Source organism: Trachypithecus francoisi, unplaced genomic scaffold (assembly GCF_009764315.1).
Source record: "Trachypithecus francoisi isolate TF-2019V2 unplaced genomic scaffold, Tfra_2.0 Lachesis_group4, whole genome shotgun sequence".
NCBI lineage: Eukaryota > Metazoa > Chordata > Mammalia > Primates > Cercopithecidae > Trachypithecus > Trachypithecus francoisi.
Genome location: NW_022681469.1, coordinates 136,809,438 through 137,097,795, shown reverse-complemented (window position 1 = coordinate 137,097,795; position 288,358 = coordinate 136,809,438). Strand labels below are relative to the sequence as shown.

At 39.8% G+C, this 288,358-nt stretch overlaps 1 long non-coding RNA gene across 1 annotated transcript; it reads right to left on the bottom strand.

Moving 5' to 3' along the window:
- Positions 1–218,168: 218,168 nt before the first annotated feature.
- On the bottom strand, positions 218,169–225,311 carry LOC117073169. Its single transcript, XR_004433143.1, has 3 exons — positions 225,127–225,311; positions 223,430–223,755; positions 218,169–218,918 (listed from the first exon to the last, which is right to left on the bottom strand). It is a non-coding gene; the product is annotated as an uncharacterized LOC117073169 (long non-coding RNA).
- Positions 225,312–288,358: the final 63,047 nt, after the last annotated feature.

Sequence of the window (288,358 nt, the reverse complement as noted above, 5' to 3'; positions counted from 1 at the left end):
AGGTTCAGAGGGTCAAGGGAAGGGCATATTAGTCAGTTCTCATGCTGCGATGAAGAGGTACCAGAGACTAGATAATTTATAAAGGAAAGAGTTTTAATAAACTCACAGTTCTGCATGGCTGGAGAGGCCTCAGGAAACTTACAATCATGGTGAAAGGCAAAGGAGAAACAGGCACCTTCTTCACAGGGCAGCGGGATAAAAGTGAGTACAATCAGGAAAAATGCCCTAAGCTTATAAAACCACCAGATCTCATGGGACTCACTTATCATGAGAACAGCATGGGGGAACTGCCCCCATGATTCAATTACCTCCACCTGGTCCCACCCTTGATACGTGGGGATTACATTTCAAGGTGACATTTGAGTGGGGACACAAAGCCAAACCATATCAAATGGGAAAGTTAAGGGAGTGAAGATGCTGACTCAGGAGCTGCTGAGAGTATTTAGGGAGCTATCCCTGGTGTGAGGACTGAGCAGGTAAGAAAGTGCTGCCAGGAGGCTGCTGGTCACAGGAAGCATCATGGAAGAGGAGGCTGTGGGTTTGAGAGCTGGAGATCAGAGTTTACCTTTTCAGAGGTAGGATTGTTCCAGGTGAAGGCTGGGTCCACACAGTATGTGGCTGAGCCCATGGAAGTGAGGATGGGGTTTAGAATGGTTATCATCCCAGCCATTGGTGCCCCTGGCAAGCCTTAGACTATGCACCAGAGAAGAAGACCTGTTTTCATGTCTTGATTACCATGGCAGTGGGGAAGGGGCAGTTGATATTCAACAGAAACAAGAAGTGCTGGACACAGAGGGAAGGATCTACCTCGATAAGGAGAGGGACTCCTGAGGATGAAGTGCAGGTAGAGTGGCAGGTGCTTTGACAAACTGGGGGACTGCAGATCCTGGCTTTGGGGCTAATGTCTGGAAAGTCATGAAGACTCTTTCAGGAGCCCTCTGAAGCAGCTTCCCTGAATGGTGGCTCTCAGATGGAGATCTGCTGTGTTCCTTTCAGCCATGCCTTCTCAGCCACTCAAAACCATTCCTCTGTCTCTCCCTTGCCTCAACCAACAGGAAGCTCTATTGAGACTTATAAGCCCCAAAAGCCTTTGAGTTTGATTAGGGACTAGAGATTCTCAGAGCCCAGGAACTAAGATGTTGAATGGAAACATGGAAAAAAATAGTCAGAACTACCTTTTTTTGAAGTTGCTGCCAAAAACCAATGTGCTAAAAACTTTATAGTAAAAATGCCCACATCATTTCTCCATCTGAGGAATGTTTGTGCAAATAAAAATCAGTTTGTTCTCATTACAGCTCTAGGGAGCTGTCACTTATCTTGGATTTTCTGTTAATAAGCTCATGAAGTTCAGGACCATAAAATGCACCCATGCGACTTAGAAAACATTATGAGTCTGAATTTCTCCTTGTCCCTTATTTTCCCCACGAACATTTCTGAGCCATATTTTGTCCTTAGTCCCACTAACTGTCTTTCAATTTCCCATCCATGATCCTAGACCACAAGCCTTATGTGATTCAGGTGTCAGTGCCCAGGCAAGTGCACAGAAGTCTGCAGTAAAATTGGTGCCTGTCCTTCAATTATCTGCTCACTGTTGGGAAAGTAAGAGAACTTTGCAAGCTTAGCAAATGATAAGGTTTACCTGAGAGCGATAAAAGTCTTAAGGAAAAAAACTATTTGGGTTATAGGCTGAAATATCTTTAGATTAATCAGATATGCACCATAGGCTTGGACAGCCTGTCAGACAATGACTGGGAGATATGAAAGATCCCAAAGTAACTTTGGAGGAGAATTGAGGGACTTGATGGACACAATCTGCTTTCTCTGAAGGAGTTGGTTTCAGTACTGCAGGCCCATTTCTCCAGGGAATGTACCATTACTCTGACTGTTTCATGAATACAAGAGAAGGAAGTGGTCCACCGGGAGGCTTCAGGAACCTGAGATGTGGTCTGGCCCTGCCATTACTTAGCAACTATCTTGACATTCTGTCCCTAACTTCCCCATATGGAAAATGGTGCTGATAGTCAAAATTGATGCTTTCAAACTGTGTTCCAGTTGGAAAGCTGAGGGGTGTCTCAGCACATCTCATGGCTCTTGTTCTCATGTCCTTGGCTTTCAGATTCTTGACCTCATGGCACCAGCTTTGATGTCTGTCTTTGGGGACTCATTGGAATCTCCACCTTGGTTTTTTGGACCTTGTCTCACCACTCAGTTCTTGCCTGTGCTCATTCTCTCAACATGAGGATCCCTACCAGCCTTCAGAAACTGGATCTCTCTTTGTTTTACAAACAACCCCTGAGTCCATGGAGGGGTACCCAGCTGGGAACTGGGCCCTACCCCAGGCATCACCTTGCCCCTAGAAGATGTCCCCCTCCAGTGCCACACCGTGACATATTCCAGAGCATCTCTGGGCCAAGTCCCAGTGCCTGGCTGGGTTCACATGGGCCTCAGTTGGGAACTATATGATGACCTAGATCCAGGACCTAAGCCCTCTGACATCTCAGTGCTCACAAGCATATTTCAGCCAGGAGGTGTGCTTTGAATCTCTTTCTCTCAAGACTTCCATGTAAGGTTATGCATTGCACACCTGTGTGGGACACTTTCCAAGATCTATGATGCAAAAAGTGTCCCTGGAATCCCCTTGGGGCATAACCTTGCATGGCCATACATGGCAGACTGTCCATTCTTACTCCTGGAACAGATTGCTCTGTAGGCTGTTGGAAAAAGAACCCAGATTTATTAGGAAGACCTAATTGGATATGTAGGAGCTGGACCTTCTTGATGGCTTAGAGGCACTACCTTAAATAATCCAGTATGTTGTGACAACATGATTTAATTACTAATCCTTGAATTCAGCTACTGCCAGGTGAGGTGGGCCATGTCTTTCAAATGGTTTAACTCTGACACCATCAATTGCCTGACATCCCAGGCCCCTGGGCAGAAGATTCATAACATGAATCAGAATACCAAAGAGGCACTCAGAGCCCTAAGAAACCCTCTGGACTGAGATGCTTTCAGCCTTTCAGACTATATAACAGCTGATGGCAATGATCCATGGGGAGCAGCTGACACATGGTAACTCACAACAGATCCTGGCTGAGATCCATCCAGTGGCAGACAGCATGGAGAGCTGGCTGTCCAGAACAGAGGACTCCATCTCCTAGGAGGAGATACTGGTACCCAAGGACTGTGGCAGTGCCTCAATACTACCCACATTCCAAGTTCCTTAACCTGGGTCATGGAAGTGCTCCCAGCCCTACATCAGACATGGCACCTTCCAGTTCTGATTTCTCCATGACCCACAGGCGGGTAGAGATATTCATCTGTTTGTACATTGACCTGTTCCAAGGCCTGGTACACAGCAGGTACTTGATAAGCATTTGTTGAATGAATGAATGAATGAATGAATGAATACTCAGCCGTAAGTCAATGATGGACCCTGGACTCCTGAAGATTTTATGCATCTGTTTCCAATGTGCACTCTTGGGGAGCTCACCTCTCCCATATCCAAGACAATCTCAATCTGTCCTCAACACTGGTCTTGCACCTGCACCAAATTTAACTCCTCTGTTCATTACACAGATCAGAGTCCATAGACAACACAATCCCTTTATCTATAACCAGGACCACCTACTTCCACAATTCTATTCCTGGTTTTGGAAAACATTATCCAGAGCTGTCTATTTCTGACCCCAATGTTCCACTTCCTGGTGCCACATGGAGTCCATCAACAGGTCTATTGATTACCCCCAACAGAGACACACAGCACCAGATCAGTCCTCAGGCACTGAAGACATAGTCCACAGAAATTCATTCCTTGTCTCTGAGGAAGGCAGAATAAAGGTTCCCAAAGTTATTTAGGCCCTAATCCCCGAAGACAATGAATATTTCCTTACGTGGCCAAAGGGGCTTTGCAAATATGTTTAGGTTAAATCTCTGGAGATGAGGAGATTATTCTGGATTATCTCAGTAAACCCAATATAAACACAACTGTTTCTATAAGATGAAAACAGAGAGAGATCAGGCTAAGTAGAGGAGAAGGCAATGTGAAGACAGAAGCAGAGATAGGTGGGATGCAGCTGCAAGTCAAAGAATGTTAGCAGCTAAAAAGTTGGAAGAGGCAAGGAACAGATTTTCTATTAGGGCTTCCAGAAGGAACCAGCCCTTTCTGCACCTTGGTTTTTGCCCCATAAGACTCCTTTTGGACTTCTTGTCTCTGGAACTATAAGATAATACATTTATGTTGTTTTAAACCACTAAGTTTATGGCAATTTATTATAATGGCAATGGGAAATGAATGTAGCCTTGATGTAAACAACTCCTTTCCAGGTGACAACAGGCTCGTCATAGCACCTCTGAGCACGATAGTCATGTAATTAGCCATCTGGCTCCTAGAAGGACTACAACCTGCTCAAAAGAAGTATAAACAACTTTTGGCCTGTCCAGCAGAAACATCATTCATAGCAAAGTAGAAGCTAAAACGGCCCAGCCAGAAGTCCATCTCCTGTGAACTCCACCATTCAGTAATACTGTAGACACCAGTCAGGTTTCTGACAGACCTGCCGGCCTCCAGCCTGCGTGGAACTTGATGACATCTATCACAGGGATGTATGTACCTACCAGTGGCTTGACAATGAAGAATTATCTGGCCAAAACAATCCAAGCTTTTAGTGTCTTGTGGCCACTTCCTTCCCTCTCCTCATGATTTTGAAGTCTTTTGCTGTTTACTAGCATCTCTCATGTGAGGCAAAGACAGAAAATAAGATTCAATAGGTTCTTCTGGTTCACACTGACAATTGTGATATTTGTTATGCTTTATATGATCCTTATTTCTTTTTAACTTAGTTGAAGTCCTACTGAAAAAGGTAAATTTTCTTTTTAGTTCATAAGAGAATAGATCTGATTAAGATTTAATGATGATAAAAAGGTTCTGAACTTTTTATATAGGTGCAACAAATTGAGCCCCAACTCTGTTAGGCTTTGTGCAGGATGCTTTGACTACATCACCTCATTTAGTAGTCTCAAGGGCTCTATGAACGAGTATGTGGTTAATTTTAGGTGTCAACTTGACTGGATGAAGGAGTACCTAGGAACCTGGTAAAGCATTAGTTTTGGATGTGTCTGTGAGGGTGTTCCCAGAGGGGATTAGCGTGTCAGTATGAGTGGTCTAGTTGGGGAAGGCCCACCCCCAATGTGGGTTGGTACTATGCAATCTGTGGGAGGCCCGAAAAGAACAAAAACAGAGAAAAGGCAAATATGTGAAGCCATCTGCTGACGCTGGAACACACTCTTTGCTCCTGTCCTTGGACAACAACTTCAGGTTCGTCAGCCTTTGGACTCTAAGACTTATACCAGTGATCCCAGGGTTCTCAGGCCTGTGGCTGGGGACTGAGAGATGCACTATTGGTTTCCCTGGTTCTGAAACCTTCAAACTTGGACTGAGCCATGTTACCAGGATCCCAGGGTCAGCTTGTGAGTGGCCTGTCCTGGATTATGGAGACTTCTCAGCCTCCATAATCAAGTGAGCTAATTTGCCTAATAAATCCTCTATCTATCTCTGTATCTCTGTATGTATGTATGTATGTATGTATGTATGTAGGTAGGTATCTATCTATCTATCTATCTATCCATCCATCCTATTGATTCTGTCTCTGGAGGACCCCAACTGATACAGAGTATTTTAAGATGGAATAAACTGAATCTCAGGGACTCAAAGTGACTTGCCAAAACCTGCACACAGCTAGTAAGAGGTAGATCCAGAGAGTGCATTTGGTTGTTTGCAAAGCCTCTGCTCATTCCTCATTACCCCTTTGGCTAATAAATTGCCTAATTACCTGCAGTCACCCAGGAGGCTCTATTCAAACTCGGATAGTCTCCTAGGCAGAATGACCTTTGTGCTTTGTGCAGTTCTGAAGTTCCAGTGATGGCCATTTTGGCTTGGAACTTGCCAAGGATTCTCAGGAATAATTCTGACATGGAAAAACATAGTTAATGGCACCCTAGAGGAGTGTGGGGTTTTGGGTTATAACATTATTGTCTATCCTATCCTCCACTCCAGCAGAAATTTTAGGCTGCAGAATGTGATGGTCCTATGACAGGATGGACTCTCATGTGTATACATCAGTTCAGAGTACCAGAGAAGGCAGCTGTGGTCGCATAGTGCATGTCTGCCATCGTGCTCCCACGTCTTCCCCCAGGCAGAGCACCTGCTCATGAAGTAAGGTCTGGGAGCTTGGCTATAATAGTCCAAGGGAATCTATACTCTGCCAGTACATTTAAGATGATGAAGACAAGGATGTGGGAGATGGCCTTAAGGCATCATGATGGGGAGAAGGTTCTCTAACATTCTTTTTGCACACTGATTCAAGTTTCTTGCCATTTGATGAGTGACAGTCTGACTGTCTCTCACCTGCCTTTCTGTGAGGTAGGTGGGATTGGAGAACGTTGAGAAGGTCCAGCCTTCTCAAATGTGCCCAGTCAGGTGGGACAGACATGCTGTTTCTAATCTGGGTATTTTAATGTTTAAAAAAATGTACAAGTGTTTCCTTAAACATTATATCATTCAACAAGCATTTAGTAGTGACTCTTTCATATCATTCAGGATTTGAATGTATCGAAGTATATATTTGCTTGAAATCCACTGAGCAATGGTCCCCAGATAGTTGTGTATTGCACTAGTTCTGTGACTTCTACTGTGTAATAAAAGAATGTATTATCAAAATATTTGAGGATGTGGTATCTTCTGTATCCTTTTGGAGATTAACAATGACATAGCTAGAGTTCACAAATTCTACACTTGAGAAGCCTTTTTACACTTTAAAGTTTTCAAGCCTATATGGCCAAGGAATCCATTTTTATGTATAACTATCTATCACATCCCTCTGTTTTCCAACACACTCTTTGGGAAAGGCTGGGAAATGAGCAACTCATAGGATGGAGCCTGAAGCCAGAAGCCTAGTGATCCCAAAGTCACTGCATGCTGGTCTCGGCTGGGTCCAAGACACATAAAGAAAGTAGACTTTGGCAACCACGCCAATGTTTGATCCACAAACTCATCCTTTCTGCATCAGCCTGAGCCGCCCTCACAGTGTGAATTACGCAGCTGGGCTCTACACACAGATGACTACCAAACTATGCTTCCTTTTAACTGCATAGAGTTTTAATAGGGGGAATAGAATATCTTCCAATTTTTGGTACCCAAACTTCATCTATAAAATGGGACCTACACTCACGGTTTTCAGAGGTAGAGTGAAGATGAGGTGAAAGGCACTATGAAATCTTCAGAGAGTGCGGCATTATCTTAGCGCTGAGTACAACTCTTAGAGGTAATGACCGCTCTTGGTATTGCAAAGGAGGTAAAGCTCATTTAATACAAAGAAAATTGATGCTATTTTGAACAACGTTCACACAAAGATGCTTCACGTATGAATTTAGCTCGAAGTTTGAGTGGTAAAGATGGAGAAAATAAAATAATTCTACCAGCAGGCTGAAAGACCCTGGGCCTATGCTCATGTTTTATAGAAAGGTACAGGAATAATAATTTATTCCCCTTGAGATGGGAGGGTTAATTATCCTGCCATCCCAACCTAAACAAGTTTTTTCTTCTGTTGGGATTAGGATGGATTTACTCTGCCTTCTTGTACAGTTTTTAAAACTGATATAGTGCTTATATTACTGCACAATGAGATTGATATTCAGGAATGTGCAAGATTCTAAATCGACCCAAAACATTATATCTCCAGAGTACTTAGCTTACCCACAGGAAATATACAGAAGCACTTATTTACTCATTTTGCTCAATTATATCCTGCCTAGTACCAAAAAGAATTAATAGTAGTTTATAGTAAAATATGAAAAGTATTTAAAACAAATTTAAGATTAAGAGAAAATAAGGTAGAAAAAAATAAGACCAGGCTAGAAATTATGTTAGGAAAAGCAATTTCCATGCAATTCACCACAGTTAGAGTTCAAATCTAGAGAGGAGTTCGTGGAAATTGACAACCTGAATCTAAAAACCTCATTGAACAGTGAAGGGCCACAAATTGCCAAAACAACTTTTTTTGAAGAACATCATGAGGGAAGTGTTTGCCCTATTGGATATGACATCTTAGGAAGCTGGAGAACTTTGTGTAGCATAATGTCAGTGCAGGGCCGGAGAAGTGGGTCACAAATGGACATATGTATGCATGGAAACCTGATCCACCCCCGAGCTAGCCTTACAAAATGATAGGGAAAGATGCACTGCTTAATAAATACAACAGGATCAGCTCTCTGTTTTAATGCCCTCAGATCAATTCTGGCTGGAATGTTGACCTAAAGATGACTGAGGAACTGTATGATGCTTGGAAAAAAAAATGATAGGAGAATATCTTTATGGTATCAGATCAGGAGAGGGCATCTCAGACAAAGACAAACAAAAATGTGAAAAGGAAAAAAATACAAATGTAATTACATTAAGATCACAAGTTTTGTAGAAAGAAAGGAAGAGAGAAAGAAAGAGAGAAAAAAGAAAGAAGGAAGGAAGGAAGCAAGCAAATGAGGGAGGAAGGAAAGAGGGAAGAAAGGAGGAGGGAAGGAGGAATAGGCATGGTACTGAGCAGGAGAAAATGTTTCAAAATCTACCCCCAAAACAGAAAAATGATAATAATATACAATAAATCATAAACTGTAAGTAGACAATTTATTTATAATATATGTCAATAGGAAAAATAAACCTCAAAACATTGAAACAAGGAGAGAATGAACAAGAGATTTATAGAAAAGGAGTCCAAACATCTGAAAAATGTTCAAACTCACTAACAGTGATAGAAATGCACATTGAAAGTATAGTAATATACTATGTCACATCAGATTGGGGAAAACAAGTCTACTAAATAACTTTAAATGTTAGAAAAAATATGGAGAGATAGGAGCTGTCATATCCTGGTGGTGGAATTTTGTACAATTACTTTGGCAATGCTTATTAAACGTGAGGATGTGCAAAGTCCATGACTGAGCCATTTAACTTGTAGGTACGTTTCCTGGAGAAACTTTTGCACATGTGCATAGGGGGAAACATAAGGTTCTTGCAGAATGTTTATGATAGTAAAATAAATAGATAAAACTTAAAAGTCCATCAATAGGAATATGCATACATACACTTTTGTATATTTATACAGTGAAATACTATATACTAGTTTAAAAGACAAAATGAGAGCCACAACAATCTGAATAAATCTCATAAACATAATGTTGAGAGAAAAGTAAGTTTTACAAACATTGACCAATAGGATGCTATTGATTGTTAGTTTAAAAAATAGCAAAATAGCAGTATGTATATATTATATACACACAAATGTATGGTAAATTGATCAAAAGGTGCCTAAGAAAGAGAAACATTAAATTAATGATAGCGATTTATGCTGAGGAAGGAAAAGGGAAATGTGACAAGAATACCTACATGAGGACCTCAACTTTATCTGCAATTTTTATTTTATGTAAAAAAATTCTGAAGCAACAAGCAATTCAATAAAAAGATAGCAAAATATATGAGCGAGTGCTTTATAGAAGAGAAAACATAGATGGCCAAAAAAATGATGAAATATTCCACCTCATTAGTAACCATGGAAATTAGAATCAAGGCCAGAATGAAATGTCATTTTTCACCTATTTTATTGGGAAAAATTAAGGAATCTGACTAATCATGTGTTAAAGAGTGTGTGGACCAACTGGTGGGAGTGAAAATTGGGACGACCGCTTTGGAAAACGTCTTGGCAGTCTATTATAGAGGTAGTTATTCATATATCCTATGGCCCAGAAACTCCACTATGAGAAGTACATCCAGGACAATCTCTTGCACAGCACACCAAAAGATACCTATGAGCATGTTCACCAGTAGTTTTTCTAATAGTAAGAATGGCAAACAACCCCAAATTATGCAAAATTGAGGCAAGTCTTCACAACAGAACAAGCCAGCATTGAGTGGACCAGAGACACATAACACGCAGTTGAATTTTAGTAATGTAATATTGAGTCCCTGGAACACATGTTAGAAGACTTCGTGTAACATGATACACTTTTAATAAAGGTCAAAACAAGTAAAATAATGTATTGGTTGAAAACAACATGTATATATATATATATACATCTCATATATGTGATATTTTTTGTATGTGGTATATATATAATAAAATATTTTTTTAAAAAACCAAGAAAATGACAAACACAAAAATTAGGCTAGTGTTTGTCCCAAAGGGGTAGGCAGGAACACAAGATAGGGTGAAGCCTAGTTATTGTTAATGTGTTAAGTTTTTGGATTGCGTAGTGGATTCAGAAGTACTCATTCAAAACAAAAAATGACCACATGAATAAATTAGTTAATCTATAACTAATTGAAAGCCATGAAAGAGCCGAGGATCATATTGTGTCAAGAACCAAGAACTCTGATTAATCTGATTTTGTGCATCTGGGGTTCAATAAAAATAAATTTAAAAAATAGTTAATAGAGACCAATGTTATTTTGATAAAGCAGGCTGCTGAGTGCTGAAGTTTCTTTATAGTTGTCTGCAAGAAAACATCTTATGATTTAAAAAAATAAAAATTCAAACACATCATACAATCTTTTCCAAAGGTTCCTTTAAGTTTTTATTTTGTGTGTGTGTGATATAAACAGAGCCATGTTACAGAAATAACGAGACAGCCAGGTGGGAGGGGGGCCCCAGAAAGACCTGCTCCCTGGGACAAATGAACACCGGGGTGGAGCTACAGAAGTTCCCGCCGGTTTGCAGTGAGGAGGAGTCTGGCCCCTCCTTTTCCTGTGTGTCGACTGGGATACAAGCAGCGAGGCAGGAAGCACTCTAGCAGGGGCCTCTGGCCTTTCGGAGAGTCTCTGTGTCTCCCTTCCTTTTCACTCAAACCCTTCTTTACTCTTCAGACCATCTGTGAACCTAAATTTTGGTGGCTGTGGGATGGACAAGGACCCAGTCATTAACTGAACTGAGGAAAAGTTGTGCAACACTAACAATTTCAGAAGTTTGATCTTAACAGGAACAGGAGTTTAATGCTTCCATCAGATAATAAAATTCATCAGCATTAATGGTATTCACTACAATCACATGGCTACGTGGAGATTAAGCAAGGATACATAGTAACTAGATCAATTCAGTTCCATTCAATTACAGAAGAATTGAGAGTTCTTTATATGCGAGGCACTGTGCTAAGTTCTGGAGCTACAAGGCAAATGTGTCCTGTATAGATAGTTCATGGTGTCCCGGTGTTTACTATCACACAGTAAACTCATGAGCTTTTTGTTTTTCTTTGTTATTTCTTCCCTATCTATAGATAACATATATGTTGGCAGTGTTCTTGGTGTCATGTGCAGGTGGCCATAGGACATAACACGTTTGTGTCCCCACACACATACATCCACTTTCTCATTCGATAACATTATTCAAACATTTGCTGAAGTGCTAAGTACCAGACATGATTGCAGACATAGAGTTAGTTGATTTTGTACAAAAGGCAAAAGTACTCATGTGAATACATTGCACATTATTTGTTTAATTCCACTGGTGATGCAGATTGAAAACTCTTTCATGTTCCTTCTGGGGAGTTCTGCTTACTTTGCTGACCTCAGAGCCTATGCTGACCTATGGACCTATATTTCTGTATTTTTTTCTGTAACTATACTCAATATGGCTGTGAATGAACTTTACGTCAATTCACATTGTTAGGCTATAAAGAAGAGAAACCGATTTATGCTACCTTTAGTAAGGAGATCACCTTAGGGATACAGAGGAGGAAGTGGAATCTCAGAGGGAGAAGTATTTGGAGCCAGGCCATGCAGAGAAGACAGCTGGATGGTCATAGTGGAAGCCAGGTGTCTGGAGGGCCGGGTAATCCTTTTGCCCTCTTATTGCTTTCCATGGTTGTTGCTGTAATGGCATCAGAAGTAACCTCTGTCACTATTGAGGAACTCCTGGCAATTATCCATCCACATGCACTTGTTGCTAAGATTAAATGAGTCAAGAGAGCATGGCATTTTGTAAGCACTACATGTTACTGTTTATTATTATCATTGGTGCCTTAAAGTTTACTCATTACTTGAATTTAGTTTGTGCTCCCAACTATTTTCCTTCTCCTTATTTTATCCTCTGCTCAGACTGTAAGTGGAGTCTCATTTTCAAGCTTCTCAAAGAGGCTATTTCATTGTAGTTTTTCTTTTTGTCAGGCCAACTCATAATGTAGTGGTCACCTTGACTAAGGCCATTTGAGATAGCCCATGCAATTAGGATGCCTGTGAAGCCACAGCCTTGTGGCACAGTGGACAGCTCCCAGCTCAAGGGAGGATGCAGGGGTCCTTCCTCAGTACTGACTATGGCCTTGGCAGTTTCTCAGATGATTATGGCAGGCACTGCAAATGACCTGTTTGGTACAAACTTACTTTCCCTTGTCCAAATTATTTATCTCAAAAATGTGCTTACTGGAGTCTTAACAACTCTTCAACATGAAGTCAGTGGGGCCAATTTGGAGTCATCATACCCATATACTAAAGTAGCTTTATGATTATTCTCAAGGTCAGTGAGGCATGATTTCCATCTGTGCAGAAAGACTCTAGGGCTAAGACAGTCTGTACTGAGGAAGGAACTCTAGGTTGTTTCATGATTGTACCAAGAGGCTCTGGCTTCCCAGACATCCTTTTCTGGCCCTGGAGTCTTTTTTATATATGTAGAACTCATGCCTCAATCAACTTGGGAATAATCATGAGTTAATGTATTAATAAAACCAAAATAATCTTCAGTAAATTTTAGAGTTACCAATATTATTTTCTCATAAACAAGAGCTCAACAAAATAGATCTAACACCTGTTTTTCAATATCCAGATACATTGGAAATATCCTGACAGTTTATTTATATTGGAAATTATATGGGATTTGGGGTCAAAGGACAAGAAGTTGAATCCTGACACTGTCACTCAATAGATGGGTGGGTAAATGAGGCTAATTACCTTCATTTCAGAATTTTTCAATACTATTTATTAGCACAGCCATGCTATAAAAACATGATGTAACATGTTAGGAAAAAAAATAAGGGGCTTCCAAGCCAAAGGCAGAAGATATAGTAGGTTAAAATAAATGAAAATAAAATTGTAGACTGGGAATTTCTTATTACTTCCTGTCATCAATATTTTGAAATTATTTCTGAGAACACGATATATTCCATGAGGAAGAAAGTATAGAAATGTGACCTAAATATGTGTCAAATGAACAAAACACAACAGAAAGTTTCATTGTTGACTGTGACTTAATTAATAGAGGCTTTAATCCTTGTTTTCAGTAGGCAGAATGACTAATTGAGTACTAAAATATCTCTATTATTTTATTTCTAAGTTCTCAAATTGTACTGATGGGTGAACTGAGGATATGTGAAACCCAGGGGCGAACAGAATTTCTGGTTGGATTGAAGTGTCTTATAGACCAGATTTTTATTTTGGACAAGGGTATGACTCTTTCCTAATTTATGAACCCTTCAGTTTTTTGCTATTGCCATGTGGTTTTTAAATTGTATTTTTAAATAGGGGTATAATTTGGAAGCATTTGCTCCTTGGAGTAAAGATCTTACCTATTAGATTTGAATTAATTTTTCAGAAAGTGTGTTTAGGATAAATGTTAGCTCAAACAGGCTTTCTTCAAAGTTGACAAAGACAAGGAAGGAGAGAGGGGCAGTGACCCTACTCAACTGCCTGGCCTTCCCCACATGTGCCTGGCCTCCTTGGCTCATCCAGGAAGGACCCGGTGCCTGCAGCAGCCTAAGAACAAGCTGCCTGAAATCCAGGTGGAATAAAGGTATTTCTGTTTTCCATCAGCACGTTCTCAGTGCAGAAATTAAAAAATGAATCTGAACCTAGAAAGCCCCACTAATGGGAACCCCACATTTGGCTGAGCTTTGTTGGGTTTTTCGTGTCCAAACATACGGGCATCCCTTCCCAGCCTCCTTCCTTCCTCCACCACTTTCTTGGCCATCTATACTCAGGCCATGGGTAACAATCACTGTTATCTCTACCTTCAACCTGCCCAGAAATTACAGTAGAAAAGATAAGAGAAGTAGTGAAGAGTTGCTCTGTACTGAAGGTGTACTCAGTTGCCAGGAACTATATATAAAAGCTTTTATGTAATCCCACAGCAATCCCACAAATAGTTATGATTAGACTTATTTTACAGGTGGAAAAAAAATGAGGGTTAGAGATGTTATTTTAATTAGAAAGCCACGGTTGCAAAGCTAGTAAGTTGCTAATTGTGAGCCAAACTGAGGCCCCTCTGTTTCCAGTGTTTGAGTGCTTGTGAAGCTGCTCTAAGTGGGCAGGGCGAGTGAGAGCCCCTACCTCTGCAGGGACAGAGCACCCCAGATGCCTGCGTGGTGGGGTGCCTGAAAGTCTCCTGCATTTCTAAGCCAGAACTTGCAAATCTGTGCTTATTTCCTCCTACTTTAGAGTTTGCCTACAATTCAATTGCCTGCTGACTTGGATGAGTACTCCGGGGAATACTTTTGATTTTGTGTCCTGGGACTACCTAGTCCAATAATATGGAGTGCTGTGAGAGACACTGGCATAGCTTTTCATAGAACAACCTTCAACAATATTTGAAGAAAGCTGTAGTGAAACAACTATGAACCAACATTACCCCATTTTGCTGATTTCAGCAAATGGTCCCCAACTCGAAAACATGTCACCATTCAAAGTTCAGTTTTAGGTTGGTTGTTAAAATTTAGATCACATTTTCAGAAATGGTATTATAAATGGCAGTTAGGCTTCCAGGCTACCTTATAAAAACCTACTTACTACATAACATAGCTGGAATACTTTGTATTTATAATGAAAAATGGTAGAGAATAATACTATTGTAATGCTACAAATTAAAACAAGTAATGATGGTGGGCTAATTAACTTTTATGTAATTCGTGTGGCCTCTAGCTTGAGGAAACCCAGTGTAACAGCTATGAGCTTGCTCTGGGGTTAGAACATCTGGTTCAAATACTAGCTTTATGGCCTACTTATTGGTGTGACCATGGGACAAGGTATAACTCAATGAGCCTCAGTTTACTCAACTATAAAATGGGGATAAAAACACCTCATAGGGTTGATGCGAGTATTAAGTGAGATAATATGTCTAAAGTGTTGGTGTTGTAGAGCTTGACACCTACAAAGTTCCTGGGGTATGATAACTGTTGTAGATATGATTGATACCTGTTGATCGTTAAGTCCTTCCCACTGAATGGACACTGTGCCAAAGATGTTGCCTATAATTTAAACCTATTAGCCCAGTTTTACAAATGTGTGCTTGAGGTGCTCTGAGATTAAGCAACTTGCCCAAGGTCACATCAAAACGTGTCAACTTGTCTAGACCACAGGGTACCCAGATACTTGGTCAAACATTATTCTGGGTGAGTCTGTGAGGGTGGTTCTGGATGCAGTTGACATGGGAATGGGTGAACTGAGTAAAGCAGAGTGTCCTCCTCAATGTGTGTGGGGCTCATTGAGTCTGTTGAGGGCCTGAATGGAACAAAAGCTGAGGAAGGGAGAACTCTCTCTCTGTGAGTGTCTTTGAGCTAGAACAGGGCTCTTCTCCTGCCTTCAAACTTGGACTGGAACTTATGCCATCAACTCTCTTGCTTCTCAGGGCTTCAGACTTGGACTGGAATCTCATTATCAGCTCTCCTGGGTTTCTAGCTTGTCAACTGCAGATCTTGGACTTCTCAACCTCCATAATCTCATAAGTCAATTCCTTATAATAAATCCCTTTAGATAATAACAGATGAAAGATAGATGGAGGGATAGATAGATAGATGAATAGATAGATAGATAGATAGATAATCCTATTGGTTCCATTTCTTGGGAAAGCTTTGATGAACACAGTCAGAGATGGAAGGTGAAAGAATGAGGCCTGGCATCCAGGTCTATAGGTTTGAAAGCTGAGAGTCCTCTGAGGTCTGGCTGTGACTCCCTTTGGGTCCATGGTTTGGACTGCCCAGTTCTTACTCTGTGCATAGTAGCACTGCCCAAGCCAGGAATGGGGACAGTCAGGATTATCAGGGCCAGAAAGAACGAGGAGAAATAGTAAAGAGCAAGTAATCGTGTGAGCCAAGGCAGAAATGGGTCCCAAATTCTTATCAATTGTTGCTTAATTTAACTTTGGAGTTTCACCAAGTTTTATCAAAGACTCCTTTTAACTTCTTCCAAAATTTGATGGTAGGAGCCAAAAGTCCTTCAAGGTCACATGACTTTATGGCCTCCAGCACCATGCCTAGCACATAGTAGGTATATGAGAAACCCCATTAACGCTGAGTAAGATGTCACAGCACTTACATAAGTTTTGTGCTATTTCCACTGACTTCAGTTTCCTTGGGAAGCAGTGATGAAGGATTTGATTTCTAGAGGTCTCTTATCTGTCAGAACTCCACATCGCCACCACCTACTTTCAAAGTGACTCCTCTATTAGGGAGCAGGGGGAAGGTTTTGCTAACCATAGATGCTAAGACAGAAATTTAAAAATGCAGTACTCCTGCACTGAACCCAAGTTCTATGTTTTCCCTGACCAAAAGGAGTTCTTTCTCCTGCTTTACTGACTTGGCTCCCAGCTTTTCCATTTCAGGAACTGATCCTCGCCAGATGGTGTTTAACTGTCTTCAATGCAATGATTATGTTTATTTATCTAAATGTCCCTGAAGCTTCGACTGATGAACTTGATTTTATTTATCTCTCTTCTGACTCAGTAAATTCTCTAGAATATAATATTTACAATCTAAGCTTAATAGAACCTCACGACATTGAAACATTACATGATTTTTTAAAACACAGATTAATAAATGAATACAATACAAAAATTAAATATATGAGGATGAAGAGAAAGAAAGTGATCACAGAAAATCTGGAAAACAGAAAAGTAAAAAGCAGATGAAGCTTTCTGAAGTAGCACAAGCTAAAGAAAACAATGACCACTGGCATTCCACAGTCATGCTTTCTGCTCTGTTATTTTTAACTTTTTATTGTTTTTGTTTGGTTGGTTAATATGGTTTCTTTTTCGTTTGCCACTTTGTAATAAATGAAGTGAAAGAGATTTTGTTAGAGTATTAACACGAGGTTCAAAAGTATCTGCTGCTCCTTCCATTTCTTTGGACCAGCCTCGCTGCCTTCACCACCACCAGTGCCAGCGGCTGTCCCGCAGGCACTGATGCTGCTGTGTGGCCAAGGCTAGAGCTTCCCTATCACCATTGTCTCTGCATTTCTCACGTGTGAAAATCCTGGAAAACCCAGGATGCTGAAAATATTCAACTCAGTGTTTCTCCACTGGAATTCGTTAGTTTCATGTTGTTACCTCGGCTTCCTGAAAGACTGAGGTCAATCTTGAAGAGGTGACAACCTTATCTACTTGGATCCTGGCTGCTCTGTTTTTTCATCCCTTCCACATGCTTTTCTGCTGTACAGAACTTCTGACACCAAAGCAGATATTTGTACATGGAAATGATACACAGAATGCTGAAAGAGACTGGAATCTCTCTCCTTATCTACCTCCATGTGGCTGCTGACAACAGAGATATATAACTTCTGGGGTACATCCAACACATGAAAGGTTAGAACATCCATATATCACCCACTACTTTCTTTCAAGAGGAGTTTCCTAATTTTTGCAATCACTTGGCAGGTCTATATTTCACTGCTTTATCCACTTTCTCCCCACCCCCCACAACACTGATTGCTGATATAAATGTGGGTAGCAAAGGATCATTCCTAAGACTTTTGCCTGGGCTTTATAGTTGCTACCAACAATTTTGCCACAGAAACTACAAATAAAAATAAGCTCTGCAATGAATAAAGTAAATAGGGGGCTTGTAGAACCCCATGAATTGCTGTCTAGAAAATGGGCTTTTCATCTGTGTGTAGGCTCTTGGCAAAACATGTGCATGTTCATTAACTCATATGCTAAATTACTGAGTTTTACTGCATTTTAAATTATTTCACGTCCAACCCATATTTGCAGATATATGTAGCAATCGTCCAATTTTTTTTCCTTTTTGGCTTAAGTTTTCCCCTTCTATGGATAAGAACAGAGGCACAGTGAAAGTAGAACTCTACTAGGAAAAATCTTCACGCTGCATAGATTGACTGCAAATATAATACTTTAGTGTGTCTAGCAGTTGTCAATTGAAATGTGAAGTTGCCAAAAAAATGTTTAGGACAATTCTTTATCCCTATTAATGAATGACTCCCAGGAGAAGGAAATAAAGTAAAACTCAGCATATGCCAACAGCTGGTGTGAATATGAAAAGTCGTTCTGGCTTGATTAAAGTCAGCAAACTTTGTTCCCCTGTCCTATCATACATTTAAAGTAGAATGATGCTGGAGGTGTGACTAACAGTAGAGAGATTAACTTTAGAACAAAAGTAAACCTCTGGATAAATGCTATCTGCCAAAGAAATAAATCTGAACATCTGTACACACGTTCCTGTGACCATACCAATTCCCCAACTTCTCTAGGATCCCTCTTTTGTGTCAGTTTGAGCCATATAGAAACATTATACTTGCTCTTTTCTGATAATCAAATATACTTCCAAGGACCTATTTATGATTGATTGTATTATCAAAACTGAATCTCCTTATAAATATAAATAGGTCTATTAAAAACAACCAAACACATGTAGCAATTGACTACCTTGATCATTGCCTGTGGATGCATGTTAACCTATGCTATGAGGGCAGATGCTTGAGTTCCACAATTTGAAATGTCCAGGCACCTCTGGAGGGAATGTGAGGAAGGCCTGCCACGGTTCTAGTTGCATTGACACAGACAGCCACCAAGAAAGCAAGACTCTTAGGAAAGACTCTATGTACTAAGGCAGTCCAAGGACAAGGTATCAGCATTAGGAGGAGATACACTTCTGAGGCTTGTATTGCATCTGTCACTTCTACAGGTTTCTGCCAACTGAGAAGAGAAGACTTCAATTAGAACTGAAAGTGCTGCTTCACTAAGTGGCTGGAAGTCCTCAGTGGCAGAGTGTGGGGCAGCTAAAATTAGAGAAATGCTGTTTTCATTGTTATTGTGGGTTAGGATTTCTCTCCCAGTTTGGAACTATCCAGGAAACACACATCAGAATCACCTATGTAATAAAACAACTCAACAGACCTAGCCCTTTGACATTTAAAACAATTGTATATGGAGTCCTCTTAGAAATACTTTTTTTTATAATATGTTGCCAAAGTATATAAATTATCACAAGAGTTTCTATATCATGGAGGCACTACAGTTTAGTGGCTTTGAAATAAAACCAGTGTGGATTTGAATCCCAACCCCACCACTCACTATATAGATGCCCTCGAACCAGTCACTTGCTCACTCTAAGACCCAGTTTCCTATTCTGAACCAGAGAGACAATTGATTAAATATCTCATCACAGTTGAATTTCTGATTGCCCAACTCAAGTCCTTGGGAATTAAATCTGCCTCTACTTTTTCAGTAAGTTTCCAAACTGCTAATGAAAGGCTCCTGTTTGTTCAGATAACTGCCTGTATAATGGTCCTTTAGATAATGATTGGCCAGAGTAAAAATGAAAAAAACAATGGACATGTCCAAGCTCTGTCTGTCTTGTGGCTCTTTGCTTGTGACGCGTCATCCCGCAGCCCCTCCTGGGAGCAGCAGCTGAGGCCTGAAGCAGTGATGGCTCCTCTTAGACCTACCTTAATCTGTAAACTCTCTTTCTCTCTTTCAGAAGTTATTCTTTTTCTTCTATAAACTCTGCAATCTTTCTCCTATTTCTTCTGCATACTGTTCAAAATATTTAACCTCTTTCTTACTACCACAGGGCCTGTCACCCACACTTTGGAAATGTCCTAGAGTGAACAGGGGAAACCAAATTCTTCACTTATTTGATCATTTCCCTCCTGGAAACCTATTCTCTGATCTCTCTGACTTCAACCTTGTGGTCTTTCCAATTAGAGCGGGAATACTTTTTCTAGAGATAAAAATCATCATTTCTTTTCTCATCCTTCCTCCTTGAATTATTTCAGCTGTTCCCGTGTCCTTCAGGTTGAAGGTGACACATCCTTGCATGACTTACTTGACCCTTTGCAGTCTGGCTCCTGCCTGCTCCTCAGTGCATTCATTTCCTCCCTCCCAAAGCTCCTGCCAGCCCTTCCTCACTCCATGCTCCCTCTGGTTTCAGAGACTTAACTCACCCTGCTCTCTTGGCCTCAAGAGCACATCTCTTCTTCCCTGCCATGTGGCTGACCCCACTGCTCCTCATTCAAGAGCCAATACAGATCCTGCTTATCCCATAAAGTCTTTCCTGGTGCCCTGTCACTCTCTGCACTCTTGGCAGGTGCCACTGGCATATGATCAGAAGGACCTTTGATGGGTATTAAAGGAGATAGGGGATGGGAAAACACATGCCACATATTAGGTTTCCAATAAATGTTACTCTCTTCTAGTGACAAAGACCAACTCTGAACATTATCTAGTCTTGTTCCTGTGTTGCCTTTCAGTATTTCTTCAAAACATTACTCTCTCTTTCTTGAACCTAATGCCTCTTCATTCCTTGTTGCAAACATACTAAGCATCTTGTCAGTTGCATAAATTAATATCCAACCTCCAAAATTTATTTTCTGAAACATTCTTATCAGTCCTTTATTCTGGGATAAATGTGGCCTTATCTATACCCTTAAATAGATAGGGTTCTAAGGATATCTATAAAGGTCTCTTCCAGCTCTAACATTCTTTGCTTATAAGATTTATTTTATTAAAAACTCCTTAACATGGATGAAGTCAAATTTCTGGAACTCGATCATACAATTTAAAGATTATCTAAGGCCTTGGTTCCTCCTCCTCCTCCCTTCGCCTCCCTTCTGCTACATGCCGTTAAGTCATTTTTACTACTCACGAACTCCCCTGGCAGGGAAGCAGAAAGGAGACGCAATGCTAGTGCAGCAGCCTTAGTGAAACGCATGATGGGAGAGGTGCAAAAGGTTGGCTGAAGAAGATTGCTCAGATTCATGATACCTCCACCTCTTTAAACTGATCAAAAGTAGGTTAGCTGGAAAATTACCATGCTGTCTCTGATTTTTTTTTTTTTTTTGATGAAGGCTCATTCTGTTGCCCAGACTCGAGTGCAATGGCACAATCTCCACTCACTGCAACCTCCGCCTCCCAGGCTCAAGTGACTCTCCTGCCTCAGCCTCCCAAGTAGTTGGGATTACAGTGTGCACCACCATACCATGCTAATTTTTGTATTTTTAGTAGAGACAAGGTTTCGCTGTATTGGCCAGGCTGGTCTCAAACTCCTGGCCTTCAGAGATCCACCTGCCTGGGCCTCCCAAAGTGCTGGGATTAAAGGCATGAGCCACTGTGCCCGGCCTTTCTCTGATTTGTTAAAATAACAAATGCTTTGTCCAAATAATTCACTAACTCCAGGCCATCACACTCACCATTTTATTCAATTCCACTGTCTCTGCTCTAACTTTCAATCCTCTCTCCTTCATCTAAGCAGGCTTGGGGTTTGTCCTGCTTCTCTCTCTGTACCCCACCACACACACATCCCTTTATGTGGGAGAAATATGGAATGAAGGACATGAGGACTTGCAGGCTTGGAACATGTAGCTGTTTCAACCTGGCATCTTCTATTCCCCTAAGGAAACCTGACTGAAATTGCCGGTGAAGGTTATAAAGAGATCTCTTAGTTGTAATGTCTGAAACTGACCTGGGGATTTTATGTAGAACTCTGCAATGTCAGCAGCTGCTTAGCTACACGTATTCCACACACAACCCCTTTTATAGCTTTGACTTAGAGCCAACTTCTGTTTCCAGCTCCAGTGCCAAGAGCCAGTGGCTGCTTAGATTCACGACAGCTCATTCTTCCCTAGAACTGTCTTTTCAGTTCAGCTGACAGAGGCAGAGCTCTGGGGTCCTGATTCATCCCAGGGAATATCATGATGCTGTTTGTAGAATTCAGATTGGGTCCTGGTAGCAAGCCCAAGTGCTGAGTCCAAGGACTTTGCTGTCCTGGCTCTACAGTTTGTTACAGGCGTCTTCCTCAACGAAGGGGCCTGGCAAGGCAAACCAGTGAGTCCAGTTCTAGTGTGAGTTTAATCATTACTGACTTTTTTCTTACAATTCTTATGAATGGCCAAGAGTGTTATGGCAAAGTTTACCAGACTTGAATTGGGTGGGGAAAATGTATAATGTGTGACCAAAAACTTTTCTAAACATTTTAGCACCTTATATCACTTCATAATACAGCATTTCCCCCCAAATTGGTCTTGCTCCCAGCCTGTGAAACATGAGAGGAGAGGTTAGGAGAGGAAACGGCCCACTACGGTGATGGTGGGGATCTGGCCACACTGTCAGAGCAGTGTCTTTGATGAAGGTGGCGACCCTGCTTTGAATGATGAGGACAATTATGCTATTTCTTAATCCTGTTCTATGTGCATGTGTTACTTTACATAATTTTCATGGTAGTCCCATTAGTTCCATAGTAGTCTTATCCTCATTTTACAAGTGAAAATGCAGCACAACAAGGTTACATGATTTTTCTAGGGTCACATAACTCATATGAGGCAGGGTTGGACCTTGACCCATAATGACATGCCTTTAGAGCCTGTGTTTGTCCCAGTGTTTTATAATGTTTCTTGGGTACATTGTAACTTGGTTTTTCCCTTCTTCTTTGGTCACTTCCCCAAGTTATAATTTTTCTATTCAAGTTTAATGCAATTACCATGATTCAGATAAAGGCTGAAAGGACACAGTCGCCTTTCACTGAAGGTATGGTGGTTGGGTGAGGTCTCTCATTAATTCAACAGGTATTTGCAAATATCTTACCAAAGTCTGGTGCTGAGCTAGCTCCTCTTGGTCATACGGTTTTAGAGGGGACACAGGCTCTAGGCAAATTGTTCCAAAGTGATGAATGCCGTATAAAGGAATTTATCAGGCATCACGGGTCATGATGAGTCCAGAGGACACACTGGAAATGGGAGGATAAATAAACAGGAGTCAGTTCCGAGGAGGCTAGAGAAGAGTGTTCTAGGTTGAAGTGACACATGCTTGAAGCTTCGACGCCAACTAGAGGCAGTTAGCCAAGATTCTGTGGTTCCCCGGGAATCACACCTGGAGGCTGAAGCTCCTGGCTGCGACTTCTAGGCTACGCATGCAGGCACAGCCGAGGAGTGTGAGAACCCAGGCTGGGGCCTGAGGCCTGATCCGCTCCAAAACTTTGAGTGCGGTCTCAGGACAACCTCTTACTCAGTCCACATCTGTGGAGTTGTGAGGAAGTTTGGAAGCCTAATTCTCAGTTTCAGTCACTCCAGGGAGTTGTGCTGGGAGGGAAGGGGCAGACTGACTCCAAACCACCATGGATCAGCACAGGAGTCCTGGCTGAATAGAACTCAGGGTGGGCTCTTACACAAAAATGTAATAAAGCCATCCAGCTCAACATTTAGAGAAAGGAGCCAAATCTTCCAGTGGATTGTGATTGTGTGTTTTTTTAATCTCAAAATTATGTCAGAGTTTATTATTCACTAATTATTTAAAATTTGGAAGGGAAGTATGCTATGGGATAGATCAGGACTATCCATTAAAAGAAGTAAATAGGAATGGTCCTGCTACATTTTATTTCTAGGGAGTTTGTGACTCTTGCTGTCACAATGACAGTTTCCTTTATTGAGTGAAGGCATTGCTTTTGTGATTATGGTTGAGTTGGTAACTCATTAAGCTGTTATTTATTGATGAACATCTCTGTGTGGATTTGTTTATTGGGTTGAGAGCTGGGCTACATAGGTGAAGGCAAGAGAGTAGCTCTCTTGTGAGTCAGACAAGGAAGGAGATCCATTCATTCCAGCATCCCCTAACTACTTGATGCCTGTTGCACTTGATACCAGGCACTGGGAAAATGCACACCTTGCTGGAGACCACTGGGGCACCATGGCTGTGGTCTCTTGAGCAGAGAAGGCTGGAGAAAGAAGAGACTAAAAACTGAGCCGAGAGGACCACGGACAAAGCTCACCTACCTTCCAGGTGTATGCAGTGAGCAAACGGGGCAAGGAGCCGGCCCTGAGAGGAAGTGCCGACACAAGGAAGACAACAAATGTTCTGAGATTTCAGCACCACCAGGAGCTCTGACACATGACTGCCAGAGCTTAGTTCTCCCTCTGATTCATATTTCTTCTTTGCTACAGGATCATTTGGTTCCTGAGCCTGTAGAATTACTGACTGATTCCTTTCTGGTCAGATTCTTTTTAGCTACACACAGACTCCTCTCTCATAATGAAAATCAGGTTTCCTGTTACAGTTTGCTTTACATTTAGGGAACATGTTGCCGTCTGGAATGAGCTAGTGCTGCGTTTGAATCATATTTTCCACGCTGATGCTAAGCTTTCATGCTTCCTATGTCTGGTGCTGAAGGGGAGACTAGGAAATAAGAAACTGCAGCTAGGTCAGACAATTTGTTTTTTACTCAAAGGGTTAATTGGCTTCTGGAGGGAACAAGGACATGGCGCTACTGTGCCTGCTTCCTGCATACCAGAGAGTGAAGCGAAGACCATTCTAACTCAACATCAAGGAGGGCTCCATGTGGGGTGGCCTTGGTCAGTGGGGACTGCATCTACCTCTCCATGGAGCACACTTTGGGAGAAAAGCCTAAAGAAGTTATCTGATCTTCTGTATCTCTGAGAACCATATTGTGAGTTGCCTTCAAAGATTCAGAGCCCATTTTTAGGTCCTCGGGGAAGCAGTTACTGGGAACTATTTTCTTCAGGGAGTTGTGTAAGTCAAAACAAGTGTTTGGGAAAAAGTCCAATAATCAGCAAATGACAAAGTTGCAGGCCAATGTGAAAATTGTGTACACAGTAACGAGACATTTTTTGTTACTAAAATGGTTAAATAAAATTTGGAAGTAGTAATTTGGACTTATTTGACTAGAATTATTTTATTTTATTTATTTATTTATTTATGAGACGGAGTCTCGCTCTGCCACCCAGGCTGGAGTGCAGTGGCCAGATCTCAGCTCACTGCAAGCTCCGCCTCCCGGGTTTACGCCATTCTCCTGCCTCAGCCTCCCGAGTAGCTGGGACTACAGGCGCCCGCCACCTCGCCTGGCTAGTTTTTTGTATCTTTTTAGTAGAGACGGGGTTTCACCGTGTTCGCCAGGATGGTCTCGATCTCCTGACCTCGTGATCTGCCCGCCTTGGTCTCCCAAAGTGCTGGGATTACAGGCTTGAGCCACCGCGCCCAGCCTAGAATTATTTTATTTCCTCTCCAAAAGCAAGGATAAAGTAAAGAATGCTTGGATGACTATAACATACACATGCCCACACATACAAGTATACACACAACAGACACATACACATACACACATATACATACATGTATACACAAATACACACATACAGTCACATGCTCATACATGTACATACACAAACACACACATAAAAATACAACACATACTTATATGTACTTACACTCACATGTACACATATGCACACATATATAATCACATATACACACACAGACATATATGAAAGGCAGAATGGGGAGAAAGAATTTCAAAAGCCTGGTGGTGCTTTGAACCTATCTTCTTAGGAAGAAGGCAAAATCATCTTTTAGTGAGGAAAATACCTTAAGATAATTAAAAAAAAATAAGGCCACTTGGGTGTAGCTTCCATAGGAAAAGAGAATAACAAGAATTTGGCAATTTGCAGTATGAAGGAGAATCTCTTGAAGAGGAGAAAATCCTGGGAGATGGGAAGGGCAGGCCAGGAAGGAACTCCACTATGGTGTGGAATGGTCCCTGGGTTCTTTCTTTACTAATGCCCAGAAGTGAACTTGGAATTATTTCCTGTCTGGTGCTATCTGCCTCTCATCTACCCCAAAACCTTACATCCAATTCTCTTGTATTGAACTTTGTGAGGAATGAAGGAAGAAGGAGCAAGAGCAATAGGAAGGAGGTTATCAGATGTAGAAGCAGAGAGCAGGGTGAGACTATGACAAAGCCCATTTCCCCAGGTGTATTTGAAAGTAACCCCAGACAGAGGGAGTGGGTTGGGGAAAGCAGGCGAGCGCTTGGGTTACTCCTGCACTCATTAAGTTGTCTTCTTTTGAGTGAGGAAAATATTTCCAGCAGCCACTGTGTTGCTCTGTGGCCCTCCCACAGGCTTCCTCTTTGCCCTCTGTGAGAGGGCTGAAGAGGTAAACATCTACAGCATTAGAGATTTTCCTTGGCCTGAAGACAGTCTGAATATTTGTGTGGATGCGAAGAGGCGTTTGACCCCTAGAGGGTGATCACACCATATGGTAAAGGAGAGGACACTGGGAAGGCAAAAACAGAGGAGAAAACCGCCCTAAGTTCCTTGTGTCCATTCCAGCTGATGTGTAATGGTGTGTATGCTACCCACGTGGTTATGGCAGCGTCTCTCTCGGCATATCTCCCGGATTGTAAGGCAGAGTCTTCTCTGGACTTGGAGTTTGGTGCCTTCCTGATGCAAAAAGCAAGGAGCTGGTGAGTCCCAGTCCTTCTGGTCACTCACAAGAGGTTTGGGAGTGAGGCTGGGGTAAGGACTGGGATTACCTCTACTTCTGCAGGTGAGACCAGCAATCACTGATGAAAACTGACTTTTCTGCAGACATTGTGACGGCAGCTAGGCAGACCATGCCTGCAGGAGGGAAAGTGGGCCACCTCAGGGTGACTTTGAGACTGAAAACTAGGAATTGGAAACAATAAAATAAGGCAAAATCACCCTAATATAAGTGACTCTCAGCAGAGCTTTGGTGCAGCTTCCTAGTGTTGTAAGGCCCAGGGTTGAAAATGGAGTGACCCCATCCAGTCTCCACAGGACACAACTTCCCCTCCAGCCCCTGCCTCCTTAAAAGCCTGCAACTGGAAGGTGAAGCCAGCTTCCTTCTTCTAAGGTGTGAACCCACAAGCTCTCCTTCAGCCCAGGCAGGCTGCAGGAAGTCCCCAGCATTCCCCAGGGGGACGTGGAGGCCAGCACAATGTGTACATATTCCACAGCCTGTCCCTAAAAACATGTAAAACCCAGAGACAAACCAGAGCTTTTTCATGTGCACTTTTCAATGAGTTTTGACAAAATTATATACACATATAACCATCAGCACAATCAAGACACAGAACATTTCAATCACCCCAAAACTTTCTCGTGCCCCTTCCCAGTCAGTCCCCCCTAACTCTCATCTCCACACAACCTCTGGCTGGCTTTCTATCAGTATAGATTGTTTTGGACTTTCCTAGAGTTTCATAAAAATGGTATCAGATAGTATGTACTCCTTTTGTATCTAGCTTATGTCACTCCACATGTTTTTGAGGTTTATCCATGTGGTTGTTCATTCCTTTTCATTGCTAGCTAGTATTCCCGTGTATGGATGTCTCATAATTCATCTGTTTACATGTTGATGGGCATTAGACTGCTCCCAGTCTAGACTAATATGATTATAGCTGCTATGAGCATTCATGTACAAGTCTTCCTATAGACCAGTGTTTTGATTTCCCTTGAGTAAACAGGTAGGCACGAGATTGCCTGTTGCATGGAAAGTGTATGTTTAACTTTGCAAGAAACTTTAAAACTCTTTTTCAATTGGCTGTATTGTTTTATGTTCTGATCAACAATGTAGGAGAGTTCTCGTTGCTCCATGTCTTCTCCAATGCTTGGTATTGTTGATCTTTTTTATTTACTCATTCTAGGGAGTATGAAGAGGTATCTCATGGTGACTATTGACACTGAGCATTTCATCATGTGCTTCTTAGTCCCTTGATTATTTTCTTTCGTATAGTGTCTGTTCAAATATTTTCCCATTCTTTGTTATGTTGTTTGTCTTATTTAGTTGTTGAGTTTTTAAAAAATATATTGTGGCTTGCCTTTTCATTTTCTTAACAATATTTTGAAAAAGCAGAGTTTTTATCTTTCATGAAATCCAATATGACATTGTTTAATGGTTTGTGTCCTAAGAAATCTTCGATGCTCTCTACATGATGATTTTCTTCTGTATTTTCTTTTAGCAGTTTTACATATTAGTTCTTATGTTTAGGTTTATGATCCATTCTGAGTTAAATTTTATGTATGGTATGAGAATAAAGGTTGAGGTTCCTTTTTAAAAATATGGATATATATTAAATAGTTGTTGCCACATCATTTGTAGGAAAAACTATTATTTCTCCCGTGAATTGTCTTGGTGCCTTTGTTGAAAATCCATTGGCCATGTGTGTGTGCATCTACTTCTGGACACTCTATTGTATTCCATTGATCTATGTCTCAGTCTATTTGGGATGCCATAACAAATGCCATAGTCTGGGTAGCTTATAAGCAACAGAAATTTATTTCTCACAGTTCTGGAGTCTTTGAAGCCTAAGATCAAGGTGCTGGCAGGTGTGGCACCTGGTCCAACCTCCTTATTTCTCATGCCCCACCAGTGTGAATTATAGCACAGGCCCACCTCTAAGGGAAAGAGCAGATGATTCTAGGCAGTAAGTTCAGATTATGTTCCAGGTTGCTTCTGCCTAATAGATCTGTTTAATACATTTGTGACTATATATCTTCTTTCTCTGTAAAGTGCTAACAATGACAGCTGCACTTAAAAATATCATCGACTGAATGGGACAATTCACCTGAGAGTTACACATATGAGATGCTCATACATAGTGAAATCATTACTGATCTCAAAACAGTTTTCTTAAGGGAAATCTTAAATAAAGAAATAAAGCAAGAGAGAGAAAAAAGTAACATTCCAGAAATATTATTTGCACTGGAATAGCTTCCATACATTGTTAACCCCATCCTTCCTGCTTCTACCTACTTGAAGCCCAGTCATGCCTGGATGTGTGTTGAAATAAATGTTAACATGAAGCATCTGCTATATAAGTGGCAATGGGGAAAGAAAAAAAATCATAACACAACCAAAAGCAAAAAAAAAAGACTCTGCTTATGTGATTGAAGATAGATTTTATATACAAATTATCTCAGATTCAAGGAAGAAAATCGGAGAAACTTAACTGGAAAAAAGCTGGTACATGGCTTTTTTAAAAAAAAAATTCTGTTATTAGATTTCTTTACCTGCTGGACTATATCAATATTTTGCAAGGTCTACTGTAAAGTATGATAAAAAATGAGTGAATGTTTACAAATTTTGTTTTGTTTTGCCTTATTTTGGATCAGACTAGTGTATAAACCTAAACGTCAGCCAATATGCTAAATACATAATGATACAATCATGAACAATTGCATGGATGCCTCCTGGTTTTCCTTGGGACACCTTTGTTCATGCCAAGAGCTGTCTCTGTGTGGATGTAGATGAATTATTTTCTGGGAGTAAGAAGTGGAGAGAAGCAAAGGACATCTCTCTCATTTCTTTAACCTTGGGGATAAATCTGGTTTTGGTATCTCTCAGAGGGAAAGAATATCTTGACACAAACACAAAGCTCTTGGAGAAAGCTTAGTGTCCATTGGCAAGAAAGGGCAAAATTCTGAATACATCTAAATAATCGGCATAGCATTAAAATGCCTGCCTATAGCAGACTGCACACCAGGATATAAATCATGCTGCTTGCAACGTGCAGCACATCAGACATAGAGTATGACTCTGGCTCATCTAATAAAATGGCTTTTATGAAGTTTCTGTAGATAAATTAAGGCAGCATTGCTAAGAATTATGTTCACAATCCAATTTTGAGGACAGAGCCGAATGGGCAATGCTACATCTATAATGAAAGCTAAGCATCTCTCTGTTGAGATGCACGCAGGCAGGCAATGGATCAATGCATTAAGTGTGCAAGAAATCCACATGCTTCTCCTCAAAGTCAGGAGTGACTGGTATGAATTTTGGCATTCATCCTAACTACTAAGATTTGTTCTCAATTTATTCTCAAATCACAAGGCACAAGACCCTCTTGGGGGCAGTGATTATAAGGACTCTGCCTACCCTGAGGAGAGATTATGCCTCCGGAATAACTTCTTGTTCCCCAGGGTGTCATGTTTTGCTAAAATATTTCTAATGTTGAAGTTAGGGTTCCTTTGATAGCTTCCCAGGAATTTTTCTCCAAATAGTTTAGTCCAAAAATAAAGTGAAAGGCACCATACTTTTCTTCTCCTCATGTTATCTAGAGGATAATTTTCTATGCTTCTCTCCAAGTGACTCTGGCTCAGAATCCAAGAAAGAGGATCGCTCTTTTCCTGAAAGTCCATTATGGCCAACACAACTTGAGCCTGTGTAACGGGGACAGGAGTGTGGGAAATCCTCCAGCAGGTAAAGTGAGAGTCAAACAGGCAGTGTTTAAAAGACTCCCGGTTACCTGTATGGTAGGTTCTGCTTTGTTCTGATCTAAACATGATTTTTCTTAGTGATGTTATTCAAGGGTCAAATTCCTAGGTTCTTCAGTGTAAATAAATCTACTACGTGTAACGAGTCTACAACAGAAGGCACATCGCCATATATAGAATGTCAGAGAGGCTTCTCTTTGATGAAAAAAAAAGTTAAATGTTTATACAAAATTCTGTAGGTCTGGATACCATTAACTTTCAACAATTAATAAAAGTGACACTAGGACACAATAAATTCTAGTTTTGAAAGAAACAATTTGACTTTATCCATTGCTTCTGCCTCACTGGTGTTTGAGATGAAAGGGACAGTAATTGAAATGAAACTCATCAGCATTAAAGAAGGCCTCATGGAGAGAAGCCAAGGGGGGCGGCGGTAAAGAAGCCTGTGGAATCCTGAGGCACCAGCAGGAATTTACGGATCTGAGGAGGCAGCCATGGGGATACGAATCTACTTAGGAGCAAGACCAGAGTCTGGTGAAACTATTGTAAGTTTTTAAAAGATGAGAGAATAAGCAAGGGGTGAGTTAAACACATTTTGTGTGTTACCTTCCTTTGTTCTGGCTCTATCACTTTAAAAAAAAACCTTATACTTTGACTAGACAGATTTCTATAAACTGACTTTAGAAGCTAATGGAAAAATAGATATAATATGCAAATAAGGACTAAACACATAGCTGACATGGTCCTAAGCTATCTTGCCATTCTGGGGCCCTTCTTTTGAAATCTAAATAGGTCTAATAGCTAACATTTGTCAGGTGCTTAGAGTACACCATGTGCTCTTCTCAGTGCTCTCTGCACCTCCTATCACTCATTCTTTACTGGAACCTATCTGATCTTCCATATCTAATCTTGCCTTCTCCCCCTCTCTCCCTCCAGTCCATTCTCCACTGAGTATTTGAAATGATCTTTTCAAAGCAAATCTAATTTTGTCATTCCCTTGTTCTCAACCTTTCAATCACTCCCCATTACTCTGAGGAACATACACGAGGTTTTTTATTTGGCTTCCAGGGTGCTGTCTGCTCTCCTGGCACTGTGCTCCCCGCTGTTTTGGGACTGCGGAGTGTTGGCCTTCTTTCCTTTAGTGATGTGCTCACACTCCTCGCCTGCCACCACCCCCCTGCCACACACACAGGGCCGTTGCCTGTGCTGAACCACTCCTGGGCTACTCTGCTGTGATTAGGTCCCGTGTATTGCTCAAATGCTGTGTCCTGGGGAGGACAATCCCAGCTCATCTCATGAGTTCCATCCCACATCACTCTCATTGCACCTGTAACTCCTGGGTTGCCCTCATCATAGTTGTAATTGTTCATTTGGAGGGTGACCCTTTGCTTCATGCATGTCTTTTCTACTAGACTGGAATTGCTATAAAGGGAGGGGTCACCTCTATTTCACACCATTTCCTCAGCCCCCATCACAGTGCCTGGCATGGAAAAGGTGCTGTGTTCAGACTTACTGATTGAATGGATGGATGAATGTTGCATAAAACCAAAGATCAACCTGACTTGCCTTAACACAGGGACTTATTTTCCAGGGAACAAATAGTTCACATAGGAAGAAGTGTACAATCAAGCTGATTTGCTCGTAAGAGGCTACCTTTGTTTTTACTTTTTTTTGAAATTCAATCAGCAGTGAGCAGGTGGGGTTAGAGTTTGCATCCCATAAGCTACATTTTCTTCAAGGCTCATATTGGTTACATAACCCTTTCTCCCTCCAAAATATTTCAGTCATCCTCTACTTCACCTCCCCATCTTTACCATAATTGAATTCCTCCAGTTTTTTTTTTTTAATGCAAAAGGTACTTGGTTTTGAAGCTTGTATTCAATTTCAGTGACTTTCCCCCTTCCTGCTGCTTCATTACATTCCTTGAAGTTGGAGGTGCCCGATTCATAATCTTCCTGTTTAACTCAGTTCCTTCTATTATCTGGGAGATTTTGATCTTCATGAAACTCATTCATGCCAAGCACTGTTCTTACAACTTCCCTCATCTACCACAACCAGAGCTACTCTGGGCATCACTCCACTGCATTCTCACACACCTCTCCCTCCAACTCACACTCACTCCTCTTGCATCAACCTTCTAACCACACACTTCCAGCCCCCTTTTTTCTTCACTCCTAGTAGTCAGCACCCTGTACTCTCTCTAGACCCTCATCTCTCTAGAAAGCTTGTCCTGAAAATTTCCCATTTCTGGATCAATCCCCAAACTGATCCAGAGGAGGTCATCCCCATTCCTGTATCTGAGCTCTCTTGGAAAAGCCCCACATCTGTGTGGATCAGTGTCGTGGCACATCGGTGGTCTGCAGCAGCAGCTGAGCCCACAATTCTGTTTGAAATGTCTTTCTCCTGCCCTTGGAAGCAACCTGTAGCAGCAAGCAAGGTTTCACCATGCTCCTCTCTTCCCTACCCAGTCCTTACCAGCACCCTACACAAATGGCCTACCCTCCAACTCTATCAAAGAAATGAAAGGGAAAGGATGTGAATGGCTTCATCATCCATCTCCCTTTCATCTTCAAATTTGTGTGCAACCACATCAATCCTTCTAGCTGCCTGAATCCCACAGAGTGGAGTATCCTTTCTGTTGATTAAAGACAGCTTCCTTCACCTCTGCTTTTGATCAAATCTCTTCCTATTAGCATTTTGCCGCCATAAACTGTTCCCTGTTTACTCTGCCTCAGCCTCTTGAATGCACCTGGTAAGCTGGCGGCAATGCCCACAGGGACTCATGTCCTGCACTGCTCTGGAATTCCCAGTCTCACCTCCTTCTGTATCTATCTTCAGCCTCATGGTTTCTCTATTCCATTCTTCATTTAGCACCCTTAGATAGTTGGCATGCTTTCGGATATCTGGCCATTGTTCTCGTCTTTTATTGCTTCAGGACACTATTTCTAGAATCCATGCTTTAGTTCCATGCACAGTACCCTCAAGCACTAGAATCTGTCAACATGCAGAAATCCTGAAACTGACCTAGCTAGGTGCAGGCCTTTGAGCTTCCCTCCTCCCAAAACAAAAAAGAATGGAAGATGTGACACTTGCATTATAGGAAATGCTGTCTTCCCTTTGAATGCTGTCTCTTGTTCTTATTCAGACTTCCAGAATAGAGTTTACATACATGATCTACATGTATATTTGGTGAATCATGGATTGAACTCATCAAGTGTGAATGTAATACACAATTTGCTTATTAGCAAAAATGGGTGTGCAGGGAGGAATAAAGATATGAATAAAGGAAGAATTAAACAATTAAAAATCAACATTTAGACACAAAGACTTGATACAGGGGCTATAATTTATTACTGTTATTTTCTAAACCCATAAGGCAGAATCAAAACTGGGAAATTTCAGAATACAAACTTTTCCTATTATACTTTCTCTAAACACAGGATGAAAAAAAAAGACGTATGTTCTTAAGAATATGATAAATCTATGTCCTGGAAAAATATATGCTTGACAAATAAGAGAAGTGGTGTGCTTTGCTTGAAGGGGCCCTGTAGGCAAAAAGTTCTCATCTAGTGAGCTAGGCATCCTGGTTTATTATGTAACTTCTAAGTGCCACAGTTTCTCATCTCTAATGAAATCTCTGAGGAGCTCTTCAAGACTGAAATTCTATATTACCTTTCTTCATCTTCATAGACCCAAGACTTATAAAGCACCTATCTAACTCTTAATTTCATATGCATTTTAGATTTACATGTCATAAAAATTTGATGTCTCCTCAAAGATCAGATACATTAAAAGAAAGAGAGAGAATTTGTTAGAAAAATTATCTACCCGAGGAGGCAACTCACCGTCCAAAATCATATCCATCTGTCCTAGCAGTAGGCTTGGGACTGCAGGAGAGCATTCTCAGTTCCAGAGGCTACTCTCACCACTGTGAGAACAGACACAGTCTAGAAGGGCCTCTCTCATTCTGCAATTAACGCGGCTATTTTTTTTTTTCCAAGTACGTAATTGAAACCTACTGGTTGTATCTTCTTTTCTCTAGGCATCTAAAATTTCCCTAGACTTCCTAGGAAGAATATGCAAATCTGCAGTGGGGGATGAAAGTGTTGGCAGTGTAAGGTGAAGGGAATAATGAGTGAGGTACAGACTGGAAAGGATACTGATTCCAGGTCTCTGGAGGCCCCAGAGTCCTCTCTCCTGACCCTCCACCCTGAGAGAGAGGTATGTCCTGTCCCTCAGCTTTCTGTGCAGTTCTTCCAGGTCCTGACTTCAGTGAAGCCCTCTGTAAGTTTTCTATAATTTCTAGGGGATTGAAAGATTTATGTTGATGTTTTATTTTGTTTCTTTTCCTAACCCCCTCAAGCATGTTTCTGGAGAACTAGTTCCCAGATATTTGTGAATCATGTCTTAAAATTGAGGACGTAGTTTGCTTCACTACAATCATTTTTAAAAATCCTACTAAACCACCATCTAGAATTACCATTTTTTAATTTAGTACAGAACATTATAACACTAGAAAGGTAAAACGGAGAGACAGCCACATCTTATGCCACAGTATTATCTCTACTACCAGAGATGGGAAGTTTACATGTATGTATTTGAAAACACAATATTATAGTTACTTTTCTCATTTTGTCTTCAACCAATTAAAGTTTGACCACAAAATGGCAGCAGTTGTCCATATTGGGATTGCTCTCTTAGGGATGGCTCCTACTTGCAAACTGATGGCTCTTTTATCTACATTTTCAGTAACACTCGTTTGTTAGTGAACCCTCAGAAAGATCTGATCTGTCCTTTCTCTCACAGTAGACGTATGTTGAACATGTTTAGCATAGCAGGTGCTGTATTGCATTGTGTGTTCTTCTCTCACACATACTGAAGAGCAGGGACACTTTTATGGTCTACAGACAAGAGGGTTTGACTGGTTTCACTGGGAACTGGTCTCTTGTTTGCCTAAAGGGGATACCATTGTCCATACACATGTCTAGTGATCATGGCTGCTGATTCATTACCTCCAAAGGGGAGTCAGAAAGAAATAGTTTAAACAAGAGTTATTTTTTCCAAGTCAAATGGATAAAAATTTTTAGAATAAACCCAAGACCAATAATTTTCTTTTTAAAAGATTATTTTTGATTGGCACAATAATTGCACATATTTATGGGGCACATAGTGATGTTCTATAAAACACTAGAATTTATTCCTCCTGTCTAGCTGTAATTCTGTGCTTTTTAACAAATCTCTCCTTATTCTCTTTTCCCTCCTACGCTTCTCAGCCTCTAGTATGCTCTGTTCTACTTTTTACTTCTATGAAATTAATTTTTTAAAGCTTCTACATATTAGTGAGAACATGCAGTATTTAATTTTGTGTTCCTGGCTTGCTTTACTTAGTACGATGTCCTCCAGTTTCATCCATGTTGTGGTAAATAACAGAATTTTATTCTTTTTTATGGCTGAATAGTAATATATTATATATATATACCATATTTTCTTTATACATCTGTTGTTGGACACTTAGGTTGATCCCATGTTTTGGCTATTGTGAACAGTGCTGCACTCAACATGGGGCTGCAGACATGTCTTTGATATACTGATTTCCTTTCGTTTGGATAAATGGCCAGTGGTGGGATTGCTGGATCATATGGTAGTTTTATTTGTAGTTTTCTGGGGAGCCTCCACACTATTCTCCATGAGGGTTATACTAGTTTACATTTGCATCAGTGGTGTATAAGAGTTTCCTTTTCTCTGCATCCTCAACAGCATTCATTATTTTTGTATTTTTGACAATAGCAATTCTATCTGAGACGCGATGATATCTCATTGTAGTTTTGATTTGCATTTCCCTGATGATTAATGATGTTGAACATTTTTTCATGTATTTGTTGGCAATTTCTGTATTTTGAGAAATATCTGTTCATATCATTTGCCCATTTTAAAATCAGGCTTTTCTTTAGTGTTTTTAAATTTTTTTTCTGTTGAGATATTTGAGTTGCTTGTATATTCTTGAATATTAATTCGTTGTCAGATGAATAGTTGCAAATATTTTCTCTTATTTTGTAGGTTGTCCATTCAGTCTGTTGATTGTTTTCTTTGTTGTTTAAAAGCCTTTTCATTTGATGTAATTTCATTTGTTTATTTTTGCCTTAGTTGCTTGTGCTTTGGAGATCTTATTTATAAAATATTTTCTCAGACAAATGTCTTGAAGAATTTCCCCCATGTTTTCTTCCAGTAGCTTTATAGTTTCAGGTCTTATATCTAGTCCTTGGATTCATTCTGAGTTGACTTTTGTATAGGGTGAAATGTGAGGGTCTAGTTTCATTTTTTGCATATGGGCATCCAGTTTTCCCAGGACAATTTATTGAAGAGGCTGTCCTTTTCCCAATGAGTGTTCTTGGTGCCTTTGTCAAAAATAAGTTGGCTACAAATGTGTGGATAAAACTCTGAATTCTCTATTCTGTTCCAATGGAACAGACACACCTGTGTGTCTGTTTTTATGCTAGTGCCATGCTGTTTTGGCTACTCTAACTTTGTAATATATTTTGAAGAATAGTAGTGTGATACCTTCAGCTTTGTTCTTTCTCCTCAGAATTGCTTTGGCTATTCAGGATCTTTTTTGGTTCCACACAAATTTTAGGACTGTGTTTCTCTATTTCTGTGGTATTTTGGTAGGGATTGCATTGAATCTGAAGATCACTTTGGTTAGTATGGCCATTTTAGCAATATTAATTCTTCCAGTTCATGAGTATGGATGTCTTTCTTTTTTTGTGTGCTTTCTTCATTTTTTATGATCAGTGTTTTATAGTTTTCCTTGTAGACATCTGTCTCCTCCTTGGTTAAATTCTTTTTCTAGATATTTTATTATTTTTGTAGTTATTGCAAATGGTGTTGCTTTCTTGATTTTTTTTCCAGCTAGTTTGTTGTCTGTATATAGAAATGTCACTGATTTTTGTTGTTGATTTTGTATCCTGCAACTTTACTGAGTCCATTTATCAGTTCTGAGATTTTCGGTAGAGTCTTTAGATTTTTCTATATATAAGATCGTTTATCTGCAAACAGAAACATTCTCACTTCTTCTTCTCCAATTTGGATGTCCTTCATTTCTTTCTCTTGCCTAACTGCTCTGCCTAGGACTTCTAGTACTATACTGAATAAGAGTGGTGAGATTTTGTTCTCATTCTGTATGATTTTAGTTTGTTACATGTGGCCTTTATTATGTTGAGGTACTTTCCTTCTATACCTAATTTGTTGAAGGTTTTTACCATGAAGGGATGTTGAATTTTGTCAAGTGCTTTTTCTGCATCTGTTGAGATGATCATATAATTTTTGTCCTTTATTCTGCTGATGTGATGTATCATGTTTACTGATTTGCTTATGTTGAACCATCCTTACATCCATAGGACGAATTCTACTTGATCATTGCATATGATCTTTCTGATGTGCTGTTGAATTCAGTTTGCTAGTATTTTGTTGAGAATTTTTGCCTCTATGTTCACTAGGGATATTGGTCTAGAGTTTTCTTTTGTTTTCGTGTCCTTATCTGGTTTTGGTATCAGAGTTACGCCAGCCTCCTAGAGTAGAAGAATTGGTATTAATTCTTCTTTAAGAGGTCAGTAAATTCAGCTATTAAGTCATCTGGTCCTGGACTTTTCTTTGTTGGGAAGTTTTTATTGCTGATTCAATCTCATTACTTGTTTTTGGTCTGTTCAGTCTTGCTATTTCTTCTTGGTTCAATATGGTAGGTTGTATGTGTCCAGGAATTTAGCCTTTTCCTCTAGGTTTTTAAATATATTGGCATATAGTTGTTCATAACAGAGACTGATAAGTTTTGAAACTGATTTTTTCTGTGTTCTGTATCTGATTTCTAACAAGAATAGATATATTACAGTATTTTGAAACTGAGTCCTTCTGTGTTCTGTATCTGATTTCTAATGAGAGTAGATACATTACAGTATCTAAATGTTTTAAAATTTAGTAATTTTAAAACTAATGTAGGAGGTAGGAGTAGGGAAACAAAGTTTGGCTGACAGTACGATTGATTATTGTTGAATTTTTGGTAAGGAAATAGACCCCAGGCTTTGATTTAGAAGGAGGAAGAGGAAGACAAAGAGCACTGTATTGGTTGCCGAATAAAACAAGGAGCATTTAAATTTTTCATGGTAACTTAAGAAGGAAAGAGTGAGAGGGCTCTGGATGAACAGGAAGCAGGACCAGCTGCATGGAAAGCTGTAGAAGGCAGGGGTCAGCCAGTGAGATGCTTCCCGGGGAGACGGCCAGGAGACTTCTAGGATCAGGAGGGTCGCATGTGGACTAATCGGCAGTGTTCAGTCACGTGCTCCTTTACCTCTGACTCCTTAATAAATTTTGTTAAAACTACCCAAAGATGGTAGTTTTATCAAAATTAAAGTTGTTTAAGTTAGGAACTTTAAAATTAAAGTTGATTAACAGTTTTAATCATGGAAAAGCATCCATGTTTCCACATTTCATTTGATGCAGAGTGGAGAAAAACAGCAGATGTAAGCACTGAGAATCCAAGTGAAAGATAGTTAAACAGGAGGATATTAGAAGAGGGAGTAACTATGAGAAATGGAAAGTCCCTGAGATTCCTGAGAAATGCAGGGAGTTGACTAAGTGAGGGATGGGGAAGAAACTCATTTTTATTTTAACATTAAAGAGAAGAGTGCTCTCATAAGATGGAAGTCTTGGAAACACCCACACAGCAGATTCTTGGGTTGCACTAGCAAATACATCTGACACTTTTACAAACGGCAACTTCTCCTGACTTGTTACTGACAAGTTGAGCAATGTCTTCAACTTTATAGCGTAAACAGAACTGGGAATCCTGCCTATGACATCCAACATCCTCATGTCATGGGAGGATCATGGTAGAGTTATTCTCAGCACCCAGAATTCTACATAGGAAAATGATTATAAGGGTAAGTCATATTCAAAATAATCTGGTTTTAGTGCCTAAGCCCACAAAGCTGCATTATATAAAATATTGCTCCCTTTAAAATGATGGTCTTGAGAAAACAACATCAAACAGAACTTTCTGAGATCAAGAACAGGAAATGAATGATTCAGCAAGCTGGATATCACCCAAGGAGCTGTCTTCACAGCTGTAAGGAATAGCTGCAAAAAGTTCCAGGGGACTTGCCTGGTACCATTTGAAGGCAGTCAGGCTGTGAACCACAGAGAGCTCCACAGAGTGTGGTGAAGGGTAATTGGACAGCCCAGCTTCGACTCCCCAGAAGTATGTCAGCCTGGTGCCGCTGCTTTGTTGAGTACCTTCTAACTGCCTCTGCATCCACATTTGGAGATGCTCCAAGATGACTCAGGACTTGAGAGAGAGCAAGTATCATCCGTGGCAGGAAAGTCAAGGTGTTTGTTCTGCTCTGAGAGCCTGAAAGGATGATTTATCATGGAAGTTGACACTGTTACACTGTTTTCCAAAGTCTAATATAGTGCTGGTTATCTGGCAAGGACTGCCTTTGGGCAGAACTTGGGTGAGAGTGCAGTTTAGTGCTGATTCATTTGTGTGATCTCTCTCTCTCTCTTTCTCACTCTCTATCTTAAAGTACAATGAGCAAGCACCCAGATTTTGGCTGCTATCATCTAATGCCTGCCTAGTGATTCTCACCTGTACAACACTGCTGACTCTGTGGAGTACATGTTGGAGGAAATTGCCCAGGCATTAATATTTGAGACCTGACATTGGAAAAGAGTAGTAGCCCTCAAGTGTGTCTTCTCAAGCACGTTGTGCCTTGCTTCAGCAGAAGAGCAAAATCCATCTACCACCTATAAGCATTTCCACTACTTAGTCCCGATACGTGTCCACAAAGCCTTCTTCATCTTCTCCATCTTTCTAAAACATGTTTTTTCATCATGTCACTCTTTTGCTCAAAAATCTTCAGATGTATCTGCCATATCTTTATAATTCCAGAGAGGGTTTTTTTTTTCTGAGTCTTATCTGTGTTCTGTTGCATTTTATGCATCTCTGCAGCTGCATACAACCTTTCTGAGATGAGCTGGGGTATACACGCAAGGATACATACATGCCTCATATGTAATAAGACATCCATTAGACTTTTTCTGTCATCTAACACTTCTGTCGAAGGCCCCAAGCTGAGGATAAGGATTGAAAAGTACCTCAAATTCTTCCAACTGCACGCATCTTCTCCAGGAATTATTAAGAGTTGGCCAAAGTGGTCTTACAAGTCTCTGTTCCCATTGTCAAATATTTATAGAAAGAGAAGAGTATAACTGTTAAGGGGAGTTAAATATAGTGGAGGAAGTTTTAGCAGTTTTATGTTGCATTGTTGCCTAAGTGGGGACTGCCCAGCATTTCTCATCCCTCAAACCAGATGAGAAGGGCTCTAAGAAAACTGTGCATGGAAACTGTGGTTGCTGAGAGAAAAGAAGCCTGCATTTCCTCCCACGGTGAGATGTTCTGCTGAGCTATGGTGTCTGCAGGCCTTCTCCGGGGCTTCCAGTCCAGCAGAAGGAAGACTGGTGAGAGAGTTCTCAGGATAATTTTGTGTGTCTCTGAAAACCTGTGGTGTTTGTGAGTGTGGACAACAATGCTCACTTCTGACCTGGAGAGTCCTGATGGCAGGAAGCTGGACTGAGCAGGTGCAACTGCAGGGTAAGGACAAAAGTCAGATGCATGGCAAGGATGCTTGAGTTTTTCAAAGTGCACAGACATGGAAGAAGAGAACCAGTCTAAAGGCTTCTTAAAGGTACCCTTATGAAAAGGACTAGCTTTGGGCTCCATGCCAGCTGTGAGCATCTTTGTCAGGTGTACTGCTAGGGACAGGTGCTTGTGGATGGTCACAGAGGAGAGCTGGAGAGCACAGTAGCTACATTAGTCTGCACAGGGCTTCTAGAGAGGAGGCACATGCACCCCATGAGAGATGCCACTTTAGGCCAGCCCATGGTGACCAAAAGAACTACATCAGCAGGAACAGTTAAATAATACAAACTAAAAGCGTTTCCTCCACCCCATTCTCAATATCTGAGAGGGACCATGGAATCTGACTCAGATGTTGATGAGGGAAGGGAGGGTTTGTATAGCACATTTAAGGTGCTGGAGGAAAAAATAAAACTGTTTGTTGTTTTCACTCCAGTGAGTTTAGCCTGTGCAATAAGCATTTTACTTGTATATATATACGCATGCAACAAAGCTAAAAGTTTTAGTATTTTTAGAAATTAATTCAATAAACACTTTGCAGATCTAATATATCTTAGCAAGATACATGGCACTTATGATATAGAGAGAAATAATTAACACTTCTTTCCTTAAGGAATTTGTATGAGGAAGAATACATATGTTTTTGTAGTCATAAAATCTTATGAATAGGCTGGGCATGGTGGCTCATGATGGTAATCCCAAGGCTTTGAGAGGCCAAGGCAGGAGAATTGCTTGAGGCCAGGAGTTCAAGACCAGTCTGGACAACATGGTGATACCCTGCATCTGCACAACATAAAATTTAAAAATTAGCTGAATGTGGTGATGCATATCTGCAGCTATTCAGGAGGGAGGATTACTTGCCCAGGAGTTTGGGATTACAGTGAGCTATGATTGTGCCATTGGACTCCAGCCTGAGTGACAGAGCAAAACTCTGTCTCTAAAAAGAATAATAATAAACAATAAAAATAATTTAAAAAACAAATAGAGTACAATTTATGTTATTATTTAACAGATGTATTGCTCACTTACTTTTTATAGTTTGCACTAAGCAGGCTGAAATATAGTGTATGTGAATGCAGAGCGAGGCGCATCCAATGGGTATTCCTTGCTCTGATGACTTGGCCACGACTGAATTGAGTTTTATTCATCACTACTTCTTCAAAAATCTACTTCTTTGCTATTCCACAGAAGAAAATGTGTGCTTCTCTCTCTCCTTGTTTTACTCGCTTATTGACTTGTGCTAAGGTCTGAATATTTGCATCTCCCTAAAATTCATAAATTTGTATGTTGAAATATTAATACCCAAGGTCATGATATTAGAAGGTGGGGGCCTTTGGGGTAGTGGTTAGGTGCCCTTATAAAAGAAGCCCAGAGGGCTCCCTTGCCCCTTCCACTATGTGAGGACACAGTGAGGAGATAGCTGCCTTTGAACCAGGAAATGGGTCCTCACTGGACACCAAATCTACTAGCACCTTGATTATGGACTTTCCAACCTCCAGAACTGTGAGAAATAAATATGCCTGGTTTGCAAAAGTTGAAAGATGAGCTATAAAACCAATTTACCAAACTACCATGTTAATGGCTGAGTAAAGTTTTGAATCATTTTAGTAGAATCCCCAATGGATCCAAGTTTATGGGCAGAAGGCCAAATGTCTGTGTTTTATTTCCCAGCTTAGATTTCTGGGGGTTTCTAAACAATGTCAGTCCTTTTCAGTGGTGTCATCTTTTCTAGGGAAGGTCTGGACTCTAGAAATGTCCTGTGTGCTGCTGCTGGGGATTTATGGCTAAGTGTCTCCAGTGGATTCAGGCCATCCTTTCTGGCAATTTTGGTAGCATTTGCAACTGCCTTCCTGCAGCATAACCTACTGTATAGCTCCTGTACTAGGACCTGTCATCTGTATTCATGGTTTCTCAAGTATTATGTACTCCTCTTTTTGATTGATTTTTTTTTGTTTTCCCAAGGCACATTCTTTAGTAGCTTTTAAAGAATAGCTACATTGGGAGGCTGAGGCAGGAGAATGGCGGAAACCCAGGAGGCGGAGCTTGCAGTGAGCTGAGATCTGGCCACTGCACTCCAGTCCGGGCGACAGAGCGAGACTCCGCCTCAAAAAAAAAAAAAAAAAAAAAAAAAGAATAGCTACATGAAAAGTATATTCTCTAAATCCTTGCAGGTATGAAATTTTTATTTTGCATGTACACTTTATGAATAGTTTGAAGGATTTTGTTGTTGTTGTTGTTGAATATAGTTCATCCACCATAACATTTATCCTTTTAAGTTGTGCCATTCAGTGGTTTTAGTGTATTCACAAAGCTGTGCACTCATCACCACTATCTAATTCCAGAACCTTTTCATGATTGGGTACTTAATTTAGGTATTTATGCATCCAATCTCCTATAAAAAATGGAATTGGGAGTAAGGACTACACATCACATACCTAGTGCTATGCAAAAACAGTTGTTCATGTATGTAAAGGCAAGTGGAAGTCTAGAGAATGCCACTGGGCTTGATGAAGTAATAGGTTATTTTGGGAAAGCCCGTGTGGTCTGGATCTGTGGGCAACCTGCAGGAGCTGAAGGAGCCTCCAACTAATACAAGCAAGAGGCTGGGACCCTCAGTTTTAAAACTGCAAGGAAATTAATCTGCCAAGAGCCTGAGTGAACTTGGAAGCAGATTCTTCCCCAGTAGAGCTCCAGGTGAGAACACAGCCCAGGCAATCCCTTAATTACAACCTTGTGAAATTCTAAGCAGGAAATTTACCTAAGTTGTGTCCAGAATCCTGACCCACAGAAACTGTGTCCAGAATCCTGAACCACAGAATCTGTGAGATAATAAATGTGTGTGTTACTTTAAGCTGCTAAATTTTGTGGTAATATATTACATAGCAACAGAAAACTAATACATTTGACCTCAACATCTTCCTATTGTTCATTTAAGTGATTGTTCCAGCATGGGGCAGCCAACCTTCATTCAGCATTTGTCAGCACCAAGAATGGAGTCTTCAAATTGAAGAGAAGGCCCTAAGATGTTATAAATGTACTCCAGCTTTTGAAGAAGTCATTATTCTTCACATTCCTTTTAGGACAATAGTTTGAAAGTCCAAAAGCAAATCTGCAAAGTCACAATATGGTGAATGTCTTCATGAGTCTTCCCCACCACAGGGAAAGAGCTGAGGAATACAGAGCTGATAACAGCACTGCCATTGCTAGGACTGAAAATATGAAGGAGGCAGAAGGTATCATTTGTTGCAATCCCATATTTGTTTGTTTGTTTTGATAGATGAGGAGACTGAAGCCCACAGAAATCTGATAGAAAACAGCTGGATGTGGTGCACAGAGCATCAGATTTGGAATCAGGTAGATCCAGACTGGCTACTTCCTAACCTCAGAAAAGTGACATAATGTCTATGGTGAAGTCATCTATCTGAAAAACAATGCAGCAAAATCTACTTTAGGTTTTGATTGTGGTGAGTAATTAGGAACATGTAAAGCATTTAGGATGGGGTGGCATTTAGCACATGCTCAAGTTTCTTCCTAAACTTCCTGTTTTCACTTGCTCATGGTCACAAAGTTAGTTACAGCTTGAGATAAAACAACTCCAAACTTGTTTTTTTGTTTGTTTGCTTGCTTAACTTTTCCATCCTAATTCCTGCAGTGCTTCTCTTGGAGGAGCCTGCCCAGTCCTGACCCGGGCTGCTGTGCAGCACAGACTAGTGCTAGAGCCGAATATCTGCCAGCCGCCTGACTCTGGGACCAAACCTGCACCCTGAGCTTTGGAGCCAAGCAGGAAACAAATATCCAGCGGAATGAAGTGTAGGATTTCATTTATTTATTGGAATTTGCTTTTCTGTAATAAGTTCTGCTGTTCTCAGTCTTGTGGGAATCTTCTAGGAAACATGGCATGAGGCATGTGCTGCTACTTTGCTCCAATTTGCACTGGACCAGATAATCATGACTTCTGGTTCTTACACTCCTTGAATTGGATGGAGCATGATAGTTAAACACTGAGGGCACGGTCGTCACTGCCTGAGTTTCACATTGTTCTGAGGGGCCTTTTTATGCTTCCCATGGACAGGTTTTCCTGAGTCTTCATTACTAAATTTTCTGGGCAGAAGGAATAGCAGAAAAAGCATGGAGATGGGAAAGCATTTGGAGTTTTTGAGGAACTAAAATAAGGCCAGTATGTTTGGAAAATGATAAATATATGTTAGAGTGGAGGTACATGAAACTGCAGAGGTAGAGAGGGCCAAGCTGAGCAAATCCCTGCAGGTTGTGGTGAGATGTATTTCCCTAATTGAGATGAGGTTTTTACTTTTTAACAATACAATTAATCAAGTAAACAACAAAACTTAAGCAATAGAGCATGACTAATAGTGTCAGACACCTTCCTGTGCCTCTCATTGTTACTACTCTCACCCTTCCGCAGCTAAGTTTCCACTATTGTGAAATTTACATTTATGAATCACTTGCTTTTGGTATAGTTTTGCCTCATAAAAATGCCTTCCCAAACAAAGATATTGTGATGCTTCATGTAATTTCGACTTTTATGGAAATAGAACAGTTCTACCTCTCCTCTTCGGCAACTGTATTGATGTCTCAACTTTTCATTTTCCCAACTCGCCCGTGTATGTGTGCCAGTGTAATTATGTTTTGCTATGGATAGTATTCTATTGCATGGCTATGCCTATAAACAGCAGCTGTTTCTGGTTATTATTACAACAAATACTGGTGTTATGGACCTCTTCGTACATGTCATATTGGATATGCCTGCAAGCATTTCTCTGGGACACAAAAACAAGAGTAAAGTTCCTGAGCCTTATGCATATCTTATGCATATCTCCAAATATAAGAGAAAATGTTGAATCGTTTTCTAAAATGGTTGAACCAATTTACATTGTCAGCAACAGAGTATGAATCCCCATTGTTCTACATGCTCACAAAATGTTTTTCATTTTTTAAAATTTACCAGTCTTTTGGGTTTAAGAGTGTATCTCATGATTTTAATTTGCCTTTGGTTCATTATTAACAAAATTGAGCATCATGTCATTTGTTAATTTGTTTTCATGTCTTTTTTTTATGTGTTGCCTATTTGTATTCTCGCCAATTTTCATGTTATTTTTTAAAATTGATTTATGTAAGTCCTTTCAAAATATTAGATAATCATCCCTTTTGGAGATCATGCATTGAAAATATCTTTGCCCAGGCGCAGTGGCTCACGGTTGTAATCCCAGCACTTTGGGAGGCCAAGGCGGGCAGATCACGAGATCAGGAGATCGAGACCATCCTGGCTAACGCGGTGAACCCCGTCTCTACTAAAAATACAAAAAATTAGCTGGGTGTGGTGGCGGGCTCCTGTAGTCCCAGCTACCTGGAGGTTGAGGCAGGAGAATCGCATGAACCCAGGAGGCGGAGCTTGCAGTGAGCCGAGATGGCACCATTGCACTCCAGTCTGGGCGACAGAGCCAGACTCCGTTTCAAAAAAAAAAAAAAGAAAAGAAAATATCATTGCCCAGTTTGTGACATTTTTAGGTTTACTGATAACAGGTTCCTTCATAATAAAAATAGATTCTTTCATAAACAGACATTTATAATATGTACCTAGCAGAATTTATTTTCTTTTTAGTTTTGCTTTTTGTATCTTGTTTACTGAATCCTTTTTACCTGGAGATAATAAAGATCCACATTCTCTTCCAAAGTTATCAAGTTTTATTTTTTAAGTCTTTAATTCATCTGGAATTAATTTTTCCATTGGCATAGGGGTATAAGGCTCTTATTTATTTTTCTATGAGATTAATACATTGGTCAAGCGCTAGGAATTAAGTCCTTTTCCCATTGCTCTGCCATACTTCTTCTGTATATAATATTTATCATATCTGAAGTTCTGGATCTCTTCCTACTGTCTTGTTTTTCTTAGATGTTTGCTTAAGAATTTCTTACACTATTTCAGAAGTTTGGTGATATTTTTAAAAAAGATTTTTATGCAACATTTTAAATTCTTTTCAGCAGGAAGTTTAGTCTAAAGAGCTGGCCTGCCGTTTTCAACATCTGCAGATTATTTAACTTTAGATCATTCCTACATTTCTGGGATAAACTCAATGTAGCCATTGCGTATTTATTTTAACGCTGGTGAATTTGTATTGTCAAATTACATTTAGGATTTTTGCATACATATTTATGAGTGGTATTGGTCTAATTTTCTTGTACATAATGTTCTTCTCTGTTTATTTTGTCATAGTAATCTTAGGCTCATCATATAATGAGTGAGGAGTGCACCACCATTTATGCTCTCTGGAAGACTTTAAATAACATTGGAATATTTTGTGATTTGGAAGTTTGGTAAAATTTTCCAATGAAATATTTTGGGCTTGGTGTTTTCTTTCTGGGAAGATTTTAACCAATTGATTCAGTTTCTTAATGCTGCAAGATTATTCTGGCATTTTATTTGCTAAGTTATATTTTGTAAAAACATGCCATTTTCTAAGTATTTAAATATGTTGATTAAGGTTGACTTTTAAAAGCATTTTCTTTATATTGTCCATGTATGCCTTTTCTTCCTTTTGTCGAGCAATGTCCTTAGAGCTTTGTCTCATAATTCTTTTCTGATAAGCAACTTTAGGCTTTGTTCATCATTTTAAATTTATCTTTATTTTCTATTTCATGAATATCTGATATCATACTTATAACTTCTATCTACTCTATCTACTTTTTTTTTTTTTTGAGATGGAGTCTCACTCTGTTGCCCAGGCTGGAGTGCAGTGGCACGATCTCAGCTCATTCCAACCTCTGCCTCCTTGCTCAAGTGATTCTCCTGCCTCAGCCTCCCAAGTAGCTGGGATTATACGCATGCACCACTATGCCCGCCTCAGCCTCCCAAATCCTGTGCTAGGATTACACATGTGAGCCACCACACCCGGCCCTCTTCTATTTACTCTTTTAGTTTATTTTGTGATTCTTTCTGCAGATTCTTTAGCTGAATATTTAGCTCATTAATTTTCTTTCTCCTTTCTTTCTAATAAAACATTTAAGACTAAATCTTTTCCTCTAATAAGCACTTAAGATTTAATCAATTTTAAGTTTTAAAATGTAGTTTTTATGTACCATTCCATTCCAGTACTTCATACTTTAAAATATGACTTTGACTTTTACTTGTGCATTATTTAGAATCACATTTTAAAATTTCCATATAAACATAGTCTTTTTTTTGTTTTGTTTTCTTTGAGACAGAGTCTAGCTCTATAACCCAGGCTGGAGTGGAGTGCAGTGCGTGATCTTAGCTCACTGCAGCCCCCTACCTCCTGGGTTCAAGCGATTCTTCTGTCTCAACCTCCCGAGTAGTAGCTGGGACTAGAGGCATGTGCCTTTTTCTTAGCCATCTTTTCGTTTTTAGATTTGAAAATTAGTTCCATTGCCATCAGAAAACACAATCTGGATGATACCAAATTTGTTGAGATTTTTTAAGAGCTTAGTATGTAATATTTTAATAAATATTACAGTGTATATAAAGCAGATAGAAAATGTATATTCTTTAATTATTGAGTACTTAGTTTTCTACTTACTTATCTATGTATCTATCTCTCTCAACTCTGCAAATTGTATTGTTCATATTTTCTGTATCTTTACTATTGGGGGTGTTAATTTGACTTATCAATAACAGACGTTGAGGGGGGTGGAGCAAGATGGCAGAAGAGGAACAGCTCCAGTCTCTAACTCCCAGCGCGAGCGACACAGAAGACCGGTGATTTCTGCATTTTCAACTGAGGTACTGGGGTCATCTCACTAGGGAGTGCCGGACAATCGGTGCTGGTCAGCTGCTGCAGCCCGACCAGTGAGAGCTGAAGCAGGGCGAGGCGTTGCCTCACCTGGGAAGCGCAAGGGGGAAGGGAATCCCTTTTCCTAGCCAGGGGAACTGAGACACACAACACCTGGAAAATTGGGTAATTCCCACCCCAATACTGCGCTTTAAGCAAACGGGCACACCAGGAGAATATATCCCACACCTGGCCGGGAAGGTCGCATGCCCACAGAGTCTCCCTCATTGCTAGCACAGCAGTCTGCGATCTAACCGCAAGGCAGCAGCGAGGCTGGGGGAGGGGCGCCCGACATTGCTGAGGCTTAAGTAGGTAAACAAAGGCGCTGGGAAGCTCGAACTGGGTGGAGCTCACAGCAGCTCAAGGAAACCTGCCTGTCTCTGTAGACTCCACCTCTGGGGACAGGGCACAGTTAACAACAACAACAACAAAAGCAGCAGGAACCTATGCAGACGCAAATGACTCTGTCTGACAGCTTTGAAGAGAGCAGTGGATCTCCCCACACGGAGGTTGAGATCTGAGAAGGGACAGACTGCCTGCTCAAGTGGGTCCCTGACCCCTGAGTAGCCTAACTGGGAGACATCCCTCCCTAGGGGCAGTCTGACACCCCACACCTCACAGGGTGGAGTACACTCCTGAGAGGAAGCTTCCAAAGTAAGAATCAGACAGGTAAACTCGCTGTTCAGCAATATTCTATCTTCTGCAACCTCTGCTGCTGATACCCAGGCAAACAGGGTCTGGAGTGGACCTCAAGCAATCTCCAACAGACCTACAGCTGAGGGTCTTGACTGTTAGAAGGAAAACTATCAAACAGGAAGGACACCTATACCAAAACCCCATCAGTACGTCACCATCATCAAAGACCAGAGGCAGATAAAACCACAAAGATGGGGAAAAAGCAGGGCAGAAAAGCTGGAAATTCAAAAAATAAGAGCGCATCTCCCCCTGCAAAGGAGCGCAGCCCATCGCCAGCAATGGATCAAAGCTGGTCAGAGAATGACTTTGACGAGATGAGAGAAGAACGCTTCAGTCCATCAAACTTCTCAGAGCTAAAGGAGGAATTACATACCCAGCACAAAGAAACTAAAAATCTTGCAAAAGCAGTGGAAGAATTGACAGCTAGAGTAATTAATGCAGAGAAGGTCATAAATGAAATGACAGAGATGAAAACCATGACACGAGAAATCCGTGACAAACGCACAAGCTTCAGTAACCGACTCGATCAACTGGAAGAAAGAGTATCAGCGATTGAGGATCAAATGAATGAAATGAAGCGAGAAGAGAAACCAAAAGAAAAAAGAAGAAAAAGAAATGAACAAAGCCTGCAGGAAGTATGGGATTATGTAAAAAGACCAAATCTACGTCTGATTGGGGTGCCTGAAAGTGAGGGGGAAAATGGAACCAAGTTGGAAAACACTCTTCAGGATATCATCCAGGAGAACTTCCCCAACCTAGTAGGGCAGGCTAACATTCAAATTCAGGAAATACAGAGAACGCCACAAAGATACTTCTCGAGAAGAGCAACTCCAAGACACATAATTGCCAGATTTACCAAAGTTGAAATGAAGGAAAGAATCTTAAGGGCAGCCAGAGAGAAAGGTCGGGTTACCCACAAAGGGAAGCCCATCAGACTAACAGCAGATCTCTCGGCAGAAACTCTACAAGCCAGAAGAGAGTGGGGGCCAATATTCATTCTTAAAGAAAACAATTTTAAACCCAGAATTTCATATCCAGCCAAACTAAGTTTCATAAGTGAAGGAGAAATAAAATCCTTTACAGATAAGCAAATGCTTAGAGATTTTGTCACTACCAGGCCTGCCTTACAAGAGACCCTGAAGGAAGCCCTAAACATGGAAAGGAACAACCGGTACCAGCCATTGCAAAAACATGCCAAAATGTAAAGACCATCGAGGCTAGGAAGAAACCGCATCAACTAACGAGCAAAATAACCAGTTAATATCATAATGGCAGGATCAAGTTCACACATAACAATATTAACTTTAAATGTAAATGGACTAAATGCTCCAATTAAAAGACACAGACTGGCAAACTGGATAAAGAGTCAAGACCCATCAGTCTGCTGTATTCAGGAGACCCATCTCACATGCACAGACATACATAGGCTCAAAATAAAGGAATGGAGGAAGATCTACCAAGCAAATGGAGAACAAAAAAAAGCAGGGGTTGCAATCCTACTCTCTGATAAAATAGACTTTAAACCATCAAAGATCAAAAGAGACAAGGCCATTACATAATGGTAAAGGGATCAATTCAACAGGAAGAGCTAACTATCCTAAATATATATGCACCCAATACAGGAGCACCCAGATTCATAAAGCAAGTCCTTAGAGACTTAAAAAGAGACTTAGACTCCCATACAATAATAATGGGAGACTTCAACACTCTACTGTCAACATTAGACAGATCAACGAGACAGAAAGTTAACAAGGATATCCAGGAATTGAACTCATCTCTGCACCAAGCAGACCTAATAGACATCTATAGAACTCTCCACCCCAAATCAACAGAATATACATTCTTCTCAGCACCACATCGCACTTATTCCAAAATTGACCACATAATTGGAAGTAAAGCACTCCTCAGCAAATGTAAAAGAACAGAAATTAGAACAAACTGTCTCTCAGACCACAGTGCAATCAAACTAGAACTCAGGACTAAGAAACTCAATCAAAACCACTCAACTACATGGAAACTGAACAACCTGATCCTGAATGACTACTGGGTACATAACAAAATGAAGGCAGAAATAAAGATGTTCTTTGAAACCAATGAGAACAAAGATACAACATACCAGAATCTCTGGGACACATTTAAAGCAGTGTGTAGAGGGAAATTTATAGCACTAAATGCCCACAAGAGAAAGCTGGAAAGATCTAAAATTGACACTCTAACATCACAATTAAAAGAACTAGAGAGGCACGAGCAAACACATTCAAAAGCTAGCAGAAGGCAAGAAATAACTAAGATCAGAGCAGAACTGAAGGAGATAGAGACACAAAAAGCCCTCCAAAAAATCAATGAATCCAGGAGTTGGTTTTTTGAAAAGATCAACAAAATTGAAAGACCGCTAGCAAGAGTAATAAAGAAGAAAAGAGAGAGGAATCAAATAGATGCAATAAAAAATGATAAAGGGGATATCACCACCGACCCCACAGAAATACAAAGTACCATCAGAGAATACTATAAACACCTCTACGCAAATCAACTAGAAAATCTAGAAGAAATGGATAATTTCCTGGAAACTTACACTCTTCCAAGACTAAACGAGGAAGAAGTTGAATCCCTGAATAGACCAATAGCAGGCTCTGAAATTGAGGCAATAATTAATAGCCTACCAACCGAAAAAAGTCCAGCACCAGATGAATTCACAGCTGAATTCTACCAGAGGTACAAGGAGGAGCTGGTACCATTCCTTCTGAAACTATTCTAATCAATAGAAAAAGAGGGAATCCTCCCTAACTCATTTGATGAGGCCAACATCATCCTGAAACCAAAGCCTGGCAGAGACACAACAAGAAAAGAGAATTTTAGACCAATATCCCTGATGAACATCGATGCAAAAATCCTCAATAAAATACTGGCAAACCAGATTCAGCAGCACAACCAAAAGCTTATCCACCATGATCAAGTGGGCTTCATCCCTGGGATGCAAGGCTGGTTCAACATTCGAAAATCAATAAACGTAATCCAGCATATAAACAGAACCAAAGACAAGAACCACATGATTATCTCAATAGATGCAGAAAAGGCTTTTGACAAAATTCAACCGCCCTTCATGCTAAAAACGCTCAATAAATTTGGTATTGAGGGAACGTACCTCAAAATAATGAGAGCTATTTATGACAAACCCACAGCCAATATCATACTGAATGGGCAAAAACTGGAAAAATTCCCTTTGAAAACTGGCACAAGACAGGGATGCCCTCTCTCACCGCTCCTATTCAACATAATGTTGGAAGTTCTGGCTAGGGCAATGAGGCAAGAGAAAGAAATAAGGGTATTCAGTTAGGAAAAGAAGAAGTCAAATTGTCCCTGTTTGCAGATGACATGATTGTATATTTAGAAAACCCCATTGTCTCAGCCCAAAATCTCCTTAAGCTGATAAGCAACTTCAATAAAGTCTCAGGATACAAAATTAATATGCAAAAATCACAAGCATTGTTATACACCAGTAACAGACAGAGAGCCGAATCATGAATGAACTTCCATTCACAATTGCTCCAAAGAGAATAAAATACCTAGGAATCCAACTTACAAGGGATGTAAAGGACCTCTTCAAGGAGAACTGTAAACTACTGCTCAGTGAAATAAAAGAGGACACAAACAAATGGAAGAACATACCATGCTCATGGATAGGAAGAATCAATATCGTGAAAATGGCCATACTGCCCAAGCTTATTTATAGATTCAATGCCATCCCCATCAAGCTACCAATGAGTTTCTTCACAGAATTGGAAAAAACTGCTTTAAAGTTTATATGGAACCAAAAAAGAGCCCGCATCGCCAAGACAATCCTAAGTCAATAGGACAAAGCTGGAGGCATCACGCTACCTGACTTCAAACTATACCACAAGGCTACAGTAACCGAAACAGCATGGTACTGGTACCAAAACAGAGATATAGACCAATGGAACAGAATAGAGTCCTCAGAAATAATACCACACATCTACAGCCATCTGATCTTTGACAAACCTGAGAGAAACAAGAAGTGGGGAAAGGATTCCCTATTTAATAAAGGGTGCTGGGAAAATTGGCTAGCCATAAGTAGAAAGCTGAAACTGGATCCTTTCCTTACTCCTTATACGAAGATTAATTCAACATGGACTAGAGACTTAAATGGTAGACCTAATACCATAAAAACCCTAGAAGAAAACCTAGGTAGTACCATTCAGGACATAGGCACGGGCAAGGACTTCATGTCTAAAACACCAAAAGCAACGGCAGCAAAAGCCAAAATTGACAAATGGGATCTCATTAAACTAAAGAGCTTCTGCACAGCAAAAGAAACTACCATCAGAGTGAACAGGCAACCTACAGAATGGGAGAACATTTTTGCAATCTACTCATCTGACAAAGGGCTAATATCCAGAATCTACAAAGAACTCAAACAAATTTACAAGAAAAAAACAAACAACCCCATCAAAAAGTGGGCAAAGGATATGAACAGACATTTCTCAAAAGAAGACATTCATACAGCCAACAGACACATGAAAAAATGCTCATCATCACTTGCCATCAGAGAAATGCAAATCAAAACCACAATGAGATACCATCTCACACCAGTTAGAATGGCAATCATTAAAAAGTCAGGAAACAACAAGTGTTGGAGAGGATGTGGAGAAATAGTAACACTTTTATACTGTTGATGGGATTGTAAACTACTTCAACCATTATGGAAAACAGTATGGCAATTCCTCAACGATCTAGAACTAGATGTACCATATGACCCAGCCATCCCACTACTGGGTATATACCCAAAGGATTATAAATCATGCTGCTATAAAGACACATGCACACGTATGTTTATTGTGGCACTATTCACAATAGGAAAGACTTGGAATCAACCCAAATGTCCATGTGTGACAGACTGGATGAAGAAAATGTGGCACATATACACCATGGAATACTATGCAGCCATCAAAAAGGATGAGTTTGCATCCTTTGTAGGGACATGGATGCAGCTGGAAACCATCATTCTTAGCAAACTATCACAAGAACAGAAAACCAAACACCGCATGTTCTCACTCATAGGTGGGAACTGAACAATGAGATCACTTGGACTCGGGAAGGGGAACATCACACACCGGGGCCTATCATGGGGTGGGGGGAGGTGGGAAGGATTGCATTGGGAGTTATACCTGATATAAATGATGAATTGATGGTTGCTGACGAGTTGATCGGTTCAGCATACTAACATGGCACAAGTATACATATGTAACAAACCTGCATGTTATGCACATGTACCCTAGACCTTAAAGTATAATAAAAAAATAAAATAAAATAAAATAAAAAAACCCACAAAAAACAGATGTTAAGTGTTTCCCACTATGATAGTGACTGTCAGTTTCTCTTTGTAATTTTATTTATTTATTTATTTGTTTATTTTTTGAGATGGGGTTTCACTCTTGTTGCACAGCCTAGAGTGCAATGGCATGACCTCGACTAATTGCAACCTCTGCCTCCCGGGTTCAAGCAATTGTCCTGCCTCAGCCTCCAGAGTAGCTCAGATTACCGGCATGCAGCACAACACCCAGCTAATTTTTAGTGTTTTTAGTAGACGTGGGGTTTCTCCATTTTGGTCAGGCTGGTCTCAAACTTCTGACCTCAGGTGATTCATCCTCCTTAGTCTCCCAAAGTGCTGGGATTACAGGTGTGAGCCACCGTGCCTGGCTTCTCTTTGTAATTTTAAAAATAATTCTATTTGTATACTTGAGATATTAGGTTACATGATTCCTAGTAATACGAAATTTTTTCGTTGTGTAGCAACTTTTTTACCCTCCAACAAATAAACTTACGTGAGAAATCTATTATGTCTGAAATTCACAGGACTACACCTACTTTCTTTGGTAATTTCTTTAGTACATTATTTCTATCCTTTTGCATTTAATCATGTAATATACGTGATATTTTCATATTGTACAAATGTCTACTATCTATATAGTCAGCAATTGTCTTTTTTTTCATTTGTTTAGTTTCATACAATATAACGTATCCAAACTATCTCCTATTTAACAAAGCCACCTGTAAGCACTTCAAGCACATTAGGTGTTGTATCATTTTCATTTTCTTGGAGACTTCTGACCTACTCCAGAATGCGCTAACTGTTCTCTAGCTCTACTACTTTTGTTGGGATTTTGGGAATGTTTTTTGCCTCTTTCCTGAGTTAGAATCTGTTTCTTGAATCCAATTTCTTTCCTGGTTTTGGCCAGCCTCGTTGTTGGGTTTAGGAGAGAGTGCTGCATAGACAGTCTTAGTTGCCCCACAGATCCACTCTCTGGACTTTTCTACCATATTTTGTGTCCTACGAGGCTGATTTTTATGCACTGCATAAATTTCTTGCTCTCTGACTTTCCCAGTGGACTAGGCCAGGAGAAAGCACCAACAGGAGACAGAGGAAGAGGGGCTCAAGGCCAGAGTGTTTGACCACGGCTTCCCTCTATCGTAGTCCCCACTAGCTGTCCATGTTCCTTCATTGAATTCCATAAGCTCTTAGGGCAGCCCTGATTGAAAGTAAAGCTACTCTTCTTCTAGAAACCACTGCCTTCCTTGGCCCTTCTTGCCTAGGGATGATAATTGTTTCCCATCATTTCTAGCACAGGAGTGCTTCAACCCCTCTCTACCTTGCTGCCTGCCCCACACCTTTGTAAAATGTACCTCAATTAGACTCGATTTCCCTCATTTTCAGTGTGCCCTTTGTTCCTGCTGCCAACCTAATTGATGTAGGTGTCATTGGCTTCCTGAGAAAGTATGCATGGAAAATAAATATTTTATACCCTGCACATGTAACATTTTAATTCTACCCTCACAATAGAATAACAATTTGATACCTATATAATTGTCACAAATAATTTTAATTAGGATTTCTAAGACCTTATTCCATTGTCTTCTAGGTTCCAATATGGTTTTTACAAGGTACATTCTTAGGATCTCTTCCTTATCCTCAGTATACTGAAATTTCATAATGTCATCTGTTGCCTGCCCATTTCATCCATTATACTGGGTACCAGATGGTAATTTTCAATCTGAAAATAGTGTTCTTCATGTCTGGAATGTTTTTGAAGTATCTGTGTTCACCCTGGACTGATTTTCTAACTATCATTTGTATCTTTGCTGTGTCCATTGTTTTTCATGTTGTCCTTTTGCTCTATTTTTCTGGGAGACTTCCTCTAGCTTAGAAATTTTCTGCTGAGTCTTTCATTTCTGTCAACATGATTTTAATTTCCAAATGCTCTTTCCAATTTTATTATTATTTTTTAAAACACCCAGTTCTTGTTTCATGGATGCAATATAATTTCTTATTTCTCTGAAATTAATAATAGATTTTTAAAGTATTTATTTCCCTTTATAGTCTGTTTGATCCATGCTGCTTTCATTTCTTTTTGTGGACTTTGTCTTCCATGCTTGAGATCTTCTGCTGCAGTCCCGTGGTTCTTGGCTAGTTGCTGATTGCCAGAGCAGAGCTCTATGTCGTTGATTGGCAGCTCTGATCACATGGCCAGAGGTTCTTCTCTGTAGATTGCCTATAGTGTGAACTGGTCTCACCATTTTCCTGGAAGTCAATCTCTTTAGGTTCTTTTTGTTTGTCGGGTAAGATTATACAAAGAATAACTTTGCATTGCCTATCCTCCATGCCTTACCCTTCCTTTTTATATTTTCCATCTCCTGAGCTTTCTTTGCTGCCTATTAGGTAAGTTTCTTTATTTTTAACTTTTACCTTACTAACTCTCATTTCAGTTGCCTAATTCATTGAAAGTTTTTGCTTTTACTGAAATAATTATACTTGTTTCTAAACCTGATCATTTTGGTAGTGCCATGTTGCTTGCTAATTTTTTACAGTCCATATTTATCTTGAAATATTTCAAACACATTGACTTTACGTTGTAAATCTGATCATTTTAACACCAGTTGTCCCGGAGGGGCTCTGATCTTTGTTCTTTATCTGCTTACTTTTCTTTTCTTTTCTTTTCTTTTTTTTTTTTTTTGAGACGGAGTCTCGCTCTGTCGCCCAGGCTGGAGTGCAGTGGCCGGATCTCAGCTCACTGCAAGCTCCGCCTCCTGGGTTCACACTATTCTCCTGCCTCAGCCTCCGGAGTAGCTGGGACTACAGGCGCCCACCACCTCGCCCGGCTAGTTTTTTTGTATTTTTTAGTAGAGACGGGGTTTCTCCATGTTAGCCAGGATGGTCTCGATCTCCTGACCTCGTGATCCGCCCGTCTCGGCCTCCCAAAATGCTGGGATTACAGGCTTGAGCCACCGCGCCCGGCCATCTGCTTACTTTTCTACCAAACAGTGTGGTAGGTTTCCCCAGTGTATGGAAATACACTCTCTAGTATTCTAAGCTCCTGCTTAGTTGAACATGAGCTATTGTATCACTGGTGAAAATTTTCTTCAGAAAAATGTGAGTTTGATATGAATAACATGTTAACATTTAATTAAATTTTTTCGGGCTTGGGTTTTTCTGTATGCAGGTGGTGTGAATTGAACCCTAGATCTGCTGGAGAGCAGATTTAAGATTGCAAATTCTTAGTGAGAATCATTATTGTTTTATCTCATTTGTAGCAGGATGGAAAGGACAGGCAACTATGTATCAGTCAGAATAGGCTAAGTAATGCTGAGTAAGAAACCACAGCCAAATCTCAGTGACTTACACAAGAAGAGTTCCTTTTTCTCTTGTGCAAAGCCTAACATGGATCTGAAAATCTCTTTTGGAGAGTTGTCCTCCATGCAACGGTTTTCAATACACACCACTTCAATTCCGTGGTGCTTTTAACTTAATGTGATGCATTAGAATTTACCACAACAGGAAGAAGACAGCTTGGGGGAATTAAGCCCCAGAAATTCTACATGGAAATGACATGTCATTTTTTCTTCCAAGTGGTAATCGAGAGAACATTTACTGAAGATAAAAAAGTAAAGGAGAAGGAAAAGATGATTGTAAAAAAAAGTAAGCAGAAGGAAAGTTCTAGGAGGTGAAGTAGTCTTCCTTTGTTTAAGACATTAGGGACCCAGCTGAGGAAAGCATTTCTCAAATATGGCAGCATGGTCACTGTTTTTGCTAGAACTACAAGCTCCTGTCACTTTGGGGAGTAGTAGGTCTAGAAGGTTCATATGTCCCTATCATAGAAGACAAACAACTTTCATACATTGCTGCTTTTGATTCTTGGCTATTTCCATATCTATCCAGTGCAGATTCAGGGAGAAGGCTGAGAAGTGATTGATTCAGAACCAATGACTAATTTGAGTAATTCAGGATCTCAACCATGACTTCTTATTTAATTAGCTGGATGTTGCACATTAAGCTGTGGCATGCCCTTAATTTTGATAATTATTTTCTCTCTCCAAATTTTTATTCCCTGTCCCCTTTTTATCCCCCTTCTTTCTATTCATAACTTGGACTAGCCATTGGCCACCATCAGTTTTTACAAGATTATTTTTATTACTGTTAAAAGTATTTATTAACCATTCAATATATGATGAGCTATTTTCTATTTGTCCAATTGTTTTATGTGTTAGACAATTTAATATTCATGATGAAACAGTGTGGTAGGTTCTATAATTAGCCCCATTTCTCAGGTGAAGAAGTGGAAATAAAATGGGGTTCAGCAAACTGCCCAAGGTCGCTCAGGGAGTAAGTTGTGGAACTGAGGTTTGGACCTATATCTTTCTGAATCAAAAGCCTGCATTCTTTATCACTCTGCACTGATACCTCAACTTAAGGCCATTTATGAAAATCAGTGGAGGACTTGTACTCAGAGACCAACCCATAGGTTTACTCTTATATCACCAGATTTCCACACTCTGAAGAAAGGAGCTGCTAGATTATTTGTTGTCTTAGCCAGGGTTGGGATGTGCTGTGGGGAGATGTTGGCGCTACTTGGGCAATGTCTTCCTTCTTCAGCAGGGAAGAGCATATGAACTTTTGGGACTGCCAGCCCAGCCCTTTCATAAGTAGTGAATTCACTTAGTTGTCCACCCAACTCCAACCCCTCGCCACTACTTAAAGTAACATTGGAGGGAAGGGGTTCTAAGTCAGCTTTTCTCAAGGCAGTAGTAGCAGACTGATTTTTTACAAGCTTTCGGAGCCTTTCTCTTAGTAGGCAGCCATCGTAGCATCAAAGCACACTTAATCACCAATTAATAAATTAAAGTGGCAGGTGCATGCTAGGCAGAGTCATACGTGTTTAAGGATCACTTAAACCTGCAGTGAGGCACTTTGCTCTGGGTGAAGGCAGAAACACAATGTAGGTAAACCTGAATGTCCTCAGAGATTCCATTCTACTTAGAGTTGTTAATTGGGTTTGGAGGTTTGGTTGTGTGGGTAGGTGTGGTGGGACACGAGTATGAAAAGGAAAGGAAAACTGGTACAAGATTAGAAAAAGACTTGTATACACATCTAACATTTGGAAAATTAATTTAAAGGTTAACAATGAGCCATTGGAACTGTTTGATTTATAAACATGTGTATTAAAAAATCACTCCATATTTTCATAATATTATATCATAACATTTCTGAAATCTTTTAGAAGACAATATTTCTTGAGGTTGAAGAAATATTTTCTTCAAATTCAGTGATTCCTTTAAGTTTCTTTTTGGTTTTTATTTTCTTTGAAATTCAGTTAAAATGAAAGTAATTAAGTACTTTGAAGGTAACATGTATAATATAATGCCATGTAAAAAAATTTTGTGTATTTATATATCCTTTCCTTATAAATGCAAATATACATTACATAATGGAATGCTGTTAACAAGGCTATTATATATGGGCAATGGAGTTTAGCCAATTTGTACTTATTATTTGAATTTTATATAATAGTCAAAACAAAACAAGGATTCCTTAGATGATTCTGTTGTATGATAAATTCCCTTCTTATTCAATGCACTCATGGCAGATGAATTTACTTCATACCTGTGAAGATTCTGGATAACTTCCCAGTCTTTTTCTCCAGACTGACACATATCCAAAAAAACAAAACAAAAAACATAGATCTGTTTAGACAGTTCCAACTGAATAGTCTTAGGCATTCAAATTCTCTCTGCAAGGACACTGAACTCGTCATTTACTCTCCACTCAAATCAGTTTCTTCTGTATTATCCAGAAACTCAGGAGTCATTCTTGATTCCTGTCTTTTTTCACTAAAACATTCAGTTCCAAATCCCTTTAATTCCACCTCCTCATTAGTTCTTTCCCTTCCCCTTGCCCCTTGGTACAGGCTCTCATCCCTTACTTCTTGAAATACAAAAAAGCTTCAATCCTCTTGGTCTAAACTTTGTCAGATGGATCTTCCTAAAATACAAATCTGATCTTATCACTCCTCTACTTAAAAGCCTTCAGGACCCACTACCTCCTCAGGATTAAGTTCAGACTAGTGAGTTTCTACAACCGTTAAGCTATTTTCCCATTGTCATCTGGGCTCTGTTGTTGCAGACAATAACGTTTGCATTTAGAAATGTGTATGTTTGTAAATCTTGCTCTGTTTTTGTTTTGTGTTTTAAAGATTTAGTCTTTGTTGTTGGTTTTCTGCTGTTACACTTATGCCTAGGTGTTAATAATAATAATTATTATTATTGTTATTATTCTGCTCGAACTAAATATGCTTGCTAAATTTGTAGACTTACATTTTTGTTTTTGTTGTTCCTGATTCTCAAAAATATTTAGCCATTTTGATGCAGATATTACCTTTGACTCACTGTATTTACTCTTTCTAAAATTCTTGTTAAATGTAAGTTGAACCTGTTTCTGTTTCTATGTCTTTTGTTACTTTTTAGAAAGCTTTACTGAGGTTTATTTGATACACAATGATTGTATCATTATGGCTACAACAAAAATAATCAACAAAGTATACACTTGGATAAATTTTGACATATGTATATATCTGAAAAACTATCACTACAATCAAGATAATGAACATGTCCACGTGCTCCCAAAGTTTCTGCCCAATCCTGTCCATCCTTCCTTGTTCTTGGAACTACTAATCAACTATAGATTAGTTTGCATTTTCTGGAATTTTATATTAATAGAATCATATAGTGTGGACTCTCTTTGGAGTTTGGTTTCTTTCACTTGGCATAATTATTTTGAGATTCACCCTTGCTTTGTATCAACAGTTTATTCTTATTTATTGCTGACTAGTATTTCATTGTATGGACATACCACAGTGTGCTTATTCCTTCAGGTCGTGGTGGATATTTGTATTGTTTCCAGCTTTTTGCCTATTATTTTAAAACCCTGCTATAAAAATTGTATTCATGTCTTTGAATGGACATATGCTTTTATTTATCTTGAGTAAATGCCTAGGAGTAGAGTGGCTGGATCATAAAGTAGATGTGTATTTAACTGTTTACAAAACTTGCTGACCATTTTCCAATGTGGTTGTATCCTTTACATTCCCACCAGCAAGTTAAGGGAGTCTATTCCTCCACATTCACACCAACGCTTGATATGGTCAGTCTTTAATTTTAGCCATTCTAAAATGTTTGTAGAGTATCTCATTGTGGTTTTAATTTTAATTGAATTTCTGAAATAACAAATTATATTGAGCATCTTTGTATGTGCCTATTTGCTATACGGTAGTTCCCACCTCATTCGTGGTTTTACTTTCCACAGTTTCAGCTACCCGTGGTCAGCAGCCATCCCAAAATATTAAATATTAAATGGATAATTCCGTAAATAAACAGTTCATAAGTTTTAAATTACAAGCCCTTCTGAGTAGCATGATGAAATTTTGTGCCATTCAATCCCGGATGTGACTCATCCCTTTGTCCAGCATATCCTAGGACAATGCCTATGCCACCCACTCATTAGTCACTTAGCTGCCCTGGCTATAAGATCAACTGTCTTGATATTGCAGTGCTTGTAACCTCACTTTACTTAATAAAGTAACCCTCACTTTACTTAATAAAGGTTCCAAAGCACAAGAGTAGTGATGCTGGCATATTTTTATAATTGTTCTATTGTGCCATTAGTTATTACTGTGAATCTCTTACTGTGTCTAATTTATAAATTAAACTTTATTGTAGGTATGTATACATAGGAAAAAACTCTATCATCTATCTATCTATCTATCTATCTATCTATCTATCTATCTATCATCTATCTATGTATCTATCTATCATCTATCAATCTATGTATCTATCATCTATCTATCTACGTATCTTTCTATCTATCTAGCATCTATCTATCTATCATCTATCTATCATCTATCTATCTATCTGTCTATCTATCTATCATCTATCTATCTATCATCTATCAATCTATGTATCTATCATCTATGTATCTTTCTATCTATCTAGCATCTATCTATCATCTATCTATCTATCTGTCTATCTATCTATCTATCATCTATCAATCTATGTATCTATCATCTATCTATCTATGTATCTTTCTATCTATCTAGCATCTATCTAGCATCTATCTATCTATCATCTATCTATCTATCTGTCTATCTATCTATCTATCATCTATCAATCTATGTATCTATCATCTATCTATCTATGTATCTTTCTATCTATCTAGCATCTATCTATCTATCATCTATCTATCTGTCTATCTATCTATCTATCATCTATCTATCATCTATCTATCTATCTGTCTATCTATCTATCTATCTATCTATCTATGTATGTATCTTTCTATCTATCTATCACCTATCTATTATCTATCTATCTATCTATCTATCTATCTATCTATCTATCTGTAAGGTTTGGTACTATCTATGGTTTCAGGCATGCACTCGGGGTCTTGGAACATATCCCGTGTGAATAAGGGGTAGCTTCTGCATGTAGATCTTCTTCGGTGGAGCGTCTGTTCTTTTGCACATTACAAACATTGGTTGTTTTCCTATCGTTATTGTTAGGTTTTAAGAGTTCCTTATATATTCTGGATACAACTCCGCTATCAGATCTGTGATGTTTTCTTGCAGTATGTGATGTGACTTTTTCTTAATAGTGCCTTTTGTAGAATAAAAGGTTCATAATTTTGATAATGTACAATGTTCCATTTTTTTCTTTCACAAATCCTGTTTTTGGTGTCTTACCTAAAGGATTTTATCTAACTCAAATTTGCAAAGGTTTTCTATTTTCTGCTCTAAGTCTTATAATTGTAGGTTTTGCATTTAAGGTCAAAATGATGATTTTGAAATTTTGACTTAATTTTTTACTTGGTATGAAGAGTGAATTGAAGTTATCCTTTTTTGGCATTCAGGCATCCAATTGCTTCTGTGTCTAAATTTTGTTTGCATCTTTATAAAAATTTAGTTGACCATCTCTGTTTGGGTTTATTTATGAACTCTTTATTGTCTTCAATCAACCCCTTTTGTGATAGTGATGCACCGCACTGACTTGTTTATAAGACTTAAAATCAGGTAGTGTTATTACTCCAACTTTCTTTTTCTTCTTTAAAGTTGTTTTGGATATTCTAGGTCCTGTTCTTTTCTATACATATTTTAGAATTAGTTTGTCAACATCTACCTCCACACTCTCCCCAAAAAAAGCCTAGTGGGATTTTGATCAGGTTTGAGGTTTGAATCTATAGATCAATAGATCAAAAAATTTTTTTTCAAGAGTCAGGATCTCACTCTAGGCTGGAGTGTAGTGGCATGATCACAGCTCACTGCAGCCTTGAATTCCTGGACTCAAGGGATCTTATTGCCTCAGCCTTCTGAGTAACTGGGGCTACAGGCACATGCCACCATGCCTGGATAATTTTTAATTTACTTTTTGTAGAGACAGGGTCTTATCGTGCTGGTTTTGAACCCCTGGGCTCAAAGGATTGGCCTGCCTTGGCCTCCAAAGTGCTGGGATTACAGGTATAAGCCACCATGCCCCACCTAGATCAATTTGAGGAGAACTGATATCTTAATATTTAGTCTTCTGAACCATGAATATCTCCATTTACATTGGGTCCATTTAAAATTTTCTCAGCCATATTTTGTAGTCTTTACCTTATGCATCTATCACAAGTTTTGTCAGCTATATCTCTCAATACTTATTTTAATGCTATTATAAGATGTGTTGGGTTTTAGTTTAAACTTTTCAATTATTTTCTGCCAGTATATAGAAAAACAATGTATTTTTATATTGGTCTTATAACTTTGCTAATTTATTCATTAGATCAGACAGATTTTTGTAGATTCCATAGTGTTTTCTATATAAATAACAATGTCATCTACAAATAAAAATGGTTCAAGTTCTTCCTTTCTACTGTGGATGCAAATTTTGTCCAAACTGTCTACAAAATTGTCCAACCTGCAACCTGAAGGCTAAATGTGGCCTGGGATGGCTTTGAATGTGGCCCAACACAAATTGGTAAACTTTCTTAAAACACTATGAGACTTTTTAGTGATTTTTTAAAAGCTCATCTTCTATCACTATTGCTAGTGTATTTTATGTGCGGCCCAAGACAATTCTTCAGTGTGGCCCAGGGAAGCCAAAAGATTGGACACCCCAGTGGAACCTCCAGTGCAGTGTTGATTATAGTGATGGGAGTAGATATCCTTTTGTTCCTCAATTTATAAGAAAAACATTCAGTCTTTTCACCATTATCGGGGTTTCAGAGATGTCTTCTTAACACTGAGGGAGTTCCCTTCTGTTTTTTGATTGCTGCATTTCTATCAGGAATAAATGTTTGATATTGTGAAATGCCTTTTCTGTGTCTATTGAGGTGATCATACATTAAAAAAATTTTTTTAATACATAGATTGCTTTTTGAATGTTCAGTCACCTTGCATTCCTAGGATAAACCTCACTTAGGATGTATTAAACTTTTTATATTCATGGAATTTGATTTGCTAAGACTTCATTTAAAATGTTCATCTACGTTCATGAGGAAGATTGGTCTAGTCGTTTCCTTTTCTTGTAAATACCTATCTGGTTTTGATATCAAGGTAATTCTGGCCTCATAGGATGCATTTGGTAGTATTCATATTTCTTCCCTTTATGGGAGAGTTTGTATATAAAAGGGATTATTTCTTCCCTAGAAGTTTGACAGAATCCACCTAAAAAGCCATCTGGTACTGGTGTTTCAATTGTGGCAAGACTTAAAGTACAAATTCAATTTAAAAATAGATATAGCACTATTCATGTAATGTATTTCTTCTTCAATGCATTTTGGTAGTTTTGTGTTTTTCAAGGAATTTGTCCCTTTCATTTAAGTTGGCAAATTTATTAGAACAACATTGTTCATAATATTTGCTTGTTATATTTTTAATGTCAGTAAAATCTGTAAATGTCACTGTTCTTATACCTGATATTGGTAATTTTGTGTATTCTCTTTCATCCCAATCAGTCTAGCTAAAGGTTTCTTAATTTTATTTATTCTCTCAAATAACCAGCTTTTGGTTTCACTGATTTTTTCTGTTGTGTTTTGCTTTCTATTTTATTGATTGCTTTAGCAGCATCCCACAAAGCACACCTAACATGGTGTGCTTTCATTTTCACCCAGTTCGAAATGCTAAGTTCTCCTTTGATTTGTCTTTGACCCATGTGTTATTCAGAAGTGACATTTTTAGTTTCCAAGTATTAAGAGATTTTTTTCAAGAGATCTTTCTGTTATTGATTTTGATTTAATTCCACTGTAATAAGAGAGCATAATTTGCATGAACTTCAATCCTTTTGAATTTATTGAAACTTATATTATGGCCCAGAACATAGTCTTTCTGTATGCTCTTGGAAAGACTGTATATTTTGTTGATGTGTGGAGTAGTCTATAACTCTGCAAATCTTCTATATTCTTACTGAATTTTTGCCTACTTATTCTGTTTTTTACTGAGAGAAAAGCATTGAAATCTCCAACTGTCTGTGAATATTTTTCTCCCTTGAAGTTCTATCAAGTTTTGCTTCATGTGTCTGGAAGTTCTGTTATTAGGTAAATAAACACAGCATTGTTTGTCTTCCTGCAGGATTTCCTCATTTTTATTTTTATCTTTTTCTTTATCTATGCCAATACTATTTTCTCTGAAATTTACTTTGAAACTAATATAGAAAATTTATCACCTTTTGATTAGTGTTAGCACATAATATCTTTTCCTAACTTAATTATATCTTTCTATTAATGTGTGTAACATATAGTTGGGTCTTGCTTTGGGGTGTTTAAACCATTTATATTTATTGTGATTATTTATATGGTTAAATTTAAGTCTATTATCTTGCTCTTTGTTTTCTGTTTGTCCCAAAGCTTCTTTGTTACATTTTCCTCATTTGTACCTTGTTGTGCATAGAGTGGATATTTTCTATGATTCTGTTTTGTCTCCTTTGTTAGCTTATTAGCTATAACTCTTTGCTTTGTTATTTTAATGGTTGCTTTAGAGGTTATAATACACATTGTTACTGTATCAAAGGTCACCTCCAAATATTATATGGCTTCACATATAGTGTAAGAACCTAACAGTAATATCCTTTTGTTTCACCCTTCCTAAACTTTGTGCTATTGTTATTAAATGTTTTGCTTTTCCTATATGCTATAAACACCTCACCACATTGCTAATATTTTTTGTTTTTGTTTAACAGTCAGCCATCTTTTAAAGAGATTAAAATAAGAAAATATCCTATATACTTATGCATTTTGTTTCCATTTCTCCCATTTGCATAGATCCAGATTTCTGTCTGCTCACTTTTGCAACTCTCCTTTTCTCTGTATTTAAATTTTCTCTGTATTTAAATTTGAATAGCTTTTATTGTTATGCTTTCAGGTTTACTAATCTTTCTTTTTTCTGCAATGTCTAGTTGCCATTTATCTCATCTATATATTTTTCTACTTGCTAGAAAACATTGATTTAACAGTTTTTATAGTGTCAGTCTGCTGGTGATTAATTATTTTAATATTTCTTGATTTAGCCTTCATCTTTGAAAGACTAAGATAGGATTCAGAGCTGACAGCTTTTTTTGTTATTGTTCAGTACTTTAAAGATGTTTATTCAATGTTTACTTGTTTGAGTTGTTCTGAAAAAATAAACTGTAATCTTTATTCTTTCTTTTTATATGTCATTTTTTTTCTCTTGCTGCTTCAAAGATTTTTCTCCTTATCAGTGCTTTTGGGCAATTTAAATATGATGTACCTTGGTGTCGTTTTCTTCATTTTCCTTCATCTTGGGGTTGTTATGCTTCTAGGATCCATGGGTTTATAGTTTTTGTCATGTTTGAAACATTTTGGCCAAACACTTTTTTTGGCCCACATTTCCTTTTTCTTCTACCAGGACTCTAATAACATGCTTGATGTTTTTCCAGTTTTGCTACTCACTTCCATTACTTACTTCTGTCATTTTTTTCTATTTTTCTTTTGTTCATATTTAAATTTGAAAAGATTTTACTGTCATGCTTTCATGTTGACTAATCTTTTTTTTTGAGATAGAATCTCACCCAGCTGGAGTGCAGTGGGGCAGTCTCGGCTCACCTCAACCTCTGCCTCCCAGGTTCAAGTGACTCTCCCTCCTCAGCCTCCTGACTAGCTGGGACCACAGGCACATGCCACCATGTCTGACGAATTTTTGTGTTTTTTTTTAGAGATGAGGTTTCGCCATGTTGCCCAGGCTAGTCTCAAACTCCTGAGCTCAAGTGATTCACCGACCTCAGCCTCCTAAAGTTCTGGGATTATAGGTTTGAGCCCCTGTGCCTGACCACCATTTCTTTTTTCTTTTTTAACTGAAATGTCTAGTTGCTATTAATCTTGTTCATATGTTTTCCATCCTTTTTTCATCTCTAGAAGTAGATTTGTGGGTTTGTTTTTTGTATTTTCCATCTCTCCACTTAACTTTTTGAGCATATGAATTATAGTTATTTTAATGTCCTTGTATTCTAGTTCTGATATGTGTCAGTTTGTATATTCAAATTCTAATATCTATGTCAGTTGGTTTCAGTTGATTGCTTTATTTTCTCATCAAATATTATGTTTTCCCATTAATTTGCATGTCTGGTAATTTTTTTATTGGATTCTAGACATTGTGTATTTTATCATGTTGGATGCAGGTTATCTTTGTATTCCATCAATATTCTTGAAGATTTTCTTTCAATTTTTATTTTCCTGATGTGTGTGGTGTGTGCGTGTGTGTTTGGTCTGGGAGAGATGTAACTTACTGGAAAACACGTTGATTCTTTTGGGTATTGTTTTAAAGATTTGTTAGATGGTTTTTTACCAGGGCTAATATTTTTCTACTAGCAATACGAGATTCTTCAGGCATTCTACCCAATGTACCATGATTTGTGAAGTCAGCAATCCACACTGGTTAGAAGAGGCATTAATCCTGGTCGGAGTACTGTTACTTCTATTCCTTTCAGGTGGTTCTTTTCCTAGTCTTGGGTATTCTCCTCACATCCATGAATTAATTCATACTCAGCTGAATACTGGAGGGGTTCACTTTGCATATCCCTATAATTTTCTCTGTGTGCTTCTGTCTTTTCCCAGCACTCTGCCTTGTATATTTTAGCTGCCTTTGTCTCCTCACCTAAGGGATTCCACTGGGCTTTGCCTAGGTTCCCTTCTTTGTGCCATTACCTGAAAACTCTCTTAAGACAGTTAGGGCAAAGGTACAGCTCATTTCATTTGTTTGTTTAATTTCAGAAATTACTGTTCTTCATTGCCTCATATCAAGAGTGAAATGTGCTGTTTGGTATATTTAATGTTTCCTATATTTCTTCTTTCTTTAAAAAAATTGCTTCAGATGGGAAAGTAAATCTAGTTCCTGTTACTCCATCTTAGAAAACAGGAGTTGGCCGGGCGCGGTGGCTCAAGCCTGTAATCCCAGCACTTTGGGAGGCCGAGACGGGCGGATCACGAGGTCAGGAGATCGAGACCATCCTGGCTAACACAGTGAAACCCCGTCTCTACTAAATAATACAAAAAACTAGCCGGGCGAGGTGGTGGGCGCCAGTAGTCCCAGCTACTCGGGAGGCTGAGGCAGGAGAATGGCGTGAACCCGGGAGGCGGAGCTTGCAGTGAGCAGAGATCCGGCCACTGCACTCCAGTCTGGGCGGCAGAGCAAGACTCCGTCTCAAAAAAAAAAAAAATAAATAAATAAATAAATAAATAAATAAAACAGGAGTCACTTCCATGTCTTTTAACCTCTTTCATATTTTCCACATCCTTATCACTCCATTTTTCATTCTGCCTGTATTTTACAAATCAATCTTCCAGCTTTAAATTCTTTTTTTCAGCTCTGTCTAACCCATTTTACTCTTCAATAAATTTTGAATTTAATGGCTATTTTTGTTTCAGCAATCATTTATTATTTGTGATGATATCTACTACTACTATTTTTATGTTACTCATCTTTAAGAGACCTATTTTAGGCTGGTCACAGTGGCTCACGCCTGTAATCCTACCACTTTGGGAGCCTGAGGTGGGTGGATCACAAGGTCAGGAGATTGAGACCATCCTGGCTAACATGGTGAAATCCCATCTCTACTAAAAATGCAAAAAATTAGCTGGGCATGGTGGTGGACACCTGTAGTCCCAGTTACTTGGGAGGCTGAGGCAGGAGAATGGCATGACCCTGGGAGGCAGAGCTTGCAGTGAGCTGAGATGGCGCCACTGCACTCCAGCCTGGGTGACAGAGCAAGATTCCATCTCCAAAAACAAAAAAAAAACCTATTTTGTTTATATTAAAAGGATTTGTTTCTTGTTTCTAGTTTGTATAACATCAGTTCTGCCTTTTGTTATGTCTATAAACTCTCTTTTGTAGTAATTTTCTCCTTTATATGATTTGATGTTTTGTATTGCTATAGTTAATCTTATTCTGTGTTTTTTTGTTTATTTTACTTAATTTTGTTATTTATTACTTGGAAGAATTGCAGTCTATGGGCCATGAATTGTATAAGTGATCCTATAGAATAATTTTATATCTCCTTCTGCAGAATCTCTTGATTCTTGATTCTTAGATGAAATTTTGTTTTAATGACCTGGCTAGTGTTTACCACACCACACAGGTGTTATAAGTTCTGACCCTATACCTGCCCTATTGTGTAAACTTAAGTTTAATTTCTCATAGGACAGTTTTTTATCCATTTCATAACTGGTTTATCCATTAGAGTCTACATATTCCTGTTTATTCTATCTCAAAACAATAAAATGTACATGAACATTTTGTCCTTTTATTTTCTTTCATCCTCAAATTTCTTAAAATTGTAGTTTCTACCCACCTTTACACATTTCTCAACACCGTATTAAAATAGTTTATTAAAGAAATTCTCAGAAACCCATTAAAATGGTCTGACATAGTCTTCATCCTCTTTGGTCTCTGTAACATTTGATGACATTGACCCCTTGATTCTTCTAATGCTCTTCTCACTCTTGTTGACAGCACACATTCTCCTTCAAACACAGGGCTGTTCTTTGTGGAAAGCATCTACAATGAAACACAGTCTGCAAAAACTCTATCACAACATTTTTTTTAAAAGACCACTTACTCATCTAAAACTGAAGTGATAATGCCAATCATTTTCAATAACATTAAAAACGTAAATGGCATTCCCCTTCCCCACCGGCAAGGTTTACTTTCCCGTCTGAAACTTTTTTTTTAAAGAAAGAAGAAATACAGGAAACATTAAATATAACAAACAACAGATTTCACTCTTGACATAAGGCAAGGGGGGGAATGCCGTTTACACAAAAACTCTGCACTTGACCTTCTAATGAGGGAGACATAATATATATAATACTATATATATGTGTATATATATATGTTTATAAATGCTAAATTTTGATACTATTCTTTTCCATTTATAGTTATTGGTGGGAAAATGCAGAAAGAAGCTTTTCTGCTTTAGGAGTTTTGTCAATTAGTCCATATTGCTAAAGGATAATTAAGTAGATGATATAGCAGAATATATTTAGGAGAATATATTTATGAGTCTTTAAATACGTAAATATAAGCCAAACGCCAAGAAAAAGGTGAAGAATAAAATTCTGAAAAACAAAGTGAAGGGAATTGCATTTTAGTAGGAAAGGCAGAAGGCAGGGAAACTCAAGAAACTGAGAGATGTAGAGAGGCTGGCAGAAACTTGAAGAAGAGAGAAGGCAAGCCAAAATAACTCAAGACTGGGAATTTTCCTATAAACTACTAGCTAGTCTCAGGAGCTGTCTGGGTCTGGTGGTATGGTGGGGTCAGTCAAGATCTAGTTTCTGGGAGCTGCAGAAGACCAAGGTACAAGTGAGGGCTTCAGATGGTAAACATACTCAGCTGGAAATTCATCAGAAATCTGTCAGGACTCTTTTGCAAGACTAATATCCACGCTGCTTAAATAAAATGCCTTAAACACAGCAACAACAGGAGAGAATCACAAACAGTGTTACCCTAAACCTCAACAGAAAGTTTTGTTTAGACTGGCATAATGCAACAGAACTTTCTGCAGTGCTGAAAATGTCTGCATTTTCCATTATGATAGCTATTAGCCACATGTAACTGCTGATCAGTTGAAATATGGCCACCGTGACCTAGAAACTGAATTTTTAGTTTTTCTTATTTTTCAATTAATTCAAATTTAAATAACACATGTGGTTAATAGCTATGCAAACTTTTTCTATAGAGGGCTTTTTTTGTGGGTCACATATGGTCTCCATGGCATAGTTGATTTTTTGTTTGTTTTGTTTTCACAACTCTTTAAAAACATAAAAACATTCTCAGCTTGAGGGTTGTACAGAAAAAAAGGCAATAGGCCAGGTTTGGCTAGTGGGCCACAGTTTGCCACCCCCTGGCCTAATCTCTCATTGCTTTTGAAAATGTTTATGTTTTTAATATTGTTTAAAATGCTTGGCATTATCACTTCAGTTTTAGATGAATAAGTGGTCTTTAAAAAAAATGTTGTGACAGAGTTTTTTGCAGACTGTGTTTCATTGTAGATGCTTCCCACAAAGAAACAACCCTGTGTTTGAAAGGTTGGGAAACACTGCTTCAAATCCTGCTTTTGAAGATTTACAATACACATTAGTATATTAAAGGCTTTGAAAGCAGATGCAAAATATTGGTTTTACGTTAAGTTTGCATGTCTGTACTTATTTGACCATTTTGCACGTGGCATGTAGTGTATATGTGTGTGCAGGGAGGAGTGTATGTATTTATGGCATGCAGTGTGCATAGGTGCATGGTGTGTATGTGTGCATAAGTGCCTGCAGTTTGTATGTGTGGCAGGCAACACCTATTAATATTCTGCAGAATGTGTGCTCTGCAGAACGAACCTACTCTGAGAAACACTTGCTGAACAAGCCTGACAATGTCTTTCTCTCAGGGACTCCAAGCAGAGGCACTTAGAGTAATTAAATGCTAGTCAGAAGGAGTGGGAGGATTTATTCCTGTTGAACTAGTTCAGAGAAGCTGTCGTTAAGACTTTTCAAGAAGGGCTGGGGAGATCAATTCACCCTGGGATATTATGGGAGGAAGCTGCAGGGCCCCTCAGTCAGCCAGAGTTAGCCTTGGTCCATGCAACATGGCAGAGCAGGCTTGTGGGAGCTGGAAAGACAGGCTGTGGGGGTGGCTCTAAGGGGACTTCAGGGACCCTTGGAAGAGCAATTAAAAGTCACAATCCCTCTGTGAGGAAAGGGAAGTTCTCAGCCCACTTTAATTGAGGAAACGAAGAATGACTGGCCTGAATTCAGTGGAGAATGAACAGCAGGTTTTGAAGACAGCACTCAAGAACGCTAACTGTTTAATAAAGAGGAAATACTTCCTTGAGGACAGGAACATTAGATTCCTCTGTTGTTCTGTTCAACTTAGGAAAAGGCAGCTTGGGAATAGCAATGGCACGCAATTCAGTGGCCTTCAATAAACACTTTTAGCTTTTCTGAGAGAAAGAGTTCCTAGATCCTGTTCAGATGTGGTTTGTTTTTACCTTCCAAGATGCTGAAAAGACAGGGTGCTGAAGAGACAGTGGCATTAACTCATGGAAAATGCCCGGGTTTGTCTTATGGCAACAGGAGGCACAAAGTGAAGTGTCTATCTGCAAAGCTCCTCCTTCCTATAGGATAACTGGTAGGCAGATTCGGTCACTTTCTGAGGATGTGACTTCATATTATTTACCTCCTGTTAAAGCCGTTTTCATGTCTGTGTTTTACCTAGAGACTGGTATTTTAGTTTGGTTCTGCAGATTTTTACAGCAACATTCTGTCTCTACAATGGCCCAGTTATGTGACGTTTATTTCCACTCTTGATTATTTTTAATAACACTTGAGGCAAATGGAGGGTGAGTGAACCATTTTCTAGTCCTCATCAAGGACAGATGCTACATTGCTGAGGTCTGAGCAGGGCTGTGCTAGAGCTGCCTGTGCATCCCCTGCCTGCTCTTGGCCTAAGAGCGCCCAAGACCTGCGAGGCGTGGGCCTTGCACACTTGGCCCATGGTTGGGTTGGGGCCAGCGGGGCAGGGATAGAGCCAGCTACTAGAGAAGAAACTGGGCCATGTTGTACGTGATTTGCTTTAGTGTGACCCCCAGAGCAAATGCCAGAGAAAAGGCAAGTAGGCAAGGCAAAAAAACTTTATTTACAAACCAATGTGAGGGAGGGGCGAGGTTCACCGGCCTCCGGCGGGTGGAGGCCGAGGAAGTCGCTCCGGCGTTCTCCGGCGAGGTTCCTGCGTCCCGTGCAGGAGGAGGGGCCGAGGAAGTTCGCTCCGGTGCTCTCAGACGAGGTTCCTGGGTCCCGCCTACGAGGAGGGGCCGAGGAAGTTCGCTCTGGCATTCTCGGGCGAGGTTCCTGAGTCCCGCGCAGGAGGAGGGGCCGAGGAAGCTCGCTCCGGCGTTCTCGGACGAGGTTCCTGGGTCCCGTGCAGGAGGAGGGGCCGAGGAAGTTCGCTCCAGTGTTCTCGGGCGAGTTCCTGGGTCCCGCGCAGGAGGAGGGGCCGAGGAAGCTCGCTCCGGCGTTCTCGGACGAGGTTCCTGGGTCCCGTGCAGGAGGAGGGGCCGAGGAAGTTCGCTCCAGTGTTCTCGGGCGAGTTCCTGGGTCCCGCGCAGGAGGAGGGGCCGAGGAAGCTCGCGCCGGCGTTCTCGGACTAGGTTGCTGGGTCCCGTGCAGGAGGAGGGGCCAAGGAAGTTCGCTCCGCGCGCCCGCTGTGAGCGGCTTTTATGTCCTGGGCCCGGGAGTGGGAGGGCAGTGGGCGGGACATAGGCGGGTTGGGGGCGGGTCGATAGGCGTGGCTAGGCGGGTTCCAGTTTCTCTCCGTCGGAGGTCGGGTTGCGCCTGCGCAGTCCACCCGTGTCTTTCCCGGGCGCGGGAAAGTTGACAGTGAAGAACCCGGAACTGCGCCATCTTGCCTCCGTTTGTCCACACAGTACGATCACAAGTTCCTTCTCCCCACAGAGAGCTGTCGGGCCTTTTCCTGGAGAATTTTGATTTTTTAAGTCCAACAAAGTCAGAAATACCCTTGATATCTAAAGAGCCAAATTTCTGGTGGTGAAATTTCATGTTTGCATTTCTTAGAAACCCATCAAAGGCCCCATAGACGTGGCTACCTGATTTACTAGTCCTAAAGGATTGAGAACAGGAGAATGCTGGGGGTCAAAGGTCAGGGACAAGCTGTGTTTCTTAGCTGGACACAGCAATCAAAAATGAGCAGGCCCGCACGTTTAGTTATAGCCCATAACTGGGTAAGGCCAACCCAGTCTGAACATTGAGTTTGAACAAAGAACACAGGATGGCGTGGTGTTGGCCACGGCAGAATTCCCACTTCAACACCAAGACAATCTTCCTGCTGTTGCTGAGTTTTATGACTATGATGTCATCGAACGCTGCCAACAACAGTGCTGTTATATCACAAATGAAAAGGTCTTCAAACTAACTGAGGGACCCCATTATGCCAAGACTGGAGCTTGTCATAAAAATCATCAGTCATTGATGTCTGTGAGCTTCTGAGTTGGGCCTTGAGGGAAAAGAACTGTGAAATTTGGGTTCAATTTAGTTGTTTTGATCTGGACTTCTTTATGAGTAGGGAGAATTAAATTGGCCACATGTGACCTTGTATTTAGAGGAAATCAAATCACTCAAACAAGATAATTTAGCCCCTTGCTCAACAATTCCTCCTTTTCTCTTCAACTCCAGGGTTATTGATTGAGGTCCTGCCTGAATACATTTTACTAGAGTTTAGAGAATTGTAATAGTTGCATTGTTTCTCTGGTTACAACCCCAAAATGCATCGCAGATTTCTTCAACTGAAATCACTCCGATGTTAATATATTGTGGGAATGAAAGACTGATTTCAGCGCTCAGGCTACACCACTGGAGGAAACAGCAGTGAGGAGAAACCAAGCAGCGATCATGGGACAAGAGGTCTTTTCTTCCTGTCTTCATCTGCTGATCTGCTCACCTGACAGTTATTCACTGAGCACCAAGTTTATGCCAGGCAATTGCACTAGGTGCTGAAAACAGAATAGAATCCTAGCTAAGAGGCCCATTTCTGCTCTCATGGAGCTTTGAATTAATTGTTGATGTATACTTTTCTTTTTTTTTTTAACCTCTAAATTACATTATTTTATTTCCATAATGAGTAGCCATTTGGTGGCAGAAATGATTATCCTGCAAAATGACAAGTAAACGACAGAGGCTAGCCTAGAATTAAAAAATGGCTAATGGAATTTTACATAGTAGTTTAAATAAATATGCAAACATACAAAACAATATTCTCTATATACGTGAGGATATATCTGAACACCTAGTCACAGATAATGCTCTCCACTGTGTGGCGGGGGAGGATGAGATCAGGGAGACATACGGGGACTTCAGTGAATTTTCAAATTTTAGATTTTTAGCTGGGCACAAGGTTTGTAGTGTGTGTGTGTGTGTGTGTGTGTGTGTGTAGTACATGCAGTATATTTGAAATACACCATGATTTAAAACCTATCTTTGAACAGTCATGCCACAGAAAACCAGGTGCGGGCGCTGAGAAGTGGCAGAGCTTGCCTGTATTTGCTCTCCCCGCACCCCCATCCCCAAGTACAATCCTCTAAAATACTCCTGTCTATTTTCTTCAAAAATTCAATGTTTATTATTGGCCCCTACTCTCTTTCCCACGTCTACACCTGTACATATGACCCTTAGTTTAAAATCACCCCAGAAAGTAAAAGAAGCTTTAGGAGAAGAAGGAAAGCAGCAATGGGTAAGTTTATACTGTCTTTGGTCACTTACCTGCCTTAAATGGGGGACAATGTGGAGTATGACTATACCCTAAAGTACTCAGTTCAAAAAGCTAGTATTTACTTGGTACATTTTGCAAATTGCTGAGAGTAGTATAGAAGCTGAGATCCAATGGAGAACTAATACTTAGTATATGAGGGCCAGAGTGAACTCTATTGAACTCTTCAGGATTTCTGAATTACTTCCCATGAAATTGTAGGTTAGATACCCCTGAGACAGAATTCAGCTGTTTTAATTACTGTTTCCAGTATGCATTTTATGCATTTTAATAAATGTGTTAATATTTGCTCTTTTTGCCCTGAGTCAGTTATACCAAAGACACAATTTTGAAAATAAAAATAATGAAAACATCAACTTCTCCAGTAAGTGTGGATTATGTGCTCATCACAACCAAGAAATCTGATAGGACTAGACCATAATATTTGTTCTGTCTGTTTATAGCCATGTGGCTTCAGAAAGACTGGGCTGTCCAAGACAACCATCAAAACTGTCTAGACTTTAAACCTGTTTTGACTTTTAGGGACTTTCACATCGCCAATGTGTCAATGAGCAATGTACTCTAGGGCATTAGGCATCTAAACTGGTAATTCAGATTGATCTGAAATGGCAGCTGGGTGAACTGGTAGGGAGTGGAGGGCAGAAGTGTGAAGCATGAAAAGGAAGAACAAATAAGAAGTCCATAAATGGATTTCATTTGATAGGCTGGGGCTCACTGTGGAAATATAAGATAGGTTTTGCTTAGAAGCCTTTCAGAAGTGCATGTCACCAACACTGACAACCACATGAGTTAGCCCTCCTGTGCTCATTGTCTGAACAATTTCTTTGCCCTGCATGCCAAAACAACAATATACCATGTCTATGTATCTGAGGAATTAGAAACATGTGATCTGACTTGCTTTACTTATGGGGACACTGGGAAAGAATATCTAAAGTCCAGACTATTCCAAAAATCTAATCTCTGTAATAATGCTTTTAATAGATTAATTATCTGAAATTGAAAAAAATATATAGTATTAGGGGACATTTTTTCATATTTAGGACTTGAAAAATCAAAAAGACATGGTTCACAAATGCTTATTATTTGATTTTGACAGTGAATGAGACATGTGGGAGCTGCCAGGGCCTCAGATTAGGGGATGGATCACAAGACAATAACGAGAAACAACACATTTCTATAGTGCTCATCCTGTTCCAGCACTTTACTGTGAAGTAAGCACTGCTATCATTCCCATTTAACAGATGAGGGAAACTGAGGAAAGTGACTTACCCAAGATCACACAGTAAGTAAGGAGCAGAGTCGGTATATCATCCTCGGTCATTAGTCCCCAACATCCATTTTCCTCACTATTATACTGTAGTTTCTCTTACATTAAGCTTTCCTTTCACTATTCCTCCTCTCCTCCACTCCTCACCTTCCCTTGCTCACTGTCCTGTTTCTTCTTTTCCTACTTCTACCAGGCTCTCATTTGTCTCTTCTCCTACCTTGCTTCTTTATTCTCCTCTTCCATTTCTCCTCTTTGTTCTTTCTGTCTTGATCTTTGTTCATCTTCCAGGCTCTGTTGATGTTTCACTTTCCTTTAATGGGCTTTGCCACTACATGTTCCTGGGTATGCCCCTTTTCTCTATGTTCCTAATGTTCCTTTTCTGTAAATAAGGAGATCATGGTATATAATTAGTAATGTTGCTCACTGATCTAGCATTATATGTTTACATGCAGTACACACACAGAATACAATATAGTGTAGATTTAGTAAACCTTGAATGATTTAATTTAAAAAGAGGTAAGTTAAATATCTTTCACTTTCCAAAATAACACAACTAATGCTTATTACAATACTTAATAGTTATATTACCCTCCTGTCTTAGTCAAATTTGTGCTGCTGTAACAGAATATCGCAGACTGGGCAATTTACAATAGTGGAACTTCACTAGCTCATGGTTCTGGAGGCCAGGAAGTCCAAGGTTGAGAGGGGCGTGTGACATCTAGCAAAGGCCTTCTTACCATGTCTCCCCATGGCAGAAGGGCAAAGAGAGGGCAACAGAGAGCAAGAGAGAGGGGACTAAACTCACTTTTTTATAACGAACCCCCTCTTGCCATGTCAGCATTAATCCATTCACGAGGGCAGAGCCCTCATGGCCTAATCATCTCTCACTAGGCTCCACTTCCCAGCACTGTTGCATTAGGGATTAAGTTCCTGACACATGCTCACACCATAGCACCCCTGTGTTTTTTCCTTGACAAAAAAAGAATAATTCTTATCTATGAATAGAATTGATTTCTAAATCTAAGTATAGATTTTATTTGACATCCTTATGAGATGGTGGTAGAATATGTGCTGTCAGAAGAGTTTAAAAGCCACTGCTTCCTAGGAGAAGCATAAATGTATACAGAGGACCTGCAAGACCAGGTAACCTCCAACAGGTTGTTTAAGTCTGAGGCTCTATGACTTTAGGAGAACAACTTAGTGAAGAGGCATTGACATAAGTGTGGACTTTCCATCAATACTCTAAAAATAAACCTACCTACTTATGTCCTGAAAGACAACTAGAGAAATTAACATCCTCATTCATTGCCTTAAATTCAAATTCATTTCAACAAATATTCACAAGTGCCTGCTGCAGGAAGCAAGTGGCGTAAGCATTGTAACTGCAAGAAAAATGAGGCCAAATCCTTGCCACAGGGCTCAAGGGTCTCTGCAGAGATGGGTCTCTGCAGTGCCCCCTGCAGGACAAACAGTGAAGCTACATCTCCTGCTGGGCTGTCCACCCAGCAATTAGAGGTGGATGAGGAGGCTGCATGTTGACAACCACAAGGAAGTCATCACCATGAGTCATTTGTAAATATGTCCAACTTTATGTCAGCTCCTTGCTTCAGCAGGTGGATCATTTATATTTTCCCTGGAAGCCATCTGCCGGTTAAATGTCGAGGCTGATGTGTTTTTCTGTTGCAGGGGAGAATGTGGCTTTCCCAGAAGTAAATAGAATATATCTGGATTTTGGCAGAGGTGCAGGAACTAGGAGAAGGATGTGGAGCTTTTGAAGTTCTTCCTTTCCTACTGTGTGCAAACTTTTCTGAACAGCTAAAAATCTGCTTATCTTTCAAACATTCAATCCTTGAGAGAAAACACGCGGTTCACAGTTGGGGGTTACAATACAGGGTCTTTGTTGGCTTTTTGATCTCTTGGTCTTCAGCTGCTGACAGTTAAAAGTCAAGACATAGCTAGAAAAGGTGGATTGACAACTAGTCTCACCTTTTCTGCACACTATTCATTCTTTTCAAATCTCATGTTTAATTGGAAAACATTTTGATGGTTATTGAAAATGAAGAGGAGAAGCTACTGTCTCTTTCTGTGCCTGTCTCCGTCCAGGAAAGAGAGATTCTAATATAGCAAATTAAAGGAAATAAAAGTTTGAAAACGTGACTATAAAGGTGGATGCTGTAAGGGCAGATGTTCTTTATTCGTTTGAGCACAAGCATTCCAACACTACCTTGAAATGAAATTTCTTGTGTATGCATTAATTTTCTCTTAGAGTTGAAGTTATATTTTCTTTGAGAATTCTGTAAAAACTGAGTGTAATGAAATAATAATTATGATCACAGTGGGCTTTAAAGTAATAAATCCAGAAGAAAAGTAATTTTCTAGTTAATGATTACAACAATTGGATTATCAATATTATCAATTATCAATAATACTATATTATTTTACCTGATAGCAAAGTAAATATAGGAGAGGGAAAAGCAATCCTGGCAAAATGATCACCTACCTTATCTTATATCTTACTCTTAGGTTGCAATGTCAATGCTTGGAAGAGTCAGACTTTCACTGGTTTTCACTGAGGCAAGAGGGGGAAACAGCTGGTTATAAATCCAGTCTGACAAAATTATGCATCCTGGAGTTACACAAAATAAGCCTAACCCTCTTCCTTCTGGTGGTCCTTAAGACATCTGTAGACAGCCATGTCATCTGTCTTAAACTCTTTTTTCTGCGGTTGAAACTTACTTGCATACTAAAGCAACTCAGTGTGTGCTAGAATCCCCTCTCCAGTTCAGTCTTAACATTGGTTTTCTTTTTGAGTCCTCATACTCCTCATATTCCAAACCTAGAAGGGGACATCAGGGCACGGACAAACAGAACTCTAAGAGCTCCTCTAGTACCACCAGCTCAAGGAGGTGGAAAGTGAACTCCTAATGCACCCAGTGAGGGAATCCATCATTTTTAAAACAATTATTTTTCTTGTCTCTAATCTCTCTTCACTGAGACCCCAAGTGATCCGGAGGCAGCAGGGACAGTAGCTATTAACAGGAAGCTGATGGAGTCAAAGCTGTGAGAGATACAACTGTCATGAGTATTGCTTTGTATTTGGTTATGAGTGTGTGTGTGTGTGTGTGATGTATAATGTGTGTGTATCAAGCAAATATCTTTGTTTTCTTCCCTCTCTTATCTTCTTATCACATAATATAAGATGTATTGGCTCTACTTTATGGTGTTTAAGTATATTGTTAACTTTACATCATATTACTCAGGATATCGAAAAGTGTAAACATCACCCAAGGACTCTGCATCCTATACTTGGGGAAGGAATAGTGCATGTTCAGTTTTGTGCAGGATGGTGGTATCTTGTAAGGCAGGAGTATTGCCTTTATTTGGAGATTAAGTGTGGTTTAAGGAAATGTGCGTGGGTGCCAAGTTGAGAAGGGATGGCCTTGTAATGGTTAACTTCATGTATCAACTTGGCTAGGCCACAAGACCCAGGTATTTGGCCAAGCATCAGTTTAGATGTTGCTGTGAAGGTAGTTTTCCAGATGAGATTAACATTTAAATCAGTAGAACTTGAGGTCAGCAGATTGTCGTCCATAATGTGGGTGGCCCCCATCCAGTTAGTTGAAGATCTTAAAAGAAAAAGACTTAGGACTCCCAAGGAAGAGCAGATTTTCCTTCTAGGGAGAATACTGTCTTCAAGCTGTAACTTCAACTCCTTCCTGGGTCTCCATCCTGCCAGATTACCCTGCAGACTTTGGACTTGCAGACCCCTCACTAGCACATGATCCAATTCCTTAAAATAAATCAGTCTCTCTCTCTCTCTCTCTCTCTCTCTCACACACACACACACACACACACACACACACACACACACACACTCATTCATAACAAAATACAAATGACTGTTGTTCTGTATTTTTTTACAGAACCCTGACTAGTACAGGAGGGGAACCTACCTCTCCATTTAGTGTAGACGCAATGAGAGAGACAAATCCCCATTGCTTTTTCTCCTCCCTTTTTCTGTCCTCCTATTGCTTGCCCTCTACCATGGAAGTATGCAGAATAGAAGGGGAACTAGAACCCCAGGTTTCTGGCTAGAGGTTATATAAAAACAGAGCCTCTAGAAACCTAAAACTACTGAGGAGATCACAGTGAGGAAGGACATCAGGAAAGGTACCCCATAAACTTGTTTATGAATCCCTGAGCTGCACACGTGTGAATCTGGTCCTAACTAGCAACCAAATATTTTGGGAACTACACTCACAAATAGTTCACTGCCCATGCCCCAGACAGGCCGCTGGGTGGCACACACTGTGACACAGCTGAAGAACTCTGTAAGGGCTTTGAAAACTGAGCTGGTATCGAAACCATAGCCCCCCCGAATGCGGGGTGGAACTTTCTGCTTGAACCTAACCAGTTCAGTTACCTTCCGTAGCAAAAATATCAAAGTTTTCCATGGACTTTAAGTGAGATCTCGAGTCTCAGAACTTACTATTCAAAATGTCCAGGACACAATTCAAAGTTATTTGGTCTAAGAAGAATGATGACAATTATAACTCACATGGTAAAAGACCACAAAAGCAAACACTGAGATGAAAAAGGTGCTGGCATTATCTGGCCAACGTTTAAAAGCTAGCATAACAATGTTCAAATTGGCAATTGCGAGCTCTTGGAAAAAATGTTAAAACTGAAAATCTGAACAAAAAAATTAAAGATATAAAGAAGAACCAAATTGAGATTCTAGCACTGGAAAATATAATAAATAAAAATCCTAATGGTTGGGCTCAATAGCGGTACAGATTGACATGAAGACAGTTCATTAATTTGAAGAGTGGCTAACAGATACTATTCTGTCTGAACCACAAAGACCGAAAAGGATGAAGACAAATGAAGGGCACCTCAGGGAGACGATAACAAAAAGTCTAGCATTCTTCTTTTCAAAGTTTCAGAGGAAAAAGAGAAAGGGTATGATCTGGACCAAATATATGACGAAATGACGGCTGAAAGCTTAAGTTTGGTGAGAGACCCAAACCTACAAGCATTAGAAGCTAAGCAAACCACAAATAGGAAAACCCAAAGAAATTCATACTCAACATTTAATAAAACTCCTGAAATGTAAAAAAAGAAAAAAATCTTCAAAGCAGCCAGAGAAAAATGACATTATATTTATAGAGGAACAACTATTCTGTGGATTTCTCATCAAAAAGAATAATAACAACTGTATACACATAAGCTCAATATTTTAAATGAAAGGTCCTATTTCTCAAAAACCACAGGCAACCAAAACTCACATAAGATGATGAAATGGGTAACCTAAAAAGTCCTATAAATATAAAGAAATAGAATTCATTGCCATGCACTCCAAAATTAAACCTCTATATCAAGATACTTTCACTGGCAAATTCTACTAAACATTCAAAGTTAAAATAACACCAATTTACCCAATTTATTATAAAAAACAGAAGTGGAAGGAATATTTTCCAACTCATTTCATGAAGCCAGCATAACCAGAATGGAACACAGTTTCCAAAATGCTCACAATATTCCTTGTGATTGTAGACACAAAAATCCTCAAGAAAAAATATTAGCACATTGAATCCATCAACATATTAAGAATAATACATCATGATTAGGTAGGGTTTATCCTGGGAATGTAAGGTTGTCCCAGTATTTGGAAGTCAACCTATGCAATCCACAATATTGATAGTCTAAAGAAGAAAATCCACATGATCATATCAGTTAATGCAGAAAAAACATTTGACAAAATACAACATTCATTCATGTTAGTAACTCCCAGAGAAAATGTGTAATAGAAGAGACCCTCCTGAATCCAGTAAAGGCCATTTCTAAAAAGCCTGCAACTAACATCATACTTGATCATGAAAAATTGGATGCTTTATCTTTAAGACTGAGAATAAGGCAAGAATGTCTATATTCACACCTGCTACTCAATGTTGTATTAGAAATGTTAGCCAGAGTAATAAGATAAAAAAAGACAGAAACATATAAAAGGTATATACATGGAAAAAGGGAAAATAAAACTATTCCTATTCACAGATAACGTGATTATTTATGTAGAAAATTTCAAGGAATCAGCAACAACAAAAACTTCTAGACTAATAAATGAGTTTAGCAAGATTGCAAGATACAGTTTCACATAAAAATCAATATACTGAAATATACAAAAATATATTATAGGAAGAGAATAGATATACAAATATATATTACAAGCAATAGAAATATTATTTTTAAAAAGTCTAATTTACAATAGGTGCAAAAATGAAATACTTAGAGATAAATCTAACAAGACATATGGAGTCTGTGATCTGAAAAATACAAAACACCAATGAAAGAAATTAAGAAAGAACTAAATATTAATAATTAGCGACAGCACATGTTCATGCATTGAAAGATTCAACATAGTAAAGAGGCCAATTTTTCTAAAATTGATCTAAAGATGCAACACAGTCCCATTAAAAACTCCAGCAAGATTTTTTTGGTAGATGTAGACAAATTAATACTAACATTTATATTTAAAAGCAAAGGAGCGGCCGGGCGCGGTGGCTCAAACCTGTAATCCCAGCACTTTGGGAGGCCGAGACGGGCGGATCACGAGGTCAGGAGATCGAGACCATCCTGGCTAACATGGTGAAACCCCGTCTCTACTAAAAAATACAAAAAACTAGCCAGGCGAGGTGGCGGGCGCCTGTAGTCCCAGCTACTCGGGAGGCTAAGGCAGGAGAATGGCGTAAACCCAGGAGGCAGAGCTTGCAGTGAGCTGAGATCCGGCCACTGCACTCCAGCCCGGGCGACAAAGCGAGACTCCGTCTCAAAAAAAAAAAAAAAAAAAAAAAGAAAAGCAAAGGAGCTTAGAGCAGCTAAACCTTTTGTAAAGAAATATAAAATTCAAGGACTCACATTATGAGATTTAATGATTTACTATAAAGCTGTAGCAATCAAGATATGATGACATTGGTGAATAAACAGACAAGTGGAGGAGTGGAACAGAATGACACAAACATGTCTCCCTGATTTTTGACAGAGGTGCAAAAGTGATGCCACAAACGGTGTTGGATTATTTGGAATTTTGTATACCAAAAATTAGCTTAACCTAAACTTAACAGCTTTCCCAAAAATGAACCCAAAAGGGGTTATAGGTAAAAATAAAACTACAAACCTCCTAGAAGAAATCACAAGAGAAAATTCTTGTGACCTTTTGTCATGCAAAGCATTCTTAGACATGACACCAAAAGCACTACTCATAAAAGAAAATATCGATAAATTGGATCTTATCAAAATTTAACACTTTGCCCTGTAAAAGATATTGAGAGAATGAAAACACAACCTACAGATTAAGATAAAAATATTTGCAAATCATATACCTAATAAAGGATTTGTATACAGACTATTAAAAAAACTCTCAAAACTCAACAATAAGAAAACCAAAAAATGAATTTTAAAAATGGGCTAAAGACATAAACAGGCATATCGTCAAAGGGAAAGTAAGAATGAAAAAATGTATATGAAAAGGTGCTAAGTGTCATTAGCCATTAGGGAAATGCAAATTAAAACCACAACTAGACATCACTCTACACCTATCAGAACAGCTAAAACAAAAAATACTGACAATCCCAAGAGCTGACATAAATGTAGAGCAACTGGAACTTTCATGTATTGCTAATGAGAATAAAAAGTTTTATTACTACTCTGGACAACAGTTTGGTAACTTCTAATTAACATACACTTACTGTTTGACCCAGCAATTTCGCCTATGGGTGTCTAACCTAGAGAAATGAAAACACCTTTGTACATAAAATTGTTGTATTAGTTTTCCATTGCTACTGTGACAAATTACCACACACTTAGTGGCTTAAAACAATGCAGATGTATTATTTCACAGTTCTGCAAGTCCTGAGTCCAAGATGGATTGGCAGAGCTGTGTTCCTTCTAGGGAATCTAGGGGAGAATTTGTTACTTTGTCTTTCTCACTTTTAGAGGCTGCCTGCATTCCTTGGCTCATGGTTCTGAACCACTCTGATCTCTGCTTTCATCATTCCATCTTTGACTCTGAGTTTCCTGTCTACCTCTTATAAAAGTCCTTGTGATTACCTTGGCCTCTACCTTGATGATTCAGAATAATCTCCCCCACCTCATTATCTTAGCCTTAATTGCATATTTAGCCTAATCAGATCTGCAAAGTCCCTTTTGTCTTGAAAGGCAACATATTCCTAGGTTCCAGAGTTCAGGATTAGGATACCTTTGAGGAGCTATTAGCTTCCCATACCTGTGCGTGGATGTTTATAGCTGCTCCTTTTATAATTGCCCAAACTGGAACCAGCCTAAATGCCATCCATTGGGTGAATAAAACAAACAAACTCACACAGCTCAGCAGTACCACACAGCAACAAATGAGACTTTTCATCCACACGGCCACGTTAATGAATCTCAAAGCCATTGTGCTGAGCGAAAGAAGCCATTCTCAAAACACAGCATACTGCATGATTTCTGTGATATGATGTTCTGGAAAAGACAAAAACATAGTAAAGGAGAACATATCAGTTGTTGCCAGAATTATGGATAGAATGTGCAAATGCCTCTAAAGGCAAAACACAAGGGCATTTTGGGGGTGATAGAACTGTTCTGTATGGAGGGGATGGTTCCATGCATCTATACATGTGTTAGAACTCATAGGTCTGCACAACAAGAATTAATTTCAATGTATATTAATTTGGTAGAGCTGTCATAACAAAATTTCACACACTGGGTGACTAAACAACAAAAATTTATTTCTCACAGTTCTGGATAATCAAAGATCAGGGTGTCAATCAGCAGGTTTGGTTTCTCTGCAGGATGCTGTCTCTCCTTGGCTTCTGGCCTTCTCACCACATCATGTCCGGACATGGCCTTTTCTCTGTGGGCGTGCATCTCTCTGACGTTTCTCTCTCTTTTTATGAGGACATCAGTCATGTTGGAGTAGGGCCCCACCCTTATAACCTCATTTAAAGTAAATTCATTCCTTAAAGGCATTGTCTACAAATACAGTCTCATTGGGGGTTAAGGCTTTAACATATTAATTTTGGGGAGCACAATGCAGTTAGTTCATGATATACTGTATAATAATTGAAAACAATAAAAAATTTTAAAGTAGATGAAATTAACTCTAACAATAGATTTCATTTAATCCAACAAATCTAAAATATTATCTTCTTTTTGTACAGTAACCCACTTTCGGTTTTCCTGAGAGTATGGAGACCTGTGCCTTCCAACACAGTAGTACTGGCTGTGTGTGGCTATTGCACACTGGAAAAGTGGCTGGTCCAAATGGAGGTGTGCTGTAAGTTTAAATGACACACTAGATTTCAAATGCTCAGTGTGAGAAAAGAAAGTGATCTATTACCTTAAAATGTTTACATGATCTCATGTTGAAGGGTAGGAGACCCACTCATGTAGGGAAGTGGTGGGTGCCCTGGCCTAAACAGCCAAGCATGCTCTGCCTACTGTCATCCTTGCCAGTAAGAGAAAGTTCAGTAGGTCTACACCACCCCTCCCATCACCTCCAGGTGTTTTGCAGCTGGGCACCTCAGTGCTTAGAGAAGATGGTGCATAGGAGAGTGCCAAGAAGGCAGCAACAGGCAGTGCTGACTTACATGGGAAGTGGAGGGCCAGGTAGACCAGCACAGTTAGTGGAATGGGATGCTGACCACAGATAGCAAGAGTCAAGTCACATGGATGTGGTTCAAAGACAGGGCTCCACGACTTCGGGACAAAAGGAGAGAAAATCAAGAACGAGGCAGGTCCCCAGCGTGGAGGATCTCAGAGCTTGGGCAAGTTTTCAAGTGCTCGGTCTAGGAAAAGCGGTAGTGGCTTGATCTCTAGACCAAGACCACAGCCCGGACAAATGCATTTTGAATCCCATCTCTGAGGGCCCAGGCCTGGGACGGGGTTCCGGGGCCAACCAGACCATTATGGCCCCTGTCTTCCTCGAAAAGCAGAGGTGGACCAGGAGCCACAGAAACTCGAAGCTGAGTCACCAGATGGAGTGTGCGTCTGTAGATAACCACTGAGATCAGAATTGGTCCAGGACATGGATCTAGACAGAGTCTGCAGGTGAAAGAAGCCAGGTAATGCCGGCAGTGGGGAAGGAAGGAAAGAACCAGGAAGGAGACGCCCTGGCCTTGCTGTGTTGCCCCATCCCTGGCGTCTCCCAACCTGCTGCAGCAAGGCGAAAGAGGGATCAGAGCCGGGGTGGAATCCTGGCCTGTCGCTGGAGCAGAGCTGAGTGCAGCCGTGGGATGCAGGCTCTGTGGAGGCTGAGGATGGGGCGGGGGTGGGGGAGGGCTGGTCTTGGAGGCTGGGGATGGTGGGGGGGGGTGGTCTTGGGTTTCAGGTGGTCTTCCCCAAAGCCTGAAACTGTATTGCACATGGTACAGGTTTCCTAGCATCCGGCTTTTCTTTCTTTTTTTTTTTTTGAGACGGAGTCTTGCTCTGTTGCTCGGGCTGGAGTGCAGTGGCCGGATCTCAGCTCACTGCAAGCTCCGCCTCCCGGGTTCACGCCATTCTCCTGCCTCAGCCTCCCGAGTAGCTGGGACTACAGGCGCCCGCCACCTCGCCCGGCTAGTTTTCTGTATTTTTTAGTAGAGACGGGGTTTCACTAAGGATGCCGCGCATCTCCCTATGGCAGAAGGAAAACAGTAAAAGGGAGATTTTTTTTTTTTTTTAAGTCTGAGAACGTGGGAAATCTGCTCACTTGAAAAGGAAAAGCGGATAAATTAACTGTTTAAGAAAAACACCAACTTCACTCAGGAAATCAAGCCCCCTCCTCCCACCCCAACCCCAGAACTCTAAGAGGCCTGTGTGGAGTCAACAGGTGGCACCGGCTTGATTTCTTTCTGAAGGGCGAATCCTCGGGCTCCCATCTCCTTTCGGGGAGATCTGGAGCCTGGCAGTTGAGAAGAAAGGAAAGGACTCTGGGCGGGCAGGCAGGAGGAGGAGGGCTCCTGCCAGGCAGCCCGAGAGGCGTGGGGAGGGGTCCGGAGCACGGGCTGCTGCTGGCGAGTGGAAGCGCTCAGTTCGTCCTGTGGCTGCGAGACTCACCCCATCTCCAGCCTCCGTGCAAGGGAACCGCGTTTTCATCTCTCACACGCGGCTGCGTGATAAGTGAGCCTGCCCCTGCCAATCCCTTCCTGAGCCGCCTGCAGCGCCTCCTTGGAGGCCTCGAGGGTCACAGGCCTCTCTGGCTCTTCGTGTCCTGCGCAGTCATTTCCCACCTGCGCTCAGCTGCCTTCTCCTTGAATTTGTTGCATCTTCTTTTTCTTTGAGTTTTTAACTCTCTTAACAGATAACAACCACCAGCAGCTGTCAGCTTGACCTCACTAAAAATGTACCAGAATCTTGTGGATACAACTCATTATACTATTAATGTCGACATTAAAATAACTTGAGACTTAAGGAGTGAATTTTCAAAAAGCTGAAAATACTTTGCATATAATCAATCATGTACTCCACCAATAACCCAGTAAGAAAAGGCACACATTACATTTTTTCCCTCCCTCCCTCCCTCCCTTCCTTACTTTCTCTCCCTTCCTCTTTCCCTCCTTCCCTTCCTTCTTCCTGCCTGCCTGCCTTCCTCCTCCCCCATCTCTCTTCCCTTCAATAAATATTTATTGATCAGATATACTAGGTGTCAAGCATTTTGTTATATATCATGCACAACAAAACATAAAACATGAGGTATTTCCCGAAGTCACGTGCTGGTTAAAGGTATGCAGTTGACAAAACTGGTCCTGTTCCTGTGTTACTTTGCTGAGAATGATAGTTTCCACCTTCATCCATGTCCCTGCAAAGGACATGAACTCATTCTTTTTTATGGCTGCATAGTATTCCACAGTGTATATGTGCCACATTTTCTTTATCCAGAAAACCAAACGCCACATGTTCTCACTCATAAGTGAGAGTTGAACAATAAGAATATGTGGACACAGGGAGGAGAACACCATATAGTGGGGCCAGTCAGTGGGTTGGGGGAAAGGGGAAGGAAAGCATTAGGACAAATGCTTAATGCATGCAGGACCTAAAACCTAGATGACTGGTTGATAGGTGCAGCAAATCACCATGGCACATGTATACCTATGTAACAAACCTGCACGTTCTGCACATGTATCCCAGAACTTAAAGTAAAATTAAAATGAAAAAAGAAAAAAACTGGTCCTTGTTGGTTCTGTGATACTGGTTCATTAGTTACAATTCATAATTCAAATGAGACTTTATGGGTCCAGTGAAATAACATGGTCCAGGCAGGGAGGCAGAGGCAGCCAGTAGCCTGATAAACATCCAGACCATGGAATGAGGCTGGGGAAAGGGATCTGACTGTGGAGGCAGACTCTGGGTGTGGCTCAAAGAGTCAGGAACAATGTCCCACATGCATGTCTCAAATGCATGATGTCCCCAGTGTATATGCTGATTTCAGTAGTGGTGGACAGTGGGAAAGTGCAAGGTCAAGATTTTAACAGGTGGGAAGACCTTTGAAGACAGGAAATCCTGGAATCTGCTCCTTAGGCATGAAGCAGACATTACCTTACCTGGGAAGGGATTGCCATGGGCTACCAGCCTTGGCCACTGTGCTGGGGTCCGGGGACAAGGTGTTTGTGCCTAGGAGGGAGACTTGGAAGGCCAAAGCAAGTTATGAGCTGAAAGTCCATCAGAAGACGGTTGACACTGTGAAATGACCATCAGAATTTGGGAGAACTGGGTTGAGACAGAAGCAGCAGCCTCGGGGAAAAATCCAATATGGATTGGGGGAGGGAGACCCAACCTGTAGCCGAGATGGGTGCTGGCAACTTTGAACTTCATCTGAGCCATGTGTTCCTGGAAAGCAGAGACAGGTAAGAAATCCTCTACCCTTTTGTTTTCAAACAAACAAACAAAAAACAAAACAAAACAAAACACAAGGACCACGTTGCTCTCCATATTCTGAGGTAAGACCCACCTCCACCCTTCCTCAATGACTATGACTTCTTCGGGCCCAGCCTCTATTAAGGAACTGTGGCATTGAGGAATATTTCATCCTGATGGAGTTCAGAACACACTACCACAAACTATGACACCTTGGCACTTGAGAAAATGGCAGAAGCAGGAAGTTGACCCTCATTTATGAGGTGTTCTCCCTGTACCTCAGGGGAAAGGAGCCAGAGATACAGAAATGCAAAGAAGAATCTGAACAAACAGGTATTTCTATGTTTCCCCCAGTTTATTATATTAGATCATACCTTCTTTGTCCAATTGTATCTCTCCATGACTATCCGTTCTTCATCTAAGCATAGAAATACCTGTTTATTTGGTCTTCATTTCTTCATGAGGCTCTTCATCACATAAAACCTATGTTAAATAAATGTGTACACTTTTCTCCTGTTAGTCTGTCTTTTATTATAGGTGCCTTAACCGTGAACTTAAGATGGGAAAGATGTTTCCTTTCCTTTACTGCCTTCATGAATGAACATTGTCCTGCAAAATCATTTTCTCAGGTGCATTTTGGCTTTCCCAGGACCCAGATCAAGTTTCAGCTGAGTCTAGAAACTCAGAGCAGAGATGAGTAATAAGTGGGCCAGCTTAAAACTTGGCTCTGGGGCACCCAGATTCTGGAGCTGGAGAGACAAATAGTCTAAGTCCCAACAAGTGGAGTCCTGAGCTGTCTGATCTGTATCCTGCAGCAGTCAGGATTTGCTCAGGAACTGGAGTGAGACTGAACATAGTGTAGTGGCTCTTAAACTCAAGCATGCATCAGTGTCACCTGGAGGCTTGTTAAAACACAGATTCCTGGCCCCAACCCCTGAGTTTCTGATTCAATAGGTCTGTAGGGGGGGTGCCTGAGAATGTGCATTTCTAGCAAGTACCCAAGTGATGCTGATCTTGCTGTCCGGAGACCACACTTGGGAACGGACTGGAATAGTTAATACTGGTAGATACATTTGTGCAAACTCACAGAAGATGAAGATAAAGAAAATGGAGGAAATTAACAGTAGAATGGGAATGCCTGTGACACCCACTTCATAGGACTGCTGTAAAGCTCATAGGCATAGCTAATACATGGGCACTTATGTACACATTTGTATATCAAATGCTATACAAATATAAAGTATTTTTTATAATTATCTTCAAAACCTGGGGTTGTCTTGAATTCTCCCATACCACAGTTCCTTAATTTTAAAGGATCAAGTAATATTTCCCTGTTGAGTTCAGGAAATGCCAGCTAGGTGAGAAGCAGTTGGCATTTAGGATTAATAAAAGGTATATTTCATGGTGGAAGAGTTGAAGTACCTGATCCTCTTGCAGTTTCTGGACCACATTAGTGAGTCTTAAGAAATTTCTGTGACTGGCATTTAGAGATATAAGCCATCGTTGAGATTCCCAGATTTATTACTTTAGTGTTCAGTATTGAATACGTTGAGTTTTATGTTCATGCCGAATGGCAGCAATTCATCACTGGCCTCCTTGGAATACCTTACATTCTCAGAGTCCTGTGGTTACAGTGATCACACCACTGCACTCCAGTCTGGGTGAGAGAGCAAGACCCTGTCTCTAAAATAATAAATAAATAAATAAATAAATAAATAAATAAATAAAATAAAAATACTTTTCAAATTTTACTCTGAAGATGTGGCTGCTGATGTCCTTTAATTCCAGCCTTGGCATCTCCTCTCAGCTCCCACTGGCAGTTCGAGCATCTTTGGGATAAAGGCCTTCCCAACAGCTTTTCTTTAACTGCTGCCTGGTCAAAGGAGACATTGTCTGTGTCTTTTGGATACAACTACTTGAGAATCCAGTTCTTCTTTCCTCTTCCTCCGGCTCCCCTCCCCAGTATAAATAACCAGACTATAACTGTCCATTTCTTTCTTAGGGGTCAAATTATATTAAGCCCATTCGAAAATGGAAAACAATCTAAATACTGAAAAGCTCCAAAAAAAGTGCCATTACTTTTGAAGCCGCTATCTAATGTGGGAGTTAATTTCCCATGTCACTAGCTAGGTTCCAAGCACTCTGCTTCCTCAGAGCCTCTTCCTAAAAGTTTTAGGTTCTCTTTATATAGGCTTCTTGTTGTACAGTAATGGGAATTTCCTCCTTCTTAATAATACCTGGATCAGAGTGACCCTCCAGCAAGGTTGGTCCTGTTATTTCAATCTCATCATTATTCCTATAAGACCAAGAGGGGGTCTATTCAGCTGTGGGGCTTAGGATTTTATTTTTACTCAGTATGAAAGTTCAACCTGTGGTAACACCCATACTTTTTATTTTGTTTTATTTCAGAAGTCATATCACTTAAGCACAAAAAATTAGGAACTGGCCAAAAATTTCAATAGCACTGGGCTCAGTGTTCTGTCTCATTAACCACTTGTTCCTCCCTCTCCTTAGGTCTCCACAGGACTTATGTGCCCTAGTAGACATACACGGCAGCCTCCTGGCCAGCCAGCTCAAATAAACTGTAACTTGTTTGGCTTCCTTCTGTTTTGCCAGAAGGATTTACTTTGAGATTTTGCTATAATCTAAAAAAATGAGGAAATGAGGAGTCATCACATGGCGTGTGTTGTAATAAATGCCCAACAGAACCCAGAGAGGATATAAGGTGTCAAAGCCTAGTGGAGCCCATGGTTTTGGATGTTGAAAAGGATATGCTGTGTTTTGCAGGGATTCCTATTGCAGCCATTCCTCAGCTACAGGATATTAAGGAATGTCTCAGATTGATTTATTGGTATCTCAACCTTCTTGTCATTTCAAGAGGAACCGTGTGACATCCTTGTAGTGTTTCATTCAGAAATCTCAAGTATTATTTTGCTCAAGTGTATTGTAAACGGAAAAAGAATGGAATTTTGAAAGTAGTTCCCCTAATACCGGTTTCTTATTCATTTCTGCCACATCTTGTGTACTTTCTGGTTTCTGGACTAGTTATTATTGAAAGGGTTGATTTTAAACAATAATTATTTCCCTAGACAACTAAAAATAATTACATTGGAGAATAAAGTCAGCTGAAACTGTGTGTAGCAAAACATAGAAGACTTATAGAGAGCTAGGAGCATCTGGGAGGAAGGCGCTGCAAAAATACGATCACTTGAGAGGTGAGCTCATAACCTCGGGAGCTGAGCTACTGCCAGAGCTCCTCAGCTGGCTTCATACCTCCAACGTCCAGCCCCAAACAGCACCCAGCGACTGCTCTGCTAATCTTCTCCAGGTGCCAATGTTTTCTTGCTGTTCTGCAGCTTAAAGAATTATTCTGTTTTTCCTTTCCACATGGGAAAAAGCACCAATTTCTCTCAGAGATAAACACTCTTGTGGACTAAAAGAAAATTTTTTTTTCTTGCCAGCTTGGCTCCCATCACCCCCAGGCTCATTCAAGACTCCAAATCATCCATCTAGCTCCACTCCCTACAGAGAATATTTTATTCACTGAGGTGCCATCTCCAAACACCCATTTAAATTCTATGTATTCAACATTTCTCCTGGTGTGGAAAATGGACAGCCTCCAGTCTGGATTGGAATGCAGGTCATGCTTTTGCATGCTAGTATCTAGTATCCAAAAACCAACTAAGCCACTTGCTCATTAAGAATCTGAAACAAGGTGGGCACAGTGGCTTGCACCCACAGTCCCAGCTACTCAAAAGGCTGAGGCAGGTGGATTTCTTGAGCCTAGAAATTCAAGGCCAGGTTGGACAGCGTAGTGAGACCCCCATCTCCAAAAAACCCTGAACAAACAAACAAAACCCTAAGAATCTGAAACTCATGGATCTCTCTGTTTAGAGATTAACACCCACTTCAGGCACATTCTGGATCTCAACTTCTAAATGCTCCTTACAAAAAATATTACTGACACTATTATTATTTGGTAGAAATTATTTAAGGCTTGTACTCCCCAATCATTTTTGTAGGTTCTTCATTCATTCATAAGTTAGGTTACAAAACCAGTGCACCTGCTTAGCTCTCCCAAGGCAGGCTTTCTCAGAGAAACATTATTATACCCCTGCCTTCAATGGAGGAGCCCTGTGATAACAATAATTGAAGAATGTGCCTGTGAATCTTCCAAAAGAGCAGCTAAAGGGAGTGTTCGCTGTCCCTCCACATCTGTTACAGAGCAAGTGTATTGGCCAACCTTCTGGCATGTTATTTTTTTGTATTAGGAGTATTGCAAACTCCAGTTTGGCTTCTTCTCCTTGTATTTATTCATTTATCCTTCACCTGCTCCTCACCTAGGTTACCTTGCTATATGTTAAGTCTTTCTGTGAAGCATGAGAAATTTCTTCTGAAAGCAGGTAGGTGACCATTAAGTACTAAAGATGGATCCAGCTCTGGACACTCCAAGAGACAGAAAGCCAAGATCCCAAATGTAAAAAAAAGTCAGAGTTGACACCTCCCCTGACCACATTGCTGAGCCCTTGATGGTCTGAGCTTTCTTTCTTAATTCTCAGTTATGCATCCTGTTTTTCCATTTGTCCCCACACAGTTCTCATATTGCCCCTAGTTCTTTGCTTATTTTGTCCCAGTGGTTAACTGCATTTTCAACTGGTGTGCCAATATGGTTTGGCTATGTCCCCACCCAAATCTCACCTTGAATTATAATAATCTTCAGGTGTCAAGGGTGGGGCCAGGTGGAGACAATCGAATCATGGGGGCAGTTTCCCCCATACTGTTCTCATGGTAGTGAATAAGCCTGATGAGATCTGCTGGTTTTATAAATGGGAGTTGCCCCATACAAGCTCTCTCTCTCTCTCGACTGTTGCCTTGTAAGATGTGTCTTGCTTCCCCTTCGCTTTCCACCTTGATTGTGTGGCCTACCCAGCCATGTGGAACTGTGAGTCAATTAAACTTCTTTCCTTTATAAGTTATCCAGTCCCAGGTATGTCTTTATTAGCAGCATGAGAACCAACGAATACAGGTACTTTCCCAATTCCCTTGGACCTGACTCCCAAGCTCCAGTCTACTGGGACTGTCTAAACCACTCTTCCTGGGAAAGGTCTTTCCCTGTTGCAATATTTTTAAAATTTTAGTCAGTTGCATACTCCTTCCCACATGTGCCATTATTTTGCTTACTATCTTTTTAAAAATTACTTCTCTTGTTTATCTTATTGGACTTCAAATGTACAGAATTGAGTAAATCATAATTGTCGGTTCATGACAGACTCTCATTATTGGCACACTCAAGGCTTACTTTTCCTTGTTTTGTTAGTGGCTTAATTACTTTGAATAATGTAATGAGTATCTGTGAGCCACCTTGAAAAACAAAAGCCCATGTGATTGTCTAAATCAAACCATATGACAACCCTGCACAACTTTTGCCCTTGCCTTCTGATGCCTCAAAATCATCTTGAGTCTTGTGTTCATCATTCTGTTGCTTTCTTTTCTATACAGTCTTTTTTTATCAATATGTCTCATTTTATTCATTTTCACTTTTAATTTTAGTTGGTTTTATTCTTAAGAAAAGAATCTAACTGCATATAATCTTTTGGGTCTTGCTTTTTTCACTTTATATTACTTAGATGTATCCATAGCGTTCTGCATGGCAATGGTTCACTCATTTTGACCACTGTATAATACTCTATGATATGAAGTTTCCATAGTTTATTAATTAATAACTTATTAATTCATTCTTCTGTTGCCATTGGGCATTGGGTGGTTTCCACGTTTTTGGTCCTGTTGAGAGGGCTGCTGGGAAGGTTCTCTACCCACCGTTTAAGCACAGAGACCTATCTTAGATTCAGACAAGCAGGTGGAACTGGCAGGTTATTAGGGCAGGAAAATATTCAAGTTAAGGGGATAATGCCAAACTGTTCTCCCAAGTGCTCATGCCAATTGATTCTGCCAGCAGCCATGTACAGGGATCTCATAAAACTGCACCCTCCTCTACACAGACTTCTAAGCTTCTCCCAGTAAGATAGGTGAAAAGACACACTTTCTAAAAAGAACCCATAAATTCACTTTCTAAAAAAACCACAAATTCATTAAAGGGACATTTTATGTTTTGACTCTAAATTGCAAACTGGCATCACTTGTTATAAGTACAAAGAAGTCATGAAGATAAATAAAACAAAAACAAAATAATGTTACAATTATTACTGGATACTCTTACCTACTGAAAGCAATTAACCAGAGGTTGCCATTTTCTTTATTAAGAGGGAAGGCTACCAAGTATTAGAGGTAGTGGGTTAGCAGGCCAAACTGAGGCAGTCTAATTGAAAGAACATTGGAAGAAGGTGACATTCTCACTCTGTGATTTACTGTGTTTAATGCTGGATCCTCTTATTTCTTAAAATCACCTGCATTGCCACCCATGAGTTCGCCCTAATGATGTTCTCTGCAATACTTCCTCAAATAATCCCTGCTGATCACAGTCAGTTCCTGGGCCATTTCCCGAGGTTCTGATGCATTTGATTATTTCAACTTGAATATAGATCTATTTGAGTTAATTTTGTTTACATTTTGTATCAGAGCTCATTCTTTAAGTGGACTGAAGGAGAACAGCAGAGCCCATTTGGGTTTTACATTTTGCTTCAATTGTGAAGAGGTTCCTGTTGCACATAGAGGCTCTTGGTTCACTGTTCTCTCTCTTTTTTTTTCTTTTTTTATAATTTTTTTCATTATACTTTAAGTTCTAGGGTACATGTGCACAATGTGCAGGTTTGTTACATATGTATACATGTGCCATGTTGGTGTGCTGCACCCATTAAGTAGTCATTTACATTAGGTATATCCCCGAATGCTATCCCTCCCCCGCCACCCCACAATAGGACCCGGTGTGTGATGCTCCCCTTCCTGTGTCCACGTGTTCTCATTGTTCAATTCCCACCTATGAGTGAGAACATATGGTATTTGGTTTTCTGTTCTTGCGATAGTTTGCTGAGAATGATGGTTTCCAGTTGCATCCATGTCCCTAAAAGGACACGAACTCATCCTTTTTAATGACTGCATAGTATTCCATGGTGTATATGTGCCACATTTTCTTAATCCAGTCTGTCACTGATGGACATTTGGGTTGATTCTAAGTCTTTGCTATTGTGAATAGTGCCGCAATAAACATACGTGTGCATGTGTCTTTATAGCAGCATGACTTATAATCCTTTGGGTATATCCCCAGTAGTGGGATGGCTGGGTCAAATGGTATTTCTAGTTCTAGATCCTTGAGGAATTGCCACACTGTTTTCCATAATGGTTGAACTAGTTTACAGTCCCACCAACAGTGTAAAAGTGTTCTTATTTCTCCACATCCTCTCCAGCACCTGTTGTTTCCTGATTTTTTTAATCATTGCCATTCTAACTGGCCTGAGATGGTATCTCATTGTGGTTTTGATTTTCATTACTCTGATGATGAGTGATGATGAGCATTTTTTCATGTGTCTGTTGGCTGTATGAATGTCTTCTTTTGAGAAATGTCTGTTCATATCCTTTGCCCACTTTTTGATGGGGTTGTTTGTTTTTTTCTTGTAAATTTGATAGAGTTCTTTACAGGCTCTGGATATTAGCCCTTTGTCAGATGAGTAGATTGCAAAAATTTTCTCCCATTCTGTAGGTTGCCTGTTCACTCTGATGGTAGTTTCTTTTGCTGTGCAGAAGCTCTTTAGTTTAATTAGATCCCATTTGCAATTTTGGCTTTTGTTGCCATTGTTTTTGGTGTTTTAGACATGAAGTCCTTGCCCATGCCTGTGTCCTGAATGATATTGCTTAGGTTTTCTTCTAGGGTTTTTATGGTTTTAGGTCTAACATTTAAGTCTCTAATCCATCTTGAATTAATTTTCGTATAAGGAGTAAGGAAAGGATCCAGTTTCAGCTTTCTACTTATGGCTAGCCAATTTTCCCAGCACCATTTATTAAATAGGGAATCCTTTCCCCATTTCTTGTTTTTGTCAGGTTTGTCAAAGATTAGATGGCTATAGATGTGTGGTATTATTTCTGAGAGCTCAGTTCTGTTCCATTGGTCTATATCTCTGTTTTGGTACCAGTACCATGCTGTTTTGGTTAGTGTAGCCTTGTAGTATAGTTTGAAGTCAGGTAGTGTGATGCCTCCAGCTCTGTTCTTTTGGCTTAGGATTGTCTTGGCAATGCAGGGTCTTTCTCGGTTCCATATGAACTTTAAAGCAGTTTTTTCCAATTCTGTGAAGAAAGTCATTAGTAGCTTAATGGGGATGACATTGAATCTGTAACTTACCTTGGGCAGTATGGCCATTTTCACGATATTGATTCTTCCTATCCATGAGCATGGTATGTTCTTCCATTTGTTAGTGTCCTCTTTTATTTCACTGAGCAGTGGTTTGTAGTTCTCCTTGAAGAGGTCCTTTACATCCCTTGTAAGTTGGATTCCTAGGTATTTTATTCTCTTTGAAGCTATTGTGAATGGGAGTTCATTCCTGATTTGGCTCTCTGTTTGTCTGTTACTGGTGTATAAAAATACTTGTGATTTTTGCACATTGATTTTATATCCTGAGACTTTATTGAAGTTCCTTATCAGCTTAAGGAGATTTTGGGCTGAGACAATGGGGTTTTCTAAATATACAATCATGTCATCTGCAAACAGGGACAATTTGACTTCTTCTTTTCCTAACTGAATACCCTTGATTTCTTTCTCTTGCCTGATTGCCCTAGCCAGAACTTTCAACACTATGTTGAATAGGAGTGGTGAGAGAGGGCATCCCTGTCTTGTGCCAGTTTTCAAAGGGAATTTTTCCAGTTTTTGCCCATTCAGTATGATATTGGCTGTGGGTTTGTCTTAAATAGCTCTTATTGTTTTGAGATACATTCCATCAATATCGAATTTATTGAGAGTTTTTAGCATGAAAGGCTGTTGAATTTTGTTGATGGCCTTTTCTGCATCTATTGAGATAATCATGTGGTTTTTGTCTTTGGTTCTGTTTATATACTGGATTACATTTATTGATTTGTGTATGTTGAACCAGCCTTGCATCCCAGGGATGAAGCCCACTTGATCATGGTGGATAAGGTTTTTGATATGCTGCTGGATTCGGTTTGCCAGTATTTCATTTAGGATTTTTGCATCAAAGTTCATCAGGGATATTGGTCTAAAATTCTCTTTTTTGTTGTTGTATCTCTGTCAGGCTTTGGTATCAGGATGATGTTGGCCTCATAAAATGAGTCAGGGAGGATTCTCTCTTTTTCTATTGATTGGAATAGTTTTAGAAGGAATGGTATCAACTCCTCCTTGTACCTCTGGTAGAATTCAGCTGTGAATCCGTCTGATCCTGGACGTTTTTTGATTGGTAGGCTATTAATTATTGCCTCAATTTCAGAGCCTGCTGTTTGTCTATTCAGGGATTCAACTTCTCCCTGGCTTAGTCTTGGGAGAGTGTAAGTGTCAAGTAAATTATCAATTTCTTCTATGTTTTCCAGTTTATTTGCGTAGAGGTGTTTATAGTGTCCTCTGATGGTAGTTTGTATTTCTGTGGGGTCAGTGGTGATATCCTCTTTATCATTTTTTATTGCATCTATTTGATTCTTCTTTCTTTTCTTTATTAGTCTTGCTAGCAGTCTATCAATTTTGTTGATCTTTTCAAAAAACCAACTCCTGGATTCATTGATTTTTTGGAAGGTTTTTTGTGTCTCTATCTCCTTCAGGTCTGCTCTGATCTTAGTTATTTCTTGCCTTCTGCTAGCTTTTGAATGTGTTTGCTCTTGCTTCTCTAGTTCTTTTAATTGTGATGTTAGGGTGTCAATTTTAGATCTTTCCAGCTTTCTCTTGTGGGCATTTAGTGCTATAAATTTCCCTCTACACACTGCTTTAAATGTGTCCCAGAGATTCTGGTATGTTGTATCTTTGTTCTCATTGGTTTCAAAGAACATCTTTATTTCTGCCATCATTTCATTATGTACCCAGTAGTTATTCAGGAGCAGGTTGTTCAGTTTCCATGTAGTTGAGCGGTTTTGATTGAGTTTCTTAGTCCTGAGTTCTAGTTTGATTGCACTGTGGTCTGAGAGACAGTTTGTTATAATTTTTGTTCTTTTACATTTGCTGAGGAGTGCTTTACTTCCAATTATGTGGTCAATTTTGGAATAAGTGTGATGTGGTGCTGAGAAGAATGTATATTCTATTGATTTGGGGTGGAGAGTTCCGTAGATATCTATTAGTTCCACTTGGTGCAGAGTTGAGTTCAATTCCTGGATATCCTTGTTAACTTTCTGTCTCATTGATCTGTCTAGTGTTGATAGTAGGGTGTTGAAGTCTCCCATTATTATTGTATGGGAGTCTAAGTCTCTTTGTAAGTCTCTAAGGACTTGCTTTATGAATCTGGGTGCTCCTGTATTGGGTACATATATATTTAGGATAGTTAGCTCTTCCTGATGAATTGATCCCTTTACCATTATGTAGTGGCCTTCTTTGTCTCTTTTGATCTTTGATGGTTTAAAGTCTATTTTATCAGAGACTAGGATTGCAACCCCTGCTTTTTTTTGTTCTCCATTTGCTTGGTAGATCTTCCCCCATCCCTTTATTTTGAGCCTATGTGTGTCTGCATGTGAGATGGGTCTTCTGAATACAGCAAACTGATGGGTCTTGACTCTTTATCCGATTTGCCAGTCTGTGTCTTTTAATTGGACTATTTAGTCCATTTACATTTAAGGTTAATATTGTTATGTGTGAACTTGATCCTGTCATTATGATATTAGCTGGTTATTTTGCTCACTAGTTGATGCAGTTTCTTCCTAGCATTGATGGACTTTACATTTTGACACGTTTTTGCGATGGCTGGTACCGGTTGTTCCTTTCCATGTTTAGTGGTTCCTTCAGGATCTCTTGTAGGGCAGGCCTGGTGATGACAAAATCTCTAAGCATTTGCTTGTCTGTAAAGGATTTTATTTCTCCTTCACTTATGAAACTTAGTTTGGCTGGATATGAAATGCTGGGTTGAAAATTCTTTCCTTTAAGAATGTTGAATATTGGCCCCCACTCTCTTCTGGCTTGGAGAGTTTCTGCAGAGAGGTCTGCTGTTAGTCTGATGGGCTTCCCTTTGTGGGTAACCCGACCTTTCTCTCTGGCTGCCCTTAACATTTTTTCCTTCATTTCAACTTTGTTGAATCTGATAATTATGTGTGTTGGAGTTGCTCTTCTTGAGTAGTATCTTTGTGGCATTCTCTGTATTTCCTGAATTTGAGTGTTGGCCTGCCTTACTAGGTTGGGGAAGTTCTCCTGGATGATATCCTGCAAAGTGTTTTCCAACTTGGTTCCATTTTCCCCGTCACTTTCAGGCACACCAATCAGACGTAGATTTGGTCTTTTCACATAATCCCGTATTTCTTGGAGGCTTTGTTCATTTCCTTTTACTCTTTTTTCTCTATACTTCTCTGCTCGCTTCATTTCATTCATTTGATCTTCAGTCGCTGATACTCTTTCTTCCAGTTGATCGAGTTGGTTACTGAAGCTTGTGCATTTGTCATGTAGTTCTTTTGTTATGGTTTTCATCTCTGTCAGTTCTTTTAAGGTCTTCTCTGCATTGATTATTCTAGTTATCCATTCATCCATTCTTTTTTCAAGGTTTTTAATTTCTTTGCACTGGTTACGTAGTTCCTCCTTTAGCTATGAGAAGTTTGATCGACTGAAGACTTCTTCTCTCAACTCATCAAAGTCATTCCCCATCCAGCTTTGTTCCATTGCTGGCGATGAGCTGCGTTCCTTTGGTGGGCGAGATGTGCTCTGATTTTTTGAATTTCCAGCTTTTCTGCACTGCTTTTTCCCCATCTTTGTGGTTTTATCTGTCTTTGGTCTTTGATGATGGTGATGTACTGGTGGGGTTTTGGTGTGGGTGTCCTTTCTGCTTGTTAGTTTTCCTTCTAACAGTCAGGACCCTCAGCTGTAGGTCTGTTGGAGTTTGCTTGAGGTCCACTCCAGACCCTGTTTGCCTGGGTATCAGCAGCGAAGGCTGCAGAAGATAGAATATTGCTGAACAGCGAGTGTTGCTGTCTGATTCTTGCTCTGGAAGCTTCGTCTCAGGGGTGTACCCCACCATGTGAGGTGTGAGGTGTCGGTCTGCCCCTAGTGGGGGATGTCTCCCAGTTAGGCTACTCAGGTGTCAGGGACCCACTTGAGCAAGCAGTCTGTCTGTTCTGAGATCTCAACCTCCATGCTGGGAGATCCACTGCTCTCTTCAAAGCTGTCAGACAGGGGCATTTACCTGTGCCGAGGTTTCTGCTGCTTTTTGTTTAGCTATGCCTTGTCCCTAGAGGCAGAGTCTACAGAGGCAGGCCGGCCTCCTTGAGTTGTGGTGGACTCCACCCAATTTGAGCTTCCTGGCAGCTTTGTTTACCTACTTAAGCCTCAGCAATGGCGGGCGCCCCTTCCCCAGCCTCACTGCCACCTTGCAGTTAGATCTCAGACTGCTGTGCTAGCAATGAGGGAGGTTCCATGGTCTTGGGACCCTCTGGGCCAAGTGTGGGATATAATCTCCTGGTGTGCCCGTTTGCTTAAAGCGCAGTATTGCGGTGGGAGTTACCCGATTTTCCAGTTGTTGTGTGTCTCAATTTTCTTTGGCTAGGAAAAGGAATTCCCTGCCCCCTTGTGCTTCCCAGGTGAGGCGATGCCTCGCCCTGCTTCAGCTCTCGCTGGTCGGGCTGCACCCACAGACCAGTGCCAACTGTCCGACATGCCCCAGTGAGATGAACCTGGTACCTCAGTTGAAAATGCAGAAATCACCCATCTTCTGTGTCGCTCACTCTGGGAGCTGGAGGCTGGAGCTGTTTCTATTCGGCCATCTTGGGTGCGCCCACCCACTGTTCTCTTTTCTGTCTTCTGGTTGCCTATTCTCTTTTCTGTCTGAACTGCTTCTGATCTTTCAGCCTCTTTTTAAATGTTTTTTATTACATGTATTTTGAACATGATAAGCTACTGTAAATGTTTGTGAAGTGTGTATTAAATAAATTATACATTAGAAAAATTAGCTTTCATTGACTGTGACTGAAGGAATGAATAAATGAATGAAGGTAGTGACAAACATTACTTTTTTATCAAACTGTTTATTGGATGTTGTTGCCTCATGGTCTTTCAACTTAGATTACAAGCTTCTAGAAGACAGGAATTACCTTATGTTTCATCAGTATGTTCCTTGGTCTTTAGCCCAATGTTGGAGTGTAGGTCTTGTTTGAACACTTGTAAGAAAATCCATTTAAGAAGGAAAGCCCTCTAAAGTTAAAGAAAGGGCAGGAAACTTGGAAATGGTGATGATATCAGATGGAATTAGCCAAATGTCATTGAAGTCTCAAAATGTCAACTCATAGCTTTATATGAGTTTAAGGAGGCAGCTGTGGAGTGGGAAGGACACACTATGTAATAGTCACAGAAACCTGGGTATGCTACTTCTTTTTCCCTTTTTGATTGGTTAATCTGTAAAATGGGATTTGTGAGTCCTTCTGCACTTACTTACCTTTCATAGAGGCAAGGCATAGGCCACATAGCAGATGTTCAACTGTTCCTAATTCCCCTCCCCCAACTTCTCTGAAGGTTTTATTTCCTATGTGGAATTGAACTTCACTCAGAATACCTGCTCATGCATAATAATCAGCATTAATTTTAGCTCAAGCTAGATCATATACAATGATTTGAGTGCTGAGTTTTCATTGCCTTGATAGGTGACTTTAGGCATGTATTGTCTTATGTCAGCTATCCTTAAATGACATCTGGGATATCTGTCATTCTCCTGAGATCATTTTTTTGAAACAGAATGGGGGAGCCTCTCTAAAATCATTTTAGCCTTCCCATATGACAGACTCCTCTAATACTGTTTTTCTTCTGAAAACCAGTCTATTGGTTTGATGAGCGATAATGCAGCATCAGTTCTGAACACTAAGCATTCTTTCCTCTCATATATAGTCAAGAAGAAAGATATTTATAATGGTGTGGACACTGCATCTCTCCCAAAGAATTTTACTGACCCCAAGAATAAGCCCTGGAGATGAGGGATAACATTTGCGTTGCCATGTGGGATAGGGCGTTGCATACTCCAAGACACCCTGAGGGGAGGCTGGAGAATGTTATTCACACAAAGCCAGCATCAGATCCTGGGCTAATCAACAGGGGTGCTTGTAACATATGAAACACGTTCATTATCTGGCCCACACTTAGGATTCTGAGTCTGTCAATGAAGTTGGTCAAATTGGCAAAAATGTCTGTTCTGATCTTCTGTGAACACCAGAGAGCTATAAAATTTCTCTGAGTGGAAAATTCAACTCTAGCAGAAATTACAAGTCTGCAGCCAACACCACCAAGCAAACTGAATACCAGCCAGAATATTAAAAAAAAATGACCACAAACTATAGAAAATATTCAGATCTGTGGTAAAAAGAAAAATACTCCAAGGACTCCAAAGGTCTGATCTATTAAATACCCAGGTTCCTGCAAATGTATAAAATCATACAATCACTCATAGAAAATTGGTCCTCAATGCATTTTGCACCGGATAGAAGATATAAGAAGAAAAGCCCCATTTATAGATCACTATGGTTTATTAGGCAATTTGCCCGTGTGCAACGTTGTGTGAGGACCAGGCCCAGCATGGAACCCTAACCAGGAAAAGAAATCAAGATGCAGCCAGAGGGCCCTGGAATACCTCTGGCTTAAAGGCATGTTTGTGTGCAACTTGGCAGTGATGAGACCATGTAGGGAGGTTGGAAATCGTAAAGAAAGAAAAAAATTCCCCTTGGACTCCAACAACTAAAGGAGGAAGGTTTTCCCTGGCGAAAGACATTTATTCACAGCCCACACTGCTCTTCTTTGAGACGTTAAGGCCAAACCAGAGTCCCCACTTGCCTTCCAAGCAGGTAGAGGTGGCTGTCTGATCCACCATGATGGAGCCACTGCTCACGGTAGAAGCTGTGAGTCCTGCTCACACGTGGACGTTAGTGAGAGTATCCAGCACTCTAGCTGAAAGCTCAGACTCCTTTGTGTCCCACTCCCTGAGGGGCAGTTCAGTTGTGCTTGCCCAGAAGATTAAATTTTGCATCGAGTTGCACAGAATTATTATGCGTTAGGGATACCCAGACAGGGAAGAGGATCCTAGGTGATAATCCTGAAGGCATGTGTGTTGCTGAGAAAAAAAAATGCCTAAAACTACTGTCTCTGTGATCCTGCTGATACGTCTAAAACAGATTCTGTTTGGATGCTCAGAGTCTTTTAAGGAAAGTTCACTTAAACAGATGGCTAGGAACGAGACAGAATCTCTTTCACGCTTCCCCATTTACAGGCACACACCCAATAGAGCTTACACATATGAGCAACAACATTGTCCAGGTAGTTCCATGGAATGTTGCCACATGGTATATTTTCCTCTTCAGGCATTCACAGAATGTTTAAATTACATGACTGAATTCAACATAAGATGGTATTAAACAGTTTAATTAGAAAATTCAAATATCTGTCAAATAAAATATATGTGGAATAGATATATAAAATCCATCCACATAGAGAAGTCTAGGGCAACCTTGGTCTGGAAAAGGCATTCTCTTTCTTTCAAGCAAGCTGAAGGAGGCATGTGTATCCTTGTTTTAGGCTTCACAGTTTGCATGTCATCGTGGAATTATATTTAATATGATGACCCCATACTCTTAGTTGGTGGACATCCATGTTTCTTTCTCCCACCTCCAGTCAGTTCTCTAGGTGCCAGCACTGCAGCTTGCTGTAGTGACCACCTTCAGAGAACAAATGGGGTTAACTCAGGCTCCACTCTGTACTTGACTTTTTAACTTGTGGCTCCGGGTCAATAAATCCCGGCTCCTTCTGGGATGTGATGATGGGAGTAAAGGAAAAGAAAACTTCATTTGTTTCACTTGAGGTTATTTCCATTCTCTCTTTTCTCCAACAATATTTTTTTCTGTCTGCAGAATGTCACTCCCTGATTTCTTAGGTTCTTATTTTCCGCTATTCACCTACTCAACTTTCCAACCACATTTAAATAGCATATTTAAGGAAAATAAACAAACAGTTAATTCATCAAAGCACCTAGTTTCAAAGCAACCATTTGAATTCAGATAGATGCAGTTTCTAATCTCAGCTTCATAATTTTCCAACATTTAATTAACCTTTCTGCACTCTGTTTCTCTTACCAAACAAGGATAACAATAACCAACTCAAAATATAAGTGCATAGCACAGGGTCTGATACATGCAAAATGCTTAACAAAAAGAGGTTAACAAAATTGTCATCAGTGTTAACAGATGCTTGATGATGAGCTTATTAATTAACAATCAGCAGTTCAAATCCAGCCAGATTTTTTTCCCAAGTATATGTGTTTGTGTATATATACTGCCTAACATAACTTTGGACATTCGCAGAAGTAAAATAAAGACAAAGAAAACCCATCCACTAATCTAACATTTCCCTAACTACTTCTCACTTGTCATTCCATGTTCTTTATACATAAAACCAAACAGATCTATGCTTATACACAAAATAAGAGTATTCTTTTTAAATTATTATCTTGCATAGTATTTTTACAGCTCTCTGACTGCTACTACTCTTTGCAACACAATTTTTTTATCTTACCTCGTAAACAAACCCAAAGTCATGATCACATCCTCACCTACTCCGTGCAGCCCAGTAGTACCCATAAACATTGTTGACAATGCTGATGAATGCGAAGCAGCATGCCAAAGGGTTCATCACATTGAAAAAGGATTTCTGCAATTTTTGTTGTTCATGCCTCACAATGCTTCTTCACTTAAGACTGACTCCAGTCATGAAATCATTGATTTAGCAAATCCTTATCAAACTGTATGGTTTCAAGGGGAAACTCACAAAAGGGAAATTTTTGCTAATGTTATTTGCATATGTTGTCTTAGTAGATGACTACAAATGTGAAGGTACCAATTTCTCTTTGTGTTCTTCAAGCTAGAGCAGAGCATCTGTTCTAATGTTAGAAACATGGTCAGGACGATGATGGTAAAGGCATCCTTGGCTTATTTATTGACATAGCTACCAGGAAACAAGAGTCACTTTTTTAAGGAAGTTCTTTGATGGAAGCCCAAGTGATGTCAGGATATTGCTATCACTTGCAAAGCAAAGATGTCTGCCTTTGCAATTTAGTAAGTGATAAAAATATGCCAGCAATTCCTAATAATGGTCTATAGCAGGTCACTGTGTTCATCATCATCCTACATTTTTCGAAGCCTTATGAGGCTCAACTGTCCATAAGTAAATTTATACAGTTTCAAGGTTAAATGTAGAAAATATACATCAGCTTGAAAAATAAAGCTGTATTTGGACACTGGTTTCAAGTATGATACTTTAAAGAGATACATTAAATAATTACTGAAATTAATTAAGTAGTCATTGGTTTTAGTGACTGTTTAACTGGAAGATATAAATAATATTTCAGCTTTTTTTTTCAGTAGGACTAAATGACATAAAATAAGTATAAATTGTAAGAAATTGATTGGCCTAGTATGAGTGGAATCACACAGAGGTGTTTTGCGTGTTTTTTTTTTTTTACTTGGGTGCTCATCCTTATTCACTATTAATATGCTTTTAAAAATCAGGGAGGAACACATCCAAACCTCAGTTCATAGGAAAGGAATTATTAATAACGTTGCTGTAAAACTGAAGAATGAAGAGAACACACTCTATTACTCTGGCTAGCAGGAACCATGAACTAAGCAGTCATGTGGACCTTGTGACTCATTCTGGGACAGAACTCTCCTCTGCCACTCTCCAAAGGGACCTGACCACTTCCATCAGCCATAAGCCGAGCTCTTTCCTTTAAGCATATTGAGAGTCACCAAAGTTGCCTGGAGAAAAGAAGTGTGTGACGTATCATCAATGTATGTGAAGACAGTGACTGGGATTGTGGGAGATGCTCTGAATAATTTTCTTTCTTTCACATTTATTTCAAAGTAAAAATAAAGTTGGAGAAATGAAGCTTTGTGGAAAAAATTCAGAGTTCTCTTCAAATGAAAAACATTACAAGAATTGTTATTTTTTTTGCCTCAATCAGTCTTGTTTTCAAATAAATATGACGCATGCCATTTAAAAACCTTAAGATGGGAAAAGTCACATTGCTTCCAATTAAAATAGTCTCCCAGAGAGTATTTAAGTATTCCATGAGAGCCTGAGGAATAATTGCAGTTTGGCTTTTTTTGTTTGTTTTTGGTTTTTGTTTTTGATTTTTCAGAAGGGGTATGCTACAGTTATCCCCCAAATCCCTGCCTGTGATTTCGTCTCTTGCAAATTTCCCAATTTGCTTAGAAGAAGAACGCCACTTACTAGCTGGCTGAAACAGATTTCTCTTTCATACAGTCTATCAGATCATACTGCAATGGTTAACCCTCAAATCTCAGTTGCTAAAACCATAATGGTTTCTTATTCACACTACACAACCACACAGCCATTACAGTCATCTGGGGTCTATGGTCACCAGAGTCGGGGAAGCAGTCACCATCTAGATGTTTCTTAGAGTCTGCCAGGTTCAAAGAGAGCTCAGAAAGTTCTCACATTAGTAATTAAATTGCTAGCCTGGAACCAACCCACATCAAATCTTGGCCAGAACTAGTCACATGACACCATCCAACCACAAAAAAGCTAGGAAGTGAAATCTTTCCATGTGTTGGCAATATCTGATGAACTGCATTAAACATGACCACACATCTAATTGCATATCTACATTAATTACTTAGAGGTTGGCCTTCAATTATTCCTTTCCGGCATGGAGGTGTCAATGAATTTAAAGTCTCTTACAATTCATGTGATGTAAGCTGCTTCATCTCCTCGTACTTCAATTTTTTATCACTAGACATTATTTTGGGTTAAATATATGGAGTATTTTGAGTGTGTTTATCATCAAGCTAGAAGTTGACCATACATTTACCTTCAATTCCCATATTTTCATAAGGCAAATAACTTACTAGTTATCACCAAATTGAGAACTTGTGCTCTCTTCTTCATGAATATGAGATTTTATATTTTTCAATTACAACACAACAGAAGAGTTCACTAATTGGAAAATGCCTTCCCTCCACAAACCCACAAAATATGATTCAATTTTCTGGTTAGGAAAAGAAAGACATTTTCAGAAATTAATTTTAATAGCTGCCAATTCAATGCATGTCTGGAATACAGTTTGAGGATTTTGCAACTATTTTGAAAACACTTCAAAATATACTAATAGTAATTTTAAGATCATATCTGCCTCTATTTTTAGTCTAAGGTGTATAGCATGAAGGTATCTGGCAAATGCTTTGAAACTGTCTTGTTTCAAATTAATGTGAAGGCCATTAATCACAAAAACCTGCTATAATGACATACTACTGCTTGAAAACATATTTTAAAAATAATAAATAAGAGTTAATGAAATTTTTTTTCCAATTGACATAGGTGTATTTTATTTTATTTTTATTTATTTTTTATTATTATTATACTTTAAGTTCTAGGGTACATGTGCATAACGTCCAGGTTTGTTACATATGTATACTTGTGCCATGTTGGTGTGCTGCACCCATCAACTCGTCAGCACCCATCAATTCATCATTTATATCAGGTATAACTCCCAATGCAATCCTTCCCCCCTCCCCCCTCCCCATGATAGGCCCCGATGTGTGATGTTCCCCTTCCCGAGTCCAAGTGATCTCATTGTTCAGTTCCCACCTATGAGTGAGAACATGCGGTGTTTGGTTTTCTCTTCTTGTGATAGTTTGCTAAGAATGATGGTTTCCAGCTGCATCCATGTCCCCACAAAGGATGCAAACTCATCCTTTTTTATGGCTGCATAGTATTCCATGGTGTATATGTGCCACATATTCTTCATCCAGTCTGTCACAGATGGACATTTGGGTTGATTCCAAGTCTTTGCTATTGTGAATAGTGCCGCAATAAACATACGTGTGCATGTGTCTTTATAGCAGCATGATTTATAATCCTTTGGGTATATACCCAGTAGTGGGATGGCTGGGTCATATGGTACATCTAGTTCTAGATCCTTGAGGAATCGCCATACTGTTTTCCATAATGGTTGAACTAGTTTACAATCCCATCAACAGTGTAAAAGTGTTCCTATTTCTCCACATCCTCTCCAGCACCTGTTGTTTCCTGACTTTTTAATGATTGCCATTCTAACTGGTGTGAGATGGTATCTCATTGTGGTTTTGATTTGCATTTCTCTGATGGCGAGCGATGATAAGCATTTTTTTATGTGTCTGTTGGCTGTATGAATGTCTTCTTTTGAGAAATGTCTGTTCATATCCTTTGCCCACTTTTTGATGGGGTTGTTTGATTGTTTCTTGTAAATTTGTTTGAGTTCTTTGTAGGTTCTGGATATCAGCCCTTTGTCAGATGAGTAGATTGCAAAAATTTTCTCCCATTCTGTAGGTTGCCTGTTCACTCTGATGGTAGTTTCTTTTGCTGTGCAGAAGCTCTTTAGTTTAATGAGATCCCATTTGTCAATTTTGGCTTTTGCTGCTGTTGCTTTTGGTGTTTTAGACATGAAGTCCTTGCCCATGCCTATGTCCTGAATGGTACTACCTAGGTTTTCTTCTAGGGTTTTTATGCTATTAGGTCTAACATTTAAGTCTCTAATCTATCTTGAATTAATTTTCGTATAAGGAGTAAGGAAAGGATCCAGTTTCAGCTTTCTACTTATGGCTAGCCAATTTTCCCAGCACCATTTATTAAATAGGGAATCCTTTCCCCATTTCTTGTTTCTCTCAGGTTTGTCAAAGATCAGATGGCTGTAGATGTGTGGTATTATTTCTGAGGACTCTGTTCTGTTCCCTTGGTCTATATCTCTGTTTTGGTACCAGTACCATGCTGTTTTGGTTAGTGTAGCCTTGTAGTATAGTTTGAAGTCAGGTAGCGTGATGCCTCCAGCTTTGTTCTTTTGACTTAGGATTGCCTTGGCAATGCGGGCTCTTTTTTGGTTCCATATGAACTTTAAAGCAGTTTTTTCCAATTCTGTGAAGAAAATCATTGGTAGCTTGATGGGGATGGCATTGAATCTATAAATCACCTTGGGCAGTATGGCCATTTTCACGATATTGATTCTTCCTATCCATGAGCATGGTATGTTCTTCCATTTGTTAGTGTCCTCTTTTATTTCACTGAGCAGTGGTTTGTAGTTCTCCTTGAAGAGGTCCTTTACATCCCTTGTAAGTTGGATTCCTAGGTATTTTATTCTCTTTGAAGCAATTGTGAATGGAAGTTCATTCCTGATTTGGCTCTCTGTTTGTCTGTTACTGGTGTATAAGAATGCTTGTGATTTTTGCACATTAATTTTGTATCCTGAGACTTTGCTGAAGTTGCTTATCAGCTTAAGGAGATTTTGGGCTGATACAATGGGGCTTTCTAAATATACAATCATGTCATCTGCAAACAGGGACAATTTGACTTCTTCTTTTCCTAACTGAATACCCTTGATTTCTTTCTCTTGCCTGATTGCCCTAGCCAGAACTTCCAACACTATGTTGAATAGGAGCGGTGAGAGAGGGCATCCCTGTCTTGTGCCAGTTTTCAAAGGGAATTTTTCCAGTTTTTGCCCATTCAGTATGATATTGGCTGTGGGTTTGTCATAAATAGCTCTTATTATCTTGAGGTACATTCCATCAATACCGAATTTCTTGAGCGTTTTTAGCATGAAGGGCTGTTGAATTTTGTCAAAAGCCTTTTCTGCATCTATTGAGATAATCATGTGGTTCTTGTCTTTGGTTCTGTTTATATGCTGGATTACATTTATTGATTTGCGAATGTTGAACCAGCCTTGCATCCCAGGGATGAAGCCCGCTTGATCATGGTGGATAAGCTTTTTGACGTGCTGCTGAATCCGATTTGCCAGTATTTTATTGAGAATTTTTGCATCGATGTTCATCAGGGATATTGGTCTAAAATTTTCTTTTTTTGTTGTGTCTCTGCCAGGCTTTGATATCAGGATGATGTTGGCCTCATCAAATGAGTTAGGGAGGATTCCCTCTTTTTCTATTGATTGGAATAGTTTCAGAAGTAATGGTACCAGCTCCTCCTTGTACCTCTGGTAGAATTCAGCTGTGAATCCATCTGGTCCTGGACTTTTTTTTGTTGATAGGCTATTAATTGTTGCCTCAATTTCAGAGCCTGCTATTGGTCTATTTAGGGATTCAACTTCTTCCTGGTTTAGTCTTGGAAGAGTGTAAGTGTCCAGGAAATTATCCATTTCTTCTAGATTTTCTAGTTTACTTGCGTAGAGGTGTTTACAGTATTCTCTGATGGTAGTTTGTATTTCTGTGGGGTAAGTGGTGATATCCCCTTTATCATTTTTTATTGCATCTATTTGATTCTTCTCTCTTTTCTTATTTATTAGTCTTGCTAGCGGTCTTTCAATTTTGTTGATCTTTTCAAAAAACCAACTCCTGGATTCATTGATTTTTTGGAGGGCTTTTTGTGTCTCTATCTCCTTCAGTTCTGCTCTGATCTTAGTTATTTCTTGCCTTCTGCTTGCTTTTGAATGTGTTTGCTCTTGCTTCTCTAGTTCTTTTAATTGTGATGTTAGAGTGTCAATTTTAGATCTTTCCAGCTTTCTCTTGTGGGCATTTAGTGCTATAAATATCCCTCTACACACTGCTTTAAATGTGTCCCAGAGATTCTGGTATGATGTATCTTTGTTCTCATTGGTTTCAAAGAACATCTTTATTTCTGCCTTCATTTTGTTATGTACCCGGTAGTGATTCAGGAGCAGGTTGTTCTATTTCCATGTAGTTGAGCGGTTTTGATTGAGTTTCTTAGTCCTGAGTTCTAGTTTGATTGCACTGTGGTCTGAGAGACAGTTTGTTCTAATTTCTGTTCTTTTACATTTGCTGAGGAGTGCTTTACTTCCAATTATGTGGTCAATTTTGGAATAAGTGCAATGTGGTGCTGAGAGGAATGTATATTCTGTTGATTTGGGGTGGAGAGTTCTATAGATGTCTATTAGGTCCACTTGGTGCAGAGCTGAGTTCAATTCCTGGATATCCTTGTTAACTTTCTGTCTCGTTGATCTGTCTAATGTTGACAGTGGAGTGTTGAAGTCTCCCATTATTATTGTATGGGAGTCTAAGTCTCTTTGTAAGTCTCTAAGGACTTGCTTTATGAATCTGGGTGCTCCTGTATTGGGTGCATATATATTTAGGATAGTTAGCTCTTCCTGTTGAATTGATCCCTTTACCATTATGTAATGGCCTTCTTTGTCTCTTTTGATCTTTGATGGTTTAAAGTCTATTTTATCAGAGACTAGGATTGCAACCCCTGCTTTTTTTTTGTTCTCCATTTGCTTGGTAGATCTTCCTCCATCCCTTTATTTTGAGCCTATGTATGTCTCTGCATGTGAGATGGGTCTCCTGAATACAGCACACTGATGGGTCTTGACTCTTTATCCAATTTGCCAGTCTGTGTCTTTTAATTGGAGCATTTAGTCCATTTACATTTAAGGTTAATATTGTTATGTGTGAACTTGATCCTGCCATTATGATATTAACTGGTTATTTTGCTCGTTAGTTGATGCAGTTTCTTCCTAGCCTCGATGGTCTTTACATTTTGGCATGTTTTTGCAATGGCTGGTACCGGTTGTTCCTTTCCATGTTTAGGGCTTCCTTCAGGGTCTCTTGTAAGGCAGGCCTGGTGGTGACAAAATCTCTAAGCATTTGCCTCTCTGTAAAGGATTTTATTTCTCCTTCACTTATGAAACTTAGTTTGGCTGGATATGAAATTCTGGGTTTAAATTCCTTTTTTTAAGAACGTTGAATATCGGCCCCCACTCTCTTCTGGCTTGTAGAGTTTTTGCCGAGAGATCTGCTATTAGTCTGATGGGCCTCCCTTTGTGGGTAACCTAACCTTTCTCTCTGGCTGCCCTTGAGATTTTTTCCTTCATTTCAACTTTGGTGATTCTGGCAATTATGTGTCTTATGTGTCTTGGAGTTGCTCTTCTCGAGGAGTATCTTTGTGGCATTCTCTGTATTTCCTGAATTTGGATGTTGGCCTGCCCTACTAGGTTGGGGAAGTTCTCCTGGATGATATCCTGAAGAGTGTTTTCCAATTTGGTTCCATTTTCCCCCTCACTTTCAGGCACACCAATCAGACGTAGATTTGGTCTTTTTACATAATCCCATACTTCTTGCAGGCTTTGTTTATTTCTTTTTCTTCTTTTTTCTTTTGGTTTCTCTTCTCGCTTCATTTCATTCATTTGATCCTCAATCGCTGATACTCTTTCTTCCAGTTGATCGAGTCAGTTACTGAAGCTTGTGCATTTGTCACGTATTTCTTGTGTCATGGTTTTTATCTCTGTCATTTCGTTTATGACGTTCTCTGTATTAATTATTCTAGCTGTCAATTCTTCCACTCTTTTTTCAAGATTTTTAGTTTCTTTGCGCTGGGTACGTAATTCCTCCTTTAGCTCTGAGAAGTTTGATGGACTGAAGACTTCTTCTCTCATGTTGTCAAAGTCATTCTCTGACCAGCTTTGATCCGTTGCTGGTGATGAGCTGCGCTCCCTTGCAGGGGGAGATGTGCTCTTATTTTTTGAATTTCCAGCTTTTCTGCCCTGCTTTTTCCCCATCTTTGTGGTTTTATCTGCCTCTGGTCTTTGATGATGGTGACGTACTGATGGGGTTTTGGTGTAGGTGTCCTTCCTGTTTGATAGTTTTCCTTCTAACAGTCAGGACCCCCAGCTGCAGGTCTGTTGGAGATTGCTTGAGGTCCACTCCAGACCCTGTTTGCCTGGGTATCAGCAGCAGAGGTTGCAGAAGATAGAATATTGCTGAACAGCAAGTGTACCTGTCTGATTCTTACTTTGGAAGCTTCCTCTCAGGGGTGTACTTGACCCTGTGAGGTGTGGGGTGTCAGACTGCCCCTAGTGGGGGATGTCTCCCAGTTAGGCTACTCCGGGTTCAGGGACCCACTTGAGCAGGCAGTCTGTCCCTTCTCAGATCTCAACCTCCGTGTGGGGAGATCCACTGCTCTCTTCAAAGCTGTCAGACAGAGTCGTTTGCATCTGCAGAGGTTTCTGCTGCTTTTTTGGTTGTTGTTTAGCTGTGCCCTGTCCCCAGAGGTGGAGTCTACAGAGACAGGCAGGTTTCCTTGAGCTGCTGTGAGCTCCACCGAATTCGAGCTTCCCAGCGGCTTTGTTTACCTACTTAAGCCTCAGCAATGGCGGGCGCCCCTTTCCCAGCCTCGCTGCTGCCTTGCGGTTAGATCGCAGACTGCTGTGCTAGCAATGAGGGAGGCTCCGTGGCCATGGGACCTTCCCGGCCAGGTGTGGGATATAATCTCCTGGTGTGCCTGTTTGTTTAAAGCTCAGTATTGGGGTGGGAGTTACCCGATTTTCCAGGTGTTGTGTATCTCAGTTCCCCTGGCTAGGAAAAGGGATTCCCTTCCCCCTTGCACTTCCCAGGTGAGGCGATGCCTCGCCCTGCTTCAGCTCTCGCTGGTCGGGCTGCAGCAGCTGACCAGCACCGATTGTCTGGCACTCCCTAGTGAGATGACCCCAGTACCTCAGTTGAAAATGTAGAAATCACCGGTCTTCTGTGTCGCTCGCGCTGGGAGTTGGAGACTGGAGCTGTTCCTATTCGGCCATCTTGCTCCGCCCCGAATTAATGAAATTTTGTGTTTAGAGGTCAAGTGCAGTGATCTTCAAACATTTCTCTTTGTCAAATAAAAATGTACTCAGAACTCTGAAAAGGTATAGGTAGTGGGGCTGCTTCCGTGGCAGCTGTAGGAAAGGGTGAAGTTGAGACAGGGCTGGAAAGCTTTTCACTCTCACCATTTGGCTTTTCCCTTGCCCTCTCCACTTCATGATGGCTTCTGGGGCACTTTCAGAAACCCCCAGGGTTCCATCCAGCACAGGTTCAAATATGCTAATCTACAGCTAGTTAGAGGAAGAAACAAGATACAAAGAGGTCAACCAGTGGGCTGAAGTGGCACAGCTAGTTGATTGAAAAACCAGGTGTCTAGCAGTAAAAGATTGTAAAAAGCAGTAAAAGATTGAAGTTTGGGGCCTTTAAAAAAATATTTTATTGATAGACTCCAAGCCTGTAACATATTTTGGCAATATTTGCTACACCTCAGTCAGTGTATATTTATTGTCTCTCCTTATTTATTGAGTAGGGTAATATTCCTGGGTGTCATGTGATAAAGAAGTAAGTCACATTTCCCATCTCCAAATAACTTACTGTTTAGTTTGGAGGAAAAAAATTATTTATTTTTCTAAACCTAGTTTCTATCCATCTGCACATTCCAAGAGCCCTTATTCAATAAATATTTAACAAACATCTTGTCTATTAGGCCTACTCTTTTCAATTTCCATATGCGTCTTCACCCCTTCCATATTTCCTCCTGCTTTACAGCCAGTCCCCCCCTTTTTTGTTTTCTTTATTCCTGGTCTCTTCTTCCTATTCTTTCTCCTCCTTTACCACCACCATCTAAAATCTCAGTAATTGCATTAAAGTCCGGAATTTCTTTGAGCATGGAAAATAGTCTTTCATTCCACATTTGAAGATAAAAGGATTAATATGCAAATGAATGGTTGAAAACACAGGTTATACTTGTGTGACTGGATTTCAGTTAAAGTGCAATTAATCAATCCATCATCAGGTGTAAGTGACTGATAACAGAGTCTTTCCTGTTTTCATAAGTGGAGTGGGTGGGGAAGGGAGAGGCGGCGGGAAGACAGTAAGAGGCCTTTGGGCAAATGATGGAATGGAAGAGGTACCATCTAGAAACGGAAGGCGGTCTCAGACTACCCATGTCTTGATAGCTTTGCCTGGGACAAATAGAAGCATTCCCCTGAAGTATCTGTGGAGTGCAGCTGCAAAATGAAGGCAGCTCTGTTTGATTTATGAAAGGGCTCACATGATTTATGAAGACTTAAAAAAACATCAGCACACAGCTGACTTTCTATAAAGGAGTTTCTTTCCCTGGGGATTGAAGGAGCTTGGAATTTAATGAGGGAAACCAAATCTACAATGAGAGATGATAAGGAAATGAGACTGTTTATCACACAGGCATACCAGAATTTATGTATCCTGATACTCTGGCCTTCATAGGCCTCAACCAAATGCAGCTACTCCTTGGTCCCAAAACACTTGTTGGAACTCTTTCACTCTGTCCTTCACCCTAACACCCTTTCTAATACAGCTCACCTCTGGGATTGTCTCAGACATTTAGCTTGCCAGGACTGCCTGCCCCAGGTACTCTCTTCCCCTCCCTTAGGCTGCCAGTTGAAATCCTATATATGCTTCAAGTCCTAATCTAATGTCACACAGAATTTCTCTTACCTCCAAATTTTATAGTACTCTGTGCACGTCTCAATCATAGCATGGAATATATTTCACTTTATGTTATTGATAAACATGGTCTTTCAGTTGTGTGCATGTATGCATGTGTGTATGAGTGTGTGAGTGTGTTAAAGCCAAAAACGATTTAAAAAAATGAAAAACAACACTTTGAGAGGCCAAGGTGGGTAGATCAACTGAGGTCAGGAATTTGAGACCAGCCTGGCCAGCATGGTAAAACCCCATCTCTACTAAAAATACAAAAATTAGCCAGGCATGGTGGTACATGCCTGTAGTCCCAGCTGAATCACTTGAACCCAGGGGGCAGAGGTTGCATTGAGCTGAGATTTCACCACTGCACTCCAGCCTGGGCAACAGAGCAAGACTCCGTCTCAAAAAAACCACAAAAACAAGAAAGTTTTAGGTGTAGGTGGGCTGTGTGTGGCCAGTAGTATAATGTATATGGATAACAGATAACAAAGGAATCCCCATCTCTATGGGCATTATGTTACTTCCCCTACTATGCTACTTTCATTGAGTAGAGGATGGAGATTGCTTTTGTTTTCCGGAAATCATTCCCATGACCCTGGCATGGATGACAGGAGAGTGGTGGTGGAACATGCTTTGGCATGGCCCATTAACTTACTCCTGCTTCTGTGGATATAGTGATTGGCCGAGGAGCAGGCAGATGTCTCAACTACAGCCAATAAGGGTTCTTGCCCAGAATCTCTTGATCTGAAATTAGCTGAGAAGTATTTTAGGCTAGTATGCTGGCATGTGTGGTTGCTGGTGTTTGTCTGCAGTAAAAAAGAATGAAGTCAGATAGACAAGTGAAGATGAAAGAGATGGAAGGAGAAAGAGATCTAGCTATTCTAAGTCCCTGTTCCCATCCCCAAGATCATGGTTCCTCAGGTCTTTTGTTTCTGCGATATACCTTACTACCCTTTTTCTTGTTGTTTGTGCTAATTGAAGCTGGATTTCTCTCACTTGGAACCAAGTGTCTTTGCTAAGTAGACCTCAATTACAGAGAATGAGCTTAAGAACTACATGAGTGGAATAAATTTTTAAATCAGAAATACAATCATTTAACAGGTAAAATAATTCTAACAAAATATCTTGTTTTATAAAAATAAACAAGTGTCCTGGTCTCAGTACAAGGGCCATTTGTCAATGTCCAATCAGGAATAATGAGAGAAAAAGGAGGTGCCCTAACTTAGATATTTTACATATAGTTACAATTTGTGAAAGAAAAAAAGAAAACATCATGGCAGACATGGCCAGATGCCCACCAAAGATTTATATTCCCTTTCCATGGCCTAGAGTGTAGCTGGGAAGAGGCTGGAATGACATTCCTTTTTGGTAGTCATGTGACTGGTTTCCACCAATGGCACATGAGTAAACGTGACAGACAGTTATGGCACAGGTATACCTTCTCTACCTCCACATTCCCTTCGAAGCCTTAGGGGAAGATGGAGCCATAAGTGATTAAGCCCCTGAGTCATGACATGGAATTCATGACATTCTTATTAATCCATAATAAGAATTATGAATTGCTCTGAGAATGGCAAAAACTTTCATTGCACAAATCCACTGAGATTGTGGAGCTTACCTATCACAGTAGCAAGTGATATATACCCTAAGCAGTACAGGTGGGAGAGCAAACCACCAAGCCCTAGAAAAATGCTGTAACAAATCTGTGTGTCATTACAAAAGAGACCAGCACCTAAGTAATTCATATCAGACTAGTCTGAGTGTTATCTGAAACTGCTCCCAAGCCAGAACAACAGTGAGATGTATTAGAATATTTGGTATATCTGAATGTAGACAAAATAATTGACATGGATCTCTTGATATCTCTGAGCACAAGGCACATTTGTAAACAACTGAACTAGAGGAGTTGCCCTGCATTGATTATTAGACTGATATTATCTGGAGGATGGCTCTAGTGGGAAGTGACAGGACCCCATGCTATCCTTAACCTGTGCCTACTCTGATGCATTTTTAGATATTTAATAAGAGACATAACACATCATCCTTATCAGATTGGAGCCCTTGCGAAAAGAAATGGATTATGCTATGTTTAACAACAGAATTAAAATCAAGACTAAGGTTTGGCAAACTTTTCCTGTAAATGACCACACAGTGCATACTTTAGGCTTTGAAGGTCAAGAGGTAAAATTGAGAATATGTCATGCTGAACCCCCATTAACCTCGTGAAAAAAAATGAATCAGCCTCACAAGATAGGATGAGGGAGACAGAAAATGCTTAGGAGTAGAATGAGTTTCAGTGACTTTAAAATTTTTCTCCCTGGACCACATGTCAGAGGAGTGGTTGAGGACTCTGGAGACAGTACAAGGAGGCACAGAGTCTGGGATATTTGATGAGCTGTTCCCTGAAAGAGGAACTGATGTTTTCAGGGCACAGTCACTAGAAGTATTCCTCCTATACTCAAGCACAGCAGATAAAAAGATGATCCAGGAGCTGAGCTCCTGGTGATGGTTGGCCTGCAGCACCCTTATTCTCTTTCCAATCTTGAGGGTCTCTCTTTTCTCACCAGGCTTCTTCAAGACATGGCAGATGTCTGTGTCATGACTCTACCTCTCACCATAAATATCCCATGAATATTTATTAACCAGTGAGCCTACCAGAATTTGAAAATTCTTCCATATATGAGCCAAGTATAAATTCTCCAAGCAGAGGGAGGTGGGCAGCCTTAGTGAGGGGCTTTGTGGAGTAAAATGCTCAGGGAACCAACTTTGTCAGATTCAATACAAAGTTTGGCTCCTGTTCTTTTTAACCTTGGCCTTGAGGAAAAGATAGTAACCCTAGGGGTTTTATTCCCCATCGTCGGACGGCATTGCGTTATTACTTTCAAAAACAAAGCAGGACAAACGTGCTCTTCTGGCTTTCAGGCAAGCTAATTCCGGATGCCCTCCAACACTCACCCACACATTACAGGGCGGGAACCTTCCCCATGTAAGGCTGAGTTCTCCAGCTTGGCTCATAAACAGGCAGCACACAAGTCCTCGGAAGCCCATTTAACAAGTGTCATCCAGGACTTACAAGCTGGCTGCAAAAAGAGAGAGGGAGCTCAGTAAAACATCCAGTGGCTTCAGACCTCCTGCAAACCAAATGCAGAGGCAGGCACTCAGGATCTCTCAGCAAAAGTGATTTCCAGAGCTTACTTACGGCCAGTGCATGGCACTTTGATAGGCATTTAGAAGGGGTCCTATTACTACAGAGAATTACTAGGCAGCTGCTGTGGCTGGCTTTCGCCCCAAGGGGGAAGGGTGAGCTGCAGGTCAGGCCAGCACACCGCTGAGTCCAGGGGGCCCTGTGTGGGGCAGCAGCAGCCCTCACGCTCTCACTTGCCGAGGCAGACACTGTGCTAATAAGTTCCATCAGGAGGGCGACCGAGCCTGGGCGCCAAGGTAAAAGCAGTACAGAAGGGACAGGATTGCCAGCTTCGTCCCTATGAGGCTAGGATGCAGAGAAGTGAAACAAGCAGGCCATGTCTCTCATCTCCTAGCATCTCAAACAAAGGAAGTGTAAAGGGCTATTCATTTCTGCACATCATGTCTAACAGTCTTTAAACAGACACCGAGAAGCTTGTTGTTTTAGTGAGAAGTTTGCTTGAGACAAGCCCCACCTGTTCTCTCGGCTCCCAAGAGACCCTTCAGTTTATTCAACAATCCAGCCGTTTCTTATGGGACTGTTATCAGGCTCGTAGCCTTCCAGACCCACCTCCCCTTGCCTGGGGCTGAGCAGGCCTGGTGTGCAGGAAGGAGGTGGCGCTGTGTGCAAGTAGGAGAGAGGGAAGGTGTGCCTGCTGGTCTCTGCCCTGTACCCTGGAGCCTGGATATTTGGCAAAGACTTCCAGTTTCAGGCTGTCTGGGTGAATTTCAGAAACCCCTCAGGAGAGCTGGAGTCTGTGTGTACATGGATGAGATTTGGCAAAAAAGGAAAGAATACGTTCATTCCCTGATCTTTCCTGGGGTGTTCCATCAGTTCTGGGCATCACTGAACTGCTCCTCCCCACACATCCCTGGTCCTCCCCTAAGGACGGTCAGGAAAAGTAGAGAAGCTCAATGGACTGACATTCTTTGGAAGATAGGAGGGAATCATGTGAAAGGATCAAGGTACTCTTCAGTGCTCCTGCCTGAGTTCCCGAGGTGCTGACAAACGCACTGGACTTCCACAATCCCTGCTCAGGGACTCACGTCTCCTTAATCACACTTTGCTTAAAACCTTTTAGTGCAAAGTGGAAAGTTATTAAAATGGTATCAGAGGTGCTTCATGTTCCAGGCCTTCCTGCCTCTCTGGTAGTATCTATTAATGTTTTGCTCCGCCGGCCTCCCTGCTGCCCCTCATGACCAATTTGCCACCAAGTCCCCATTCTCCCTCTGGCCCTCTCCACCCTGCCTCACCTGTGGCTCCACAGCAAAGGCACCCATCCACCTGGCTAGCGTCTACTCACCCTGCACACACCAGCATTGATGTTACTGCCCTCAGGGGGCCTTCCCTGAGTCAGTATCCTCCCCAACCCCAAAGTGTGTTCTATGCCCTCCTAAGTCCTCTCTAAAACTTCATTCTTAATTTCATGGTTGAATGGTCGCATCACCAACATGCCTGCATCACCCACTAAACAGGAAGTTCCAAGAAGGTCCTATCTGTTTTCCTTACCATTGTTTTCCAGGCACCTAGCACAGAGCCTGGAACTTAGCAGGAGCACAGTGAAAACTGCTTCATTGAATGAATGAATGAATGAATGAATGAACGTGCTTTCCTACTGCTTTGTTGCACTGGCTGGCTGAGATTACACCATCGCCTCTGCACCCGCTGGCTGTTTGTACCCATGGATGCTTAATTAAGGGTGTCTTGCATGGGCAGCTGCCCAGTACCTCCTCCTGCACTGCCCACAAGGTCCAGCACAACAGCTGCCCCCATTCCCATAGGAAACTGATCCAGGTGCTAGCCCCTCCCAATCCAATCCCTTGGATTACAGTTCACTGAGCCTTCCCACATGGTGCCTAGGGGCCCAACGAGTGAAGTTATAGAGATGCAACTAGGCATCAATACGTCAAGGACTATCCTCAGAATTGTAGCTGGCAGTGTTGTGTGCGGTCTGCCAGGGAGCTGCTGGGGGCGCTGCTGTGCTGGTGGGAATGCTTCCTTTAAGGCTGCATTGATGACAGGGAGGATGCAGTGGCCTGCCCTGTAGCACATTTGTCACATAAACCCTCTAGAGCTGATGCAGTTCAGGATCTCCCAAAGATGAAAATAAGATTCATTTTGGGGGAGAAACATAACACACAAACAACTTGATTTACATAAGCCAAGGTGGAGGAGGAAAGGAGAGAGGAAGTCATTCCTAGGCGTGCTCTTTGAGTACATGAAGGCTGCCATTTGGAAGGTTGATTAAAGCCTATAAGGCTATGAATGTGCTTTGTTGGGAGGGGCCTGATCCATGAACTCCCTGAATTATAAGCAAAACCTCAACTGTATATACCTGGAGAGAGTACTGGAGAGAGAGTCCATAACTTTATTTTGTTTCTTGAAGAGGTCCCCAAAATATTAAAAATGAAAATATGACTGACAGTCAAAAAATTATTAATCTGGAACTGGAGATGAGTTAAAGGCAGGATCAAGGTCAGGTACGATGGCACACACCTGTTGTCCCAACTACTCTGGAGATTGAGGCAGGAAGATTGCTTGAGCCCAGGAGTTAGAATCCAGCTTGGGCAACAGAGAGAGACCTCATCTCTTAAAAAAGAAAAAGTCAGGATCAAGTAAGAAGAGACTATGTTTAGTGGAAGGGGGCAAAGAAAAGGACAGAATGGAAAGGAAAACCCCACATTGATTTGGTGAGAGCTCATGAAGACGCTCTTGGGGTGAGGTTTTCTAATGTTCATTTTGCTGAAGCCTGACTGCTCCTGTGGTTTTTCCCCCGCAGTTTGCTTCAGTTGGCCTTAAAGGTGAGGTTTTGTAGCATCTGACACCTTTAGTGTGGTATAAACTTCCAGTGTGATTTTATATTTTCTCCTAGAATGGCTTTAGCTGTGTAGTTACTGGACAGTGTTGGAGATAACCAGCCTCAGTACCAATCCCAGATGGTCCCTGAAACACTTTTGACTCAGGGTGCTCTGTGTGTAGTTATCCAGAATCTTCCATATACCCCCATAAACCACTAGAAGCAGCCAGCACAAGTGTGCAATTACCCAGAAGTCGGTATGAACAGCTCTGGCCTTTCCTGCTGTGATGGAGGCAGTCAGTATTGACCAGCATGAGGGTCTCATTTTCACTCCTCCAAGTTCCAAGAGTGGCCCTGCTTCCAGGAGCATGACAGAGTTGAGTATTAATTACTTGCTGAATTTCATGCCGAATAAAACCACATGTGTCTTTCAGCTGTGGTTTGGAAGCATTTCCACCCTGGATATTATCTATGAAAGTTGGATGGGATTACATCACCTTGCTGCTGGTTTATACATGTTCAAATTTCATGTCAGCAGAGAAGAGAAGGCGCTTCTGTGTGTTTCTCCTAGAGTTTTCCAGAGAGGCGGCAGACAGGCAGAGACTGGGTGAAGTCCGGCCTTGGTTTGCACATTGTGGAGAGAGCTACATGTGCCATCTTGGGAGCCAGGAGTTGGCCCAGCAGGCAATGAAAGGGAACCCATGACAGTTTGATTTTAAAAACTGAGTGGTGGGTTTGTATGAACCTGGTGGCAGCATGTAGTAAAGAGAGCATCGGAAGAGAAGCAGGAAGAAAAGTTAGGCAGGGATGACCTGAAAATAATAGAGGTAAAAGGTGGAAAGAGTTTTGAAATTTTTTTAAGATGAAGAAATCAATAGCTATGATGATTCTTTTTTTTTTTTTTTTTTTTTTTTTTTTTGAGACGGAGTCTCGCTCTGTCGCCCAGGCTGGAGTGCAGTGGCCGGATCTCAGCTCACTACAAGCTCCGTCTCCTGGGTTTACGCCATTCTCCTGCCTCAGCCTCCGGAGTAGCTGGGACTACAGGCACCCGCCACCTCGCCCGGCTAGTTTTTTTGTATTTTTTAGTAGAGACGGGGTTTCACCGTGTTAGCCAGGATGGTCTCGATCTCCTGACCTCGTGATCCGCCCGTCTCGGCCTCCCAAAGTTCTGGGATTACAGGCTTGAGCCACCGCGCCCGGCCGCTATGATGATTCTTTAGACACTGCACAGTATGAGCTGGGGGGCGGGGAGAATCGTTGATGAATTTTAGATTTCTAAGGTTTCTGGCCCTTAAGTGGCTGTTGCAAGGTGGAACCATGACATGTCATCCCAAGGTAGGGATGACAGGGAATAGGTCTTAGGGAAAAATAAAGAGGCACATTGGACTCTTTGAGCTGTGAGGTATCTGTGTAACAACTATGTGTACACGTTCCTGGGCAAGGAAGTATATGCATTTGATGTGCTGGCAAAATGTCAGGGTGGGAAAGATGGCTTGTGAGGAGGAGTCATTGTCCCATGGGTGGTAGATAAACCATGAGTGTGGATGGGATTGCTTTGGGGTCGGTTGAGGACCTTAGTGGACCAAGGAGGGAATCCTAGGAATTCCAATATTCCTATGAAGGAGATTGAGAAGAAATGCTCAGATTTGAAGAAGGTGTGTCAGATGAGAGTTCAAAGGGAGAAAAGGAGTTGGCTTGCAGGGAGGTAAAATCCAAAGGTAGTGATTACAAGAAATCAAGCATATATGCAGAATTTTAAGATGTGTGAGAGTGAAATGTATCAAATTATGTAAAGGATCAAGAATGGTAACAGCATTTTTTTTTTTTTTAACTTAAATGTCAATAGGGAGAACACTGGTGATTTTTGCCAGAGCAGTTTTAGGGATTGTAGCGAGGGCAGAGGCTACATTATGAGGGTTTGAGCTGAGACTGGACAGTGAAGAAATTCAGAGAGGAAATGTATTCTACTCTTTCAGGATTCTTAACTTACAAGAGAAGAAGAGGGATAGGTCAAGGATCAAAGGATACTGTTAAAAATGTGGCTTAAGTTTTAAGATTTTTGTTTCTTTGTTTTGATGAAGGAGATTTGATAAAGCTTACAAGCCAAAGGAAATGAGACAGCAGAGCAGGATACGTTGAAAGTAAAAAGAATACACTCATAAGCGATAGAGTCAGGTGCTGAATGGATAGAAGCAGAGTGGACCATGAGCACAGATGAATAGCTTGGCTGTTAATAGAAGAAAGCACAAGGTAGGAGGGAGGATGTGGTATCTAAAGGTTGAGAAATGTATAGCCTATTCCCTCAATGTCCTCCAAAAATGATGTAGGACACAAGTCAACTTTTGAGAGAAGTAGAGTAGGTATAAGAGCGTGCTTGAGGAAATTTGTGTTTCATATAATTGAGTGGAGAGTGAGCTAATCAAAGTCAGAAAAGGAGTTGTCAAGAAATATGATGAAGAAACTAGGGAATTATGATCGCACTAATGCCCAGAGTTCCTACCAGGTTTTAACCACTGAAATGTAGCGGTTGGTATGGAGCTGTGACCTTGACACAATGATGCAACTGACTGCATGGATATGGAATTCACCTAGGAAGAAAGAAACATAGAGTAGATGAGGGGCTGCATCTTTTGCTGTAATCTTTAGTGAAGGCGAGGAGTGGTTGGTAATGTGCTTAAGAGTATGAGTTTTCAAGTTAAATATATTCACATTTGGGTCTCCGTTCAACCACTTCCTTGGCATAAGATCTGACTAGTGGCCTTGTGGCTTCTTGTATCTTTCAGGCTGAAGTCCTGGCTGGAATGCTTCTTGTATCGTATCACTGGGGATTGGAAGAATTGAGATGTTTCTTGCTGTGGTTGTCCAACCCAGCTCTAGTTTGTCAGCCAGTATCCTGCATGCACAACAGTAGCGTTTAATCTGAGAATACTCAAGGCAAGAGAGTAAGTTATCACGGGTTGTCTTTCCACTGTAACCAGGCAATAAAATAAGAACTCTGCTCACTAGTCACCTACCTGCCCCCCTCCCGGATGAGACCCTGGCAAAAGCTGGAGTTACAAAGTAGAGGTTTATCCAGCCTTTCCCAACGTACTTTAATGTAACTACTTCTACTGATACCTTGTCAGAAAATAAAAAATCCTGGACGAATGCAAACCAAAATGGATTCTAGGACAGCAGTCACCAACTAGGACTCTGAGACAAATCTGAAAGTACAGTCTCCCTGGATGGAAGGATGAACACCCACCCGAGAGAAGGGTGCAGGGAAAGCAATATCCTCAGAGAAACAGTTTCAGACTCAGCTGGAAGCAGGCCCAGGTCTGGCTTCAGGCAGCTGTCCCCAAGCGTGTTTCCCAGTGGACCAATAAATCTCCACCCTCAGACACAACTAGAGATGCAGGCATTTTCCAGGCACTGCTTGGCCTGGTCAGAAGAGTGGGCAGCACTTGGGCATTCTTCCACCGTGGCCTTTTTAGGGGTTGACTTTTTTATATTTTGCAATGGCAGCAGCTCAGAAACATTTTTCTGCTATGAAGATTAGCTTTCATCTTTGCATTGTGGTTTCTGGTTTAGAGGCCACAGAGATAATAAGGCTAAAGCCTTCTTCCTGTTGTCAGAAGTCTCCTTGCTTAGAATAAACAAAGTCTGCAAGGGCACAGGGTCACTGAAAGCAAGTTAGAGTGATGCTCACCTGATGGAATGCAAAACACCCACCCAAAAATCTCCCCCAATATTCTACTACCACAGCCGATGCTTTCTGATAACTTTGCCCTGGTAAAATATTGACAGCCTCTGGAAAGACTGAATAACCACTTCTTTTTCATATTTCACTGTGAATTGCTTTATCAGCCTTCTTTTTATCAATATTAAAGAGGCGAGCACATGGAGAAAGCTGGAATGAGCATGGTGCAGAAGGAGGACTTACAGATCAAAAGGGCAAAGACAGGGCAAAAGGGCAAACAGGTGTGCGGAGGCAGGGGGTGAGCCTGGTGAGAGGCAGGGGGTGAGCCTGGTGAGAGCCAGGTGCCTGAGACAAGTTACCTACTGCGCAACTTTGTTAGGAGCAGTTCAACTGGAGGAATCTGGCTGAGTAGCATTTCTTTGTTTTTGCTCTTTGAATTTTGGTCTTAGAAACATTTTAGGCGAAATTACTTGACAGAGTCCATATTTGTTGTCCTTGTGTCTGGGCTGGACTTGGCAGCAAAAGTAGAAAGACTGATGTGTTTGAGAAATGACTTTCTTTCCAGACTCTCTGGAAATATTTAATGTCTAAAATATTTGGATTGTTAGGATTTACAACTTTAATGGACATGCAGAGAGTAACAAGGACTTCCTTACTACTGAATCTGATCTTTCAAAGTTTTATTTTCATTTGCTTTATTGAGAAATATAATATAAACACAGAAAAGTATATAAAATATACATGTACAATTTAAAAATAATAAAGCAGCCAATGAACAAACTATTTCTGCATGCAACAAAATGAGTCGATTTGATAAATAAAATATTGAGGAAAAGCAGCCAGATTAAAGAAAAGAGTGCATACTACATAATTCCATTAATACAAAGTTCAAAAGCAGGAAAAACTGATTTATAGTGTTGAAAGTCAGAATAGCAGCTACCTTTGAGAGAGGGTTAGTGACTTGCCATTCCTTATTTTGTGTGATTTTGTTTGCTATCTTTCTCTTCATTAGGATAGAGAGTCAGATGTAGGGCGTTTTGGTGCTGGTGTGCTGGAGATTGCTGGCTTCATTCATTCAGCTGCATACTTCTATTTGTACACCTTTGTGTATATATGCTATATTTGAATAAAGAGTTTTTTTAAAAAAAATAAAACAAACACCTGAAAACCCAGCATCCAAGTAAATAAATGAATTGTGCCCTTTTCTCAGCTACCGAGTTCTGTGCTTCATCCCTACCTCCCCACCAAATGTAATCACTATCTTGGCTTTTGTGATACTCACTATTGTGGTTTTCTTTAGGATGTTACATAATTTTAGAATGTAGCCAAATAATGTATTATTTAGTTTTGCTTATTTTTGAAATTTATACAAATGAAATCATACTGTATGTACTTTCTCTGACTTGATTTGTCTTATTATGCTTTTGTGATTCTTTTTTTTTTTTTTTTTGACACGGAGTCTCGCTCTCTCCCCCAGGCTGGAGTGCAGGGGCGCTATCTCGGCTCACTGCAAGCTCCGCCTCCTGGGTTCACGCCATTCTCCTGCCTCAGTCTCCCGAGTAGCTGGGACTACAGGCGCCCGCCACCACGCCCGGCTAATTTTTGTATTTTTAGTAGAGACAGGGTTTCACCATGTTAGCCAGGATGGTCTCGATCTCCTGACCTTGTGATCCGCCCGTCTCGGCCTCCCAAAGTGCTGGGATTACAGGCGTGAGCCACCGCGCCTGGCCGCTTTTGTGATTCTTTTGTGCTGATGTATGAAGCTGTAGTTTATTCATTTGTACTTATTTATGGTATTCCATTGCAGAAATATGCCAAAATGTATTTGGCCATTGGATTTTTTTCAATTATTTGCATGAAATTGAAATGCTTTGCAATAGATAGCTATAATGTATATAATGTTTATATATTACATATAGATAAGTGTATCTTTTATGTTATACTGTGTGTGTGTGTGTTTGTTTTGCTTTGTTTTGAGATTGTGTCTTGCTCTGTGGCCCAAACTGGAGTACAGTGGTGCTATCTAGGCTTACTGCAAGCTCCACCTCCCAGGTTCACACCATTCTCGAACTGCCTCAGCCTCCCGAGTACCTGGGACTACAGGCGCTCGCCACCATGCCCGGTTAATTTTTTGTATTTTTAGTAGAGACGGGGTTTCCCAATGTTAGCCAGGATGGTCTTGATCTCCTGACCTTGTGATCCGCCTGCCTTAGCCTCCCAAAGTGCTGGGATTACAGGCGTGAACCACTGCTCCTGGCCTGCATATATATATATATATGTGCGTGTGTGTGTGTGTATATATATATATTATATATATAATATATATATTATATATAATATATATATATATACACACACACACACACACACTCCCATACATTCTTGAATAGATGTCTTGGGACACATGATCAATAATTTGTTTTTCTAGGGTAAAGGCCTGGAAATAGACTTGCTCAGCCATGCTCTTTTCAGCTTTTTATTTGAGCATCTTTTAAAATGCTTTTTATTTCTTTAAAAGAAAAATACATCTTTGAGTAAGGAACTTCTTTATCAGCATGCAGTTATTAGAATATTCCTGTGGGTGGCTTTACAGGCTTGTTCACTCAGATTCTGTCCTCTTGCTTCAGAGATAGATACTTCTTTAAAAGACAACCTGTCTGGTTAGTCAATCTTGCTTTCTCACTTACCCAAGATGTCTTCTGTTATGAAACCTGAACTCTTATTGTTTTTGTAACAAAGAAACAAGGGGCCCTGCCCTCCATTTCCCTCCCTTACAAAAGTATCCACTTTTTGACATTTTTCATCTTTTAATCCCTTGTGCATATTATGTATTTGTTTTTCAGCTGCCCTCAGCAAGCATATCCTTGTCAACTAAAATTTATTTACAGTAGACTCCAATCAAGGTGGGTCCTTTCTTTGCAGGGTATTTGCTGGAAAGGTCTAAAGTGTGCCATTACTAAGGCTCCTCCATCCTCTCTGTTCTTCCTGGCAACACCACTGCAGCTCTGTGGCTTCCCAAGCAGAACTGTGTCATTTGGTGCATACACATTTAGAGTTGTTGTATATTATTGGTGAATTGAATAATGTATAATGTGAAATTAACCTGTATCTAGGACATCTTTTTGCTTTAAAATCTATTTTGTATATGATTGACATAACTACAGTGGCTTTTGTTGTTATCATAGAATATTTCCTGATACTTATTTTTCATCCTTTTACTTTTAGCCTTCTCTGTATTTAGAGATATGCCTCGTATAAACACACATCTTGTAGAGTTCGTCTTAGCATGAAAGAATCTTAACTCCATTCACCTCCTTCTCTAATGGAAAGCTATTATTGTAGTGTATATTATTTCTCTCTTTATCTCAGGACAATTATTATGGATTTATTCATTCAATAGTCATTAAATGTTACCCAGAGATGTATTATTTTCTTTCCTCTTTGTTTCTTCTGGCATTGGAAAACTTCTACCTGGAACTTACTTTCCTTCACTTTGAAAGATATTGTTGAAGATTTCCTTTAGTGAGTGTCTGTGGGCAGCAAAACCTTTCAGTTCTTGTTTCTTTAAAAATGTCCAATTTCATTCTTGAAAGTTATTTTCCTTGGGCATAGATTCCTAAGTTGGATAGTTTCTGGGCTTGTTTGCTTGTTTGTTTTCCTTTCAGTACCATGAAAATTCCACTTCACTGTCTTTCGGTTTCCACTGTGGTTTTTAAGAAGTTAGCTGTTAGTCTGACACATTTTTGAATGCAAATTGTCCCTTCTCTCTGGCTTCCTCTAGTACCTCTGCTTTGACATGGATGTTTTCCAGTGTTAATATGATGTACCTTATTGTGAATATCACTTTGTTTATCCTTTTAGATATCAAAAATTTTAAATCTCTTTCTCTGAAAGTTTCTCATGATTGTCTCCTCAAACATTGCTTTTGCTGTATTCTTTCTTCTCTTTCTGAAACTCCAATTAAATAGAGATCAGATCTTTAAATTCACCCTCCGTGTCTCTTAACTCTTTTATAATCTATATGTATTTCTTTGGCTTTTTTTGTGCTAGATTATGGATTATACCCTTCAGCTCAGTTTTCCAGTGTACCATTGAAATCCTTAGCTCTGTCTGATGTTTTCAGATGTACCCACTGAGTTTTAAATTCTTGTAATACATTTCCTTTTTAGAATATTATTTGATTTTTCTCTTGAATCTGCTTTTATTTTCACACTATAAGTCTTCACAGATAGTGTTTAACTCTCTGCTATTTCTCACTCAACGGTATCTTGTTACTTCATCTGTCTCATGACTTTTAAAATGTGAGCTGTTGATTTTCCTATGTAACTTGTGTGTGTGTGGAAATCTCCTTAGATTGAGACAAAGGTGAATACTTCTAAAGACAATTATTACTTTCCTCTGCCAGTTGACAACTCTTCTAGGATTATTTAAACTAAATTCCATTCTCAGTTTTTTGGGTCATCCAAATACTATGGAATTGAGGCAGCAAACACACACGAGATCTAACCTTAAATATAATTTATCAGAGTCTATTTTCCCCTTTCGCTCAGTGCCAGGATTTGAAAACACACAATTCTCCCCCATCTCTTTTCCCTTTTTCCCATTTTCTGATAGCAGGATGGGGATAGTTTATTTCTAGTTCATACTTATGCTTAAGATAAAGACTTTTGGTGTTTCAACTTTATCCAGGGAGGTCTCCTGTTAAACACTGTCACTTAAAGGGACCTGTACTTCATTTTCTGATCTCTACACCTTACAGGCTCATAACAGCTTAAATTGTTAGGTTCTGAAAATATTCTCAAGGTAAAAATGCTGAATGAAATTCTCTGTTTGCCTCTCTATGTTCTCATCTTCCCTTAGATTTTGGCCTGAGCAAACATTACTTTCTTGCTAGCCCACCAAATCAATCGTTCAACAAATATTTGTGAAGTCCCTGTAATATTCCAACTACTATTCTATGTGTTGGGAACATAGCAATGTAAAAAACAGACAATAATCTCTACTCTCAAGGAATTTATCTCAGAACCACTGAGTGGTGGTTTTCATAATATTTTCAAAACTACATTTTATCCAGCTTTCTTTGTCTTCAGTGGGTTCATCCTGGTACCTAGCCTGACATGTTAACAAAACCAGAATCTCTCTCTTTCAGTTAAGCCTTGAAAGAAGTGAGTTGGTGACAGTTATCAGTTTTATTTATTTATTTATTTATTTTGGTGCATTGGATTTAGTGCCTTGGAAGGAACACAGGACTGAGAAATGGGAAGATTAGGTCTTAGTTCCATTCCACATCTTAGCAAGTTCAAATATCTTCTTTAACTTTAAAATAGTTACATTTATCCTTTTTAAATTAAAAAAATAGGTTATTTAACCTTATGTTAAATGGATTGATCATCTCCTCGTCACAGGATTATTTTGAGGTCACTAATTAAAAATGTAAGTGAAGACACATTGTGAAGACTACTCTTCAACTATCAGTATTCTCATTGTTTTTGAGCTAGAGAAACTTTCCTATAGGAGTTGAGTATCATGTCCAAAATCACATTGTAATAATTTATTATTCAAATCAAATCAATATTCATTGAGTAGGAACATAAGTATGAAAAATATCATCTTTTTAGTAAAAATGGCCTCACTTTCAATATAGGCATTTAATTTTTGCAACATTTAGCAAAAAATTATTTTCCTGAATTCACAGAAGCATCCTACCCATTAAGTGAGCTGTAAGCAATATCATTGAGGTTACTCTGAAGAGCTATAGTAAAGCCATGTCTGGTGCATTCATGAGAGCTGGAGAAGGAAGCTGGGGTATGCAAGAGGTGTAGAAGGCCCAACCTCTCCTTAAACGTCCTATTTTCTAATGCCCCCAGCCCCTTAAAAGAACTATCTCCTCTGGGTCTCCTGTACCCTCCTGATAGTAGTGAAAGTGGTGATAGTAGTAGTAGTAGTGATAGTAGCGATAGTAGAAGGGCGGCTGAAAGGCAGGCAACTGTCTTTGTGGACTTTTCCGTGTTTCCACAATTAGGAAATGCTGACTGAGGAGTGTTTCTCTCTCGGAGGCCTCAAGCACCTCTGGGTCATTTAGTTGTGAAAGTCAGGAAAGTCCAGATAGTTTCCTAAGTGTCTTCCAGGTAGCTGAATCAGTTGCCACACAGGACTAGGCAGAAGCCTGCAAGGTATCAGTATTAGCTAATTAGTTTTCATTCTCTGTGCCCCTTGATGCGATTCAGAATGCACCTTGTGCCACTGGCCCCATGCTCAAGTTGCTCAAGAAAGGCAAGATGGACTGAAGGAATTCACCATCTTTGCCAGATGAAGTGTTTATTTATAAATTGAAGGATTCTTCTAACAAAGGGAGGCAGATGTTCACCATCTTGATTCATTTCAAATGTGCTCAGACTAATTCAACAAGCTTCACACAGGGGATCACAGGGCAAGCCCTGTTTTCCTGACATCCTTCAGGGTCACATTAAACCCATGTTGTGTTTTCTGAGAGATTAGAAACAGACTGCAAAGTGGACTCAACAGATTTTGAGAGACAACTTTTCTGCACTGAATATAAAACCCCTCAGTCTTGTTTTCATGTGTATGATGTAGGAGTTGTTATTCATGCTAACTACCCTTTTATTCAAAATCTCAGACATGCAGGGAGGCTTAGATGCTAATCATTTTACACTCTTTATTCTCTGTTTACTCATCATCAAGGGCCAAGCGACTCCAGTATGAGTAAGACTCAAGGAATGTTAAGAGAAACATTCTTAATTTCATAACAATAAAAATATATGTTTTTCAAACCGAAAAGACAGCACTATATGAGTAAGACTCCCTTGAGTCCAAGGGGTGATATTTAACTTTGTTTGAGAAGTTTATTCTTGCCTCAAGTAAAATGAAACTAGTAACTATCAAGTCCCAATGCAGATTGACGGATTAACAAACTGCTTTAATGCAGAAGGAGAGGCCAAATATTTTGACTTAACCATTTTTCACTGAAGTTTTTCACTAAACCTAACCACAGCTGTCCTTGAGGCCAGATGTTAGCTGTAAAAATCAGTGCATTTAATACACCATGCAACCTCTCTGCCTTTTTAGATGGGCTGAAGCCCACAGCGTCTGTGTGTATTAGCAGTACATGACTCCGGTCACTGTGTTGAGATGCCTATTATCCTCATGTGGTTTGGCGGTAGCTCAGATTTCCTCTAAGCTTGTTCTCAGTCACTTCACTTAGAAGCTATTTGCTTCTATTGAGGTAAAGGAACCTCACAAATGCACTTGATACTGCCTGTTCCTGAAAGTATTTGGACAAAGTCAAATACCCTCGCCTTTTATCATTGTTCAGTTGCCCAAGTCCAGTTAACTGTGGCCTCACCAAATGCATTTTCCTAAAAGGTTGCACAATCTGGCCTGGCACTCCTCTCAGGGGAATGAGGAGTTTGCAGAGTTGTCCAGGGTTGTCCAGGGTCCTCTGCTTCCCACATGAAGCAGTGCATTTTCTGCTTTGTTAATTAGAGGCTCAGGACTGTGCAAATGCCTGTCTGTAACTCCTCAGGGCAAATTTGCAAAGCCTAGGGAACAGTGATGCAATGGAAAGAGCATGGGCTTCAGAGCTGGAAAGACCTGAGCTTAAATCAAGCAACACCATTGAATTTCCTGAATACCCATTGATTCCAGTCTAAGCCCTACTTCTGACTTAAGGCAGTACAGTAATTTCCAAGTCAGACTGAAGACTGCTTCAGGGTCTGCAAATGTTCGAGTGACTTCTTAAAAACCATAATTAAAACTTTTTTAAAACAGTAATTAGAAAGCACATACACTCAAGTGTGTTAGGTACTACAATTTGTTGTTCCCTAAATAGCCTCTTTGTTCTTATTGATTACCTTACAAGTATGAAATTATAAATTAAACTTTTATTCAGAAGGCCTATTTTAATCTGTATTGTAAGATGGAATTACAGTTGTGGTTTCATGTGGAAAAAAAATGGGGGGCCCCACTGTTAAAAATGTTTGAAAACCACTGCTTCAGAATGTGATTCCAACTCTTCCAAAATGTTCCTTCCCTGAGATATTCAGTGTTTCCTATCAACTCATGAAATGCTGCAGTATGAAGGTGCTTAACTTTCAAATGTCTCTGTCATCATTTCTTGTAAGGTTGTCTCAGCTACTTAGGAGGCCGAGGCAGGAGGATTCCTTGAGCCTTGGAGTTTCAGGCTATACTACACTATGATTGTGCCTGTGAAGAGCCACGGCACTCCAGCCTGGGTAACATAGTGACACCCCATCTCTTATTTTTAAAAATGGTTTGAAAACTGACATGTATTTTTAAAGAGTGCCATGACAGGGATGGAGGGCGGGTTTGATGACTCAGATCCTCTATGTTGGCTAAAGGATAGGGTCAAACCACTCAGTGAGCATTCCATTAGAAGAGTCTTAACACACACCATTATCACTCTCAGGCAAGGTGGGGCAGAGGGAGCAATACCGGCAAAGGAGTAAGACAGTAGTGCCTGTGAAATTTGGAGGTTTTTCAATATGACAGGAGCGTGAAAAAGAAAGGCTGATGAATACACATAGAAGAGTAAGCCCAGAGCAAATGGTGCAGATTTTATATATCCTGCAAACCTATTTGGAATTTATCCAGCAAGAAACACTGGAAGTCTTTTAAAAAGCGGAGACATTTGAAAACTTCTGCATAGATCTTCTGTATTTTCCCAGAGGCAGTCTGACTCTTCCCCTTTTTACTTCATATGATTAAGTTATAAACTTCTTTTGGGGATCATATAGGTCAAATAGAGCTGTTTAGGTTTTGTATAGTCTTTGCCATTTACTAGTGTGACTTTAGCCAAGTTCTTAAATATTTGAATCAGGTCTGGTACCATATTCTCTAAAGTAGATTTTAATTGCCTATAAGAGAAAACCTCAGGTACACAGGCTCTTTCTTCCAAAAATACTCTTTTGACTTCTTTTCAACCAGAAGTTCTCTTTTCTTAGCACAGATGTCACTTCCCTGGGGACACCACCTTTGGATACTCAGACTGAATCAGGGCTTCCAGGATACCTTCCAACAGCACCCTGCACTAGTCTACAGAGTCACCAACATGGAATGATTCGTAACTATTTACTTCTTTGTAAAAAAGCATCACTGATGCTGTATGCTCAGGGTTCTTACATACTAGATAAAGTCTGTCAATGGCCTTTTTAAAATCACTAGGTAAATAAAATAAAATGATATGGCAACGGAGAAACCTGAAGTTAGCTTGATTTTTTTTCTTTATATTTGGTTTTTGTGCTTACATGGCCGAGTGACTAATTTTTAGAGCTTTATTGAGGTATAATTCACACACAATGAATTGCACATATTATAGTATACAATCTGATGTTTTAAAATGTGTGTGTATATATATATTCCCATGAAATAGTCTCCACCATGAAGATAATGAGCACACCCACCACTGGCAAATGTGATCTTGTGCCTTTTTTTTCTCTTCTTTTGAGACAGAGTCTTACTCTGTTGCCCAGGCTGGAGTGCAGTGGTGCAATCTCAGCTCCCTGCCACCTCTGCCTCCCAAGTTCAAGTGATTCTCCTGTCTCAACCTCCCTAGTAGCTGAAATTACAGGTGTGCACCACCGCACCCTCCTAATTTTTTGTATTTTAGTAGAGAAAGGGTTTCACCAAGTTGACCAGGCTGGTCTCGAACTCCTAACTTCAGGTCTGCCTGTTTCTCCCTCCCAAAGTGCTGGGATTACAGGCATGACCCAGCACGCCAGGCCCTTGTGATTCTTTGTAATCGTTTTGTCCTCCCCACTCCAACTCTCTCATTCCCCACTCTTTAGTCAACCACTGATCTGCTTTTACTCACTGCCCATTAGCTTTTATTTTCTAGAGCTATATGTAAATGAAACTACACAGTATATACTCTTTTGGAGGAGGGTTGAGGGTTTGGTTTCTTTCACTAAGCACAATTATTTTGAGATGCACTCACATTTTTGCATAAGGGAATATTTATATCACTGAGTAGTATTCCATTGTATGAATATACCAAGATTTATTTATTCATTTACCTGTTGATAGCATTTGCATTGTTTCTAGTTTTTTGCTAATACTAATAAAGCTGCCATGAACATTTGTGTGTATATATTAATAAATTGAAATTTAATGAGAATTTTTGCCCTTTGAAAGACATTATTTAGAGAATGAAAATACAAAACCATGCATTGGAACAAAGTATTTGCAAGCCACATATCTGATAAAGACCTTCAACACTCAATAATAAAAAACAAAAACCCAACTGAAAAAATAGGCAAAAGATTTGATCACACACATTCCAAGGGTTTCGGGTCTTGCTTCTAAACTTTGTCAGGCTGGACTGAGCAGCACTGTGTCTAGAGCTAATTCTTTCCTACAACAAAAGTATCTTGCTACTCTACTGCATGTCCCATGAGTTATGGGGTTTCCCAATCTGGCTCTTGGGAACAGGAACAGTTTCTGACTTTGTGTGAACCTCAGAAGTTATTTTCCCTAATTCTTTCAGGTGATTCTCTCCCTGCCCTCAGGTAGCTTCCTTACAAGCACATGTTGATCTCTACTCAGCTGAAGACTGAAAGGACCCTCTGAAAATCTTCAGATCTTACTGTCTCTGCAGCTCTCTCTTCTCCAGTCCTTTGCCCTGAGCCTTCATGGACTCCCATCTCCATCAACTCAACTCTGGGAAACCAATGGACTCTGTCTGGAGTCCCCCTACCTGCATTATGGCCTGGAAACTCTCCCCAGGCAAAAAAATGTGGCAACAACAGAACTCACCTCACTTCTTACTACTGTCTCAGGGATCCTTAGGGTTTGTTGTCTGATATTTAATGTCTTAAAATCCTTAGTGTCATATGGTTGGCCCAATTTTCTAATTTCAGGTGGGAGAGTAAATCCAGTCTCTGTTACTCCACGTTGGCCAGAGTGAAACTCTCTGGATGCTGTAACAGGTACCTAACAGTTATTGAACACACTTATTGATAGTTGTTTAATCTGCGTGACAACCCTATCAGTGGTATATTACTTCCACCCCCAGAGAGGTAACAGAGATTGCCTGGGAGGACACAGATGGTAACTGGAAAGACTGTGATCTGAACTTGGGCAGTTTGAATCTCAGTCCCATTTGCTTACATCATGTACTACACAGCCTATTTTTTGAAATGTAATATCTTAATAAGCATTTCTCTCATACCTAAATTTTATGTATGTATGTATGTATGTGTAAATATATATAATATAAATATGTATATCTGTTTTTGAAACAGAGTATAACTTATTCCATGAATATCTTTCTCTTACAATTTTGAATACACCTTCAAAAATCTGTTCTTTTAATTTTTATTCAGACACATTATTTGTATGTTGGATTACCTTTGAAACAAATATTTATCAATGGAGCAATGACTCAATGCTGTATTTTCTTACTAAGCTACAGTAGTCACAATTAAATGATGTCATGTTATTATGTTGCCATTGTCGAGATATTTAATGAAGAAAACACAGATATCAATAACTCCGAGTTGAAAAGTGATTCAGAACAATTGGATACCATGTGAAGAACTAGCACTGTCTTAACTAATATATTATATTTATGGTATCCTTTTTTGTGTGCAGCAAAATGCTATGTGTACAAAATAATCTATGTTTAAGATTAAAGATTAAATAAGCTCCTTTGGTAAATGTAACAATTCTGAGAAATAATACAGTATTACATTATAGTGTAATTGTAGCACTTTTCCTGTTTCAGTGGTACATAGAATGATAGCATGACTTACAAATAATGGCACCTTTGATTTAATGAAATATGGCATAATTTATTTAAATGTTTTAATTTTTTATATTTATCCTCTGCACTAATGCTTATGCCTTATTTTAATAATTAAATTTCAGGCATAGTGTTCTCTTTATTATAGTTTCTGACATATATGTTCTTAATATTGTTGTTTTGTTCCCGATTTTATTTCTTTAACACCATGTGTTTGTCCATTCTCACATTGCTATAAAGAACTACCTGATATTAGGTGATTTATAAAGAAAATAAATTTAATTGGCTCACAATTCCATAGGCTGTATAGGAGCCATGGCTGGAGAAACCTCAGGAAACTTACAATCATGGCAGAAGGTGAAAGGGAAGCCAGCACATCTTCACATGGCAACGAGAGAGAGAGTGTGAAGGGGGAAGTGCCACACACTTTCAGATCTCATGAGAAATCACTCTGTATCACAAGAATAACAAGGGGTAAATCCACCTCCATGATTAAATCACCACCCAGCAGGTTCCTACCACAACACTGGAAATTACAATACAACATGAGATTTGGGTGGGAATACAGAGTCAAACCATATCACATCATAACCTCACTTTTTCCCCCCTAATTCATTCCTTTGGTATTACTATTCTTTTTTTAAGCTTTCTTTGAAAATGAGTTTTTATTAAGTACTACGGTTGTAAGGGAATTATTTTCTTTTTGTTAGACTGGTTTGTTGCCTATAGAATTAATTTTCCAAAAGAACTTTCTCACTTTACCTTTTCTATTTAAGCTCCAGACAATTTGCCCCATAGTTTTCTGTTCCCTACTTCAGTAGTGCCCTGCCCTGTCCTGCTCTGCAGTTCAGTTTGTCACATCCCCATCAGTCCCTCAATGTCTATCTCAAAAACTCTGTATTTAATATGATTTTCATAATTTGATAAGATTGGTAAGACTTCTTCCCCTTTAAACTTCAAAAGATGCTATGAGGATAGCACTGTTTCCATATCTTGTAGATTCTATAGATTCTCCCTTGAAATTTAATTACTTATGTAATTGTGTAATAGGTTTGTTTGTTTGATTTTTTTAGCATGTCTTGGTATTCCCCCAATTAAAGCAAAGTTACCTATATACAATAGATACTTCATAAATACTGGCAGAATTGAATTAAGTTGGTATATCTAGGTTATGAAAAACTCAGATATATGAACAATTAATTTTCTGGGTTTTCTGTTGTTTTGTTTTGTTTTTGGAACAGGTTCTCCTTCACCCAGGCTGGAGTTCAGTTGTGTGACCATGGCTCAGTGCATCATCAATCTCCTGGGCCCAAGTGATCCTCCTCACCTCAGCCTCCTGAGTACCTGGGACCATAGGTGAGCACCCCCACACTCAGCTAATTCTTAATTTTGTTGTACAGACAGGGACTTGCCATGTTGCCCATGCTCAATTAATTTCCTGACATGATTTTTAAAATTATTGAGGAGATATTAATATATCTTTAGATGGTGGTTCTCTGCCTTTAGGGCATATCAGAATTATCCTTATAAGGGTTCTTTGTTTTTGTTTTAGTAGCAATTCTTGGTTCAAGCCAAATCTACTGAAACTATAATTGCTGAGAATGGGGCCCAGGAAATTGTTTGTAAAAGCTCTACAGAGTATTATGATGCTGTGGAAGTTTAAACATGCTGGTTTTAGGAAGTAATATGATAATTTTCTTCTGAGCTCTATGCAGATTTTGGAACATTTCTTAGTTCTCCTAATAACTGGACACGTGTCTTAAGCAAAATGGTGAATGTGCTAGAATAGCCAAAATCTTTTTTCTCAGGAAGCGAAAATATAGCACAAATTAAATATGGGGCTTACTTTAAGCCATTTCTTCACATACTCAATATAAGATTTTATGTAGAAATAATCTAGTCCTGACAATATTCTCCTTCCTTGAATATGATCATTCTTTGTCCTGCCCCACCCCAGTAGCATAGGCTGCTATAAAAGGATATATATTCTCACAAATAACTCATTTTTTTTGGCAGTGTCAGCTTAATTTTGTGTAAATAGTCTGGAAACATGATTTTCATCACAGCAAGCAAAGCTTGTATAGACATGTTTGTAAGAGCATATTTATACACCACCCCAGGTAAGTCATTAATCAGATAATGTGCACAGTTTCTTACGTACTGAATAACCCAGAGTTAATCATCCTGAAGCATTCATGTATTTATTAATAATTTATGTGATTAAGTTAGTGTCTGTACAGATTTCAGAATAGCCTGTAGGGTCTCTGTCCTCCAGAAATTTAGAATCTAAGATGAGTGAAAGAATGTGGATATGACTGAATTTGTTTAAATGACAGAAGAGATAGAATAAATCTCTTACCCCATTGGCTATAAATAGGCATGTCTTTGTGGATCCAAGACTACTAATGAATTTGCATAAACTGTGGGACAGAAAAATGATGAATCTTCGATAAAGACACAGACACTTGAAATGCTGAGTTTTGGAAAACCAGAATTACAGTGTTTGAGTTTTAGGAAAGATAATAAGCCTGGACTTAAACTATGCATATCTTCTGTTATGCCATCAGGTACCTGACCACTCTGACATAAATTTGTGGCTTACCTATGAGGTATCTACAGTTGACCAATGTTTACATAGATAGAGAATGCATTTTGAGTTAGTTGAGTCATTAGAACATGAGACTTGTGATCCTCCATTTAGTTACTTTGAGCTCCCCAAACACACACTTTTTGGCATCAGTCTGGGGGAGGTGTTTTTGTGTGATTGCTAAGTGGGATGTAAGGTTCTAAAGGACAGAAATTTTCTTTGTGACTGTTGTGCCTAGAATTGTGCTGCGGATATAGAAGCTTTTCAATGAATGTTTGTTAATTTAATATTTATTATTCAATTGGAAAAATCAATGTAATATTTTCAATTTAAAACTTGTGGTTTTATTTTAATAACCTAGCTCCTACTTATAAAAGCAAATAGATATACTATAGAAAATTGGGAAAATTTTTAAAACCTTCAGAAGAAAATAGAAATTTTTGTAATATTAACTAGAGAAAATCATCATAAATATTTTAACATAAAGAGTTCATCTGTGAGTGTTTTTATAAACATGATTTAGTGCATGCGTGTGTGAGGATGATTTAGGTGTCCATATAGAAAATACTTGGATTTGTGTACATTAAGTTTTGGACTTGATATATCATGAGCATTTTCTCATATAATTAAATGCTTTGAAACTATACTTGTTAGTGGCTACATAATTTTCAATTAAATGGATGTACCAAAGTTTGCTGGGCATATTTGGAGCTATTAAGGTTGCTTTTGTTTAGTTATTTTTGGTAAAAATAAATAACACAATCATGAATGTCCTTACATGTTAGTCTTCTAACATCACTAATTACTCCCATAGGATAATGCCTCTCTGAAACGGCTACAGAAATTTGTATATAAACTAAAGATTTTCAAGAATGTCTCTTTTATTTCATTCTTAACAACAGTGATAATCATGCTTTTAAGTTTCTTTCTAATTATGTAAAAGATAACATCTCATTAACTGTATATTTGCACTTAATTTATTAGTTGTGCATAGCAACATGTTTTCATAAGTGGATGTTTAATTAAATAATTACTAGTATACGTGATGTATTTTTTGCTGTCTTTTTCTTAGTGATTTGTAAAAGCTCTGTATATATTACAGATAGAAAGCATTTATATTGTGCATACATGTTTCCCTGTTTGCTATTTCACTTTAAATTTCACATTACTTTTTGATATACAGAATATTTACATTTTTGTACATCTCAAAATGTTGATTTATGATTTCTTGTACAATCTTTGTCTCTAGGATGTTCTTTAACTGACATCACCTGCATTTAGTCTATTTCAGTTCTTTTATGACTTTATGTTTTCAGTAGGTTACATTTTAAAATTCATCTGTAATTTATTGCAATATAAGGTAGGAGTCAAATTGAATTTTATTTCCTAATAATATCTTATTATAATTTATTCAATAATTGTTCCTATCCTCAATTATTTTGTATACAAATTCAATTATTATTAAATTATGTTCCTGATTCCTTCTGTTTAATTAAAATAACTTCCTTTTCACATTTGTACAAGTGTTAAAATTAAATAACATCTTATATGTGGTAAAGTAAGTCTCTCTTCTTTTTAAAATGTCAAGACAATTCTCATCAGCTTTAAAATTGTAAGTAACCTTTAGAATTCTATTAAATACAAAATGGAGAAAGATGATATTTCTATTGAAATTAAATAATTTGCCTATATTTTAAAAAGTAATGTGGGATGAATTAATATGTTTACAATATTGAGTTTTCTGACACATTATCCATACACACGGCACAAAATTCTGTTTACATAAATACACATCCCTTTTTTCATCTTTTTCTAGGTCTCATCAAAGCTGTAACATTTTCTTCAAATAGAACAAGTGTATTTCATATTAGCATCTATCTTAATGTTTTTCTTGGGATTTTAAAAACAGTTGGAAATATGGGTTTTAATTTTTTGGTTATTGTGAAGAATGCTTCTATAAACATTCATGTACAAGTTTTTGTGAAGACACATGTTTTCATTTATCTTGGGTAGATACATAGAAGCAGAATTGCTGGATCATATGGGAACTCTACTTAACCACTGAATCACTTTCAGACTGTCTCCAGCTACACATTTTGCATTCCCACCAGCAATGTATGAGAGTTCAAATTTCTCCACATCCACATCAACACTTGCTATTATCTGGCCCTTGGATTCCAGCCATCCTACTAGGTGAAAAGTGGTATCTCATTGTGCTTTTAAAATGAGAGTTTTATGATATGTTTAAATGAGTCATTGTTGTTATCAAATAAAGCTATCATAACTCTTGTAACTGATTTCTCCATGTCCTCCTATGTCTCTGCCACACACATTGATGCCTCCTGCACAATGAATACTCCTGGCAGATGGGTTGCTCTCCAGTATCTACACAGGGTGCCTCAGGGCAGTGCACTGTACTTAAGAACACAGGTTCTAAGAAAAATAGGAAAAACAATAGCATTGAAATGTCCTTTGTGAATAGCCCAAAAAGTGAAATATGTCAGTTACTGAGACCAGATCCAATTCCAATTTTCAGGGATTAAAATTTTATAATATTAACATATGTTGCTAAAATTTAACCTTATTATTTAATTACAAGGAACTAGGGAGTAATTGAATTCTAACTTGAGTTTTCTTTGAACTTCTCTGGGATCAGGTATCCTAAAATGTTAGTAGAGTCAAGAGAATCCAATGGGAAAAAAACATAGTAAAGCTCCGAATATAACCTTGTGGACTAAATACTGTTGTTGATTGTTGAATGCCTAATAAATAAAAAGCAGCATTCTTAACATAAAAAAAAGAATACAGATTCTGTCTTCATACTACCTGGGGTCAAATCTCAGCTCTAAAACTTACCTACTTGTGCAAACTTGGGCAAGTTACACAGATCAGGTTGCAGATGTCCTCAAAGTCTTGCATTAATTAATGTAATTTACACAAGAAATACCAAGTGGAATTTTAATGAGTGCACACACACCAAAAGAAATGGCCTCCTAAATTTGCAAATTGTCATAAATATTTACTTTAAGTTGAAAGCATGTATTTTAGGTATATGTATAAGTTTTAATGATTCTCTCCTTTAATAGTTTCTCAGTTAACAAATCAAACCCTACTATCAATTTTATTAAATAAAATATTCCCATAAGTTTTTTATATTTATTTTATATACAGTTAATTTTTCAGTTATTTCTAATTGATTTTTAAGAAATATCATAAACAGTGATGTGCTGGTAAAAGTTTAATAACTGGCTCTGGAAAAATGTGTGTGTGTGCGTGTGTGTGTGTGTATATGAGAAGATGCAGATGTATTACAAATTTTGCCTATATAAAGGATTGTAGCATACCATTTACAAAAAAAGTAGTAAAATAACAATAATTTTTATTGGGAGTTTAATATAAACAATTGATTCTCACAGAACATTTGCATTAATCTTTTCCAAACTCTTGTATTTGTAGCCAACCTATAGTTGCAATTCAACCATAGATTTAAAAGTAGAGTTGCAACCCTACTCACTCTTCTCAATAAATGTATTGTCATCAAATTGGGTGCATGATCTATGGTTAAACTCTTTCTTATCCTTGATCAAGAGCAGGCCAAGGACATTAATCCATGTTATCCAGATTTTCACTACTGCCAAGATTCTCCTTCTCTGGAGGTTGTCCAGAGAAGTCTTCCTGTAGTAGGAGTACATTAGTCACTTCTGTTCCTTGTATTGCAGAATCAGTTGTTGAGTCCTATAACTGGACAGTAACTTTTTATTTATTTTTTTTGAGCTGGAGTCTCACTCTGTCACCCAGGCTGGAGTGCAGTGGCATGATCTCGGCTCACTACAACCTCCACCTCCTGATACTAGTGATTCTCTTGCCTCAGCCTCCCAAGTAGCTGGGATTACAGGCATGTGCCACCATGCATGGCTAATTTTTAAAAATTTTTAGTGGAGAGACAGAGTTTCACCATGTTGGTCAGGCTGGTCTCGAACTCCTGACCTCAGATGATCCGCCTGCCTTGGGCTTCCCAAAAAGCTGGGATTACAGGCGTCAGCCATTGCGCCTAGGCAGGACAGTAACTTTTAAGACAGTTTTCAGATATATCAACCAACTGCAGGCAAGTAGGAAAAATGATCTTTTATTTTTTACTTTCCTCTTTTTATCTTCTCCATATAACCTTTAAATTTCTCATGTGTCTACTATTTTTTAATGTGATTTTTATAAAAACTCATCTATCACACTCCACCTGTATTGTTTATAATCCCTAAACCAGACAATATATATTTTTATTCTTTATGAGGACTCCCCTGAGCTATATTAATAAATGTTGGAACTTGATTCAAAGATGAAATGTCCTCTTCAATCATTTATAATTGAAAATGAGAGATTCTCTAAACTTTCCTTCCAGTTGACATGTAATATTTTTGCATAAAGTTATTTTTCATTTGTTCATCATTATATATTAGTTTATAGTTAAACATTAGTTATACTTATTTCAAGGGATAAGCACTGTATTAGTCTGTTCACACACTGTTAATAAAGAGATACCCAAGACTAGGTAATTTATAAAGAAAAAGAGGCTTAATGAACTCACAATTCCACATGGCTGGGGAGGCCTGACAACCATGGTGGAAGGAGAATGAGGAGCAAAGTCAGATCTTACATGGCGGGAGGCAAGACAGCACGTGCATGGGAAATGCCCCTTACAAAACCATCCTATCTCCTTGAGACTTATTCACTATCACAAGAACAGTATGGAAAAGACCCACCCCTATCATTCAATTACCCCACACCGAGTCCTTCCAATGACACATAGGAATTATGGAAGTTACAATTCAAGAGGAGATTTGGGAGGGAACACAGGTGAACTATATCAAGCACCTTCCTGAAATTCTTAAATTCAGAATTAAAAAAAAAAAAATGACATTTACTGTACTTTTGTATTAGCTTATAGAGACCCAGCAAACCTAGGGAAGTAAGTAGGTAGGTGGTTAATTTATAATCTCAGAGTACTTTGATATTTCTTCCCTGTGTTTGAAAAAACACAAAGGTGGACACAAGCTGTCCTGATATTTAGCTTTCTCTTTAGCATAACCCAACCTCCAGGAATAGGCCATTGCTGGAGACCATGCTCCTTTCCTGTTCTCATCACCCCATCACCTGTGGCCTACAGGAGCACCCAGTGACTTCCAGGTGGCAGAGGGCTCCACATGCCCCATGGTCTTCCCTCACCCTGGCTCTCATTCTCTGAATTAGGAGATGGTAGACGGATTTGATTAGCATCTTCTCTGATTACTTCCCAGGCAGCTGCTCCTTCTCAGGAAAGGAATCTGATTTATATTACTTCCTGCTAACTCTATTCCCTGAGGTTTCCAATATGTGGATGGCATTCCCAACGCTCAGGGAGGTTTATCTCCATTTTCACTTCTGTTCATCATTTAAATAAAAATTTGAGAGTCAAAGATATTATGTATTTGTGGTTTTGCTATTCTTCTCTGGAAGTCTGTATTTTAAAATAATCATTAAAGAAGGAAAAGAAATATTCAACTAGAAAAATTATTTTAATTAGGAGTCACTTTGAGGCCAATTTGACCTGTTTCCTAATTAGCTGAAGAAAGTTTCACAGGTAGTCTTTACCTTTGATCCTTTAGGTAAATTTGAAACAATCTAAATGAATTTTAATACTACTTGAATAAAAACATTTCATCTCTAGCTTTTGAGGGAAGGTCAAGCAACATAAGGAAGAAATACAGAAAGAGGGAATATTCTACTCAAATTAGAGAAACAGAAAAAATAAAAAGTAGGACTGAAGTTCCCTAGCCTAAGAGCTTTCACAAAATGATCTTTCTTTTTCTCTCCCACTCTCCCGGCCGTTCCCCCTGCTCCACCACTAATGTAACTTCAGTCTAGGCAAATTCATTGTGATGCATATGGTTCTCCTTCATACAGACTCTACCTGCAAATCTTGGTGTATTCATTCTCTATGATGCTGTAGCAAATTACTACAAATTTACTGGCTTAAAACAAAATGAATTAATTATTTCATAGTTCTGGTATTAGGAAGTCCAAAACGGGTGTTAAGAGGCTAAAATCAAGGGTTATGTTTCTTCTAGAAGCTACAGGGGAGAACATTCTTTGCTTTTTCCATCTCCTTTAGGCCGCCTGCATTCCTTGGCTGTGGCCATGACTATACCACTCCAGCTTTGCTCCTGTCATCACATACCCCTCTCTAACGCTCCTGCCTCCCTCTTTCCCTTATGAGGCACCTTGTGATGACACTGGGCCCATCTGGATATTCCAGGATAATGTTCTCAAGAACCTTAACTTAGTCACACCTGCAGAGTGCCTTTTGTCATGTAAGGTAACATATTCACAAGTTGCCAGCAGTAGGATGAAGACATCTTGGGCAAGGGGAGGGTGGCACATCACCCTGCCTACCACACTTGTTGTCTGTCATGTGTAACTTATCCTGCCCTGTTTTTACAAACAGGGTTACCATGTTAAAAAAAAAAAAGACTTCTGAATTCTGCATTGATGTTGTATACATGTGAAATAATTTATGGGATAAATTTTGAATATGGAAATTTATTCATCTGCTTACCACAATGTAAACAGTATCAAGAAAATCCAAGCAATCAAATATCTTCAGCATGAAAAACAATCTGACATCACACTTATGAGTACAGACAGCATTTTATTTTGGGCTAAGACAATACAAAAGCTATCCTGACACTCATGAAACCAGTAGATTTCTCCAGACACCCCAGAATTATCCGACTTGTTCTCTGGACTTTCTCATGAATGCCTCAGGGCTTTTAATTAGCTCTAAAAGCTGACTTCATCAGCACCTAAAATTAGGACTTTTCCTCTTATTAATAGAGCCCATACTTTGCCTCACTATTCAGTGTTCTGTTAAATTTGTGTCAAAATTTAACAAGAGCACTAATGTTTTTATTACGCAGGGTAAGAGCCCCAGACCTGGCACTCAGCAATATCTACAGGCCACTACAGGACAGTTTCATTTCCTCAGTCCTGACTGAGATACTCCTCCATTATCTGTGTTCTTTGTCAGCAGGAAGCAACCAGAGTGGTCACTGTCTGATTCCCTCCTGCCTCAAGACTGAGGAAATGAACAAGTCAAGAGGGAACTGAAATCACCGTCATGGGGCTAGCTAGACTTACACACTAGGCTATAGGCAGAATTATAGTTAGGCATTGACCAGGGTGCACTGGTGCACTTCGACTGACTTTTCTGCAGCTGTTACCTGAGAGTCATGTAGCACAGTGACCACCTGCTCCTCCACTTTTCCTATAGATAGAATCTCTGATGATAGGCCATTTTACCCAAAAATTGCATAAGGTATTTTCCAGATCCTGAATTCCAGCAGGACGGCTAATGCCAACTGGTCTGAAGACCCTCCCCAAGGAACCTACTCAGCACAGAAATGTAGTTTCTTCATCTCCCTGTCCCATGACTTCACCCCTCACTTCTTGACTCATCAGTGGCCACCACCCTTAGCCCATCATCTGTTCAGATCCCTTAAAAACTCTATAGTTGCATTTCAACCATGAATTTAAAAGTAGAGTTACAACCCTATTCACTCTTCTCAATAAATGTATTGTCATCAAATCGGGTCCCAAAACCTCTTGAGAGGCAAATTTGAGGTTTCCTCTCACCTTCTCATTTGGCCAACCTACAGTTATTATATTCATTCTCTGCTGCAACTCCCGCTGTTTCATGTACTGGCTTGTTACTGTGCAATGGGCAATCAAACCTGGTGGTCATATAGCATTTCCTTGGTAGGAGCATGGGAAACAGCTCAAAATCTCAAATATAAAATGGGACATTTATTATGTTTAGCAGAAGGGGTCTGAAGTATATGGATTAGTGATTGTTTCACATAATAATTTAGGGACTTCTTGTGAATGATAATCTGCTAGTGGTTCTACTCTTCCATTTTACAGTATCAGAAGACACATTTCAGGTTATTAGTGGCTCCTCTGACCAGTCTCTACCTGTCCTTTGTAATACAGACCATGAGTCCCATCCTAAGAATACAGGACCTCCTACTGACCACATCCTACTGTGGGCCTCTTTGGAAAATGTAGCCACCTCCTCCTTTTTTATTTTTCATTCAACCTGGTCCTATGTAAAGAGCTTACCATCATATCCAAAGAGATCTTTTAAATAAAGATGCCATTTCTCTTTGGATATAATGGTACAATAAGATCATCTAGTTGAATGATATTTTCTAGAAGTTCTTTATGTCCTGAGCTAATTGTAAATCCAGAAAATCTTGATGCTGAATCAGCTGGTATGGTAGTTTTTAATGGTTAGCAAAGAAAAAAAGTTGTAATTTCAGTTAGAGTTAAAATTCATCAAAGGTTTTAGACTGAACATCACCTAACCAAGTTCAACACAGAGCACAATAGCCTTATATTGTGATAAAATAGAGAAAATGTTCTCATAAGGGACTACAATGTAGGCATATCAGGCCATACTATGAGCATAAAATATTCAAAATATCACTTCATAGTGATAATAGGACTAGGGCCACCAAAAAGTGAGGCACATTTGAGATGTTTCCTTCATTACCAAAGTTTAACTATAAAAATTACCTTGTCCTTGAGGTTCTGGTTCCTGGCTAGATGGCATAAACACACTCTATCCTATGACTCTTTCTCTTTGAATACAACAATAAGCTCTAGATAGAATGCAGGAAGCCCCTAACTAAGTACTCCAAAAGCCAATGATAGCCAGCAGCTTAACAAAAGAGAACAAAATTTGATATAATACAATACTGGCAGTGAATTTCTCATTTTTCCCCACTCCAGAATCATCCTGCCTGGACTCAAAAGCAGCCAAAACCCAGAAGTAAACAGCAGAGAGAGATGGAAAACGCTCCAAAAGAATTTCTCTCCTACAGATTTAAGAGGAGAAAATGAGACTCCTAAGTGTCATAAGGAATGTGTGTATATGGGATATCCTCTTTTTTTTCTGTTCTTTCCCATCCAGCCCCAAGACAATAACATGATGGTATTGTAGAGGTGAAGATGATGGGAGCAGTGGCTCTAGGGACCTCTCTCTGTGAAGAGAATACATTCTGACCAGGGGAGCTGTACTCACAAAAGTGACTTTATTATTAAAGTGCTGAAAAAAACAGAGCAATTCCTAGTTGTGTTTTTCTCTCTGACCTTATGCTTCTTGGTACTGATATAGATGTAGACATGGGAACTGTGAAGCAGAACAGAAAAAACAGAATCTGATTTTCTGACTATAGTATTAAAAAAGGGAGAGTGGAGCCTGGAATCACGAAGAAAACATCAGACAGATGACAAAAAAGCAAAGGGAGAATGAGAGATCAGTTGCATCATATTGTTTATGAACTCCTAGGCTCATCTGAGAGCTGTTCATGAGTGTATCTAGTCTTGACAGTGTATTATCGTCTTTGAGAACTTCATTAAATTATGGGCCACTGGCCAGGCCTCAGACTGGCCACTGGGGCTGTGCATATGGAACAGACCTAAGTAGCTCTGAAAGTAACAGAGAAATGAGTAGATATTGGAACTATGGCTGGAAGAGAGTGGGTCAGAAGTTGTAGACTGACAAGCCAAGAGCCAAATCATGAATAAACTCCCTTTCACAATTGCCACAAAGAGAATAAAGTATCTAGGAATACAGCTAACAAGAGAAATGAAGGACATCCACAAGGAGAACTACAAATCACTGCTCAAAGAACTCAGAGAGGACACAAACAAATTGAAAAACATTCCATGCTCATAAATAGGAAAAATCAATATCATGAAAATAGCCATACTGCTCAAAGCAATTTATAGATTTAATGCTATTCCCATCAAACTACCATTGACATTATTCATGGAACTAGAAAAATATACTTTAAAATTCATATGGAACCAAAAAAAAGAACTTGTATAGACAATGCAATCCTAAGCAAAAAGAACAAAGCTGGAGATATCACACTACCGAACTTCAATCTATACTACAAGGCTACTGCAACCAAAACAGCACAGCACTGGTAGAAGAAAAGATACATGGACCCATGGAACAGATTAGAGAACCCAGAAATAAGACCACACATCTACTACTATCTGATCTTTGACAGACCTGACATAAACAAGCAATGGTGAAAGGATTTCCTGTGTAATTAATGATGCTGGGAGAAGTGGTTAGCCATATGCAGAAAATTGAAATTGGACCCCTTCCTACACCACATACAAAAATCAACCAGAGATGGATTAAAGACTTAAATGTAAAACCCAAAACTATAAACGCCCTGGAAGACAACCTAGGTAATGCCATTCAGGGCATGGGCAAAGATTTCATGATGAAAGCTCCAAAAGCAATTGCAACAAAAGAAAAAACTGACAAATGGGATCTTGTTAAACTAAAGAACTTCTACACAGAAAAAGAAACCATTATCAGAGTAAACAGACAACCTACCAAATGGGAGAAAATTTTGAAACTATGCATCTGACAAAGGTCTAATATCCAGCATTTATAAGGAACTTAAACAAATTTACAAGATTGAAAAAAAAAAAAACCATTAGAAAGGTGTGAGCAAAGGACATGAACAAACACTTCTCAAAAGAAAACATGCATGTGGCCAACAGGTATATAAAAAAAGCTCAACATGACTGACCATTAGAGAAATTTAAATCAAAACCACAATGAGATACCGTTCATGCCAGTCAGAATGGTGATTATTGAAAAGTCAAGAAACAACAGATTCTGGCAAAGTTGCAGAGAAACTGTTGGTGAGAGTGTAAATTAATTAAACCATTGTGGAAGACAGTGTGGCGATTCCTCAAAGATCTAGAGAAAGAAATATCATTTGACCCAGCAATCCCATTACTGGGTATATACCCAAAGGAATAAAATTATTCTATTATAAAGATATACACACACACGTGTTCATTACAGCACTATTCACAATAACAAAGACATGGAATCAACCTAAATGTCCATCAGTGATAGACTGGATAAAGAAAACGTGGTACATATACACTGTGGAATACCATGCAGCCATAAAAAAGAATGAGATTATGTGCTTTGCAGGGACCTGGGTAGAGCTGGAGGCTGTTATCCTTAGCAAACTAATGCAGGAAAAGAAAACCAAACACTGCATGTTCTCACTTGTAAGTGGAAGATAAATGATCAGAACACATGGACACATAGAGAGGAACAATGTACACTGGGGCCTACCAGAGACTGAGGCGGTAGGAGGAGGAAGAGTTTCAGGGAAAATAACTGATTAGTACTAGGCTTAATACCTGGATGACGAAATACTCTGTAGAGCAAACCCCTATGACACACATTTACCTATACAACAAACCTGCACATGTACCACTGACCGTAAAAGTTATAAAATAATTAAAATGTGATTTTTGAAAAATAAAAATTTATTTTAAATGTGAAAAAAATGTAGACTGAAACTAACCAGATATCTTGCCTATTAAAAAAAATCGAAAGAAGAAAAACTCAACTATCTCCTTAAGATTTAAACAAGATCCACAATCTCATAATACAATATTCCAAATGTCCATGATACAACCCAAAATTTCCTCAGCTAGTGAAAGACTGATAAATCTCAACTCACAGTGGAAAAGGAAATCAAAAGCCACCATTATGATTATGCTCCAGGGAGTAAGGCAGACCATCCTTGAAACAAACAGAAAAATCAAAATTGTCAGCAAAGAAATAGATAACATAAAGAAGAACTAAATGGAAATTTGGGAACTAAAAAAATGGACATAATTAATGCAGACAGTGGGGTCAATATTAGAATGAGAAAGAGAAATGAAAGTAAATTTGAAGAGAGAAATTATACAACCTTAATGACAGAGAAAAAAGGGATTGATAAAAATGAACAAAGACTAAGAGAACTCTGGAAAAAGCAAAAGACATTTATGTCATCAGAGTTCCAGAAAAAGAGTGTGTCACAGAAAACTTGTTTGAGAAACAGTGGCTGAAAATTTCCAAATTTGGTAAAAGACATTAACTTGCAGATTACAGATGTACAGTGTCTTAGTCCATTTGTACGGCTATAAAGGAACACCTGAGACTGAGCAGTTTATAAAGAAAAGAAGTTTAATTGGCTCATGGTTCTTCAGGCTGTACCAGAAGCATGGCAGCAGCATCTGCTTCTGGGGAGAGCTTCAGGCCACTTCCACTCAAGGTGGAAGGTGAAGGGGAGCTGCCATGTGCAGAGATCATATGGTGAGAGAGGAAACAAGAGAACAGAGGGGAGTTCCTAGGCTCTTTTTAGTAACCAGCTCTTATGGGAACTGGTAGAGCAAGAACTCACTCATCACTGTGTGAATGGCACGAAGTCATTCACGAGGGATCCACTCCCATGACCAAAACACCTCCCATCAGGCCCCATTTCCAACACTGGGGATCAAATTTCAGCATGAGATTTGGAGGAGTCAAACAAACCAAGCCATAGTATACAGCAAACCTCCAAAAGGATAAACTCAAAGAAATCCATACCCAGAAACATTATAATCTAACAGCTATAAATTTATGAAATGAAAACTATTTGAAAGCAGCTAGAGGAAAACAATGCATTACCAAAGGGAAACCATGACTGCTTACTTCTTATTGGAAACCATGGAGGTAAAAATGTAGCATAAATACATTATTAAAGTGTTAAAGAAAAAGAACTATCAATTGTGAATAGTATGTTCAGCAAAAACATTCTTTAGAAATAAAGATGTGATAGGCCAGGCACAGTGGCTCATGCCTGTAATCCCAGCCCTCTGGGAGGTCAAGGTGGATAGATCACCTGAGGTCAGGGGTTCGAGACTAGCCTGGCCAACATGGTGAAACCCCGTCTCCACTAAAAATACAAAAATTAGCCAGGCGTGGTGGCGGGCACCTGTAATCCCAGTTACTCGGGAGGCTGAGGCAGGAGAACTGCTGGAACCTGGGAGGCGGAGGTTGCAGTGAGCCAAGATCACACCATTGCACTCCAGCCTGGGTGACAACAACAGCAAGACTCTGTCTCAAAACAAAAAAAAAAAAAAAAAAAGATATAAAGATATTTTCAGATAAAGAAAAACTAAGGGTATAAGGGTATATCTCATTAGTAGACCTGTTATGAAAGAAGTACTAAAGTAAGTTCTTCTGGCAGAAGGAAAATGATACCAGAAAGAAACTTACAGCAATGAAGGAAGAGTAAAAGAAATGCTATACATATATAGACAGATAAATATAATAGACTATTTTTCTCTTATGTTCAAATTTATGCAGTTAAAAGAAAATAGTATAGCATGGTCTGAAGTGGCTTTAAAGTATGTAGATGTAATATATGAGAACTACAACACAGGATAGGGGAGAATAAAGAGATCCATATGGCAGAAAGATTTCAACATACCATGTGAAGTAGTAAAATATCAACCCTAAGTAGACTGTGAAAAGTTAAGTTTGTATACTATAATTTGCAATAAAACCACTTTAAAAACCTATACAAAGAAATATAGTCTAAATGGAACAGAAAAATTAAAATGAAATGCTCAAAAATTCAAACAATTAAGGAGAAAAAGAGGAATAAAAAGCAGAGGAAGCAAACAATACAAAAAAATGGTAGATCTAAATCCAAATATGAAAATAATTACATAGAATATAAATGATCGAAACACACAATTGAAAGATTTAGATAGTTATAATAAATAAAAATAAAATCAAAACCATAAAAACAAGCCCATTTTAAAATAATGATATGGATGAGCTAGGCATAGTGGCACATGTAATCTCCACTACTTGGAAGGCTGAGGTGTGAGGACCACTTGAGCCTAGGAGTTTGAGTCCAGCCTGGGCAACAAAATAAAACCTCTTCTCTAAAATAAATAAATAAATAAATAAATAAATAAATAAATAAATGGTTAGGATAAAGATAAAATAATAGAGAAGGTATCTGCAAACAGTAATGGAGAAAAAGCTTACGTGGCTATATAAACATCAGATAAAGTACACTTCAGGGCAAGTAAAATTACTAGGGATAAAGAGACATTACATAATGATAAAATCACAAGTAAACATAATAGCCTAAGCACTTATATACCTAACAACATAACGTCAAAATAAAGGTAACAGAAATAGAAGGAGAAATTATAGTTAAAGACTGACATCTTTTTCAGTAATCAGTACAAAGTTAAAAATAAAAACAGCAAGGAAAAAGAGGAACAAATATAATACCACAGCCAAATGGATTTAACTGATACTTACAAAATGTCCTGTCCAACAATAACAGAATACACATACCTTTCGAGAACACGTGGACATTTATCAAGATAGACTCTATCCTTGGTCATAAAAAAGACTTAGCAACTTAAAAGAAATAAAATCAAACAAAGCATATTTTCCAACCATAATGAAATTAAATTAGAAATCAATAACAGGAAGACAATAGTAAAATCTCCAAATTGTTGAAAATTAAACAACACACATCTAAAAAGTCAGAGAGGAAATCCACAGGGAAATTAGAAAAATAGAACAAAAATCATCAAGATTTGTGGGATGCAGTTAAAGCAGTGTGCAGAGGGAGATTCATAGTATTAAATGGCCATGCTAGGATAAAGATGTCCAGAAACCAGTTTCTACTTAAGGGATTGCTCTATCAAATGGAGGGGGAGCAAACACATGAAGGAACTCAAGTTGTATATACAGGCTTTGTCAGATTACAGGGAACAAGAGCAAGCTTAGGGAATCCCACTTAGTGAGAGTCTGCATGGAGAATTAAAAAAATGTTAAAAAATGTTAGAAACACGTAGCGCTCCTTCACTGGAATCTAGTCTTTGTTCACCATCATCCAGGGTGTAACAAATGCATGAGCTTTGAATTCAGGCATATTTTGGTTCTGATCCAGGATCTGCACTTACTAGTTAGATGATCAGAGGCCATATACTTGAGTCTTTGGCATACAGGAAGTCCTTAATAAACTCCCAATAATAGGGGTGGTGGTAGTGGTAGCAGCAGTAGGTAATAGCTTTAGAGATGCAGCAGCAGCCCTAGCAGTCTGTGTGTTATTGATTCGGCTCCTACAGTTCTGCCTTTCACTGCTTCCTTCTTCTCTCATTTATTTTTCCTCCCCTTAGACCTGGTTTTGGGGTCCTTCAGGATTCTGTTTAAAGGATGAGCCAGGGTTCTGTGGTTTAGCAGCACTAACAGCACAGGGAGACAGTGCTCCACACTGAGCATTTATTAGCCCATTTGGTTCCTACCAGGACCCCACCAGGTAAATGGTTTTATCTCAGTCTTACCAGTGATGAACAGAGCTTCAATTTGTAAGAGAATGAAGTTGACCAACTGTCAATCCTGTGCCATCTTTCTTACACCACACTGTTTCTGGGGAGACTTCAAATAGATGACATTCCCTTTACTCTGTTTATTAAGTAGGCTCTTGTCCTTCTGAGTTTTAGGAGGCCACTTCCTATAGCAGAACTGCTAACCTATAGCAAAACTGACTTGAGTTTTTCTCTCCAGTTTCTATCTACCAGCACTTGGTGGAAGTGCTAAAAGGCAGTGAAATGATTAAAAGTAGGTAGAAAAAAGAAGCGAAGGGTCACGGAAATCCACCAACTGGAACATCCCTTATTAAATACTCAAGAATAGACTGCTTGCATGTATGCTCTAATTTGGATTGTTAGGGAGTTCCCGGGGAGCCGTCAGAGGATTATTTAAACCTAACAGACTCTGTTTGCCTCATTCCCTCAAGTCCTCAATGTTTTGGCAATCCACGTATTAGAAACTGTTCCACGTCTGCTTCCTTGGATGGAGTTTGCAGAGATACCAGGGACTATCTCAGGGAAGCAAGAAGAGCTTTGAGTGCAATGGCCCCCACCCCAGGAGACAGCTCCCACTGGCCTTCCTCAGCCTCTCGTGATAATCCATTTTAGTGTCTGCATCTCAAGACTTTCTTGGCAGAAGGATCTCCTTACGATAACCTGCATCCCCTGTATTGCCACTTAAGCCCACATCCTCTGGGAGAGGGAGAACAGCTGGTTACCCTTTTCTGCGTAACTGTCCCTCAGGAAATCAAGCACTTGCTGCTGGTATTTTAAATACATGTTGAGATTACTGATGCTGCCAAGATTCTTGTTGAAGAGTGTTACGTCTCTTTGCTTTCTAAATCCCAAGATGACATTGCTGGTGAGTTGTTTTCCACATGTGTCAGAAGGACTGAAATAACAGAAAATGTCTATATTTTGTAAGATGTCTGTATGCATATGCCCGATGGTAGAATATGTTGCCACCTAGGGCCCTGCCTCCAGACCTTGCAAGATTACCTAATGCCTTTACTCAAACGTTCTTTTGTTCTGTGCCTTGTCCCCTTCCAAATGTCTCTAGGATTGCAGTTGCAGGAGCCTCTCTCTTCTTCAGTTCCTGAGTGTTGCTCCGTTATACCACATCTGAATGTGATGAAAGGGCTTCCCTCATCGTCATCACATTTCATTAGCCTTCCTGGCTTGAGTTCTTCTGCTATAGCTGCTTTCAGATCCTGGGGTCAGTTTCCATTCTGTCCCAATTAATGGGCTGTTCTTGCATTGTGGTGGCTGCCTACACTGTTGTAATTTAGCTACCAGCCTTACCTTAAACATTTTGCTCTTTTCAAACAGTGGTCCTTAAACTTAAATACGAAGTTAAATTACTTCTGGAGCTCTGGTAAAATACAGATGAACAAGCACCATCCCAGACCTGTTGAATCAAAATGAACAGAGAAGAGATCCTCATGCAGATTATGAAGAGAAAGCTTCCATCTGAGGTTCCGAAGTTATCAACAGTTAAGTGATTCTGAACTATCTCCAAATAGCAGTGGTTCTTAGCTTTAGCACACTTCAGTATCACCTAGAGGGCTTGAGAAAACACATTACTGTGTCCCACCCTGGAGATTTGCTTTAGTAGGTCTGGGTGACATCCAACTGTTTGCCTTTCTAACAAGTTTCCAGCTGGTATTGATGCTGTTGCTGTAGGATCACACTTTGCAAATGACTCTTTTAGGGAATCTTTTTACTCTCTGGTTTACAGAGTTAATAGTTTGTACAAGATAAAGGAGAACATAGGTGTCACAGACATGTTTCATTCCAAGTGAATTTACTTGACCAAAGATAATAACTGTGACATGGGATTAATAAGTTAAAAGCCTAAGCAGGGAGGCACCCCACCAGACATGATGTATGCATGAACTGACCGAGTGGACACAGGTTGATTTCTTACCTGCCTGACATCTCTTCATTTATCTTCCATCAAAAATTAAAATATTTCTCTTATCAATAACATATTCCATATAGATAGAATGGAAATAACTCCTTCTTCACTTCCATCATGGGGTGGACACATGTCTTCGACCTAATCCATTATAATTCTGCATTTCCATGTCACAGTTTTTGGATGAGGGGAGGATCCATCACCAAAAGTTAGACAGTGAGTGCTCTTTCTGAATTTTGCTGAGATTCTCAGAAAAGAAGCATGCTTTCCTTCCACCTTGTAGAAAGAGCCTATCTGGGGGAGACAATAGAACAAAACCAAAATAACAAAACCAAATCCAACAAAAACAAAACCAGAGAAAAGCAGAGCTGAAAGATGGAAGAGGAGCGAAAGAAGACTGAGGCTGCATGTGAGGCAAGTGTTCTGCTTGAGCCCTGCTCAGTTACACACTCCAGCTTCTCAGCGACATAAGCAGAGCATTTTGTTCTTACTTAAGCTATTTTGCATTGAATTTATATCACCTTCAGCCCTAAGAGTTCTGTCTAATACGATGTATACTCCCAGATTTCTACCATCCTAAGCAAATTCCTGTCCCATAATAAATTGAGGTTTTAAAACATGCAAAGAATGAATGTACTTTGTGTAACATTATGATATACAAAAGGGTCCCAGTGGTCAAATACATTTAGATAATACTTCAAATTATATCACTCACATAAAATACATTTCATATACTGATATATTTAAGAACCTTAGAAGTTCTGAAGTAAATAAACCATTTATTTTTTTTTTCAAATTCAGCATTTTCCTAATATATTTGACCATAAAGACTCTTTTTGTGGGGCTGGCTATCCATCATCTCTAGCTTTCATTTTACTTCTGTGATGAATTTGAGAAAATTTTATAATGGTCTATAGGTGAAATGTCATTCTTACATATAAGCCATTCCTCCAGAAAGCACATTACACCCGTTGTAGGAGAAATACTTCTTGAAAATAAAAGGCATAGGGCCCCTTTCCTGGAAGAATCTCTCTATAAATAGTATTACTTTTTAAACTCAGACTACGAAAGATTAAGTGACATGATCAAAGTTAGGGAAAGATTGTCTTTCTTTGATTTGGAAAGAGACCTGTATTTTCTCAGCAGCTGGTCTTTCTTTCCCATACGGTTTTGGAGCTTGGCCTCAAAATCTCTCTGGTGTGGTGAAGGGACTTTTGCTCTGGCTCCTTGCAAACCTGTAAAGATAAGCATGTGGGCCTAAAGGTCATTACTTCCTGGGGAAGAGAAAACCTGTGGCTTGAAGTTAGGAGGAAGAGCTAACTGGAGGCACATTCTCTTTTCCTTATATTCCTGCTGGCACAAAAGCAATTCTCTGATTCATATCTACTCTGATTCCCTCAGCTACTTTTAAACAAATGGAAAAATTATTCTGATAAGAACAAAATATTTATTTATTTTACTCCAATGTGGTCAGGGGTAACTCAGACTGAAGCTTGAGTGCTGAGTGATGGTCTCTAAGCATCATCCAGCTCTGCCAAGTCGCTAGCCCTCGGGGCCACTCTGCTGGAGCTGAGGTTTCCTCTGCACTTCTTATACTTCTTATACTGCTGCTCCAAGGGTCAGTGCTTCTTTCTGTTCAAACTTTCTGTTCAGTCAGGCTTCACTAAGTAGGCACTCTGCCCTCTTGCCATCCACCATCTTGGTCGCCACATTCCTTGATACCAAAACCTCACCAAAGTCAACACATTGCCAGAATTGCATGACACTTATTGCGTGGCACTGAAGGAAGATATGCCTCTTTCCCTTTCATTTTTGTGTGTTTATGCCCCTACAAAGGGATTGCGAAGCAGCACTGCGTATTACTGATTTCTTTTTTATTTATTTATTTATTTATTTATTTTTTATTATACTTTAAGTTCTAGGGTACATGTGCATAACGTTTATATCATGTATAACTCCCCAATGCAATCCCTCCCTCCTCCCCCCTCCCCCTGATAGGCCCCAGTGTGTGATGTTCCCCTTCCCGAGTCCAAGTGATCTCATTGTTCAGTTCCCACCTATGAGTGAGAACATGCGGTGTTTGGTTTTCTCTTCTTGTGACAGTTTGCTAAGAATGATGGTTTCCAGCTGCATCCATGTCAAGATACTTCTGTGAAATAACTCAGAATAATTTTGTATCCTGATTTCATCAGGATGAAAAGGTAAGTTTGATGAAGTTGTGATTGGAAAACAAATTTCAATAACTGAAACTGAGCTGTACTCAGAAATGCCCCTTGGTGGCAGCCAACACTCTGTTACTGAGGTGAGCCCTGTGTTCCTGACTTAGTCTTGCCCCAAATGAAGTTCTCCAAAGATGCTCCTCAGTCCCCATGAAAACAGGCTTCTAGAGCTCTCACTTCCCCTGCCTAGATATATCTGAGTCCTATATTTAAGCCAGAATGCCCAATACGAGGTCACCAAATGAAACAGCAAGGATAGCAAAGGTAATATGAAGAGAAAACCATTGATATTTTACACATGTGGAGTGACTGGTAGTCATAGAGGTACATGCATACAGTTTCCATTTACCTTCTTCTATGTCAGGGGCTGGAAAAACATTTTCTTTAAAGGAGCAGACAGTAAATATTTTAGGCTTTGCAGGCCATCTGGTCTGTGTCTGAATTACTTAACTCTGCTAGTGTAGCTCAACAGCAGCCATAGACAATATGCAAATGAATGGGCATGTTTGTGTTCCAATAAAGCTTTATTTACTAAAACAGGTGGCAGGCCAGATTTATCTGCAGGTTGTAGTTTGCCAACCTCTGTTTCATGTGGTTGAGGTATTTCAATATCTTCTATCTTTGAAGTGTAAATGAAATGCTTATAATTCATTTTGCTGATCTACATATTGAAAAAAAGCATTTGATTGATATTTTCCTTTGTTGTTGTTGTTCTTGGTCTTCCATTTAAATGTTCAGTGCTTTATAATTATGAACTGTTGAAACATGCCTTTAAGGTCTTGAATTGCAGTTAACTTGGGAGCTTGAGATATGAACAGTCTGGGAAATGTTTATTTAACTCAGTCATATTGCCAGAGCTAAGTTGGTATTTCTCAACCGCTCTCCCAAATACAGAAGTTAAGCATGGCCTTAATGCTACCTCATGTGCACATGAAAAGACAGCAGAGATACCTGATTCTTCTAAAACATCTATCAGCTTCTTCTCTCCAACCCATTCCCGAGTAGTTTTAAGGCCAAAATTATTTTACATCCACTTTCTGTAGCTGAGCCAAGACCATGCTATACACTTGATCTTAGCCAAAAGGCTGAGAAGCAATCAAGACTACACTGTAAAAACTTTCTCCTACTTTGTTTTCTGCCCTCTCTCCTTTGCTTTTCCATCCCTAGTTCCACCCTTTTGCAATTACGCCTTCAATGAGTGTCTAAAAATCGGCATATGCAAAATTAACATCAGGATGAAGAAAAAGATATGAAGAAATAAATACAGACGCACTATAGTTCCATGTAAGAGGATCTCAAAGTTGGAAAAATATTTCACTTTCCATTTCAAGAGTGAGTTAAATATTCTTGCTTTTATTCACAAACAAGCACGGAACATCCAGTATGTGCCTGACACTGTGCCTTGCATTTTGCATGGGTGGTCTCATTTAGACACTAATAGATTGTGCTGCCTAGTGACCCACTCCAAAACCTAGTAAATTCAAACAAGAAATAGCATTTTAATGATTATATGCGCTACTAAAAGGCAAACATGGGCTTATATGCAAATATATCTCATTGGTTACTCTGCTCATGAAACCACAAGAAGATTTAGAAGTGAAATCTATCAACAAGAAATTGAGAATGTAATTTCACTGAGAAATGATACTAAATAGTATCTTTAAAATACCCATTTAAAGGAAGGGAAAGCTGAAAGGGCACAAAACGCCCCTGAGAGCTCATGTCACAATTCTGCAGGTACCTCTTGTCTGGGACCTCATGTGGTATGGCTGCTCAGCCCTCACCACCAGGTTCTCACCCTGAAGCCCACCATCCTGGGCTTGTCACCCAGTTGCCGAAGGCTACTGACAGCAAGACAGCAAGCATCAATGTGCAAGCACTTTCAAGCCTCTGTTCGGATTACTTTTGCCCTTGTTGCAGTGACCAAAACAAGACACTGGTCAAGGAGTAGAGAAATAGACTTCACCTCTTGTAAGAGAAGCAGGAAAGTCACCTTACAAAATGTCATGCATACAGAGATGTATGAATACATTGGGATCATGATCACAACAACCTATCCCAGCCAACTCAATCTATCCAGTGCATCAAACCACAAACTACAGTTTGAAATACAAAGGGACAGGTTCAAGAAAAATCATCATACTCTTTTCTAGTATGTGTCACTGTCATGGTGCCAGGGAGATGCTGAAGGAAGAAACACAGTGAAGAGGTCAAAGTTAATTGTGGAGAGAAAGTAAAAGACCATTACAAAGAGAAGAGGGGAAAATTGGTATAAAGAGCTTCTGAAAGAAGGGATTCACCTTAAGGCACTATTGGTCCCTAAGAAGAATGTTAATTTTTTGACCTTAGAATAGAAAGGGAACAAGGAGTAGAAGAGATTAGAGCCAAAGAGAAGAGAAAAGGAATAAAGAATAGCAAAAGAACTCATTGTATACAATAGGATTGAAGAAGGGAGATATTTAGAGCAAAGGGGGTAAGTGGGAAGGCAAGGAGTGAGTGAGTGACAGAGAGGAAAAGACAGAGAGAGAGAGAGAGCACTCCACAGGGACCCTATTTAAAAGTCAGATGCACTAGAGAGTTTATAAACATTTCTTAGACTGGTAGTAATGAGAAGGAGGAGCTTTGATTCTGAAATTTATTTTCCTTCATTAGTTAGTTTATCTTAGTTGAAATCAAACCCCAGAAGCAAATTCCCTGTAGACCGCAGCATAACAAATAGGTTTTTGAGGTCTTTTCTGCAAGCCGCTGAATGAGTATCCTCCGATCCTTTTATTATTTCTTCCTAAAAGAGAATTAGAAAAGGGTGCTGCCAGCGCACAAGCCATAATATGACCACCGATGCTGGCAAACAGGAAGGCCAGCAGCTTCCTTTTCAGGGTGTGGGTGCTGTAACCCTGGGGCCTCACAGAATGGCTCTGCCGATTTTACTGGGGTGGAATCATGGCTTTCTACCTTGTATACCTGTCCCACTGGAAAAACAGTGAACAAAAAGTAACAGAAAAAAAAAAAAAAAAAAACTGTCCCTGCACTTACTGTGGGCCCCAGAATGATCCTGTATTTAAGAACTGAATCCCTTATTTGGAGAATGTCTCTTCTTCCTTTTAGGCTTTGATTGTAATAGAAGAAAAAGTTACCCTCCTCTGGTGCCCCAGTGAACATCAGGACACCACATAGTCCTAAACACTTGGCAGGAATTTTCAAATGCACATAGAAGGTAATGCCATGAACATAAAGTCATTATTCCTCAGTATATTTCCAACAGGCATGTTGGATCCTACAGAACTGAAGAGCCAAGAAAGGAATGAGATATACATTGCTTCTGATACGGGGAGTAGATGGCGATTGTATTGCAGGAACTGAGCAATGTAGCCAGGAAACAATGAACTCACAAGGGCTAAAATCTAGTGGCTGTTTTCATTATAATGAAAACTTTCAGGCTGCTTCTGAAACTCTGGATTTTAACTTTTTGTGGGAACCAGACCTTCCAGTTAGGTTTCTAGCACTTCTTGCTCCCAGTTAGTATAAGTGTGAGACCACAAAACAAAACAAAATAAATAACTGTCTTCAGAGTTTGGAGGAGGGGAGGGAGTGGGAGAGGTGCTGTGAGTATGGATCTCTTTGCCAGTCATGGTCCAGTCACGGTCCATCCAGGAAAGAATATGCTACTTTTAATCTTTCACATAGAGAGGATTTAATTAATGGAATTGGTTACATAAGTGATAGAAAAGCCAAGCCAAACAGAGGAAGATGATGCAATCAGAGATTATCAATAGCAAGAAGCTGCTCACATCCCGGGTAGCCAAGGCCAGCTGCCAAGAACACGCTTTGGCACCTAGAATCCCAGGAGGCCCTGCAGTGGGAGCTGGAGCCACCCAGATGCTTCTGGTGGAGATGAAGCTGGAGTGTTGTACCCTTTCCTTTGGGGGCATATTCTTTAGTTCGCTAACTGTGTTTCTTAGAGTCTTCTGAAGATTCCCCTTTCTCTGACTACCTCCTAGGGACCCCTCTGTGGTCTCCTGGTCACCTCACTCTTCATACTCTTCCTGGGCAATGAGCTCCACACACGAGGCTTTGCTTTCTACTCAAAAGTTGTTGATTCAGAAATATCTCCATCCCAAAACTCTCCTGAGCTTTGGACTCCAATAGTTAAACTACTGCTATATATTTTCACTCAGATTTCCTCAAAATGTATCAAGCTTAAAAACTACAAGCAAAACAACCTCCTACTCCTTCCTGTGCACCACTGCTCCCCTGTCCAGGTCAATGGCACCTTGGTGTATCCAGATGCCTACACAGAAACCTGGATGTCAGGGATGAGACTCCCACCACCTGAGGGAGAAAAGCACCATTCATCTTCTTCATATCACACTTGGAATTTTCCTACATCTCTCCATCTCATGGCTTGCAACCTTTGATTCAGGCCATCATCATTCTGTGCCTAGATTGTTCCTACAGTTTTCTGATCCATGTGCCTGTATTTGGTATGGATCCTTTTCAGCCCTTCTCCACACTTCAACCAATGCAATCTTTCTAAAAGTTAAGTCCTCTTAATACCTTTCAGTGCCCCCTCACTGCCCTTAAGACAATGTCAAAAGTCCTAAAATTATCCTAACATGACCTCACTTAACTCTTCATCCCAGTCCTCAACTTTTCTTCACTTCCACTCCTAACTCTCTTCTCTTCTCTTTCCTTTTTCATCTCCTCATCCTCCTCTCCCTTCTCTTCCCTCCTTCGCCCAACTCGCAACTCAGGTTAAGTGTAAACAATTGCAGTTTTCTTTTCTTTTTTTTTTTTTTTTGAGAAGGAGTCTCAGTCTGTCGCCCAGGCTGGAGTGCAGTGGCATGATCCCGGCTCACTGCAAACCTCTGCTGCCCAGGTTCAAGCAATTCTCCTGCCTCAGCCTCCCGAGTAGCTGGGATTATAGGCACCTTCCCCCACACCCAGCTAATTTTTGTATTTTTAGTAGAGATGGGGTTTCACCATCTTGGCCAGGCTGGTCTTGAACTTCTGACCTGGTGACCCACCCGCCTCAGCCCCTCAAAGAACAATTGCAGTTTTCTGAACATACCATTTCTCTCATTTGCAAACTATCCCAATAACCTGTCTTTTTGGAAGACCTCTTCCACACCATTAAGTTCTGCCCAATGCAACAATACAATGGCCACCTTCATCAGGCTAAGTCCTAACCACCCTTCCTTTACCTCTCTTCCTTACTTCTATGACTTGTTTAGATGGCTTTCCTCTTTTCCTGCAGAACTGCACTTTTTCTTTTGTAGCATTTAACATGATGTACTCTAATATCTTGGTCCTGTTATTCTATCTTTTTCTCCAAAAATAGCTCCTTGAGGATGAAGCTATGTCTTTTTCCTCACTGCATCTCCAAGAGAAAGCACAGAGCTTGGCAGAAAGAATATCTATTTACTGAATAAATAAACAAGCTCTTCTGCTTTAAATTTGTGAAATATTTGCCTATAACAACTAGGACTATTTTTGCTCATGAATTCATACTCTCGAAGATATTTATTACCTTTAAAATGACTATATTTTAAAAGGCATTTCAGTTTTGTAGTTGTACTCCTGCATACCAAGCCTAAGAATGTTTGAAAAAACTGTCCAGCTATGTTCAATATATGAAAAGTATAATTTACCAGAAAGAAAATCTGATGTATAAAAAAGACTCAAAACTATACCAATGTCTTTTTATCCAAGGAGCAACTCAACAATTTTTAACATTTATCTTTATAAAGACATGAAATTGTCTATAAAACAAAGGCATAGAGGTAAGACCAATGAATGAAAAGTATAAACAAAGCAGAGCTTCCTGAGGGTGAAGCTTACCCTCTGAAGGCATGGAATGAGGTGTGTCCGCCCACCACTAAGTAATCCAAGTGTGGATCAGATCAAATTATCAGAGGGAGGTGGACTCCTCACCTGGTAGTGAAGGTTCTTTCTAACCCAGCAGTATGGTTTTGATTCTGATGATTTATAAATTTACCTGTGATACACATACAATTTTAGACCTGGAAAATATCTTAGAAGTTAACACAGAATCTCAGGGTAGAAACCTTAAAGAAAGTTATTGCATGAGCCTTTGAGTATGCCTGTTTGATCAAATAGCTAGAATTTCTATTATTTTAAGAGAAAGTCCATTTTTAAAACTGAGATTAAGTTGTTTTCCATTTAGGATATTTTTAAATGATTATCTTTGAATGACAAACCTCTAACATATTCAATGAAGTTTGCAGTAGAATTCCACAAACATCAGTTTTGCCTCGCAGCTGTTGACTGAGTATTCAGTGGGCAACTGGCAGTGTGTGCATTTGGGTTGTTACCCAGGCATCACAAAACCATCAAGTTGCAAAGTTGACCTTTGTTGTCATTTGGTCGCCCTTTTCTGCCCAAGTCCTACACCTACCTTATCCCTCAGGGCTTTACAGCTTTCTCCATGATTCCCAGATTCTTCCCTCTGTGATGCCTAATCTGTAACCACTCATCCAGTTAGTGTGCCATAAACCTGTGGGCACATACCAAGCCACCTCAGTTTCTCCAGTAGACTGGTCTTTGGAGACAGATTTTAGACCCCATATGTGTAGAGTCACATTTGGGTACAAGCATGCACTTCTGAACAGGGCTGCCACATTCAACATTCCAAGAGTACAGTTCTTGACCCTCAATTTCTTTTGCATTACAATTTATAAGGCTTGGACTCTAGGAAATAATCCCAGGACCTTTGTAATTCCTCCTGGGCTATCCATTCCTGGTTTTTTTACTTCATAGTATTCTACCTTTTGGCCTATCCCATGATTTGTTGGTTAGATAAAAGTGTGTAAACATAAAAAGAAACAGAAAAGCCTGGGACAGTTTACCAAAGACACATCAGTAAGTAAATTAATTCTATATCAAGTAGAAATCTTTGCTTACAGCATTAGTACTCCAGAATTTGTGCAACACTTCTCTCTTTTTTTTTTTTTTTTTTTTGAGACGGAGTCTCGCTCTGTCGCCCAGGCTGGAGTGCAGTGGCCGGATCTCAGCTCACTGCAAGCTCCGCCTCCCGGGTTTACGCCATTCTCCTGCCTCAGCCTCCCGAGTAACTAGGACTACAGGCGCCCGCCACATCGCCCGGCTAGTGTTTTTGTATTTTTTTTAGTAGAGACGGGGTTTCACCGTGTTAGCCAGGATGGTCTCGATCTCCTGACCTCGTGATCCACCCGTCTCGGCCTCCCAAAGTGCTGGGATTACAGGCTTGAGCCACCGCGCCCGGCCTAATACTTCTCTCTTAACTACATGTTTATTTCTCATTTCCTCAGGGCTCTGCTAAATGAATCATTATCTGATCTCTGAAAAATCATTTCATTAGATTATTAATGCTCAGCATTCTTTATTATCTTCTCCCAGAAAATATTTGCATTTTGAGAGGTTCCCTCAGTGTCTTAATCAAAATATTGATCAATATGTTAATTTTAGGCATCATTCTGGACATTTAGGAGACATATTAAATCTTAGAGAAAGCCACCTATGCTTAGTGCTATTCTAATTTGTGGTTCTGGTCATTAGGAAGTTTTTGAACCCATGCCCGAGAAAATGTTGCAAACGTTGTTAGTGAGGGACCTGCTTTAGATCCAGTGACCACAGTTCAGCTTCCAGACTTTATACCCCATGGCATTGTAACCCTGGACATATATACTGGCCCTCTCTCTAAATGATTGTTGCCATGGCAAGAAACATCATTAGAATTTGCCGTAAGTCATTTGTTACCGATTGGAAATGCCCCCCTGAGAAACCCTTTAAATATGAAATATTTATTTATGAAGAAATGCCTGCGTTTTTCAACTACTCATTACAATGGGATTTAGAAAAGTCATCCTGTTGTTGATGACAAAGGGAATGACACACAGAACGGGTGTGGATAAATACCAGCAAGGGCTTTGCTCTCTCGGAGCTGGCATAGTGTTGTTATTTGGCAAGCTTTCTTTTTTTCCCTAGCTGGTTTATTCATCTTCTGTTTACAGAATCTTGAGCCTCTATTTATACTTTAAAGGCAACAGAACTTTACTTAGTTTCTAAGGCAGCATTGCCTTAGGAAGATTGTAGAACATATCCTGAGTGTGGCATTCGACCTTTAAAGATGGATTTGTTGTTCAACCCCAGAGGTAGACCTCTGCAACATATTATTTTAAAGAGGGCAGTGTAGTCCACTTCACCACAACCTAGAAAATAGCAAGCTATTTGCTCTCCAGCAGTGACCATTTTTTCCTAAACAAATAGAGATAATTGTCTATTTAATTTATGACTTGGGGCAAGTCACTTATTGCCTGAAAATATTCATTGGAAAAGCCTAGCATTTTCAGATTAAAATATGCTATAATTTGGGCCACAGCTGGTTATTTATTTTAATCTAATCATCTTCTTTCATTTTTGTATCAACAATATTGATTAAAGATATATATTTTTAAAAACAGCTTCTTCCTCTTTCTACTAAATTACCTATTAAAGGCCCAGAAAAACATAAACACTCATAACAACAGAGAACACTATAACTTACAAACAGCCCATTGCCAGAATATGGGGTAAATTTCTACTAATTATAAGGATGAAATAACTAGTCTGAAATAAAAGGACCTTGATTAGGCCACAAGCCAAGTGGTGAGTGTCAGATATTAGGTTTCATGAGTCTGTAAGTAAGAAAAAAAAAAAGGGTCCCATCTAAAGCAATACAGAACATCAAAAAATGGAGAAGCATTTTAAGTTAGAGACTTTTAAGGAAAAACAAAGCTTATGCAGTAGCGACAACAGGTTTGGAATAACAAGAGCATTCACCAGATAGTTGGTAAAATTTTTAACAGATGAATCTATTAGCCAGTCATTGCTAAAAATATCTGGTTTTTGTCCTGCTTTACCTGAGGAAAGTTAATGAAATTGATCTGAAAGAAGATTAAGAGTCTCTGAGAGATACCCTCTACTCATCCTGTCAACAGTGCAGTTCTTACTGCAACTTACTATTGCAGTAAGAAAATACAAAAGCATTCCTGAAAACGGAAATACATATATTACTTAGGTTGAAAGATTGCTAAGAAGAATCTAACAGCATTTTCTTAATCTATGTAATAGTTTGGACTATTTTCCATTTTTACTCTAATTAACATTTATGACATTGACGGATTAGAACAAAACGTTCTAAGGTTTCTCCTTCAAAAATCATGTCCTAAACTTCAAGTTTAAAATTGACCCTGATGGTAGTCCATGACAAAGCCTCTCCAAAATGCCTACTAAATACCCCCAAAGAGGAATTCCACTGAGAGTGATAGCAATGTAGATTGTTTCAGATCAACAATCAGGCAGAATACAAGTTGAAAAATGGACAAAATACTTTTAAAAATCTGCTTGAAGAGGCGGAGCTTGCAGTGAGTTGAGATCCGGCCACTGCACTCCAGCCAGGGCGACAGAGCGAGACTCGGTCTCAAAAAAAAAAAAAGAAAGAAAAAAAAATCTGCTTGAAAGTATCAGAAATCTGGCAAGGTAATGATAGTTTCGAGATCAAGATTTGAAAGAAGAGGGAAGTCAACTAACTTCCAGTTTCAAAACAAAAAGCTACATGTGAATAGCCGAGAGGCTGAGCAGGTTTTTGGCAGATACAAAGAGGTAGAAAAACAAAAGTTGGAGTTTAGAGCCCATGAAGGAAAGACTCTGGTAAAAATGCCAGCTTTTCACTTACTATCCTAAAGGCTACATCTTAGAAGTAATGGTAAAATGGAAAGAAGAGTCCTCACAAGGACTGAAATCAGAATTTGAGTCTTCTAAGTTTCTAATAGATTAATATAATGTGACTCTAGTTTAGCTGTCTACCTGAAGCAAAAGTGAATCTTATTATTCTTAATGGAACATCATATAACACCTTAAAACTCCATTCTGTTTTCTACAACACAATGTCTATACACAAACAAAAATAATCAGGCATACAAGAAGATAATAATTAACCAAAGCACAACAGAAAAACATAAAATAGAAATAAATCAGTAGGAAATTATGATATTGGATTTATCAGACATGAACATTTAAGTAACTATGCACATATACCACGTTCGTGAATGGTAAACTGAATATACTCATTGCCCAAAATTGATAAATAGATTTAAAAACATACCAATCAAAATATCAGGGCTTTTTGAGTGGAAATTCATAGGCTAACATAAAATATGGTATGGAAATGCAAAGGATCTAGTATAGTCAAAGTAATTCTGAAAAAGAAAAAATATTGGAGGACTTGTACTACATAAACAGAATAGAGTATAGAAATATACCCATACTTTGGGACCACACTCATTTGACAATGTGCCAAAGAAACTCAATAAGGGAAAGAAAGTATTTCCAATAAAAGGTTCTGAAGCAATTAGATATCCACATGGAGAAGATCAACTTCAGTCCCTATCTCACACCATATACAAATCTATTATTTATTTGTTTGTTTGTTTGTTTTTCTTTTATTTCAATAGGTTTTTGGGAAATAGGTGGTATTTGGTTAAATGTGTAAGTTCTTTAGTGGTGATTTCTGAGATTTTTGTGCATCCATGACCCAAGAAGTGCACACTGCACCCAATGTGTAGGCTTTCATCCCTCACCACCTTCCCACCCTTTCCCTCGGGTCCCCAAAGTTCATTGTATCATTCTGTATGTTCTCATAGCTTAGCTTCCACTTACAAGTGAGAACATACAATGTTTGGTTTTCCATTCCTGAGTTACTTCACTTAGAATAACGGCTTCCATCTCCATCCAGATTGCAGTGAATGCCATTATTTTGTTCCTTTTTATGGTCGAGTAGCATTCCATAGAATATATGTACTGCATTTTCTTTTTTAAAAATTTCAATAGGTTTTTGGGGAACAGGTGGTGTTTGGTTACATGAATAAGTTCTTTAGTGGTGATTTCTGAGATTTTGGTGCACCCATCATCTGAGCAGTATACACTGTACCCAATATGCAGTCTTTTATCCCTCATCTCTCTCCCATCCTTTCCCCTAAGTCCCAAAAGTTCATTGTATCATTCTTATGCCTGTCCGTCCACATAGCTTAGCTCCCACTTATGAGTGAGAACATACGATGTTTGGTTTTCTAATCCTGAGTTCACTTAGAATAATGGTCTCCAATTTCATCCAGGTTGCTGCAAATGCCATTATTTTGCTCTTTTTTATGGCTGAGTAGTATTTCATTTTATATATATATACACACACACGTATATATATAATTAACCAAAGCACAGCAGAATTATATGTATATATAAATTAACCAAAGCACATATATATATATATCTCACATTTTCTTTATCCACTTGTTGATTGATGGGCATTTGGGCTGGTTCCATATTGTTGCAATTGTGAATCGTGCTGCTATAAACATGTGTGTGCAAGTATCTTTTTCATATAATGACTTCTTTTCCACTGGGTAGATAACCCAGGAGTGGGACTGCTGGATCAAATGGTAGATTTATTAATACTTTTAGTTCTTTAAGGAATTTCCTCATTGTTGTCCACAGTGTTTGTACTAGTTTACATTCCCACCAACAGTGTAAAACTGTTCTCTTTTCCCCACATCCACACCAACATCTATTTTTTAAAATTTTTTGGTTATGGCCATTCTTGCAGGAGTAAGGTGGTATCACATTGTGGTTTCGAATTGCATTTCCTTAATCATTAATGATGATGTATTTTCAGGTTTTGTTTGAAGATTTAGGACTCTTTTTAGCAGTTCTTATAGTGCTGGCTTCGTAGTGATGAATTCTCTCAGCATTTGTTCATCTGAAAAAGACTATTTTTTTTTCATTTATGAAGGTTAGTTTCGCTGGATACAAAATTCCTGGCTGATAATTATTTTGTTTAAGAAGGCTAAAGATAAAACCCCAATTCCTTCTAGCTTATAAGGTTTCTGCTGAGAAACCTGCTGTTAATCTAGGTTTTCCTTTATAGGTTACCTAATGCTTTTGCTTCACAGTTCTTAAGATTCTTTCCTTCATTTTGACTTTAGATAACCTGATGACAATGAGCCTACATGATAATCTTTTTGTGACAGATTTCCCAGGTGTTCTTTGAGCTTCTTGTATTTGGATGTCTAGATCTTTAGCAAGGTCAGGGAAGTTTTCCTCAATTGTCTCCAAATAAGTTTTCCAAACTTTTAGATTTCTCTTCTTCCTCAGGAATACCAATTTTTCTTAAGTTTAGTAGTTTAACATAACCCTAAGCTCCCTGAAGTCTTTGTTCTTTTTTATTATTATTCTTATTTCTTCGTCTTTGCCACATTAAGTTAATTTGAAAGCCTTATCTGCAAGCTCTGAAGTTCTTTCTTCTACTTGTTAGATTCTATTGTTGAAACTTTCCACTGTGTTTTTTTCACTTCTTCAAGTGTGTCTTTCATTTCCAGAAGTTGCAAGTGTTTTTTATTTATGCTATCTGTTCCTCTGGAGATTTTTTCATCCATAACCTGTATTATTTTTTAAAGTTCTTTAAGTTGGTTTTCACCTTTTTCTGGTGCCTCCTTAAGTAGCCCACTAATCGACCTTCTGAATTCTTTTTCTGGCAATTAAGAGATTTCTTCTTGGTTTGGATCCACTGCTGGTTAGCTAATGTGATCTTTTGGGGGCATTATAGAACCTTGTTTTGTCATATTACCATAATTATTTTTCTGGTTCCTATTCATTTGGTCAGACTATGTCAGAGGAGAGATCTGGGACTCAAGATTCTTTTTGTCCAGCGGGGTCATCCCTTGATATGGTGCTCTCCCCTTTCCTCTAGGGATAGGGCTTCCTGAGAGTCAGACTGCAGTGATTGTTACTGCTCTTCTGGGTCTAGCCACCCAGAGAAGCTACTGGGCTCTGGGTTGGTAGTGGGGAGTGTCTGCAAAGAGTCCTGTGATATTTGATCCATCTTCACGTCTCTCAGCCATGGATACCAGCACCTGCTCCAGTGTGAATAACAGGGGAGTGAAGTGGACTCTGTGAGAGTCCTTGGTTGTAGTTTTGGTTAGTGTGCTGGTTTTCTTGAACGCTAGTTATGCTAGCATTGAAGTTGTAACATGAACAGACTCAGGACCTCTGGTTAGCCAAGAAACTACAGGTGGAGGAATTAGCTGTTGTTTTCTCCTTCCTTGGAGCAGGGTTTTTCTGTTATGAGTTGTTGTAATGGCTTGAGTTGGTTGGCCTCCAGCCAGGTGGTGCTTTCAAGAGAGCCTCAGCTATGGTAATATAGGTGGGATACAAACTTACCTAAGGCCACTTGAATAAGTATTTTGGTTTCTCAGATGATGGGTGGTGCCATAGAGCTCCCATGGGTTTGTGTCTTTTGCCTTTGGCTACCAGGGTGGGCAGAGAAAAGCCATCAGGTGGGGGCAGGGTTAAGCGTGTCGGAGCTCAGACTCTCCTTGGGCAGGGCTTGCTGTAGCCACAGTGGGGTATGGAGTGTGGTTCTCAGGCCAATGGAGTTATGTTCCAAGGGGGATTATGGCTGCCTCTGCTGCTTCATACAGGTCGCCAGGGAAGTGGAGGATAACTGGTAGTGATAGACCTCTCCCAGCTCCCATGTAGTCAGCAAGGCTAGTCTCACTCCTGCCATGCTCCCCCAACAGGCAACAGAACCAAATTAATATCCAGGACTCCAGTGCGCAGGGCTGGGATCTTGCCCCAAGCTATAAGCCTCCCCACTGAGAAAGTAAGAAGGGCTTTCAGGCCTCAGCCCTCAGCCCTCCCTGCCTGCCATGGCTTCTGTGCTCATATCTGTACTTCCTATTCACCCCCCACTCTCCCTACATCTCTAGATTCTGAGCAAGAAAATTCCTGCTCAGTGAAAATTATCACAAAGATAAGCTGGAAATGTTCTTCTCCAGTTGAACCTTCCCCAACTCCACAAGCTGCCTTTTCCAAGGACCCCCATGAGATAAAGTCAGAAATGGCTTCCCTGGAGACTGTGAATGCCTCAGTGGTAAACATTGAGTACACATGGACACAAAGATGGGCACATAATAGACACTGGGGCCTACCTGAGGGTGGAGGTGGTGGTTGGAAGGAGAGTAAGGATTGAAAAACTACTTATTGGGTACTATGCTCACTACCTGACTGATGAAATAAACCCCAGTGACACACAATTTACTCATGTAGCAAGTCTTCACATGAACCCCCTGAACCTAAAATAAATATTAGAAGGATATACTTTTAAAGAGACAAAAATAGAAATGTCAACATAGGTAAGATAAATGCAAACATAATCACGTTTGGGACATCTTGCATGACTGCAGGCAAGACAGAGCTTGTGTGGGGGAACTTCCCTTTATAAAACCATCAGATCTTGTGAGACTTATTCACTATAATGAGAAAAAGCACGGGAAAGACCCACCCCCATGATTCAATTACCTCCCATCGGGTCCCTCCCACAACATGTGGGAATTATGAGAGTTACAATTCAAGATGAAATTGGGGGTGAGGACACAGTCAAACCATATCATTCCACCCCGGCCCCTCCCAAATCTCATGTCCTCATGTTTCAAAACCAATCATGCCTTCCCATAAGTCCCCCAAAGTCTTAACTTATTTCAGCATTAACTCAAAATCAAAGTCCAAAGTTTTGTCTGAGACAAGGCATGTAGTTTCTGTCTATGAGCGTGTAAAATCAAAAGCAAGTTAGTTACTTCCTAGATACAATGGGGGAACAGGTATTGGATAAATACACCTGTTCCAAATGGGAGAAATTGACCCAAACAAAGGCGCTACAGGCCCCAAGTCCAAAACCCAGTGGGGCAGCCAAATCTTAAAGCTCCACAATCTCCTTTGTCTCTATGTCTCACATCCAGGTCACACTGATGTAAGAGGTGGGCCCCCACAGCCTTGGGCAGCTACATCCTTGTGGCTTTTCAGGGTGTAGCCCCTCTCCTGGCTGCTTTCATGGGCTGACTTTGTCTGTAGCTTTTCCAGGCACATGGTACAAGTTGTTGGTGGATCTACCATTCTGGGGTCTGGAGGGCAGTGGCCCTCTTCTCATCACTGCACTAGGCAGTGCCCCAGTGGAGACTCTGTGTGGGGGCTCACGCCCTACATTTCCCTTCCACACTGCCCTAGCAGAGGTTCTCCATGAGGGCTCCACTCCGACAGCACACCTCCGCCTGGATATCCAGGCATTTTCAAACATCCTCTGAAACCTAGGTGGAGGTTCCCAAATTCTTGACTTCTGTGGACCCACAGACCCAACACCAACTGGGAGCTGCCAAGGCTTGGAACTTGACTCTCTGTGGCAAAGACCTGAGCTGTACATTGGCCCATTTTAGCCATGGCTGGGATGCAGGTGACCAAGTCTGTAGAGTGTACAAAGCAGAAAGGCCCTGGGCCTGGCCTACAAGACCACCTTTTCCTTCTAGGTCTTTGGGCTTGTGATGGAAGGGGCTGCTGTGAAGACCTCTGACATGCCCTGCAGACCTTTTCCCCATTGTCTTGGCAATTAACATTTGGCTCCTCATTTCTTTTGCAAATTTCTGTAGCCAGCTTGAATTTCTCCTCAGAAATCACATCATCAGGCTGCAAATTTTCCCAATTTTTATATTCTACTTCCCTTTTAAACATAAGTTTCAAATCCAGGCCATATCTTTGTGAATGAATAAAAGTGAATGCTTTTATAATAATAATTTTATAATAATAATAATGCTTTTATTTTAACAGTACCCAAGTCACCTCTTTAATGCTTTGCTGCTTAGAAATTTATCCTGGCAGATGCCCTAAATCATTTCTCTCAAGTTCAAAGTTCCACAGATCTCTAGGGCAGGGGCAAAATGGTACCAGTCTCTTTGCTAAAGAATAACAAGAGTCACCTTTGTTTCAATTCCCGACAAGTTCCTCATCTCCATGTGTAACCAACTCAATCTGGACTTCATTGTCCATATCACTATCAACATTTTTGTCAAAACAAGAAGTCTCTTGGAAGTTCCAAACTTTCCCAGATTTTTCTGTCTTCTTCTGAGCCCTCCAAACTGTTCCAGCCTCTGCTTATTACCCAGTTCCAAAGTCACTTTCACATTTTCAGATATCTTTACAGCAGCACCCTACTCCTGGTAACAATTTACTGTATTAGTTTATTCTCAAACTGCTAATAAAGACATACACATAACTGGATAATTTACAAAGGAAAGAGTTTTTTTTTAATTTTTTTAAAATTTTTTTTATTTTTTATTTTTTTATTATACTTTAAGTTCTAGGGTACATGTGCATAACGTTTATATCATGTATAACTCCCCAATGCAATCCCTCCCTCCTCCCCCCTCCCCCTGATAGGCCCCAGTGTGTGATGTTCCCCTTCCCGAGTCCAAGTGATCTCATTGTTCAGTTCCCACCTATAAGTGAGAACATGCGGTGTTTGGTTTTCTCTTCTTGTGATAGTTTGCTAAGAATGATGGTTTCCAGCTGCATCCATGTCCCTACAAAGGACACAAACTCATCCTTTTTTATGGCTGCATAGTATTCCATGGTGTATATGTGCCACATTTTCTTAATCCAGTCTGTCACAGATGGACATTTGGGTTGATTCCAGGTCTTTGCTATTGTGAATAGTGCCGCAATAAACATACGTGTGCATGTGTCTTTGTAGTAGAGTAATTTATAATCCTTTGGGTATATACCCAGTAGTGGGATGGCTGGGTCATATGGTACATCTAGTTCTAGATCCTTGAGGAATCGAAAGAGTTTTAATTGACTCACAGTTCCACATGGCTGGGGAGGCCTCAAAACCATGGTGGAAAAGCAAGCGACATCTTGCATGGTCACAGGCAAGAGAGAGCTTGTGTAGGGAAGCTCCCTTTATAAAACCATCAAATCTTGTGAGACTTATTCACTATCATGAGAAAAAGCACGAGGAAAAACCAACCCAATGATTCAATTACCTCCCAATGGGTCACTCTCATAACATGTGGGAATTATGGGAGCTACAATTCAAGATGAAATTTGAGTGGGGACACAGACAAATCATATCAGAACTTAAATAGTTTTGGCCAGTTGCCATGGCTCATGCCTGTAATCCCAGCACTTTGGGAGGCCAAGGAATGCAGATCATTTGAGGTAAGGAGTTTGAGACCAGCCTGGCCAACATGACAAAAACCTGTCTGTACTGAAAATACAAAAAATAGCTGAGTGTGGTGGCACACACTTGTAATCTCAGCTTCTGGGGAGGCTGATGCAGGAAAATCACTTGAACCTGAGAGTCAGAGGTTGCAGTGAGCTGAGATCACACCACTGCACTCCACCCTGGGCTACAGAGTGAGACTCTGTCTCAAAAAATAAAAACAAATACAAAATAAGAACTTACATGGTTTTAATGATTGGTCTTTAAAAAAATATTAAGACTCACTGACATCACCATGAAACATTTTTTTCTTTCTTAAAAGAAAGTGATGAAATTTATAGAGTATAACTATTGCTTCAAGCTGTTATACCAATATCTGTATGTTTTTCCTCCAGAATATTAGCTACAGGTTGCAACAAAGTAGAGAAGAATGAAAGGGAACACGTATAATGCTGGCAATATTCCTGTTAAAAGTTCATCTTTTTTTTTTTTCATTTGCCAGTTTCTTTCACGTATTTTTTAGAGAAAAAAGATAATCCTCTCCTTTAGTGCCTCAAATGGAATAAAAGCATCATGATTGCATGTTTCCATTGAACTTTCCCAAAGCATAATTTTAAACAAGGTGGTCATGAAAAACTCACTAGTAAGATTACATTGAATGAAGACTTAAGAGAGTAAGCCATGCCAATGGCTGGTGAAAGTGCTGCAGGCAGAGGAAAGGTCAAGTTCAAAGGCACTAAGATAGGTCAGGGAGGGAGGGGTGTACAGTTCATGTTAGGCTTTATAGTTCATTTGGTCTTTACTATGAGTGAGATGGGCACTTACGGAAAGTTTCTGAGCAAAATAAATGATCTCCTTTATCTTTTAAAGGAATTACTCTGGATGTTATATGGAAAATAACCTTGAGACAGGGCGTAGGTGGAGTAAGAGTGGATGTAGGAAGCTCCGTTATGAGGCCACTACCATAATCAAGGTGAGAGATATTGATGGCTTGGCCCAAGGTGATATTCTGTAGAATGATGAAAAGTGCTTAGGTTCTATATATTTTGGGAAGGCAGAATCAACAGAATTCACAGACAGGTTGAATACTGAGAATTAGAAAAAGAGGAATAAAGCTTATTAACTTTTCTATTTTTCAACCTACCAAAATCAAAAATACAGTGATCCCACCACCTTTTAAAACTGTCTTTTGTCTCCATTCATGGGCACATTTTCCTTTTGGCATAACAGCAACTTTGTGCCTACAATTATAAATGCTCCTTTGTATGTACTTCATCTGCCATGTATCACTCCCCCTCCATTGAACTCACATGGAACTCACTTGCCTTGTTAATTCAACTCTTGGCCTAATGTGTACTTGAATCTAGAGCTGGCATAGCTAGAGAAAAGCGTGGGTTCATGCTTACTGATCTCACTTTAAACTTATTACCGACAACCTCAAGCTAGACTTTAGAGTTGCCAGCAATCTTACAATACCCTAATCCAGTTTTACTTCCCATATTTTCTAGATGCCACAACTTCTCTTTCCTCAAAATTCCATCAACCCCTTTCCTGTTGTCTTTCCATTGATCACCTTGCTTCTTAAATTCCTGAGGAAATAGAAGTGATCAATAGAGAATTTCTACAAGCTGCAACTAACCCAACCACTCTCCCATCTATATCAATATCCATATTCTCTGCCTTACTTCCTATTACTACAAATAAACAGTCCAATTCCTTATTAAAAGCCAACCCATCCTCTTGAACCCTGATTCCCATCTTCTCTTTTATGTTCAAAGACATATCTTGGTCTTTTTTCCTACATCATCAAGTTTCCCTGTGTATCAGACCATTCCCATCAATATTTAAATAGATATTGCATAATATTTCCTCTTTTACTAACATTCCATTTCTCTGCTTCCCTTTACAGCAAATCTCTTCCAAAAAGTATGTTTCTTTATTGGTTCAATTTCTTCTTTTTCCATTTCTCTTGAATAGATTCCAACCAAGTGTTTCTTTGCATCACTTCATCACAGTAACCCTTCTCAAGATCCTCTTTCCCCTCCACATTGTCTAGTCCAGTGACGAGATGCCAAGTCCTTAAATAGTGGCCTAAAAGACCCTACACACTTTTGCCTCCTTAGTCCTTCTTGAATTTCCTTTATTTCACCCTCTTTCTCACCAAAACAGCCAAACACTTAATCACTTCCCCACTGCATTAGTCAGTGTCCTCTAGATAAATAAAACCAATAAGATGATAGATTGATTAATCGATTTATTATAAGTAATTGGGTCACAATTATGGAGGCTGGAAATTCCAATGTCTCAATTCAATTTCAAAAGCTAGGAAGATGCTACAGACCATGAAGTGTCTATATCCCAGGTCAAAGGCTATAAGGCAGGATAATTTTCTCTTACTTGACAGAGGGTCAGTCTTCTGTTCTTCAGTTGGTTGGATGAGGCCCACCCACAGGGAAGGCAGTCTGTTTCACTCAGTCTTCCGATTTAAATGTTAATCTCATCGAAATACACCCTCACAGAATCACCTAGAATAATGTTTGACCAAATATCTGGGTACCTCATGACCCAGTCAAGTTGACATAAAATTAACCATCATGCCTACGAAGGACTTTGGCGTTTTCTGTTCCTTCTTAGAACATTCTTTTCCCAGATATCCACGTGACTCTCTCCTTTACTTCCTTCAGGTCTCCTCTGAAATGTTGTACTATCAGAGTGGTGTGCACTCTGACCTCCACTGAATCGCACTGTCACTTCCTGGTGCCCCTTCCTACTGTTATTTTTTCCCTTAGCACTTGCCACCACTTGTTGTAGTGTGTATTTATTTATTTATTGACTGTCTTTCCTTCCTCTACCTCTACTTGCATGTGAGCCATATGAAGGCAGGGATTTTGTATTTTTTTTTTTGAGACAGACTCTCACTCTGTCACACAGGCTGGAGTGCAGTGCTACAATTTCAGCTCACTGCAAGCTCCGCCTCCAGGGTACACGCCATTCTCCTGCCTCAGCCTCCCAAGTAACTGGGACTACAGGTGCCCACTACCACGCCCAGCTAATTTTTTGTATTTTTAGTAGAGACAGGGTTTCACTGTGTTAGCCAGGATGGTCTCAATTTCCTGACTTCATGATCCGCCCGCCTTGGCCTCCCAAAGTGCTGGGATTACAGGTGTGAGCCACCGCACCCGGCCTTGTCTATTATATTCAGTGCTGAGTACCCAGGGCCTGGCATAGGGTACTCACTTAGTGAATATGTGTTGAATGAGCTAATACTTGATTACAGCTGTAAAAATGACCTCGCCAATACAATGCAGAGAAAAGAGGGGGAATGAATGCAATTTACACTTGCCGAAATGACAATGTGATATCCTCTTGAGTTTTAGTATTCTGAAGAATTTTCCTCTTTTTCCTCTAGCTACTTGCAAAAACTGAATATATATTCATTTTTCATATATAATATATATTTATATATCAATGTAATATATGTGTATTATATATAATATATATTTATATGTATGCATGTGTGTGTGCATTTAAGGGTCCTGCCCATGTATACCCTGTTATGTTCTTGATTCTGCCTGTGTCTGAACTGCAAAGAAAATAACAGTTTAATCTGAATTCAGTTTTGTTCCTCAAATCTTAAAAAAAATGCAGTAGAAAGAAATACTGGTTCATGGGGCATATTAGCATCATTAATTCTAGTTGCTTTAGTTGCACAGCTGGTCAGTCCATGGCAGATTCAACACAGGCACTCTCAAAAAGTTGTTACAATGTTATAAAGCAGGGTTTGACAAACTATGGACTACAGGCAAATCTGTTTCATTGCCTATTTTCACTAAAAAAAGTTTTCTTGGAACACAGTCACTTTCATTTATTCGTGTATGGCCCATGGTTACTTGCTCTATAATGGTAAAACTGTAACAGAGACCATATCACCCACAAACAAGTATTTAATATTTTGTTCTTTACAGAAAATATTTTTTGACCCCTGCTCTAAAGAATATGGCATAACATAAAGCGGCGGTCCCCAAACCCCAGGCCACATACTGGTCTGTGACCCATTAGACCAATACCAGTCTAACACAGCGGGAGTGAGCAGTGGGTGAGGCAGTGAAGCTTCATCTGTATTTACAGCCTCTCCCCATCTCTCACATTACCACCTGGGTTCTGCCTCCTATCAGGTCAGCAGTGGCTTAGATTCTCATGGGAGTGTAAACCCTATTGCGAACTGCTCATGCAAGGGACCTAGGTTGCACGCTTCTTATGAAAATCTAATGCCTGATGATCTGTCACTGCTTTCCATCACCCCCAGATACGACCATCCAGTTGCAGGAAAACAACCTCAGTGTTCTCACTGATTCTACATTATGGTGAGTTGTATAATTATTTCATTATATATTACAGTGTAATAAGAATAGAAATAAAGTGCACAATAAATGTAATGTGCTGGATCATCTCTAAACCACCCCCCACACTTGTCGATGCAAAAATTTTCTTCCACAAAACCAGTCCCTGGTACCAAAAAGGTTGGGGACCACTGGCATAAAGGATGGACAATAGGACAGATATATGAAAGGAGTTAGGAGGAATGGGAGGAGGAGGCCTTGCATAGTCGACTAGGCAATGTGGGATAAGGGAAATAAGACCATGATCATAGAGAAAGCTGGTCAAATGTATGGAAAGAGATAAATATTGGCAAAAGAGTGTTCCTCTGCAGGGAATAATATCACCAAAGAGCAGCAACTGCAATGTTGCAAATAATCTGTACCAGTTGGACTGGAGTTTGCTGAAACAAACTGCTTATAAATCATGTGTAAATCCTTGACAGAAAGAGACTTGCAACAGAACAAGAATGATATCATAGCTCAATAAAAATGTTTAGCAGAAGAGAAAAATGGAAACGCCTCATCTTTTTAGGCTTGGGAAGAAAAACAGGTTGTTAGTAGCATAGTAAAGGGAGGAGAAAGACCTGACGGGTTAGCACAGCTGCTTCTTTTTCTGCCAGATCTTGTTAACTGCTTATTCCATCTACACCTCAAAGCAAACACACATGTTCATACTGGTCTTTTGTGAAGCTGATTCTTTTGAGGATTACCTATTGGGAAAAGACTTATATTGGAGCAAAGAGAGGTGATGTTAACCATAGCCGTCTCAGTTATAGGTGGGCAGAACTGAGCAGGTTTTTGTAGGAGAGGAAATTAGAGCATTCAAACAGTAGTTCCCAGAGGACTGGGGACAGAAGAGAAAGAGGTGAAGCCACTGAGGCATTAGGAACCACCACCAGTACCCCTTTAGACCTCATGCATAACTGCACAAAGCCCAAACTCCAGCTGCCTTTGTCTGCTTAGTTCAAGAGCACAGAGGGCTGGAAGTTCTCAAAAATACCAACACCACTGCCGCTCTGTCCCACCTCCCACCCACCAGCAGCCCTCCACAAATGACTAAAGGGAATGGGCAATAAATGCCCCAAATCTTATATCTCGTAAGGGGTAACTCTGAGGCAGGTGCCCTATATTGTTCTCCTGGAGTCCTCCTGTGGGACTGTGCTGCTATCAGCCACAGTGACAAGTGACTCAAGAACATGCCCCTTCCTGTCTCACTCCCCCGTTCTCTCCTTCCACCCTGGGAGCACTTAGAATCATTGTCTCCAGATCTTCTTTTAGAGGAATCCAAAAAAAGCTGTCTACAATGAGGGGAGAGGTGGCATGAAAAAACTTACATGAGGGTATGTCCAAATTGGTTTTGGATCATAATCCCTAAGGACACAATTCCAACTATTGGAATTCCTGAAGATCAAAATCCCTAAAGTCTAAAATTCCAAATGTCTAAAATCTCAAAAATTACAATCACAGGATAACTGTATCTTATTAGATGGAACTATTACCTTGTTACTGTCATTTTACAGAAGAAAATTGATTTCAATGGAACCCCCAAACCATAATGACAGATTTGGAATTAGGATCCATTGAGGATACTACAAGTGAATTTCAAGGTATTATCCATAAAGTTGTATTTTTCCGTTCAGTGCAATGCATTTGGCAGAAAATTCAAGTGAGTGGATTGGCCATATGACATGGTAATTATGAAAACTCTAGTTTAATAATGAGTCATTTGTCTACATTGCATTCCTTCCAGCTGATGACATCCCAGGATCTTTTAATGAATTAAAGCTGCATTTGCTTGAAGAAGCCAGTTAAGTTACCAAATGGTTAAAAAATAATTATATGCATGGTACTGTAAGAAAATATTTATGAAACAGTGGTGTTGTTCCATCATCAGTATAGTTTCCACCAAATTTATGGTCTGTATATGATCATATGTGGAACTGATTTCCAAATACCCAAAACAACATGGAAACATCACACAGAAGATGAGAAAACTTAATAGGAAATGCTCATGTTGCTGTGTGTTGAATCATAAAAAAATTTCAAAAAGAGCAGCACCATGTGGAAAATGAATGTGAAATATTCTCCCAGGAGAGCCATATTTTAACATTTAAAAAAGGCAGCTATTCATTCTGATGCAGGACTTCAAAATATAGTTAATGAGTGCAAAAGTCAGTCAGCTCTTATGGACTATCTCTGTGTAATTACCCATAATCTATCCCTGTAATACACTTTTTCATATATAGAGATTTCCTTTTAGTATTTTTCTTTTCTTTTTTTCAGCTTTCCCCCCACTATTTGAAATTGACAAAATTATTTTTTACAATGTGCTATGCTGTGTATTTCATCTTCACATCATTTTCAATACTGGAGGTATAAACTGGATGAAAACTTTTAGAGAGTTGTCATTTGTTTTATGCATTTTTTTGCACATGTGACCACATGAAAGTGTGTTATCACTATGCTGACTTCGTGTATAAGCATTGTGCATATATTTATAAACATTGAAACTTTTTTAGTAAGTAAAGAGATGTCCTTTATGTACATCTGCATTTGTGAAAGATAAAATTTCTTGAGATGTTTGTTCTTGGGAAATCAGATTCTCACAGACGTGAAGAAATCAAATATACATATCTCTATTGTAGTATTCATTCCAAAAATATTTAACCTAAATGTAGTTATGAGACAACAATTAGTCAAATCCAGATTATGACACAACCTGGACTCCTCGAAAATGTCAATGCTATGAAAAATAAAAAACAAGGAGAACTCTTCTAGAGTAAAGAGGACTAAAAGGACATGACAACCCAAAGCAGGGACAGTCCTGAGTGCATCCAGGATTAAAAAAAAAAAAAAAGCCTATAAATGTCTGACTCATTTTCCCTTGAGATGACTTTTGCCTGCGGCTCACAAGCCAGGAAAGGTACCAGTCTTCCTTTCCAAAACACCATTTCCACACTCAATTATACATTTATACACCGTTTCCACACTCAATTATACATTTAAGTGGTGGGGGTATTTCTGATAACCAGACTTCTAGGTAAATATTTCTCAGTTTTAATTTTTTTATTATTTCCTATTCATTCTTTTATTAGAACAGAGGGTTGTACGTTTTTTTCAGCAATTTGTATTTAAAACAGCATTAGTTTAAATTATTTCAATTAGAATTTTCCCCAAAATCTCAGACCCACACAGTCTTACCTTAGCAATAGTCCTAACATAATGTTTTTATTTGTTTAGGCTTTGAGAAGGTGTAGGTAGGAATTCATTTAAATGGAATCATGGAAGCTTTAAAAGAAATAGCCAGCCTTGAACAGAACGTTGGACAGTATGGAATATGTTTTATAACTACCCTGGATTTTGAGATTTTGTTCCCTTGCTTTTTTTTTTTTTAACTAAAATACATTGAGGTATAATTTATATGCAATAAAATTCACTCATTTTAAGTGTGTGGTTTGATAAATTTTGATGAATGTGTAGTGTCATTTTACTACCACCAAAATCAAGATAGAGAACATTTCCACCACTACAAAAAGGTCCCTCTTGAGTCATGACCCTTTGTAGACATTCCCTTCTCTCCACTCCTAGTCCCTGGCAATCACTGATTTACTTTCTATCTCTATAGTTTTACATTTTGAAGAATGTCACATAAATGGAATCATACAGTATATAAATTTTTGTGTCTGGATTCTTTCACTTAGCATATTTGAGATTCATCCACGTTTTAACATGTATCACTGGTTTGTTCATTTATTTTACTGAATACCATTTCATTTTGTGGATGGACCACATTTTGTTTATCTATTGATTTTTCAGCTAATGGATAGATTGTTTCTAGATTTTCTGATACTATGTAAAAGCCGTTATAAACAGTCACATGCAGGTCTTTGTGTGGACATATGTTTTTATTTCTCTTGGATAAATACCTAGAGCAGAATGGCTGTCAGATGGTAAGTATATATTTAATTTTATGAGAAAATGACAAACTGTTTTGCAAAGTGGTTGTAACATTTTGCATTTCCACCAGCAATATATAGATTTTTCAGATGCTCCATATCCTTACCAAAACTCCGCATTACCAGTTGTATTAATCATATTCATTCTGGTGAGTGAGGAGTTGTACATCATTATAGTTTCATTTGCATTTCTCTAATATCAGTTTTTAACATTATCACATGTGCTTGTTTGACACCTATTTATACAAAATAGAATGCAAAGATTTTTATTGTGATTATGTTGAATTTACAGATTATCTGGGGAGAGAATTGATATCTAAGTCATATAGAGGCTCTCAAGCATGGGACCAACGTCTCCTTGGGTTCTGGTGAGACCTCAGGAAGCTCTTAGTCATCGTGAAAGGGAAGGGTTTCAGATGCATCACACAGTGAGAGAGTAAGTAAGAGAGTTGAAGGTGCCAGGCTCTTCTAAACAATCAGATCTCACATTAACTCATTACCAAACTGAGCCATTTGTGAGGGGTCTGCCCCCATAACTCAAATACCTCCTACTAGGCCCCACTTCTAAAAATGGAAACTACATTTCAACATGAGATTTGGAAGGGACAAACATGCAAACTATATCAATATATGTACATAACATTTTGCTGATGTGATGAATTACAGTGACTTATTTTTTAGTCTTGAACCAAATTCATATTCCTTTACCAAACCCTATTTTGTGATGATTTACTAACTTTTCTGTACAATGCTGGATTCAATTTGCTAATATTTGGCTAATAATTTTTGCTTCTATATTTGTGAGGGATGTTGGTCAGCAGCTTTCTTTTCTTAAAATGTCTTTGTCCAGTTTGGTTATCAACATAAAGCTGGTTTCATAAAATAATTTGGGAAAAGTTGCATCCTCATCCTTTGCCTGGAAAAAAATGTGTTCAACTGATATTATTTTTTCTGTAAATGTTTTGTAGAAATTACCAGAATAGTTCCCTCAGGCCAAATTTTTATCTATCTATCTATCTATCTATCTATCTATCTATCAATCTATCTATCATCTATCAATAATCAATTTTTTTGTGGAAAAGTTTTAAACCATATATTCCATCACTTTAATAAATATAGTACTGTTAAGATTATATATTTCTTTTTGAGTGGGCTTTGGTACATTGTGCCTGTCAAGAAATTTATACTTCAGGGGCATGCTTCCTCAGAACCTTTTGAGACTGTTCCTCAGGCCATGGTCACACATATTGGTTCGGAATAAACCTCTTTAAATATTATACAAAGTTTGTTTTAACTGGTACCCAATATAGGGGCCTTGGAGAAACTCAGGACCCCGTGAAGGAGGCACCCAAAATCAGAGCTAAGGTATTCGGTTGATGTAAAAGTAACTTCAGTTTTGCCATTTTGCAGTTACATTTGCACCAACCTAATACAAACATGGACCCATTGAAAGCCCTCTGACTTTGAGTTTCTCCTTAGATAGAACTGGTAAGTCCTCCTGAGCCCCAGGCTTCATGCTTGGTTGATGTTCCTTTGGTTTACTCTTAGCTGGTTATTTTCCTAGGAAGTTATTGTTTGGGATCCTAACTCTGATTCAGGGGTGCATTCTAAAGGGTCTTCTGTGTTGTCCTTTTCTCCCCAAATTAATCTAAATTGGCACCTCTGTACATTTGCTCAAGAAACCCAACTGTCCTTTGTGTAGATGAATGAGAGACTGAGCTTCTCAACCCCACTACACTGAACCCCAGACTACAGTTCAGTTCCTGCCTTTAAAAAAGGAAATGAATCCTCTAGGAATGAGAAAGGCAAGGAGAAAGACCCCCTTTGGGCACCCTGGTTGGTTTTATGGTGCCTCTGCTTGCAAGTATTTGTGTAAATTCGAAAATTCAAAGCCATGTTAGGTTTTCTAGGACTCAGGTTGGTTACACATTATGGTCTGTTCTTGTACACATTTTTAAACAGATGGGCAAATTACATCAGGAAAAATTCAGAGTGTAACAGTCGACTTGCAACTATAGAGTTAAATATAGTTTCTCAAGTTATCTGTCTTTACTTTTTTCTATGTCTGCCTCAAATTCACTGTTACTTTTCTACCAGCATTGAGATAAAAGCCACTGTTTATGACATTACTAATTCAAGGATATTTGGGAAATTTTGTTTTTCTTACACAGGTCAGCCGGTTCTAGCTAAAATGTAAGCATTGAGAATTTAACCCTAAATTTACTTTAAAAGAAGAATAAAAGAGGTTTTAAAATCAAATTTCTATGGAAAATGTTTTACCTAAAATTTTGGTCCACAGCCTTTATTGCATTACCAGTCAGGGCAACTAAAGTTTAGCTATATGAACAGGTCCCAATCTTGCCAGAAATAATTTGAATCCAGTCATCTTTTGTAAACCAGTAAGTTCATATGCTATCTCATTGCTAGGGTCCCAAAGTAAAAGTCTCTCTCTCTCTCTCTCTCTCTCTCCCCATTGCCCCCTCCCAACCCTGTGTGTGTGTGAGTTTGTGTTTAGGTGTGTATCTATTGATGTACATGTATTATGTTGTGTCTACCTGGTTCCAAATTGGCTTATAAATAAAGAAGTACTCATAAATTAAGTAAATAAGCCCAAACACCTTTCAGGTTCATGTAACTTAAGTAGATCATTAATAAATAAGCTGGCTTTAAAATTATTGATAAAATAAAACTAGACATGTATTCAGAATTGTCAGCATACATTTTTTGCCTGGGTTTATTGCTTATATAGTTTTTGTATTTATATTTTAAGGCGTCATGATTTGGCACAAAGGTTATAAAACTGTAAATCCAGGCCAAAACAGAATGATTTTTGTTGGTGTAATTTTTGATAAATAAGATTAATTTAATGTTGTTGATTTAACGAAAACAACTAAATCCTCTGAATTATCAGCAAAAAAATATTTATATGTTTAACTTTAAGGTTCCGATTTAGGTGAACACCTGATATTCACAGGCTATAAAACTGGTTGACAAGAAAATAACTTTAAATGATGACTAGCTTTGTGTGATGCCTAAGTTATCATAAGTAATCTAGGTAAACTGCTGAAAATGAAAAAATTGAGTAAATGTAAATGGGATAAATGCTTATAGGTGAATTTTTATGTAGTTTAAAATCTCAAAATTATTTTGGATTAAGTAACAGGTACTCATTAATTGTCTGGGTCATTTCCAATTAGGAAAGAGTTATAGTTGAAGAACCACATTTCTAAAAATTATAGATTGGTTTCATCTATAAAAAGCTAACAATTGTTAGACAGTTTGCGATTTCTTGCTTCCTAGGTTTTCACTAAAATTCAACGCTACCAAAAATAAACATTCTAGTTGGCATATAATTCTATGTATAAAGTGTGCCAAAGAAGATGCGTTTTTAAGAAAATAAGTAAATTATAACAAAGACATAAAATTGTATTCTTATTGAGAAAAAGAGTAATTTTGTGCAACTCAGAAGTTATTGAAAGGTTATTTATGAAAACAATGAAAAAGAACCAATACATAGGACAGACAGAGTGAAATGATGAAAGTTATAGATGTGAAGATGTATTTTTGGTAACGAAGATTAAGAAGAAAAGAGAATAGTTTTATTTGAGAAAGAATCTTGTACAGCAAATTTTTGTCCTAAAGTAAAATGACTGGTTATTTTAAAAACAGGGACATTTAAGACAAAACAGAAAGTCCAAGCATGTTTTAACTGGTCTGTGTAAGTTGTGATAAGGTTCATAAAAATAGAAGCTATGAAAGAAAATTTTGTATGCGATTAAGTTGGCTATAACTAAAAGGAAAGTATTTATAATATTCTTCCTAGATATTGAACTTTGATACTAAAAATACTAATACAAAACTTAGCAACAAGATTAGAACAAGTTTTTCTTAAAGTATTGATTTGCTTTTAAGGAAATTGTAAAATACTTTGATTTTTAAATTCTATAATCTGTTTCTTTTAGAAACTTCTCAGATTGATACATCAGAAGCTCAATTTCTGCTGTATCTTGCTGCTTTCAGCTTTTTCTCCCTTCAAGAAGGCCTGAGATGGAAACTCTCTCTTTCAGCTTTTTGTCCTCCAGTTCTAAATCTGTTGTTATGGCCTGATGCTGAAATATTTTATCTTGAAGGTTTAAAAGGGCAATGGTTTTCTCCAGTGTAACTTAATTCTATACTGTTGGCTTTTCTTAATATGTTTAGGGGTCAGGAGCCCTCTAAAGTTTTGCTGAAAAATCAACTCACAAAACACAGATTGCTTAAAGAGAAGGCATGCAGATTTGTTTCGTGTGCATATGCAAGTATCTTCAGAAATGAAGAACTAAGATACAAAGAGAATTGTCCACTTTTATGCCTTGATTCAACAAAGTGTGGACATTATATAAAAATATGATTGAACAAAAAGTCATAATCTAATGCTAGTAGACGAAGTGGGGAAACCTTGCAAGGCTGATCTGTCTAGATTCCTCTTAACTTTTCTGAGATGCCTTCTTTTCTTCCTTCTGGTATGGGGGTTCTTACAGTCTACAGTCAAACAAGGTAGGTCAGATATTAATAATTTCATTATGGCCAGTTCTTACACAGAAAGGAAGAGTAAACATTGGGGTAATATTTTTAGGCTTTATGGCTGTCTTTGAGAAAAAGGGTTCTGTGTTTTAGGACCTGCCTTGAGGTAGATAGAGTCTAGTTTCTATGGCCAGCCTTGAGGGAAAATGGGACTGAGAGACAGAAGGACAGGAGACAGAGAAAGAAAAACTTTTACTTCTGAGGCTGCTTGTGAGACTTTCATTTTGGTGTATTGTTTTCAGAGCCCTAACATATGACCAAAGTGTTCAACAAGTTCAGGTCAGTCATGCTGTGACTAAGAACCACATATTCCCTTGCTCAAGGTACTAGTTTTCCAGTTTCCTCTAAAACATAGGGTTCACACAGGAACCTGGAAACACTCTTCCCGTGTCCTACTGATTTAAGTACCCTGTTTTCAGGTTTGACTCTCAGGTTATCCAAATCCACTTCCCTTAAGGGTGAACAGTCCCATTGCAAAAGGTTCTTCTTCACCTTTTTGATAACTAGCCTGAGAAACAAAGGTTTTAACATAAGTCCTGTATTGTTTAATTAGGTTTTCTGATTATTTAGGAAAATGGAACATTAAAAGGTTTAAGGTTTTTACACACATGTACATTTTTTATTGCTTTTGAAGTCTTGATTACCACTCTGGTGAAATGAATAACTATTATTTTACAGTGACCTGTGATTCTGTATTAATCAAATGTTTTGAACCTTTTTTTTTTTCGAGATGGAATCTCACTCTATTGCCCGGGCTGGAGTGCAGTGGCACGATCTCTGCTCACTGCAACTTCCGCCTCCCGGGTTCAAGCAATTCTCTGATCTCACCCTCTTGAGTAGCTGGGACCTCAGGCCCTCACCACCACACCCAGCTACTTTTTGTATTTTCAGTAGAGACAGGGTTTCATCACATTGGTCAGGCTTATCTCGAACTCCTGACCTCAGGTCATCTGCCTACTTCGGCCTCCCAAAGTGCTGGGATTACAGGGGCATTTACCTTTGTTAAATGGTTTTAACAAAAAACTTATGTTTTATACAGGTAGTTGCTACAAATCTGTAACTAAAACCAAGATTAGAGTAACTTAAGGCATAAGACGTAAGTCAATTTTGTAACCTTGCCTTTCTGCTTTTTGTTTTTGGCTCTTTTATTGCTTGAAAGCTTTTAAGGGTTAATGAGTGCCTGCTCACCTCCATTCCTGTCTGACCTAAAACATTTAATTGGTTATAAGCTTTTGGCTTGAAGTCACTTGGCCATAGGGGTCCCATTGAGGGACAGGGTAGACCCAGTGTAAGTAGCCACACCATACCAGCAAGGATATGGGACAGACAAAATAAAATTTGGCTATCAATGCTGCCTCTAGCAAATCTTAGCCAAAAAGGAGAGAATGGAATCTGAAAATAAAATCCTAAGCCCCAAAGAGCTGACTGAATGGAACATCTCCTGGCTAAGAGGACCCCAGAGAAATATGAAAAACTTAATTCCCAGACATGATATGAAGGGAGAATGGACACGCCTTGTTATACCCTTTCCCTTTTGGAGCTTAGGCACAACTAATCAGCATCAACATTAAAATAGAGACCGCACGACTGACAAAACAGATAAACAATAGACTCTGTGGCAATAGATACCATTTTTTTTTTTTTTTGAGAGAGGATCTCGCTTTGCTGCCCAGGCTGGAATGCAGTGGTGCAATCATGGCTTACTGCAGCCTCAAATTCCCGAGCTAAAGCGACCCACCCACCTCAGCCTCCCAAGTAGCTGGGACCACAGATATACACCACAATGGCTAGCTAATTTTTGAAGATACCAAATTTCAAACTGACGCTGGTATAGTATCACATGACAGGTAGCAGACCCTGAAGGAAATAAATATATTTTATCCCAAAATATATTTTTTGAATTTTTTTTTTTTTTTGGAGATGGAGTCTTGCTCTGTTGCCCAGGCTGGAGTGCAGTGGCACGATCTCAGCTCACTAAAAGTTCTGCCTCCCAGGTTCACATCGTTCTCCTGCCTCAGCCTCCTGAGTAGCTGGGACTACAGGCACCCACCACCACATCCGGCTAATTTTTTGTGTTTTTAGTAGAGATGGAGTTTCACCGTGTTAGCCAGGATGGTCTTGATCTCCTGACCTCGTGACCTGCCCGCCTTGGCCTTCCAAAGTGCTGGGATTACAGGTGTGAACCACCACGCCTCGCCTTTTGAATATTTTTAAATGGCCCTACAAAGCTGTCTTTTGTGGGGGAAATTTGTATCTGTAGAGAATCTCTATTAATGGACCCATGCCTTTCCTTTCCGGCTATTCTTGGATCTAGGAGAGATTGGCACCTTTTGAGGTTCGAAAGGAGAAATTTACCACATATTCTTTCTGAAACCTGCTACCTAAGAGGCTTCATCTACATAACCAGAACCTTGGCATCCACAACCCGCATCATCTTAACTCAAGCATTTCTTTCAGCTGACTTCCAGTTTTTCTTCAACCAATTGCCAATCAGAAATCTTTGAATCCACCTATGACCTACAAGACCCTGCTTCAAGATGTCCCATCTTTTTTGGGTTGAGCCAATGTACACCTTACATGTATTGATTTATGTCTTTGCTCATAACTCCTGTCTTGCTAAAATGTATAAAACCAAACTGTAAGTTGACTGCCTTAGGCACAATTTCTCAGGACCTCATGAGACTCTTCCCTGGGTCATGGTCACCCATACTGCCTCAGAATAACACCCTTAAACTTTTTTTTAGAGAAGAAAGAAATTTTATGTCAGTTAAATTGTATTTATTGGCAAAATATTATTCATAATATTTCATTAATATCCTTTTATAGTCTGTAGCATCTGTAGTGAGGGCTAAGCTCTGATTTTTTCCTCATCCTGCCCAAATTCCTATCTAAGGGGTCTAGGGAGTCATGCCCTACAAACCATAAATTCTCATCAGATGGGTTTATTTAACCCAATGTATCGTGACTTACTTTTCAATCTGACTCTGGCATAACATTACATGACAAAAAAGAAAATAAAAATATTTTACCCCAAAACATGTTTCTTTGCCATATTTTGAAGTGGCCCTGCAAAGCTGTCCTTTGTGGGGAAAAATCTGCATCTGTAAAGAATCTCTATTAACATAGCTAGGTGTTTTTCTTCCAGGTCTTCCCAGTCCTAAAGAGACTGACAGTCTAACACCTTTTAAAGGTCTGAATAGGAAACATTTGTCATCTTTTGTCTCTAAGGGCAACCACTATGAGACTTCAAAAGAACCTTAGTCTCCACAATCTTTTATCTTAACCTGAATATTTCCTTTCTATTGACCCCAGGTCTTTAGACAAACTCAACCTAATTGTCAACCAGAAAATGTTTAAATTTACCTATAGCCTGGCAGCCCCTGCTTTGAGTTGTCTCAAGTTTCTGGACCAAACCAATGTATTTCTTAAATGTATTTGATTGATGTCTCATGCCTCCCTAAAACGTATAAAACCAAGCTGTACCCCGACCACCCTGGGCACATATCCTCAGGACCTCTTGAGGGCTATGTCATGGGCCATGGTAACTGATATTTGGCTCAAATAAATATCTTCAAATATTTTACAGACCTTAACTCTTTTCATTGACAGTAGTGATGCCCCCTTTCTTATTTCTAATATTAGTAATTTCTCTTTCTTAATCAATCTGGCTAGAAATTTAGCAATTTTCTTGATACCTTTAAAAAAACAGATTTTCCTTTGGTTAATTTTCTTTATTGTGTTTTTGTTTTAATTTTATCTCTATCTGGGATTATTTTTATTGTTTTCTTCCCACTGCATGTTTGTATTAATCTGCTCTTCTTTTTTAAGAGTATCATAGATTTGAGTCCTTATTTCTTTTTTTTAATGCACTAAGAGCTATAAATATCTCTCTAAGCACTGCTTTCACTGAATCCCACACATTTTGATATGCTGTGGAGTATTTTTTCATTCAATTTAAAACATTTTCTAATTTATATTGTTAATTTTTTAACCTATATATTCTTATGGCAGACAGAAAAATGACCCTTTAAAGACATTCACTTTTTATTTTCTTTGAGACGGAGTCTTGCTCTGTTGCCCAGGCTGGAGTGCAGTGCGTGATCTCAGCTCATTGCAAGCTCTGCCTTCTGGGTTCACTCCATTCTCCTGCCTCAGCCTTCTGAGTAGCTGGGACTACAGGTGCACGCCACCATGCCTAGCTAATTTTTTGTATTTTTAGTAGAGATGGGGTTTCACTGTGTTAGCCAGGATGGTCTCGATCTGCTGACCTCAGATCAGCAGGGTCTTGATCTGCCCGCCTCAGCCTCCCCAAGTGCTAGGATTACAGGTATGAGCCACCAGGCCTGGCCAACATTCACATTTGAATCAATGGAACTTGTGCATATGTTACCCACCGTGACAAAAGGGACTTTGTCGATGTAATTAAATTAGGTATCTTGAGATAGGAAGATTATCCTGGATTAGCATGGTATACCCAACATAACCACTACAGTGATTAAAAGGAAAAGAGGTAGGCAGAGGAATCAGAGACGATGTGATGACAGAAGCAGAGATTGGAGAAGTGCAGCCATGAGCCAAGAAATGTAGGCAGCCTCTAGAAGATGGAAAAGACAAGGAATGGCTTTCTCCATAGGGCTCCAGAAGAAATGCAGCCCTGTGGCTCCTTGCTTTTAACCTGCTGAACTGTTTTGGACTTTTGACCTCTAGCACTGTAAGATAATAAATTAGTATTGTTTCAAACCACTGAGGTTGTGGTAGTTTGTTACAACAGTAATAGAAAACTAACACAGTTAAATAGAATTATTTTCAAATAAATATGTAGACTAACAAGATGATTATTTTAAAAGATCTCTCTCTCTCCCCCTCTCCCTCTCTCCCACACATACACAAACACATACAGATGCACATGTCATAAATTTGCATTATACCCATGTAACCCCCACCCATATCAAGACACAGAACACACCCTTTTAAGCAGCAGAGTTTAGTGTATCTTATAATGTCATTACTGTCAGTATTTATTTAAACATATACCTTGAGGAGATTGCAGGTTTAGTTCTAGGCCACTGCAACAAAGAAAATATCACAATAAAGCAAGTCACAGAAATTTTTTGGTTTCCCAATGCATATCAAAGTTATGTTTTTATATTATACTATACTCTATAAGTGTGCAATAGCATTATGCCAGAAAAAGCAATGTAAATACCTTAATTAAAAAAAGCTTTATTTCACTTTATTGCTAAAATATGCTAATGATCATCTGAGCCTTTAGTGAGTCACAATATTTTTTATTTTTTATTATTTATTTATTTATTTATTTATTTATTTATTTATTTTGAGACGGAGTCTCACTCTGTCGCCCAGGCTGGAGTGCAGTGGCGCGATCTCGGCTCACTGCAAGCTCCGCCTCCCGGGTTTAGGCCATTCTCCTGCCTCAGCCTCCGGAGTAGCTGGGACTACAGGCGCCCGCCATCTCGCCCGGCTAGTTTTTTGTAGTTTTTAATAGAGACGGGGTTTCACCGTGTTAGCCAGGATGGTCTCGATCTCCTGACCTCGTGATCCACCCGTCTCGGACTCCCAAAGTGCTGGGATTACAGGCTTGAGCCACGACGCCCGGCCTGAGTCACAATATTTTTGCTGGTGGAGGGTCTTGTTCCGATGTTGATGGCTGCTGACTGATCAGGGTCATGGTTGCTGAACATTGGGTTGGCTATGGCAATTAAGACAACAATGAAGTTTGCTGCATCCATTGACTTTTCATTTTATGAGAGTTCTCCGTAGCATATGATGCTGTTTGATATCATTTTACCCACAGTAGAACTTCTTTCAATCTTGCAGTCAGTCCTCTTGAACCCTGCTGCTTCTTCTTTAATGTTTATTATGTAATTTTACATTAAAATTACGTAATTTTCTAAATCCTTTGTTGTGATTTCAACAATGTTCACAGCATCTTCATCAAGAGTAGATTCCATCTGAAGAAACCACTTTCTTTGCTCGTCCATAGTAAGCAACTCCTCATGTGTTCAAGTTTTGTTACAAGATTGCAGCGATTCAATGGCATCTTCAGGCTTCACATCTAATTCTATTTCTCTTGCTATTTCCACTACACTTGAATTTATATTCTCCACTGATCTTGAACCTTTCAAAGTAATCCAATGAGGATTGGAATCAACATCTTCCAAACTCCTGTTCATGTTGATATTTTGACCTCTTCTCACGAATCAAGAATGTTTCTAATGTCATCCATAATTGTAAATCTTTTCTGAATAGTTTTCAATTAACTTTTCCCAGATCCATCAGACGAATCACTCTATCACATCATAACTTTGTGAAATATATTTCTTAAGTAATAAGACTTGAAAGTCAAAATTGCTCCTTGATCAATGGATTACAGAATGGATGTTGTGTTAGCAGGCATGAAAAAAACAGGTATATTTTTGCACATTTCCATCGAAGCTTTTGAGTGACCAGGCACATTATCAATGAGCAGTAATTCTGAAAGTAATCTTTTCTTCTGAGGAGTAGGTCTCAACAATGGGCTTAAGATATTCGGTAAACCACACTGTAAACAGATGTGCTATCACCCAGGCTTTCTTGTTCCATGTATACAGTTCAGGTATGGCAGATTTTGCATAATTCTTTAGGACACTAGGGTTTTCAGAATGGAAAGTGAGCATTGGCTTCAACATGAAGTCCCCAGTTGCATTAACCCCTAACAACAGAGTCAGCCTGTCCTTTGAAACTTAGAAATCAGGTATTGACTTCTCTCTAGTTATGAAAGCTTTAGATGGCATTTTATTCCAAGAGGGGCTGTTTAATCTACATTGAAAATCTGTTGTTTACTGTAGCCACCTTCATCAAAGATCTTGCCTGGATCTTCCCAATAACTCGCTGCAGCTTTTCCATCTGTGCTTGCTGCTTCACCTTACACTTTTATGTTATGAAGATGGCTGCTTTCTCTAAACCTCATGTACCAACCTCTGCAAGCTTCCAACTTTTCTTCTGTGTCTTCCTCGCCTCTGTCTGCCTTCCTACAATTTGTAGAAGAGTGTTCGGGCCTTGCTCTGGATTAGGCTTTGGCTTTAGGAGATGTTGTAGCTGGATCTACCTTCTATCCAGACCACTAAAATTTTCTCCATATCAGCAATAAGTCTGTTTCGCTTTCTTATCATTCACATACTCCCTAAAGCTGCACTTTTAATTCTCTTCAGGTACTTTTCCTTTGCATTCACAACTTATCTAACTGGTGCAAGAAGCCTACCTAGCTTTTGGCCTATTTTGGCTTTTGATATACTTTCCTCACTTAGCTGAATTATTACTAGATTTCGATTTAAAGTGAGAGACACGGGCTCTTCTTTTAATTTGAACACTTAGAGGCCATTGTAAGGTTATTAATTGGCCTTATTTCAATATTGGTGTGTCTCATGAGATAGAGAGGCCTGAGGAGGAGAGAGATGGGGAAACGGCCAGTTGGTAGAGCAGTGAGAACACACAAAACATTTATTGATTAAGGTTCCATCTTACATGGTTCATGGCACCTCAAAACAATTGTAATAGTAATTTCAAAAATCACTGATCACAGATCAATATAAAAGATCTGATAAGGCTGGGTGCAGTGGCTCATGCTGGAAGTCCCAACACTTTGGGAGGCTGACATGGGAGGATTGCTTGAGGCCAGGAGGCTGAGATGAGAGGGTCACTTGAGCCCAGAAGTTTGAGGCTGCAATGAGCTATGATTATGCCACTGCACTCCAGCCAGGGCAGTAGAGGTGAGACCCTGCCCCCACCAAAAGAACAAAAGATCTAATAATGAGATACTAATAATAAAAAGATTTGAGGCTGGGCGTGGTGGCTCACGCCTGTAATCCCAGCACTTTGGGAGGTTGAGGCAGGCAGATCACGAGGTCAGGAGTTCAAGACCAGCCTTACCAACATGGTGAAACCCTGTCTCTACTAAAACTACAAAAATTAGCTGGGTATGGTGGCATGTGCCTGTAATCCCAGCTACTGGGGAGACTGAGGCAGGAGATTCACTTGAACCTGGGAGGCGGAGGCTGCAGTGAATTGAGATCGTGCCACTGCACTCCAGCCTGGGTGACTCCATCTCAAAAAAAAAAAAAAAAGATTCGAAATATTGTGCAAATACCAAAATGTGATACAGAGGAACAAAGTGAACACATGCTATTAGAAGATTGATGCCAATAGATTCATTCTGTGTAAGGTTGCCACAAACCTTCAATTTGTAAAATCAATCAATCAATCACAGTATCTGCAAAGCATAATAAAGCGAAGAACAATAAAATGAGAGGTGCTTGTATGTATCTGTGCACAAAACACATATATGGATAGATAATATTTAGAAGAAAAGTCACTAAACTTATTAGTATTCAACACTATAGTGAGAAATAAGTTGATTCCACTCTCACCTTTTCACTTTCAGGTATTGTTAGAATAATTCCAATGAACTCGAATATGAATATTTATCTAAAGCTTTGAGTACTCACCAGGCCTGGTAGGTCATGCCTGTAATCCCAGCACTTTGGAAGGCCAAGATGGGCGGATTACTTGAGGGTCAGGAATTCAAGACCACCCTGGCCAACATGGTGGAACCCCGTCTCTACTAAAAATACAAAAATCAGCTGGGCATAGTGGCACGTGCCTGTAATCCCAGCTATTCAGGAAGCTGAGGCAGGAGAATCACTTGAACCTGGGAGGTGGAGGTTGCAGTCAGTTGAGATTGTGCCACAGCATTCCATCCTGGGCAACAGAGTGAGGCTCTGTCTCAGAAAAATGAAATAAATAAAATAGTAAAGATTTGAGTACTTTATTGTATGGAAATAACATAACATTAATTAATTTATTTTATTTACCTTAAAAAATTGTCTTTAACCAGGGGCTTGAGGAGAGGGAGGGAGAGATAAATAAGTAGCACACAGGGGAGTTTTAGGGCAGCGACACTATTCTATATGACACTGTAACATACTACTATGCTTTTGTTAAAAGCCACAGAATGTACAACACAAAGAGCCAACCCTAATGTAAACTATTGACTTTAATTAATAATAATGTATCAATATTAACTCACAGCGTGTAATAAATGTACCACATGAATGCACAATGTTAATAATAGGGGAAACTAAAAAAGATTGGTAAGGGGACCTAAGAGAACTCCGCTTTCCACTCAACTTCTGTGTAAACCTAAAACTTCTCAAGAAAATAGTTTATCAATTTATAAAAGTTGTCTTTAGCTAATTTGTGTAAAGGATTCTTATAAATTGAAATATGTTTTACATGTCTGTACTATGATTATTACAATTATTTACGGTCAAGAGGCATTTCAAATTGGGAGGCTTCAGTGCAGCCATACTTGGTGGGAAACACTAGCATTTGAGCTTTCTTTTTATTTTAATTTTTTTTTTTTTGAGATGGAGTCTCGCTCTGTCGCCCAGGCTGGAGTGCAGTGGCCAAATCTCAGCTCACTGCAAGCTCCGTCTCCTGGGTTTACGCCATTCTCCTGCCTCAGCCTCCCGAGTAGCTGGGACTACAGGCGCCCGCCACCTCACCCGGCTAGTTTTTTGTATTTTTTTTAGTAGAGACGGGGTTTCACCATGTTAGCCAGGATGGTCTCGATCTCCTGACCTCGTGATCCGCCCGCCTCGGCCTCCCAAAGTGCTGGGATTACAGGCTTGAGCCACCGCGCCGCTTTCTTTTTATTTTAAAAAGTTTTTATTTAATGTTTTTTCTAATAGCTGAGGCCTCAATTTTTTTTTCTGGGAAAATTTTCTGACTATTTTCTTAACTTTGAAGGTCTAATGTATGGACAATTCTGGCAGCATATACTAGGGGGAACATTACTGAAGCCTGGAAAGATGTAGATTCACGATAAACATTGACAAAAATGCTTATAAAATATTTCCTATTATAACTTAGATGGCAGAGTATGCAGTATGTACCTACTTAGTTTATATTCTAATATAATAGGTATGAAACAGGATGTGAATAGTGTGCTGCTACTGATTTTTTTCTTCAACTTTTATTTTAAATACAGGGGTATATGTGAAGGATGTGCACATTTGCTACATAGGTAAATGTATGCTGTGGTAGTTTCTATACAGATCAAGCCATCACCTAGATATTAAGCCCAGCATCTGTTAGCAATTCTTCCCGAAGCTCTCCCTACCCCAAAAGCCCTCACCTCTGACAGGCTCTGGTGCGTGTCGTTCCCCTGCTCATGTGTCCTTGTGTTCTCATCATTCAACTCCCAGGATGTGAGATCATGCAGTGTTTGGTTTTCTGTTCCTGTGCTAGTTTGCTGAAGATAATGGCTTCTTACTCCATCTATGTCCCCACAAAGGACAGAATAGCATTCCTTTTTTACAGCTGCATGGTATTCCATGGTGTATTTGTACCATATTTTCTTTATCCAGCCCATCATTTATGAGTATTTAGGTTGATTCCATGTTTTGCTATTGTGAACAATGCTGCAATAAAGACACACATGCATGTATGTTTATAACAGAATGATTTATATTCCTTTGGGTATATACCCAGTAATGAGACTGCTGGGTCAAATGGTATTTCTACCTCTAGGTGTTTTGAGGAATTGCTACAATCTTCCACAGTGGTGGAACTAATTTACGTTTCCACCAACAGTGTAAAAACGTTCCTTTTTCTCTACAACTTCACCAGCATCTATTGTTTTTTGACTTTTTAATAACTGCCTTTCTGATTGGTGTGAGATGGTATCTCATTGTGGTTTTGATTTGCATTTCTCTAATGATCAGTGATGCTGAGTTTTTTTTCTTTTTCTTCTTTTTTTTTTGGAGATGGAGTTTTGCATGTGTCGCCCAGGCTGGAGTGCCATAGTGCAATCTCAGATCACTGCAATCTCTGCCTCCCAGGTTCAAGGGATTCTCCTGCCTCAGCCTCCTGAGTAGCTGGGATTACAGGCACCTGCCACCACACCTGGCTAAGTTTTTTGTATTTTTATTAGAAATGGGGTTTCTCCATGTTGGTCAGACTGGTCTTGCCCTACTGACCTCAGGTGATCCACCCACCTTGGCCTTCCAGAATGCTGGGATTACAGGCATGAGCCATTGCGCCTTGCCTGTGATTTTTTTTCATGTTTGTTGGCTGGATGTAGGTCTTCTTTTGAGAAGTGTCTGTTCATGTCCTTTGCCCACTTTTTAATAGGGTTGTTTGCTTTCTTCTTGTAAATTTGTTTAAGTTCCTTGTAGACTCTGGATATTAGACCTTTGTCAGATGGGTAGATTGCAAAATTTTCTCCCATTCTGTAGGTTGTCTGTTCACTCTGATGATAGTTTCTGTTGCTGTGCAGAAGTTTTTTAGTTTAATTAGATCCCATCTAAATGATCTCATTTATCAATTTTGCTTTTGTTGCAATTGGTTTTTGGTGTTTTTGTCATGAAATATTTGCCCATGCCTATGTCCTGAATGGTATTGTCTACTTTTTCTTCTACGGATTTTATAGTTTTGGGTTTTACATTTAAGTCTTTAATTCACTTTGAGTTGATTTTTGTATATGGTGCAAGAAAGAGGTCATTTAAGTTTTCTGCATATGGCTAGCCAATTCTCTCAGCACAATTTATAAATAGGGAATCCTTTCCTCATTGCTTGTTTTTGTCAGATATGTTGACGATCAGATGGTTGTAGGTGTGCACTCTTATTTCTGAGTTCTCTATCCTCTTCCATTGGTCTATGTGTCTGTTCTTGTACCAGTACCATACTGTTTTGGTTACTGTAGCCTTGTATTATAGTTTGAAGTCAGGTAGCATGATGCCTCTGGCATTGTTCTTTTTGCTTAGTATTGTCTTGACTATTCAGGCTCTTTTTTGGTTTCTTATGAATTTTAAAACAGTTTTTTGTAATTCAGAGAAGAATGTAAATGGCAGATTAATAGAAATAGCATTAAATCTATAAATTGCTTTGGGCAGTGTGGACATTTTCATGATACTGATTCTTCCTATCCATGAACATGGAATGTTTTTCTCTTTGTGTCTACTCTGATTTCTTTGATCAGTGGTTTGTAGTTCTCCTTGAAGAGGTCCTTTACTTTCTTTGTTAGATGTATTCCTAGGTATTTTATTCTTTCTGTAGCAATTGTGAATGGGAGTTCATTCATGATTTGGCTCTCTGCCTGTCTGTTGTTGGTGTATAGGAATGCTACCGATTTTTGCACATTGATTTTCTCTTCTGAGACTTTGCTGAAGTTGCTCATCAGCTTAAGAAGTTTTTAGGCTGAGACAATGGGCTGTTCTAGACATAGAATCATGTTATCTGCAAACAAAGATAATTTGACTTCTTCTCTTCCTATTTGAATATCCTTTATTTCTTTCTCTTGCTTGATTGGCCTGGCCAGACCTCCACTATTATGTTGAATGCAAGTGGTGAGAGAGTGCATTCTTGTCCTGTGCCAGTTTTCAAGGGGAATGCTTCCAGCTTTTGCCCATTCAGTACGATATTGGCTGTGGGTTTGTTGTATATGGCTCTGATTATTTTGAGGTATGTTCCTTCAATACCTAGCTTACTGAGAGTTTTTAACATTAAGGGATGTTGAATTTTATTGAAGGCCAGAAAACTGCATCTTTTGAGACAATCATGTGGTTTTTGTCTTTAGATAGGTTTATGTGATGAATCACATTTATTGATTTGTGTATGTTGAACCAACCTTGCATCCTGGGGATGAAGCCAACTTGATCATGGTGGATAAACCTTTTAATATGCTGTTGCATTCAGTTTGACAGTATTTTATTAAGGATTTTTGCATCGATGCTCATCAAGGATATTGGCCTGAAGTTTTCTCTTTTTTGTTGTATCTCTTCCAAGTTTTGGTACCAGGATGACACTAGCCTCATAGAATGAGTTAAGGAGGAGTCCCTCCTTTTCAGTTTTTTGTAATGGTTTCAGTAGAAATGATACCAGGTCTTCTTTGTACCTATGATAGAATTCAGCTCCGAATCCATCTGGTCCTGGGCTTCTTTTTCTTTTTCTTTTTTTCTTTTTCTTTTTTTTTTTTTTTTTGGTTGATAGGCTATTTATTACTGCCTCAATTTCAGAACTCATCTTTGGTCTATTCAGGGATTAAATTTCTTCCTGGGTCCATCTTGGAAGGGTGTATGTGACTAGGAATTTATCCATTTCTTCTAGATTTTCTAGTTTATGTGCATAAAGGTATTTATAGTATTCTCTGATGGTTGTTTGTATTTCTGTGGGATCAAGAGTGATATCCCCCTTATTATGTCTGATTGAGTCTGTTTGATTCCTCTCCCTTTTCTTCTTTATTAGTCTAGCTAGTGATCTATTTTATTATTTTTTTCAAAAATCAGTTCCTGGATTTATTGATTTTTTTGAAGAATTTTTCATGCCTCTATCTCCTTCACTTCAGTTCTGATCTTGGTTACTTCTTGTCTTCTGCTAGCTTTGGGGTTTGTTTGCTCTTGGTTCTCTAGTTCTTTTAGATGAGATGTTAGGTTGTTAAATGGAGATCTTTCTAGCTTTTTGATGTGGGCATTTAATGCTATAAATTTCTTTCTTAACACTGCTTTAGCTGAGTCCTAGAGATTCTGGTATGTTATGTCTTTGTTCTCATTAGTTTCAAATAACTTCTTGATCTCTGACTTAATTTCATTATTTACCCAAGAATCATTCAGGACCAGGTTGTTCAATTTCCATGTAGTTGTGTTGTTTTGAGTATATTTCTTAATCTTGAGTTCTAATTTGATTATGCTGTGATCTGAAAGACTGTTATGACTTCGGTTCTTTTGCATTTGCTGAGGATTATTTTGCTTGAAATTATGTGATCAATTTCAGAGTAAGTGCTGTGTTGTAATGACAAGAATGTATATTCTGTTGTTTTGGGGTGGAGAATTCTGTAGATATCTATCAGATACACTTGATTCTGAGCTGAATATCTTGGTTAATTTTCTGTCTTGATGATCTGTCTAATATTGTCAGTGGGGTGTTAAAGTCTCCAACTTTATTATTGTATGGGAATCTAAGTCTGTTCACAGGTCTCTAAGAACTTGTTTTATGAATCTGGGTGATCCTGTATTGGGTGCGTGTGTATTTAGGATAATTAACTCTTCTTCTTGAATTGAATCCTCTGCCATTATGTAATGCCCTTCTTTGTCTTTTTTATTTTTGTTAAAGTCTGTCTTGTCAGAAATTAGAATTGTTGTCCCTGCTTTTTATCTGTTTTTCATTTACTTGGTTAAATTTTTCTCCATCCCTTTTCTTTGTGCCTATGTGTGTCTTTGCATGTGAGATGGGTCTCTTGAAGACAGCATACAGATGAGTTTTAGCGTTTTGTCTGACTTGCCATTCTGTGTCTTTTAATTAAGGCATTTAGCCCACATGCATTTAAGATTAGTATTGTTATATGTGAATTTGATTCTGTCATCATGATGCTAATTGGTTATTTTGCAGACTTGTTTATGTGGTTCTTTCAGTGTCACTGGTCTGTGTACTTCAGTGTGTTTTTATGGTAGCTGGTAATGTTTTTCCTTTCCATATTTAGTACTTCTTTCAGGAGCCTGTGAAAGGCAGGCCTGGTGGTGATGAATTCCCTCAGCATTTGCTTGTCTGAAAATGATCATATTTCTCCTTCACTTATGAAGCTTAGTTTGGCTGGCTATGAAATTCTGGGTTGAAAATTCTTTTCTTCAAGAATGTTGAATATTGGCCCCCACTGTCTTCTGGCTAGTAGGGTTTCCACTGAGAGGTCCACTGTTAGTCTGATGGGCCTCCCTTTGTAGGTGATCAGACCTTTCTCTCTGGCTGCCCTTAACAATTTTTTTTTTTTTCATTTCAACCTTGGATAACCTGATGATTGGGGTTGATTTTCTCATGGAGTATCTTACTGGGGTTCTCTGCATTTCCTGAATTTGAATGTTGACCTGTCTTGCTAGGTTGGGGAAGATTTCCTGGATAATATCCTGATGTATGTTTTCCCATTTGGTTCTATCCTCCTCATCTTTTTTAGGTACCCCAATCAGTGGTAGGTTTAGTCTCTTTACACAATTTCATATTTCTCAGGTTTTGTTCATTCCTTTTCATTCTATTTTCTCTATTCTTGTCTGCCTCTCTTATTTCAGACAGATAGTCTTCAAGCTCTGAGATTCTTTCCTTTGCTTGGTCTATTCTGCTATTGATACTTGTGATTGCATTGTGGAGTTCTCACGTTGTTCTTTTCTGCTCCATCAGGTAGGTTATGATCCTCTCTAAACTGGCTATTCTTGCTATCAGCTCCTGATATTGTTTTATGGTAATTCTTAACATCTTTGTATTGGGTTACAACATGCTCCTTTAGCTCAGCAAAGTTTATTATTACCCACCTTCTGAAGCCTACTTCTGTCAGTACAGCCATCTCAGCCTCAGCCCAGTTCTGTGCCCTTGCTGGAGAGGTGTTGAGGTCATTTGGAGAAGAACAGGCACACTGGATTTTGAGTTTTTAACATTTTTGCATTGATTCTTTCTCATCTATGAGGCCTTATCTACCTTCGATTTTTGAGGTTGCTAACTTTTGAATGGGGTTTTTGTGGGGTCTTTTTTGTTGATGTTGTTGTTTTCTGTTTATTTTACTTTTCTTTTAACAGTCAAGCCACTCTTCTGTAGGGCTGCTGTGGTTTGCTGGGGGTCTGCCGTAGACCCTAGTTGCCTCAGTTTTTCACATACCTGGGGGTGTCATCAGAGAAGTCTGTGAAACAGCAAAGATGACAGCCTTCTCCTTCCTCTTGAAGCTGCATCCCGTGAGTTATTGACCTGTTGGCTGGCCTGAACGTGTCTGTGGAAGGGGGCTGGAGACCCCTGTTGGTTGGTCTCACCCAGTCAGGAGAAATGGGATCAGGGACCTGCTTAAATAAGCAGTCTGGTTGCATTTTGGTGGAGCAGGTTTGCTGCATTGTAGGGGACTGTTTCTCATTTGGACCTTTTGTATTCTCCAAAGCCAGCAGGTTGGAATGTCTGAGTCTACAGAACCACAGAGATGGTGGCCACCCCTTCTTCCAGGAGCTCCATCCCAAGGAGAGATCAGAGCTTTGTCCATAGAACCCTGGCTGGAGTGGCTGAAGCCCCTGCAGGGAGGTCCTGTTCTGCTCAGTGAGTAGGAATGGATTGGGGTTCCACTTAAAGAAGCAGTCTGACCACAATCTGGTAAGGCATATGCATTGTGGGGGACCCTTCCTTGTCTAGATCATTTGTATTCTCCAACACCAACAGGCTGGAATAGCTGAGTCAACTGAACCACAGAAGTAGCAGCTGCCCCTGCCCTCAGGAGCTCCATCCCAGGGAGAGATGACAGCTCTGTCTATAGAACCCTGGCTGGAGTGGCTGAAGCCCCCACAGGGCAGTCACACCCAATGAGGAGGAATGGATCAGGGGCCTGCTTAAAGAAACAGTCTGGTCATGACCTGCACTAAGGGGACCCTTCCTTATCTGGACCATTTGGACTCTCCAAAACCAGCAGGCTGGAAATGCTAAGTTGAACAAACTGCAGACATGGCAGCTGCCCCGCCCCCTGGAACTCCATTCTATATCAGGCAGACTCCAGCCTGTTGCCATTGGCTGACAGAAATTCCAAGCAAGTGTGTCTTAACTTGTGAGGTGCTGTGGAAGTGAGGCCTGTGGAACAATGCTGCTTGGATCCCTGGATTCAGTCCCCTTCCTAGGGATATGTATGGTCTGATCTCCCTCCTTGCTGGGGATCCCAGGCCCGGAGTATGTAAATCCTTGGTCTCTGTGTGTGCCTGACAGCCTGCTCTGCTGAGACTCCATACAGCTCTGTGGATCAGACCCAAGGCCCTGGTGACGTGGGCACTCAAGGGGATATCCTGATCCATGGGTTGCAAACATCAATGGGAGAATTGTGGAGTTGATAGAGCAAAGACATAAAGTGGATTTAAGGACTATGTCCTAAAAAATGGTAGGTGTAGCCTGGGCACGGTGGCTCACACCTGTAATCCCAGAATTTGGGAGGCCAAGGCAGGTGGATCACCTGAGGTCAGGAGTTCAAGATCAACCTGGCTAACGTGGTAAAATCCCATCTCTACAAAAATACAAAAATTAGCTGGGCATGGTGGCAGATACCTGTAATCCTAGCTACTCGGGAGGCTGAGGCAGGAAAATCACTTGAACTCAGGAGGCAGAGGTTGCAGTGAGCCAAGATCCTGCCACTATACTGCAGCCTGGGCAACAGAGTGAGACTCCATCCCCCTCTCCCAACAAAAAAAAATGGTAGGTGTGGTTGTTAGCATATGAAACTGACCAGATGCAAACAGGTCAGAACCTTTCTGAATTTTTGAGGGAATTGGATTGTCAAGTATACCACAGGACTAGATTAGGAATGCCTTTTACTGTTTGAGTTTTATATTAACCGTTGTCCCTGTCTCCTCCCTCTTCCAATCTCCCATAAATAGGAGGCAGCTTCAAGGTTTACAAATCTTCTAAGGAGGGCATGTTACACAATCCCCACCTAGATATGGTTAAAAAACAAAACAAAACAAAAAACCTGAAAAGTCAGAAGTCTACCTAAAGATGGAAGAAGGGCCCATGGAGAATTATCGATAAAGTAGTTCCTCCCAGGAAGCAGATTCTGGGTTTCATCAAGGAATCCCCACATTCCACTGTGGTCAGCCTTCACTCTATCTGACAGAGGAATTTCAGAATTGCTATGGGCCAGTGACTACCATGGATCTATCATCCTTCACTTTGAATACTGAAATATGAAACAACTCTAATTAATTTTGTTTAAAACAACAAAAAAAGGTTACTTTTTTTCTCTTTTGTGTATCTCAGCAGGGGACCTCTGCCCCCTGTAATCACTTCAAGGTCAGGTTTAGGAACACTCCACTGTCATATTATACTGCCATCTCAATACTTATCTTTGGTGTTCATCATGAAAGGGAAACAAAACATTGACCGTCTCTCATAGCCTTTTAAGTGTGAAAATCATTTCTGCTCATGTGGTCATGTCTCAGTCTAAGCAGAAGATGACCAAAAGGAAAGGAGGAGCAAAAATCCTTGTGAACACTAGAAAAATGTAGCATAGTTGTCTGACTTTGAAATTTTAGTTTGCAAATTCAACTTTTGTGGACATTCTCTCTGTACCCTCCTCTCTCTTTCCGTCTCTCATCTTCTGTCCTATTAATCACTCTGTATATAAAATATTTTTTTCCTAAACCTTTTCTCCTGAAGCACTAAGATAAGATCCAATATTATATTTGCACCTAGTGGAAATTATTCCATAGAAATATTGCAGACAGTAGCACTGAGCCAGTGGTTGCCTTGACCCATGTTTGGAGTTCACCATTAATTCTGTGTGATAAAGAGTCTGACTCCATTATTTTTTGTTCAGCTGCTGATGGCTCGTAAGCTTTACCCCTCCCTCTTCCCCTTTCTCCCCACATCTGAGCAATCTAGTGAGAAAGCCCAAGTGCTCCCTCCTTTGATGCTGGCAGGAGGTTTGAACCATGCAAGTCCCTGCCCACACACTGGAACGCTTGCCCCGGCCGCATACTCTACCCATCAAAAAAGCCCAAAGCCTGTCTCCTTTCTTTGCTCTCTCAAATCAAGAAGGGTCTTGGAAAATTTGTGCAGATTTTCAGGCTTAGCCTGCAGGCCATGAGAAGTCATTGTAGGATTTTAGGTAGGTGAGTGGCTTGATCTGAATGACAGGTTAGGAAAATTTCCCTTGGCTATAGAACAGCCATGGGATTGAAGTGGGAAGAACTCGAAGCAAGGATTGCAGCTTGGGGTGTGTGGCTATCATCTAGGTAAGAGGTGAGCATTGACTGTACTTGGGAGGAGGCAGTGGAAATAGGGGTGGTTGGAATAATTCGAAAGCCATTTAGGAAGGAGTAACAGAACTTGTGAACTGATTATACTCCTGAGGTGGGAAAGAAGGAGAAATCAAACAGTGATAAACACGTTGTAGATATTAAATAATTGGATAACTCATGATGCCATTCATTGAGAAATAAAATGTAGGAGAAGCTTGCCCCATTGACAAATTTTATAGGGGCGATGAGAGACAAAAATTGTCATTTTACTTTAATGATGTCACAAATTGTGTACATCCCACAGACTGGTTACAGACAGAAAGAAGGGGGAAGAACAAAGATGTCACACAGCAAAGGACCGAGATGCATCCAACCAAGTATGTCCTTCATTAATTCTTTTCAGTGGCCAGCATGGTAGCTCACACCACTTATCCCAGAGCTTTGGGAGGCCAAGGCAGAAGGATTGCTTGAGGAGTTCAAGGTCAGCCTGGGCAACATAGCAAGATTCTGTCTCTATGCAAACTTTTTAAAAAATAGCCAAGTACAGTGGCTCACACTTGTAATTCCAGAGCTTTGGGTGGTTGAGGTGGGAGGATCACTGAGCCCAGGAGTCTGAGGCTGCAGTGAGCCATGATTGAGACACTATACTCCAGCCTAGGCAAAAGAGCAAGAATCTGTCTCAAAATAAATAAATAAATAAATAAATATATAATTATTTTTAGAAGTTCCATCAAATGAATTTCACTTACATTTCATTAGCCAGAACTGATTATCATCCCCTTTCCTGAGAAGGAATCTGAGAAAGTATTTTGAAAATATTGTCACCTTGACCAAAACTGCGGTCTTAATAGTTAGGAATATTGTGTAGACAATTAACAGCCTCTGCCAGAAATTATCTGTGAAATATCCAAAAATAGGAGACTAATACTTTGAATATATAGATAGAGCTCAGGAATGAGATCTGGACTGGAAGTAAAGATTTGAGAAGTCTTAGTATTTGGATGGTAATTTAACCCACTGGCATGGATGCAATCAGAGCTGCTAAGGGACTAAAATAAACATGGTAAGAACAGAGAGGAAATTCACAGAGTTAGGAGTTTAATTGACTATACTTGGTGATTATCTGGAAAAGGGGCAGAAGTAGGAGTCTAGAATAATTCTCATCTCTTCTGGGTCAGCTGGGTGCATGCAATACCATCATGATGACAAATGGTACCTGAGTAGGAACAGGCTTGCGGGGAAAAAGACCAGAAAGATTTGAAAATGTTGAATTTGAACTATTTGTGGAAAACCCAGGTGTGATTTCCTGGAGAGAATTCAAAATAAATGTTTGTATGTCAAAAGGAAATTTGGGGACAGAGACAGTGATATAGGAGACATCCATGGGTACATGTGAGATTCTCCAAAGAGAGTGGGTAAATGAGTAAACAAAAAGACCAAGGACAGAGTCTTGAACTACATTAAAATGTAAGAGGAAATTCTATCGGCCTGTCCATTTTCTTAATAGTCCCATGTTTAGACTCATTTTCCCTAAATAAATTGTAATCCCTTTGAGGAATAAACAAAACAAAACACCCACCCCCAAAAGACCAGTTTTGTCTCAGAGTGCCTAATAGTTTGTTTGACACCTAATAGATGCTAAAAGTTCAGGTCAGAAGACAGAATACACACACAGAAATTATTTATGAGTTCATTCAGGACAGAACTTTTAAAAAGCACATAATAAATCGAAATAAAATGGATAATTAGACTCAAAAATTATAAAAATTGGGATCTCTCCAAATCTACAAGTTATAAAATAACTAATCTTTACATCGCTTAATTTCAACTTGACTGAGAAACGCAATGTGGATGAGAAATGGATCTTGATTTTAATCAAGTTTATTGAAACTCTTACTTTCACAAAACTTCAGTTTTAACAAATTATTGTGTGGTCCTGCTTCTAAAATAGGTTGTTATGCTTTTAAAGATTATACTATCATGTAGGAATCACTTGGGGATCAATCATTTTAATTGGCTATCCTCTGTCCTCAGTCTGTCGAATCTTGGGGTTCAGTATTCCGGGTCCTTCGTGTGTGTAGCTGTTTTCCTCTACCCAGGAAATGCCACCTGGCTCTCGTGGGTCCTCTGGACAGAGGCACACTAAAATTTCCCAGATTCCTCTGCCGATTCAGCCACCACCTGGGCTTCATTTCTTTCAAACACACCACCAGACCTAGAAAAGATTTGTCAGCACTATTCGTGGGAGTTAAGGGTTATTTTTTTCTTAGATAAGAGGTCAAGCAAACAAAGTAGAACATATTTGCTCCTTTTGAAACTAAGGACAAAAGGGTCAGAGAAAATGCTTTTGCAGCTCTGTTTAGCCATTCTGTTTTGTTATGAGAAAGTTGTTTTAAGCCTGCCTCTGCTCCAACCAAATCCCTGTTTAGATATCAGAGTCATAGCTCCCTGATCCGACTACCCAAAGCCTGCATTAGCTTCACCCTCCGCTAGTGCCTTGTGGTTGGGAAATGAATCACTCAGATCCATGCCACTCTGACAGAGAGCTTAAAGGCAGCTCAGCCAGGCAGAGTCGAAGGGGGCGTGCAAGGTGCCCTGGGTCTGCCACGCTACACTCAGGCCTGTGCAGCTGAGCTGCTTAATTGGGTTCTTGCTCCTCACAAGCCTCCAATAGCTATTCGAGTCCCGGAGTTGGTGGTGGAATTTTTTTTTTTTTTTTTTCATCTGGCTAATAAGATTTTCCAAGTCACCAAAGCCAGAGGGGTTTGGGAAAGAAAGCCTTCTTTGTTAAACAAAGCAAGTTCTATGGGACTTTCTGTGTTTGAATTCAGGGAAACCGACCCAATTAAGTTGTGAAATGATTGTGAATATTGAGGCATCTTAGTGGAAAAGGCAGCCCCTGACCCTGATGAGCATGGGCTAGGAATATTGGTTTTAGTACAAATCCCTCCTTTGAAAGAGACGGAGGCTGGGACTTTGTTCCAAAGAATCTAGAGAAACATCACAGAGTCAAAGGCAGCAATAGATTCTCCAGAGAGTCTGAGAATTTAAATGTGTTTGTGCCTCCAGTCATCATGCTACAGATTTATTTTTTATATAAACGCAGGAAGTAACCAGCATTGGCAGATAAGTAGAAGTCAGTAAAATTTCTTTTAAAGCTGAGTGAAGTATTCCATTAGGTATTAGTGAAGGCTTCTAAGCCAAGGTAGAGGTCTAGAATAATATATTCTATGTAAATTTACAGGAAGCTTGATTTCCTTCTAATATATCCATATTTAACACTATAATATACTCTATTAGCAATAGATAGCAAACAGTAGGAAATGGTCTCCATTCCAAATGTTATAGCAAAGGAGGCCTTTCAAGTCAAGGCAGCAAGGGAGGGATAATCCTAAATGATTAGTTGTGTGACCCAAAAATACTTCCAATAGGCTTTGAAATTTGAGTTTGAGTGTGTCTGATTTCTTGAACATGAAGGGAGCTGGAAGAAGAGGCTGAAGGGAGGGAAGGATGTGCTTGTCTAAAGGGGGCAGCAGCTTTCTGTCTCCAGCAGACGGCTGCCAAGTGGCAAAGATGCTCAGGAATGTCAGTTATTCTGATTTTTCAAAAGAAGCTGGAAATCCGGATTTATGTGTGAAATCTTCTGATATAAGAACACGGTGGCATCTAATTTAAAAAATGTAAACAACTTGTATTTGGCAGAGCTAAAACTATGTCTTAGCATACAAAGATCTCAGATGGCACGAAAAGACATCTCTTATTGAAACAACAGGTGTCTAAGATTGATACAGTCTACACCTGTGTATTTCCAGGGACGTGGTTCTCAAGCTGTAGTTGCAAAACTAGCAGCATCATGACCTCACCTAGGAACTGGTTAAAATGCACATCCCTGGGCCTCACCCCAGACCTACAGAATTAGGAAATCTAGAACTACAGCCCAGAGACCTGTCTTTTAACAAGCCCTCCAGTGATTCTGATGCAGCTAAAGTTGGAAACCTTTGTTTTTGGATATTGTCTGTTGAGTTTCAAGACTTCAGCATTTTTGTTTTGTTTATTTTCCAAGTGTTTTAAGGAGAGCAGACTTTTTTTTCACATTTTATTTGAAGTATTAGTAGATACAACGCAAACCAGAGCTTCCATAGGGGAAGTGGAGGTGGGGAGTTTCCAGTCCCAGTCCATTACACTTCCTCTTCTCTCCTCTCCACTGAGGTTCCCACACCACCCGTGACCCAAGTAGCTTGGTAGAGTAGTCAGCCAACCATTTGTCAAATATGCTTCATCTTTCTTTTTCCAGAAAAGAGTTGAAACATTGAAATGAAATAACTCCTTATCTAAGAGGAGACATTTGCTAAGAGTGAGAACTTATGATTTGTCAATTTAGCAAAATGTTAGTCAAAGATTTGAGGCATAATATAAAAGAGCACCCAATATAAGTATAACTTAAAAGCTCACCAATAAATGAACACTGACCTCTCTTAACAGCAAAGCACTGAAAATTCTAATACAAACAAAAGGATATCATACTGGGGAGGACAAATTAAGGAGCCAGAAGGACTTAAATGCTCGTCCTGACTTTTCCAGGGCTTACTTGTTAGAATCATGGATATGACATCATTGGTAAAGTCTTCTTAAAACACAGCCTAAGATGAGCTGATTTTATCACTCTTCATATGTCCCTCTCTTGGGGAAACCCAAAGTTTGACTTAAAGTTCTATTGGATACCAGGCTTTTTGGGGAAGCATATGTAAGCAAAAGATAATTAATTTCTTCAAGACATGTTTTCACCACCTATTCCACTTACAACCTGAAAGGTATGCCATCTTTTGGTTATGCCAGCCCGTAATAAATGTTTTTGGAATAAATGAATCAATATCCAACTCTCAGTTGAATAATCCTTTCATGAGCTCTTTGGTGCTGTTATCTTTAAGAATACTTTCATAGCAGATGAGGAAGGGTTGGCTAGAGCCACTCCCAGTCTTGATCTGGCTTCTTTGTCCATTAACTCTTGTTCAAATTCTGAATGTGTAATGTTTTGAAGAGAACTGCAGCTTGGTTTTGAAAAGTAGAAACACAGGGAAGGGGCAGAGGGTGAGAGATGGCAGTTATTCTCCATCTGAGATCATGTATCTTTCATCACAGGTACCAATTCCAATGTACCTGCCTGAAACCATGCATAGGAAATCAATTTTAGGCAGAGCACATCAGAATCACTGAAGATGCTGATTGAATAAATCTAGAATGAAGCCTGAGAAACTTGGCTTTTTCCAAGTCTCCACAAGGGATTCTGATGTCCAGCCTGATGTAACAGTCATGGCTATAAGCACATGTCCAGATTCCAGGAAGGAGTGCCGAAATCTGAAATCTGAAATTAGTGATGTCTGCCTAGGGTGTCAGAATGTAAAGTAAAATATGGGCCTCCCATATTTTCTGACCTGGCTTTATAGTTTACTCATTTTCCTACAAGACACAATCATTTAAGCCTTTACTATTACTAATCTATCAGAAAGAATCTTAGGGGAGAGAAAGAAACCATGAAAAGAAAAGGATGCTAACAGGGAAGAAAGAACCACAAAAGCCAAGGCTCTCTAATCTTTGTATTTCTTAAGAACTTACACTTTTCTACAAAGTAAAGCCACTGAGCCACCAAAAATTATCTCATATGTCCAAAGATTTCTATTTCTAAAGAATCAATCAAAATTGGTTAGACCTAAAGGGAACTCACAGTGTCAAAATCAAGACGTCCCCAAATCAAAGACAAGCCCAACCAAAAATATTTGGTATTAGTAAGTTTTCATAGACAAACTCATATACACCTCTCTCATTTCCTTAATATTTCTATCACATAAGAATCAGAAAGATGCTATTATACCTTGTAGCCTAAAACAATCAAGTCTGAAGGGATATCAGGGTCATCTAGGTTAATCCCCGACGTTACAAATAAGGAAATTAAGGCCCAGCTGGAATGAATGACTGTTCTGATGCACTTCCAAATTTTTCCTCAGTAATTCTCACTTTACCTACTCCTCATACTCATAGTGACTTTGAATCTAAGCTCTCTACCTTCTCTATATCCATCAATTCTCTCTCTTATACTCATTTCTTTCACCATTCAATTTATATTCCACATCCTCCACTTCAATTTCTCCCTTGCCAACATCCTCAGCTTCTACTAATCACTGAACTTCCTTGAGCTCTCTTTAAATCTTCAACCCAAGATCTTTTTAACTGCCCACATTCTTCTAGCTGGGCTGTCCTGTCTGGCCAGATAAAATAATGTAGAAATGCAATATAAATTCATTTGTTTCTCAACTCACTGCCCTCTGGCTTCTGCCCAACTATTCCACGAAAATTATTTTCACAGGCCATCAATGGCAGTCTTGCTGCTAAACTGAGGTCCACTTTTCGGATTCATTTCTATTGCTCTCTTAGCTGCATTTGCCCTTAGTCATCACGTCTTTCTTACTGAAACACTTTTTCCCTTTGCTTCTGTGTTTTTCTCTACTTGTCTGACCATTCCTCGGACTCTTTTATAGGGATTTCTTTCTCCTCTTGGTCTCTAAATGATGTGCTTCAGTGTTCTAACCTTAGACCTTCTTCCTCTCATTTCTATAGTCATCCATTCTCACGGATGAGGTACTATCAGTGGCTCTCACCTGGGGGTGATTTTGTCCCCGGGGACATTTGGCAATGTCTGGAGACATGTTTCATTGTCATGACTTGGATATGCTACTGGACCTAGTGGGCAGAGACTGGGGATGCTGCTGCACATCCCACTGTGCCCTGGACAGCCTCACAGCAAAGCTGTATCTGCCCCAAAATGTTACCAGTGCCAAGGCTGAGAAACACTCTTCTGTAGGACAATGAATCTCAAAACTGTTTCTTTCCTGGGGCTTCCTCAGAGTCAGAGCCACATTTCTAACCATCCACTGGGTCTTTCCACTTGATGTTCCTCAGGCATGACAAACTCAAAATGTGTCATCTTCCTGTGAAAACCTTGCCCCCTCTGGTGTTCATTGTTAATATTAATAGCACCACCCTTCACCCCCTCACTCATGCCAGAGCTCAGAGTGCCATCTTTCATTCATTCTTCCCCTCACCATTGAAATACTATCTTCCATAAAATGCTGATGATCTACCTCTTGAATATCTCTGAAATCCATCTACCACTCCTCTTTGTTGGACTTCTACTTCTTCAGTCTTCTTGACATTCATTCCCCAGCTCTATCCCGTAACAAACATGTTGGAAACCTTTTCTATTTTAGTTGTACTGAATACAGTACAGCTGGTGTGTGACGTGCTACTATTGGCCACAGAAGCCAGCATATTCCATTCTCTCTGTCTGCAATAGTTTGCATTTGTCTGAGATCTCTTTCTCCATAAGTATGCATATGTGCATGCTCTCTCTCTCTCTCTCTCTCTCTCTCACAGACACACACACTTTATCTGATGAATTCATTCAGGTCTCAGTGTTGGATGTCATTTCCTCAAGGAAGCTTGCTATAAGACTTAGAGCCTGCGTGTCCCCCTTCTACTGTCCCAGGGCACCCCATTCTTTCTTAACATAATACAGCAACACTGTTTGGATAACTTGCCAACTCGACTGGAATTTCTATTTTCTTTTTATGTTACTGATGCTTATCACATTCCCTGCACATTGTGGGCACTGGATAAATGTCCAGTAAGTGAATGAGTAAGTGAATAATCCACTGTTCATTTATCTAGTTAGTAACAAATTTAGGTCCCCATGAATGCTCTTTCTCAAACAACTGTTAATAAAAATTTGACCACCTTAAAAATATTTTTTTTTTTGGTTAAGAGCAATTTAAGACAAAAGAAATTAGAAATTATATCACACTTACTTTATATATTTGGTTATTTATAGATGGATAATAGGCAAATATTTTGTGAAGAATTGAGCTTCTACATAAAATTGTATCAATACAATTGATACTTACTTTCATACCTTTAGGGACAATTTATAGAACATATGCATGCTCTCTGAACTGACTACAAAGTGTTGGATAATAAAACAGAAAAGTTAACAACATACTTTTATTTGATCTTTTAACTCAAGTAAGGAGCACAAACTGTTTACCGGCACCTGCATTTGATCCTCATTTCTTAAATGTTCAACACTGCTTACACTTAGCTTCCCAAACAGGATCATTCTAAAGCCACCCCACTGAGCTCTCTTTGCAACTGTGCTTAAGGGTGATATCTGCACACAAGTGCTAAGTCTAAGTCACTTCTATGGATGGAAAAAATCCCAAGAAAGATAAAAATGAAGACCAAGGTGAATCCCCAATACTGCCTCCATACTTTTTGGATCTTAGATACTGCACCATTCTTGCCACACAAAAGCAGAGATTATTGATGAGTTTCAGCCTTCTACTGTATTAGGTTACACTGTGTAAAACAAATCTACTGCCAGGATGTGAACAGAGGGGATGCAGGAAATGACATTCCACAAGGTTTGGGCAACTCTATGGATTAAACTTAATTCTTCATCCTGGGGATAAGTGAGCTTAGACCTTAGTCATTATTCAAACCTTTGTGAAATGAAAATCCCTTCATCACGGTGTAATATACAGTGAAAATGAACTTCTTCCTGGAAGATAAAAAAAAAGTAAAATACTTTTTGCTGATGTTCTTTCGTAAATTCTATACAGCAGAAATCAAATGTAACAGCAGAAATCAAATGACTTACTCTCTTAGGCTTAATACATTTTCAAATCCATAGACCGTTTTGTGGACTTTCTGCTACCTGGCCTTCTGTCAAACTGTAACTTATCTGTGACACCATTAGAAACTCATCAGGAGATCAAGACGGGCGGATCACGAGGTCAGGAGATCAAGAAACTCATATGAAAATGGAAGCTGTGGAACTCAGTTGACTGATACCATCATGCCCTTCCCTTCACTGGAAAATGGCTCAAAATGTTTCATCTCTGTAGTCCTCTAAGGTAAGGAAAAAATTCCCTGAAGAGGAGTAGTCCTCATTAATGAATTCCTCATATGGCATTCTTCTGGATTCTTTGTGAGCCATTTCACAATTGAAATAAAATTATTCATTCAAAGAATTTAACTACCCACACTGAAGGTCAGTCAGCCTCTACAAACTTTGGGTACATCACACCTGAATAAAATAATTCAAAGCTTAGTAGGAAAAGCAGGCATTAAAAATAATTATAGCAAAATATGATAAACACTGAATTAAAAGTTATTGGGTCCTTGTCACTTACCAAATACTATTCTAAATGCATGATATGGATAAACCCATTTAATCCCTTTAATGGCCCTATAAGGTAGGTTTTATTCTTACATCTTCCCCCAACCCATAATAAATGTGATGGACTTTTAACATGCCAATTTTTCTAGGCTGTAGTCTCCAGTTATCTAGATAATAATCTGGGTGTTGCCATGGTTGTACCTTATAGATGCAATTAAAGTCCATAATCAGTTGATTTTATGTAAAGGAGATTATCCTAGAAAATCTGGGTCGATATAGTTCAATCAGTTGAAAGGCCTTAAGAACAGAGTTGAGGCTTCTCTAAAGAAGAATTCCAGTCTTGTACAATAGTTTTTTTTTTTTTTTTGAGACAGAGTCTCGCTCTGTCGCCCAGGCTGGAGTGCAGTGGCCGGATCTCAGCTCACTGCAAGCTCCGTCTCCCGGGTTCACGCCATTCTCCTGCCTCAGCCTCCCGAGTAGCTGGGACTACAGGCGCCCACCACCGCACCTGGCTAGTTTTTTTGTATTTTTTACTAGAGACGGGGTTTCACCATATAAGCCAGGATGGTCTCGATCTCCTGACCTCGTGATCTGCCCGTCTCGGCCTCCCAAAGTGCTGGGATTACAGGCGTGAGCCACCGCGCCCGGCCGTACAATAGTTTTTACCTGTGCTCCAGAGTTCCAACCTGTCTTTTCTGACAGCCTGTCCAGTGGGTTTTGGACTTTGAAAGCCCTCATAATTGTATAAACCAGTTCCTTTCAATAAATTCCTTAATATATATCTCCTACTGGCTCTGCTTCTCTAGTAGAACTCTGACTTATACAATAGGTGAACAAACAAAGCCAAGGAGGCTAAGTAACTTGTCCAAGGTGATAGGGCTAATATGTGGTAGAGGACAATTTAAACTCCTTGAATCTGAGTGCAAAGCCCTTGGATTGACACAACTATATTTTTGTTTCTGGTAGAATAACAGGTTCAAAAGAGGCCCAAGCAAGAGATCCTTACTTCTAATTGATAGGATTGGTGGTGGTGAAGAAAGGTCTCTTCTAGGCAGATTTAAGGTGGAGGAAGTGCTTGAACTGGGTTTTCAGGGATAAGTTGAGCTTTGCAAGGTGACTAGGATATGAAGACACACCAGATGAGGATGTTAGAAAAGCTCTGCGTGTGGTGCAATGAGACATGGAAACACACACATGCGGGAATCACGCGTTTCATGTTACTGCCTGGGATCTTAGTCTCCAGTCTCTCACCCTTGAAAAGTTGGAGTAGGTGGCCTCTAAAGCTTATTGTAAAGAACAAATAGACAACCTGTGTAAAGAATCTCACAAGCTCCCTGACACAGATCGGTGTCTATAAAATCACTTCCCTTCTCCATCACACTAATGCCTCCCTCCCCTCCAAAGTTACCTCTAAGTGTCACATGTTCTGATCCTGATGATCAATTAATACAGCAGACATGCCATTATATTCCACCCCTTTCTCTGTAGAACTAAACAGAATATACCCACTGTGTGCGAAGAGCTGGCTTGGCCATGGGAGATGTCATAATAAAACAGGTTTGGTCTCTAACCCCAAATTGCTTGCAATCTAGTCTGAATGGCATAATTTTAAAGGGTCTATGATAACTGATATGAAGAGAAAAATATATCAGGCTAAGACAGCAAACAGGAAGGGGCCTTAACTCAGGCTGGGGTTGTCAAGGAAGACTTCCTGGAGGAAGGTGTATCTCAACTGAAACTTGAAAAGTGAATAGGAGTCAGCTAAATGGCTGTTGTTAATTAGTAGGAAGAGTCCACGTGAAGTCATGGTTCATAGCTGAAGAAGTGAGTGGCATAGGGAACTCCCAAAGCACCCCTTTACCCACTCTGCTTAAAGATCATCTGTAAACCGACAAGTTACTGTGGTCAGCCTTTTGGCTGGCAGTCCTTAGACAGTGAGAAGGACCCTTATATGGAATCTCTTTCCATCCTATACAAGCCAGATGTGAAAATAAACATGCCTGAATTCAAGTTCACTCCGTTGCACATTTTTCTGTACTTCTATTGAAGGTTAGAATGCTAACTCACTTGGCATTTCAACCAGACTCCAGCTTCTGCTTAGCTGGCTGGCTTCCAATGCTAATTCAATGTCCTGTGGTGTGACAACAAAAATGTAACTTCTGTAGTAAAATGGAAGGTAATAATTTGAGTGGGAGGGGAAAGTGTAGCCATTTTCCTGTGGCATTACAGAAACTTTTCTAGCCATATTTGATCAATTTTAATCTTATTTTTTCCTTATAGGTCTTCTACTTTTTTCTTGTTATGCAAAAAGAAATATTTTATGAGAAAAGTCACAGGATTTATATGTTCTCTGAACTAGAGTTGTACTAGAAATTTATGTGAAATCCATCTATGTGTGGACTCTTGGGACAAGATCACAAATAAACAGTCCTGACGGAACTCAGTATACCAGTCATTCAGAGAAAAGGGCAGAGAGAGGTCATAAGCAGACACCTGAGGCTCATTTAAATAGGAAGCCCAGACCTCAGGAAGAGCTACACCAAATGCTTGCTATTAAAAGAGGGTCCCAAGGACTTCAGCTACTTGGCATAGGCCTGCATCCCACTCCACACACACAGGGGAATGGCATTTCCCAGGATTGGAAACTTTGTCTCAGTTCTCACTTGGAAAGCTGAAAGTCAATATGGTGGGGCACTCCTCAGAGGTCTCAGTGACATGGAACATTGTGTCAAACTGGGTGAGCATGTATAAGTAGTGGCCTGAAGTTATTTGACTGAAGGAATCCCTGCTCCCCAGTGAAGTCCAGTCACCACAGAGACAAGATTGCCCTGTACCAGTCTGGGGTAAATGGAAGGCATCAGCAAAGCTGGAGGTTGTAGGTCAGCAGCAAGTCCAAGGAAAACGCGCCTGGAAGTCACAGAATATCAGCAAGGTCAAAGGGAAGCAGGAGCTGGGCCTGAGCAGAGCAGTGCAGAACTAGAGTGGCTTCAGAAGATGCAAAAGCAAAGATGCAAGAGGACATCAGTACGCACCCACTGGTGGAAATGGGATGACAACTTCATTTGTGTGCAGTGAAAAGGCCCTGGTCCTGCATGCATGCACCTGGGTGCACATTGTGTGTCTTGTGGTTGGGGAGTTGTGGAGAACATTTATTCTCCCCCTATTTTAACAAAGACAAGGAGGTAGAGGAGGCCCCATCCCGGCTCAGAATCGAGAGCCTGTGGATCAAGTCTCAGAGGAAGGCATGAGGGGAAGAATGTTTTCTGTGCTTTGTCAGAATTCACACTCACTCCTTGGCCATCTTGAGCCTGAACTGTTGTGGAATAAAATGCCCGGCAAATGACAGAAGAGATTTTGCCCAAGGTTAAGGGGACATGCCTTCTCTGATCATATCTGGCCATGGAGGGAATGCCTATGAAACTAAGAGGAAAGTGGCTGCTTAGAAAAGGAGAAACAGAGACAGAGAAAGTGAGAGAAAGAGAGAAGGGATAGGATCCTTCTTTTAGATAAACCAGAATTACTAGGACAGACTCATATGAATTTCTAAATCTCAGTAGCTCTTTTATTCTTGCTTTAATTGAGTCTTTTCTTGTTACAAAGAACAAAGAGAAACTTTAATGACACTTCAGTTGAACAGAAATGAGATAGGCAAGCTAGAACATAAATAAAGGCAACACATTTAGAACTGGGGTTCACAGGGAAATAGATGCACCAGCATTTGGAAATCAGGCCTTCTAGAGAAGTAGAATATCATGAAACATTTACCAAGTCCCAGTAACCTGGATATCCAGCGATCTCTTTAGCAGCTGTCAATCATTGATGCTGCATGCTCTCCCTTTCAGGCTCTCAGCTACTTGCTGGCCAGCACACATGGACTGATTGCTACTCACCTTAGGGCTTCTGCCAACTGTGGCTTCCACCCATTCTCTTCTCTCTGCTTCTCACTTTCTGTTCCTTAATTGTCTTCCAGATGTTCTTCCCCAACTGTCTTCTAGGTGCTTCGAGATGCTGCCAACAGATGTTGTTGCATCTATTCAAACTCCCTAAAGTGCAGATCTGAACACTCAATGGCAAAGTTTGGAGCCATCACCAACTCATCCTGCTCATTCACTGGGGGCCAGCCAGGACAGTAGGGTTACAGCATATCTAGAGCTGTTTGCAGTTGCTTGCTGGATCAGCAGGGGCCTGGGCATGTCAGACACTCAGTCCATGGTCTCTGCATTAGGAAGACAGCATGATGCATGGGAATGTAGATATCATGGAAAATAAGCACATCAGTGTCACACACTCAGAAAACACTATTACAGTAAGAGAGAGTATCATCCTCCCATTAGAAAGAAAACACATACACACATACACACAGTTGATAATAGAAGGAGATATTCCAAGGATCTTTGTGTGGATAGAATTGCTGTGCACACCACAGAGAGGAGAAACTTTCTGGTTCCTTCAAAGATGGAGGAGAAGGAAAAGAAGGAGGAGTAGAAGACATGAGTAATATTACCAGACTCACAAAATGTTTAGTGTGAGTACTCTGTGAAACTGGTGAAGGAATTTTTTTTTTGAGACGGAGTCTGGCCCTACCGCCCAGGCTAGAGTGCAGTGGCCGGATCTCAGCTCACTGCAAGCTCCACCTCCTGGGTTTATGCCATTCTCCTGCCTCAGCCTCCCGAGTAGCTGGGACTACAGGCGCCCGCCACCTCGCCCGGCTAGTTTTTTGTATTTTTTAGTAGAGTCGGGGTTTCATGGTGTTAGCCAGGATGGTCTCAATCTCCTGACCTCGTGATCCACCTGTCTCGACCTCCCAAAGTGCTGGGATTACAGGATTGAGCCACCGCGCCCGGCTAAACTGGTGAAGGATTTGAGTTCACTTGAGTTCACACTTCATTTGATGAGAAGAAGCACATACAGACGCAGAAATAGAGACAAAGAGAAAGTATTTTGAACAAACAGTGTTATACTTAACAATTTGACAAAGTAGAAGGCTCCGTAAGACAGAATATTTTACTGAACACCTACTGATCACTCATTAAGCATCCAATCCTCTAGGAAATACCTTATACTCCTTGTCATAGGTAATTCTCTTAACTCCATGAGATACAGATCCTGAATTTACAGAAGAATCTGAGGCTCAGAGCAGTTATGTAACTTGCATGGGGTCACATAGCTGTAAGTGTTGGTGCCCTGTCTTTATTTGTGTCATTAAAGTTCTTTGGCATATGGACTCACTTCATATGTCTTTTGCTTTTTTGCCTTTTTAATGATATAAAATTTATGACCCAGGTGCAGTGGCTCATACCTGTAATACCAGCACCTTGAGAGGCCGAGGCAGGCAGACTGCCTGAGCTCAGGAGTTCGAGACCAGCTCGGACAACATGACAAAACCCAGTCTCTACAAAATATACAAAAATTAGCCTGGCATGGTGGTGTGCACCTGTGGTCACAGACACTTGCGGAGGCATGAAGATCGCTTGAGCCCAGGAGGTGGAGGTTGCAGTAAGCCCAGATCGTGTCACTGTACACCAACTTGGGTGACAGAGGGAGACCCTGTATCTTAAAAATAAATAAATACATAAATAAAATGTACTTTGAGTGAAATATGCAGATATCAAGTGAACGATGCGGCGAGCTTTGATGAATGTGTCAACCTTTGCATCCAACACCACAAACAAGATGTCGAACATTCCCATCACCTCAGAAGGTTTCCTCCTGCCCTTGCCAGGGTTCCTCACTTCCCACAGGCAGCCCTAGCTCTCAGTGTCTATCCTGCTGGATTAGTTTTGCCCATGTTTGACCTTAATGGGCCTTAATGGAATTGTACATTGTATATCTTATGTGCCTGACCTGTTTCAGTCCATGGTACATGAGGTTTCTATGCCCTGCATATATCAGTAGCTCATTCCTCTTTATTGCTCAATAGTATTCCACTGTAAGAATAAACCACAAATTGTTTTTTTTTTTTTTTTTTTTTTTTTTTGAGACGGAGTCTCGCTCTTGCCCGGGCTGGAGTGCAGTGGCCGGATCTCAGCTCACTGCAAGCTCCGCCTCCCGGGTTTACGCCATTCTCCTCCCTCAGCCTCCGGAGTAGCTGGGACTACAGGCGCCCGCCACCTCGCCCGGCTAGTTTTTTTGTATTTTTTAGTAGAGACGGGGTTTCACCGTGTTAGCCAGGATGGTCTCGATCTCCTGACCTCGTGATCCGCCCGTCTCGGCCTCCCAAAGTGCTGGGATTACAGGCTTGAGCCACCGCGCCCGGCCTAAACCACAAATTGTTTATCCACTTTTCTACTGAGACACATTTGCATTGTTTCCAGTTAGGGACTATTATGGACAAATCCTACATAAACATTCATGTAAGTGTTTATTGTGGACGTATGTTTTCACTTATCTCTGGTAAATACTTAGGAGGGGGATTGCTGCCTCTTATGTAGGTGTATGTTTAACGTTATAAGAATAGCCAAACAGCGTTCCAGAGTGACTGTACCACTTCACACTCCCCACAGCAATGTATGAAACTGTTGGTTGCTCCATAATCTTACCACATTTTGCGGAGTCAGTCTTTTTGATTTTAGTCATTTCATGGATGCAAAGGAATATTTCTTTATGGTTTTCATTTGCATTTCTGATAATAAATGATGTTGATCAACTTTTCCTGTGCTCATTTGCTATTCCTGTATCTTCTTTGGTGAGTATCCAAGTTTTTGCCCTTTTAATTGAGGTGTTTGTTTTATTATTAATTTCTAAGAGTTCTTTATATAGTCTCCATTTAAGACTGCTTTCAGATATATGTATTGTAAATATTTTCTCTCAGATGTGACTTGCCTATTCATCTTCTTTTTTCTTTTCTGATACAGGGTCTCACTGTCACCTAGGCTGGCGTGCAGTGGCACAATCATGACTCACTGTAGCCTTGACATCCCAGGCCCAAACGATCTTCATATCTCAGCCTTTCAAATAGCTGGGACTATTTGGCTACTAGTAGACATTAGCCACCATGCTTGGCTAATTAAAAAAAAAATTTTTAGAGATGGGGTCTTGCTGTGTTGCCCAGGCTGGTCTTGAATTTCTGGCCCCAAGAGATCCTCCTGCCTTGGCCTCTCAAAGTGTTGGGATTACAGGTATGAGCCACCACAGCTGGCCTGTGTTCATCTTCTTAATTCTGTATTTTGCTGAGCAGAAAGTTTTTATTTTCATGAAGTCCAATTTATCAAAATTTTAAATGTTTACTACAGTTTGTGTCCTTTAAAAAATATATTTGCCTTCCTCAAAACCATTGACTTATTTTCTTGTTTTCTTTCAGGAGCTTTATAATTTTAGATTTTTACATATAGGTTTATGATCCACCTTGAATGGACTTTTGTGTGAGCTATGTTTCAAGGTTCATTTTTGTCCACTACCTTTATCTAATTGCTCCAATACTGATTATTGTAAAGATATTCCTTACCACATTGAAATGCCTTGGTAACTTGCCAATCATTACAAGTATCTATATTGTTCTATTTCTATATTCCCTATTCTTGTACCATTGATCTATCTTTGTATATTTAATTTATTAGCACACTATCTTATTTCATAGCTTTACATTAGGTTTTGAAAACAAATCAGGTAAATGAATCCTCTAATTTTGAAATTAGTTATCGAGCTTATTTTGGAAATTTTAGTCACTTTGCATTTCCAACTTTTAAAAAGTGTGCTGAGACTTTTATTGCTACTGCATTAAATCTATAGATTAATTAAAGGATAAATGACTAGCTGTAACATTTCCACTATAATTCTTACTGGAGATCAAGGGCAGCCCAGAATAAATAAGAGAGGAGGTAGTGGAAAGACCAAGGTTGATATAAAATCATGGACAGAAGAGAAAGTGCACCCTAAGTTGTTCAGATTGAAAAAGAATCCTGATGAATGAGTACAAATTACAGGGAAAGAGGCTTAAAAGACTCAAGGAAGCAGTCTTGCAAAGGCAATGCTTCAGAAGAGAAAAGAGTAGAATGAAAGCAATAGCAACCCTTTCAAAACTGTGCAGTAAAGAGAAAAAGAGGCAAGAAACATACTTAGGATCTTTCTAAACGAAATCATATCAAGTATCCAAGGACATAAGACCATCCCGCATTTTCACGACAGAAGCCATTAGATAAATAAACTGTACGTTGCTCTTCTGGCAAGACAGTGATTGTGAACTAGCAATCTTATAGCACTCTATACAAACAGATCTGAACTCAAAATGCAGGCATAGGTACAAGTAATATTCATTTATTACAAAACTAATATAAAAATAAAAAATCAAACTGGAAATTGAATATAATAGATATGAAAATCAAAACTTCTCCATTGGTAAACACTTTCCCTCACATACACACAGAAACAATAACAAAGCAGAAGAAAACTATGACACAACACTTCAGATTTAATTAAGTACTCTCCCATAAGCATTTGGGAGTATAAAAAAATCCCACCTTGAATCAGAAATCTAAAAACCAAGAAAATAGATATATACAAAAAGCAGCATATTTTTGATATAATCAACATTTATATATAAATTTATATAATCAAAAAAATTTATATAATCAAATTTTTGATATAATCAAAAATTATATTTGATTAAACTTCTGAAAGATACAGAAGAAAAATCCAAAATCATATGAAATAAAGAAGAAATTACAATGTTCCCAAGAAAGAATGAATTCCAATGAAAATGTAATAAAGGGTATAGGAACAAAACAGAAACATAACCAGGAGATGAACATAGAATAGAGAAAGAAGTAAAGATTCTTTCTTTCTACATGTTCATGTAGAAAGTGTTTGAAGTGGAAGACAAAGAAGCAGGATCCAACTTATGTATAATTTGAATCTCTAAAGACAAAAAACAAAGCCATAAATAGAAGTAATATGTAAAACTATAATCCAAAAGCATATTATAAAAATAAAAGAAAAAATTACCAAAATATTAAAAGGACTCGCCAGGTACCCGGGAAAATTGGCCCACAAAAGTCAATCCATAGATATGTCCCAGGAGACAGTTAGATCTTAAATAGAATAAATCCTCAAAGCTTCCTCTTCATAAAAAGAACACATATGCAAGGCAGCAGTAAAACGCATTTTAAAAAACTCAAGGAAGGCCGGGCGCGGTGGCTCAAGCCTGTAATCCCAGCACTTTGGGAGGCTGAGACGGGCGGATCACAAGGTCAGGAGATCGAGACCATCCTGGCTAATACGGTGAAACCCTGTCTCTACTAAAAAATACAAAAAAGTAGCCGGGCGAGGTGGCGGGCGCCTGTAGTCCCAGCTACTTGGGAGGCTGAGGCAGGAGAATGGCATAAACCCAGGGGGCAGAGCTTGCAGTGAGCTGAGATGGGCCACTGCACTCCAGCCTGGGCGACAGAGCAAGACTCCGTTTCAAAAAAAAAAAAAAAAAAAAACTCAAGGAAACAAGTATGAAGCAATAATTTTATATCCAGTCAAGGTGTATTCTAAGTATCAAAGCTATAGATAAGTAGTTTTAAATATGCAAAGAATTAGGAAATTCTATAACCACAAGCCCTTTATGAACAATTTGCTAGAGTATGAGCTTCCTCTAACCAAGAGATCACTGGGAACACTTTAACAATGAGACCAATAGTGAGCATTTAATATATATAGTCATAGATCTAAAATTAAAATAAAAACAAGGATAAAAGTAAAGTTATAATGTTCTATGTTCTATGTTATGTGTTATATGCTGTAGTATTGTCATATTAACAAATTACAATGGCGTTTAATCAATTAATGAAAAAATATTTACAAAACGGTTCACAGAATATAACCCAGTATTATATAATGTATACATGTTACTCATTTAAACAAAGAATTTCAGAAAGACTAAAACCAAAGGGATGAGCTGCTGCCACTGCCACCTGTCACTAAGGCTAGCACCACAGAGCGCCTCACAATTAGGGGCATGGGGAAGTTGTCCAAGAACCAATTAATGGGCTACCTCAACAACGCTCAGAGAAAAAGAAGAGGTAACACAAAATCAAACTGGCATTTCTTCAAGGTAGGGTGAAATATGTGCACTGCACCCTGTCTCTCACAATAAATGCAGCTCTAAAACCTAGATCAGCAGTGAGTTTCACAGTTGTTTTTTTTTTCACCAGTATTCCACAACCTGATCTCAATATGAACCAAAACTTGAAAGTGTGTCCTAGACACAAATGGACATCTCCAGGAGAAGCCCTCTGGAACTCCTCTGCTTTGTGGAGCAGAAAAATAACTACTAACACATAGAGACTGTGGGGAAAAACACTGTTTTTCTCTCAAGTTTCCTTTTATGGCAATGGTGGCAGCAACAGAAGTAGCACTGGATGCCATAGTCCTTATAAGAGGAGGAGCCTTCCACTGTGATCAGATCCAAGGAGTTGTGGTTCCAATAGAGTCATGCAAACTCATTGCTCCTTCTCCTTCTAATCACCTACTGCCTGGTTTTGCGTATGGATGCAGTTAAAGGACATGCATATCAGAATGGTGAAACTAAAATTCAAGACTTTTCGCTGGAAGACTATAAAAGGGAGCTCCAGGGAAGCAGAAGTTACCAGGAACAGAGTGGAGAGACAGCACCTCAGAAATATGACTCCATGAAGTTGGTGCTGAATTCTCGGGGTCACCCCAGAACTGTATGTGTGTGGATCTGATACTAAACAGTATGCCAAACACTTTAAGAACTGGACTAAAAAATACAGCAAACACAGGTCCCCCACTGGCCAATGAGTGGCACACATGGGACAAATTTGAACTTAAGGCTTTAAAAACTGAGTGGATATTAAAACCACAATCCACAGGAGACTGGTAATAACTTGCAGCCTAAACCAAATAAGGTTGGTTGCCTGCAAAAACAAAAAGTAACATTATCTATCGGATCTGAATAAAATTCAGGGCATCATAATGTAATATTCAAAGCAGGCAAGACACAATTAAAAATTATGCATCATAAAAACAATCAGGAAAATATCACTCATATGGCAAAAGATAATCAACAGACTCCAAAGTGGAAGGACACAGGTATTGGTATTATTTGACAAAGACTTTACAAAGCTATTACCAAAAAAAAAAAAAAATGATCAAGAAGTAATTAAATGAATGGAGATATTTTTAAAGTCTCAGCAAAAAAACACTAGATATAAAGAAGAACCAGTTAGGAAAAGAAGAAGTCAAATTGTCCCTGTTTGCAGATGACATGATTGTATATTTAGAAAACCCCATTGTCTCAGCCCAAAATCTCCTGAAGCTGATAAGAAACTTCAGCAAAGTCTCAGGATACAAAATTAATGTGCAAAAATCACAAACATTCTTATACACCAGTAATAGACAAACAGAGAACCAAAATTAGGAATGAACTTCCATTCACAATTGCTTCAAAGAGAATAAAATACTTAGGAATCCAACTTACAAGGGATGTAAAGGACCTCTTCAAGGAGAACTACAAACCACTGCTCAGTGAAATCAAAGAGGACACAAACAAATGGAAGAACATACCATGCTCATGGATAGGAAGAATCAATATCATGAAAATGGCCATACTGCCCAAGGTAATTTATAGACTCAATGCCATCCCCATCAAACTACCAGTGAGTTTCTTCACAGAATTGGAAAAAACTGCTTTAAAGTTCATATGAAACCAAAAAAGAGCCCACATTTCCAAGACAATCCTAAGTCAAAAGAACAAAGCTGGAGGCATCACGATACCTGACTTCAAACTATACTACAAGGCTACAGTAACCAAAACAGCATGGTACTGGTACCAAAACAGAGATATAGACCAATGGAACAGAACAGAGTCCTCAGAAATAATACCACACATCTACAGCCATCTGATCTTTGACAAACCTGAAAAAACAAGAAATGGGGAAAGGATTCCCTATTTAATAAAGGATGCTGGGAAAATTGGCTAGCCATAAGTAGAAAGCTGAAACTGGATCCTTTCCTTACTCCTTATACGAAAATTAATTTAAGATGGATTAGAGACTTAAATGTTAGACCTAATACCATAAAAACCCTAGAAGAAAACCTAGGTAGTACCATTCAGGACATAGGCATGGGCAAGGACTTCATGTCTAAAACACCAAAAGCAACGGCAACAAAAGCCAAAATTGACAAATGGGATCTAATTAAACTAAGGAGCTTCTGCACAGCAAAAGAAACTACCACCAGAATGAACAGGCAACCTATAGAATGGGAGAAAATTTTTGCAATCTACTCAAATGACAAAGGGCTAATATCCAGAATCTACAAAGAACTCAAACAAATTTACAAGAAAAAAACAAACAACCCCATCAAAAAGTGGGTAAAGGATATGAACAGACATTTCTCAAAAGAAGACATTCATACAGCCAACAGACACATGAAAAAATGATCATCATCCCTGGCCATCAGAGAAATGCAAATCAAAACCACAATGAGATACCATCTCACACCAGTTAGAATGGCAATCATTAAAAAGTCAGGAAACAACAGGTGCTGGAGAGGATGTGGAGAAATAGGAACACTTTTACACTGTTGATGGGATTGTAAACTAGTTCAACCATTATGGAAAATAGTATGGCTTTTCCTCAAGGATCTGGAACTAGATGTACCATATGACCCAGCCATCCCACTACTGGGTATATACCCAAAGGATTATAAATCATGCTGCTATAAAGACACATGCACACGTATGTTTATTGCGGCACTATTCACAATAGCAAAGACCTGGAATCAACCCAAATGTCCATCTGTGGCAGACTGGATGAAGAAAATGTGGCACATATACACCATGGAATACTATGCAGCCATAAAAAAGGATGAGTTTGCATCCTTTGTAGGGACATGGATGCAGCTGGAGACCATCATTCTTAGCAAACTATCGCAAGAACAGAAAACCAAACACCGCATGTTCTTACTCATAGATGGGAACTGAACAATGAGATCACTTGGACTGGGGAAGGGGAACATCACACATCGGGGCCTATCATGGGGAGGGGGGAGGGGGGAGGGATTGCATTGGGAGTTATACCTGATGTAAATGACGAATTGATGGGTGCTGACGAGTTGATGGGTGCAGCACACCAACATGGCACAAGTATACATATGTAACAAACCTGCACGTTATGCACATGTACCCTAGAACTTAAATTAAAAAAAAAAAGAAGAACCAAAGGAAATATTAGAACTTTAAAAACCGGTAATTAAAATTTAAAACTCTATGTAGGTTTAAATAGGATCAATATCAGAATGGAAATGATGGAATAAAGAGTTAGTGAACCTCAAGACAGATTAATGGAAATTATCCAATATAAATGGCACAGAGGAAAAAGCAAAAAAAAATAAAACCTTCCCAGGAAGCTGTGGGAAAATACCAAAAGGTCCACCTTTGTGTCATCGGAGTTTCAGAAAGAGAGGGGGGAGAAGACAATGCAGAAAAACGCTTAAAGAAATGATAACATAAAATTTCCCCAATTTGTCAAAAGACATAAATTCAAAGACTCCAGATATTGACTGCACTCCAAACAGGGTAAACCCTGTGTGCATGTGCGCATCCACACACACACATGCACATACACACACACACACACACACACACAAATAATGCCCAGACATAACATAATCAAATCAGTGTAAACAAAATTTCAAAACAGCCAAAGAAAAATGATATATTACTTATAAGATAACAATGTTTGAAAAACTGTGCTTTTTTCTATTCACAATAGCAAAGACTTGGAACCAACCCAAATGTCCATCAATGAGAGACTGGATTAAAAAAATGTGGCACATATACACTATGGAATACTATGCAGCCACAAAAAGGATGAGTTCATGTCCTTTATAGGGACATAGGTGAAGCTGGAAACCATCATTCAGCAAACTATCGCAAGGGCAGAAAACCAAACACCGCATGTTCTCACTCATAGGTGGGAATTGAACAATGAGAACACTTGGACACAGGGTGGGGAACATCACACACCAGGACCTGTCCTGGGGTGGGGGAAGGGGGAGGGATAACATTAGGAGAAATACGTAATGTAAATGATGAGTTGATGGGTGCAGCACACCAACATGGCACATGTATACATATGTAACAAACCTGCGCGTTGTGCACATGTACCCTAGAACTTAAAGTATAATAAAAAATAAAATAAAATGACTAATCAAAAAAAAGAAAGAAAGAAAGAAAGAAAGAAAAACTGTGCTTTCTTGTAAGAAACCATTTATTCTAGAGGAATTGAGAATATTTTTGAAGTATTTAAAGAACAGAATTATTGACCCAGAATTCTATATCCACCAAAAATGTTTTTCAGAAATGAAAGTGAAATAAAGACATTCTAAAACAGTCTCAGCTAACAAAAACTATAAAAATTCATTGCCAGAAAATTTGTTCTAAAAGAATTACAAAAGGAATTTCTTTAGACAGAAGAAATTACGCCAGAACGTCAGTAATGAAGGAAAAGGAACAGAAATAGTAAATACCTAGGTAAATATGACTGTCTATGCTTTTCTTCTAAGATTCCTTAACATATGTTTGAATTATGAGAGTAAAAATTGACATTATCTGATAAAGTTTTTGATATACGTAAATGTAATATGTAAGGCAACTAAAACATAAAATGGGGAGGGTATAGGGATCTACATGCTTGTCAAAATTTCTACATTATATTTGACATGGTAAAAATTGATTCTAAGTAGACTTGGAAAAGTTAAATATGAATGTTGTAATCCCTATAACAAATACTAAAAATTATACAAAGAAATAGAGTACTATACAGATTTTTTTTAAATGGAGTACTGAAAATACTTCAGCGGAGTACTTAAAATCATTCAAAGGAAGATAGAAAAAGAAAACAATACAACAAAAAAGAGAGGGAACAAACAAAAAACAAATATTAAGACAGTAGACATTAATCAAAACATAATAATTACGTTAAATATAAATGATCCTATACACCATTTAAAAGACAGATGGTCAGGATAACTATATATTCTCTGTAAGAAACTCACTTGAAATACAGCAAACTAGGTAGGTTAAAAGGTAAAGGATGGGTATAGGTGTGTCTTGCACACACTAACCAAAACTGGAATGGCAATATTAATATGAGACAATTAAATTTCAGAGCAAAGAAAATTACCAGAAATAAAGAAAGACCTTACATATTTGTAAAAGGTTCAATTTACCAAGAAGACTTCAAAATCCTAAAAGTATTTGTAGTAAAAAGAGAGCTTTTAAAAATGAAAGAAAAAGCTAAAATAAATGGAAAAACCCATGGTTATTGTTGGAAACTTCAAAACTCCTCTTTCACTAATTGATAGAACTAAAAGGCAGAAAATCAACAAGGATATAGAAGATAAGAAAAATGCCACTAACAAACTGGATTTGTTTGATGTTTATAGAACACTCCAACCAACAATAGCAGGATATATATTATTTTAAGTGCACATGTAACATTTACCAAGGTAGATGACACAGTGGATTATAGAACAAATCTTAATACATTTTTAAAAACTTTAATCATATAAAGTATGTTATCTGACTTTAAAATATTTAAACCAGATATCAATAACAGAAAAATAAAAGGGAAATCTTCAAATATATAGAAATAAAACAACACTTCTAAATAAGCTATTGGTCAAAGAGAAGATAGCAAAGGAAATTTGAAAATATTTTAAAGTGGACAAAAATAAAATACGACATCTCAAATTCTGTGGGATGCAGGTAACCAATGCTTAGAAGAAAATTTACAACATTAAATGCTTATATTTGATAACCTAAATAGTAGATATACTGCTATATGAAGTGCTTCTGAAAAGTGTTATAGTCCTTTAATGAAAAAGGTGAAAGGAATTAACATTTATTGATACCTTATCTTGATCCAGACATTGTATTAAGTATTTACCCGTTCTTTCTTATTCACTATCATGATATATTCTCATTATATTCATTTCACAAATGAGGAAACTGTAGCTTAAAAAGGCTAACGTCCCCAAAGTCACACAAATCCATTGTCAAGGCTGATTTAGTTGGTCAGTAAAATAGTGGCTAAATCATTAAAACATTAAACAGAAAGGCAATGCATGAATGGAGGAATGGAGGGATGGAGGGACACATTGATAGATGAAGGGATAAATAGAAATACGTAGATAAATTTTGTTTCACACGGTACAGCCATGACTCAAATGTACTGTATATAAATAAAACCCGTGGGAGAAAACACAGTCTTTCCACTATAAAGGTATTTCCAAAATTTAGTACATCATAACCAATATCTAGAATGCTTGTTAGAGCTACAGATGCTCAACCTCTTAGAAGAGCCCAGCTACATGGGTCTATGAAGGAAAACAGGAATCTGTGTTTTTATCAAGCTCCTCAGGTGAGTATGCCAAGATAAATGGTGGAGATGCTGTAATATACCAAATTCCTAATAAAGATGCAGATGATGTAAGGAACTGCCTCAGTCTTCTGAGGATTATATCAGATCACATCAACATAGAAAAATGCACCAAAGCCCATACAATGGGAATTTTATTATATAATTAACATAGCAGCACCTCATATAAATGGAGATGGGTTCAGTAATTAGGGGATGAACGGTGCTAGTCTGTGAAGATGTGAATCACTGCCAAGGTCATGAATCAGCTACAGGAAGGAAGAGGTCAGGATAAGGTCATCTGTTTGTGTGTCTCAGGGCCTGTGTTTCTGAGTCTGGGAGAAGGCCTTTGGGATACCTTTCATCATTTTATTCAAAAAATATTTTTGGAAATGTAATAACTTAAATTTTCCTGAAGGATTTGAAGATTTTTGGTGGGTACATAGAATGAGTATTAAAGGAACCCAGCCAACCATCAGGAATTTGCCTTTCTTCACTCTTTATTTCCCATAACATGAATTTTGTGTAAAAATACTAATTTTGTGCCATGATGTAACCCATCCCCTGAGAGAAATTTCATCATCAAAGTCAAAATATGGCTTACTCATATTTTTAAAATATGAGCAAGAAGCCCTAAGAAGTATATTTTAGAAAAAAACCCAAAGATTTTATATTTAACAGCAAACCCAAATAATTATATATTTCCAAATCACAAATGTCTGTATTTGTGAAAGATCCTGGGTTCTATTCCTTGGGAGTATTGAAGGTCTGTAGACTATACCTCTTTTCTGCATAACTTTACACTTAAAACTATAAATTACAATAGATGCATGTTGGAAATATCAACCGGAATTTGAGGGACAAGCCATGATTATTTAATACATAAAATTTAGCTTTTGAAAGCTTAATTATTAAGACAGCATTAGTTTCATTAGTTTTAGGTGAATAAAATAAAACTTTGAATACAATGATCTAGCTTCAGACTAAGAGCATAATAAGTATTATGTTCACTGGAGAAAGTATGCTCTGATAAAAAAATAGAAAGAGTTAATCTGCAGGCTCAAGGGATGATGAGCGATTGCTTTGCAGTATGTTCTTTAGTAAGTGTGCTGACAACAGAGAGGGTCATTCTTCACTCATGTATTAATGGTGAAATTCCTACAACATAGAATAGGTCTCTCAGATGTACATTAACTAATTCAACAGGGTCTCATGGATTCAAAACTGATGATACGCTTTCACATACTAAGAGAAAAAATAATAGATCACGTCATAGTTCCTTGGAATTTGGTAGTGGCATACTTTAAATTCGGGATGATACATATTTTGCATGTTTCGCAGTGTTTTTCCTTTTGAGCCGATGAAAAACATCATTAATCAATTATAGCTCTCTAATACTCAGTTCAGGAAGCCACTGTCAAAATTCAAGAAAATCTTGATAGAAGAACCCCATTTGCTAAACCTGCTAAGAAGCTGCTTAATTCTTTTGGAAAGAACTAAGTCCAAGGAGGAAGAGTCATGGTACGGACCAAGGGCAAAAGAGAAAGAATACAACCACCAGAATGTTTAAAATTTTAAAGGCAATACCAATGTTGGCAAATAAATGAAGCAGCTGGAACTCATTAATTGCTGGTTTAAGTGGACTTCTTCTCCCACTTTGGAAAACTGTTTGGCATTAAGAAAAATATATACTTACTTTTTGTCCCAATTGAATTGGGTGGAATTGAGTGGAATTGTCAACAATTCCATTCCTGGGTATATACAAGATAAATTATTGCGTATGTCTAAAAACATGACTTGTACATGAGTACTCAGAACAACGTTATTGATAGTAGCCAACGTACAATTATATAAGAACAGATAAATCAACTGTAGTCTTTCATATAATAAAATATTGCATGCCCCACCAAATAGAACAAACTACTTACATATTTAGCAACATGGATGAAATATCAAAAGATTGAATACTACCGGAATACATTTATATGAAGTTCAGGGAACTTTCTGGGGTGATGATAATTTTCTAAATCCTTATCTGGCTGGTGATGACAGATTTGTTATACATAGGTAAAAATTCACTAAGTTGTACCCATAAGATTATTGTACTTTATATAAGTCATTCCTCAATAGAAAATAAAAGAACATAAAGAAAGAGTACGATGTGTTTATGGCTTGGAGATTACTGTAGGAAGCTAAAAAATGTAACAATCTTCCTCCCCTCTTGGTTCCTTTTGTTGGCTTTTGTTGTTCATTTCTGTAGCTCCTATGTAGCTATGTGTTAAGGGAATGAGCCTCTTTCTTGTAGAAAGCATTCCCTGTATTTAGAAGTTCCAACAGGACTATTCTGGGGCAGGAAAATGGAAGACTAAAGCAGGTTTGTCAATCAGCTTCTCAAAGTACACAAGTAGCCCAACCTAAGTTATAAGTGAAGAATACCCTTTGGGCATGCATGACCAATGCTTTGATTTTCATTGGGTATTCCTGGAGTTCCTGGAGAACTCTTTTGAGAATGTCTCAGGGATCTAGTGGGGAAAATATAACCATAAGCAGCAAATGGTAAGGATTTGAGGATTTGGGGTTCTAATAATCTGTTTTCTTAAGCAAACAATCTTCTCAAGGATTTTAATTGTTTTTTTGTGTGTTGGGGGGGGCTTTTCTTTGGTAATATTTTGGTTACAAGGAATAGAAGTATACATAAGTTAACTCAAGTAAGAAGGAAGATTATTAAACCAATGAAAATGAATCTCATAGAATCGAAACATAAAGTATAGCAGGACACTACAGGAAATAAAGTGTGAATTGGAAAATAAATCAGAAACAGAAACAGAGGTGCCTTTTCTACTCCTTTCTCTCTGTATCTTGTCTCCCCATGTCCATTATTCTCCTACCACAGAGCTGCCTTGTCAGCATACAAATCTGTTGCTCAACATACTGTGCTAACATGGGTGACAACATGGCAACTTCAATCCCTAAGTGTGGCTTTTCATATGTAAAAAGTTTACTCTCTGTCATTGTAAGTTCAGTTAGTTAAGGCCCATGAAACCCTTTTAAGCTTTCAAGATCTGTTCATTGGGCTAATTCTCAGGAGCTTCTGAGTCAAAATGTAATATTAAACACAGGATAACATTTTACAAACTCATACAAATGCTATAAAAGCAAATATATGTCTATGTACATTTTAAAAGTATGCATACACACAAAAATCCAAACACACAGATAGTTGCAGCAGTTTTATTTATAATTGCCCCAAACTGGAAGGAACAAAGATGCCCTTCAACAGGTGAATGGAAAACAAACTATGGTACATCTATGCAATGGATCATCCTACTGTGATAGAAAGGAATTAGCTATCAAGCTACACAAAAGTATGCATGAATCTTGAACACATATTACTAAGGGCAATAAACCAGTCCAGGAAGGCTATATACTGCATGATTCCTTTTATGTGACATTCTGGGAAAATATAGAAATAGTAAACACAGCAGTGATTGCCTGCAGCTTGGGGAAGGGAAAAGGTTGAATAGGTGAGGCACAGAGGACTTTTTAGGATGTTAAAACTATTTTGTATGACACTATAATGGTGGATGCATGGATCTATGAATTTTTCAAGTCCTATAGAACTGTACAGCACAAGGAGTAAACCTTGAAATTGTTAAGAGTGGACTTTAAGTGTTCTCACTACAAAAAAAGACAAGCATGTGAGAGAATGCATGTGCTAATTAGTTTGTTGTAGCCATTTAATAATGTATACATGTATCAAAACATCATGTTGTGTACCATAGTATATATAGCTTTTATTTGGCATTTTAAAATAATTTTAAAAGCAAAGGAAAAGAGAAAACAGTGAGCCTTCATGTATACAATTTTTAAAAAGTCATTTAGAAGGTCTAGGATCCCAGGTCTGGGATACAAACTGTGACAGAAGAATCTAACCGTGCTACCTAGGAGGATATAAAATAATGTCAATGAAGACGATGGGAGAAAATGTGCTGACCTTAGTAACTTTGAAAATGAGTAGAGACTGTAAGAATGAAGGCAAAGAAACTGCACATATGCTCTGTACTGTAGTTGATAAAGTTATTTTCCATGGGGACAGGGGTTAGCAATTCTAAAACTACACTATACATGTTTACTGAAACTATACAATTAAGTAAATACATGGTGGATGGTAGGAGCCAGGTAGCAGGTACAGACGTGCAAGAGGATGCTAGAATGATCCATGTAGCAATGGATTGGAGTTGGAGGCATTCAGTACGAACTTATGTTAGTGTAACATAGAGATACATAAATATAGAAATAGTTATACGTAGATACGTGTATATTCATGGATTAATATACACACTTTTTCTGCAAGCTAAGGTGGCTTAGAGGCAACAAACTCCATTAGCAACACGCACATCTAGCACCCCAGATCTTGCTTTCTACTACTATTATCCAATAATAGGAACAATCTACATTTGGAGAAATGGTTGATTCTAGGACTAAGAGAATATGCAACACGAGTCTGAAGCATCTCGTGTTGTAGAGTGTAAGTAAGTGCTCAAAAACAACAACAAAAAAGTGTATGCACACAATGATGGGGGTATGTCAAAGAGACACAGGAGCCAATTGAAAGTCCTCCCAATAGCCAAAATTGTAGTGTTTTAACAATAAAATAAGCAATGGAGTATTCAATGATAATCTAAAGTATAAAATAAATATCCATGAGTTTATACTGATATGATTGAATTAAGAAATCAATAAACAGGGAAGAACAGACAAAACTTTCTGTGCAGAAAAATTTCAAATAATTTATGTCGATTCTTTCCCTCAAGGAGATGGAGCACAGCTCTCCTTTCCTTAAGTGTGAACTCCACTTAGTGACTTTCTTCTCAAGTAAACCCCAGGATATTTCTCACTTTCCATATCCCTTTTTGAGACATGCTACCTCTGTCTCTCTGATCTTCTTTCCAAAAACTCAAGTTCTCAGTTTAATTATGAGAAAAATATCAGGCAAATTCCCAGCTGAAAGACATTCTATAAAAATATCTGACTAGTAGTTCTCAAAACTGTTAAGGTAGCTGAGCATGGCGGCACAACTGTAGTCCCAGTTAGTTGGGAAACTGAGGTGGGAGGATCAGTTGAGCCTAGGAGTTCAAGATAGCAGTGAGCCGTGATCTTGCCATTGTACTGCAGCCTGGGTAACAGAGCAAGACTTTGTCTCAAAAAAAAAATTTGTTTAAAGTTTTTTAAATTAAAAATCTATTAAGGTCATCAGAAATAAGAAAATCCCAGAAAAGCATCACAGCCAAGAGAAGCCTAAGGAGACATGACTATATTCGACATGATGCCTGATATTTTTCTCATAATTAAACTGAGGTCATGAGTTTTTGGAAAGAAGACTGGAGAGACAGGGGTAGCATTAAGAAAAGCCCAGAAAATCATCACAGCCAAGAGAAACCTAAGGAGACATGATGACTAAATGTCCCAGTACAGAAAAAGATCATGGGTAAAAACTAAGAAAACCAGAATAAAATATGGATTTTAGCTAATAATTACGTGTCAATATTAATTCATTAGATGTAACAAATGTATACTAACATAAAATATTTACAACAGGGGAAAACAGGCATAGGGTATATAGAACTCTGTACTATCTTTGCAATTTTTGTAAATCTGAAGCTATCTAAAAGAAAATTTTATTGAGAAAATACATGTACTAGCTTAAGAGTACCAACGGGATATTTCCAACTAAGAGAAATGAAGGGGAAATCTATATAGCACACAGAAGTGAAAGATGTGTGGCCAAGGTGAGTGGTGCAGAATGTAAGTAAGTGCTCAAAAAAGAAATATTAATAAAACTCACACACACACACACACACACACACACACACACAAATGATAGGGGTATGTGATGGGCCCAGGACTTGGACATAGGGATGCCCAATGACAAATACCAGTCAACGAGCCAGAATTGGGTTCCCCACATGAACTGGGTAATATATTGTGAGTTCACAAATAGAAATCCAGATATCCTTACCCTCCAGATTGGAAATTAGCCTTCTGCCCTAGGTAAAACGTGAAACGTGTTGCTTGCTTGAGCTCAGAATACCAAGCCTGTGTGTGGCTAGATACAGACTCTGAGTCGGAGCTGAATGTGTAGTATAAACATTAAGAAGATGCACTTACATAAAACATTACTGGGAGCCAATGAAATCCACAGCACCAGGCACAGGCAAGTGTGAAAACAGCCCATTAGGAGGTCCTTATAACCCAAGGCACAAGATGCAAGATGAATTCATAGTCAAAAATTACAAAGCTTTTGAGGAAGTTCAACATCATAACAGTCTACAGACTCAACTAATGAGGGAATTTGCATTTAAGGAGTTAGAGATAATGGAACACTCTAAAAAACAATATATACCATTTTGAAATGTCCTATGGAAGAAATAGTATGATAAAAATAAAAACAGCATTTACGAAAGAAGAGCCAGTGGATTTTTTTTTTCCCAGTAGAAATGTTGAAAAATACAGTCACTGAGAAAAAATTCTAATGCTAATCAATGGTTTTTAACCTTGGTTACACATCATAGCTATTGATGTCCATACTCTGACCCAGATGGATTAAACCAGAAACTCTAGAGGTGGGACCAGGCATTTATATTCTGTTAATCTGCCAGGTGATTCTAAGCTACCGCCCCTATGTGAAGTATTCTGTTAACATATTAGACATAACTGAAGAGAGAAGTATTAATAACAGCAACAACAACAAAACTAGACATAGCCTGAGACAGAATAGAGGAGAAAAAAGAGAATGACAAGATGATAAACAAACAAGAGGAGTTAAGAAACATGAAGGATGTATTAAGAAAAGTCTGATGCATACACCTCATGCGCATTCCAGAAGGAGAGAATAGAGAGAATTGTGGAGGAGAATTAGCCAAACAGAAAACGGTTATATCTTTTCCAAAAAATGATGCAATATATCAAAAGCTCCATTGGATGCTGAGTAGATAAATAAAAATAATCCAGACCTAGACACATGACAGGGAAATGTAAAGAGGAAATGCTGGAAGAAGGTGTGGGTGGAGGGCAATGAGGCATCTCTAATACTATACTGATGTAATTGTTGCAAGAAAAAATTTAAAAAGTAGTTGTAGTGTCGGAGCCTATTCTAATGTACACTCATGCTCAAAGCAATGCAAGGTTGCTTAGTGAATACTGACTACATGCCATGTGCTGTCCTAGGAACTGGCAGACAGAAAGATAAATAAGACACGGTGAAAGAACTCCAGGGAAGAGGAGAAAGGCATGTATACAACCATGGTGGATCGTATTAATAGCACCAATACTTCAAACCTCCCTGTGTCCTGTGATTTTGTTTTGTGACTTTTCAGTTCTTTCCAGAGTTTATTCTCCCATTGCCTTAAAAATGGGCTGACCTTGAACTTTCTTTAGACTATAGAATTCGCTGGACTTGATGGTGTGTTAATTCTGAGACTAGGTCTCAAGAGACTGTGAGTATTTCTGCTGTGCTTCTGCTTTACTGTGATGACATGCCCAGGCTAGCCTGCTGGAGGATGAGAGGCGTGGGAAGCAGAGATCAGTCACCCCAGTCACCCCAGCCAATGGCCAGCCATGAATGTAGGTGATCTCAGCCAAGATGAGTAGAGCCAACTCATCCTACATGTATGATGAACAAGTGGCTATTATTGCAGACCATACAGATGCCATTGATAGACCAGCTCCCCATAATTCAATGAGACAGAGCACACAAAAACAATCAGCAGGAAAATAAATCCAAATTTAAGATTTTTTTTCCTAAACCATATTACACTTGTTTCCTTAGTTTCACAAAGTTCCAGCTTGTTCCATCTGCTAAATGTGTTGGTGGCAAAAGCTGTGAGACATGGTGGCAGGTGAAATCTCTTGCCCTTAAATAGCTGTCATTTCAAAACTATAAACAGTAAATACTGTGAAGCCTGTCTTAAACCACAGCCCAAGGGAGCCGCAGAAATTGGATGCCTCATAGAAATGATCTTTAAGTAAAGGTTGAATACAGTAGCCTTGGGGATATTTTCAAATGGTGGCTCCAGAAAGAGTTGTCTGATGGGAAGCGTTCGCCAGCCTGGGCTTCCTGGGGTTTGCCTGCTCTGAGACACATAATGAAAACGAGAGCTTAAGGGTTCATCAGGGGGATGGCATAGAGGCTAGGAAAATCCTAAGTATTTTATAATGTCCAGGTAAATACTCTACTTGTGGATTCATTCATAATTAGACTTTCAAAGATAAGAGGCCAAACAAAAAGCTGAACTTTTTCTCAAAGCCTGCCTTCATCTCACTGAGCAACATGCAAAATGCCCCTCACAATAAATCATTTCTCCTTCTCAGGTAGAGCCACCTGCACTTGGTGTGTGTGATTTGGGGTGTTGAAAGCTAGCCAAAACAAGCAGGAATGAGAGGGCTGGCTTGCAGCTCTGCTCCGCAGTGTGGGAAATGCTTAGGCTGCAGAAGGGGCACCCTAATGCACGCCTTTTGAGATCAGAGCAGCTTAAGCCCTTGAGAGGGGATGAAGGGACTTTGGGGTCCCAAGGGGAAAGATCTTGCAGCCCTAATAAGAATGGTTGCCTGGCAAGGCTAAGCTGGAATGGGAATCTCCAGGCGTGGAGAGCGTCCACTCTTGCTGTGGTCAGAACCGGAAGGGAGAATGCGGAGCATGAGACAGAGGCTTTCCGTAAACATGGCTCATTCTCAGAGCACTTTAGGGCTAGGTTCCCAGAGGGCGGACATTCCTAGAAATGGTGCAGATGCACAGCCCCTCCTTCCAGGGCACCGCCCCCGCAGCCCGGCAGAGCAACCGCAGACGTTTATTTTCCTTCTCCGAATAACACTGCCGCGCTGGGTGGAAACGAACCCGAGAGCTCACAGTTGGCCAGCGGCCGCGGGGAGTGGGCGCCAGCAGCAGGTCCCTGCTGGGGCTGTCGCTCAGCTTCTCCCTGCGGACCTCGGACACAGCCCACACCAAGCTGCATGCGTCCCGGCCTCCTCCCTCCCACTCCAAAAACCCGCTGCTCCTGCTGTCAGGCACCTGAGAGGGAGCTTCCCTTAGCCTTGGAATCGCTGCCAAGGGGTGGAGCAGACTTTTCAAATTCTCTCTCCCTCCCCGGAGCCCCCACCTTCACCTAGACGTTTGTAGGTCACGATTTGTTTATTTATAATTAATTTATTGATTGATTTTAAAAATTCAATAGGCATTAGAATCACATGACATCATACTAACGGTTCCTGATATGAAATTTGTCCATTTCAAGATGTTATATAAAATATTGCATTATGTGATTACATTTGTAATCTGTAGACTCACTGCGTGTGTACAGTAGCATCCTCAGCAGGGCGATGCAGACCCAGACTTCTTGTTGAAGAGAGGGAGGAAGCTTGCTCATAAAAGGCCAGACTCTCAGTGGGCTCCGTGTGAATCTGTCTCCACACTCACGGCTGTCTACTACTGCATGCCTCAGCGTTCTCATCTAGGAAGTGTGAATATTAGTAGTACCTATCTTATAGGATTTGTGCTATCAAAAACATAATCCGTATTAAGTAGATAACTCAATGCTTGGTACATAGTGAATACCTACTGTTAGTATTGTAATTGTTTCTGTAAATACTGCTGCTACTATTAAAATGTTTCAGAATCAGCTCTTAATTTGCTGATGACATGAAACCTTTTCAGAAGTAACTTAATGTATCTTATTACAAGGCAAATTCTTTTGGTTTTCATATTTTTCTAATAAATATAAGAGAAGCTGACAAAAACAAAATGATAAAGCAAAGATGGAAAAGCGAAGGCAGGGAGATAAACTTTAATATCAAATAAAGCAAAGACATTGAGAGAGAGAGATTTTTGTGTTCATTGCAGTCAACATTCACACTGAAGATATAGCAGCAGAAAACAAACAGGCATACTAACAATTTTGTGCTTCTAACTTTGTACACTTTATCTAAAAAGTGACTCCTCAAATTGTGTAAAATTCAGGCCCACAAATCTGAACTGCCCCTGAAAACATGTAAAGCAAAAACTGCTAGGAGTGTAAGAAAATTAACAGCTTCCATATATTTGATTAGAAACAGTTGTAGAAGAATATTTAACAACACAGGAAGATGTTCGTGATCTATTATATACGAAAAGATTAATAACAGTTTCATGTACATATGTCCTGAGGTCAAGGACAAGTTTGCCAAACACCCAGACCAGTTCCTCTTGGAGAGTCAGCTTTAAAGTCTTCATTAGCCTATTAAAGGCTCTGAGAAATCCAAACACCAAGTTTAACTCTTAAATATAGTGTTTTCTACCACTTTTATTTGAGAATGCAGAACTTTTTCACAATACTCATATTAAATTTCTTTTGGACAATTTTTAATATACACCTTTTTGGGATATGCTATCCTAGAAGCATTTCCATTAAAATCAAGTTGAAAAAAAAAAAGAAAAGTCAACTCCATCAGGTGTGAGTGTCTGTGTGTGTGTGTGTGTGTGTGTGTGTGTGTAATATAAATTGTATAACTACATAAATATGATATAAAAGGCTACTGGAAAGAATACCTATTATCACTTTTACAGATGACATGATACAGTTTTCTCCTTAGACTACTCAAGATTGAAAAAATATTAGAACCATATTTTAGTGTATATACAAAATAAATATATTAGAAACTGATTTGACTTACTTTTTATCTGCTACCTATCTACACTGCTTGAGTTTTTGCTTTATCATGATATTATTTTTACAATTTTAAAAGTCTTCTTTAAACTCATGAGGGGTTAGGCTCTTAGAATGAAAGATACTGCCTCATTTCTTGATACAGAAACGTTAAAAAGTCACTTAAGGAATCAGCAGTATGAGTGTCTGATAAAATAAGAATCTCAAAATTGGATGTATTGCTGTGAGCAGGGCTCACTCCAGTTGCCCGGGAATGAGCTGGCACTGGAGGTCCCATCTCCCAGGTCTCCCTGCGGCAGGACTACGCCCAGCTCAGTTTCCCTCAGGACATAGATCTTCCATGTCTTCAGACTCTGGGCTGTTGGCGTTTCTCAGTATCCCTCTAGACAGCCAGCATCTGAACTCAGACTGCCCGATGCTTAAGCTCCAAGTGTTAATTCCTGCACACCAAGGTCACTGGCACCCTCATTCCATTTAAATGAGTGAGCAGCAAGGGAAATGGGGTGCCTATTCTGACTAATAGCCCTGGGCACTTGGGCCCAAACTCTCGTGGACAAGACCTGCATGCCTGCTGGTTTTCTGCCCACAGTTCTAGCCTATCTTGGGATCTTGCCTGGTGTCCACCCCAAGCTGTGCCTCAACAGGTGCATGGGACAGGTCGTTCACATGGAGTTTCATAGAGTGGGATGTGCAAATGGGTTAATTTTATCTCAGCAAAAGTGATTGTGTGCTTTATGACACCATCGCCTCAGAAATTAAACTTTACGTCTAATTGTAGGTACACTGAACTCAAGGCATTTGTTTTGTTTTGCTTTATTTTGTTTTGTTTTGTTAGGGTATGCATTTTGCACTAACTCAGTAATTCTCAACTGAGAATTTAAAAGGGACTTTCAAAGTGATGGAAATTGTATTGCCTTTATTTACGGGGGTGGAGAGAGGGGGAACAGATTGCCTCCAGGGCACTGACTTAGACATTATTAGTTACTGAGCTGGGTGCCTCCGTTGTCCACTCCATATTCTCTGTTGTAATTTGTTTCATAGATGAACAAGGAGCAGAGCGTTGGAGTGGAGTCTTCCTTGGTGGATCAGTGAGTGGAAAATAGTAAATCTTCTTTTTCCCAAAGCTAATGCCTTGCATTCTTACCAAGAGCATTATCCTATAATAAATATGGAATTAAATTGTTTAAAAACTCAAGGTGAGCAATTCTCCCATTTGCAGCTATTTATTAGTTATATTTAAGGGATGAATAAATTCATTTTCACCACAAGTAGTTTGAAAACTAATCTACTCATTTATGTGAATTCAGTGGTTCCCTATGAACTTTCAGAATATATATAAATACATATAAATTAATATATATTATATATACATATATAAAATATAAATATATATATATTTAACAAGATCAGCTACTTCATATGTGAAGGGTCACATATTGACTGAACAGCTCATTATTTTTAAGCTCTATCAATATCTCGCCTACCTGTTTACTCAAACTAAACCATGCATTTCTTAAGAATATTGTGGCCGGGCGTGGTGGCTCAAGCCTGTAATCCCAGCACTTTGGGAGGCCGAGATGGGCGGATCACGAGGTCAGAAGATCGAGACCATCCTGGCTAACACGGTGAAACCCCGTCTCTACTAAAAATTACAAAAAAAAACTAGCCGGGCGAGGTGGCGGGAGCCTGTAGTCCCAGCTACTCGGGAGGCTGAGGCAGGAGAATGGCGTAAACCCGGGAGGCGGAGCTTGCAGTGAGCTGAGATCCGGCCACTGTACTCCAGCCTGGGCGACAGAGTGGGACTCCGTCTCAAAAAAAAAAAAAAAAAAACTTGCCAGGCAAGGTGGCAGGCACCTGTAGTCCCAGCTACTTGGGAGGCTGAGGCAGGAGAATGGCGTAAACCCGGGAGGTGGAGCTTGCAGTGAGCTGAGATCTGGCCACTGCACTCCAGTCCCGGCGACAGAGCGAGACTCCGCCTCAAAAAAAAAAAAAAAAAGAATATTGTGTGGGTTTGGTAATAGCTTGTCCAATGGATGCACAGAAGTTATTACAAGCAAGATCAGTAGATCAAAGTAAGCAGTTATAGGGCTAAGCATAACAACAGGTGCAGCTGAAAGCACATGACTGAAAGGAAAATGGTAATGAGGGGCGCAGTTAGGTACCTCCACCCTGTGGCTCAGACGCATGTCTATCACAAAGGCACCCAGAGGAGTTTGGCAGGAAGATATTCAGGGCTTGGGGATATGCTGTTTGCTATCTCTAAGGGATGAGTCAATACAGATCTTGGGGTATTTGCTAGCTCCTCCCTCACACATGTCCAGGGCACAGTAATTGGCCCAATGGCTTCTAGAAAAAGCCCCTGAGAAAAGTTACAATTGGCAAAGCATTTCAGACCAGTAGAAACCTGGATGGATTTTTCTTGCATGTTGCCTTATATTTTATATTATAGAAAAAACTAAGAGAATATGCTATTTATTGAAAGCCACTATTTAGCTCTTTCTAAGGCAAATAATTATCAAGAGACTATAGGCTTTTTATCATACTAAAGCCAATGAAACAGATGCCCCCCACATGACCTCTGGAGGCTGCACCAGCTGAGGCTTGCAATGGCAAGGCAAGCAAATCCTCCCATTGCCATAACCCCTGCCTGTCCTTCAGCTCCTCTCCCAGGCCTGGGTCCTTACCTCCTGCACATATGCACACTCTCAAAACAGCTTCTTAGCACAGCTCCAACCACTGAACAGGAAGCTTGTCCAAACTAAGAAACCAAGACCTTGTCCTGCATTCCTTCCTAACAAAAAAGTTCCAAACCTTTTTTAGGAAGGCAAACTTGTATCATATCCAGATGTACACACCAGTCTAGCTAGACGGATACCAGGCACCTACTACCCGATGACTTGCCAGCGATTTCTATAGTGTTTTTCCTTTTTATCTTTTGCATTTGGATCTGTGTCTGATGAAAATGTTTTCATAATCCCTTAATGTTACTACCAAATAAGTGTGTGAGAAATTAAGGATTTCTGAGATTATGTACTTCATATATACAGCACATATATGTGTGGGTATTATATATACAAGCTTATATCTATATGTATATAAAGTTCAAATGCTATCTTAAAGCTTGAAAATGAACCATTGGAAATGTATTTTCGCTTGAGAAATGACTCATGCAAGAGCCCACTTATACAGAGAACCCACCCAGCAGAATCACACAAGAACTGAGATGATGGAGTAAATGAAGACAAGATTGACGTATAATTCCCACCCCAAGTGTCCTCAGGACAACCTTCCTGTCCTCCATTCAGCCTCAGGCTGTCATTTGAAGAGACTTCAATAAAGGATCATCTTGTGGAGAATGTCAAAGTGTATAAGAGAAGGGACATCCCATGGCTCTTGTATTATTGATTTTAAATGGTGGATTTGACTCTGGGGTTTCGAAAAGCAGCAAGAACAAGATAGTGTGTGTCACCATCATGATGGATAGGGTTCATGGTAGCAAACCAAGTGAGCAATCATTCCAGTGGGATCCAAGGGCTCAAACCTAGGTCAGGCAAACCAGGAATGCAAGGAACCAGGAGGTACAGGAAGGCAGGTCCTCAGGAACACCAAGAGTGGCTGCTCTGCCAAGTCCCAAGGCAAAGTGTGGATGCAGAGAAGCAATAAGACCAGGAACCCCAGGAAGCAAGGGCTGCAGAAGCAAAGCAGGTTGTGAGGTGAAAGGAGAAAGTTGAACACAACAGCATGAAGGCACAGGAGTGTGAAGTCAAGTACTTATTTTGATTGACACCCAAAGCACGGTACTTGCATGGGTGGTTTGGGCTGGTTTAAACCACAGTGTCATTTCAAGCTGGTGATCTGTCAGCCTCTGCTTTGAGTTTTCATCTATTCTTGCCCAATCCTTGCCAAATAGAAGGATGGAGTGCCTTTAGAATGCCTGGGACTACTTTGGAATGGTAAAGAGAAACCCACAGGAGACATGCACAAAGGAAGGTGAGAGGACTAGGGAGAACACCTCGACCAACAGGACAGGCACATGGCTAAGGTGTAGCTACATTAGGCCGTGAGGACGAGCAATGCAATTGCCCCTTCCCTACTACCATTGACTGCCCCTTCCTTTCAAAAACTTGTAAGTGAAAGGATACAAAATTTCAGTCAGAAGCAATAAGTTCAGGAGATCTATTGTACAGCTCCATTACTGTAGTTAAGAAGAATATATTATATTTTGGCCGGGCGAGGTGGCTCATGACTGTAATCCCAGTACTTTGGGAGGCCAAGGCAGACGGATCCAAGGTCAGGAGATCAAGGCCATCCTGGCCAACATGGTGAAACCCCATCTCTACTAAAAATACAAAAATTAACTGGGTGTGGTGGCATGAGCCTATAGTCCCAGCTACTCAGGAGGCTGAGGCAGAAGAATCGCTTGAACACGGGAAGCGGAGATTGCAGTGAGCCAAGATCGTGCCACTGCACTCCAGCTTGGGCAACAGAGTGAGACTCTGTCTCAAAAAAAAAAAAAAAGAAAAGAAAAGAAAAGAAAAGAAAAAAGAGTATCTTATATTCTTTAAAATCACTGATAGTGGATTTGAAGTATTCTTACCATCAAAAAATGGTTCAGTATTTGAGGTAATGCATGCCACTTAGCTCAGTTTAACTATTCCACAACATACACATGTTTCAAAAGATCACACTGTATACAAAAGACATACAGAATTTTTTTGTCAATTTAAAAATAACTGATTAAAGCTTGTTCTTTTGGTTAGCATGTAATGCTACTCTCCCAGTCATGTAGCCTTTCGTGCATTCTTTCTCTTTACTTTATTGATTCCAATTTCCCTACCAAAGCCTTGTGTTTTAATTTTCTCCAGAGTGCACTGCTAGGCCTGCTGCTCTTCTCACTCTATGTACTCTTACTACTTACTCAGTCAAAATTTTGAATGACTATATCACTCATGGGATACAATCTAAGCTCTTTTGCAACAAACCCGACTCTTCAAGATCTAGGTCATACAATTTGCCTTACCTCATCACCTCTACACTTCCAGCTCCACCCCAACATGTAACTTAGTCAAATTACACAACTCAGTAGATTTTACATTTCCCATTCTTCCACATTTCCATCTTTTACTACTCTGTTCGCTTAAGAAACTTTCACCCACTTCATTACCTGACAAACCTCTCGGCCAGGACCAGCTATTGTACATAATTTTGGGGGTCCAGTATAAAATGAAAACACAGGCCCCTTTTTTAAAAAGTATGAAGAATTTCAAGATAGCAAGAGTAGAGCACTGAGCCAAGCATGAGAGGCTGTAGAAGCTGGCTTTAGGTGACATGCATGCCCATGAACCCAGCCCTGTCCTCAGCTCAATTTCTCCTTCCTTGTAAACTTTTCCCGTTTTCTCCCTGAGAGATGTACATTTCTTCTCTATTCCCACTACACCCCACAAAGTTTCCATGTTAACATTTACCCTGTGCTATTTTCATTTTTGGTGTGCATGTTTCCTCATGAGACTGTAAGTTCCTGAGGACAAAAGCTAGGCCTTGGTTAATGTTGTATAGTCAGCATCTAGTACAACACATGGTACACAGGAGGCCCTCAAGCTGTGTCTGTTGAGTGAATAAATGAGCAACTGCAGCTTCTGTAACTTGTTTTCTGTCGGATGCTTCTGTTTCCTCATGGACATTTTATGTCATTGGAGAATCAGCTATTTTGTTTGAGAAACAGTTCTAGAAGATTACAAGTACCACGATGCCTCAGTAATAGAATTTCTAGAGTACAATTTCTTTGTACATAAAAGGCCTTTATCCATCATGGAATGTTTTTTAAAATCATTTAAACATTGATGTTGATTGGCCAGACACAGTGGCTCATACCTGTAATCCCAGCCATTTGGGAGGCCAAGGCAGGAGGATCGCTTGAGGTCAGGAGTTTGAGACCAGCCTGGGCAGCACAGTGAGACCTCATCTGTGCAAAAAGAATTAACTGAACATGATGGCATGCACCTGTAACCCCAGAGACTCTGGAGGCTGAGGTGGGAGGATCTCTTGAACCCAGACCCCAACTCAAGAAGTAAAAAGAAAGAAAAAAGTGTTGAAAAGAAAATTAAATAATAAGTCATAAATCCTCTTATCACATATTTCTCTTTATGTATTTTGATACATGCATTAAAAGTTGTATTTTTAGAGAGTTTGAAAATGGATTGTTCTTCAAACAAAGTCATGTGACTATAATAAAATTAAGAAAGCCGATAAACATATTCAGCTTCTCTTTCACAAACCTATATTGAGATTGGTGCTTTTGAATTCCTCCCACCCCCTCCCCACCCAGCTCCCAAGTACAATTTCTTCAAAAAGTAGTTCATTCAGAGGACAAACATGTAGAAGGTAAATGCAGATTCCTCTCCTAGAAGCAGAGGTGGGATTGGGTCATGCAGAGCTTTTTCTTACCAGTCCGAGCTCCCCTCCCATCTCCTGCCACACAACTGGTCTTGAAGATGGAGGTGGCTATTTTATATGGATGTATATGTAAACACTTTTGATACATATTTTCACTTTAATAACAATCTGTTTAGGATCCAACATAGAAATCAAATCCATCTAACTCTTACTTAAGGTGAGCCAAGATTGCTCATCTAGTCAAAGTTTCTGAGTAGAAAATCATGCTATGACTGTGTGACATTTCCAAACCACAGAATTTGGTAGGGGTACAAACAGCCTTAGTCATTGGAGCATCTGACATCTTGGTCTCAGGATAGCTATCCAGCCATCCAGTGTTCATGATAGTTGGTTAGATGCCATAGAGGACAAGCTGTTTAATCTCAACAGCCTCTAAGTTTTTTCTTAAAAAAAAAGAAAAAGAGCCTTTAAATGGCCTTATAAATGCTAAAGTACACTCTTTCTCAGTGGTTACACATTCAGAAATCCATCTGAAAACAATCATCCAAAACATGGACTAAATGTCCATTACATAATTATTTATATTAGCCTAATATTGTAAACAAATGTTTAACACCATGGAATTATTGAGTATATTGTAAGTGATGAAATTCCATTTGGTGGACTAAAACTAATGTTTACAAAGAGTTCTTTAAAGCTTGAAAAGATGTTTATATTATGGTGCTAAGTAAGTTACGAGGCTTCAGCAGTATACATCCCCTGTGATCTCAACTATTTCTCAACGTGTACAAAGAAATTAGGATAAAACAATACATTTTTAACCGTGATTATTTTCCTCTAAGTATAGATGATGTTTTTCTTTTTATTCTTCTGCTGTCTCTTACTTTTTTTAATAAGCATATATGACTTTTATCATAAGAACACTAAAAACATTTCTTTGGAAGGTGACAGTCACAAGGCAGCACCTGACTTCACTGTGGTCCTTTTGCACATGAGTTAACCTGACATTGAGAACAGAGGGACTCAGAGCTATCTTAACAAGATATGTGGGCCAGCTAGCACCAGAGCTCAGAAAACTCACTGGGAAACTTGAAACGATGAAGCCAAATTTGCAGAAGAATGGCAAAATGGGGACTACAATTTGTGAAAAGCCAAAAAACTCATAATGAATTTTCAGTTACTATTTCGTTATGCTACTTTCTAGAATCCTACGAAGCACCACTTCTTCATTTAACACAAAGAGGCAAGAAGAGTTCAGAGCCTAAATCTGTGATAAAATTCAGTGTTTGAATGTGGAAAAACACATGACTGAGAAATAAAATAGAGTTAACTTTTATAGTTGCAAGTTTCAGAGATTCAAGTTAGTTCAATTAAAAGGGCTACTTATTAAGAATACACATAGAGTTAAGAAGGGAGATAACATCTTATGGGGGTGCTAAGAAGAGGAGTGGGTGAAGCCAGGAGTTATAACTGGAATCAGCCTTGTGGACACTAGACTTGAAGGGTGACCTTGAGCCTAAGGATATTCTAAAGACTTCAGTAGCAACAATCCACACCTCTGCTCTACTGCTCTTGTATTAATACAAGTGAAACATTCCAGGCATCGGTTTTTTCCTGTTCTGGTATTAATTCATTTCTATGTTTTCTACTTTGTTTTTTGTTTGTTTGTTTGTTTTGTTTGTTTGCTTGCTTGTTTGCTTTGCTTGTTTTTTACTACATCTCTTTTTTTTCTGTCCCTGGCCCACTTCAGTGCCTATGGCTCACTATGGCCACTCTAAATTCCCTCTACACATGACATTCTGTGAGTTTCAACTCTCATTGCCAACTGCCTCATTCTCTCTGTATTCCTAGTTCAAGAAGGAGTTGAAACGCCTCAATGGTTCTGTTTACAGTAAACCACTTTGTAAGTCCTTGATAAGCCTATGTAATAGCTGGTCTGGGTTCACATGTCCTCTTCTTGGTCATGAAACAAAACTTCTCCCTGTGACTGCTCTCTGGGAAGGGTTCCTAGGCTAGGTGATTTCACTTAGAATAGAGAGGAGAAAAAAGTGAATAACGTAGGATGGCACAGGACACTTTATGACTAAAATCTTGTGAACAGCTATTGATTGAGGAATAATTTTGGTTTCCTGATGAGCATTTAGGGTAAAGAATCCTGGTTCTAGCATGTTGACATGTCTGCCTCCAATTAAATCGACATCATCAAGCCCACAGAACAGGATGGTTATATAAACTAGTTTGTGCTCATTTGCCAATAAATGTTTAATGAATGTTTTCAGGTACAGAAAAAAAGTATGTGGTTAACATATTTAGCTAGGAAACACACTATATTCCTGATAATTTATTATGTTCCACATAGATATATCATTTCCTATGTTGGTCATGTTAACAAAGGGGGTGGTAACATCCGGAATGCTGTATATTTCAAGCACAATTTTGCCTAAACACATGTTACATTAATTACTTAAGACATTGATGCCTATTTTTTCAGAATCCAACATAAAATAATGAGCATTCTCTTTCTCATTTTCACGACTTACAGGCAAAACTGTAAGCAAAAAAAGAGTGAAAATCTTGCCTTTGGTATATATATGTTTGTCAAACTAAGTGTCCAGGATGAAAATAGTTGAAACAATGGCCTTAATGGTGGGGCAGTGCCAAAATGTGCCCTAATGGCTCTTCTATGGCAGAACTGACTGTCCTCAATGTCCGTCAGCCCCTATTAATCTATTATTTCCATAGATTGATAAGAAAATGTTCATATTGTCATTTGCTGCTTGAGGATTTCAGGGAAGAACTTTAATATTTATGGAGTGTATACTATACCAGGCACAGTACCAGGTGCCTCACACGAACTCTTCATTTCGGCCTCACAAAAATGTTGGACATTAGGTATGATGTTTGCAATGTCTCAGAAAACTGAGGCTTAGAGGGTTAGCCTTTAAAAAATCTCATCAGATGAGCTAGGATTACTCCTCTTTGTCTCCACCTTGATCGTTGTAGATTAACCCTAAATATTAAAATTATCTTGTCCTCCCAATAGAGGTGGCATCAAGCTGTTCAGAATGTGGCCTGTGCTAGCAGGGATTGGACCTACCTGGTGACAGGGAGCAAGACTGGAGCCTGATGAGAAGTGGAGAGGGGGGTATTCAACACCACAGATGGTAAGATGGCAACACATTCACGCAGCAACAGGCTTCCTGTCTCACTGCCTTCAATTGTGTAGGTCTTCAACTGCTTCTGTCCTTGGTTGCCAATTTTACTCAGTCATCAGTGCCTGTTTGTTCAGAATTCCCAATAAAATAACAAGCATCCTAACATATTTGAGAAATGCATGAGCAGTGGGGAATGTAGTTTTCTTACATTATGATTGCTCTCTGTCAAATGAGAAAAAATTTTTGCTTAGAAAAATAAAGCCTTCTTTGCAGTTACATGGTAGAAAAGTCTTATAAATAACCTTGGTTTTAGGCAGGAAAGAGCTAACTTCAAGGTTGAATGCTATTAGACTTTCTCCCTTTTTTCAGAAATCCTATATTCAACAGTTGCTTCCTGTACTTGCAGTAAATGCCCCATGCCGGGAGAAGACAAGGTTAACATTTTCTTACTTCCTGCCTTGTTGGAATTTTGACGTTCATCGTTTCATAGCTCCTTACATGGAAATTTCCTGCATTTGCACACCCACATGAGGGTCCATGGGTCTCTTTCAGAAGTTTAGCCAGGTGGTTGCATAGTGTTTCACTGACCTTTTACTCAGATGTCTTGCATTAGAAGTGAAGCCTGTTCATACCTTTATGGTAAAGTTCAAAATCACAGGAACTATGAATGACAATATTATAGATCAGTAGGGCCACCAGGGAAGGAATTACTGATGAGCGGTGCATAGAAATGAAAAATCCAGTTGAAGTCTTAGTAATGTGTGAGTCGAAGAAAACAGGCAAATTACTGAATCCAACAAGATACTTTAGGTCAGTGTCTAATCACTTGGGCCAAGCAGAAGGAACACAGAGAAATGACCCCTAAGTAGATGAAAAGAAGCTAGTGAGACTCAAACTGAGCAAGAAAACACAAGAAGAAACAAACTTGTATACAAAGCACCTGGTATATCAAGGTTCAAACTGGGCAGAAACATCAGAGAGGAAGTTTCTCTAAAGGTCTCCATTGTCATGTAATATATGGGTTAGCAAATGGTTCTCAGACTTGAGTGTGCATCAGAATCCTCAGAGAGCTCAGCACACACAAAGTGCTTGGCCTCTCTCCAGAGATTTTGATTCAGCAGGTCTGGGGTGAGACCTAAGAATTTGCATTTTTATCAAGTTCTCAGATGATGCTAATCTTCCTGACCTGAAAGCTATACTTTGAGAGCCACGGGATTAGCAGGTGCACTGAGCAGCAAGGTGGAGAATGCCTATTGTCCCTGGGCAGAAGCCATGTGTCTTTTTACTGGAGCCCTCCTCCTGCTGTGTACACACTGTGCCTACAGGTGACCAAGGCGGCCCATAGCAAGATATCACACCTGCTGTGCATTTGGTGGAGTTGATTTCCCTAGCTGACCCTTGAGAAAAGTAAACCATATCCTATTATTGTTTTTGCTTTATTTCTCCTCTGCTTCCAATTTTAAAAAATGTAAGAAAGCATATAATAAATGATTCATATATTTAAAACTTAAAATGGAAAGAGGAGAAAACATGTAAAAAGAAAAGAAAGCAAACATGTCAACAAAAAACTAAGAGGCCAAAGAACATGCATTAGTTTTAGTCCTGATTTTTTTAAGCAACCAAGGTTAGAATGTGGAAAATAATGGGTCACATGGTTCTTAACTTACAGAAAACGTATGTAGAATTTTTCAGGAGAGACGAATATATGTGAGATTTTGAATAATAAGGAGGGGTGTAAAGCGCAATTGAGGAGGGCGGTATTCTATGCACAGTTTTTTAAAGATTGAAGGTGGAGTTAAGAAGGGCATATGTAGGGGACAGTATGGAGGCTGTTTGAGGATGAATGAGAGCTCATTTTGAGGATGAACGAGCAAGAGTCTCAACCTCCAGCAGACAGACACTCTGGTGGACAACGTTAGCTCTAGAAGATCTCAGGCCTTCAGACTTTTTGCAAAATCAGACCCTGACCTAAGCAGAAACAAAGACTCTTGAACTGTCCCTGGGCTACTAGGAAAGCCAAACCAACTTACCCTGATCCCAGGCACCGGTCCGTTCTACTCATAAAGGCAAGAACTTATCGATAACCTAACAGGGGAGCAGCCATGTCTGGAAAAAGGCCAGAAGGGATTCTCCGGGAACATGCACAAGGTTACCTGCTATAAAACAAGCACCAAATCATGTAGAAAATGCCCAGGAAACACACACAAGACAAACTCAACCCCTTTCCTCTGCCCACAGGGTTTTGTGAGGTGTCTCATGGCTCCAGTTCAAACTCCCGTTGTCGTATCGTCAGACTTTCCAGACTCCTAGGACATTTGGCTAAGGCAGGTGTTACATCTTCTGTCGAGGGACTCTCTCCTGCCAGAAAGGGTGGAGTGGCTGAAAGGGAATAATCCAGTCGGGTCTTTTCCATTCCCACTTCTGTGGTCTCCTTTTGACTCTCATCACATCATCACATGAATCAAAACAATCTTGACACACATAGCTCTGCTAATGTCTGAGCATGCTTTTTGTCCCTAGTGGCATCTTTCTCAGGGAAAGAAAAAAAAGACAGAAAAACAGAGTACCCTAAATAACCCCATTTGCTTGGGAATGATCGGGAAGGATCATGAAGGATCATTTGCACAGTCCTGTGGCACTTTGTTTATGCTCACCTATTAGGATAAGCATCTAAAGTAAAGGTATGTGAACCTCACTTTTTCTAGCCTGGGCTTATTGTTTACTTTTGCCTTACTGTCAAATCCATCATAAGCTTCTCGTATTATCTTTCCCATAAATACACCAGACTCAGTGGAAAGGAGAACATTCCTCTGGGCTGCTTAACAAGCAAATTATTTTTCAACTGCTTCATCCCTTTCCTCCCTCACCCTTTGAATAAACATTTGGGAGACACAATCCTGTGGCCTGGCAATTTGCAAAGATACTCTTTGTCCTTGCAAAGGCAAAACAAGACAGACGAGGTTAATGGAGGATATGAGTTATCTTGGGTAATCAGTTGAAACAGCCACATCTCTAATTCAAGGCTTCCTTTGATTTATCAATGTCATATTTCACATTAAGGCCCCCAACGTCCATTTTCTTCATTTCCTTTCTAATTATTGCTTCCTAACTCAATAATTTGCTGTTAAATAGTTTCTGAAGTCTTGCATCTAGTTTGTTCAACATCTTGGAATGTGATGAGAAAAATGGTCTCTCTCTTGGAAAAACCATACGGACTTTTTGTTCTTTTCATTTATGCTTCCTATCCTCTCCCACTTGTGAGTAAATAGATCCAGGCTAGTGGCTAATGATGTGGGAGAATAAGAGTAAATAGCTTTCACGAGATCTTTGGGGGAAGGGTTGGCAGCATTTCTACTCAGTGGAGGATGGGATTCTATGAATAAGTGCCCAACCTCCTACTATTTGGTGGGACAATCCAGAGGTGAATTCGACATGGATCCTTAGAGGCCCCAAAGAAATTGAGCCCACTGGGCACAGCGGTGAGCAGCTTGTGGATGTGCCTTCTCTCCCCCATCTCACTCTTCCCTACTTATTTACTTCTACGCTCTGGGATTGTCTTTCCAGTCTCAACGCTGCATTCCTTTATGACATTTTAAGGTGGAAACCAAAAGGAAATATCCATGTCCCCTTTCAATTTGATTAGCAGGGGAACCAGAAAAGGGTACTCTGAATTCTTGAACTCAGACAAACATGTCACCTGCTCCCTTTCCCAACTATAGCTGATTCTGAGAATAGATACCCAGGGATATTGCTTACTAACAGCAAATATGGGGGAAAAACTGAAAGCGTGTGTCCCACAGGGTAAGCAGTATGGCTTTCTGAAATGATTCATGAAATTCCTTCCTGTAGTTAATTTCAGAACCGGACACTGTTATTCCCAAATCAGGTCGTGCTTCCCTTGGTTGAGTACAGCTTGCCACCTCCGCTGGGGCCTGACACTTGGAGTTCTGCATTCACTCTGCAGACTGTGAGGAGCTAGAAGAGACCAACCATTCCCCTGGGCATCTCAGAGACTCTGGAAGAAAAGGGAGGACGCTGGTCTCATCGTTGTCTGGAATAGGGCTTTTCTCTCAGAAGGGAATCTCGTTTAGGCTTTAACAAAGAATCAGGAGGATGACTCCGTGTATTGGTTTGCTAGGGCTGCCATAACAAAATTCCACAGATTGGGTGGTTCAAACAACATAGGTTTACTTTATCATAGTTCTAGAGGCTGGAAGTCTGAGATGAAAGTGTCAGCATGTTTGGGTTTTCCTGAGGCTTGCCTTCCTAGCTTGCAGATGGCCACTCCCTCACTGTTTCCTTTCATGGTCTTGCTCTGAATGCAACAGGTGTCTAGTGTCTGTCCACCATGTGCCCAAACTTCCTCATCTTTTAAAGACATCAGTTAAATTGGATTAGGGCCCACCACTATGACTTCATATTACCTTAATTACTCTTTAAAGGCCTCATCTCTGGTGTGCCAAACCCCTATTAACCTCAGTAGGGAAGGCACCAGGTTCAAGACGTCAAAGAAGAGACTCAGAGCCAGCAAAAGAGACATGGGATTTTGTTAGTGGCTGACATACAAAGAAGTGAGGCTAGTGGTGGTGGGTCAGACAGGAGAACCCCCCTACATACAGAAATGGTCCAGCAGCTGTGGGCTGGGCAGGAAAATCACAACTGCTTGCAAACAGCAGGCAGTTTCTACAGCATGCTCACTTAACACCCTCCCACTAACAGCCTTCACCTGGCAACCCTCATTTAACCCCAAACTCAGGGCCACAATCTCCTGTATGGCCCATGTTCCATAGGATCAGCCTAGGCTCAGATGTTCCTCACAGACAAAGTAATGAATCTCTGGGTTGGCCACTTCCAGATTCCCTAGCTTGAAACAACATTCAGGTGCATCTGCCATGCAGGGTCATTCTAAGGGTGTGCTTACGAATAATCTCCAAATATAGTCACAATCTGCGGAACTAGGGGTTAGGATTCCAGCATATGAATTTTGAGAGGATACAACCCAACCCATATAAGGTAGATATAGAGATAATTGTTGAACTTGACATGGCATTGTCTGGCTCTCTCACTCACACCCAACCTTAGAGTCTGCCCCAAACTCAACCTTTTCCAGAAAGGTGTCTTAGGATCATGAGCATCCCTGGACAAGTCTTTCCACAACAGCATGGTATCAGACACCCACTTTGTCTTCTGTCCTGATCTAGCAGCCTTTGGCTGGTCTGACCTCATGAGCTGGTACGTGGGCATGTTTCCATTGTCCCTACTGCTGTCTCCTGTGGGCCACTCCGATCTTTCTGTGTCTAACATGTATCAGGCCAAAGTCACTCTGCTGGAGTGGGTAGAGCCCTGTCCTTGCCCTGTGGTCCCCCATCCTGGCATACTGGTCCTGACACCTCACAGAGATGGTGAGTGATATCCGCCCTGCCATTACTGCTTCAGGCAGTGCTCTAAGATCCCCTCACAGTCCTTGGAGTAGCTTCAGAGACAGGTGCCATGGTATCTTCAAAAACCCTCTCTTCAAGGGCACACATGTCTTTTGTCAACAAAATCCTCTTCTTCTCCCTCCTTCTCATCACCCACAAACCCCCCATGGTTTGTAATCAGCCTGCTTTGAAATTTCTCCTCACATGAAAGGGTCCTGAGTTACAAGATCTGGATCAAGTAGTATTTCAAGAGTGACTTCTTTAGCAAACTTCCAAGTATAAACCTATTGAAAACTTTAAAAGATAATTAAATACTTCCTTAGATTTGTGTAGCATTTCAGAGTTTATTAAGATCTTTGATCTATTCATCACATTGATCTTTCAAGAGACCTAGAGAGAGGGCATTTCTTCATCTTCACTAGTAATTTGAGAGGCAGAAGTTGGCCTGATGGGGCCATTCTCCACAAACCATGAATCAGAGCTTGTATGTTCACATGCTCATTTCAATGTTCTTTCAAAATTCCTGTCATTCTCCCCAAGACCCCCTTAGGATATTGTGCAAAGCCCCTAGGTTAATCTTTATCCAAGATAAATGAGAAATACCCAGTGAGAGTGGACACCATGTGACAAGTAACTAAACAAACGCTTTTCACCTTCTTAAAATGTCAGTTGTTATGTTCCAACTGAGGTCCAAGGGGAGTTGGTGGGATGGCAGGTAGCTGGAAAAACCCTAGAGGAATCATAGACAGTTTTGACACACTTTTACTCTCTCTCTCTCTCTGGGTATCAGAGAGCCATGGACACAAGCAAGCTGTGGGCACAAACCCAGGGTGTGAGCCTGGGTGCAAGCTGACCTGGGTGCGAGGCATATGTACAGCGTCAGCAGGGTAATTATACCTTTTACAGGCAATAGTCATGCTGAGCCAAGCATGAGCTCACGTGAGTGGTTACTTAATGTGTCTCACAGGGTGTGGTTACATAATGTGAGGAATTGTACACCTGCACTCCAAACCCACTGAGTCATGCTGCACCAGAAAGCCACCTTGGCCTACTCCTGACTAAAGCACAGCCACCTCCCTTACACTAGCCATGCTGAACCAATTTACTATTATGACAATCCAGGTGGCTGTTTTACAGCCCTGAAAGGTATTGCATGTTTTTCCTACGGCTCCTATAACCACGTACCACAAACTGAGTGACTTAAAATAACATATAATTTATTTCGTTACAGTTTTGAAATCTAGGTGTCTGCAGGGCCATGCTTTCTCTGGAAGTTCTAGGGGAAAATTCTTCATTGCCTCTTTTAGCATCTGGTCCTTGTAGGCAATCCTTGGTGGCCCTTGGTTTCAATCTCTTCCTCCATCTTCACGTGGCTGCCTACCCTCTGTGTCTTGTCTCCCGTTCTTACAAGGCCACTAATCATTGGATTAAGGCCCATCTGAATCTACTATGACCTCATTTTAACTTGATTACATATGCAGTGACCCTATTTTCAAATAAGATTACATTAACAGGGATTAGTATTTGAACATGTCTGTTTGGGAGACACAATTCAATCCACACTTGTATAGAATGCTATCATATCATTATCAATATTCTATAGATGAGAACATTGTGAGGCTTAAACAGGTCAATCTCTCTAATCAGGTTTCTCCAAGTTTGGTCCAACAAGAATGTACATCAGATATACCTGTGGGACTGCTAGATTGCAAACTCCTGGGCCTCACCACAGAGCTGCAGCATCAGAATCCAGAATCTATGCATGAAGTGAAGGCCACAGGTGGCTCCTAGGCACACCAGATTTAGGGAAACCCCTTGATTAGTAAGAGCCACCAGGGACTTTGTGAATAAGTGGTAGAAACTGAATGCAAGCCCAAGCATTCAGACCACAAAACTTTATTTCCTTAATTGAGCACTTCATATTTTATTCCCTAATCCAAGAATCTGTTTCTTTGCCCCCAACCTCTTGTGAATGTCAGTCTTGCTTGCTCAGCCTGTTGTCCTTCCCAGGCCTGTGAGCCATGTGGTACAGGTTGGCACTACACAGACACACATGGGAGCCCCAGTCTTTCACCAACACTTTGGTGCACCTCACCTTAGTCTTATTCTTTCCTTGTCACCTAATGTTACTCTGATGTCGCACTCATGTGGAAGAAAGCTAGTCCATGCTTTGATGCTTACAGCATCTTCATGTCTTCAGATTTTTACACCGCATACCATTTCTTCCTAAGGATTATGCCAGTTTTCTCTAAGAAATATTTTCAAACCATTGGGTAGTTTCATTTTAGACACTTCTTTCCAAGATATGATACTTATTTTGTCACGTTCATCCTCTGTTTGAGGAAAAAAAGGACTAGTAATTATTCTCCTCTGGAGGGAATACAATTATTGTACCTGTTTTATGCATGAGCCAAGTAGATCTTAAAACCAAGGTCAGAACCAGGATTTGAATCCAGATAATGTGCCTCCACCTTATATTAATCTGCCTAGGTAAGTCAGCTCAGTTCTTTGTCTTGCATTCCAGGCGCTCCAGGGTAAGGCTCCTCCTTCCCATCTGACACTGTTTGCCATCACCATCTTCTTGTCTTTATTAAGCCCCACCCCAACTACATCCTTCCACTCTCAAACACTGCTCATTTCCATGGCCTGATCTTCCAAATACATCCTATTTTGGCTATTAGCATGCAGTGTTTCATACTGTCATTATTTATAAGCAAGGACAAGGTTATGTTGTCATCACTCATCCGACTAGGAAGACAGTAGGCACCAATAACCACATCCTGAGGAACGAAGCCAGTCCATCCTGGGAGTGACACCTCTGCACACAGTGGAAACTCTGTTACTCCTTAGAATTATGTCTGGGCATGTCAGTTCATCTCCCTGGCCTGTACAAAAAGGGTTGGGCTACACAATTTCTAAAATTTCCATCAGGTCTAACACTCTCTAAATCTAAGTCCTACTTCCTCCATAAAGATATTCCTATAACTTCAGCTGATACTGATCATTTCAATTCTTAATCAAGTCCATATTTCATTCCAAAAATTGAAGACCTAATTTGACAGAAATATTTTGTACTACTTCTGGATATGAAAAGCAAAAATGCTGCTATCCCTGGGAGATTTTGGTAGAAACCAAGGGGCAGAATATTTACAAACAATGCTGTCCTTGAAAATACAGAAAGTGTGTTTAGTCCTCACAACATATACATTTTTATTCCTCATTGAATATCTTTTTTTTTTTTGGCACATTTACGTATACTTTTCTTTCTTCTTAGCTTCTCTACCAGATAAATTCCTTGAGACTACAACACCTATCTAGTGTTCTTTTTGTTTTTTCCACAACTGTTAGCCCAATTCAGCCTCCTAATGAAAGTCCAATATATACATATATTCTTGAAAACAATAAAGCTAGAAATACAATATAAAGTATAAGGATCAAGCATTAAATACGTGATACAGATGGTTAGTAAGGTAGAACTCCAAGACAGGGATAACTTTATTCTGGTAGAGTTTGGAAAGGAGTCGATGAAAAGATAGGGCAAATGTGTCACCTTAGGTGTTCCATATTCATTCATTCACAGCCACTAAAAGCTTGCTGTGACTTTTAATATCTCATCAAATCTAAACCATAATTTTATATTCACTTCATTTTTTCCTTTCTTGATGGCCATATTCAACTTGTATCCAAACCTAAATGAATTAGGGGGTACAAGAAAATTACCTGTTTCTAACCATGGATTCACACAGACATAGAAGGCTCCTTGTGAAGAGATAGTAAAGACCATCTGGTTCTAGAATTTGAGGATTAAAAGGACTCTTAGAAATTACCAAATTTACCTTCTTCATTTTGTCTATGAGGGGAGTGTGCATCAGGGTGAAAAAGCAAATTGTCTAAAGTCCCAAAGTAGATTAGAAGTTGAGGTAGAGAAGGACATAAGCATCCTGACTTTTAGGCTGGTGTCTTTTTTACTAGATATATTGAGATTTCCTTTTAAATAGTATCATAAGAATATTTATTTAGCAGAAACTGTTTCTCACTATCACCTCCCCCCACCCCCTGATTGAGCTTCCAATTATGGTTTAAGACCAAGGTAGAGGCCCCTAAAGAAAGATTAGTCTTTTATTCCAGAGTAGGGTGATCCCCACATCCTGGTTTTCCCAGGACTTTCCAGGTCTTTGCACTGATATTCTCATAGCCGAGGAACTTCCTCGGTCTCAGACAAACCAGGACATCGGATGCCATACTCCAGAGAAAGCATGTATTCCACGCTGTGCAGTTTCCTATGCTGGTTTGCCAAAGAGAAACTGTCATCCATGAGTGGCAGCAGGAAGGTGTTGCAAGCTCCACTGTTCTGATCTGTTTAACACATGGGTTTCAAGTGTGTCGCTGTCACCTGCTCCACACGTGAGAGGCTCAAATCCTGGTCCTGTCCTGAGTATTCAATTACCCCTTGCTTCAGGATATTTCCTTTAGGTCAGGGGTTGCATACTATTTGTGGACCAAATCCAGTCCTATCACCTGTTTTTCTTTGTAAATAAAGTTTCATTGAAACATGGACATATTAATTTGTTTACATATTGTATATGGCAGAATCGAGTAAATGTGACAGAGACTGCAGGGCCAGCAAAACCTAAAATATCTACTATCTGGCCACGTACAGAAGAAATTTGCCAACCCCTGAGCTAAATCACCATGATCGTGGATAAAATACTCATTATTAGTGGAATTTTCCGTCACTATTATCAAATGTATTGATATGACTTTTTAATTTATAATTGTTGCTTTATTTTGAGACACACAGATGATAAAGAATGTCTAGATTTTGACAAGTGAAGAACGTAAGTCAAGGGTCTAATAGAAAATGAGAAGCCAAGGGGAAACTGATATTCCTGCTTAGCACTTTTGTAAGAAGTTCCTCCTCTTGGTCAGGGTTGGATAAAGAAGTGACAGATCACAGTGAGGAACAGTCACAGGGCTATTTTCTTTGTCATTGCATCCCTGGGAACATCCCTAGCCAGAGTACAATGATTAGGTTGGTTATGATCAGATGAACTCAATATCCCAGCAGATTACTAATTGATCACACATAGGAAACCAGATCTTTTAAAAGGGCCAATGGTATACTTAATAGAAAACAGCACATTAAAAAAAAAAAAACAACAACAACAAAACTATGACTTAAACAACATAGACATTTGTTTACTTCATTCGCATGCAAAAACCCAAAGGAAGGACTGATTTGGTGAAACCACCGTCTTTAGGATCCCAGGATTCTGTGTTCTGCTTTGTCAGCCCAACATGTAGCTTCCAGCCATAACTTCATCTCATGGCTCAAGGTAGATACTGCAGCTCCAGCCATTGTTTCCCACTTACAATCTAAAAGAAGGAAGAAAGTGACAAAAAGGGTATTTTCCAGCTGAGTCAACACACTTAAGCCTTCTAGGAAGTATCGCTTAACACCTCACCTTCTGTATTAGTTATGGTTCTCCAGAGGAACAGAACAAATAGGAGATGATAGATAGATAGATAGATAGATAGATAGATAGATAGATGAGGATATTTACTATGGGAATTGGCTCACATGATTGAGAAGCGCCACTATGGGCCATCTGCAACCTGGAGAACCAGGGAAGCCAGCACCATGGCTCAGTACAAGTCCAAAGGCCTGGCAACTAGGGAAGGTGATGGGGTAACTCTCAATTTGAGGCACAAGACCTGAGAAACTGAGGGGCCTTTGGTGCAAGTCTCAAAGCCAAAGAACTTGAAGTTCTGATGTCCAAGAATGAGAGAAGATGGGTATCCCATTCCAGAAGAGAGAGAATTCACCTTCCTTCTGTCTTTTTCTTCTATCTGAGCCCTCAGCCAATTAGATGGTACCCACCCACATTGGGGGAGGGTGGATCTTCCATAGTCAGTCCACTGATTCAAATGCCAGTCTCTCCCCAAAACAGCTTCATAGACATACCCAGAAATACAGTATAGGCCCCACACTCACAGTTTCACTTTCGTCTGTTTCAGTTACCCCCAGTCAACTACAGTCTGAAAATATTATATGACTGCTCTTACCACTTTGGGGTCACTGTTAAGCAAAATAAGGATTACTTGAACACAAGCACTGCAATATTGCAACAGTTGATCTGATAACTGAGAAGGCTACTAAGTGGCTAATGGCCATCCAGGTGGGACAGAGCAAGACTGCATGAGATTTCCTCACACTACTCAGAACATCACACCATTTAAGATGTATAAATTTTTTATTTCTGGAATTATCCACTTATATCACAATGTTTACATCACTCATTTCACTCTTTCTCATCACATAGGCATTTTATAATCTCACATCATCACAAGAAGGATGTGAACAGTAGTATGTTATTTTGAGAGCAAGGGAATCACATTCACATAACTTTTATTAGAGTACATTCTTATGGTTGCTCTATTTTGTTATTAGTTATGGTTATTATCTTACTGTAATTAATTTATACATTAAACCTTATAAACATGTATATATAGGAAAAAATATAGTGTATACAGAGTTTAGTACCATCCATGGTTTCAAGCATCCACTGGGGGGCCTTGGAAGGTATCCCCCATGAATAAAGGGGACTTATTCTGTAATGCTGTATCAGCTATCTAGGTTTCCCTTAATTCAGTCAAGTTGACATCTAAAATTAACCTCACAGCTTGCATCTCATTGGCCAAGACATAGTCATGTGGTCATACCGAGCTGCAAGCAGAGCTGGGAGCTGTAGTTTTTTTACCTGGGTATGTGGACTTCAGAATACAGGTGGAATTCTGTCATTGAGGAAGAGGTAGAGGGCAATTAGTAGTCTCTGCCTCCTATTGGCACTTGGAAACTCCCAGGAAGAGGCTCACTTCCCTAGATTTACTTTCAAGAAGAATTTGCTCTGACTTTTGTGCTTTGTCCAACAAGAATAAAATAGTTAAAAAATAATAGCATTTTCATTTCATATTCCTCATTTCTCCATGTATTTTTTTTCCTGGGAGACTACCACCTGAGGGAATGTGATCAAAGCCAGTGTCCATCGCTGAGAGAGGGGATTGTTCCCTGCCTTGTTTTCATGCTCCAGAGAAAGGAAAGTCTGAAAAAGTCAGAAGAACAAACATGTGGGTTTGGACTCCTCCTGTCCATCATGCTTCAGTCTCATTTGAACTCGTTTCCCTCAAGGGAGAGGAGAATGAGTCTCTTGTCAGTGCCTGGGTATGTGGCTCTGCCTGAGTTGCTGCTGCACAAGGAGGAGCACAGGCCTCACGTCCTCCCCAGCCCTCTAAAATGCCACTGGATGGCACGCAGTGGAGGGCGAGCATGGTGCTTGCCGAGTTACACTTGCTGTGTAAATATGGAGCTAAAATAGATCCTCAGCCAGGACAAGGGTGTTATGAGGTGAGGTGCCCTGAAAGGAGGGCTGTCTGTGAAGAAAGGAGAGACTAGCACTTCCTCAAATATCTGCATGGTATTCCAAGTGTGATTTCTAAGTCCCTTTCCCCTTCAAACTTCCCTATGCAGTCTTAAAAAGAAAGGAAGAAAGAAAAAGGAATAAGAAAGTACAATGCATTCAGGATAACAAGATGCTGGGGGAAGTCAGGACATTGGAGAGGAGACAGAGGGGCTCATGGTGTGGTCAGGACAGACACGGCCACGTCGTGAGACGGTAGCCTCAGGGTCACTAACCAAGACTGACCTCCCACCCCCAGAGCCTGCTTCTTCAACTCACATTCGTCAGACTTAAGTCTGGCCTTTTGGAAAGAAATGAATAGCAGCTCCTGCTGCAAAGGAGGGACCTGATTAACCCTCCAGAGCCAGGGGATTCCACTCCTGGCCAAAAGTCATCCACATCTACCTCCCTGCAACACCTTAGCCACTGTGATGGTCTTGCTTTCTATCGCTGCACTTGTGATCTGGCTTTCCTGCCCACTTAAGAAGAATTAAAAGAAAATGGGAGAAAACTACATAACGTTTTACCCAGCAATGTTAAAGGTCACTTTTCAGGGAAGCTGAGTGTTCTGCCCTGATGGGCTCCAGACTCCGTGACAACTGTCTCTTTTCCAGGTGGCCATGCACCATGTGTTGAGCATGCTTTTTCCCTAATTAGAGGCTGTGCTACAGTATGTTGACAGGAAATGCTGGATTGATGACCTATGGGTCCCCAGCCCAAAATCTTGCTGTATCTGAAGGCATTTTTCTGATGTGTCTCATCTTTTGCCAAATGGCCTGTGCCCCCAGCTTTCCTCCCACCCTGCAGAATCCACAGCACTGCTCTCCCAGGACACTTGTGTGCTGGCCTCTAGAGAGACACAGGCCTGGTCCTGACCACAGATGCACTGAGCCATATTCTCAGAGCGATACACTGCACTCTCCAAGGCCCGATAGGTTTAGACTGAAGAAGCACAACGATCACATCTGCACCACGGGCCTCTTAACTGCAGGTTCCAGACCATTAGCAGGCAAGCAGTGTGAGGCTGTTCCCGGCTGGGCTGTTTTGTCCTAAAGGATGGGCCCTCACTTATAAGAGATGTCGAACCCTAAACAAGTTTCAACCGTGCTCCAATAATGTTGGCCACCAGGTGGTTAGCACAGAGAGCTTCCATTTGATGTTTGACTCCTCCTAAATATGAGCTAAGAACACGAATCCTACCAGTAAGTAAATTGCTGCATTTGGATTATAATTGAACTGTTTTGCTGCCAGCATTGCACTTGGAAAATTACAGCAATAAGGAGCCAGAAGGGGTTAATTCACCTCCAAAGCAAGCATAGTTGGTTCACTCCTTCCTCTCCAGAAGGAGCAGATCAAGAGGTAATTATAAATGACTGACAACCTTATTTATAGTTTTATTGAGCTGTAATTAAACATTAGAGTATTCATCCTCATTATTCTAGCAATTCTACTTTGGATGCATCCTCAGAAGAAGAATTTGGAAGTAATAGACTAGAATCTTCTTATGAAGTTTAGCATCCTTTAAAGAATAAAGACTTCCATAACTAAGGGGTGAAAATTTGATCTAAATTAGCAAGACCTGTTCCCAGAGCCTAATGTCACTTCCAGTCACTGCTTACCCATCTCAAGTTACCATAGAGAGTTTACACTGTCCTGCAGGCTTTCCTCGGTGGCCGGGAACTAAAGACTCATTTGCAGGGCTCAAGAGCTGTTTTCTGATAGATATAAAAAAGCAGGTCTAGACCCTCAAGGAAAGAACATTTAAGTTCATGTTTAAGAACTTCTAAACAAGGAGGTTCTGTGAAAAATGTTGGCTATTCACTCACTAATACATAAAACAGACCTATAACCTGTTCTTGCCTAGCTCCCAGTTTGAGTAGGAAGAGGATAAATGCATAAAAATCATGTTTTTTTAACTATGGCAAGTGACACGATTGAAGGAACATGGCATGGGAATAGAGGATAAAGGGGGTTGGGGATATGATTAGCAAAGGGAATCAGGTGCAGCTTCTTCGAAGAGGTGATCGACCTGGAGGCTACAGGGAGAGGAGAGAGCCTGTGTGAAGGCCCAGGGTAGAACAGAGATTTGTCCCCTCCTGATCCATCTGGGGAAGATGAGTTAAGAAGGAAAATCCCAGGAGTTAAGGCTGAATAGATATGTTTCCTTTTATCTTCCTTTTTCTTTTCTTTTTTTTTTTTTTGAGATAGGGTCTCACTCTGTTGCCCAGGATGCTCTTAAACTCCTGGGCTCAAGCAATCCTCCCACCTTGGCCTTTCAAAGTGCTGGAATTACAGGCACAAGCCACTGCACCTAGCCTGGAGAGACATGTTTTCAAGTAGCAACTGGTCAACCAGTTGTTGGAACTATTATATTGGAAATGTGTATGTAGAGGTTAGAACTAAACTTTATAGACTTTTCCAGTTTGGGGATGCTTAATTTACCATGTAATATGGGCTTACATCATGGTAGGCCACATTCTGGCCCAAGTGGCAAGAGAACTAGGTAGGCTACCCCATGTATTTGCTTGGTGTTATGAGAACACAAACACATGTGCACACTCTGAGCCCAGCCTGAGCTTGCAGTTCTTGCCCTCAGATCCTACCTAGCTCAGTGGATCCCCCACTTGTCTCCCAGCCATTCCTTTACCTCTCTAATTCATTCTCCACACTGCACTAGAAGTGGTCTTTCTAATGCCAGATTGGATTAGATCCTTTTAATAAATTATGACATTTACCATAATCGACACAATAAAGAACAAGCTAATGGTCAAATTCTTTCTTAGCTTCATCTCATGCTAGTTTGTGCTCTAATGATCTGAACTACTCTCAATCTTCTAAACTCCATTTCCCCAGCTCTGTTTCCTTCGACATTTTTTGCAGACTCCCTCATCTCCAAGTTGGACTTTGCTCTCTACAGAAGATGCCCACAGCCTGCATCTGATTGCCACTGAGAATCTTCCTTGGCTCTACCCGTCCTGCAAATGTGAGATGATAATAAGGCTTTCCTTTGCTTTCTTGGCCACTCTCCTCATAGATAGATTCACTTCCTCATGGCTGCATGGACCATGATTGCAAGCCCACTATATTTCCTTACAGGCCCACCCAGAATGGGCAGTGCCCTGGAGGATGGTAGGCAAATACTGATGCCCATTGTGAAGTTGGGGCTCTTTGCCTTTGCTGTTCCTTTTGCCTAGAACACCCATCCCACATTTCTTCACAAGTTATCCTGTTTTGACCAGTGAGCAAGTAATTTAAAGTGTGTTGCCCTTAGGGGCCATCCATAAACAACAAGCCTTATCTAATTATCCCTCCTCTCTTGTCAGTATCTTATATATACCAAATGTATTCAAATTATTTGTTAGTGGGTGCATGTTCCGCATTGTAAATTGTGCTCCTTAAAGTTAGCTCTGTGTCTCATTCAATTCTCCATATACCCTATTTCATCCTTCTCTGCCTGGCATTCAGTAGATGCTCACCAAATGCTTGTAAGACTTTTGAACCAAACAAAGAAAATAACAAAATAGAGAGCCAGTTGTAAAACACAGTCCTTGACTCCCCAGTCCTACAGAGTGGCATGCACTGAAGATTTTCAAATTGCCAGCTTAGCCCATCTAATCCCTAAGCCAACCATAGCTTGCATGTGCATTAGGGGCCCAAAACTATTTAGGTTGGGGGCCTAAAAGTCTTCTAGGCTTGAACTTATTCTTAATTCTCATAGTGATTTACCTGAACTTCTTTGAGGGCACTTTCTGCTTTCTACCTCGACGTACTCTTTTCTTTATAACTTTACAGCTCTTTATAGCTAAAGTATAAAATAATTAAAGGTTGTACCTAGCACCTAGTAGGTACTCAATACATCATTGGTGAATAAATGTCTTTTGCTGCATCCACATACCTTCTGTGTCCCTAATGATTTATATGTTGAAATCAAATTCAATATAAATTCCAACCTGTAATTATCTAACATGTGGCAAATGTCAGTACGTGCTAGCTGCTACTGAGAATGCCAGTACAGATCCTAACTCTAATACTCAAATCATAAAAAAAATGAAAGCCTAGGAAATACTCAGAAAATTTCTCAAACACATCAGAACTATATCATTTTAACATTGGGTTTGTGGCTATATTGGGTTAAATGTTTGCACATAGAGATACACTTTAGACCATTAATATTTATTTTTAAAATAATAAGATTACATTCAAATAATTGATTTCAAATAAACAATGGCAATAAACCCTCTCACACATACATAGAATAACCACTCTGAGACTCTGATCATGTAAGGATCTGTTTGGCCTAAAGGGATGATCTTAAGGGTAGAATGAGAATAAGGGTAGAATGTATTATATCTGAAATACTAACTGCACAATTTGTTTCACATCACAATAATATTAATGATGACTGACATTTTGACTTCCATAGAACTTTTTGTCTAACATGATTACATCATAGGTGCAAGTAACCATATAATTGCTCTAATGTGGGCTTAGTTTTAGTCACAAAACCAAGGTTTGATCTTGCACAATTCACCAGACCATTATCCCATTATCCAAAAGAGAACTTACAAAACGATAAAATTCAACTGTTAGAACCCACTTTACTCTTGGTCGCGGCCAATAAAAGTTGAGCTTCAGTTGATGAGACATGAAGAAGACTGGAAATCCTACTTTCAAGGAATTTCATGTGCTTCATTTGTGGGGTGAAGAATATAGTGCATATCAAAGAAAATCATGGTCAATCTTGACTTTTTGTAAGACAGTACCAATTGAATGAGAAAAGATAACACTCATTATGTTGTAGTAATGGAACAGTTACCTTTAAAGCTTGAATATTTTCCAAGCATGCCCCTGAAAAGTTTTCTGATTCACAAGTTATCCACTTATTTTTATTTTTATTTAAAATTTTATCAATTTTTATTTTATTTTTTGTTACGCATCCTATAATGATGCATAATTAAACATCCCATAGGGTCCTCTAATGATGCATAATTATGCATTCTATGATGATGCATGTCAATGTGTGCCCATGTTTGAACTTAATCCATTTACATTTATTGTACTAATAATGTGTAGTACTTCTTCTGTTATCTTGCTTTATGCTCTATGTGTTTTATACTTCACAACTGCTCCCTTTATGGTTTTCAGGCTTTTGTTATGTAGCAACTGTTTTCTAACCTTTCTGCAACCTGATAATTTTGAAGATATGTATTCTGGTTATACTGATAGTTAACATAAACTTTAAAATGCTCCAGTGTACATTTTCTCCCAGGAAGGAAGCAGGATGGTTGACCCTTTCACCCAAATAAATAAGTGGAAAAAATAAGCATTATTTTGCTGTCTTTCCTTTTTTCCTCCTTGCTAGTTTCCCTGGAATAGGAGCTTCTACTATTTATGATGATCTTTACAACGTGGTCGGCCACACTATATGTTCCCTCCATTTTTAAAGCATTTCCATGCAATGTTCTAATCACATTTACAACCACAATTATTTAGTCTTAGCATTACCTGGCTTCCATAAAATGACTACATCTCTAGTTTTGGATGGTTTAACGTTAACTTATTTATTGGTCAGTTACCACATGTCTTTGAGCATTTTTCGGAATGAATATACAGGTGGTTTATTGGCGAGCTTCTCCTACAGTACAAGTAAATCTTTATTCAAAAGTCCATCTTCTTTCTATATCTCAACATTAATGATGCATTTCTTTTACTTTTCCATTGGCTCTATAGTTGACTTTTTTTTCCTGTTTACTCATGCTTGAATGATCACAAGGTTCTTCATATGTGAAGCTTGCCAACATTTACAATGCAGGGAGTCACGTGATTCCTAGCAATGACCTTATGAACAGAATCTCCTCTAAGATCCTGGAAGGCTGCCTCCTTTGCAGAGCCCCATCTAAATGTGTAGTCTTTAAAAATCAATTGTATATTATGGTCCTTTTGAATTGATGACGGGTCTGCTTTCCCCATCTGATCATCTTATAGTGAGAAACACAATGTATTCATAGATGATTTGATAGTCTATTTTTTTCTTTTTTAGATGCAGGCTTATGCTGCAGTTTCCACAGCATGCTCTTTTCACTATTTTTCTATCCCCTCCATTTATCATTGTCAGTATCCCATACCTGCATTCTGACTATTTCTGGCCTATTGCATTACCCAGACAGTACTCTCCAGACAGATATCAAAAGAAAAAAAAAAAGTGCCTGTGAAAGGGTTTGGTTGGGTAAAATGACCTTAGCCAAGACAGAAAACAGTTGCTTCACAATTTAATTGGTGAAGGCTCCAGATACTGGAATACATAACTCACTAAGATGGGGTGGAAATTTCTTAATGTCTTTCTGCTTGATCCAGCTTGCCTATCTCAGGCACCATCCAAGCTTTAGTTGGTAGAAATTCCTCCTGGCATCCAGCAAATCATTAGACTGAATTCCTAGCTTTCAGTACCATACAGGCTTTTATCTCTCATTCCATTTCCATAATTACTGCAACGAGAACTTGAGAAGGTATATAACATGCCCCTCCCTAACTGACATCTGACATGGGAAGTTCATCTTTATAGGTAACTGGCAAAAGGAAGGTCAGTCTGATCCCATGTTGAAAGGAAGTTGTGCCCCCTTGATTTTTCTTTACAGTGGTGACAACCTATATAAAAGTGGAATACAAAAATAATCATAAGCAAAAACAGGCCAATGATTCTATGACCCTGCCTCTCTCCACTGACCATCAAAGTAGGCAAGGGTCAGTGTCTGAGGAAAACAAATATCTCCCACCAGGGGAATTTCTCAACAAAGAAGAGTTAACCAAAGCAACAGCTGATCTAACAAACCAAGGCTGCTGAGGACAAAGCAGAGGGGGTTGCTGCAAGAGAGTCTTTGTCTGAGAAGGAGTGCCAAGTGGGAATGCAAGACTATGGAGCAGAGCTGAAGACACCGGCTCTGGCCTCTGACTGCCAGCTTTCAAATCCTGGCTCTCCTGGCAGATTAACTGCAGGTCCATAGGCTAGGCAACAGGTTTACACTTCTGGTTCCTTATTTTATATATGGTACCTATCTCAAAGGGTAACTATAAGAAAAAATGACATTATACATACAAAATGCTTGTAATATCATTATAAGCATTGCAAGCAATAGTACCTGGCCCATGATGAAGGCTCATTAATGTTAGTTATTATATCATCCTCGCCACATGTCTTGAACACAGAGAGATCAAATATAGACAAGGCAGAGAACAGCTAGTAGATACGTCCTCGAGCAAAACATGCAGGTGATAGAAAGGGTTGTTTATTCCCCAAGGTCCTGGTGGCTCTGGAAGGGGAGCAGCATGGACTTGGGAAAGGGGAACTATTGAGGCTGTAAGGACAGGAAGCCCTGGGCAAGAAGTCAATGATGTACCTGCTCCCTGAGGACACTAATGTTGCCATAGCTTCCTTGAAATCTCTATATTCTCTGTATCTAGCCTAGAGATGTGTATATAACAGACATTTAATAAAAAATTGTTAATTGAATGCAGCAGCACAAACCTGGACCAGAGAAGACCAGAAGCAGCATGAAGGCCAAGACAAAGCTTCAGTGGATAGTCACAATGTTAGTGTCCTGAGTGATAGCTTATGCTATTTATTCAGCACCTTCAATGGTACCCGCAAGGCACTTTACATATATTACTTTGTTTTCAATTCATACCAAAAATTCCAATTTTTGAAATGAAGAAACCCAGCCTTTGGGAGCTAAGGAATTGATTCAATCTCTGTACACCAGGGTGTGTCCAAGCCACAGTGTGAACCCAGGCTGGCCTGAAATCAAAGTTCACAATCTTTACCCCAGCCACAGCCTTTCTCAAAGTCCCCAGGCAAGAGAAGCTTCAAGTCCCTGGGAAAGGAAGCCCAGCACAGAGAGTGCTGGGAGGCTCCACCAAACAAGTATCCCCCTCAGAACATGGCTTGAGATAGAGGGAGAAGAAGAGCACTGAGCTCACCTGCACCTGAAGATTCATCCCGGAGGCATAGAAAAGACAGATGGCAGCTTGAGACCCAGGGAATCCACATGGGACCGCCAGCTGCACCAAGCCTCACACTCTTTTGATCAGATCTTAGCTGTTAGTAGGAATTGAAATAATTGAAAGAATAAAATATTCCAAATATTCCACTTTGTCTTTTTATTAGCCTAATGCAGCATCCAAAGGGCAATTCTCATGCCAGTCACAAGGAAAAACTGTGCATTTGGAAATTGCTGGGCCACTGTAAGGAGGGAGATGATAGGCAACCTCAATGTGACTATTATTATCATATGATTAGAATTCACTCCAAATAAAAGTCATATATTAAAAAAAACTGTGAATGTTGCAACAGAATAAGTACTATACATCCTAAATTACTAACCTCCTACTTTTTTACCTCCCAAATGACCATGATTATGAGTCTGACCTTTTCAGCTGATGACTCAAGAAAGAAAGGCCAACAACTCAGCTGCTATAGTTCTCTGTGAAGGGATTCTTATTTGCATTTTGAAGAAAGTCTTCTTGTAACAACTGGGACAGCCCGGAAGTACTCTAAGACTTTCCTTGAACAGAAAGGTGCTGACCTGCAGGACCCTCCCAGCCTTCCTTGCACTGGGCCTGCAGCACCATCGCTTTCCTGATGAACCCAGACTGGAAGTGCATGGGGAATCAGTTTTCCCCGAAAGTGAAGCATCACTCGGCCAGTGGGGTCCGCCATGCTCCAGGGCCACCAGAGGACCCACAATTGTCCCACAGAAGGAGAGACTTCCCAGTTGTAAAACATGTGCTGCCCACTGGTCCGTGTCCCTGCCCATTGTCAGAAGAGGAATGACGGTGGCCACCCTCATGTCAAGCCTGCAAGGCTGTCCAGCTGCCATTGTGGGAGAGATCTTGCCAGCTCACCAGGACTCGCCCCCAGCATGTCTCTCTGCAAGAGGATGTGGGGAAAAGTCAGCAATATCTAGGCCAGAAAGCTGGATGGGATAGTGCCTGCCTCCTCTTCTGTGAGCTGATAGATGGGTATATTCCTTAGGTTAGAAGTCAGAAACAGCTATAATCATCGTTGGGTGGTGGGCAGGAGACACAAGAGGAGGTTCGAGGAACGATAGACCCTAAACTATGTGCCCAAATCTACCACCTTTCACAGGACATGTGGGGACTGGAGCAACTTGGAAATAGGGTTTCACAACCACAACGTCTGAAGCCAGGAATTTTCACTTGGGGTAACAGAGGATGGCACAGGAAGACATTCAGAGTCCCATGATCCAGGCAACCAGACTCGAAGATGTCACATGTCAGAGGTGAAAGCATCCTCCTTATTAAGGTGGTCTCAGAGCAGGGATCAGGGAGATGAGGGTAAGGGTAAGCCCCCATAGGAGGAGGGGACCAGAACCAGGGGGCTGTAGCCTGCCCATGTTAAAGAGTTCAAGCCTCAGAAAATATCAAATTGTTGCCCAACTGTATAAGAATTACCTAAATTGACCAGGCATGGTCAGTTATCTAAATTGACAAGGCTCACACCCATAATCTCAACACTGAGGAGAATTGCTTGAACCTGGGAGGCAGAGGTTGCAGTGAGCCAAGATCGCACCACTGCACTCCAGCCTGGGCGACACAGCGAAACTCTGTCTCAAATATGTATATATATATTTCTTTCCGACAGGTCTTGTCAGGGCAGTTCATAAGTGAATATGCACTGCTCATCTTCAGGAGAAGAATGAAAAACTCTGAAGCATTTCCAAAATTTATTTCAGTGTGGAACAATTTTCAAGGGCCATCACACATGATCAGGATTCTGAGGAACACATTCTGGGAACTGCAACTGTGGACAAAGGGCCATGTATCTCTGCTCTCTGAGTTGATTGATGGCAAAGGTTAACAGAGTGTGCATGGTAGAGAAATCTTTAAAATCCTTCCTGTTCATTACACGTGTGCTCATTTCTCATCACAACTTGCTCAGCACATTTGTACCACGGGCCCTGCTTGCCTGCCTCAGGGAGGTGGGCTTACTCCTTTCTGTCAGCCAGACCAGCCAGATCTATAAAGAATTCCCTTAGTTAGTGAAATACAATGCCCCTTCCTTCCTGAAGCCACCCAGTCACCCCAATCTGGATCTTTCCAAATGTTCTCCTCTTTGACTCTTAAAAGAAGTGCAAAGCAGCCCACAATTCATGTCAAATGAACTGGCCTGCAGTTTCCTAGTTTGTCCCCATGGGCTCCTTTATGAAACCATGGCTTTATTGGTCTTAGTCATCCCATCTCCTTAGAGGCCTTTGCTGAACTCAGTGAACTTATTTAAACATCCCCGGGGCTTCTCCTATTTCCCTCAGCCCCCTTTCTGTGTGCCCGGAGCCTGGTGGTGCTGACCTAAGGAGGCATTGTGGAAATACTAAATCTTTCTAACCATTCCCAGATTGTAGGAACAACTGCTGTTTGCATTCTTCTCCCTCCATCTGTGTCCATATAGTCACAGCCTCCATCCTTGTTGTCCAAGTGGAGTCTCACTTTGTCTCAGAGGAAGATGGAGCTAAGACCCTTGTCCCAGAGGCAATCCCCGTTCCTCCCTCAGGGGTAACCCTGGTTCATTGACAAGTGACTTCTCTTTTCTTCTTTCTTTTTTTTATTGCAAATCTGTAGTAAAAGAACTTACAGTCAAACAATGTCTGGGAAGTACCTTGAAGTCTCCTGATGAAAGGGGCTACGGAGGTCCTACATATTATTATTTCTGCAAACAAGGGAAATAATAGCTTGTTGCTTCATCTAATTCCCTTGAGTGGGCTCGGGCTCTGTAATTACCTGGGTTATAGGCCACTTGCTCAGAAGGCTGCATCCAAAGACACAGGCAGCCAGATGGCCCCGACGGGGTTTCACAACATGCTCCCTGAGTGCTCACTCAGGCGTATCATCTGGGAGGCCGACTTGGGGATGAGAGAGTTAAGCCAGATTTTTAATATGTGGAAATTGACTTTAATAGGAGAATCTACAAACCCATGAGGCAAGTTAGTGCCAGTTCCTCCTTAGGTCCGAGCACCCATGCGGAGGGAACAGATGTCTGTCTCTCTCTAGTGGGGGCTGAGGCACTCAGGGAGGGCCTGAGGAGCTCTCACCAACTCAAGGTGGAAGGTGGCCTCTAACTCGGCTTTCTTCCTTTCTCCTTGGCAATCCTGCTTCACTCCCCTCATTTTCAAAATGAGAGGGTTGATAAAGTCCACCGTTTCCAGAATGCTCCTCCCTGGCTCTGGTGATTCAGGAGACCCCCTGTGACCACTCCATGGCTCAGAAAGAACCCCACTGGGGTGAGCGGTCTTGGGCATCTGGCCGCCATTTCAATCAGATCTGCTCTACTATTCTCCAGTTATGGTTCCTCATGAGATTGTATTTGGGGAGGGAAAGGGTTCTTGCATGTGAAAATGATCAGGTTAAAACATCATCAAGGTCTTTTTAACTGATAATGTCCTATGATCCCTGTTCTAAGCATCTCCTGCTCAGCTGCTCACCTCACAGTCCAGATTTTCACCCCCCATGTTTTCTCTCCTAGTCACTCAACTGCAGTTGAAAATTATCAGGATGTATTTCTGGGAATAAATTAAAGGTATGTTTTGCTTTTGAAAATATCGAGTTACCTGACAGAAATGGAATTCCATCTTTCAGCTTGGGAGTAGTCAGCAGTATTCAGGGCATTTTCCCCTTCCCTGTTGTTGGCGCAGTGCTTTCTGCCGTCCTTCCACTTTTACAGGTGCTACCCCCAGCCCAGCAAGGATGTTGACACTTTGCCCAGCATCAAGCCAGAAATCACTGGCCTCACAGAGAGCTTCCATCCCTATTCTTACAGCTTATCCATGTTTCTGCTCTGCATCGGGTTTTGCTTTTATCAGGGTTCTCTGCACACATAGCCTGTGGCAAGGGGCCTCCCTTTTACACTTTCCCACTCTGGCAGTCTTGCTGGCAGAGAGACCTTGCACCAGCTCGGGGCTCACACATGTGTGCATACACGCCTGAGCGCCGCTTCTCAAAGAAAGCACAGAGGACCCATCTATGGCTCTCATTGATCTGCTCTGGTGCCTAACCTCCACCTTGTGCCAGTGTCTCTGTGAGCTGTTCGCTAAGTGCTTCTATCTAAGTCTTAAAAAGTCAGAGCTGCCAACATTTTTCTTCCTTCCGTGGAGCAGTTTGACCTGTTTAGAGCCATCAGAACTTTCAAAAGTATTGATTGGCCCCTCCCCAAGTGTCCACGAGAGTCAGTGGAGAACTTTGGAGATACTGAACCCCATGGCACTCTTGAAAAGGACAGAAAAGGGGCTGAAGCTGGGCACCTCTTGCCTGGGTTTACCAAGAACTTTACCTGGCTCTCACCAACAGATAGTGCCATTGTTCTCTTGTCTCTGACCTATGGAGTCTCTAGCTATGAAACCCTTTGCCTTTAACTCCTTCCACTGAGACCCCAAGGGTCCCATTCATCCCCTGTGGCTCTCTTAGCTCCCCTCACAGCTGGCAGGCCCATGGGTGCCCAGCAGGTAGGGTAGATGCGTCAGCCAGCTCTGCAAAGTTGCAAATCCTCACAGAGAAAGAGGGATGACCTCATGGCTGCTGCTTCTGGGAGAGGCGACTTCTAAGAAGCTCTCTCTTGGTCTTCCTTCCCATCCTAAAATACAAGGGCAGCCTCCCAGTCTCCTACTTCCCAGCACCCTTCCCTCTGCTGGGCCACATTTGACTAGGCCTGTGGAGAATGGTGTATCCGTTGAGAATGACACCCCTCTCCAAGGTACCTTCTTAAACCTCATTTGGGCTGAGATCTCACTCAGTTCTTGGGCTCCTCCTTGAAAAGACCTGTGCAACAAGGCCATTGGCTAACATGTTTCAAAGCACAGTCTGACCACACGTTTCCCTGACATGTCCTTGCTTTCTTCTTCTCCCAGCCCCAGGCCTCCCACAGGTAGGATTCTTATTAGAGCCAGGGGGGCTGAAAGCGGAGCTTTCCTCTCTGATCCCTTCCCTTTAACAGGGCCCACCACGGCCTATGGCAGCGCAGAGTCTGAGAAGCATCTGGCTTGGGCTGGTCTGTAGAGATCTGGAATCTAAACAGTCTTTAAAGAGTTATGACTCCAGGAACTGTGGAGGGCAACGTTTTCTATTATTAACAGTTCCAACTTTCCCATCTGGCTGTTTTCAGAATGAAAGCTGGAGATTACTGTCAGCATTAATTACAATCAGGTGTACTTTTCTTCTACTCCATTTTGTCCCAGTGGTTTCTCACACAGCAAGAAATCCTTAAAATGCATGTCCTTTGAAATGTGGCACATAAATCCTTGCTGCTGGTGAGAGCGGCTGTCAGCCTGTTGGGCTCTTGCTGGATCTAGGGGAACCTCACGAAGTTCATGGGAGCTTCCTTGGGTTTAGAAGCTCATCTGAGACCCTCGGACCTTCAGGACAGGAAATGTCAAGAGGATCTGCTTCCTTGCAAGATTTCTGGCACTTCCTGCTTCTAGTTTAACCAGAGCTACCCAGAAACAGTTGTGTGAAACGTCTGTGTTGAGGGCCCCGGCTAAATCAGAGGGTAAAGTTGCAAAGGAAGAAAACCAAGGAGGCTGAGCTGTGATCCACACAGTTCCTCCATTTACACACCCAAGTCTCCTTCCCACGTCATCTCTTTCACGCCCTCTCTCCCTACCCCTTGTCCTATTTTTAGTCAATATTTGAACGATATTGTCTCATTCTGAAATATTTTGTCTCTCTCCATGTTTCTCCCTATATGCATATTTACATACATGCTACTTGTCGTATACTTTCTGGAAGTTACTTTCCATTACTCTCATTATTTTCCTCCATAGATGTCCCATATACATTAATCTTTAGAATTAGTAAACATCAGGACCATCCTCCTTCGGTAAAGACATTTGAATGTAAACCAGGTAGGCCCTTCCAGCATTTGTATTATTCTTTCATAATAGTAATGCTATTTAAGCCACAGCACTACCATTACTATTTGAGGGACCCTGAGTAAGCTGCTTAGACCCCCTGAGTTTCTGTTTCTTCGCCTGCAGATTACAATACTATGTCTTTACAGGGAAGCTTCGGGGATTCAGGAAGACAATGACAGCTCCGCACGGGTAAACGGCAGGTGTTACCTGCTCATCTGGCGTGTGCTCCATGATTCCAGGCACTGGAAGAAGGAACAAAGAAATGACTCTTAAACATTCTTGAGAGGGCAGCTCTCATCTTCTTGGAGGGTGAGGGAAGGGTTGTTGATATAAGACTACAAATGTGTAAGTGACATAAAGCCATCACTGTCATACCCCCGTATTTTTCATGATAGAGCACAATCTTCATGAGTTTCACTTGTCACATGTGGCTCATTCCATTTTCCAATAGAATGAACCATCTTACCTAGTCAGCCTGTGATTTCATTTTATCCCTGAGCAATTGCAGTCTAAAGTTCCAGTGTTTGAAAAAGAAAACCATTAACCTAGAACTTTGTCCCATCACTGCCTTCCCCAGACACACAACCCACAAACTAATAAACTTGGGGGGAAAAGGGAGGGGAGAGTGGATAACTTTTAAAAAGCTAAGCAGGGTAGGGCCCATTTCCTTAATAAAAACTGAATAGAGGAACTTACCACAACCACATTGGTTGTAATACTAAATCAGTCCTGGCCATAACTTGCCCTAATTCCTGCTTCTGTCACTTGCCCCTTTGAGCTCCACAGTGGTGCTGGCTCTCCCTCATTCCATTCACCATTGGCTTCCTTCCTCAGCTGCCCCAGAGACCTTCTGCGGTGGGTATTTACCGCAACTCCCCTCTGAGTTCCTGCAGCCATCTTTCAGATTCATTCTCCAGCTGCATTTCATAATCTCAGTAGAATAAATGAAGTTTTTGACAGTTAATTTATTTCCTTGATATATTTCAGATGTCTCTGCAGACAAAGCTCTGGCTTAGTCATGTTGGTTGTCTAGAATCGGATATTAGGTGAGAACACTTCCTGGACACCCATTATTGAGATGTGCATTAATTGTATTTGCACACAGTCAGAGGGCTCAACGACCTTCCGAACTCCTAATTTTTCTACTTCATTAAACTCAATGGGTGTGCTGAGATTCGTAAATGAGACAGTTATGAATGCCGTCGCAACTGCGTGGGTCTGCTTAAAATGGGTGTGCTCATCCCTGTACTTGTGAATGTACAGAAATCATCCATTACAAGCAAAATTAAGGGAAATATGTTATGTAGACAGATGGTTTAGTCAAACACTCTGTTTTCCAGGTTTTAAATGTTTTTTACAAGTGGTTTTTTATTGTTAAAGTTGGCAAGTCCTATTTCTTTCTCTGTGCTATAAACTTCTGAAGGTAGCGTCTCCACTTCAGCCCCTTTCCCATACACAGGCTTTAGGAAATAGCAGGGTAAATTACAGATACCCTGGGGACAAAGGAAAGATTGTGGGTTGAGTGAACACGTAATTCTGGGTGTGGCTGTTAATTCCTGTTTCCCAAACCCATGACATAGGTAGCTCCTGCATGGGGAAAGCCACCATCATCAGTGGGAGACTGCTGTCATTGGGGAACCCCTGGAATACCCAAGCGCATGGCACCTTCACTTCAGGCTGGTATCCCTGCACCGGTGATCAGGGTGTAAATTTCAATCTTGGCCCTGCTACTTACTAACTCTGGGATATCAGAATGCTGTCTAACCTCTGGGACCTCCATTACTTCACATGTGCAATGAATTTATAGCTATTTCAAGGATTCAGGAAGACAATGAATACAGAACTCTCAGTACAGTTCCGATGCCTGGCACAAAGAACATGCTTCATACATGCTAGCTTTATTATCATAGATCCAAACTGAAAAAGGGATATAACTCACATGGGATCCATGGATTTCCCTCTTGCCAGGGGTTACCTCTATCTACTCCAGTGTCTAGAATATCCCATTGTGTCAGTCTCTGTGCTGCCTAACAAATGACAAAAAGCTTAGTTGCATAAAATGACAAAAATGTACTCTCTCACAGTTATATGGGTTAGGAGTCTCGGCACAGCTTAACTGGATCCCCTGTTTAGGGTCTCACAAGGCAGTGATCAAGGTATCAGCTGACCTACATTCTCACTGGGAGACTAAACTACAAATAAATTCCCTTCCAAGCCCACTCAGGTGCTGGCAAATGAAAACTCCTCGCAGCTGTAAGACTGGGGACCCCAGCTTCTTACTGTTTGTCAGCAACCAGAAGCCACTCTCAATTCCTGAGGCTGCCCACAGCTCCTTGTCATGTGGCCCTCTCCACACCTCCTCACCACCTGGCGATTTGCTCCATCAAAGACAGCAACAGAGGAAAGGAGTGAATCTTCCAGCAAGACAAAGTCTTGCATAACATCATCTTAGAAACAACTTCCCATCACTTTTGCCATATTCTATTTGTTAGAAGCAAGATACAAGTCCCATCCACACTCAGATTATTCAAGGGGACACTAGGAGGAGGAGATAATGGGAGTGACTGTAAGTCTATCTGCCACAGCTAGAAAAGGCTTCAGAGGGTAAGAGGTATGAGGTAGGGTCTACATCCATGGTTCTCAGAGTACAATCCCCAACCAACAGCAGCATTGGCATCTAATAAGAAATGTCCAGTCTCAGGTCCCACTCCAGGCTTCATGTATTAGTATTCTATTGCTGCTGTAACAAAGAACTAATAACTTCATGGGTTTTTAAAACCACAGTTTTATTATACTATGGTATTGGCAGGCTAAAGTCTGAAATGGATCTCACTGGATTAAAATCAAGGTGTTAGCTTGGCTGCATTCCTTTTGGAGGCTCTAGGGGAGAATTCATTTTATCCTGGCCCCTTGGAGCTTCTAGAAGCCTCCCTCTATCTTTGGCTGTTGGCCAAGTCACTCCATCTTCAAAGCCAGCAATAGTGGGTTGAGTTTTTCTCACAGTACATTACTCTAATCTCCTCTTTTGCCTCCCTCTTCTACATTTAAGTATCCTTGTGATTATATCAGGCCTACTTGAATACTTCAGGATAATCTCTGTATTTTAAAGTCAGTTCATTAGCAACCTTAATCCCACCTGCAAACTTAATTCCCTCTTGCTATGTCAGGTAACAACATATCCACAGGTCATAGAGATTAGGATGTGGATATCTCTGGGGACCATTATTCTGCCCTCTACTGATACTGTGTCAGATGAGGGGGTACAGGTACCTCTGATTTAACAAGTGCTCTAGCTGACAATGATGTACACTCAGGTTTGACAGCACTGGTTGACATCAATATTATTTGAATCAACTAATTCATAGAATACAGATGCCAATACTTGGTCACTGGAGAGAGTTAAGAATCAAGGGATTGCTGTGATGGTTAAACTGTATTTAAAAAAACACAAGAGTCCGTCAGGAATAAGTCACAAGGGTTCTTTTTCTGCTGAGCGTTTCTGAAGTCTGTACTCTATCCATGAAATCTTAGGTGCAGTAAGCCCCCTCCCTTCATGTCAATGAAGTGGAAAGAAAGCCCCAGAAGAGATGGCATTGGGAGATTAGGCGTAGCGACTGATGTCTTGCAGAGATGATGTGCAAGAGGGAGAAACATCTTATCATGCCATTGATGATGTAAACCATGAGGCACTACAAATAGTACACTTCAAAATTCTTTGTAGTTAGTCGTAAAAGCCCACAGGCAGACAAAGAGAAGATAATTATAACGATGTGACTCTGAACAGGGTAGGGTACAAAACAGAGACCATAAACAAAGGATACTGCTGTGGAGAGAAATACTCGCCTCAGTGGTACCTGGCTGAGGTGTTGCTAAGTACCTTCTAGGAATGATTTGAAGTCAGTCATATTGGATACTGCATATTGCTTGTTACATATTGTATGAATTAAGTGGCTAGGAAAATAATGAAGGTGTCTTTCTTTTTTCCTTTTTAAGATTATTACTTTCTCACTAGCCCAGGATAGCCACTTGTTTGGGGGGTTAAAAGAAGATGTAGAGAGGTTAGGATATGTTGCAGAATTAGCTCAAAATTTGATCTCTGGCCCTCAACATATAAAAATTATGCAAGATATTTTTTCCTGCCCTTTTAATATATTAAGGGTTAACCATTTATTTCTCTTTAAAAGGAAAAAAAAATTGCCAATTTTTTATTAAAGCCTAGAAATGAATGAGTAAGGAAGACAGAGGAAATGATCTCAGTCAATTGTTCTCAAACATTAGCTGCATCAGAATCATCCAGATAATTTGATAACATAGATATCCCTAGGCCCTACCCCAGAGATTCTGGCTTAGGAGAGGAAAATGTGCCTTTTTTCCATCCTGGAGTGTTTGCGAAACAGGAAGTGCAGAGGTAGAAAATGGTAGAGCTGCAATATATGTTGCAATCTTCCTCTTTCCCAGGTTCAACCCAGAGAAGCTAAAATGAAATGAATTAGACAAATTAGGGCAAGTCAGAGGGCAGAGGGAAAAACCATGTCCCCCAATTCCCTGCTCATGATTTTCTAAGATCTGTGCTCAGAGCCCCATGTCAATACAGTGCATCCCAGCCTAGATAAGAGAGCACAACAGTAGGGTAGGGGAGGCAGATGCCCTAGTTGGTGCCTCACGCTTTCTGTAGCCCCTGTAGTGGGGTTTCAGTGGGCCCACATAGCACAGAGGGCTGAGGCCAACCATGATGGACTACTGGGCTTGGGACTGGATGGGGGTGTGGCAGAGACTTGGTATTCCACAGCCACCTGAAGACAGAGGATACCCTTTAGCCATGAGAGCTGGTTGATGACGCCAACAGAGCTTCACCAGAGCCAAAACAGCAGACCACAGGTTTCCTAGTCACAGACTTCAGGCTTGGATGCCAATACTGCCAAGGCCACCCAAAGACAAAGCATGGGTAAACAGTGAATGGAGGGGCCTCCAAAGACCTAATTCCACACAGTCACACAAACCGGCCCACCTCCCCCAAAACACAGACACCCCACCAAATGCAGCCAGGGAAGGAAGGAAGGAGACAGAAGACTAAGAATCAAGAGTGTTTGAGTGTAAAGATAACTCAAATCACTGATTCATGCTGAGTTTAAAACAGGTAATCTACAAGTTCATTTATTAACAGTAATCAAGACTTTATTGTATATGCAAATGCCATAAAATGAATGATCCAGCTTGTGTCGATGTCTAGACACAGTGGCTGCCTGAGGATTTGAAAGTCTCTAGAGGGGTTGGTCACTTAGCATTGACCACCTGGGTAGGAGGGGCAGGGGACAGTCCCTGTGCTCCACAGTTGCCATCCCTCGGATATGCTACATTTTCCTGTTTTACTTAATGAATGTAAGCACAAATTCACAAAAAATGGTCAAACAGTCATC